This window comes from Podarcis filfolensis, assembly GCF_964270895.1.
Source record: "Podarcis filfolensis genome assembly, chromosome: 17".
Classification (NCBI taxonomy): Eukaryota; Metazoa; Chordata; class Lepidosauria; order Squamata; family Lacertidae; genus Podarcis; species Podarcis filfolensis.
Window position 1 is genome coordinate 38144579 of NC_139621.1, and position 254770 is coordinate 38399348.

The 254770-nt window shown below is 46.7% G+C and overlaps 10 protein-coding genes and 2 long non-coding RNA genes across 19 annotated transcripts; 7 read left to right on the forward strand and 5 right to left on the reverse strand.

Moving 5' to 3' along the window:
* Positions 1–1637: 1637 nt before the first annotated feature.
* LOC310752796 (leucine-rich repeat-containing protein 23-like) lies at positions 1638–13227 on the forward strand. Its single transcript, XM_083593823.1, has 8 exons — positions 1638–1656; positions 3802–3936; positions 5276–5388; positions 5571–5824; positions 5940–6070; positions 6892–7028; positions 9904–10171; positions 12897–13227. Exons 2-8 carry the CDS (start codon positions 3811–3813, stop codon positions 12936–12938), a joined length of 1071 nt encoding a protein of 356 aa, XP_083449949.1. The 5' UTR covers positions 1638–1656; positions 3802–3810; the 3' UTR covers positions 12939–13227.
* A 134-nt stretch (positions 13228–13361) lies between these two features.
* LOC310752734 (gamma-enolase) lies at positions 13362–40989 on the forward strand. Of its 2 annotated transcripts, XM_083593667.1 has the most exons (12): positions 13362–13547; positions 22576–22677; positions 26032–26127; positions 26348–26406; positions 29742–29811; positions 30660–30793; positions 32456–32678; positions 34987–35184; positions 36201–36402; positions 36517–36625; positions 37313–37371; positions 40007–40989. In XM_083593667.1, exons 2-12 carry the CDS (start codon positions 22593–22595, stop codon positions 40074–40076), a joined length of 1305 nt encoding a protein of 434 aa, XP_083449793.1. In that variant the 5' UTR covers positions 13362–13547; positions 22576–22592; the 3' UTR covers positions 40077–40989. The 2 variants fall into 2 exon arrangements, with proteins under 2 accessions (XP_083449793.1, XP_083449794.1); XM_083593668.1 differs by lacking the exons at positions 13362–13547; positions 22576–22677; positions 26348–26406 and having other exon boundaries at positions 26030–26127.
* A 30748-nt stretch (positions 40990–71737) lies between these two features.
* LOC310752488 (atrophin-1-like) lies at positions 71738–103254 on the forward strand. Of its 3 annotated transcripts, none has more exons than XM_083592904.1 (11): positions 71738–71837; positions 85933–86145; positions 88109–88162; positions 88428–88565; positions 90099–90212; positions 90540–92527; positions 94074–94296; positions 96041–96758; positions 99186–99329; positions 100766–100946; positions 102300–103254. In XM_083592904.1, the coding sequence occupies exons 2-11, from the start codon at positions 86068–86070 to the stop codon at positions 102331–102333; spliced, it is 3672 nt and encodes a 1223-aa protein (XP_083449030.1). In that variant the 5' UTR covers positions 71738–71837; positions 85933–86067; the 3' UTR covers positions 102334–103254. The 3 variants fall into 3 exon arrangements, with proteins under 3 accessions (XP_083449030.1, XP_083449032.1, XP_083449031.1); XM_083592905.1 differs by lacking the exon at positions 71738–71837 and adding an exon at positions 71858–72043; XM_083592906.1 differs by lacking the exon at positions 88109–88162.
* A 5760-nt stretch (positions 103255–109014) lies between these two features.
* On the forward strand, positions 109015–114305 carry LOC310752981 (protein C10). Its single transcript, XM_083594182.1, has 3 exons — positions 109015–109287; positions 113017–113193; positions 113962–114305. The coding sequence occupies exons 1-3, from the start codon at positions 109212–109214 to the stop codon at positions 114108–114110; spliced, it is 402 nt and encodes a 133-aa protein (XP_083450308.1). The 5' UTR covers positions 109015–109211; the 3' UTR covers positions 114111–114305.
* Positions 114306–118502: 4197 nt separating this feature from the next.
* On the reverse strand, positions 118503–124203 carry LOC310753117. Its single transcript, XR_014543200.1, has 3 exons — positions 123886–124203; positions 123258–123401; positions 118503–118577 (listed from the first exon to the last, which is right to left on the reverse strand). It is a non-coding gene; the product is annotated as an uncharacterized lncRNA (long non-coding RNA).
* On the forward strand, positions 118887–156482 carry PTPN6 (protein tyrosine phosphatase non-receptor type 6; the record flags this gene model as incomplete). Of its 4 annotated transcripts, none has more annotated exons than XM_083593428.1 (16): positions 118887–119048; positions 120112–120190; positions 125438–125560; positions 127770–127964; positions 136637–136853; positions 138550–138666; positions 140619–140732; positions 142633–142729; positions 143677–143747; positions 143839–143988; positions 148010–148141; positions 149062–149216; positions 150302–150369; positions 151811–151962; positions 152975–153063; positions 154517–156482. In XM_083593428.1, exons 2-16 carry the CDS (start codon positions 120177–120179, stop codon positions 154629–154631), a joined length of 1809 nt encoding a protein of 602 aa, XP_083449554.1. In that variant the 5' UTR covers positions 118887–119048; positions 120112–120176. The 4 variants fall into 4 exon arrangements, with proteins under 4 accessions (XP_083449554.1, XP_083449557.1, XP_083449555.1 ...); XM_083593429.1 differs by having other exon boundaries at positions 118888–119054; XM_083593431.1 differs by lacking the exon at positions 154517–156482 and having other exon boundaries at positions 152975–153067.
* Positions 156483–159563: 3081 nt separating this feature from the next.
* PHB2 (prohibitin 2) lies at positions 159564–168006 on the reverse strand (the record flags this gene model as incomplete). The annotated part of the gene is given in 10 exon segments (XM_083594227.1): positions 159564–160197; positions 163055–163143; positions 163927–163987; positions 164674–164683; positions 164686–164793; positions 165021–165150; positions 166444–166628; positions 167054–167133; positions 167692–167776; positions 167868–168006. Coding segments are annotated over 9 exon segments (879 nt in total). The 3' UTR covers positions 159564–160197; positions 163055–163062.
* A 933-nt stretch (positions 168007–168939) lies between these two features.
* On the forward strand, positions 168940–172842 carry EMG1 (EMG1 N1-specific pseudouridine methyltransferase). The gene is made up of 6 exons (XM_083594073.1): positions 168940–169144; positions 170965–171066; positions 171403–171544; positions 171971–172029; positions 172120–172269; positions 172581–172842. Exons 1-6 carry the CDS (start codon positions 169010–169012, stop codon positions 172692–172694), a joined length of 702 nt encoding a protein of 233 aa, XP_083450199.1. The 5' UTR covers positions 168940–169009; the 3' UTR covers positions 172695–172842.
* Positions 172843–173469: 627 nt separating this feature from the next.
* Positions 173470–192594, reverse strand: LPCAT3 (lysophosphatidylcholine acyltransferase 3). The gene is made up of 13 exons (XM_083593621.1): positions 192343–192594; positions 181597–181704; positions 181379–181485; positions 181135–181228; positions 180588–180625; positions 178870–179048; positions 178380–178488; positions 177603–177689; positions 177333–177499; positions 175490–175637; positions 174119–174277; positions 173888–174014; positions 173470–173797 (listed from the first exon to the last, which is right to left on the reverse strand). Exons 1-12 carry the CDS (start codon positions 192464–192466, stop codon positions 173898–173900), a joined length of 1437 nt encoding a protein of 478 aa, XP_083449747.1. The 5' UTR covers positions 192467–192594; the 3' UTR covers positions 173470–173797; positions 173888–173897.
* A 14702-nt stretch (positions 192595–207296) lies between these two features.
* LOC310753017 lies at positions 207297–227842 on the reverse strand. Of its 2 annotated transcripts, XR_014543061.1 has the most exons (3): positions 227245–227821; positions 226158–227103; positions 207297–207352 (listed from the first exon to the last, which is right to left on the reverse strand). It is a non-coding gene; the product is annotated as an uncharacterized lncRNA (long non-coding RNA). The 2 variants fall into 2 exon arrangements; XR_014543062.1 differs by lacking the exon at positions 207297–207352 and having other exon boundaries at positions 225184–227103; positions 227245–227842.
* Positions 207998–225451, forward strand: C1S (complement C1s). Its single transcript, XM_083593340.1, has 12 exons — positions 207998–208265; positions 208667–208779; positions 209824–210028; positions 210492–210669; positions 212785–212910; positions 214714–214913; positions 215888–216041; positions 217160–217275; positions 219245–219323; positions 221078–221212; positions 222392–222466; positions 224363–225451. Exons 2-12 carry the CDS (start codon positions 208760–208762, stop codon positions 225160–225162), a joined length of 2088 nt encoding a protein of 695 aa, XP_083449466.1. The 5' UTR covers positions 207998–208265; positions 208667–208759; the 3' UTR covers positions 225163–225451.
* A 5610-nt stretch (positions 227843–233452) lies between the features above and the next one.
* On the reverse strand, positions 233453–248755 carry C1R (complement C1r). Its single transcript, XM_083593256.1, has 11 exons — positions 248603–248755; positions 246599–246839; positions 244347–244539; positions 242580–242720; positions 241477–241673; positions 240382–240529; positions 240174–240295; positions 238265–238343; positions 237158–237295; positions 235757–235831; positions 233453–234496 (listed from the first exon to the last, which is right to left on the reverse strand). Coding segments are annotated over exons 1-11 (2172 nt in total). The 5' UTR covers positions 248605–248755; the 3' UTR covers positions 233453–233660.
* Positions 248756–254770: the final 6015 nt, after the last annotated feature.

The following is a 254770-nucleotide window of genomic DNA, read 5'->3' on the forward strand; positions in this document are numbered from 1 at the left end:
AAAATGAATGCAGGATTATCCTGCAGTAAATATGCATGTGGTTGTGTGTGCATGGGCCAGGGAGGGAAAAAGTTCCCCTTGAGGTCGGAAGAGAAGGTGAGGAAACATAGAAAACTCAGATTGGGACAATTCTACTACAGCTGGAAAGGTATGCACAAGAAACGCAATGGCTATTGATCTCCTTTGCATCTGGCGGTCCTGCATTTGCACACATACACACCCCCCCATCACTCAGAGGTCCCCAAGTCACCGCCTGTTGCTTTAACGCAGCCTAGAGGTGAGTTCCAGAAAGTCATCTACTTCTGCTTCATTGACTATGCAAAAGGCTTTGACTGTGTCAACCACAGCAAACTATGGCAAGTTCTTAAAGAAATGGGAGTGCCTGATCATCTCATCTGTCTCCTGAGAAATCTCTATGTGGGACAAGAAGCTACAGTTAGAACTGGATGTGGAACAACTGATTGGTTCAAAATTGGGAAAGGAGTACGGCAAGGCTGTATGTTGTCACCCTGCTTATTTAACTTATATGCAGAATTCATCATGCGAAAGGCTGGGCTGGATGAATCCCTAGCAGGAATTAAGATTGCCGGAAGAAATGTCAACAACCTCAGATATGCAGATGACACAACATTGATGGCAGAAAGTGAGGAGGAATTAAAGAACCATTTAATGAGGGTGAAAGAGGAGAGCGCAAAATATGGTCTGAAGCTCAACATCAAAAAAACGAAGATCATGGCCACTGGGCCCATCACCTCCTGGCAAATAGAAGGGGAAGAAATGGAGGCAGTGAGAGATTTTACTTTCTTGGGCTCCATGATCACTGCACGAAATTAAAAGACGCCTGCTTCTTGGGAGAAAAGCAATGACAAACCTAGACAGCATCTTAAAAAGCAGAGACATCACCTTGCCAACAAAGGTCCGTATAGTTAGAGCTATGGTTTTCCTAGTAGTGATGTATGGAAGTGAGAGCTGGACCATAAAGCAGGCTGATCGCCGAAGAACTGATGCTTTTGAATTCTGGTGCTGGAGGAGACTCTGGAGTGTCCCATGGACTGCAAGGAGATCAAACCGATCCATTCTGAAGGAAATCAGCCCTGAGTGCTCACTGGAAGGACAGATCCTGAAGCTGAGGCTCCAAGACTTTGGCCACCTCATGAGAAGAGAAGACTCCCTGGAAAAGACCCTGATGTTGGGGAAGATGGAGGGCACAAAGAGAAGGGGAGGACAGAGGACGAGATGGTTGGATAGTGTCCTCGAAGCTACCAGCGTGAGTTTGACCAAATTGTGGGAGGCAGTGGAAGACAGGAGGACCTGGCGTGCTCTGGTCCAGGGGGTCACGAAGAGTCGGACATGACTAAATGACTAAACAACAACAGAGGTGAGGTTTCCCGGGCCCTCCCTCCCCCCCCCGCGCCTCTTCATGCAAATCATGCCGTTCCCTCAGCCAATCAGCGCCCGCGCCTGCCTCGTTCCAGCCCCGTTCCATCCGCACTGGTCGACAACAACCACGCGTCAAACAGATCGCGGTTGCCCGGGGAGCGGAGGCTTCTGGCAACGGCGTCCGTCCGGGCCCGTAGCAACGGAAACACCTCGCCTGCCGCCGCCTTCTCGCCTCGGCCAAAACTCCAGCAGCAGCAACTCGGAGCTTGAGCGTGGGTAGCTGTCCTTGCTCTTCTTTCTTCCCCATCCTGGGTCCTCCTCACGCAAAAGGAGAAGAAGGGTTAGCAGGGAAGGGTCTTTGCACGGATGGGGAGAGTTCCTTTGGGCCGAGGGGTCTGTGGCTTGGCTGGTTTGGGGATCGCAGGCTCCGAGGGTCGTCATTTGCTCAGGAGGGCAATAGCGAAGGGGGGGAAGGTGAGCAGGCGCCGCTTCTCTCAGCACTGTGACAAGTCACATCTGTGAAATTTCTCCCCCTTTTAAGGGTGAGCTCCTCAGCCCACAACTCTTTGCCTTAACGCTGTTTAAAACATGGCAGGATCGCATCGTTGTGCTTGATCGTTGCTGCTTTTTGCCCTGCATTTTAGACTTTTGCTCCTGGCTCCAGAACCGGGGGGGGGGGGGGATACGGGTTCCATCATTTTCACAATCCTTGTTGCCCTCTGATATATAGATTGCCACATATATATTTTTTAGTTTTTCCCAAAATTCTTGGGCAACCTTACGCTGATAGATACATATCTGAGGTGTCTTGTCATTGTGGCCAGGCCAGTTAGGGGATCCAGGCCAGATGGCATTAGCTAGAAAGCAAGGGTAGAAAAAGATAAAGACCTCAGGGAGCCAGAACTTAAATCAAGGACCAATTGAAATACAGCAGGGGTTACCTGTGTGGTACCCAGGGGTGTATGGGGTATTAGGGATGGGGTAGTACCTCTGTTGGGACGTGGGTGGCGCTGTTGGTTAAACCACAGAGCCTAGGACTTGCCAATCAGAAGGTTGGCGGTTCGAATCTCCACGACAGGGTGAGTTCCCGTTGCTCGGTCCCTGCTCCTGCCAACCTAGCAGTTTGAAAGCACTTCAAAGTCAAGTAGATAAAGAGGTACCACTCCAGCAGGAAGGTAAACGGCATTTCCAGGCGCTGTTCTGGTTCACCAGAAGCGGCTTAGTCATGCTGGCCACATGACCCGGAAGCTGTACGCCGGCTCCCTCGGCCAATAAAACGAGTTGAGCGCCGCAACCCCAGAGTCGGCCATGACTGGACTTAACGGTCAGGGGTCCCTTTACCTTTACCTTTAGTACCTCTGCTGGGGGACATGATGCACTCCTTCTGGGGTCGTTTGGCCACCTTTGCTCCCCACCCTGCAGTCAGCTCTCATTTGTGGCTGCTAGACGCTGTCAGCATGTGACATTGGTCACACCCCGGGAACGGCTTTGAAGGGTCAGCTAAACCAGGTGAGGGTAGCCGCTGGGTCTCAAACCCTCAGCGAGTTGGGGACCTCCCCTGCATGTGATGACATGATCCGATGAACTGAGTGGATGAGACCAAGAATGGGTTCAAAGGTCAAGAAGGTGGTTTCTGTATGTACTGTAGAGGAAAGTGAGGGGCAGAAGGGGCTCGTCCACCAGGGATGGTAGCCCATCTAGGAGAAGGGAAACTCTGGTCCTACAACTCCACTGCCTTGTGGTACATCTTCGGGAGAAAAGGGGGAAAGGCTAAGGAGTAAACCCTACACAAATATGGAGTCCCTAAGACAGTTGGACGGCACCTTGTATGCCTCCTTCCGGCAACTCCTGGAGCCAAGCTGGTGCCAGACGTATTGCTCTGCTTCCTTTTGGACCCCATCAGCGAGGTCGAGAAGGGGGTCTTGAAGTCTGGGCAGCCCAGGACCTCCATCCCCACTGCTCAGGCTTGTGCCCCAAGGAGGTCACTTTAGTTTGACCCCCAGAGGCTCATTCTGCTGTCTCTCAAGACAGATGGATGCTGGCAACAAACTCATGGACAAACATGTGCCTGCTTAGGCCTCACCTATGCTGCTGAAATTAGACTTGAAACACGCTTTCTGCCATAGCTGATAGGATTGGTTGCAGTGTGTGCTTGGTGTTTGTGTGTAGTGCCCACAAGTGGTTTGCAAATAGGACCACAGGCCCCAAAACATTGACAACCCCTGTTTTTCCTAAAATGTGCTTTCTACCACTACCAAGGATGGGATGAAATGCTGGTGGGATGCATGGATCTGGGTTGAGATGAATGGGTATTTCTTCCACCGGGAGCCCACAGTCTCGGCTCGTGTTCCATGAGAATGAGGGGACTCTCTCTCTAGCCAGTGGCTGAAAAACCACATTTAGTCTGTTTCGTTGTACCAGCCCTTGAAAATGTCAGATGAGGAGCCGGATGATGAAGATGAAGTCGAAGATCAGAAGGATGATGCTGAAGAGAAAGGTGGAGACGAGGTGGAAGGGGAGGAGGAGAAGGAAGCGCCAGAGGAGGAGGAGGAAGAGGTAACAGATTGGTGGCTTTTTTGTTTTGTTTTTATGTTCAGAAATGCAGGACAATTCAACCAAAGTTAGGCTCCCTCATGTCAGTGGAAGAGATGAAGGGTAAAGTCCTGTACGTGAGTTCTGATGGCTGAGGAGTGATAGGATTTGGAGGAAGCCTTGCTTGGTCCGTGGGTGTTAAAATAAGGTATCGCCAGCAGAACAGGATGGAGTCCTGGGTGATATCTGAGTGGCAGACAAACGCAGCACATTTACCCCCATCCATGGCACAGCATTCCACCGGCCCTAGACTGGGCAGAAGAAATTTCTTCCCTGTTGACTTCCGTGGTGGAGAAAGGCAAATACTCAAGATGGGTCTGTTTCTTGTCTGCTGCCTTGGCCAGAAGATTCAAGGCTAATCAAAGAAACATTTCAGCATAGTGTAGCATAGTATAGCATCAAAATAGTAATTTTTTTTATTTGCAGAATGTGAATAGATATCTTTTCAAAATGAGAGCATGAGCAAATGCTGATGAGGAGATGGGAGTCTGTTTGCCTCAAATTAGGACTTGTATAAATGAGATTATTCACCAAAAGCAAGCACACACCTCTCATTGAGTTTGTATACATACTTAAAGTACATACGCAAGAGGCTCGTTGGTTATTATATTTCGGAAATGGTTCATGTTCTTACGTAACGTAGCTGCATTGTTTCATACTTTCTGGGCTCCCCATGGTCATCTCTGTAAAGGATTATGGACCCTGATTTTATCTAAGGCTGCCAGACTGCAACTCAGATTGCAGCTGCCATTTGCCGTATTTTTTGCTCTATAAGACTCACTTTTTCCCTCCTAAAAAGTAAGGGGAAATGTGTGTGCGTCTTATGGAGTGAATGCAGGCTGCAAAGCTATCCCAGAAGCCAGAACAGCAAGAGGGACTGCTGCTTTCACTGCGCAGCGATCCCACTTGCTGTTCTGGCTTCTGAGATTCAGAATATGTTTTTCTTGTTTTCCTCCTCCAAAAACTAGGTGCATCTTGCGGTCTGGTGCGTCTTATAGAGCGAAAATATGGTCGTTTTGCCACTAAACTGGGGGGAGCAGCAATGTCTTTGATCACCTCTGACCCCATTCCAGTCTTTTGGTGTGGCCCCCTAACCTGCCTTCTGTAGTGCGTTCCAGGTGTAACACAGATGAGAAGGCACAGTGTGTGTAAAATTAGTGGGGCTGAGGGATAAGTCGCCATTGCCTGATCTCCTGATTCAGAGGCAAATTTAAAGATTCAGCAGAAACCTTTGCCGCTTGACAACTTTAATTTTATCCGATGTCTTTTTTCTTCTTGCTGTGCTTTCCGCCCCCCCCCCCAGCACCAAGTCTCAAACCCTCTCACCGAGGATCACATGAAGGAAGGCCTTTCGATGTTATGTAAAACCGGCAATGGCTTGGCTCATGCATTTGTGAAATTAGAGGCCAAAGAAAAGTGAGTGCACAGGCATGACTAACCTGCCCCCCATTTCTCCTCCCTTCCAATGGGTGCAGTTGCCCAGAAATGGGATAATTTCCCTGTCCGTGCTTCCTGGGAAAATTGAGCAGTTTGGGACAAGCACACTGGAAAGCTAGCACTGGTAAATAACATTGCTTTCTGCCCTCATCCTGCGGTAGGGAACTGACAGACATCAACCTCATCCAAAGCTTCATCCACTTACGTTATGTAGACCTGTCCGAAAACCTGCTCAAAGACCTGTCCCCACTGTCAGGACTCACGCATCTGCTGTGGCTGAAGGTGGATGGCAATCGGCTAACTAGCGCCGGCCTGGATGAGCTGATCTACCTGCAGCATGCCAGCTTTGCCAGCAATCACATCAAAGACAGCAATGGCATTGGGCACCCGCGGCTGGTCAGTCTCAACCTGAAAAGTAGGTGTGCATTGCTCAAGAGAGTCCCTCTAGCCCTAGACGACAAAACCCATACTCTGTAATCTCCTGGGGCAAGGAATCCCTTTCATCACAGTCTAATTCTTCTATCACCCAGGTAATGAGATCGAGACAATAACAGGACTGGACCCAGAAAAGCTGTCAAATCTGCAGACGATCGAATTGCGGGGAAACGGCCTAAAGTCCACAGCTGGATTCTGCCTGCCCAAGCTCAAAACTCTGTACCTGGTAAGAGAACTTTACTGATGACGGCTTCGTTAACTACGAACCCCAAATGCCTGAGCAAACATGTGCTTTCAGTATCACCAACCTCAGGGTTACTCAGGCTTCACGTGGCCTGTTAATTGTATGCATGCAGTTAATGTCATGCGTGATTATGCTGAGCTTCATGCTGCAACAGAGTTTTGTAGTATAGATATGCCCTCAAATCTATTGGATTTCGACAGGTTACTAGTTATAAGGTCCGCTTACCCTTGCTGGGTATATGGATGTACTCTGGAGCAATACTATGTCTGAGGATGCGGGTGGTGCTGTGGTCTAAACGTGGCATAGACAAACACGGCTCTCCAGATGTTTTGGGACTACAACTCCCATCATCCCTAGCTAACAGGACCAGTCATCAGGGATGCCAAGTTTGCCTGTGCCTGGTCTACACCACTGACTCTCTTGGGCTTGCCGATCAGAAGGTCGGCAGTTCGAATCCCCGCGACGGGGTGAGCTCCCGTTGCTCGGTCCCTGCTCCTGCCAACCTAGCAGTTTGAAAGCACACCAGTGCAAGTAGATGAATAGGTACAGCTGTGGCAGGAAGGTAAACAGCGTTTCCATGTGCTCTGGTTTCTGTCACGGTGTTCCATTGTGCCAGAAGTGGTTTAGTCATGCTGGCCACATGACCCAGAAAACTGTCTGTGGACAAACGCTGGCTCCCTCGGCCTGAAAGCGAGATGAGCGCCGCAACCCCATAGTCGCCTTTGACTGGACTTAACTGCCCAGGGGTCCTTTACCTTTTACTATGTCGTCTTTCTCTTACATTGCAACATCTTCCCCCCTAGGCCCAGAATGCCATTACCGTAATAGAGGGCCTGGAGGACCTGGGGCAGCTCACAACTCTGCATCTGCGTGACAATCAGATTGAAACCCTGGATGGCTTCTCAGCAAGCTTGAAGTCTCTCCAGTATCTCAACCTACGGTGAGTTGTTTCCTGTAGTACAGAATTTTCACCAGGGCCTCTTGAAATAAGAGGGGAAATGGCACAGGAGGCAGGGAGTGGTATCTGAGCCAAGTCTACGTTTGAGACTGGTTCTTAGCTCCTTGAAGTATTTGTTGTAACTCAGGGGTGGTTAACCTGTGGCCCTGAAGGGATGCGGTTGGCACTGTGGGTTAAACCACAGGTCCTTGGATTTGCCGGTCAGGTCAGTGGTTCAAATCCCCGCAACGGGGTGAGCTCCCGTTGCTCGGTCCCTGCTCCTGCCAACCTAGCAGTTTGAAAGCACGTCAAAGTGCAAGTAGATAAATAGGTACTGCTCCGGTGGGAAGGTAAACGGGTTTCCGTGCGCTGCTCTGGTTCGCCAGAAGTGGCTTACTCCTGCTGGCCACATGACCCGGAAGCTGTACACCGGCTCCCTCGGCCAGTAAAGCGAGATGAGCGCCGCAACCCCACAGTTGGCCATGACTGGACCTAATTGTCAATGGTCCCTTTACCTTTACCTAACCTGTGGCCCACCAGATATCGAACTGTAACTGCCATCATCTCTGACTATTGGCCATGCCAATGAGACTGATGGGAATTGGAGCCAAACAGCTTCTGGGAAGGGTCACCCCTGCTGTACAGCGTTGTTACTGAGATGTTGAACCATATTTGGCCACCAAATCTGAGCAGGAGTGGTTGGAATGAGAAAAAAAGAAATCTGTGAAAGTAGATAGCTGTAGCTAGCTATCTTGAGCACGAGCAGTCTATCTGAGCAGTAAGAACTTGGAATTTCAACATCAGCATCCTTAAAGCATAGGTAGGAAACTGGATCTGCCTGGTGGGCCACTGATTGGGTGCTTTGAAGTCCCAACAACCTCAGGACTTCGAAGTAGGGCTTGTGCAGAGCATTGTGTGGTGCTCTGAAGCGGCGCTAATTAGCTGATTGGAAGCACTTCAAAGTGCTGAGCGGTGCTTTTTGTAAACCCCTGGATTGGCTGGCTGCTGACCACCTGCCTTGCTCCCACTGCCAATCAGTGACAGCAAGCCTCCCTTTCTGACAGTGACTGACAGTGACAGCAAGCCTCCCTTTCCAATGCGCAACTGAGTGCACTTTAAGGCTCTCAGCTGTGCACTGGCAGCATCAGTGCACAAGGACAAATAATGTCAAATGTGGAGGAAATTGCCTCATGAGCCAAATTTGGCCCATAGGCTGGGCATTATCATTATCATTATCATATTTATATTTATACCCCTGCCACTCTGGGCAGCTTCCAACACATATAAAAACATGATAAGACCTCAAACATAAAAAACTTCAGGCGTCTTCTAAAAGTTGCGTAGTTCTTTTTCTCTGATGGGAGGGCGTTCCACAGGGAGGGTGCCACTACCGAGAAGGCCCTCTGCCTGGTTTCCTGTAACCTCACTTCTTGCAGTGAGCAGGGACGGGGAGTATCTAAATAGTGCCCAGGTCAGGTACGCAGGGCGCGCCCTCGAAGGGGCAGGGCACAGAAGGAGGCCCACTGTGGCCCTGGCACATGGGCACACTTGCTTGGCCCAGTTCAGGGGAGTGGGCGGCAGCATTGCCAGCCACTCTCCTCTTTCCACCAGAGCTGCCAGCTGGCTGTGAGGAAACAGAAGTTTGGGAAGGGTTAGCTGTGGCTGGGTGTGTCAGACAGGGGCAGGTCACACAGAAGGTGACCTTCAACCTCTGTGATCTCCGTTGGCAGGGCGCAAGTGGGGGTCTCTCGGGGGGGGGCATGGCTCGTGCCTCCCAGGTTGTGTGTCTGGGACATGGCTCCTATGCCCCCCCACGCTATATCAATGGCAGTGAGGGAACTGCCAGAAGGCCCTCAGAGCTGGACCTCAGTGTCCAGGCTGAACGATGGGGGTGGAGATGCTCCTTCAGGTATAGGGGGCTGGGGCCATTTAGGGCTTTAAATATCAACACCAACACTTTGAATTGCGCTTGGAGATGTAGTGGAAGCCAGTATAGATATTTTAGGAGCAGTGTTATATGTTCCCAGTGGCCATATAGTGGCCTAGCCATGCTTCAAAGGCTCCTGCAATTCTCGGCTCACTCTGGTGCCATTCCTAGAGTCTGGATGTACAGCACAAGGGACGCGGGTGGCACTGTGGTCTAAACCACAGAGCCTAGGGCTTGCTGATCAAATCCCCACGACAGGGTGAGCTCCTGTTGCTCATTCCCTGCTCCTGCCCACCTAGGAGTTCGAAAGCACGTCAAGTGCAAGTACAGTATTTTTTGCTCTATAAAACTCACTTTTTCCCTCCTAAAAAGTAAGGGGAAATGTGTGTGTGTCTTATGGAGCAAATGCAGGCTGCACAGCTATCCCAGAAGCCAGAACAGCAAGAGGGATTGCTGCTTTCACTACGCAGCAACCCCTCTTGCTGTTCTGGCTTCTGAGATTCAGAATTTTTTTTTATTGTTTTCCTCCTCCAAAAACTAGGTGCGTCTTGTGGTCTGGTGCGTCTTATAGAGCGAAAAATATGGTAGATAAATAGGTACCGTTCTGGCGGGAAGGTAAATGGCATTTTCGTGCGCTGCTCTGGTTCGCCAGAAGCGGCTTAGTCATGCTGGCCACATGACCCGGAAACTGTACGCCGGCTCCCTCGGCCAATAAAGTGAAATGAGCGCCGCAACCCCAGAGTCATCCGCGACTGGACCTAACAGTCAGTTGTCCCTTTACCTATGTATAGCACAGGAAGACTGCCTTGTGCATAGAAGGTACTTAACTATGACACTGGCTGTTAAGGGAAAACTCTGGCATCAGAGAGCCAAACTGGCACACAGAGGGAACATTTTCAACAGGAGGACCTGGAAGTTCCTGCACCTGCTAACTTCTTTGTTCTCCTGCAGGGGGAATGGGATTGTGCAGCTCCAGGAAGTGTCGAAGCTGCTGGTGCTGCCCATGTTACGAGCCCTGGTCTTGCTAGACAACCCTTGCGCGGAGGAGGGGGACTACCGGGTGGAAGTCCTGGTGATGCTTCCACGCCTTGAGCGCCTCGATAAGGATTTCTTTGAAGAGGACGAACGGACGGATGCCGAGGAGCTACGGCAGAGGCGCCGGGAAGAAGAGCTGGAACTAGAGAGAGAGAAGGAGAGAGAGAAGGAGCTGGAGCTGGAAGTGAGACACAAAGGGGGATGGCAGGAGGGGCAGCCAAGGCTCAAATTGTCAGGAGCCACAGAGAACCATACGCTCCTCCCTTTTGTGACACAGCCTCTCTCCCTGCTGTTTTTTAAAGTGATAAAATTTGGCTATAATGGAGGAGAAGGTGGAAAGGAGTGTGTGGATTTCATTTACAGTCATACCTCAGGTTGAATGCGGTTCGGGTTGAGCGCGTTCAAGTTGCGCTCCGCGGCAACCCAGAAGTAACGGAGCACATTACTTCCGGGTTTTGCCACTTGCGCATGTGCAGACGCTGAAAATGATGTCACGCATATGCGCAGAAGAGGCGAAAAGCGATGCGCGCAGACGTGCCATCGCTAGTTACGTTTGCTTCTGGATGCGAATGGGGCTCCAGAACGGATCCTGTTCGTATCCAGAGGTACCACTGTATTTGTTTCTCCCCATAATTTGAGCACAGGGGCAGGGGTGGTACGACTAGTGTGGATCCCCACTTAAGAAGAGAAAAGCCTGAAATCAGGAATCTGGTCACTTTCAGCCTTAGATCACTCCCCGCGTTGTCGCTATCTCTGGGCAGGATCCAATCGCATGCATGCTAGTTGCTCTGTTAAAAGCTGACCTGGAGGTCTTGCTCAACAACAATGTTATAATGAATTCGGCGCAGCACATTATACTAGGGAAAGGGGTTGAAAATGAAACAAGAAGTCTTAATGCCATTTTTCAAATCTATGGCGTGGCCACCGTTATAATACTGCACACAGCTGTGGTCCTCACATCTCCAGATGGATATCTCAGAGCTGGGAAAGGTGCAGAAAATGGCAGCCGTTGACACCCACACCCATTCAAAGTGCTTGGCGCAAACCACAAGTCATAGCCTTTCTGCCCTGGTTGTTGAGCTCTCAGAGACATCCGGCTGGTCACTGTTGGAAACAGAGTGCCGTATGCCAATCTTCTGGGCAAAATATCTTGAGATGTTTCAGGTGGCAAGTGAACATTATTAGGAGGATGAAAGCATAACATAGAAAGTAAAGATGCTGTGAGTATGTGTTTAGCTTCTCATAGGCCTGGGTGTCCACCGCTAGCATGCTAGCCTCGTTCGGCAGCTGTTCTTAACTCTTCATGTGTCAGGACTCCGAGCGAATGAGAGAATGAATGAAGCAATTTTTTCACATCAGCATTTCTCAACCGGGGGCACCCCACAAAGACATATGATGATCTCAGTTGGGGGGGCATGAGTGTTTCCCAGAAATATGTGCAATACAAGTAACACATTCAAAGTCATGAAATCTCAATCCATTTGAAAATTCAAATAAAATAATTAGGGAAGCCAGGTTCGAAGGAGGGTGTGGGGTTTTTATGTTAGCTAAAAGGCAGTTACGTTATGTTTTGTTTTTTTAAAAAAGAAACACTGTTTTCAATAATCCCACAGCATGTGACCATGGTGCCTGTCACAGACAAGATAACAGGCTGCCTGCCAGAACAGGACACTGAACCAGCACAGACTGGGAGCAACAGTGTCTGTTGGTGGGCATGGGTGGGGAAGACTTTTGAAGCAGTAATTCAAGCAGCCGGTTTCCTTCTTTCTAAGGAATGCTTCCAGATGGGTGCTTTATGGCAGGACGGGGGCTCCTCACACATTCCAGTGTTTGCAGCATCCACACAACATAATTGGTGTTGAAATACCAGCCCATTTCCCCCCTCCCCCAATTTAATCTGGATCTGTCCTTTCTGGATAAAATCCAATAAATTAAAAATAACTCCTGCCAGTGGTCCATTTGCAACCCCTGTGCTGTGCTGTAGGTATGGTGGAGGGGGGCAGCCAGGTTTTTCACCCCAGGTGAAACTCCCAGAGGGGCGCCATTGAGGCTCCCAGCCCGTGTGTGTGTGTGTGTGTGTGTGTGTGTGTGTGTAGGCAAATGCATGTGGGGGGTGTCTTTGACCTGGGTGAAATAAAGCCTAGTTTTGCCCCTACTCTTTGCAGCTCCCACCTGGAAGCAAACTGTAAATGTCAGCATTCTGTGCTTTTAGTTGTGTGATCCTATGGCTAATCCGAAAATGAATAAAGCCATACCTGCAGAAGAGAATATATATATATATATATATATATATATATATATATATATATAAAATTGATCACCACCATTTATTAGTTATAAAGCTTCTAATATGTTCTAGATGCTATAAAGACAGATAGAAGCACAAGGCTAGCTCAGTTGGTAGAGCATAAGACTCTTAATGCCAGGAATATGGGTTTGAGTCCCACACTGGGCGAAAGATTTCTGCATTGCAGGGGCTGGTTTTGATACCCTCGTGGGCCTTTCCAACTCTACAATTCTGTGAGTAGCTGACCGCTAATAAAAGAGATGAAAGCAGAAGGCAGTTGGAGGGAAAGGAGAAATTTTGCGCTAAGGTTGTTAGACTTGATGCTCTAGTAGTGCATAATCATCCAGTGGGAAGTTTTACAGGAGCCGCATCAGAATTGCTGGCCGCTGCGCATTCCCATCCATTTCAACAGAGTCGGCACAGAAGACCCTCTCTGTGGATTATGCCCTTCTTCTGATTTTAGTATCTGGGCTCTCAAGAAGCGGGTGCGATCCTTGTGTGTCTCGCGGGTGTCGTGTATGCCAAATCAGGCCGCCTGCCACCTGAAAGACCCTCATCCGGAAATAACCCAATTTCCCCCTCTTCTTCCTATCCACTCCGTCCCCTCCCCTTTTTCTTCCAGGAAACGGATGACCTCGCTCAAGAGGAGGATGCGCCAGAATGACACGAGAGTGCCAGTCCCCAGACAGGGCGTTTGCCCGGAGCCGCTTTTCCGGAGCTCAGCTGCCAGCTGGTTCGCGGAGTGGAGCAGGAGCGGCAGCTCGCCTTGCAAAGCCTCCTTCCTTCCTGGGCTGCGCAGCGCCGACCCAAGGAGCGCTGCTTCCCTGGCGCCTAGTACCCGAAAGGTGCCGAGAGACAGAGGAGTGTCTCTGCGCTTTGAATGGGATGTGATGTGATGCATGTGACTGTGGATTAAAAAAAGGAGGTCAGGAAAAGAAGTCTGATGGAGCCGGGCTGAGTGTGTTGTTTTTGGCATCCCATCCCTGCAGCACCGCCGCCGCCCCTCCCTCCCTCCCTCCTCCCCCCTCTCTCCATCCTCTACGTGCTGTTTGCAAAGCTCCCTTGAAATCCTGACTCATCCCAGCTCTGGGTCACATGCTCCCGCCCAGGCCCTATCAGGGGCGGCTCCATCCCACTGTTGCTGCTTTTGCTGCTCTTCCTGGCTCAGAGGACAGAGCTGCTTCCCTTCGCATCCTGTATCTTTCCTCTCGCCATCCATCTCTGCTTAGTGTGCTGCTGCCTCGGCCAGCCTTCCTGCTTCTGCCTTAGGAAGGTAAGTGGCTTCCCCGTCTCCTCCCGCAAGGCGAAACCCCTGTCCCTCCGCATCTCAAAATACTATCTCAGACCCTCCAAGTGTCCCTGTTTTCCAGGGACAGTTCCGGATTTACAGAAGCCCTCCCGCTTTCTGATTTGACCCTGCCTTTCCTTTCCATCAGAGAAATCTTGGAGGGGTCTGCTCTCTATTCCACCACCATCCCAATGATTGGTTCTGCTTCTTCCAATCCTCCAGCCTCTGCTCATGGGCTTTTGAGATTCTTCTTGCCCCACTCCTGCCAGTGCCCCCCCTTGGTGGGTTCTTGTGCTGGAGACATCAGAGGGGGAGGGTGCTCCTATTAAGCCTGCCTTTGCTGGGATGGCAAGGGAGTCTGGCAAGCACAGGACTTCGCCACCCCAGGGATCAAGCTGCGCTTCTCTCCACCCTCTTCCCCAGTCACCATCACCCAATAATTCTATAGTTGCGTGGCAAGGTTGCAGCCATGCCAACCAGCGCTGCCCAAAGAGCCAAAAGTCATCATAAGGTGGATTCCTGGGATCCAGTTAATACGGAAGGGGAAGCGATGGGAACCAGGGAAGCGAAGCCCTCACTGCACCATCTCACAGCAGGTTGTATATTCTTGGTACCAATGACTGCCTCTGGGTTCCCAGTTCTTCCTCTCCTGCCCCAACCCTTATCCCTTCTTATCTGGCCCTGACCTCCTTAGAGGACAGTGCTCTTGTCTCTCTGCCCCCCCCCACTTCTAGCTTGGAAAATAGTTGTGGATGGAGGGGGGGGCAGGAAAGAGAGAGAGACGGAAGGATGGTTAGGAATGAAAGTGGAGGGGGGGGGGACAGCCTGCAAAAGTCCTTCCTATTCTGAACCCAAGGACCCTTGGAAAAGGACTGGGGGGACAGGGACGGATCAGGCACACAGCCAATGGCTTTGTCTAATCTCTGTCCGAACCGGAATGAATCAAAAGGCAAAGCCAGCGAAAGCACAGATGAGCCGCCGGGAATTTATTTGGGCTGGATTGCTGACAGTTTGGGCTCTGCTGCAGAAATATTGATGCCCAGGGAGTCCTCAGTACATCTGTGCACACAAACACATGCCCGAGGTGGGGGGGGGAGTTCCTTTTGACACTGGGGCAAGGACGTTTCCATGGTCCTGGGTCTTTGCACCCCACCGAGGGCGCCTGTGGCATCTGAGCAGACTGGGCAAGCTGTTTTGGAGAGCAGAGCAGCTGTTGGAGCAGCTGACGGCGGGAAATACCGACCCAGAAGGTGCTGCAGAATATGGTGGGAGGGGAATAGAGACCTGCGTAGGTGCCGGAAAATCCCTGCCTTGTTGGCTGAAATTCCCAGGCACCAGAGGCTTTTCCTGGCGTGGTTATCTGCAATTTTTGCAGGTTTTGGCAGTGCAGAGGAGACTAAACCCTTAGCAGTGCTGTGCCTTGCACCTTTTCCCTTCTTCTCTTTCTGGCGCTGTATCAGGCTCCATCTCTTCTCTCCCCCACCACCTACTGTGGTGTTTGCGGCCTTCTCCTTTCTGCCCCCCCCATTCATAGCCTGCCCTTTGCGTCACACACAATGCAGGTGGAGAGGTGTCCATAAATCTCTTCCTGGCACAGCATCAGGTCAATGTGCATTGCTATTCTTCTAAAGATTCTTCTTTCCAGGTTGTAGCTGTTGCTGGCAAAAGAGCTTAGCAACAACAAATAAGGCGGGAAGCGAGTAAGGAAACAAGTCAACTGATCCCAGAAAGGAGTCCTTGCTTGGTGGGGGGTGGGGGTGGGGGTTAAGGGGGGCAGGATTCCTCTGCACCTCCTCCATGTTCCCAAGGCATTTGTGCATTAAGCCATGCAGAGTGGCACCTCTGCAAGCTAACAAGTAGACACAACCCCAATGTTAAAAAATATGCCGAAACCAGTGGGCAAACCACTTGCTCTCCTGAGGACTTGGTCTCTTCCCTTGGGGCCAATAGCCTAGAGAAGATGACAGAGGCGAAAATGGTCTGAAGACACCTGTCACAGTGGTATCACTGATGCTAAGCAAGTCTGGAAGGGGGTCTGCTTCAGAATTACACAGCACTCGATGAGATCCTTCGAGAAAGAGCCCAAGCGGGTATATTAAGCAAGCACAATAATTCTGGGCACCTCCCTGAGTTTGCCTGTGCCGTTGCTCAAGCACCAATCCTGTACCTAAGCACACCAATCGCAACAGATGACATGGAGCGGGTAAGAACCTCAGTACATGGGAGGACTTACCTGGGAGTAAGTCACATTGAAATGAATTGGCCTTCTCTGTATAGTGTTGCACTGTACACGTGGCAAATATTTGCTGCCGGAGTTCCCTGGCAGGGAGAGTGAGATGTAAAAGTGGTAAGTAAACAGTTACACATATACCTCCTGCAGGAAAATGCCTTCACATGACCCAATCTTTCTTTGTTTTAATTTGTGCTTGCAGGATGTGCATCATCTTTTTAAAAAAATAATAAACAGGGGGTCAAAAGCCTCGCTAAGGGTGTATAAAATTGCAGTCTTAAGTGGCTAACCCATTGGGGAATTATGCTGTATAGTGGAGAAGTCCACGCTTTGGATGTAGCTTAATAACTGTATCCAATGTCCCATCCTCCTATTAAAATTACAGAAGCCGGGATGGGACACAGTGTGTATTTTGTCATCCGTGATGTTATGCATCCTACTTATTCCATGAATGCAGAAAAAGGCAGGATGTGGGAGTGGGCACAGAATTCAGCTTCCTCCACTTTTAAGAAAGCAACTTTCTAGTCCTTATGAAGGGCTGCTTGAAAGTACAGTATAGCAGGAAAAGCTTTGGTGAATTTCAGGAGCCAAGATTGTTGCGAAATGTCTTATTTGTCAGGGGCCAAGGCTTCAGTGCCTTAGCTCCTTGCCCTTTCTAGTGATTAGCAAAACCAAAACAATATGTACCAAATAATAAACATTGCAGAATAGTGTATTTTTGCCAAATAAGAAATTCTGCAGTTTGTTCCATCTGCAGAATTTATGCAAGTCACAGAATCCAGTTTTTTCTTTGCACTGAATTTGGATTACCTGGCTTCATAATTATTTTAGTACAGAATACATACATGCTCTTCAGTCATTCCCATGACAGATGCACAAGCACTTCAGATTAATTCTTAGTGGTGATGGAGGTGCTGGTCTTTCACCAACAACCTCCATTGCCGTCTGAATGCTGGATTCCTCACAACAGAGGCACAATCTGGGACGACATCAGTATCACACATTTGCAACCAAAGAGGATCTCTTGCAACTTGCTCCAGCAAATCTGTACACACAGCCTATTGTACATGCAGTCGATTTCAGATAGGGCGACCACTTGCAAATCACAAAAAGGAGGGAATGCATTGCCAAGGGCAAACATGTGCATATGCTAACGTATATAAAGGAAAATTTAGAAATAATTTACATTAAAATGCACCTCAACCCTGTGAAGGAAACTGATGAAGGGTCCTGTGTCCGTTCAGGTACTAACTACCGGTACTGATTGGCAACTTCATGCCCCCTGTTCCTCCTCCTTATGGTTATCATAGAATCCTAGAGATGGAAGAAACCCCCAAAGGTCATCTAGTCCAACCCGCTGCAATGTGGGAATAAGTTATTTATTTTTAAACTGGGCTTGGACCAGGCAGCCCTTCAAACCCTTCAACTAGAGGGTTGTCCTATGTACCGGGACGTGGCCACCCTAATTTCAAAGAGTGGTTGTAATAAGTCAGGGGTCAGCAGACTTTTTCAGTAGGGGGCCGGTCCACTGTCCCTCAGACCTTGTGGGGGGCCGGACTATATTTTGGAGGGGAAATGAACGAATTCCTATGCCCCACAAATAACCCAGAGATGCATTTTAAATAAAAGCACACATTCTACTCATGTAAAAACACCAGGCTGGCCCCACAAATAACCCAGAGATTCATTTTAAATAAAAGGACATATTCTACTCATGCAAAAACACCAGGCAGGCCCCACAAATAACCCAGAGATGCATTTTAAATAAAAGGACACATTCTACTCATGTAAAAACACGCTGATTCCCAGACAGTCCTTGGCACCCAATTTAGAAGGCGATTGGGCCAGATCTGGCCCCCAGGCCTTAGTTTGCCTACCCATGTAATAAGAGATTGTTCTGTGGGCATTCATTATTTTTATTGTGAGCCGCTTTGGAAACCAAACTTTGCTGCAAAGCAGGGTATAAAGGTAATAAATGGGTGTGCACTACATCAATAATAAGGATGTGCTGTCTTGAAAGCACAACTGCAGGTTAGGTCTTTTTCTGATGCCTTGTCTCACCCCTAATAGTGCAGAGCAAAGGAAAATTCACCAGCTCTGCTTTGCTTGTGCTATGATCTTGTTGCTTTCAGGTCCAAGACCTGCTTCTTGAATTTCATTTACCTTCCATCTCAGGCGGATGGAACCTGTGGTCTTCTTCCTAAGCCTTCCGGAATAGCACAGATCCGTTGGGTATCAGTGATTTCATAGGCTCAAGGTCAGATTACTCAGCTTGCCTCTCGGAGCATGGGAGGCACTGAATCCTATGCTGCTGTTCACTTCAGACACAAACGCAGAAATCAGCACGAAGGCAAATGTGAACAGGCAACAATCAGGAGAGGATGTGTGGGAACTTCTCTAGTCTTGCCTAAGCGCTTTTGGCTCTCCTCAAAAGTCATCTGGTGTTTTTATGACGACTCACCTCAAAAACATCTGGAGCCTGCCAGGTTGGCGAAGCCTGACATATGTTACCTCAGTAATCTGACAATAACCCAAAAGGGAAGGTCAGGATTATTTTCCCCCATGTTACAGCCAGAGGGGGAATAAGTGTCTTGAGCATCTGTTTGTACCTGAGGTGAGATCTGAGCTGCAGATTTCCACCCTTGCAGCTCAAACACTTTGGAATTATTTTGTATGCACGCTACACATTGAAAGCACATTCAAAGCACACACAGCCTTCAAAGAATTCTGGGCCCTGTGGTTTGTTCTAGGTAGTTGGGAACTGGAGCTCTGTGAGAGGTAAACTACAGGGCCCAGAATTCTTTGAGAGAAAGAATGTGCTTCAAATGTACTTTAAAGGTATATAAATGCTTGCAGAACCTATGTCGGCTCTCTGGCAATGATATTTCCCTGTGGGGGAATGTAATTCCACTGTAAGCTTCTGGTCAGAGGAAACTGGACAGCAAAGATGAGGAAGGAGAATGTCGAGTTTGTCCACGTGGCCTGCTTTTGTGGGAGCACGTTGCCTCCACGAAAGGCACTCAGATCTAGAGCAGAGCTCTGGCCTCTGGCTTAAACCGCCGTGGGGCTGAATCCTGCGCACCCTCCCAACATTTCTCAGATGAAAACAGAGACATCCTATTCTACATCAGGAAGCTTCTCCCGCATTTGATATTCCCACACACAAAGACGTCATGTACACACCTGTCACCTTGAGCCAATTCCAACCTCTCCATTGAACCTACCTCACAGGATTGTTGTAAAAAGAAAAAAACTGAGCAAGGAAAGGGATCGTGTACTACACCTTTGACAGATAAATGGAATGAAATAAAATGTTAGTGGTATGCTGCCTTGAGTCCTCGTCAGGGAATAATGATATCGATGAGAGAAAGTATGAGAATGATCAGGAACATACCAAAGAGTAAATCCTATTGAACTCAGTGAGACTTACTTCTGAGTAAAAATGCTTAGGATTGCAGTGTAAGGCTGCAGCGTCTTTAACCAGTTACCTGGGAGTCGGGTCCATTGAATACAGTGGGACTTGCTTCTGAGCAGAAAGAGTAAGGCTCCATTTACAATTAAGGAATAAACACTCCATGCATTTGGAGTGCTGCTGAAGCACTGCAATTAAAGAATTTGAAGCGGATTAGTAACCTTTTCCTTCAAAATTATAGGAAGGGCTTCGTATGCCAGCTTCACAATTTCCTTCATTTGGTACAGGGATTCTACTTTCAGCATAAACAGAACTCTGTTTTTGCACCCACCTACCTACCACGGCTTAGTCATGCTGGCCACATGACCCGGAAGCTGTCTGCGGATGATTATAGAGCGAGATGAGCGCCGCAACCCCAGAGTCATCCGCAACTGGACCTAAAAGTACCTTTACTTTTACCCACCACTTCTAATTGCTCTCTGAGATGTGGAGGGGAAGGGAAAGGAAAACCAGGATATTCCTGGATCAAATCAGAAACCGGGATGGCTTCTGTAATTCCGGAACTGTCCCTGTAAAATTGGGACACTGAGAGTATGGGGCAAGTTGTGTGTCTCTTGCATTGTCCCTTTTCATTCAGAAGCCCATTTGGACTCCTTGACCTTCCCTTGGCAAATGCACAGTGAGTTCCTTCCCCCCCCCCAAGGATTTTCTTTGAGAAAAGCATCCTCCTTTTCTGTCGGAGAGAAAGCAGCTGTGCTGCAGAATCTGTAGCAGACCTTTAAGCAGGAATCTGATGCGCTGTGCTCTGTCAGAGGGAGCTAGCCCTTCATTTGTGCCCTGGGACTTGGCCCCAGCATCTCCTTTTAGTGCCCAAGACTCAGCCCTGGAACATACAAACTCAAGGTTTTAAAGGAAGTGCAGAATGCATTTCCTCCCAGTACCGAACCAATATAGAGAGAATCCACAAACATCGTGAATTAGAGGCAGGTCTTCCAGAACAGAGGGTGCTGGTTTATCTTTTTCTAGAAGAGGTGGTAGAGACAGTGACTGTAATCTACTTGACTCGGCTGACTCATTTTGCATGTCGGCTGCAAGACCAACATGTCTCACCAAAGACACCCTGCAGAATTGCACCACCCACCTCCACGATCCTTTCGTTCAGGACAGAGCTACGTGAAGCAGAATTGTATGCAAATATCTGCATTCAGAATGTCTCCGTTCACATGAAATGCTAAACCAGGCCTGTGGCAGATGAATATTCTACAGCCCTTTAAATGTGGGAAGGGGAGATTATTGCTTTGCCTTCATTTTAATTGTTCTTATCCTGTGTTTTATTCTGTGAACCGCACTGAGATCTTACGATGAAGGGCGGTATATAAATCAAATTATAAAAATGATAGTGATATTGATAGTGATTATGAAGATGATGATGATTTATGAGTATGTGGATACTCAGAGGAAAAATAATCGCTTCACTCCTCCGCTGTTCCTGTTGCTACACTGCCTGGAGCCAAGCCATGGTTTGGTTTAGTGTTACATTTGAGCTCAGACTTCAGATAAACCATCAAGTGTATCCAAGGTTTGTTCTTGGTTTACCTCCCATGGTTGGTCTGGAAGAAACAAGCTGTGAGCTGAGTTCCTATTTGTCATGGACAGGTTGGATGCAGATGGGGTGGGAGGAACCAGCTGGGGAAGAAGGCTCACAGCCAGGGAATTGGTGGTGGGACAACGAAAAGCAGTCAGAGGGAGAAGAGGGAGCAGACCAGCTTCCTCACAGCGAGAAGTGAAGCTACAGGGAACCAGGTAGAGGGACTTCTTAGCAGTAGTGCCCTCCCTGTGGAACGCCCTTCCATCCAGTGGCGTAGCGTGGGTTGTCAGCACCCGGGGCAAGGCAAGTAATTTGCGCCCCCTAACCCATGGATTTGCGCCCCCCTAACCCGTGGATTTGTGCCCCCTAACCCATGGATTTGCGCCCCCCTAACCCGTGGATTTGCGCCCCCTAACCCGTGGATTTGTGCCCCCTAACCCGTGGATATGCGCCCCCTAACCCTAACCCCCAGATGTTGTGCCCGGTGCGGCCGGCCCCCCCTGCACCCCCCACGCTACGCCACTGCTTCCATCAGATGTCAAGGAGATGAGTAACCCTAAACTATATGGTAAAAAGGTAAAGGACCCCTGGATGGTTAAGTCCAGTCAAAAGCAACTATGGGGTTGCGGCGCTCATCTCGCTTTCAGGCCAAGGGAGCCGGCATTCGTCCACAGACAGCTTTCTGGGTCAAGTGGCCAACATGACTAAACAACTTCTGGTGCAACAGGACACTGTGACGGAAGTCAGAGCGCACGGAAATGCCGTTTACCTTCCTGCCGCAGTGGTACCTATTTACCTACTTGCACTGGGATGCTTTTGAACTGCTAGGTTGGCAGGAGCCACGACAGAGCAATGGGAGCTCACCCCGTTGTGCACATTTGAACCACCGACCTTCTGGTTGGCAAGCCCAAGAGGCTAAGTGGTTTGGACCATAGCGCTATCTGCGTCCCAAAACTATATAACCTTTAGAAGACATCTGAAGGCAATCCTGTATAGGGAAGCTTTTTAATGTTTGATGTTTTATTATATTTTTATATATGTTGGAAGCCGCCCAGAGTGGCTGGGGCAATCCAGTCTGATGGGCTGGGTACAAATAATTATAAGTTTAAAGTGACCTTTGTTAAGAAACCAGAAGCCTTTCTTTTAGGAATAATTGAATCTGAAATACCTAAAGATCAGAAAAAGTTATTTATGTACGCAACCACAGCACCTCAAATGGAGTTTGCCCAAAAGTGGAAAGAAGAATTAGCCCCAAACAAAAGAAGACTGGCCACAAAAGTTACTGGAGTATGCAGAAATGGTGAAACATATTGGAAGATTAAGAAATCAAGAAGAGAGGATTTTTAAACAAGAGTGGGGATCATTTATTGAATATTTAAAGAACTGTTGTAAGGACTGACTTAAACAAACCCAGATGGTGAAGTTAAACTTTTGAGTAAAGGAGATTAATTATAATTAGGCTTCAATGCTGGAGAGGCAGAAAAAAGAAGAGATAACTTAGGTAACTGCAGAAAGGGCGAGGGGAAAGGAAGTTGATAACAATACTAAATGTATAAAGAATATTTGATATGTATTGTAAAATTTGAAAATAAATTTATCATCATCATTATTAAACATGCTGTTCTTTCTCCAAACCCTCTTGAAACTTATCATGCCGTTCATTCCATACTGAGGCCAAGTGGCCCTTTGATGCAACTGGAGGTGGTGTAAGAGATCATGGAAGAACAAGGGCATTGGAACCAAAATCCAGGTCCCATTTTCCTCTCTGTTTGTTCTCCTCCAGGAAAGACCAGCTCCACCATGTCTATTGAGAAGGTTCACGCTCGGGAGATCCTGGACTCTCGTGGGAATCCAACCGTGGAGGTGGATTTGTACACAGCTAAAGGTACGTGTTGGTGGAGGGGCAGCAAACTGCAGGAGGCAGCTGGCTTCTCAGCCGCAGTCCAGGGCATCGTGCTGCTAACGGATTAGCTCAGTCCCAAGGCAGCGAGCCGGAAAGGGCAGGAGGCGCCAAGCAGAGATGGCCTGAGGCTGGAGCTGTGCCTCTCCCTCTCTCCCTTTCCCTAGCAAAGTCACCACACAGCAAAAGCATCTAATTTTAGCCACGCTCTGTGATGCATCCCCACTTTTGGAGCAGGAGATGGTTGGGAAAGGCAGAGAAATGAGACATATTCAGACTCCCGCTGCCCTGGCTTTCTTCTAAGCAAACAGCAGCGCCTGGGTTTCGTTCCCCAGTCTCACATGCATACACCTTTCCACAGGCCTCGGGGTCGAGGTGTTGAGTATTTAGCCCATGAAGAACAGCTACCAGCCCTGTATCCATTGCTGAAGCGCTTGCCGTGTCAGGTGTCTGAGAGACAATCAAATAAAAATGCTTTAATTGGCATAAATTTGTACTTAACTAGGACGCGGGTAGCGCTGTGGGTTAAACCACAGAGCCTAGGACTTGCCGATCAGAAGGTCGGTGGTTCGAATCCCTGTGACGGGGTGAGCTCCCGTTGCTCAGTCCCTGCTCCTGCCAACCTAGCACTTCAAAAGCACGTCAAGTGCGAGTAGATAAATAGGTACCACTCCGGCGGGAGGGTAAACGGCGTTTCCTGGTTTGCCAGAAGCGGCTTAGTCATGCTGGCCACATGACCCAGAAGCTGTACGCCGGCTCCCTCAGCCAATAAAGTGAGATGAACGCCGCAGCCCCAGAGTCGGTCACGACTGGACCTAATGGTCAGGGGTCCCTTTACCTATGTACTTAACTGCAAACACTGAGGCACACCAGCTGCCCGCTCAGATTCTCAGGAGTAAAATCTGTGCCTGGGAAGGCAGACTCAAGGGGGCAGGCAATTTCCTCATTGGTCTGAGGACAGCTTTTGCTATTCACTCCGCCACCTTTATCCATCAGGCTTGACCCAGGGGGGTGAGGTAGAAGCCAAGCTGTCCCCCTGCCCGTGTATGAGGTCTAGCAGAAATTGCTGCCCTGAAGCTGCTATTTGCACTTCAAGGAAGCGTCTGTTGGTGCCAGCGTAGGCTTCCAGTGTAATGCAAAAAGCAGCTTCGGAGAGAAATGGTTCAATGTTGCCAGCCCACCCGCACAGCCCCTTTGCCTTCCCCAAGTTTTCAATTTACATAACAAAAAACTAAAACACTCTTGGTGTTCATATAATTAATGCTGGGTCTAGTTTCCTGCAAGGGGGATAGCCTTGCTGCAGTGAAATAGCTGTTTGCAGCTAACGATGAAAATAATGAAATAGTGGGTACCATACCCTTCAACATTTCTCTGATGAAAATAGGGAAGTCCTATTCCATTATCATCATCATCATCATCATCACACCCATTTGATTGGGTTGCCCCAGCCACTTTGGATGGCTTCCAACATATATAAAAACATAATAAAACATTAAACATTAAAAAGCTTCTCTAGACAGGGCTGCCTCTGTCTTCTAAAAGTTGTATAGTTACTTATCTCCTTGGCTAGGGGAGTCACATAACTCCATACCCTCCATTGAAAATAGAGACATCCTAAAGGAAAGCAGGACATTCTGGTATCAAATTCTGGGATGGATTCTGTAAATCTGGGACTGTCCCTGGAAACTAGGGACACTTGGACAGCTTGTGTTTTATGGTACCTAGTCATGCCTTAGATGCTTTAGACTCAGGCATGGCCAAATTGGCCCTCCAGCTGTTTTGGGACTACAACTCCCATCATCCCTAGCTAACAGGGTCAGGGATGATGGGAATTGTAGTCCCAAAACAGCTGGAGGGCCAGGTTTGGCCATGTCTGCCTTCTACACTATTGAAATCACTAGACACAATAGCGACGTGTATGCTCTCAGGGAGGAGAATTGCATTTCTCCAGATACAAACCTCTTATTTTAATTTAGAATATAGCTCAGCTGGTACAGCACAAGACTTTTAATCTCAGGGTTTTTGGGTTGAGCCCCACATTGGGGAAAATATTCCTTCATTGCAGAGGGTCCTCATGGTCCCTAACAATTCTATGATTCTGTGGATATTATATCCTGCTTTATAGCATCAAGAGGTTCTCTAAAGCTGTGTTATGCACCATTCCTTTAAAGCACATTCAAAGCACATCCTTTCCCTCTAATAATTATGGGTTTGCTATGACTTGCTGGGAACTGTAACTGTGAGGGATAAACTACAGTGGCCAGAACCCTTTGCGGAAAAGGATGTGCTGCGAAAGTGCTTCAAAAGTATTGCATGTACACAGATTCTGATAGGATGCTGCATCATCCAGCTCTGATCTTCGACTTACCTGCACACAAGGTGGATAGAGACCATTGCTGGAGCAGCCTCACAGCTGGCAACAGATCTCATCACACATACACAGCCAACAAGGATTTCAACGGTTATGCAGAGAAGTTTAGGCCAGGCCAAAGCCAGAAACCTTTGAGTTAGTTAGTGGGCCTAAATTAGGGTTGCCGTATTTCAGAAAGTGAAAATCGGGACACGAAAGTTGTTGAGCAAAATCTCCAAAAAAAGAGAGAAGTTTTTGAACACTTCCGACATGGGTTGCCATAAACCCAGGTTTCCCCAGACATTTTTACCAGTTTTTGGAAATTCTGCCCAGATGCTGTTTTCGACGGATGAATCCCGGATATGTCCGGGAAATCCCAAATGTATAGCAGCCCTACCTATATGTACGTTGTGAAGGATAATCTTAGCTCAGGGTTTTAAGTAAAAAATTGAAAACAGGTATTTTAAAGTGATTTAACCTAACGGTGTTAATTTAATTGAATTAGTCTTTGTATTCATTGGTCATAAACAGTCGAAAGTGGAAGTAAGTGGACTTCTTATGGAGTGTTTGGTTAGAAAACACCAGCTGTATTTATTATTATTATTTTTAAAGAAAAGAGCTGGTGACTTCTGTTATGTACTGAAGTTCTCACCCTGGGCCAGCAGGGGGATACTGTAGATAGTTATGCAAATAAGGGATCGAAAGTGACGTTCAGTGATTGGATAGTTTTAGAAAATTGTTACAGTTACGTTGTACTGGAGCTCTATATAAGCAGGCTGACTGAACCCTTCAGTTTAGTTCTGTTCTGGCCTGTGAATAAACAAGAGCTGTTTGAAGAATCGCTGTGTCGTCTGATATGTTCACACACAACTTAACAACTTCCTTAAAATGACAAGGCAGCTGTTTCATCAGAGAAGAGTTGTGGGCTTAAGTGATGTTGATGGCTCCTCCCCTTAATGTTTTCCACCTTGGTTTTTGTTCCTCCCTAGGGATGTTCCGGGCAGCTGTTCCCAGTGGCGCTTCCACCGGCATCTACGAAGCTCTAGAGCTGCGTGACAACGATAAGTCCAGGTTCCTTGGGAAAGGTAGGGGTATTCCAGGCTTCTGCCCATAGAATGACAAACAAAAATTCCAGAGTCCTCTGTGTGTGTGTGTGTGTGTGTTTTCTGCTTTTGGGCTGGCCAAAAGGTGTCAGCCAGTGAAATTCCACGGTGAAGAGTGTGTGGCCTTGTGTGCCTTCCTTTCTCTGCCTCTTATTTCCTTCTGCCTCTGTCTGACACTCTCTGTGTCTTTTTCCTTCTGTAGGGGTCCTGCAGGCGGTGGATCACATCAACAGCACCATTGCCCCTGCTCTCGTGAGCTGTGTAAGGATGCCCCTTTGCTTTTCTCATTGGCTCAACTTGCGGGTCTTTCGTTCTCTCTTTCTCTCTCTCTCTCTTTCTCTCTCTCAATCTCTATCTGTCCCTTCATTTCAGCTTGCTTTGTTTTCTGGATGCTCGACATACTATATCTCTGTGTGCATGTGAGTGTGTGAGTGTGTGCACTGTCAAAGGATGGAGGAATATCTTTTCCTCCAGAGGCCTTTGTAGAGAGCAGTGACAGGACCATTCCTGTGTACGGACAACAGCTTTTCTGAAACCTGAAGGAAGCATGAGATGGAATCTATACACGTATAGAAACTGTTATGAAAATGCTTTATTTTTTAAAAAGCATTTTTAAAAATAGGTTGAATTTTCTATAAGGCTCACCTAGTGTCATCTAGTGTCACATTGCATATTGCACTTAAAGTAAGGTAAAGAGACCCCTGACCATTAGGTCCAGTCGTGACCCACTCTGGGGTTGCGGCACTCATCTCGCTTTATTGGCCGAGGGAGCCGGCGTACAGCTTCCGGGTCATGTGGCTAGCAGGACTAAGCCGCTTCTGGCGAACCAGAGCAGTGCACGGAACTGCTGTTTACCTTCCCGCTGGAGCAGTACCTATTTATCTACTTGCACGTGCTTTCCAACTGCTAGGTTGGCAGGAGCAGGGACCGAGCAACGGGAGCTCACCCCGTTGCGGGGAATCGAACCGCTGACCTTCTGATCGGCAAGTCCTAGGCTCTGTGGTTTAACCCACAGCGCCACCCGCTGCACTTAAAACACACTTAAAACGTTTTATTTGCAGCTGTATAGCTGAGTCCTGATAGAGCATTGATGCAATAACCAGAAAAGGCCAAACTTGGGTCTCCAGCTGTTTTTGGACTACAGTTCTCATCATCCTTAGCTAGCAAGACCAGTGGTCAAGGATGATGGGAATCGTAGTTCCAAAACAGCTGGAGACCTACCGTAAGTTTGGGTAACACTGATCAAGAACATTGTGGGTATTTCCAGAGGGGGCTTTTAATCTGCAGTCGCCTTTTACGGGAAGTCCAGACGATGTTGCAACCCTCCTGCCTTTTCCCATCCCTTTCACTATTTTTTTCCCACTGTGAAAAATCCATTAAGGAAGAGAAAAGCCGAACAGCAGTACAATCTCTTTGGAGGTGTGTATAGGAAAATGCAGGACTGCGGTGCAATGGGAGGAGTTGTGGCTTCCTGAGGCTGATGGGAAATTGAGCCCAATAAAATCTGAGGAGGGTGGGGAGACCCAGGTTCCTCGCCCCTGCCCTGTTGCTTGCTGTGTATTTCCAGTTTCATGCTGGGCACCGCAAGTCCATTCCCCTGATTAACTGGCTCTCCGCTTTAATTAATTGCTTGCTTCCTGGAATTAGGTTCCCTCAAACCACACACTTCAATTTGCTATTTAATTAGTAGATTACATCGAAAACAGCAGTGCAGGTTCTGGCTGTACAATTGCCATCCTCCAACCTTCTACTGCTTACATGTGAGCAAAATTGTGTCGATTCCAGCTGCAGTCCTGTAGGACTACAACCCTCCGTTGCTGACACTCCCCCCCCCCCTCACAGTTGTACTATAGAAAAGCACTACAAACAAGCAGGGAAAGTCAAGTGTTCTAGGCAAGTTGCAAATATGACTAGTATACCCTCCAACATTTCTCCAGTGAAAGTAGGGACTTCCTATTCCATAACAGTAGTAGTAGTAGTAACATGTAATAATTGTTGTTATTGTTCTTAACATTATCATTTATACACCACACATCTTACTGGGTTGCCCCAGCCACTCTGGGCAGCTTCCAACATATATAAAAACCATAATAAAACATTAAACATTAAAAAGCTTCCCTGAACAGGGCTGCCTTCAGATGTCTTCTAAAAGTTGTATAGTTACTTATCTCCTTGGCTTGGGGGGTCACATAACGCCATATCCTCCATTGAAAATAGGGACATCCTAAGGGAAAGTGGGAAATAATTATAATAATAATTATTATTATTTATTCGCAGCCCATTTGACTACGCTGCCCCAGCCACTGAGTCTTCCAAAATATATGAGAACATAATAAATGCATTTAAAAACTTCCCTGTAAAGGTGTCTTCTAAAGGTTCTCCTTGGTTCGGGGGTCACATAACTCCATACGCTCTGACATTTCTCTGAAGTAAATAGGGACATCCTAAAGAAAAGCAGATGTTCCTTTTTCATCAGGGAAATGTCAGAGGGTATGTAGGACTTACAGCCCAGTTGGTAACCACGTTTGCTCAGAAGTCAGATTAGCTGCTATCATCTTGCCCTGTGCTTTAAGACCCCTTTTTAATTTTCGTTAATGTGCTACTTCATGAATTATTTTTAAAAACCCAACAAACAACACAAGCATAAATAAAAGTGGGTGCCAAAATGGTGTCGAGATGCCCTCACTTCTAAATGACAGGAGAAGAGTTCACCAGTGAGAAATGGACAGAACTGAAGGGTAGATAGTCAGCTGCAATTCTGTCTATAGCTTGCAGCCAAAGAGCAAGGATGATGATGATGATGATGATGATAATAATAATAATAATAATAATAATAATTATTATTATTATTATTATTATTATTATTATTATTATTATTATTATTATTTATACCCCGCCCATCTGGCTGAGTTTCCCCAGCTACTCTGGGTGGCTCCCAATCAAGTGTTAAAAACAATACAGCACATCTTCACCATACATTTAAAGCACATAGGTAAAGGTAAAGGGACCCCTGACCATTAGGTCCAGTCGCGGACGACTCTGGGGTTGCGGCACTCATCTCGCTTTATTGGCCGAGGGAGCCGGCGTACAGCTTCCGGGTCATGTGGCCAGCAGGACTAAGCTGCTTCTGGCAAACCAGAGCAGCTCACAGAAACGCCATTTGCCTTCCCGCCAGAGCGGTACCTATTTATCTACTTGCACTTTGACGTGCTTTCGAACTGCTAGGTTGGCAGGAGCTGGGACCGAGCAATGGGAGCTCACCCCGTCGCGGGGATTTGAACCGCCGACCTTCTGATCGGCAAGTCCTAGGCTTTGTGGTTTAACCCACAGCGCCACCCACGTCCCTTTTAAAGCGTATACCTTCCTCCAAAGAATCCTGGGTGCTTTAGTTTCCCCCTCACAGAGCAGGCGATTCCCAGCAGTCTTAACAAACTACAATTCCCAGTATGCTTTGGGAGGAAGTCATGTGCTTTCAATGTGTGTCGGATGTGCTTTAAATGTATTGTGTGGACCTGCCCAAAGTGTCCTCTGTCTGGAAGTCCCCAAGGCAGCCTTTTATCCAGACTTCCAATTTGAGAGATGTTTTCTTTCTGCAGGGCCTTTCAGTCGTGGAGCAAGAGAAGATCGACAGCCTCATGCTGGAGATGGACGGGACAGAGAATAAATGTAATGCCTCTCTATTCATAACAAAAAGTCTTGTGGGAGGGGGCCAGAGGGGCAAGTTGGGAGAGCAGCCAAGAACTTTACAGCAAGATTAAAAGGCACTAGCTGAGGTATGGAAGTGTTAAAAAACAGTTGTGCGCCACCCCCACTCTCTGCAAGTTTCCATGGGGTTCCAGGCACTCACCTGTGTTCCTTTAGAAAACTGAGACACGGCAGAGACTGACATAGTTTTAAGAAATGTGGTTTATTCACCTGTTTACAGTGTTAGTCTGCATGGGGGAGGGGGTCCAGATCTTATAACATGGTCATTTAGAGAGAGTTCTCCCCCACAGCAGTGCAGCCAATGGAGTCCAAGGCATCATTCCCAGCCAGCCTTCAGCCAGCCTGCCCAAGATGGATCCCAGTCTTTCTTCTTCCTTCTTCTTCCCAGCCCCCCTATGCTCAAAAACTCTCTTTTCCTGTCACCGCAAATGCACACCCCCATCACCTCGGCACCATCTGTCTCCCCAGGCCAAAGGATTCCTCTCGGATGGCCCATCCAACACCTTTGTCATGTTAACAGATTTTCCAATTGTATAAGCTAGCCCAGGGATTCCTTGTCTGCCACAATTCTGCAGGTTGTAATTCATCCATATCCCAATTAATCGAAATCCTACTATTTTATAGGGTTTAGCCACCAGCACCCCCATATCTATAACACAAGGAATCCAGGGCTAGACTAGTAGCGGGTGCTGTGGGGCTGGAAAGTTGATTGTTTGATCTTTGGGGCCAGGAAACCTATATTGCTTTGTTGAATTGTCCTGAGCAAAGGGCCATTGATGGTGGTCACCTAATTTTGACGATGTTCACAGCCAAGTTTGGAGCCAATGCCATCCTGGGTGTCTCCCTGGCTGTGTGCAAAGCGGCGGCTGCAGAGAAGGACATTCCCCTGTACCGACACATCGCTGACTTGGCTGGAAATTCCGATCTCATTCTGCCAGTACCGGTAAGCATTTAATCACTTCCAATTTCACTCCAATTTTCTCCGATTTCACTCCGATTTTCTCCGATTTTCACTAGGAGAACCCAAAGGGAAGTCAGAGGCTGTAGAGTAACCATATATGCAAGGAAATGGAAATCCTTTACTAGAAGAGAGGTCACACCTACCTCAGTTCTCTGCATACCCTTTACCGCCACGCTGCAAGTGTAACCTTGCTTCAGCCCTGCATTGTTGTAGATAATATTTTTGTGCAGTTTGAAGTGACTGGAAGCATAAGAACTAACCCCTTTTGGAAATGAATCTTTGTCCAGGCCCATAAAAATAAAAATTTAAACTTTTACTGGCAGAACTCTTCAGAACAAGTCATAAGCATCAAAGATATAACCAAAATATCCATACAATGTCTTGTATGGGCTCAGCATCTTGCAAAATATGAAATAATCCAAACAGACCTACAAACAAAGGTCTCTTTCTCTCTTTCCACAGCCTGTATTCCGGCCTCCATTGGCCGTTGGCTGTGTACTCTCCCTTCAGGAGAGCTTCATTTATATCCTCACTCCGTGGCATTTGGGAGACAAAGTCTAAAGGCAACTCCCTTTCGAAAAGGGAGATTTGCAACCCAATACCTCTCACATGATCTAAGGTTACAACATTCACATGTTAGCTAACAGAGAACAACAATCAGTTAGATAATCATTAACCCATTAAGTGGCTCAGAGTATGTAATAAAAAACAAGAAATTTTTCATTTTCTCTATCTACTTCTGGAAATTGGGTGGAAGCTGGCAGAAGTTTAGTACTCATTTCCATTTCAGTTATTTCCAGGAGGGGAAATCAATCTGCAGCACCACTAACTTGGAAACTGTGTAAACTTTGCTTGTGCTGCTGCCACTTACAGGATGAAACTGGAAGTTTATCCCGGCATAAGGTTCTTTTCCGCCTTTTGAAATAGCACGACATGATGTAATATCCCTCAAAAAGCCACAGTCCCATAACACAACAGGTAGCGAAGTATAAAAGGAATGTTGGAAATCAGGTTGGAAGCACTAGCATAATAGCCAGTAAAGCTCATGCAATAAACCTCACATTGGAATGCAGCCTTGCGATTGGTTCCATGTAAAATCTTTGGGTTGCTAACAAGACATTCTCAGGACCCTCACGGAACCTCGGTTTCCAGGGCATTTTGTGGGAAGCCATGACAGTTAAGGCCTGCACGAACTGTCGGGATCTTCGTTCGACCGAGCTGATAAAGCTCATCTTCCGGCCGAGTCGCCCCCGACATGATTGACGACCTGAGCCTCTGATAAGGCTCCAGGCACATCCCATTCAGCAGAGAATCCAAAACAGCACGCGGAAGTGATGAGATTTATGGCTACATGCTATGCTTTATTTCTAAGCTACGCAGACAGAAAAATACATCCTCTCCCTGTGAGAGCAGAGAGCAGCTGAAACAAAGGAAAAGAGGATCAGAGAAACCAGTACGTCACATCCGTCTCCCTTCTCCCGTGAGACTTCCAATAGCCTGGACTGCCTCTGGAATGTAAACAGAGCCTTGTGACTCTAAGCAGCTGCTCAGTGGCAAACAGAAACTAACATGAACCATGCCAATTGACCGTGTAGGTGTCCGCTAAGTGAGTTTCATGTCTTTCTTCTTCCCAAATTTTCCCAGGCCTTCAACGTGATCAACGGGGGCTCCCACGCTGGGAACAAGCTGGCCATGCAGGAGTTCATGATCTTGCCAGTTGGGGCCGAGAGCTTCCGGGACGCCATGCGCATTGGTGCCGAGGTCTATCACAATCTCAAGGGTGTGATCAAGGACAAGTATGGCAAAGATGCCACCAATGTGGGCGACGAAGGAGGCTTTGCCCCTAACATCCTGGAGAACAGTGAAGGTGAGAACAAGAACAGAGTGTGGAATTACTGGCATGCCCGGGCTCTGCACTCCCTGCTCCTCTCCCACTGAGTAGTGATGAATGACACAACACAGCTTGAATGGGATTATTATTATTATTAATTGAATTTATATGCTGCCCTATACCCGGGGGGTCTCAGGACAGTTCTCAGAATAAAATCAAGATATAAAATCACAAAATACCTAATAAAAATAAAAACAGCAACCCAATACTCCCCTCCACAAAAAAACCCTCATATTTAAAAGGGCATAGGATGTAAATCAGATCAACCAAAGGCCTGGTTAAAAAGGAACGTTTTTGCCTGGTGCCTAAAGGTGCATAATGAAGGCGCCCAGCAAACTTCCCTGGGGAGAGCATTCCATAGACAGGGAGCCACTGCAGAGAAGGCCCCGTTCTTGTGTTGCCACCCTCCAGACCTCTCAAGGAGGAGGCACACGAAGGAGGGCCTCTGAAGATGATCTCAGGGTCCGGGTAGGTTCCTATGGAAAGAGGTGGTCCTTGAGGATCAAATCAGACCACGATTTTATTGACAACAGAGGTTTGGCATAGGCACTGCATGGCCTGCAACATTTCTCCAATGAAAATAGGGACGCCCGAAATTATTATTATTATTATTAATAATAATAATAATAATAATAATAATAATAATAATTTTATACCCCCACCCATTTGGCAGCATTGCCCCCACCACACTGGGCCCTTCCAAGCTGCCCTCGACATTGGCCTGAGGTGCGGGAGGGATGGACGCATTTATTTGACTTGCTCCAGAACCAGGAGTGACCCCAAACCAGCAAGTGAGACCGTTTGCCGTAGTTTTTAGCTCTTCCGCAGGTGGTGAATGCGGCCGTTGTCAAACTGGCACTGGGTTGCCCCAGTGATTTAACTGCGACAACTTCATGGCCAGCACCTATTTTTCTTGGGGGGGGGGTCGGGGGGGGAAGCACTGTCTCTCCCAAAGCCAAGGCCTAGACCAGGGGATGTTCACCTGTCTGTGAGGGATTGCTGAGATGCTAAAAGGGTTCTAAGCTGCCTTATCAGAAAAGGAGTTTTTCCACAACAGGCATAGCAAAAGAAGTGATTCCTCGCTCTCTTGTTAATGGCTCCATAATTGGCTACTTCTCTTCCCATTCACAGGGCTACACCACCACTTTCCTTGTTCCTTGTCTCTGCATTCAGTACTATGTGGTCTAGTAGTCTCTTGATTGTGTGTTGTCATACGCTGGAAATCTGCAGAGTCTTTGCCGGTCCTATCCACATGGCACTTGGCTGCTATGTTTGCCATGCCATAGTGACGTCCAGATTGTTGTTGTTTAGTCGTTTAGTCGTGTCCGACTCTTCGTGACCCCCTGGACCAGAGCACGCCAGGCCCTCCTGTCTTCCACTGCCTCCCGCAGTTTGGTCAAACTCATGCTGGTAGCGTCGAGAACACTGTCCCACCATCTCGTCCTCTGTCGTCCCCTTCTCCTTGTGCCCTCCATCTTTCCCAACATCAGGGTCTTTTCCAGGGAGTCTTCTCTCCTCATGAGGTGGCCAAAGTATTGGAGCCTCAGCTTCAGGATCTGTCCTTCCAGTGAGCACTCAGGACTGATTTCCTGAAGAACTGATAGGTTTGATCTTCTTGCAGTCCATGGGACTCTCAAGAGTCTCCTCCAGCACCATAATTCAGATTAAATGATAGCAATACAGTATACGGAGGACGGCTCCTGAAGACAGTTCAGCTGGTACAGAATGTGGTTCCTGAACTATTCAGGGCGAGCTGAGCTGCTATGAATGTATTGCCAGAAGTGCAACAGCAGAAATCATTCAGTGTGCAGCATAACAGTTAAATTTATGTTTAATGTAATGTGTTGTTTGGTCCTAAGGCTTCACTGTGCATATTTGCTTCAACCTGCTTCTAACATCTGATTTTATTGGTATTTTTATGCATATGTTAGGTAAACCACTTAGCACAAACCACTTCAATCCTGTTAAATACTTACAGATTAGCTGTTTATTCGCACACACTTTTGTGATTATCCCCCAGCTTCTAGGGCAAATATCCTATCGCTTTCCACATTGCCAAAAGTCCAGTAAGGAAAGTGTGATGGAAAACTGCACAAGAAAGTGGGGGATAACAACCACTAGCTGGCATTGTTGTCTAACCTCTGTGCAAATATACATTAGGGTACATGCTTAATAAACAGGCCACTGCACAAACTGGTCTGGAAGCTGAAGAGCCTTAAAATATAGTTTTCAAACATGGCAGATGCTTGCAAAATCCGAGTTTCTCTCCTTTCCTACCTCTCAGCTCTGGAACTCCTCAAGGAAGCCATTGAGAAAGCTGGCTACACTGACAAGATTGTGATCGGCATGGATGTGGCCGCATCGGAATTCTACAGAGACGGAAAATATGACTTGGACTTCAAATCCCCCGATGACCCCAGCCGCTACATCTCTGCTGATGAGCTGGGTGACCTGTACCAAAGCTTTGTAAGGGATTACCCAGGTGAGTCCACCTTGCCTAAAGCCTCAGTACCAGGGCACCAGATTGTGGAAGTTTTTGCTCTTTGCCAATTGGGAACAGGAGCAATGGGTTGCTGCAATACAGTGGTACCTTGGTTCTCAAACGCCTTGGTACTCAAACAACTTGGGACCCAAACACTGCAAACCCGGAAGTAAGTGTTCCGGTTTGGGAACATTTTTCAGAAGCCGAATGTGCTCCGCTTTTAGTGTTACGCTTCCAATTTGAGTGCCACACTTCCGTTTTGAGTGTTATGTTGAGGTCTGTCTGTTTTTGCTACAGTGGTACCTCGGGTTAAGTACTTAATTCGTTCCAGAGGTCTGTTCTTAACCTGAAACTGTTCTTAACCTGAAGCACCACTTTAGCTAATGGGGCCTTGCGCTGCCGCTGCGCCACCGGAGCACAATTTCTGTTCTCATCCTGAAGCAAAGTTCTTAACCTGAAGCACTATTTCTGGGTTAGCAGAATCTGTAACCTGAAGCGTATGTAACCTGAAGTGTATGTAACCCGAGGTACCACTGTATTTATCTTGCTATTTTGTTTTTGCGGCTCTTTCTGTTTTTTTTTTAAATAAGATATTTATTAAGATTTTTTAAAGTATTACAATAAAATGAAAAAAATAATAACAAAAATACAAAATAAAAATAATTAAAAACACACAAATTTTTCCATTGCTTATTTTCCTTTTGCGGCTCTTTTTGTGTGTGTATGACTGTGTGGAACCCAGTTCATGTACTGATTGATTGGGTGACTGCAAGTACATCATTTATTGCTTTCATTTTATGGATCAATGCTCTTGTTAGATAGTAAAATTCATGTTAAATTGCTGTTTTAGGGGTTGTTTTTAAAAGTCTGGAACGGATTAATCTATTTTGCATTCCTTTCTATGGGGAAGCACGCCTTGGTTTTGGAACGCTTTGGTTTTGGAACGGACATCCAGAACTGATAAAGTTTGAGAACCGAGGTACCAATGTACTCTCGTTTCCCCCTTCTCTCTGCAGTGGTGTCGATCGAGGATCCTTTTGATCAGGATGACTGGGAGGCCTGGTCCAAGTTCACAGCAAACGTTGGGATTCAGATTGTGGGGGACGACCTGACCGTGACCAACCCCAAACGCATCGAGCGAGCTGTGGAAGACAAGGCCTGCAATTGCCTCCTGCTGAAAGTCAACCAGATTGGATCAGTCACCGAGGCCATCCAAGCGTGAGTCCAGCCAAACTGCTCTGTTCCACAAGTGCCCAGTCGCGTTCCCTTCCAAGAACGTTAGACCTGTTGGGACTGAGGCAAATCCACTGAGTTCCTTGTCTCCCTCCACAGCTGTAAACTGGCCCAGGAAAATGGCTGGGGGGTGATGGTGAGTCACCGATCAGGGGAGACTGAAGACACCTTCATTGCGGACCTGGTGGTGGGACTCTGTACTGGCCAGGTAAGTTCTGGGTGGGGAGAAAACGTGTCTTGGGTGTTCTCTGGAGAAGAAACAGGTGAAGGCTGAAACAACCATGTCAGTGTAGAGACACAATATCTTTCTACAGCCAGAGATAATTCAAGTGTCCCATCGTAGAATAGTGGGGTAGGAGAGTTGAAAAGACAGTGGCACCTTGGTCCTTGAACGGCTTAGTTGCCGAACAAATCGGCTCCCGAACACTGCAAACCCGGAAGTAAGTGTTCTGGTTTGCGAACTTTTTTCAGAAGCCAAACATCCGATGTGGTTTCTACTTGACTGGAGGAAGCTCCTGCAGCCAATCGGAAGCTGTGCCTTGGTTTTCAAACATTTCGGAAGTCAAATGGACTCCCGGAATGGATTAAGTTCGAGAACCAAGGTTCCACTGTAATCCCAAGGTATTTCATATCTGGCAACCAATGTACCCCTTTGCTTTCAGGTAGTACATGGGTAGACGAGTCTAAAAAGACTGGGACACAAATTTTCACAGTCCTCTAGCGGCTGTGGGGGCTCATTTACCAGAAGTAAAGAGTTGCCAAACTGCACAGGCAAAAGCCAATTTAAAATATCCGCTATGCACCCATGCCTTTGCTCATAATGCGCCTGTTCCCATTTGTAATGCTGGTGTGGACCCTCCATAAAACATTGTTGCCTTGACATTGACTTTTGCAGATAAAGACGGGAGCGCCATGCAGGTCCGAGCGACTGGCGAAATACAATCAGTTAATGAGGTAAGAAACAAGAGGGGAAATGCTGGCATATTATCAGTTTGCCTTCCAGCAGGAATCGGCCTCTGTGCAATGGGCAAATGCATGCAGGCAGCCTTTAGGAGCTAATCACCATTGCAGAGCTAAGGGGAGACTTGAGTGTAGGTGGACCATCACACACACAATGAGGGAACAGCATGTAAGTCTAAGTTCTCTTTCAGCTTCTATCATGCAATGCCACAGGAAATTGAGGGACACACTGTCAGTTTATACCAGGCACAGGCAAACTCAGCCCTCCAGATGTTTTGGGACTACAACTCCCATCATCCCAGTGGTCAGGGATGATGGCAATTGTAGTCCCAAAACACTAGAGGGCCGAGTTTGCCTGCGCCTGGTTTATACAGTCGTACCTTGGATGCTGAATGCCTTGCAAGTCAAACATTTTGGCTCCTGAATGCTGCAAACCTGGAAGTGAGTGTTCAGGCTTGCAAACGTTCTTTGGAACCCAAACGTCCAGCATGGCTTCCACTGCTTCTAATTGGTTGCAGGAGCTTCCTGCAGCCAATCGGAAGCCACGCCTTGGTTTCCGAACGTTTCAGAAGTCGAATGGAGTTCCAGAACGGTTTCTGTTTGACTTCCGAGGTATGACTGTATAAGGATGACTTGCCTTTCTCTATCTAAATCAGCAAAAATCACTAAACTGCCCCTAGCATTGGTTTCTAACACACTGGCTTTCTACCTTGCAAATATATGGTAGAAGATTAAGAATGGGGTCCCCAAATGCATACTGGGGTTAAAAGTGGATGCTGGGTCTGAAAAGGCTGAAGATACCTGCTGTAAGGCATGGGCTCCCCAAAGCTGTCCATAAAAAGGTTTTCCTTTCCACGGCCCTGAACAAGAACCTTGAGCATCTTAGTCTTCCATTATTCTCTGAGGAGTCCAGGCAAAGTTGTCCACACACAGTATTTGAAAAAGCACCACGTACCTTTGGCATCAAAATGGCATGAGGGTTTATCTAGATTAGATTAACATTGCCAGACGCAGATGTTGTTCCCTTCCATCAAATCACGAAACATTATCAAAACACTCCCATACATTGTTCTAGCAATAACAGTGCTTTCTTCTTCTTCTGGGGTTGCTGAAGGGTACGCAGTCCCAGCACCGCATTTTCTAGAAGAAAAGCACTGGGGCTCGCTTGCCCCTGCCTTTCAGGGAGCCAGCAATGCGCCATGTGCTCACGTCACACATGCATACCGGGCCACATGCTGGCTTGTCGTGCGCGAGTGATGTGACCATGTTGCACGGCATGTGCGCACATGGCATGGGGGATATGAAGGGGGCCTGGCCCCCTACTTGAAATTTCTTTTGAGGGCGTCCCTCGCCCCGCCCCCCATCTGGTGCCCCACAACTTCATGGTGAGGTTTTTTCTGAAGAAAAGCACTGAGTAACCCCTACGACAAGCAAGTGTTATTCCCACATTTCGGATGAAGCTGAGAGAATAGGAGCTTGCCAAAGGCCAACAAGTGACTTCATGGAATAGCCAGATTCTAACTGGGGCCCAGGGCCGTCTTAAGCATATCTGGTGCCATGGTGCAAATATCTCTCCAGCGTCCACTCTACCCCCCGTTTCCCAGAGTTGTTGACCTTTTTTAAGGGGGGGGGACTTTGGTCCAGCTCATTTACATCGCATGGTCCGATGCGTGCTCGGCGCTGCACGTAAGTAAGAGGCGCCCGGATCACAGCCCAGACAGCCTCCTGCGAAGCCTCCCTCCCTCTAAGCGCCCAGCGCCCCTTACCTACCCCCGTCCAGGGAAGTCCACACGACAGGAAGGCCAGCAAGCAGATCTGGTGGCTCGCCGGCTGTCCCATCCTTGCTCGGCACTGGGATTGCACAGGACACTTCCCTGCTCCACTCGAAGACTCCGCAGGGAGGTGCGCAGGCAGCAATGTGGCCAGAGAGGGGTAGGAGAGACACGCCTGCCCCGCCCCTCACCCCCCCAATTGCACCCGCCAGGTGCCCAGGCAGCCCTGGCAGGAGGGGACGCAAAGGGGCTTCCCTGAGCCAGACGCAGCGTGCTCCGATGGGCAGCTGAGAGGAGAGGAGGGGCTGCCCCAGAGCAGGGAAGGGAGTGCACCCTGACTCTCCCTCCCAGACACTGAGCCTGTGACGCCTTCCAAAATCTGGTGCCCTGGCGCCCTGCACCACTAAGGCCTATGGGTAAGACACCCCTGCTAGGGCCTTCCCAACCTGTAGCTTGTACAGCAGGGGGCCTTTAACATACCGTATTTTTCACTCTATAAGACGCACCAGACCACAAGACGCACCTAGTTTTTGGAGGAGGAAAACAAGAAAAATAATATTCTGAATCTCAGAAGCCAGAACAGCAAGAGGGATCGCTGCGCAGTGAAAGCAGCAATCCCTCTTGCTGTTCTGGCTTCTGGGATAGCTGTGCAGCCTGCATTCGCTCCATAAGACGCACACACATTTCCCCTTACTTTTTAGGAGGGAAAAAGTGAGTATTACAGAGCAAAAAATACGGTAATTGACTTCTGTGCTTTAATTCCAGCAGATCCTAACCGTCTCTGATTTACGTCTGTTCTGTGAAGCAGGGCCTGTGGTGTGAATATAACGGCCTGCCTTTCTCTCTGCCTTCCACAGGATTGAGGAAGAGCTTGGCGACGAAGCCCACTTTGCCGGGCACAACTTCCGTAACCCCAGCGTCCTATAAGCCCTGCCCTGGGCACACTCTGGCTTGCCTGCTGACTTCCCCAGTGCACAGACTCTGAGTGCCCCTTTAGACCACACCCCCCATTTCCCCGGCTCCTCTGTCTCCTCTCCCCATTCCAGCTACCTCCTCTGGCCTCTCACTGGAGCCGCTGCCCCCCCAAGACGTGTGGAGAATGAAGCTTCCCTCTGCCCGTCCCAGGGCGCTGCTCCAAGCCAGCTTTGCGTGTGTTGCGCAGTGTCTTCTCTCTGGGCCTGCTTGAATCATCGTTGCACCCCAGTGTCAAGTGCTGTGAGCATGTTTGCCTGGATGTGTGGCGAGGGCGTGCGTGGCTGAAGTTAGCCCTGTGTTCCCCTTCCTTGGTTGCCTCTGGGAGTCTGCGTTTTACTCCCGGATTATGACGGTGTTTAAAACCTTCGTAGCGCTTACTGTCAACAGCGAGTTTCTGTATGTTTTAGCCTGTCCCTGCCAGCCTTCAAGTTTTGTTTTCTCTTTCTGTTTCGGGCGGGGTGTGTGTGTGTGTTTGTCTGTGTGGTGCCATACCTACACCTGCGACTGATCTGAAAGTTCTTTTGGTTTGTGTTTTCAGGCGACAAGAAGGCAACTTGTGCTGCTGCAATACACTGGGTCCTTATGCCATGCTTTGTGGGGTGTTGTGGGTCAGTGCATTGTGGGCGTGTTGTTGTGATCAGCATCCTGCTCAGACCGCTCTCTCTCTCTCTCTCTTTCTGGTTGTTCGGTCACACGGCGCTCCTTTCCCCATCACCTGTTCCCCACCTTGCTCTCCTATCACTTCTGCTTCAACCTCCAGAAGTTTCACCCTCAACTGAGCAAGCGGAGAACCCCCACCCCCAGACACACGAGAAAATCAACCAACAGACCAACCCTCAAAATTAAATTCTGTTTCACACCTGAGGATCGTGCCTCAATGTCTTTTTGCTTTCTCTTCTGGAAGATGGAAAGTGGACGAGCTCTGTGCAAGGGGAGGGGGCTCGGATTTGCAGGTGTGCTGAGGCTCAGACTTAAGTAGCAGAATCGGGAATCTGAAAGATAGCGCCTGACCGTTCAGAGGCTGGATTCTTGAGGAGGCTTCCCTGGGTGGGTGAGCTGCTATGCTGACTTCCAGTTAGGGCAGTTGCTTTTGCTTACTGGAAGAAGGTAAGGCAAGGCGATAAGGAAGTTGGCATGGTGCAAAGGCACCAGCAGACTCTATCTGCCATTCCTCACAGGGTATTTGCACTGCGCTGACCTCTCTGGTGTCTCCCTCCTCTCTCTCCTGGCAAGCAGCAACAACCCACCTGCCAGGAAGCTAGGGTATCAGCAGCACCACACCTGGTGAGCCACTTCAGGCCTGAGCTGAGCATAGTACAGACCATAGCACACCTCACTAGCCAAGGGTAGATGGATGCGTCAGGGATGGAGCCAGATTTTATTATTATTATTTGAGGGGAGGGGGAGCAGACAGAACAAGCAGAAGTTCTCATCGTGCCAAGGAGAAAATATTCTGCCCCCTTGACTCTGGCCTTTTACTCTCAGATGTTATTCCTTCCCCTGGAGAGTCTGAAAAGGAGGCTAGTGCTGGACGTTGCAGCTCAAACCCCGAGACCTGAGATGCATCTACACACAGGAAAAAACCACTATAAATAAGTCAGAAATTAAATCATCATAACAAAAGCGGGGGGGGGGGGGACCACTATGAAAAACGTTTAGAAATTTATTTTGCTCTCTGGCGCCACCTGGTGTTGCATGTTTATAACGCATTCAAAACACTGTTTCTTGACTAATGTAGCCAAGTCCCTGGTAAGGAGAAAGAAGACAGACACCAAGAAGGAAGGGTCCGTTTCTGCTGTGCTGTGTGGCCCCTGACCTTCCCATCCCATAATTCTACCACCCACAACCCTGCCTATTTTATACAGCTGCAGTCAATTGCATGGTGTTTGAGGAGTTTCTAAGAAAATCCTTCTCATTTTTTGAATTTGCTTTTTTTATTAAAAAACCCAACTAATTCTGTTCCTCCCATCCCAACATTAACAGTGATGGATATTTCGGAAATAGGGACAGCAAGTGAGACAAGGTGACAAAGTACTGAATTTAATAAGTCATTCATTAACTGGAGGGGATAGATTTATTTTCAGCCAATTCCAACCACAGCCAATGCGTTATCCACTAACTTATCATGGATCTGTTGCAGGGAACATACTGTGATATGTTTTATTTATTGGTGATAAATGCCACAAAATAGATTTTTTATATAAAAAAGCGTCTGTGATATTATAATATATTTCAAACCTCTCACACAAATATACTTCCCCTGATTATTACAAATCTTGCCGTTTAGACACCTCCTCCTTCCCAATCTCGATATACAGAACGTATTCATCCCAAACTAGCAACAAAAATGTATGTGCAGATCCCTTGCGACATCAGGAATTGTGCGTCTACAAGGTGCTGGGTGCATAAAATGGTGTCTCCAGTACGCTAGGGCTGTATCCATTGGTCATCCGAGTTTAATCTGGAGCCACATGCACAGCATTGAGCAAGCGGCGAGTGCTCAGCTTTTACATCACCAGTTGCCTGTGTGAGAGGAATTACATCTGGCCACCTCTGGCCTCCGAACGCTGATCTTCGGGCAGGTAGAGCCCTACAGTTGGGCTGCAGCAGACAGGATATTCTGTCATATTGACCAGACAAGGGAAGAAAGTCACACTTTATGTATTTATGCCTGCTCCGACCAATTCAGCTGCCTTATACTTTTTTGCCAATCATAAAGGGGCCAACGTTTCCGCATTGTGTCCGAAAAGAGAACACAGAGGTATGAGTTGCTTACACGGCGAGGTCTCGGACTCAAAACCGGAGGTTCTTGGCCAAGCCCTGGCATTGAAAGTGGGTTTTGTGGCTATGTTCCTAGTTAAACCTGTGTAAAATTAAGCTCTGTTTTCCTCAGAGAGAAGAGCAATTTATTCCCACTACAGAAATAAATGACTTTCGACCATGAGACAGCAGACCCTCCAGGTGTCCCTATTTTCCAGGGACAGTCCTGGATTCACAGGTTTCTGATTTGATCCTGGAATATCCCTCTTTTCCTTAGGACATCCCCATTTTCACTGGAGAAATGTTGGAGGATATGGAGTTCTGCAACCCACAAGCCAAGGAGACTAGTAACTATTGTTGTAAACAGAATCTGCCCTTATTCCCTTACGGGGGACACAAGAGCCCTTACAGAGTCCTTTGTAGGTTCTCCATCGGTCGGAGAAAATAACAGAGGCCAACCAGAGAATATTGAGAAGCAAAGCAGCTCGTAAGCCTGATCTTTATTGAACTGTTGCAACAGGGTGCTCCCCTCACACGCAGGAGGACGGAGGAGGACCCAGAACAAAGGTGTGTCTGCCCTTATATAGACATTTTAAATTCCCTGCCCTGGAGCTCAAGACCACCCCTCCATACATCATACATACATCACAGAAAAGGCGGTCTACAACAGAAATTCGAATGTTGTTGTTTTTCCTGTCTGCCAGGTTATCTGATAATGCCTTATCTGATTGCCTTTCCTGGTAGTCTGCCCATTCCTTTGAGATGGTAATTACCCAATTCCTGAGACAATGGGAAGGTTCCCTCACCCCCCCCTCCTTGCAGAGAAAACATTTGGTCAGTTTGGGAGTCAAAATGGTTTCAGGGCGGTCTTCCTATGCTGCTCCAGACATGTGGTCCACATATCTATGTATGTGCTTGGTTGGTACATTTATGAACATTTATTATATATAGAAGACCTTAATTTTTTTTTATTTCAATATACAACCTTTAGAAGACATCTGAAGGCAGCCCTGTATGGGGAAGTTTTTTTCATGCTTTATTATGTTTTCATATATGTTGGAAGCCTCAGTGGCTGGGGCAACCCAGTCAGATGGGCAGGGTATTATTATTATTATTATTATTATTGTTGTTGTTGTTGTTATTGTTATTATTATTATTATTATTATACAGGACATCCCTATATTCATTGGAGAAATGTTGGAGGGTATGCAACCCATATCCTGCCACCAACACCTCCAATTTTATTCAAGATTTAGCCTTTCCCGAAGAAATCCCATGAAGTAAAATAAACCTGTGGCAATTGTCCCACTTGTGGCACCTCAGCGATCCATCTGCAAATTAAGCCCCTGTCTGGAAGCACCCTATATCCAGAAGGCAAATGTAAATGTTGCTGAATGGGTACATAAAGCCACTGGAGAATAATCTTCAGCAATGTGCAATGAAGGCAGATGTTCATGCAGTTATCCCGGCTTGTTGTGGAAGAGGGATGTTGGATGTATACAGTACTAGCAGAGGGTAAGCGGCCATCAGTTTAATTCCTACTGTAATAGGGCCCATAGTGTGAAATTTGCAAGATTTATTTATTTTTTTAAAAATTGCTATTCTTTCATATGTTCCAGGTCCTGAGTTCCAGGAATCAAATGGCTCCACAGAGTCCTGGAACGAGAGCCACTATGGACTCTCATCCTTGGACTAAGGCAGGGCAGTGGGCATCTTGGCTGAGCTTGCTCAGCTTCACAAAGGATAATAACAAAGAGCATTCTGGGAACTGTAGTTCAGAGACCATTGCATAAAACTCCATTTTATTTCCTGTCTCAGACTCCTCTCTTCAAAATGTGATCCCTTCAACAGGTAAGAAAATAAGAGGATGGAACTGCAGAAAGCATTTGGCCGTGTGCGTTCCACTAGAGGGCAGAGGCATGTAAGGACAGGGGCTTAACCATATAATATAAAAAGGTGAAAGAGTTAATAAATTATTTGCTTTGTAATTTACAAACCTGAAGGGAGGAAATGGGGATGTTGACCTAGACTGGATTCCTAGCATTTTGGGCCTGCGTGATCAAACTGAAAGGACCAGCAGATGAGTGAAAGCTGGTGGTAGTTTGGAAGAAAGTGAAAGTGAGCTACAGGGAGGTAGAGGGGCAAAGGCATGCACAATCTTGCAGGAAAATGTCTTGCCATTTTTGTACATCCTGCTGTAAATTTGTGTTGCATGCAATTGTCTTTCCAGCATAGATTCTAACAGCGCAAGGCAATTTAAGGGAGACAACTATATTTTACAAACATTTAAAGCGCTTTGAAGGAGACTTCCTTTTCTATGAGGTACATGCATAATTTTGTAAAAAAACAACAACCCAGCCCTATCACTCCGGTCAAACAGGTTTTGCAGGTTTTAACAATCTTAGGGTTGCCATATTTCAAACAGTGAAAATCTGGACAGAAAAGTTGTTGAGCATTTTTAAGCAAAATTGCAAAAAAAAAAGAGAGAGAAGAGCTGTTTTTGAGCTATTTTTAAGGAAAATCGGCAAAAACAGCATTTCTGATCTGGGCTGCCATATGCACAGACATTTTAATGATTTCTGACTGCAGTATTCCACATATGTGTCCAGGAAATCCCAGATGTATGGCAACCCTAAACAACCCAAAATCTGCAAAGCGTATTTGATCAGAGTGGATCATTAGAGTGGCGTGAGTATACCCACCAGGAGTGGCAACCCCTCTTTCAAACTGCTGCCTGCCTCTAGCCTTTGAAAACTAACAGTCTGGAGAGACAGTTTTTTCAGAGAGTGGTTTGAAAGAGGGATTAATGGGCACACTCAGCCAATGTTTGCATTTGGCAAACAGGTTTTGCAGATTTTCCCATTGCAATGAACCCATTGGAAAACCTGTTTGCCTGCAGACGGCTGTGGGGTCAACGCGTCCGCACAGAACATGGACCAGTCCGTCTTTCAAATCGGTTTCAGCTCTCAAGAATTATTGGCTGCCTCCAGCCTATCACATGTACAGCCAAACTGTACATATGTTTGCTTGGAACTGAGTTGCATGGCAAGGTCTCAGACCCTCCCAGGATGTGGAATAAAGACACATGAAGCAGTATTTTAGGTTAATGGGCGAAAAAGGCCACAACTTTATTGGTTACAGAATGTGAGTGGTATTGGCTTAGGCACTGGAAACCACATGACTATATCTGACTCCTCCTGCCCATCCGCAGGAGTCTTGGAAGGGTTAACCACCAGTAGCGGGAGCCCTGCTGATGCACATCAACTACAGTAGTAACTCCCCCAGGGTCACCGCTAGGGGTCATGCCATGGCCCTAGCCCCCGCCCCCGTCTGGGGCTTCAGAAGAGACCATGCCCCCTGGATTCCTTTAACGGAATACCCTTGAATTAGGAGGGGTAGGTGATGGCCTTTGAAGGACTTTATAGTGATACGTACCTATGATCTATGATCTCGTTGTTCGGTCCCTGCTCCTGCCCACCTAGCAGTTCAAAAGCACGTCAAGTGCAAGTAGATAAATAGGTACCACTCCGGCTGGAAAGTAAACAGTGTTTCCATGCGCTGCTCTGGTTCTCCAGAAGCAGCTTTGTCATGCTGGCCACATGACCCAGAAGCTGTCTGCGGACAAACGCCGGCTCCCTCAGCCTATAGAGCGAGATGAGCGCCGCAACTCCAGAGTCGTCCACAACTGGACCTAACGGTCAGGGGTACCTTTTCCTTTAGGTGAAAAACCAAATGGCTGGTGCCAATTTGCCAAGTGGGGAAAAATTTCTACCAGGCCCCTTGGACAACCAAGGCGACCAACCGAGGTCCATAGCAAGGTCAAGAAATAAAGAGCCTAATCTAAGGGCAGGAGAAGTGACCGAGCAGGGAGAAAAGGGGTGGATTGGATGGCCTAGGGATGACATGGCCGAGGACCATCCAATGGCTCAGGGGCAATCCCACCCCATGCATGTGGGGAGGGCTTGCTCCCAGCCCGCAACATCATCTCCCCAGGATTGGGAAATGGCTTTCTCAAGTTGACATGCATAGGATGCGGTCTTTATGCACCCCCTCGCCCAGCTTGTCCGGAGTTTTGGGCTGGGCTGCCATCAGTATGCTGATGACACCCAACTCTATCTGTTGATGGATGGCCATCCTGACTCAGCCCCAGACACAGATGTCTGGAAGCTGTGGCTGGATGGTTACGTGGGAGCCGGTTGAAGCTAAATCCTTCGAAGACAGAGGTCCTCTGGCTGGGACGGGACGATATGGGATTGAGGGGGCAACTCCCATCTCTTGCGGGGGTGCAATTAGTGCCAGCACCGTCCGTTAAGAGTTTGGGTGTAATCTTCGACACCTGCCTTTCCATGGAGGCGCAGATTGCAGCTATAACAAAGGCGGCATTTTTCCATCTCCGCCAAGCTAAGCAGTTGGCTCCTTACCTCTCTCGCCCTGACCTAGCCACTGTGATCCACGCGACGGTCACCTCCAGACTGGATTATTGTAACTCGCTCTACGTGGGGCTGCCCTTGAGACTGACCCAGAAACTCCAGCGGGTGCAGAATGCTGCAGCGAGACTCCTTACGGGGTCTTCACTGCGAGATCACATTCACCCGGTGCTATACCAGCTGCACTGGCTCCCAGTGGAGTACAGGATCAGGTTTAAGGTGCTGGTTTTAACCTTTAAAGCCCTATACGGCCTAGGACCCTCGTACCTATGGGACCGCCTCTCCTGGTATGCCCCACAGAGAAACTTACGGTCTTCAAATAAAAACATCTTGAAGGTCCCAGGCCACAGAGAAGTTAGGCTGGCCTCAACTAGAGACAGTGCTTTTTTGGCTGTGGCTCCGACCTGGTGGAACGCTCTGTCACAAGAGACAAGGGCCCTGCGGGACTTGACATCTTTCTGCAGGGCCTGCAGGACAGAGCTGTTCCACCAGGCCTTTGGTCAGGGCGCAGCCTGACTCCCTCCCTCGGCAATCTTCGCGGAGCTCTGGCCCAATGGTGGCCAGTGGCTTGAATTTAATTAATTTTATAATGAATGATTTTAGAGTGTTGTTTGTGTTGTACTTTTGTACTGTTTTATTGTTGTTAGCCGCCCTGAGCCCGGCTTCGGCTGGGGAGGGCGGGATATAAATAAAATTTATTATTATTATTATTATTATTATTATTATTATTATTACTGTGGCATGTGCTATCATAAGAAAGAGCATCAAATGTATGCTGAGGTCAGTGATCAAATGCATTTATATTTGCAGAAGGCTAGACTAATATGTTACATTTATTGTGTTTGTATGCTGGCAGAGTGTTTGTATGGAATGCTTATCCCCATTCATTGATTGTCATTGAAATATACTCGGAGTCGAGAGTGGATTTCATGCTCTTTATTCAGCTCATAGTGGTGAGGAGGAATGGAAGTTCCCCCAGAATGTCTGCTTTATATACATTATTTACACAATGGGCCCCACGTGATTGGCTAATTCCGGGATTCATCTGTAGGCCAATCAGGTTGCGGATTCACTTCCACCTGGAGCTGGATTGGGTGGCTCCTGTGGACCAATCAGACTGCTGCATTCTGAATCCTATTGTTCTAGGACCAATCAGACTGCTGCCTTTTGGATCCTATTCAACTCAGTACATAACAGTCATCTAAATCAGTCTTGCCAAATACGTAGAGGTGGTTTGTAAGGACACAAGAATTACTGGTACAGGCATGAAGAATTTCCCTTAGCATGTCCTAGATAATCAGGGAGTACACCCTTCCATCTTTCCACAGCTATTCCCTCCAAACCTCTGGCAAATGAGTCATTTTGAACATGAACTCCTGAAAGCAAATTTCTTAACCGTTGTAGTCTTCCTAGATTTGGTCCTCGCATTGCACTCCACCAACTCTAACACACATGTTTTTGTACAGATAACAAGTGTGAAATAGTGGATAGAACAAGGCCATGGCAGTTCATCCCTCCTTACAGAGCAGAGCTTACAGAGCGGCTTTTCGGAGAGTTGCTGTCTCCGAGCTCAGTGCAACTCGCAGGGCTTTCCTGCTTAGTTTTATCTTTCTCAATTCTCAAAGGCAGACAGAGCTCTACCCCACATACAGCTGTTAAGTGCCATGTGGGATGCAAATATAATAGATAAATAATAAGAGCAGCGTGAAAATTGAACGGGAGCAAATGTAAAAATAAATAAATGATTAAATGTGCGGTGAGCCACATTGGCTTACCAGCTATGTTCCCTGTGAGGTATTGCAGTTGATATCAGAAGTACCTGATTAGGTGTTCTGTTCTAAAGTTGCAGCAGTACAAAGATTAAAGGTGGTAGGAAGCCATAATTTCAGGAAAGGACGCTACAAAGAATCTGGAGGACATGCTGCACAGCGGGGTGGCTGATATTTATTGCCCAAATTATTGCCCACCACCACCACACACACCAGGGATGCCAACTATAGAGGGCAGAAGGGGCTTCGGCCCCCTCAATATTTGTGGGCAGGGGGCTGAGCCCCCCCCCCAATACAGTGGTACCTCAGGTTACATACGCTTCAGGTTACAGACTCCGCTAACCCAGAAATAGTACCTCGGGTTAAGAACTTTGCTTCAGGATGAGAACAGAAATCGGACGATGGTGGCGCAGCAGCAGCGGGAGGCCACATTAGCTAAAGTGGTACCTCAGGTTAAGAACAGTTTTGGGTTAAGAATGGACCTCCAGAACGAATTCACTTCTTAACCTGAGGTACCACTGTATTGAGGGCCCCCCAAACAGATCGGCCTCCCACTTGCAAACATGCCCTCCGCATTCCCCATCCCCCACAGCCACCGGCAGAGCACTGGTTGGGGGCCAGAAGGAGATCTTTGCTCTCTGTGCCCTCCAGCCCCTGCTGCCACCAGGGTGCAATGGGGATCTTGTGCCCCCCCCAATTGCACATTAAGTGCATATGATGTCATGCAGCGCTGGGTTCCGTCATTGTGGGGGGCAAGTCTGCGCCCCTGACACACTTATAACTCACCAGGAGCTTTTCATGCACACACTCCACTGAGATGAACAAGAGCATTGTCTTGATAGATCTGCCTGTCAGATCTGCTTGACTTCAGCCGTGTACCTATTAGGGCTGGGTGATATATCAATATATCGTCCAAAACTGGTTTGAAGTGCATAGAATCATAGAATCATAGAGTTGGAAGAGACCACAAGGGCCATTGAGTCCAACCCCCTGCCAAGCAGGAAACACCATCAGAGCACTCCTGACATATGGTTGTCAAGCCTCTGCTTAAAGACCTCCAAAGAAGGAGACTCCACCACACTCCTTGGCAGCAAATTCCACTGTTGAACAGCTCTTACTGTCAGGAAGTTCTTCCTAATGTTTAGGTGGAATCTTCTTTCTTGTAGTTTGGATCCATTGCTCCATGTCCGCTTCTCCGGAGCAGCAGAAAACAACCTTTCTCCCTCCTCTATGTGACATCCTTTTATATATTTGAACATGGCTATCATATCACCCCTTAACCTCCTCTTCTCCAGGCTAAACATGCCCAGCTCCCTTAGCCGTTCCTCATAAGGCATCGTTTCCAGGCCTTTGACCATTTTGGTTGCCCTCCTCTGGACACGTTCCAGTTTGTCAGTGTCCTTCTTGAACTGTGGTGCCTAGAACTGGACACAGTACTCCAGGTGAGGTCTGACCAGAGCAGAATACAGTGGCACTATTACTTCCCTTGATCTAGATGCCATACTCCTATTGATGCAGCCCAGAATTACATTGGCTTTTTTAGCTGCCGCGTCACACTGTTGGCTCATGTCAAGTTTGTGGTCAACCAAGACTCCTAGATCCTTTTCACATGTACTGCTCTCAAGCCAGTTGTCACCCATCTTGTATTTGTGCCTCTCATTTTTTTTGCCCAAGTGCAATACTTTACATTTCTCCCTGTTAAAATTCATCTTGTTTGTTTTGGCCCAGTTCTCTAATCTGTCAAGGTTGTTTTGAAGTGTGATCCTGTCCTCTGTATCGTGATACTGGTTTCATAATTTTTGACTATAGTGAATCGTGATGAGTGATAGGGCTGGGTGATATATCATCCAAAATTAGTTTCAAATCCATATCATGGTATTGGTTTCATAATTTTCGACCTGGCAATATATTGTGAATCGTGTGTGTGTGTGTGTGTGTTACGCAAAAATCACAATGCAAGCAAAACCGTGAAGCCAGCCAATGCCTCTACATAGCTCCTTCCTGATTTCAGACATTGTGATATATCAGTATATTGTGATGTTTAGCTGGTGGTATATCACGATGCTGAAAACCAGATTTTGCCCAGCCCTAGTACATATCAGGGTGTCCATGTGCTTCTAAGTGTCCACCCCTGCTTTTTTCAAACCTCTGCTGTTGTTTACAACAGCCACTTTTTTCTTGTTAGTGTCACTCCCTTCTCGCTGTACTCACTAGTCTCTCTCTCCTATTCCTCAGCAGCCTCATGGGAGAGAGATAAAGGATGTGGAGCCCTCAGATGTTCTACCGACCCTTCACGCAATATTGCCTTCAGCATGAAGTTCCAGATTCAACAGAGTGCCTTTACCTTCTCTTACTGAACGAGCTAACTGGCAGGCTTGCTCTTAAGAGCATGGAGTGTGTGTGTGTACAAAGGGGGCTTCAGAATGGGAGGAGGCCTGGAAATGTGGCTGGTCAGTGTGCAAAGGAGAGTTGAGAACAATGAGCAGGAGGAGGGGGTTGCAAAAAGAGAGGAAGCAGGAGGCATGGGAATGTGGTTGAAGATGAGAGCAGGGGCATGAGAGCTTCTGCAGAACAGGAAAGATTGGTGGCTTCATAGCTGGGTGGAAAGTGAAATGGGTGCTTTGTAGCTGCGCTGTGTGGGAGGAGGAAGATGCAGGCAGGGCCAGCCCAAGACATTTTGTTACCTGAGGCGAACCACAAAATCACACTCACTCTCAAACACACACACACACAGGAAGGAGGAAGGAGTGAAGATCTGCATCAGGAACAAGGTGGAAAGGCAGATCTGGACTTCTGCTGCCGCAGAAGCAGCAGGTGATGCATTCCTTGGAGGCAGGATCTGCTGCCCCTACGGATCCTGCCACCCGAGCTTAGCAGTTGCACACCATTATGTATTCAGTGGTCTGTGTTTGCCTGAGCTTGAGTCTGGGCTAAGGATTCTGAGCTCCTGAGTTCTGATTCGATACTTGATGTGAAATCACAGAACATTTCAGAATTTGGGCCTCTGCCATTGGCCCTTGGACTCGTGAGTCGTGATTCGCAGCTTGGAAGTTTAGACAGCCAATCACGCTGGGAGTGGGAGTGGGAGTGGCCCGGGCTTTCAGGAATATATATAAGCAGTTGCTTTGCCCCTGTTTCCCAGTGATGTAGTTCAATAAAGGTTCTTGCTGTTATCACTGTGTCTTGCCTCGTGGGAACCCACCTACACTACACGCAGTGGGAAGAGGAAGCTCTGGAGGGTTAATGCAGTGTGAATGGTAGGGGGTTGCGGAGCAGAGCAAGTAGTGGGGCAGCCTCTGGCCATTTATAATTTGATAGACACATGTTCCCCATCCTCAGTCATCTTTTCTTTTTAAAATTGTTGTTGTTGTTTAGTCATTTAGTTGTGTCCGACTCTTTGTGACCCCCTGGACCAGAGCACGCCAGGCCCTCCTGTCTTCCACTGCCTCCTGCAGTTTGGTCAAACTCATGCTGGTAGCTTCGAGAACACTGCCCAACCATCTCGCCCTCTGTCGTCCCCTTCTCCTTGTGCCCTCCATCTTTCCCAACATCAGGGTCTTTTCCAGGAAGCCTTCTCTTCTCATGAGGTGGCCAAAGTCTTGGAGCCTCAGCTTCAGGATCTGTCCTTCCAGTGAGCACTCAGGGCTGATTTCCTTCAGAATGGATAGGTTTGCTCTTCTTGCAGCCCATGGGACTCTCAAGAGTCTCCTCCAGAACCATAATTCAAAAGCATCAATTCTTCAGCGATCAGCCTTTAAAAGGCCTTAATGCTTTAGCTTTTCCTTGGAGGGAAGTGACTTTTGTGGAAAATCCAAAGGGCCAGAAATCTTTTGAGTATTTACCTGTACCTCATAGGCTTGAGTACAAAGCTTGAAGGTAAAGAATTAGCTCCACCAGACGCTAAGAACTGCCACATTATGACATTACTCAGGAGAGGAGAAGGGGAGAGCTATGCCGGCATAATATAAATGTTACACCAGATCAGGTTTTTAAAGGCTTGAGTCCTGTTCAGGGTCTATCAGCCCCACAGAAAGCAACATCTGGCAGGATAGAGATTTGCCTCAGGACTGGCGGCAGAACTGGACTCTGAACATTTGCTGCCACACGTATCTCTTGGGCATAAGTTGCTCTGACATTCCTTCTTCGACTGCATTGGGGAAAATGCCCTTGTAGATGATTAGCTGAACTGGACGACTTCCCATCGGCAATGTGATTTTGAAGTACAATGTGTGTCCTGTGGGCAGAGAAGATAATGATTTTACTAGACAATCTATCCGGCGAACATCGCCTCTTCACACTGCCCGTTGGAGAGCTGCTAAATTGATCGGTGACGGCTTGTATATTGGACCAAGCCGTGTCGGTGAAGGAGTACGGGACTCATGCGTTTCAGTTATATCAAGGGCACAAGACCTCCTGCCCAAGTGCCATCAGATTGAATGGGACCTGCATAAAGAGCAGTGCCATCCGATTCAATGGGGCTTGTTTGCACGGCAGAACTTGTCACTCTATTGCACCCAGATTCTTTATTTTGTCCTGCAAGCACATCAGATTTGCTAGTGCTCACTTTAGACAATGTGCTCAAAACAAATTGCAATGTCTATGAGATGTATGTCCTAATTCTGTTGCTTACTGACTTCAAGAAAGAAAAATCCTAGTGTATATAGGCCCTTGGTCTTTTATGTTTCTAACTCTAGTCCAAAACCTCTTTTTCTGTTTTGTAAGTCACTTCCATATTGCATGACCTGATAGTGGAGACATGGTGTGTGTAGGTGTGTGTAGTCGAAGCATTTTCTCTGCTTGCTGTTTTTCTACTTCTGATTCCTTTCCCCAGAGAGCAGCTTCTCCCCTTTAAGAGTTTTAAATTTGTGTTTGGGCAGGAAAGCTGGAATGTCCCTCCCCACTTAGTTTATCCACTGTCAACTGTGCGCTCCAACCGTGGCCTCTAAAACAATTACTACATTTAATATTTAGCGTGTCTCTTGATGGTGTTGTGTCTGTGGCCAGCGCTCCATTTATTCTGCAGTTCTGTGCAAGCACAGAAAAGGCACCAAATGCAGGACGGGGTACAAGAACCCCTGTTTTCATTTGTTTAAGGGTAGAGAACCTGTGGCTTTCCAGATGTTGTTGGATAACAACTCCTGTCATCCTTTGACTATTGGTCTTGTTGGCTGGGGGTGTTGGGAGACAGAGTACAACAATATCTGGAGAGCCGCAGGTTCCCCATCCCTGCTAGATAGTTCCTGTGGCTGTGAAGAAAGGCTCAGCGATATTGTGTGTGTGTGTGTGTGTGTGAGAGAGAGAGAGAGAGAGAGAGAGAGAGAGAGAGAGAGATGGAGAAGAGGTTTCAGTGCCCTGCATAGCTCCTCATGCCTCCCTATATCTAGGAGAAGCAGAATAAATTATGCATGATAACAAATATGAAAATTTGCTTAATTTGCCTAATTTATAAAGATTGCGGGATTCAGTTTTTCCTGTGCAAAGTTTGGATAACCTTGGCACAGGGTGTGTGTGTGTGTGTGTGTGTGTGTGTGTGTGTGTTATATGTACACACACACATTTATAATATATATATGCACACACACACACACACACACACACAGATAAGTACAGTGGTACCTCGGGTTACATACGCTTCAGGTTACATATGCTTCAGGTTACAGACTCCACTAACCCAGAAATATTACCTCAGGTTAAGAACTTTGCTTCAGGTTGAAAACAGAAATCGTGCTCCGGTGGTGCAGCAGCAGCAGGAGGCCCCATTAGCTAAAGTGGTGCTTCAAGTTAAGAACAGTTTCAGGTTAAGAACAGACCTCCTGAACGAATTAAACACTTAACTTGAGGTACCACTGTATCAGGACTTTGTCATCTAAAAATGCCTGTTAGAGTGCTTAAGTAATGTGGGCCATACTGACTGTTCCCCTCTAGTGATTAAACCAACCGAAAAAATAAGAACCTTCTCTTTATTTCCAAATGGCTTGAACTGGTTTTGAAGTAAACAAACAAAAAACCCTTTCAGGTAACAATAGTCAGAATGTTTATGGGGCTGCCCTTGGAAAGGGAATTTGGGCACAACTTTTCACCTCAGATATGTTGGCCAGGGGGCTTTAGGATGCACTGTAAATCCCCTCCTATCCTGGCATGACGTCAGGGATAATCTGGCAGGGCACTCCATATGCATATGCCTGAGTCCATCTTAACTCCATGGATGGCAGTCTCCAAATAGGGTGCTGACAGAGGAAGAATGGGCTTACACCAAATCCTCTGCTCCCTCAAACCTCTCACCTGGCCCAGATACCAGCATAATATTACAGTGACCACAGGCATGTTGTAAGTTAAAACTCTTCCGTTGAACTCAAAGGGGAACAAAGAAAACCCATCGCTGCACATCTGCTTCCAACTGTTCTGCCTACTCTGGCACAAGGGGACGTCGGATTCAGGGTTCATCCACATTTCTGCTTGTTCCGGACTTCACGGGTCCGAGATGCTTTCTGTTTGTCCCACGCTTTTTGGCACAGGTGTGATGGTTTTCCGTTTGCCTCCCTGCATTCCCTTGGAAAATCTTCTCTTTACCACTGAATCAGAGCAAATACCAATGCTTGGAAAACCCAGTTTACGTTTGTTCGATTTCCCCGGGGGGGGGGGGAGTGGCAGGGTGGCAGGACATGTGGGAGACTTAAACTTCTATTCAGTCTTTTTTGATTATTTGATTAGATTTATATACCTGTATACCTGAAGGAGCGTCTCCACCCCCATCATCCAGCCCAGACACTGAGGTCCAGCGCCAAGGGCTTTCTGGTGGTTCCCTCACTGCGAGAAGTGAGGTTACAGGGAACCAGGCAGAGGGCCTTCCTGGTAGTGGCGCCTGCCCTGTGGAACGCCCTCCCAGCAGATGTCAAGGCAATAAACAACTATTTTACTTTTAAAAGACAACTGGAGGCGGCCCTGTTTAGGGAAGTTTTTAATATCTGATGCTGTATTGTTTTTAACACTCGATTCGGAGCCTCCCAGAGTGGCTGGGGAAACCCAGCCAGATGGGAGGGGTATAAATAATATATTATTATTATTATTATTATTATTATTATTATTATTATTATTATACTGGCCTTCACAAGAAGATCTCAGGGCGGTTCACAGAATAAAACACAGGATAAGAACATATAAGTAAAACAAAACAGTGAAACAATAACTCCCTTTCCCACAGACACATTTCAAAGGCTGTAGAATATTAATCAGCCAAAGGCCTGGTTGAAGAGGAGCATTTTTGTCTAGCACCTAAAAATATATAATGAAGGTTCCAGGCGAATCTCTCTGGCCCGCTCTCATATTGCCACCATCCAAACCTCTCTGGAATGGAGGACACAGAGAAAGGCCTCAGGTGACAACCACAGGTTCTGTTCAATATGGGGAGAGGCAAATCTAAAGGTATTGAGGTCCTGAGCCATGAAAGCCTTTATAGCCGAGTATATAGAGTCCTGAGGGATGCGGGTGGCGCTGTGGGTTAAACCACAGAGCCTAGGACTTGCCGATCAGAAGGTCGGCGGTTCGAATCCCCGCGACGGGGTGAGCTCCCGTTGCTCGGTCCCTGCTCCTGCCAACCTAGCAGTTCGAAAGCACAACAAAGTGCAAGTAGATAAATAGGTACCACTCCAGCGGGAAGGTAAACGCCGTTTCCATGCGCTGCTCTGGTTCGCCAGAAGCGGCTGAGTCATGCTGGCCACATGACCCAGAAGCTGTACGCCGGCTCCCTCAGCCAATAAAGCGAGGTGAGCGCCGCAGCCCCAGAGTCGGTCACGACTGGACCTAATGGTCAGGGGTCCCTTTACCTTTACCTTTATATAGAGTCCTTGTGTTCTTATACAACCTCTGTGGTCCTGCATGAAACTTTGGAGGGTCAACAGGACTCTATAATATATCTGCTTCTTATCTGCTGTTGTGGTTCAGTAGACAAGGACATGGGTGGGGTTGCTTTGTTCTATGCTTTTGGCTGTTCTATTGTTTTCTCCTTAATTTTTGCACTGAGATTACAGAGAATCTTGACTACGTTGTGCCAACATTACATTGGTGCAACTGGGGCATTGGCTTGCTGGGAACAATAAGATTGCAGATTATAGCGGACTAGCGAAAGGGTGGGTGATTTTATAGAGTGGATGTATTTGGTTGTTGCTTACCTTCGTTTGGCGATATTTTTTATTTTTTATTCTAAAGTAACAAACTCTACCAACAAGTGTAAAAAAATATGGAAAAAACAAAACAGCACAAGGACAGAGAGGTACACAAGCCATTGCACAGTAATGTCTAGCACTAGTCTCAAGTTCTGTATTAATATTTGCTTTTCCACAAGCATTCATTCTTGACCCTGTGCTTCCTGACCTGTTAAATGTGTCAGGCTTTCTTCACTGTGAGATGTAATTGGTTGCTAGGTGTACAAACAGGTTGCTGACAAGGGCTTAACATGGGAGAAATGCCAACCACAAAGTGCCGTGAGGTGACTGCCTCACAAAATCTGACAAATTGTGGATGTTGTTTAAAAGCAGCAACTTGTGAGTTATTCCAATTTCTTTTTGACTGTGGAGCAGAGTGCCACTTGGACAGCCTGCCTCAAACATCAGACTGTATTGGGTTAGCCTTGACAGCAACAGATGGGTCTACCGTCTCTATTTTAGTACAACTCCCTGTTCAAACAGGTGACTCTTCTGTCGTCATGCTTTCTGGGTTTGGAGGAGCTACCATTGCTAGGGAAGCTGATGGCTGGAAGTAATTTTATCCACTTCAAAAATATATATATAGTTGCTTTATGTCACTTGCACAACCATGTTTCCACACCATAGCCAACACAGAGCATTGCTTTTGTAATTGATGTGTGCGATGATGATGGTGATGATGACGATGACGATGATAATAATTTCATTGCTTTTAGATCCCACATTTTACCTTGGAAAAAGAGTTCAGTTAATCTCTGCAGCAATTGTGCAAGGTAGGTTTGGCTGAGAGGCAGTGACTAGCCCAAGATCACCCAGTGAGCTTCATGGTCAAGTGGGGATATAATAATAAAAATAAAAATAATAAAAATACCCCGCCCGTCTGGCTCAGGTCCCCAGCCACTCCCAGGTCCTAGTCCAACACTCTAACCCTGTACAGTGGTACCTCGGGTTAAGTACTTAATTCGTTCTGGAGGTCTGTACTTAACCTGAAACTGTTCTTATCCTGAAGCACCACTTTAGCTAATGGGGCCTCCTGCTGTCGCCGTGCCGCTGGAGCACGATTTCTGTTCTTATCCTGAAGCAAAGTTCTTAACCTGAAGCACTATTTCTGGGTTAGCAGAGTCTGTAACCTGAAGCATATGTAACCTGTAGTGTATGTAACCCGAGGTACCACTGTAGTTCTCAAAGGGTGTAGCTTTAGAGAATGGCATGTGTGGTGGGAAGATTCAAGGACTCAAAAACCCCGCATTGAAACATTTTAGCGTAGTATAGTTTCAAAGTATTTTTTTGTTGGATATACAACCAGAAACAGTATCCATGCCTCTCTTGGAAAGCATTGGCTACAGTTCTCCGTGACATATTGTTGCGAACAGGGATTTTCAACTCTTGACAAATCAGTCCCCATTTGGGCCAGCTGCATATTCCTGCATTTCAGGGGGCTGGACTAGATGACCCCCAGGGTCCTTTTCCAACTCTACAATTCTCTGATTCTATGAAATATGAAAGATCAGAAAACAGAAAAGCTGCTTTGCTCTGATGAAGAGATGAGAGTTTGCCTCAAATTAGACCTCATATACAGCAATTGAGGCTACCTGGCAAAAACAAGCTCGCACTTCTCACTGAGTTTGTATACCTACTTAAGGTGCATATGTAAGCGACCAGTTTATCATTATATTTTGGGAATGATTCATGTTCTTACGTAATGTAGCTGCACCGCTTTATACTTTCTGGATTTCCCATGGTGATAGCTGTGTTCTGTGTTACAAAGTGAGCATCGCTCAGTTTCCCTCTGTTTTCCAATGTTTTTCTTCTCTATAAAAAAAAAATGTGGTGTGGCACAGGGAATTTTTTATTCTGAAAGTGTAGCCCAGAGAAGAAAGTTTGAGAACCACTGCTCCAATCACTACACAGAGATGTGCGCACACCAATGTTACAGGCAACCAATGAACGGCTTCTGTGATGTCACTGGTCACAAGATACCCAACTTCCTCTCTGTCCACCTCTATCAGTTTTTAAACTTTTATTAGGCTATTACCTAAGCAGCAACTGTTCTCTCATGCACACCCAACACACCTCGAGAGCATGGACTTGCAAAGGGGATAAAATTCTCAGGTCCTGCTATCTGTGATGCCTCTGTTCTACCTCCACGGTCAGAGACAGTATGCCTGGGAATGTCACTTGCTGGAGAACACCATTGGGGAGATCGATGCTGCACTCAAGTCCTGCTTGGAGGCTTCCCATAGACATCTGGTTAGCCATTGTGAGAAACTAGATCAGGTGTCAGCAACCTTTTTCAGCCATGGGCCTGATCCACCATCCCTCAGACCATGTGGTGGGCCAGACTATGTTTTGGAAAAAGAAGTCTGAACAAATTCCTGTGCCCCACAAATAACCCAGAGATGCATTTTAAATCAAAGCACACATTCTACTCATGTAAAAACATGCTGATTCCCAGACCATCTGTGGGCTGGATTGAGAAAGCGATTGGGCCGGATTCGGCCCCGGGCCTTAGGTTGTGTTATGTATTGAGTTGAATAGGATCCAAAATGCAGCAGTCTGATTGGTCCTAGAACAATAGGATTCAGAATGCAGCAGTCTGATTGGTCCTAGAACAATGCAGCAGTATGATTGGTCTGCAAGAGCCACCCAATCCAGCTCCAGATGGAAGTGAATCCACAACCTGATTGGCCTACAGGAGAATTCTGGAATTAGCCAATCACATGAAGCCCATTGTGTAAATAATGTAGGTATATAATGCAGATACTTTGGGGAAACTTTCATTCCTCCTCACCACTATGAGCTGAATAAAGAACATGAAATCCACTCTCGACTCCGAGTATATTTCAGGTTGCCTACCCCTGAACTAGATGGACCTTTGGTCTGCTCCAACAGAGCTATTCTCGTGCTCTTATGTGGACAGGATATCATACTTGGAGCTGGATTGTGACTAATATGAACACAGTAGTATGGGTTGTTTATCATCCGGAACAGACCTTCATACTAAGAGAGAGGCACTGCTATCAGCCAGGAAATTTTCCTGCACAGGGACCATTGCAATGGGGGCTCCCATTAATTTCAATAGGTCTTGCAAAGGAAAATTTCCTGGAGGATTGTGCCCATAAGAGATATTCATGCTTTGAAGTGCAGGAAGAGCATTTTGATTGGCCTCATTGACCAGAACAAGACAGTGGACAACGCTACAACTTTTTCCTTCCTCTTACATTCACATGTGCATTCATAACCTGCGACAAACCTCCGTGGCTGGCACAGGTCTGGAACAGAACAGACCCTGGGCTCCAGAGCTTGGAAGAAAAATCAACGGACATTTAAAAATCGCAGCTATGCAATGTAATATATTCTGATGACCTGTAACCAGTGGTGAAAAGTAGGTTTAAGGCCAGTTACTGCATAAGAGTATCCCAAGCCAGAATTAAGATTGCCGGAAGAAATATCAACAACCTCAGATATGCAGATGACACAACCTTGATGGCAGAAAGTGAGGAGGAATTAAAGAACCTTTTAATGAGGGTGAAAGAGGAGAGCGCAAAATATGGTTTGAAGCTCAACATCAAAAAACGAAGATCATGGCCACTGGTCCCATCACCTCCTGGCAAATAGAAGGGCAAGAAATGGAGGCAGTGAGAGATTTGACTTTCTTGGGCTCCATGATCACTGCAGATGGTGACAGCAGCCACGAAATTAAGAGACGCCTGCTTCCTGGGAGAAAAGCAGAGACAAACCTAGACTGCATCTTAAAAAGCAGAGACATCACCTTGCCGACAAAGGTCCGTATACTTAAAGCTATGGTTTTCCCAGTAGTGATGTATGGAAGTGAGAGCTGGACCATAAAGAAGGCTGAACGCCAAAGAATGGATGCTTTTGAATTATGGTGCTGGAGGAGACTTTTGAGAGTCCCATGGACTGCAAGAAGATCAACCCTATCCATTCTGAAGGAAATCAGCCCTGAGTGCTCACTGGAAGGACAGATCCTGAAGCTGAGGCTCCAAGACTTTGGCCACCTCATGAGAAGAGAAGACTCCCTGGAAAAGACCCTGATGTTGGGAAAGATGGAGGGCACAAGGAGAAGGGGACGACAGAGGACGAGATGGTTGGACAGTGTTCTCGAAGCTACCAGCATGAGATTGACCAAACTGCGGGAGGCAGTGGAAGACAGGAGTGCCTGGCGTGCTCTGGTCTAGGGGGTCACGAAGAGGCGGACACGACTAAACGACTAAAGAACAACAACTGCATAAGAAGAGAGGAAAACTGCCTTGCGCTGTTATTGTTTACACTGTCTTACAGAGTGCTTCTCCAGGGCTTCAGGTAAGGTGCAATCCTAACCCTAACTGGTGATGCCAAGGATTGAACATGGAAGCTTCTAATGCTCTCCACCATCCAGCTAAAGCCCTCCTTCCCCGACCAAGATAAGGCTTAGTGGTAGAATGGGGATACAACCGTAAGCTAGAACACTTCAGTTATATTTATTGGGTCTGTGTTCCCAGAAGGCGGCCAAGAGAAGAGGCAACAGGATTATGCTTAAAAAGAGGATGATGCCACAGTCCAGGACTGCACAGGATCCCTGTCATCAGCCTGGGAAGGAGGCCTGTTTCTTGGTTCTCAGGATATGCGCAAACTGCTGTAGTTGCTCAGTGGCAAGGTAAAAGCACTCTGCCCATACTTAGATGCCCTTGTAGCTACTCAGTAACGTTGTTTAAAGGGGCCTTGGGCATGCAAAAACGTACGATGAAAAGGTGGGGTGTAAGAAACACATGGGAGTTGTTGGCTGTGGAAGAACCATGACTATAGCTAAACGTGTTTTTTTCTTCTTCTGGAAACCTCCTCCCCTTCCTTTTTTTGTGGGGGGGGGGGAGGCAGAGCTGTAGATAAATTCCATGTGGCAATTTTAAGGCTTGTTCCAAGGCGAAAAAGAATGAAGGGAACCTCAATTGCACTGCCAGCCATCTTTCCAGAAGCCCAGCTCGCGCCTTGAATGTCACATTTGTTATCTTCACCCCAGTTGGAGGAGGAGGAGGTGGATGCTTGCTTCCTCGTTATTTTCCTCCTGCATCTCGGTCCCTTGCCCTGCCTGCCCTTTGTAGAACATGATCGCTGTGTGTTCCTCTTTCCCTGCCGGCCCCCCTCCCGCCTCCCCCCCCCCTCCGCCTTTCAATGGCTCCGGCTCTCCATTATGCCTCGCTCGCTTCCCAGGTACAGAGGCTCTGATTGGGTTGCCTCGCATTCCCCTCCATTCTTGCAAAGGACTCGGGGCCCTCGCTTGGCCTCCGCACTAGTTCTCTCCCTTTGTGCCGTTGCCTGGTAACTGGGAAAAAGGCGGGGGGGGGGATGGGACAGGCTCCAGGAGGGGAAGATGGAGAGAGGCGAAGTTGGGGGGGGGAGAGAGAGAGAGGAGAGAGAAGGAGAAAGCAATTGAAGTGTGTGCGGTTTGTGTAATCCTCCAGGCAAGGCTCTGCATGTTGATTAGTTGCAGGCCGGCGGAAGCAAAGACCAGGCGTGGAGTCCAGACCCGCATCCGCGGGAAGAACGAGTTGCGCTCTGCAAGGCGCGCAAAGAGCGCACGCCGCGCCGCAGGCGATGACGCAGAGGCTTCAGTAGGGGGCACTCTCCCCCCCCTTGAAAAAGCAAGGCTGGGCCTGGCACACCCCACAACCAGGGGGGCTTGAAGCATTGCTTGCTCTCTCTCTCTCTCTCTCTCACCCACAACTAGGGAAACAGACAGCCCAGCTGGGGTGCCAACTTGAGTAAAAAAAATTTTCGGGGTGGGTATGCCCAGTCTTAAGGGACGCAGGTGGCGCTGTGGGTTAAAGCACAGAGCCTAGGACTTGCCAATCAGAAGGTCGGGGGTTTGAATCACCGCAATGGGGTGAGCGCCTGTTTCTCGGTCCCTGCTCCTGCCAACCTAGCAGTTCGAAAGCACGTCAAAGTGCAAGTAGATAAATAGGTACCGCTCTGGCGGGAAGGTAAATGGCGTTTCCGTGAGCTGCTCTGGTTTGCCAGAAGCAGCTTAGTCATGCTGGCCACATGACCCGGAAGCTGTACGCCGGCTCCGTCAGCCAATAAAGCGAGATGAGCGCCGCAACCCCAGAGTATTCCGCGACTGGACCTAATGGTCAGGGGTCCCTTTACCTTTACTTATGCCCCATCCTGCACAATCAATCACTAGTCCTGGTGCACACCATTTGAATGGAAATGCCCATCAATTTGGCGGGGAGGGGGCAGTCCCCTCAAATATTTTGTGGGGAGCAAAGGGACCTCAGCACCTAGGAGTTGGCCCCTGTGCGCACACCATTTGAATGTCAATGCCTATCAACTTTTGGGGGGACAACCCCCTCAAATATTTTATGGGGGGACAAAGTTGGCTCCTATGCACACACCATTGGAATGGGAATTCCCATCAACTTTTTTGGAGGACAAACCCTTCAAATATTTTATGGGGGGTGAAGGGACCACAACCACTAGGATTTTGCTCTATGCACCCCAAGAACCTTTTGCCCCCAAACCACACGGATGCTGCGTACCGTATTGGGGTGAGGGAGAGATTTGGCTCAGCTGCTGACACATCAGTTGACAGTTTGTGCCGCAGAGTGATGTGCAAGTGGCGCTGAAGTCAGTGGGACTAGCGAACATGCTGAGGCATGTGCCATCTTGGGAGCAGAGCGTAGCTGAAAGGGCGGCTTAGTTTTGAGTAGTAACCATGCGTTGAACGAGGCTGCTTGCACATGAGTTATGACTTGGGAAGTTCCCACTCAAGTTTCATCCACAAACTCATAAGGGAATCTTAGGCAGGCAGCCACTGTTGTTTTGGGCTCCTCCCGAACGCACTGGCACTATGAACACAAACGGTTTTGTCTCAGCCTCAGTTTCCCTACCTGCAATATGGGGAATTGTAATATTGATTTGTCTTACAGGTTTGCTGTGGATCACAACTGTGAAGTGCTTTGAGTGTTGGAAAGCGCTATATGAATATGAAGCATAAACACTGAGGAAATGTACATTGAGCGCTCAAAATGGCAACTGGCTGTGCTTTTTTTCCCTAAAAAAAAAACTTTAGGGGCACTCTCATTTTCCCGCTGGGACCACATAACACCAGTCCTGAGAGATCTGCATTGGCTCCCAGTACGTTTCCGAGCACAATTCAAAGTGTTGGTGTTGACCTTTAAAGCCCTAAACGGCCTCAGCCCAGTAGACCTGAAGGAGCGTCTCCACCCCCATCGTTCAGCCCAGACACCGAGGTCTAGTGCCAAGGGCCTTCTGGCATTTCCCTCACTGTGAGAAGTGAGGTTACAGGGAACCAGGCAGAGGGCTTTCTTGGTAGTGGCCCCCACCCTGTGGAACACCCTCCCTTCAGATGTGAAGGAAATAAGCAGCTATCTTCTCTTTAAAAGACATCTGAAGGCAGCCCTGTTCAGGGAAGTTTTTAATATCTAATGCTGCATTGTTTTTAACATTTGATTGGGAGCTGCCCAGAGTGGCTGGGGAGACTCAGCCAGATGGGCGGGGTATAAATAATAAATTATTATTAATTATTCCTACTCACTGAAATACTGCCCCTCAATGAGGCCAAACTTAAAGGCACAAAATGTTTAGGGGTATGTATACATCTGCACCCCCCCCCGAAAAAAAGCACTGGCAACTGGTGCCATTACAGTATTATATGGCCTCCATCTAAAAACCGGCTCGCATAGAACTAGCATAGCAGAGTGGCTAAGGCTATAGTTCCAAAAGGATTAACTCAGGACTAGGAGTAAATTCCATTAAATTATGTGGTTTATTGTTCGTTGTGACACATGATGTAAATGTGCTATAAATCCAGCAGTCCACCGTCCAAATGTCCTGTTGTAAACTTACCTCAGAAGTCAGTATCTCTGTTTCATCTAAAATACGGGGATGAGAATAATACTGACCTACTTTATAGGGCTGCTGTAAGATTTAATAAAAACATATGAGAAGCATTTAGAATACAGTGGTACCTCAGGTTACATACGCTTCAGGTTACATGCGCTTCATGTTACAGACTCTGCTAACCCAGAAATAGTGCTTCAGGTTAAGAACTTTGCTTCAGGATGAGAACAGAAATCGTGCTCCGGCGGTACGGCGGCAGCAGGAGGCCCCATTAGCTAAAGGTGTGCTTCAGGTTAAGAACAGTTTCAGGTTAAGTACGGACCTCCGGAACGAATTAAGTACTTAACCTGAGGTACCACTGTACCAGTCTACAGGGCTACAGACATGCTAAACGTTGTTCTCAAACTCTCCTTGTAGCACACATGGCAAGTTAAGACAAAGATTTGATTTGCGATGTTTCTCATTTTTATTGCAAAGCAACTGTACGAACACAGTGTTCATGTGCAGTGAATTTCACAAACGTGTAATGCGAGTTCTGATCAGAAGTCTCATCTCGGCCCAGAGTTTTGCAATCTGCATTTCATTACTTCACAGTTTGTTCATTTCTAAGTATTTCAGAAGCTAGAATTTCAACCACGGAGTATGTGATTAGTCATGGTCACATCAAGTGAAGCATTTTAGTGGCTTAACCACATGCTGTGAAAAGTGGTGTAGTTGGCAGAGTATTGGCCTTACACTGAGGAGGGCAATCTCAACTTTCATTTGTAAAATGGGGATATTAATAATCTATCACCTAAGGCTGTAGTAGAAATGAAATAAATACCATAAAGCACTTTCAACATTAATGCAGTGCTCTAAACATAACAAAATGAAAATTATGAATGTAATGTATGCAAAGTACAGTATACTAAAATAATCAACCATAAAAAAACGCAGTGAGAATTCAGACATGATTTATGGCAAAATATATGAGTTGTTGTTGGTTTTTTTAAAAAAAATTCAGGTATAATCAATACCTTCTGTTCTCTTCACAGGGCTACAATTCCCAGAGTTCCTTGGGAAGAGGGACTGACTGTTAAATCACTTTGAGAGCCGTAGCTGTGTGAGAGAAATCGGCATCTCCCAACAACTCTCACCCCCTAAACAAACTACAATTCCCAGGATTCTTTGCGGGGAAGCCATGCCTGTTGAAATGACATGAAACCACTTTATGTGTACGGTGCTCATGCGGCTCCAGAGCCAGACAAGTGTGAGGAAGCCACATGGACCAGCTCCACTCCCATCTGCCAGCCATTCCCCAACCTCCAGCCATGTGAAGTGCCCTTGTGTGCATATGGATGTGTGTGAATAAAGCACCTCCACAGAGGGTTGCTGTGTGCATATAGAATCATAGAGTCCAACCCCCTTGCAATGCAGGAATCTCAGCTAAAGCATCCATGATAGATGGCCATCCAACCTCCAGGTCCACAAACTCCCAAGGGGAACCCTTCCACTGCCAAACACCTTCTGCCGTCAGAAAGTTCTTCCCAATGTTTAGTTGGAATTTCCTTTCTTGTAACTTGAAGCCTTCTGCCAACCTAGCAGTTCGAAAGCACGTCAAAGTGCAAGTAGATAAATAGGTACCACTCTGGCGGGAAGGTAAATGGCGTTTCTGTGCGCTGCTCTGGTTTCACCAGAAGTGGCTTAGTCATGCTGTCCAAATGACTCGGAAGCTGTACGCCGGCTCCCTCGGCCAATAAAGCGAGATGAGTGCCGCAACCCCAGAGTTGTCTGCGACTGGACCTAACGGTCGGGGTCCCTTTACCTTTACCTTTTTAACTTGAAGCCAGAGTAGGAGAAAACAAGCTTGCTCCATCTTCCATGGGACAGCCCTTCAGATATTTGAAGATGGCTACCATATCTCTTCTTCTCATACCTGGTAAACACATGGACAGCAGGGGTGGGACTAACCTGTACAGCCCTCTCAGCACATGTGGAGTTCATGTATGGATACCCCTCAAACTTATGTAGCAGCAAATGTAGAAGCCACACTGCAAGGACTCCCACAAGACTCTAAACTTCAGTGGCATGGATTTGAGCCCCGTATCGGGCAAAATATTCCTGCATTGCAGCGGGTTGAGCTAGATGACCCTCATTGTCCCTTCCAAATCTACGGTTCTGTGATTCTAAGGAGCTGAAGGACGTGGCAAGCTGAGGTGGCAGAATTCTGAATTACCATATTTTTCCATCTATAAGACGCCCCCATGTATAAGACGCCCGCTATTTTGGGGGACTCCGATTTAAGAAAATGGGGAGAGATCTATCCATGTATAAGACGACCCCAAATTTTGGACATTATTTTTTAGGGGGGAAACCTAGTCCTATACACGGAAAAATACGGTATTTCCGAGTGAAGGCAGGGGGTTATGATTATGAATGCACCATCATGTTAATAATCTTCCTGCATATATTTTCTGTTTGGGAAATTTTTATACAGAGAAGGATTCAAAATACGGCCCAGTCACCTTTATTTTGAAAAGGCGCAAGTCAGAATTCCACCATATCGGCTGGCCACTCTACCTTTGAATGATGTGTGGAAGGGTGATGGGGAACCTGTGACTTGTCCAAATATTATTTTTTTTATTAAATTTGCATACTGCCCTATATCCACAGTTCTCAGGGCATAAAATCACAATATAAAATGTTGGACTCCAACGCCCATCAGCCAGCAGTCAAGCATGATGGGAGTTGTAGTCCATCAGCATATGGCAGGTCACTGCTTCCCCTCCCCTGGATTAGAAAATCCCATACCTTTTGGAGGGACAGATTCAGGTTTGGCCTATACAAGGAACAGAATGAGGCAATAAGAACCCTGAGGTTAACTGTACCACTTCAGAATGCAGATGGGAAATTCCATTTTTAGTTCAGTGGCATGAGTTATTTATTTATTTATTTTTTAAAGCCAAGCAAGCCACCTTGTGAGTAAAATAACTTGGCAAATGAGGTGAATGTTTCTAGTCTAGCCTGTTTCCCGCTGTTCTAACTTTCAGGGAGCTTTTAATGTATAAGGTGAACGTTTCTAGTCTAGCCTGTTTCCTGCTGTTTCAACTTTCAGGGAGCTTTTGATGTAAGGGAGAATTCAAAAAGATCTCCCATCGGCTACATTTGTAGACCTGACTTAACTATATAGCAAATGGAAGTGACATTATTTAGTCAGTCAGTCAGTCATCAGTCAACCTTTAGCCAAAAGATGCAATTGGGACCCACTTCTTATTTTAAAACTGGTTATTTTGTGCATGTGGTAGTAGTGCTTTTGTAGCAACCAAGCTTAGACCATGCTCCAACTCAAAAATGGTTCCTGGCCCACTAGATGCCAACTAATGGCTGCGTGTAGGTATTAAGCTTAATTGTTGCTTTTAATTGTGTGTGCAAGTTGCCTGGAAACATTTTGAAACTGGGTGCCAAAGAAATCAAATAATTAATAATAATGTTCCAAGGTTCCTTGTTTCCTAGGCCCCAGGGATTTTAAATCTTCCTTCTCTGGCTCTTATGATGACTTATAATCTTGTGACTTTCCTTCAACCAGTCCGTTTTGTTTATGTCCTTTCTAGAAAAGTTGCATCTTCTTCTCCATGATTTCTTAGGGGTTTTTTTTCCCATATGTCTCTTTTCCCCCCTGAACAATAAATGTGAAATTGTTATTCATGTGTATTTTGGGGGTGGGAGTGCCTGACATTCCCCCCCCCCAGGAAACGCTTTTGTTATGGGAAAACTACATTAACATGCAGTTCCTGGAGAAATGCTGTCTTTCTCCCTGCTATCACTTTTTGTGTGACTACCGGGTAGAATATGACTGAACAAGTTTCACGGCTACCTCTTGGACCTGCCACCATGCAACATTGGTGGGGATGAGTGGCGTAACACCTGTGTATTTTGTACCATTCTAAAATTAAGCAAAATTAAACAACTTCTTCTTCTTCTTCTTCTTCTTCTTCTTCTTCTTCTTCTTCTTCTTCTTCTTCTTCTTCTTCTTCTTCCTTATTTAGATGTGGGGTTGCAGCATGTGGCCATCCAGATTTTGTTGGACTACAACTCCCATTAGCCTCAGCTGGCATGTTCATCGATCAGGGATAATGGGAGTCGTGTGTTAGGGGATGGGTAGTACCTCTGAAAGGGATGCGGGTGGCGCTGTGGGTTAAACCACAGAGCCTAGGGCTTGCCGATCAGAAGGTCGGTGGTTCGGATCCCTGTGAGCTCCCATTGCTCGGTCCCTGCTCCTGCCCACCTAGCAGTTCGAAAGCACGTCAAAGTGCAAGTAGATAAATAGGTACCGCTCCAGCGGGAAGGTAAATGGCATTTCCGTGCACTGCTTTGGTTGGCCAGAAGTGGCTTAGTCATGCTGGCCACATGACCCGGAAGCTGTACACCGGCTCCCTCGGCCAATAAAGCGAGACAAGCGCCGCAACCCCAGAGTCGGTCACGACTGGACCCAATGGTCAGGGGTCCCTTTACCTTTTTAGTACTTCTGATGGAGGACACACTGTGCTCCTCCTGGTGGTTTGTTTGTCCACCTTTGGTCCCACCCTGCACTCAGCTCTCACCTGTGGCTCCTAGGATCTGTCAGCGTGTGATAGTGGCCACACCCTGGGAAACAGCTTCAAATGGCCAGCTAAACCAGGTGAGGATAGCTGATGGATCTGAAATCCTTGGTGAGTTAGGGGCTTCCCCTGCATGCAAAGACAGGCTCTAGTGGATTTAGCGGACAAGACCAATAGTGGGCCCAGCGCTCAAGAACAGGCTTCCTCAACCTCAGCCCTCCAGATGTTTTGGGACTACAATTCCCATCATCCCTGACCACTGGTCCTGCTAGCTAGGGATCATGGGAGTTGTAGGCCCAAAACATCTGGAGGGCCGAGGTTGAGGAAGCCTGGCTTAACCCCACACAAATCCAGAGTGGAGTCCCTAAGAGTGCAACTGGGTAAATATTTGAAGGAAAATGCAATTCCTCCCCACCAAAGTCCCTGTTGTCCCAAGAGGGGATAATTGTGCCCCCTCTGCAAAGGTCTTGCTGGTTGCAGATCTTTTCCTTCAGGATCCATTTGGTTGCATGAAAAAGGGGCCGCACTCCTGAAAGCTCTTTGAGAAAGAAGGGCAGCAAAACAGTAAGCTCCCATAGCTGGCAGCCTTGAATGTCCAAAACCCTTTGACAAGTTAAATGACAAGAACGGCCAAATCTTAGGGCGGGGATTAGTGGCGCGTCTGAAGGCATCCTTGAATTGGCTCAGTTTATTACACCTCGTACTGCGTGCCCACCTCCTCCGTGGTGCCAGCCATCGCTACTTCTGCACAGGCTCCTTCCCTCGTCCTTGCCTTTTTCCAGAGCACAGTGTTTGCTCGGAATCCAGTTCCTACGGGATCCGATCCGTCTCTTCCTTCCTTTCCCCCGCTCCTAGATTCTGTTGCTCCTGAGTCTTGCCTTGCCAAAAAAAGCTCCAGGCATCTCCCATTCCTTTGTACTGGGGATTGAGAGGGGAGGAGAAATGGCAGGAAAGCTGGGAAGAGAAAGGAGGAGGGGGGAGCGTTGGGGGCAGGGGGCTTGGGGAGGAGGGGGAGGCAGGCAGCCAGGAGGACCTCAGCTCTAACCACAGCCATTTCGGAGCGTCTGTAGCCGGAGACAGATTAATATTCTTCCCCATTTTGTCGTTCTCTTCCGAACTCCCTTCTCGTTCTCGTTTGAAGGGGTCTCCCTTGAAACCACCACTGCCCCCCATCCCCCCAGATTTGCACGTATGCTCTGGAAGGAAGAGAGAGATGGCATAGCCGTCCGCGGAAAGGTGCCGCTCGCGAGCTTTACGCAGCCCCGATCCTATAGACATCTTGCAGAGCCTTGGCAGCAAACGCTCTGCAGCCCAGTGGGAAACTTTCACGGAGCTGGGTACCCTCAATGCGACACCCCCCCCACTCCGGCACAGTATGCAACGCCAAAACATGTGGGTCCATAGGAGCCAGTTCATAGGGGCCGAGGTACCTTCACCCAACCCCAATAAAATATTGGAGGGGGCTGCCCCCCCCCCAAGTTGATGGCTATTGCCATCCAAATAGTGTGCGCGCGCGCACCGTGTCATGTGATCGATTATGTGGGGCGGGACTTACCTGGGCCCCCCAATATTTTATTCAAGTTGGCACCCCTGTGTGGGTCAGTACTGCGCGCAATGGGGGGGTGAAGGCCTGAGAGAAGGCCTCGTATCCTTGGGCACCCCATCACCCCGTCCCCCTGCACCCGTCCGCCTCCATTTCTCTCCCGCGATCTCGCCTTTGCTCGCACCAACCCCTTCCCCCTCCAGCCCCACCGCCTCGCCTTTTAAAAAGCGTTATATAACATGTCCCGACTCCTGCGCCCTCGCCATCGTTTTGCTTTAAGGCGCAAACAGTTTTTCCCCCCTGCTGGCGAGCGGCGGGTGCAATCGATGCGCTCTTGCGCGGAGAGGGAGAGGGTGTTGTTGGAAAGAGAGGGGTGGGGGAGAGGGAGAGAGAGAGAGGGAGGGAGGGGAGGGGGCTGCTTGCGCGTACTGGGCTCTTCGGAAATGGGAGGTGGCCAAGGCGGCAGGCGGCGGGCGGGCGCTGCGATGGGCGAGCGCGCAGGCACGGGCGGCGGCGCCTGAACCCGGAGGCGGGGGGGGGGGGGCGCCGCCGACAGACGCCACTCGGAGGCTGGAGGTACGGCGGGGGAGGGGGGGTGCGATTCTGTTTTCCCGCTCCCCCATCTTTGAAGTCCCGGGGAGAAAAAGGAAGAGGAGGAGGGAGGGAGGGGAAGACGGAGTTGTGCAGCTGCCGCCGCCGCTGCTACAGCTGGCTCTCCGAGCCTCTCCTGCGCCTCCTTCTCCTTCGTTCCCCCCTTCATTCGACCTCGCTGCCGGAGCCCGGTAAGTGCGAGGAGCCCGGGAGCCCCATCTCTCTCGCCTGCTCGGCATCCATTCGACACCGATCGTGCGTTTTGGGGCGAGGGAGGTGGGACGGCGAGCGGGCTGGCGGGCGCCTGGCCATCTCTTCTCATTCTCTCTCCGTAGAGGAGGATGGTTGCGGAGAGGAGGGCGCGAAGTAGGGAAGGGGGTTGTCAGAAAGCAGGAGGGATCGGGCGACAGGAGCCCCACGCGCAGGAGAGAAGGTACCCCCACCCACCCTAGCCCGGGAGGTCGTGGTTTAAAAGGCACCCGAGCGCGAGCGAGCGAGGGAGCGAGCGCGCGCACACAAAACACACACCGCTGCCCAGGCTCTTGGCGACTCCCGTCCCCATAAGAGCGCTGGCTCTGCGGAAGAGATCTTTTAGGGAGCCCCTAAGAAACGCCTCCCCGAAGCAGAGATGGCCAACTCCACGGTGGAGCCCCGTGGAACAAGTCCACTCCCTGCGCCGGATCCGTGGGGCCTGACAGTAGAAGACGCCTAGAACCCCCGGCAGAGTAACCCCTTGATGATGCTGAACCTCCAGGAGAACCCCAAAGAGAACATCCACCCCCCCAGCTTAATTCTACCCCTTCACCCAAGCTGCATTCTGCCATAGGAGATCCCCTATTAATCTAGAAGCTCCACTAGACCTCATAGAACCGATTCCTGCAGCCCGGCCAGAGAGCCAGGAGTCTGACATTCCAGTGTGTCCTTCTGGAGAGTTATAGTCTAGTAGCGCTATTCCTGGGTGGGGGGTGACAAGGAGGGTGCCTCTTATGAAGGGCAACGTCTGGTGCTTCACACCCTCCACGGAGTAGATGGGTCCTGTAAAAACCTTACCGCGCATTTCGCTTATTTGTGCAAATGAATGGAGACTGGAATGTGCAGGCGAGGCCACAGCACCTCCCAAGCTGTGGTCTTTTCCGTGGAAGGTGGCTTCTGTTCAGTCTTTTCAGTGACAGCAGGAGGACTTCTCAATCTCTCCTCTTGGAAGAAGGTTTCACGTTTCATAGAACAGGCAACCCTGAAAGGCCGCGATCCAGTAGAACATTAAGGAGATGTTGCTTCTCTCCAGAGCCACCCCCCAGTACGTCATGCACCTAGCGACAGAACCCAGTGACTGGAGGCGCCTTCTCAACTCTGTAATAATACTTAACAGTTCTGAGGCGCTATAGCGCTTCACAGACAACAGTCCAGCAAAGTAGGCCGCTTTTCTTGCTTTACAAATTGGAGGTGGGAGGTGAAGGATGAGGTGGTGGCGTCTTGCCTAAGGCTACCTAGTGAATTCCAAGATGAGGCAAAATTTGAACATTAGGCTTCCTGGCTCAGTACCTGGGGGGGGGGGGGAGAGAGAGAGAGAGAGAGAGAGAAGGCTTACATCAGTAGGCAATATGGAAGCTACTGCTCTAGGTGTTTCTTCTCCAGTTGTCCTACAGACACATCCACAAGACTGCAGACAAGAGACCTCCCACTTTTCTTAGTCCGTATAGTCCAGAAAACAGTCAAGGTTGCAATCCATTGAAATTAATGAGTCTGAGTTAGTCATGTCCAATAATTTCTATGGGACTACTCTGGGAGTAGGATACACTCAGTACGGCCATCAGTCTTTTTCTCTCCCCCCTCCCACACTTGCATTCCCCTGAGCTTCTTCAAATGCCACGCAAAATAGGACCAGTCTTGACAACCATGGCTGGGAGAGGCACATCTTCTACTAAGTTAAAGTATCTTGTCAGTTGGTGTGCTTTTTTTCGTAATGCCGTTGTACTCGCTCTCCTGCGTTCTCTCTCGCTCGATGTCTCTGTGTGTACAATATATGTATGCAATATTGTGTATATGTATGTGTATATGTGGGTTGGGTGGGTGAATAAGAATGGGCACTAGGAAAAATGGTTTCCCCTTATTCCCTATTCCTCCTTATGTCTTCTTCTTGTTATTGCTATCCCATCCTTGCAGTAATGTCATGGAATCATTTTAGGGAACATGGGAGCGGGGATGGAATGATGGAAACTGGGAGGAATCGCAGGGAAACAGGAAACGGACAGAGATCTCTCTAGGTGTTTTGGTGCTGTGGTTGGAGTTGTTTCGAGAAAAGATATCAATCGGTTGGATATGTGGGGATGCAACCTCAGGGTTAGGCAAGATGATCCACTGGATTTATTCCAACTCAGGAGCTCCACGGATATACATAGCGGATATTTCTTCTTTCCCTGTCCCCTGTCACTGGATAGTTTCCATGGCTCAGTTGCTCTACCAGGAATGCTTCTGTGGAGAGATGACAATGGGCATCACTTGATATCTAGTAGTTTTTAAAAGATGGGCATCATTTGGCCTGGCCGTAGTCGGCTTTGTTTTAAGAATACTGGGAAACGTGTTATCAGTGGAGTCACTGTTATGCTTTCTAGACTGTATTAGAGGAAGGACTCAGTGGTAGAGATGCAGAAGTACCTATTTCCAATCTCTAGTTTCTCCAGGTAACGCTAGGGAAAAAATCCTGTCAAATCCCAGAGTGTAGACAGTAATAACCTAGATGGGCTGTTGGCTCGACTTCGTACAAGACAGCTTCCTACGTTTCTATTAGCGAGCAGAAGTGATGGATTTGAAGCAAAACATTGCTTTGTTATATGCAAGGCCTCAGATTCAGTCACTGTCACCTCCACTGTAAAGCATCTAGACCTTAAATAGCCACTGATAGCGTTACTGAGCTAGGTAGCTTCATGGCCTGGTGCAATAGATCAATGGCCTGACTGCATGTATTGTGGATATTCAAATAATAATGCCAATGGGACAGTTCAGGTGTAATTGGTATAAGATCTATGGACCGTATCAGGATTTATTTGCCACCGTATCAGGACTTTTTGCATTGTTCCGGGGGTGGGGGTGGGGGGGGGGAGGGAAGGATAAACAGCTCCAGAGAAGATGGAGCCTTCGTTTGCCTACCTCTGGCTTAACTGATACCCATACAGAAGGCTGAGCTGCCATTGGGCTTGGCCATTATTATCTTGCCATTTCAGAACAATATACATTTGTGGTTGGTTCTACTGCATTCTAGTAACCACATTTCTTTGTGGAAAAGGGGTTCCACAGAAATTGAACTGGAAATAGATTTCACTGGATTTACCTATCTTTCCTCCCCACTGAGACCAGTGCTAGAAAAAGACATTGTAATATCATTGTGAAAATTCTTCTTATTTTAAATAAAAATAATGTTATGTCTGTCAGCCTGTTAACTTCAGTAATGACTCTCAGTCCAGAGGTGTGTCTTGGATTTATCCATTATTTCCTTCCATTTTACTTCTGATAGTTAGGGAATGAATGGGGAGGAGATCTTCTAGCTGCTGAGTAGCGTTTACGATGCTGAAATGTAAAATAATGTGCCCCTTTGAAGGAAAGCAGCACCATAATGGCATTTTTTTTAATTATTAACATTTTTATCCCGCCTTAGAGTCCCAGTGGAACCCTCAAGACATCTCACAAGGAAACGGTCAAAGTCACAGCTTTTAAAATTAACAACCATCTCATAAAACTATTATAAAAAGAATGTGCCATACAACCTATACATTAGACAAGGGAAAAAACAGTCGCGATATGTTTTATTTATTTAATTCATTCATTGCATTTATGATACTGAATCCTGCTCTTCCTTCAAGGTGCTCAGGGTGTTAACCCAAGAACCCTGGGAGGCAGGTTAGACTCAGACGTCATTACTTTCCCAAGTTTGACCCGTGAGCTTTGCAGCGTGAGTGGAAATTTGGACCCCCAACTTGTCTGAAATATATTTTGAGAAGTTTAAAGGAAACATTTTAAAATTAAGAAAGAATAAAGCAATACAGTGGTACCTCGGGTTACATATGCTTCAGGTTACATATGCTTCAGGTTACATACTCCACTAAGCCAGAAATAGTGCTTCAGGTTAAGAACTTTGCTTCAGGTTGAGAACAGAAATCGTGCTCCAGCGGCGCGACAGCAGTGGGAGGCCCCATTAGCTAAAGTGGTGCTTCAGGTTAAGAACAGTTTCAGGTTAAGTACGGACCTCCGGAACAAATTAAGTACTTAACCCGAGGTACCACTGTAGAAATAGGAACAGAGTATCTCCCCTAAAGATCTGAACACAGGGTAAAGTTCATATTGGCCACCGAGCTTGAAGAAAAGGCAGGGAAGACTGAACTGAGAGAAGGAAAATATGTTTTCCTGTAGATGTAGCATCACTTTTATTTAGTTTTGCCTTTTCACAGACTTGTGATTTGCCATAGAACAAGGGTGGCAAATGTGATGTTGCTAAGTTGATGATGGACTACAACTCCTATCATCCCTGGTCACGCTGACAGGGGCTGATGGGAGTTGGAGTCCGACAGAATGTGGAGGGAGCCACATTGGTTACTACTGCTATAGAGTGTGCTTGAAACCCCATTTTAATGGTAGACTGTTTCCAGAAGGGACACAGAACATGGCAGCTGCTCTTCGTTGTTTGTGTCTGTGTGAATGTACAAAATGACTTGTCAGAATGTGGCCAGTTTGGGCCAGTTCAACGGACAGGACTTCTGCAGTCTCTGTCGGACAGGCTGTTCTTTGAGTTCTGTTCATTATGCTTTATTAATCCGTTTCTTGGGTGAAGGGCACAGAATGGAGTGCAGGAATCGAGGGGCTTCACCAAAGGGAGCCCTGCAAAACCTCAGAAACCTGGGTCACAGAAAGACCCAGAATCAGCCACTTCTTCTCCAAAGACCCAAACATAACATTGGTTTTCAGTTTAACTTATATCAGGCCTGCACAACTGGTGATCCACCAAGCTGAACACAGCCAACCAGCCATGTATGGGAGCCCACTAAGTTGAGAAATCTTTTGTTGTCATTGTTGCTTGGATTCTTTTGCTTTGGGGATCACAAAAACAGAGATGGGGTTGGGAAGGTCCTGGTGGGCTCCAATAGGTGTCTGGTCTGCTGCGGTTGGCTTGGGAGCTCAGAAATTGTGCTAGTCTTGATTTCTAGAGAACAGTGTGTGAAAGCTAGTGACTTAAGGTAAAGGGACCCCTGACCATTAGGTCCTGTCGTGGCCGACTCTGGGGTTGCGGCGCTCATTTCGCTTTATTGGCCAAGGGAGCTGGCGTACAGCTTCTGGGTCATGTGGCCAGCATGACTAAGCCGCTTCTGGCGAACCAGAGCAGCGCACGAAAACGCTGTTTACCTTCCCGCCGGAGTGGTATCTATTAATCTACTTGCACTTTTTGGCGTGCTTTCAAACTGCTGGGTTGGCAGGAGCAGGGACCGAGCAACGGGAGCTCACCGCATCGTGGGGATTCGAACCACCGACCTTCTGATCGGCAAGTCCTAGGCTCTGTGGTTTAACCCACAGCACCACCCGCAACCCTAGTGACTTAGTGAGTAGTTTTTACCCACTCCCCACTCATCTTTCATTACTCTTTGCCACTCCCGTAGCACCAAAGTTTCTTGGGAATGGCTGTGGCAGGTCTATGTCTTTAAACACAGATTTGCCTGAATCTTGTATAAGATGATCGGTGGAAGTATAATATAGAGCACCTAAGGGTTGCCTGGGAGGTGAGGCTGAACTTCTCCACTCACTTTCTCTCTGCAGCTCATTTTCTCTTGCCCTGCCTACTTGTTTTCTTCCAGCGAGACTCGTTTCCAGTACAGTCATACCTTGGGTTGAAGTAGCTTCAGAATAAGTATTTTCAGGTTGCGCGCTGTGGCGACCCGGAAGTAACGGAGCACGTTACTTCCGGGTTTCGTCGCTCGTGCATGCGCAGATGGTCAAAATGACGTCATGCCCATGTGCAGAAGTGGCGGGTCGCAACCCGTGCATGCGCAGACACAGGGACACGGGTTATGTTCACTTCTGGATGCGAACGGGGCTCCGGAATGGATCCCGTTCACATCCAGAGGTACCACTGTACTGGAATCCAGTGGGGGGGGGCTTCTGGGGATAGATTGGGGAGGGTGAAGGTTCAATATCCTTACCCCAGAGTGACTGGGGCAACCCAGATGGTCAGAGTATGAGTAATAAATTATTATTATTATTATTATTATTATTATTATTATTATTATTATTCTGCTGCTGCTGCTGCTTCTGCTGCAGCACTTTAAATCATTCCCACCACATATGCATACATGCATTAGATGTGAAGTGAGCAGCCCCCTTGTTTGTCAGAAGAAGAAGAAGGAGACGAGGAGTTTGGATTTGATATCCCACTTTATCACTACCCTAAGGAGTCTCAAAGTGGCTAACATTCTCCTTTCCCTTCCTCCCCCACAACAAACACTCTGTGGCTCTGTCATTATCACATGAAATTTTGGACTCCTTCCCTGCCTCTTTGCATTCGATAAGATCTGTGTCCCAGCTATGTAAATCACGGTACATCATACAATTTAGTGGTACGGTCCCATTGGCTGTGTGAAGACACCATGCTTGGAGATTTCTGGGTTGGTGCCTGGATCTGCTAACATCCTTCAAAGCCTTTCTAGGTGGGTGGATTGGAAAAGGCATTGGGTCTCTTTCCACCTCCACCCCCCCTTTGTTTGCCATTTGAAGCTGCAAAAACCTGTCCAATTGCTGTCTTGTAGTAAGACCAAGAGTAGTTTGTGACATACTGGATTGTCCTTTCGTTCTGCGTTGGGCAGAGTGGATAAATGGGAGCCAGAAACTGTCAGGGTGTCTGTCCGTCCCCCTGCCCCATATTCCTTATCACGATATGGAGTTACATTTTGTTCCTCCTCCCAGTTTTGCAGCTCCTTCCAGTTCTATAGGATCAAGCTAAGCCCTTTCCTGTCTGGGTCTCTCCACATGTTTTGAACTACAACTCCCATTAGCCACCAGTCAAGCACAGCGGTGCTTGCTGGGACTGATGAGAGTTGGCATTGCAAACCTCTGGAGGGCCAAGGTTGAGGAAGGCAGAGGTATACAGTTTGAATACGTAAAATATGTATTTATTTATTTTATGCGTCACCAGGTGGGAAGGCAGTAGCTGCAAAGTGACGTTTCAGGTTTCAGAGATGCATGGCATTATTCTTTGCCACACTGCATGCATGTACACTGTCATTGCAGTGTGTGAGGCTGTAACTGACGGCAGATTGACATGTGCGTGCGTGTTTGTGTGTGACACCTAATTACCCAGCACCAGGCAACTCACAACAGAACGTGGCTCTGCCGAATTGTCTTCAAGGCAATGGGAGGTGACACAAAACCTCTCCATACTGTTTCATTGGTGTTGACTCATTCACACATGCTTGTTCATACTGACGTGATGCTCTCTGCTCACGCACAAACAGCCCCTGAACTTCTGCCATAACATTCCTGGCTGTGGGCATGCCCGTGGTTTCCCAAGGTGTGGCCCTCAGGCTATGGGGTGTGTGGGTGTGTGAATGTGTGTCATACACATGATTCTGCCAAATTACAGGTTGGTTACAGACCTATAGAAAGGTAATGTTCCCCAGGGACTCCAAAAGACCGCTATAGCCATATTACATGTGCTACGAAAAGGTATGATAGAGAGTGATTATCTGGGTGGAATTCAGTGCTGGACAAAGGAGATTGTTCCATTCGTGCAAGCTTTTCTGGGTACCCCGACAGAAAAATCTCCCCTCACTTCCTGCTGCAGACTGTTCTATGAGTTCTTCTGACCCTCCAGAATGGATTTGGGGGGAAATGGCAGGGGAAGAAAGGGGAAGAACCAGTTGTACTAATAGGAGGTTTTGCACTGGTTTTTGCTAGCAGGATGGGTTCCTTGATGTGCCTACATACCGTATTTTTTGCTCTATAAGACTCACTTTTCCCTCCTAAAAAGTAAGGGGAAATGTGTGTGCGTCTTATGGAGCGAATGCAGGCTGCGCAGCTATCCCAGAAGCCAGAACAGCAAGAGGGATTGCTGCTTTCACTGTGCAGCGATCCCTCTTGCTGTTCTGGCTTCTGAGATTCAGAATATATTTTTTTCTTGTTTTCCTCCTCCAAAAACTAGGTGCGTCTTGTGGTCTGGTACGTCTTATAGAGTGAAAAATACAGTATTTTGAAATGCTAGCACCCAGGAGAAGATGTTTCAGTGGTCAGAAGTGGTCTGTTGGCCTACCAGCTTTGGGAAAGGGCCTGATAAATTTTCCATGTGACTGTCCGGAGGCACGGTACGCCGTTTGAGTGCAGATCAAGAGGTCCCTACTTCATCCTGCCTGCGTTTGAAATTAGCCAGGCGTGTTTTGCGACTGAGGCAGGTCCAATTCTGACCACGTGGAGATCTCTGGATGCCAGGCTGGTGCCTGGGGAAAGCAAAATGTCACTTAAGAGAAGGACCTGAAATATTTTCCTTGAAGCTTGATTTTGTTTTATTCTGGATTATTTTATTTGATGTTTCAGTGTGTTGTAAACCACTTTGAGATTTGTTCTTTAAAATATAAGTTGGTGTAGAAATGGAAAGCTGTCTTGCCCCAAAGTGGCAACTTAGACATTCCATTTTGGCGACTGTGACCTTGGTTTAAGGAGCCATTTGACACCTAGCTTATATATCTGAGTTTCTCACACTGTTCTGTATGTTGCAGGAAATAGACCGTGACCTTCCAAAATAGCTCAAAGCAAGCTTAGTTAACATGAAACACATTTTCTTGCTTAGCATTAATGAACTGCTGTATTTCTGAGTGTGAATGTTTTCCGTGTGAAAAGGGGAATACTGCTAAACACCACTAGGAGCTGCTAACTGTTCTGCAACCCAGAATATCTGTTATATTTTCATTTTTCAAAAACTCTGCATGATGCAAAATGATCCTAGTTTTTTTACAGAACGAGCCTAAGGATGCTTGCTTAGAAGCAAGTCCTATTGTGTCCAGTGGAAATTACTCCCAAGTAGGGGTATTCAGCCTAACATTAGATTTTAAACGAAGAATCTGTTAATCTGTTTCTTGTCATTTTACCTTTTCAAAATTCTCAAATTATTGTAGTTAATTCTTCTTTGTTTTCTTACAGTCAAGCGGTTTATAGATTTTGTGAAATAAGTGAGAAATTGATAACTCCTTCCCACCCACAAATTTGCTTGAGTGCATCTCCAGGATACTGAATAGCAATATGTACGCATTTAAACTCATTCCTTCATGAAATTCTCTTGTGCATCTCACATTAAAGGGAACATACAGGAGCTGTGCAAGAGCAGCGCTATATTCTATCATGTATCCCATTCACTTCAATGGGACTTGCAGAAGAGAATGCCCTATTTCTACTGGATTGTTCTGTGCTGTAAATGTTAGGGGCCCAATAATAAAAAATACAGATTAAATGAACAATACTTTCCTCTTTAAAATTTCCAGGGAAATGGCAGAAATTGGAATAAAGGTAAAGCGACCCCTGACCATTAGGTCCAGTCGTGACTGACTCTGGGGTTGCGGCGCTCATCTCGCTTTATTGAGCCGGCGTACAGCTTCCAGGTCATGTGGCCAGCATGACTAAGCCACTTCTGGCGAACCAGAGCAGCGCACAGAAATGCCATTTACCTTCCCGCCGGAGCGGTACCTATTTATCTACTTGCACTGGTGTGCTTTCGTACTGCTAGGTTGGCAGGAGCAGAGACCGAGCAACGGGAGCTCACCCCGTCACAGGAATTTGAACCGCCAACCTTCTGATTGGCAAGTCCTAGGCTCTGTGGTTTAGACTACAGTGCCACCCACGTCCCTGAAATTGGAATAGTATCCGTCAATTCTGAATTCTGTTACTGTGACATAGAATGATAAGAATTAAACTAAGATTGTGGAATTGTATGGAGGAAAAGTTTCCCAGGTGTCTGAAACCGCAGTTTCTCTGCCTGACTTTAGTGTTACGATTCCATCAAGGCACATAACTCTTTTTAGCGTTACGTAAACAGGAAAAAAAGTCCCTGCCCCAAAGAGCTTAAAAGCTACGGTATATTTTGACCGTGGGAAAGACATAAAGGGAGGGGAGGGAGAGGCAACATTGCTTGGGGAACCAGGGTAATATGAAAAAGTTCCCTTATACTGTACGGTGTTCTGGTTCATGTTTGGATTAGGAGCTGGGGCACCAGGGTTAAAATCTCTGCCTATGAAGCTCACTGAGTGAGCATGGGCCAGTCACAGCTACTCTCAATCTAAGCTACCTCACAGGGTTGCTGTGAGGATCAACATGGGAAGGGGAGGAATATGTATTTTTATTTATTTTCTTATATTTACAGACCATTTTTCGCCGTAAATGGTCTCATGTGTGCCACCCTAAGCTCCTTGGAGGAGAGGTTGGATAGGTAAAGGTAAAGGCCCCCTGGATGGTTAAGTCCGGTCAAAGGGGACTATGAGGTTGTGGTGCTCATCTCGCTTTCAGGCCGAGGGAGCTGGCATTTGTCTGCAGACAGCTTTCTGGGTCATGAGGCCAGCATGACTAAACCGCTTCTGGTGCAATGAAACACCATGACGGAAACCAGAGCGCACGGAAACACCATTTACCTTCCCGCCGCAGTGGTACCTATTTATCTACTTGCACTGGTGTGCTTTCGAACTGCTAGGTTGGCAGGAGCTGGGACAGAGCAACGGGAGCTCACCCCATTGCAGGGATTCGAACCGCCGACCTTCTGATCGGCAAGCCCAAGAGGCTCTGTGGTTTAGACCACAGCACCACCCTTTTAACACTGTGGTGGGCTAAAAAACAACAACATGGGGTAGATGGGTGGGTGACATAGGGATTTCCAGGCATGAGGAAGTGGCAGAAAGCAAGGAACAGAAATTTAAGTTCTGCTGATGCGAAAGAGGCTTCTTCTGTCTCCATGGTGCTGATGTTGCGGGCATATTCTTATACCTAAAACTGGGGGGGGGGGATCTTTGATTAGAGAACTATTTTGAAGTGAAAACTTGGGGGTGGGGGACGACACAGAAGCAGCTATGTGTCCTAACAAATCCACATTTGCGGAGGTGCCAGTCAGTGGTGACATGGGGCAGTTTTCCGTGGAACGAAGTGGCAATGTGGCAAGGAGCTTCTGAAAGCTTCACTGGTTCTGCTCAGTGTTGGAAATTAGCCAGGCACATTTTGCCACCGGTGAGGGTCCAATTGCGGCTATGTGGAGATTTCTGGCCACCAGGTTGGCGACCACAGTTTAAAAACCTCTGCCTTAGTCCATAGTTACATCATTTCCATTTCCATTTCCATTTCTGTTATGTACTGAAGTTCTCACCCTGGGCCAGCAGGGGGATACTGTATATAGTTCAGGTCCACATATGCAAATAAGGGATCAAAAGTAACATTCAGTGATTGGATAGTTACAGAAAATGGTTACTGTTGCTTTGTAGTTGAGCTCTATATAAGCAGGCTGGCTGAACCCTTCAGTTCAGTTCTGCTCTGGCCTGTGAATAAACAAGAGCTGTCTAAAGAATCGCTGTGTCATCTGATACGTTCACCCACAACTTAACTATTTCCATTTCCATTTCCATTTCCATTTCCACTATGTGTGTTTGCTTCTCCTTCCTGCATAGTGGGATAAGTGAATTGCTGTAAGAGCAAGCTACAGTCAAGCAATGTAGTTGAGATTGTAGAATTGTAGTGTTGGAAGAAAACCTCAAGGGGCATGTAGCCCAACCCCCTGGCGAATAGACATTCCATTGTTGTGGCAATAGTAACCGGGATTTAAAGTGTCATTTGGCCTGATAATAATAATAATAAATAATAATAATAATAATAATAATAATAATAATAATAATAATAATATTTATACCCCGCCCATCTGGCTGGGTTTCCCACTTTGGGCGGCTCCCAACAGAACATTAAAAACACAATAAAACATCAAACATTAAAAACAAGGCTGCCTCAGAGGTCTTCTAAAAGTCAGATAGTTGTTTCTTTCCTTGACATCTGATGGGAGGGCGTTCCACAAGGCGGGTGCCACTACCGAAAAGGCCCTCTGCCTGGTTCCCTGTAACCTCACTTCTCACAGTGAGGGAACTGCCAGAAGGCCCTCGGAGCTGGACCTCAGTGTCCTGGCTGAATGATGGGGGTGGATACTAATAGGATCTTGCCTATTTTCACACACTAGCAACACATCCTTTCAAATTCTATCCGTGATATTTTATCTGCAAAATCAGAATGGATTTCAGGAACCAAAAAGTTGTATTGAAAAATTTGACTCCCAAGCCGTCTGGCCCCAAAATGGCAACTAGACATTCTGTTTAGGCAGTTGTAACCCTGGTTTAAGGAGCCATTTAGCACCTAGCTTTGAGTTCTAACACTGCCTGTGAGCCACAACATTAACATGAGCCGGCATGGTTGGAGTTAGCCCAAGCCATGTAAGCTGTGCTCCTAATAAATGACTTTACCATGCAAAATGGCACCCCACATGGCTCATGTCTGGACGTCAACCAGATCGCAGTGGCCCTAGAATGGTAACAGGAGTCAGAAAAGAAGCAGAAATCCAGACACAGGGATATGGATGTGTTTTAATCTCATTTACTGTTCATTTTAAATTAAAAAATAATGTTTTTACTTATACTTTTAATATTTCTTGTAAACCGCCTAGAGGTTTTACTTCAGTGAAAGTGGTAGACAGGGGATGACCTATTAGCACACATCTGAAACGTGTGAGATTGTGCACAAGCGCACACGCCAAGCCTGGAAGGAACCAAAAATTTCACAAAACACGTGGCATAACTGCACAGGATGAACTTGCTCCTTTGACACATGCGGGGGCCAAGAACGGACCCTCCATGTGAAATGGTCCTCAACTATATGCAATTTGTTAAGTAACATTAAAATAAATAACTGACTGCATCTTCTGGTCAAAGCCCAGTGACTTGATTTACTCTTGGGAGTCATGTGTAATATACATTTTCTTGACTATAATTTTTCAGCGCACTTTGGGGGAGTTCTGTTTTATAAGGCGGTTAAAATAACCCATGATTCTATAAAAGGATATAAGTAGCATGGTTATGAATTGAGCAAATTTTTGAAGCAATGGGTTTTTCTTGTAGTCCAGCTTCACAGACATGTGATCAAGGAGAGGGAATCACTGTTAATGTTCAAACTGATAAATAAGAGCAACTGAAGGAACATAATAATTCAGGAACAACAGTGAGCAGTCGTAGTGTCGATGTTTTGTTGTATTTTGTGGCAATAAATGATTTCTTTTTTATGTTGTTCTTGCCAGTTTTGGGGGAAGTACAGTGGTACCTCGGGTTACATACACTTCAGGTTACATACGCTTCAAGTTACAGACTCCGCTAACCCAGAAATAGTACCTCGGGTTAAGAACTTTGCTTCAGGATGAGAACAGAAATTGTGCTCCGGCAGCGCAGCAGCAGTGGGAGGCCCCATTAGCTAAAGTGGTGCTTCAGGTTAAGAACAGTTTCAGGTTAAGTACGGACCTCCAGAACAAAGTACTTAACCTGAGGTACCACTGTAGTCTATAAATGAACAAAATGAAAGCATAGACTCATTTCTCTCTGCTGCTCTGAAATGCTTAGTGCAATTTGTTGTGTTTTAAATTGTAACTGTGTATTCACTGAAAGGAACTGAGGTTAAGAAGCATTATGCTATAATAATAATAATAATAATAATAATAATAATAATAATATTATTTATATATATATACTCCACCCATCTGGCTGGGTTTCTCCAGAGTGCTGGATGAAGCCCTGGGAGACCATGGTTCAAATCCCCCCTCTGCTGCGAAGCTCACTGGATGACTTTGGGCCTGCCATTGCCTCTCAGCCTAACCTACCTCACAGGGTTGTTGTGGAGATAGAATGGGGAGGAGAAGTTATGTTCGCCACCTTGAGCTCCTTGGAAAGAAGGAGGGATATAAATCAAGGAATGAACAAATCTCTAGCTATGATTCACCTACACAGCACTTCCAGCCCTCTTAATCCTTCCCACTAACCAAAATTCTCTGTTTTAGGAATTGTTGGGAGCCTAGCATCCTTGGACAAAGTTCTCGCTGCCCTTTTCCTGAAGAGCAGAGGTTGTTTTACCCCTTGAGGCTCACACCTCAGTCTCCCAAGGAATAGTTGTGTGGCGGACTGTATAAAAGTTAATGTTTTCATCCACTCGGACAAAGGAGAATGGGGACCCTACATCCAAAAGAATGAAGACTCGACAGAATAAAGACTCCGTAAGTGCCCAGGAGACTGCAGGGTAGAGAGGGGGAAGGACTCAGGGTCTCTTCAGTATTGTTGCAAAGCCATCATAGCCAGAAGCCTTACCCTCCATGAATTTGTCTCAGCTCCTTTTAAAGCCATCCAAGTCGTTTTGCGCAATGAGGTAGAATAAACTTAGAGGGGGGTCTGCAGGGGAGACTTTGAGAACATTGGAAAAGCTTAAGGGTTCATGGACATAAATAGCAGGGGAGCTGGTCACTTGTGGACCATTTGCACCTGGGTGATGGATAATTTTTGGGTGCGGTTTGGGGGGAGAAAAGAAGCAAAAAAGGGGGGGATTTGGGTGTTAAATTGTTTCAGTTGATTAATTCTCTGCCTTTTAATTTATAAATTAAGTGACTCAATTCTAAATAAAGCCATGTCTAACAAAAGAAACCCCAACACCCTCAAGATAGGTGTGTTTTCAATATATGAAACGTAAAGCTGGATTATTAACAAATCAATAAAGTTAACTAATCACTCTTGGGAGGAAAGGTCATCCTAAAGAGTGTTCTTTTTAATCCCCTATTACAATCCCCTATTACAAATGTCCTTCAGTGATATAACTGTGTTCCCCAAACTGTCAGCCTCTGCTGATTAAGACTGAGGTCCACCAAATAATGAATGGACGCTTTAGTGCAGAGGCCTTCAAACATCTCACCTTGATAACTTGCCTCCTGTAGAATTCTCAGGAGAAAATACTCTGAGATGTTGCTGGACTTGTACTCCCATCAATCCCAGACAACTTGGCCATTGGTCAGAGATGTTGGGAGCTGTGATCCAGCATGATCTGGGGAGCACCTCATTGGCTACTCCTGTTCTAGGGTGTACATTCAGTTCACACAGGGTCTGGTCAGGTTCATGGGGCCTCATGAATCTTCACTTACGATGCACCTGGGTCATGTACAACAGTCCCATGCAGAAGGAATATAATAATAATAATAATAATAATAATAATAATAATAATATATTATTTATACCCCGCGCATCTGGCTGGGCTTCCCCAGCCACTCTGGGCAGCTTCCAAAAATTATTTAGGGCTTTAAAGGTCAGCACCAACACTTTGAATTGTGCTCGGAAATGTACTGGGAGCCAATGTAGGTCTTTCAAGAGCGGTGTTATGTGGTCTCGGCGGCCGCTCCCAGTCACCAGTCTGGCTGCCGCGTTCTGGATTAGTTGTAGTTTCCGGGTCACCTTCAAAGGTAGCCCCACATAGAGCACATTGCAGTAGTCTAAGCGAGAGATAACCAGAGCATGCACCACTCTGGCGAGGCAGTCTGCAGGCAGATAGGGTCTCATCCTGTGTACCAGATGGAGCTGGTAGACAGCTGCCCTGGATACCGAATTGACCTGCGCCTCCATGGACAGCTGTGAGTCCAAAATGACTCCCAGGCTGTGCACCTGGTCCTTCAGGGGCACAGTTACCCCATTCAGGACCAGGGAATCCCCCACACCTGCCCGCCTCCTGTCCCCCAAAAACAGTACTTCTGTCTTGTCAGGATTCAATCTCAATCTGTTAGCCAGCATTCGTCCTCCAACCGCCTCCAGACACTCACACAGGACCTTCACCGCCTTCACTGGTTCTGATTTGAAAGGAAGAGCAGCAGTAATGGGCAGAGTGCCTTTCAGGAAAGTTTGTGCACCATTGTTGAAGTCCACAATGAGGCATCCTTGACAAGCCTCCAAGGAACCTCAGAGTTTCCTGAAACACAGCGTGAAAACTGCAGATTTATTAATGGATAAGTAAGATAATGGACTAGGCAGAACTGGCAAAATTAACAGCAAAATGAAGAGAACCTAATGATGAGTGTTTTATGGAAGAATGGATGGCTTTTTCGGGATACTTAAGGAAATATTATAGCATGATGGAAGTCACAAGCAGGATTTGAGCTATACAGATGTAATTAGATTATAATAATTGTGGTTATGATTTAATAGATGGAAGATAGGGTGCACCAGAAGGGGAGGAACAGCAACTCCATGGAAAACAAGGTGGGAAGTCGCAAAAAAAACATCAAAAAGACGAAATTGTGCTTGTTTGTATATGTTAAAAATGTTGAAACTTAATAAAATATAATCGGAGGGTGGGGGAACCTATCACTTTGACAGTTCCATGCATCAAAGCGATGGTGCGATTCAACCCTGAGAAACACTTGTCAGAATAGGGTGGGATTGGCCCCAGCTTGGGATAAGCAGGAGGCACTTTAACAGGACCATTGAAAGAAGCCTCTCGTCTCTCCGTTAATTTTCTCTGCAGATGTCGATGCGGAGTGGTAGGAAGAAGGAGACCCCAGGGCCCCGAGAGGAGCTCAGGACCCGGGGCCGAGCCTCTCCAGGTGGCGTCAGCACTTCCAGCAGTGATGGCAAGGCTGAGAAATCCCGGCAAACTTCCAAGGTAGGTCATCATAGCTTCCGTGTCAAGCTACACTTTTGCAGCTCAAGAATTGGAAGTGACAGTAACACACTTATTTGAGTTGCGCCAGATAGTCCCCAGTTTTGGTTTTTATGTGCAGTAGAAGCAAGATGTTCTACCCAAAAGCACCAATGGGAAATGCAAGTTTGTGGAATTCTTCCCATCCATGGCACATGGTACCTGAGACCAGTAAGACGGCATCTCTGGAACTCTTATGCTGCACCATCGTGACCCTATCAAGAGTCAGGAAAATTAGAATAAGCAATGATGAATGTTTACCTTTTATTTAATTCACCTTTGTTGTGATTTTGCAGGGGTTTGTGCGGCCTTGTTAATATGATTTTGTTTCCTTAACCTTTTTGAAAGTCTGAATGAAAAATTGCGTTAAAAAAAAAAGCTGTTTTAGAAATCTCTCCAAAAAACCACTTAGATTGTTAAAATAGTTGCCGCTCAAAAATCCTTTTGAGTGAAGTTGTTTTAGCCAGCAACTGATTCTTTAGCACCTCTGTCTATCTATCTATCTATCTATCTATCTATCTATCTATCTATCTATCTATCATCTATCTATCTATCTATCTATCTGTCTGTCTGTCTGTCTGTCTGTCTGTCTGTCTGTCTGTCTATCTATCTATCTATCTATCTGTCTGTCTGACTGTCTATCTATCTATCATCTATCTATCTGTCTGTCTGACTGTCTATCTATCTATCATCTATCTGTCTGTCTGTCTGTCTGTCTGACTGTCTATCATCTATCTATCTATCTATCCATCCATCTATCTCTCTGTCTGTCTATCATCTGTCTGTCTGTCTGTTTGTCTGTCTATCCATCCATCCATCCATCCATCCATATCTATCTGTCTGTCTGTCTGTCTGTCTGTCTGTCTGTCTGTCTATCTATCTGTTGCTTCTTCCTCCTGGATGGAAAAGCCTCACAGCGCTATGCTCAGTGTCAGCACTGTGTCCAAGTGAGAGCAATACAAATTAACAACTGAACAACAATTGCTCCCGCGAGCAAATGCTTTGCAGCACTCAGTTATGCACCCCAGAGTGCTTCCTCTTTGGAGCAATTATTGTCCACTTGTTAATTTGCATTATCTTCACTCTCACAAACATGGATAGCTCAGTCAGTCAGAGTGTGGGGCTGATAACGCCAAGGCTGCAGGTCCGATCCCCATATGGGGCAGCTGCACATTCCTGCATTGCAGGGGGTGGACTAGATGATGCTCAGAGTCCCTTCCAACTCTACAATTCTATGTAATCACTTGTCCTGTGTTCTGTCATCAAGTAACAAAATATGATCACCTGCATAGCCTCACAATGCCTTCCCGTTCTCTTCCCGAACTTTGAACGAAGGGATCATTCCTTGGACTAGTACAGGAAATAGTTTCATCTAGTCCAGCATGCACATTGTGTTACATTACATTTTCCACAGTTAATAGAAGGCAAAAAACAAACAAACGTACATTGCAAAACTTGGGGGAGAAATTTCTAACCGGGCCTCTCTCTGCCTTGCAGAAGGGTCGTGTGGAGGAGTCCATGGCCCCTAAAGGAAGCAAGCAAAGCCGCCCAGAGGAGATATCGGAGAGCGAAGGAGAAGACACCAATGCCCCAAAGAAAACTAAAACCGAGGTGGGGTTTCCCTGGCCACAGGCCTCCTCTCCCTGCGTGCCCCAAACACCTCCTGAGGTGTCCTGTCCCAGGGCCTTCTAAGGCTGTTCCTGCCTTTCCTGTGTTCACCTGGTTTCCTGTGCTCACCTGTGCTAGGTCTGGCTACCTGGCTGATGTGCTTCCATACCGGAGACCTCACCAAGCCACAATGGCTGCAGGTTCTTCTTGCGTGAGCAAGGCATACCACCCTTGGAGAGCCCAAATTTGCTGTGCACCCAAATTCTCCCTCTAGGACCCTCCCCCTTGCGAGACCCTCTGCTCAACCTGTGACTCATCTTTCCACTCCAGGAGCTGCCGAGGCCTCAGTCCCCCTCGGACGTTGACAGCCTCGATGGCCACAGCTTCAACGATGAGACAAGCAGCGACCCTCGCGACATCGACCAGGACAACCGGAGCACCTCGCCCAGCGTCTACAGCCCCGGCAGTGTGGAGAACGACTCTGACTCCTCCTCAGTGCTGTCCCAGGGGCCGGCCCGCTCCTACCACCACCCCCCACTCTTCCCCCAGAGCCCCTCTCCTGCCCCCCTGGCAGAGGGCCTAGCTCGCCCACCAGAGCCAAACTTTGGCCTGGCAGGGGACGTTCATCCTCCGGGCCCCGCCGGCAGTTACCAGCCGCAACTTGAGGCCCAGGCCTCGAGGATTTTCCAGGCGCAAGCCCCGCCGCCTCCCACTCTGTCTGCCAATTCCTCTTCTTCCTCATCCTCACCTTCCTCCTCTACCTCCTCCTCCTCCTGCACGACCCACGTCCCCCTCTACTCTGGCGCCAACGTGGTCCAGATGGGGCCCAAAGCAGTTGGCGCAGGGCCAGGCCTCCCCGCGCCAGGCGGGCGAGAGCAAGCCCTTGGCACCAAGCACAACCCGCCCCCGACAACCCCCATTTCCTTGGCCCCAGTAGCGGGGGGTCTGCCCCCTCAGAAAACCCCTCCGAACAACTCCCCCTCGGTGCTCCCTTCCTCCGCGGCCGCTTTCCCCCACGTCCTTGCCAACCTGCCCCCGCCACCCGCTCTGAGGCCCCTCAACAATATGTCGGCCGCCTCCAGCTCCCCGGGGGTGGCGGGGCAAGCGCTGGGCGGGCACCTCCCGCCCCCCCATGGGATGGGCCAGGACAAGTCGCCCGTCCCTTCCCGCTACCCCTACGCCCCCGCCCCGCCCCCACCCAGCTCTTCGGCTGCCCAGTACGCTCTGCCGCCCCCATCCCAGGCCCTCCCCAGCTACAGCTCCTCCTACGGCCACTCTTTCCCCCAGCCCAGCAGCCTCTCCGTCGCCAGCCAGCCCCCCAAGTACACCCAGCCCTCCATGCCCTCCCAGCCAGTGTGGAGCCAAGGGCCGCCGCCCTATAGCCGCCCCCTGGGCAACGTCGGCTCACACCCTCCGGCCGCTTTCCCGGGACAGGCCGCCCTACACCAGCAGCAGCACCAGCATCACAGCCACGGCAGTGGTGCAGGGGGCCCAGCAGCGGCCGCGGCAGCCCCCCAGGCCCCCGGAGGGTATCCCCACCCATTGGAGCCAGGCCCGCACCACCCGTCCCACGCCGCCTATGGCCTCCGCCTCTACCCGCCCCACGGCCATGCCACGTACAGCCAGGCCCCCTCTGCGTCTTCCTCTTCCGCCTCCTCGTCCTCTGCCTCTTCTTCTTCTTCTTCCACCACCTCCTCTTCTTCCTCCTCCTCTGCACCCCAGGGAACGTACCCGGGAGTCTGCAGCCACCCCCAGGGGCAAAACACCGCGGCCTACACATTCCCACCGCCACCACCGCCTTCGCCTGCCCACGGAGCCGGACCACCGGTCACCTCCGCCTCCGCCACCCTCTCCACCGTCATCACCACCATGGCCTCGACCTCGGCAGCACCCTACAAGACGGCGTCGCCCCCGGCGGGGCCCCCCTCGGTAACCCCCTACGGGAAGCGGACGGCCTCTCCGTCCCCCACCTTCCAGCCCCCGGCCCCCTACAAGCCGGGCTCCCCTCCTTCCTCCTCCTCCTCCTCTTCCTCAGCATCCTCATTCCGTGCAGCCACCCCACCGGGGTACAGGCTGGCCTCTTCCCCTGCGGGTGGGGGCTACAAGGCCCCCTCGCCGGCCCCCGTGGCTCCCCCAGCTGCGGGGGGCATGCCGGCCCCTCCCCCTCCCTTGCCCCCGCTGCCCCTCAGTGCCGCGCAGATCAAGCAAGAGCCCTCCGAGGAATACGAGCCCCCGGAGAGTCCGATGCCCCCCGTCCGGAGCCCCTCGCCAGCCCCCAAGGTGGTGGACGTGGCAAGCCATGCCAGCCAGTCTGCGAGGTGAGGAAGGAAAGGGATCCAGGAACAGGGCGGAAGGGAGAGGAATGGGGGAGAGATGGGGTAAGGATGAGTGGGAAGGGTTGGGAAATCTCAGAGTACATACAGTGGTACCTCTGGATGTGAACGGGATCCGTTCCAGAGCCCCGTTCACATCCTGAGTAGAACGCAACCCGCGTGTGCGTGGGTCACGATTTGCCGCTTCTGCGCATGCGCGTGCCGTCATTTTGAGCGTCTGCGCATGTGCGAGCGGCGAAACCTGGAAGTAACGCATTCCGTTACTTCTGGGTCACCATGGAGCGTAACCTGAAAATGTTCAACCTGAAGGATATTTAACCCAAGGTATGACTGTAATAAAAGAAGTTCTGCCATTGGGCTTGCACTATGTGTGTGAACCGCCAATCCAAGCGCAGCACCTTAGCCATCTTCTGGTGGTTTTGCTCTCAATGGCCAAATGTGGTCCCCTACCTTCTTCTTACAAAGCAACTAGATAGAATAATGCCTACATATTTTCACTTTAAGTAGCATGGGACTAGACCCTTCCTTTTAGTTTCAATGAAATACAGCCGTACCTTGGATCCCAAACGCCTTGGTACTCGGACGTTTTGGTTCCCGAATGCTGCAAAGCCAGAAGTGACTGTTCTGGTTTGTGAACATTCTTTGGAACCCAAATGTCCGACGGGGCTGCTGCGGCTTCTGATTGGCTGCAGGTGCTTCCTGCAGCCAATCAGAAGCTACATTTCGGTTTCTGAATGTTTTGGAAGTCAAACGGACTTCCGGAATGGATTCCGTTTGACTTCCAAGGTCGGACATGTATTAAAAACCTGGAAATGTGCCCCAGAGACTTCCCTGTGACTCGGAGCTGTAGGATGCGCCTTGGAAAATCTCAGAAGCCAGAATTGGACTTTTTGTGGATCAAGTGGGTAGACAATCTTCACTAGTGCCCCACAACATTCCTTGCTTTCCTCATCCCCCACCAACACTAGTGGAAACAGGATAAAGTATGCAACAACAAAAGAGAGAGGGGGAATTCTGCCTATTGGCTTCATTGATCTAATTCACACAGATTGGAGAATTCATATATTTTTTGCTTGAGAAATTAGGGAGCAGGGTCTGTGAGGGGCATAGTCTGGGGAGACAGAATGGCATAGAGAAGAATCCCAAGAGGCTAGCTAGAGAGGAATTTGCCCCCCCCTCCTGGGTTTTGGAGGATTCAGATACAGTTGTACCTTGGTTTTCGAACAGCTTAGTTCTCGAACGTTTTGTCTCCCGAACGCCGCAAACCCGGAAGTGGCTGTTCCAGTTTGTGAACTTATTTTGGAAGCCAAACATTCAATGAGGCTTCCATGGCTTCTGATTGGCTGCAGGATCTTCCTGCAGCCAATCAGAAGCCGTGATTTGGATTCCATTTGCCCTCCGAGGTATGGCTGTATATACATACTATTTTCCTTTGAAGGCATATTTCTCAGTTGTCCTCACCACTTTTGGCCTTCCCTCCTTCTCCATTTCATTTGGGTGTTGACGCCTTCTTCCTTCTTCCCTTCCACAGGTTCAATAAACACCTGGATCGCGGCTTCAACTCCTGCTCACGGACCGATCTCTACTTTGTACCACTGGACGGCTCCAAGCTGGCCAAGAAGCGGGCAGATCTTGTGGAGAAGGTGCGCAGGGAGGCTGAGCAGAAGGCCCGGGAGGAGAAGGAGCGTGAAAGGGAGCGAGAGCGAGAGAAGGAGAGGGAGAGGGAGAAGGAACGGGAGCTGGAAAGAAGTGTGGTAAGTACCAGCTCTGGAGCCCCCGTTTCCCAGTTAAAAGGGTAGGAAACTGCCAGGTTTCCACCAGTGATGAGCAGAGCCAATGTTGGACAGAACAATGGTGTAGTCAACATGGTGGTCTGGTGCCAAACCTGACGAATGAATGGCCTGACTTGGGACAAGGCCTTTTCAGTTATGCCTGTAATTGTCATGGACTGGTTGGACTCTGAGGAATGGTGGGAGAAATCAGCTGGGAACCCCCCAAGCAGAGAAGGCTCAGAGTCCGGAGATTGGTGGTGGAACAACGATGAGTGGTCAGAGGGAGAAGGTGGGGAAGAGGAGGTGGAAGCTGAAGTGGTCACAGGGCTTAGTGAGCGGGGAGAGTCTGTGGCAGAAAGAAGTCCAGAATCAGAGGCAGAAGCTGAAGCAGGAGAGGAGGGAGGCCAAGAGGCAGAAATCAGTCTAGCTGGTGAAGAGTCACAGATGTCTTTCCCTCCTGCTGCAACAAGCTCTCCCAGAACCAGAAGAGGCATGAAAAGGGTGAAGGAGGGGTTGACTTCACGCAGGCGCAGTATTCGATTGCTTGTGGGGAGGACCCAGAGAGGAGGGGACTTAGGCAGCTGTGGGAAGGCAGGGACCTTCAATCTCAGCAAATGCTTCATGAGGGCAAGCCCTACTGGAGATGAGTTGCTGTGCTCATTAGGACTGACACTCCCGTGTCGATCGTGTTTTTGCCAATATAGAGGTAACTCTCAACTTGCACAGTGTGATTTACTTCTGGCTCGCTTCTGACAATAACACAGGACCCCTTGCTGCTAATGAAAAGGAATGTAGCTCATTGAGGAGTGTTGTGTACAGGTGTATTTTGATGCATTGAATAGAATGAAAGTTTATGAGTCATGGCAGAGGGGAGAGCACGTGTACAAATTCAACACTTTGTTTTGTTAATGTCGTTAATATTATTTTATAGCTATGAATGTTGTTGTACTTCAATGTTTATCTTATTTTTTAGTTGTTTTGTTAATAGCGTTACATAGATGGTAATTGTTTGATTTGGGATTGTTTTACTGATGATTAGTTAAGTACAGTGGTACCTCGGGATAAGAACATAATTAGTTCTTGAGGTCCGTTCTTAACCTGAAACTGTTCTTAACCTGAAGCACCACTTTAGATAATGGGGCCTCCTGCTGCTGCCGCGCCACCGGAGCACGATTTCTGTTCTCATCCTGAAGCAAAGTTCTTAACCCGAGGTACTATTTCTGGGTTAGCGGAGTCTGTAACCTGAAGCGTATGTAACCTGAAGTGTATGTAACCCGAGGTACCACTGTATTCCATACGATTCATGCTGTACAGTGGTACCTCGGGTTACATACGCTTCAGGTTACAGACTCCGCTAACCCAGAAATAGTACCTCAGGTTAAGAACATTGCTTCAGGATGAGAACAGAAATCGCGCAGTGGTGGTGCGGCGGCAGTGAGAGGCCCCATTATCTAAAGTGGTGCTTCAGGTTAAGAACAGTTTCAGGTTAAGAACGGACCTCTGGAACGAATTAAGTTCTTAACCCGAGGTACCACTGTATTTGTGATGTTCCATTATGTTATTTTTATCTGTTGTTTGTAAGCCGCTTTGGGGTTTATTTGAATAAAAAGCTGCATAGAAACAGAATCGATCAATCAATTGAACACGCTTTGGGATTTATTTGACTAAAAAGTGGCATACAAACATACTCAATCAATCAAACACGCCTCTCTCTGGTCTTTTGCAGAAGGTGGCGCAAGAAGGCCGTGCCGTGGAGTGCGCCTCTCTGGGGCCCGTCCCTCACCGCCCGTCGTTTGAGCAAGGCAGCGCCGTTGCCACTGTCCCCCCCTACCTGGGCCCCGACACGCCGGCGCTCCGCACCCTCAGCGAGTACGCGCGGCCCCACGTCATGTCCCCCAGCAACCGCAACCACCCCTTCTACGTCCCGCTGGGCGCGGTGGACCCCGGACTGCTGGGCTACAATGTGCCAGCCATCTACAGCAGCGACCCGGCCACCCGGGAGAGGGAGCTGCGAGAGCGGGAGGCCCGCGAGCGAGACCTCCGGGACCGCGACCTGCGAGAGCGCCTCAAGCCCGGCTTCGAGGTGAAGCCCGCCGAGTTGGAGCAGCTGCACGCCGTGCCCAGCGCCACCATGGATCCTTTCCCGCGGCACGGGGGGCTGGCTCTGCAGGCCGGCCCGGGCCTGCACCCCGCTTTCCCTTTCCACCCGGGGCTGGGCCACCTGGAGAGGGAGCGGCTAGCGCTGGCGGCCGGCCCTGCCCTGCGGCCCGACATGTCCTACGCCGAGCGACTGGCAGCCGAGCGGCAGCATGCTGAAAGGGTGGCCGCCCTGAGCAACGACCCCTTGGCCCGGCTGCAGATGCTCAACGTGACCCCCCATCACCACCAGCACTCCCACATCCACTCCCACCTTCATCTCCACCAGCAGGACGCCATCCACGCAGGTGAGGAGCGGGGCCTCTCTCTCCAACTTGCCTTGGCATCACTTTTAAGTCTTGTCCTTAATCATAATAATTGCATTATTTCTAGGCCATCCATCTGACTGGGTTGCCCCAGCCACTCTGGGTGGCTCCCAACAAAATATTAAATGAAATATTAAACATTGAATAAACAAAATATTGAAACCACAGGCCCCTGGCAATACTGAGGACCTTCACAGTGGTATAGCAAGAACAACAACACAAACATGGGTAATGATTTGGGGCACATTTCCAAGTTTTTCATATTTCATTGAAACAAAAAGGGAAGTCTCTAGTCCCATGCTACTTAAAGTGAAAATTGTTGTTGTTGTTTAGTTGTTTAGTCGTATCCGCCTCTTCGTGACCCCCTGGACCAGAGCACACCAGGCACTCCAGTCTTCCACTGCCTCCCGCAGTTTGGTCAAACTCATGCTGGTAGCTTCAAGAACACTGTCCAACCATCTCATCCTCTGTCGTCCCCTTCTCCTTGTGCCCTCCATCTTTCCCAACATCAGGGTCTTTTCCAGGGAGTCTTCTCTTCTCATGAGGTGGACAAAGTATTGGAGCCTCAGCTTCAGGATCTGTCCTTCCAGTGAGCACTCAGGGCTGATTTCCTTCAGAATGGATAGGTTTGATCTTCTTGCAATCCATGGGACTCTCAAGAGTCTCCTCCAGCACCATAATTCAATTATGTAGACATTATTATTTCTAGTTGCTTTGTAAGACAATTTGGGCGGCTCCCATCAAATATAATAGCATAATAAAACATCGAACATTAAAAACTTTCCTGAACAGGGTTGCCTTCAGATGTCTTCTGAAAGTCAAATAGTTGTTTATCTGTTTGATATCTGATAGGAGGGCATTCCAGAGGGTGCTACCTCTGAGAAGACCCTCTGCCTGGTTCCCCTGTAACTTCACTTCTTGCAGTCAGTTTGAGCCCCACGTTGGACAAAATATTCCTGCATTGTAGGGGGTGAACCTAGGTGACCATTTTGGTCTCTTCCAGCTCATGGTACAGTGATGGGCCTCTGTTCTGGCTGTGCCATTTCAGCCGGCAAGGCATGGAATTCTTACATGAATGAACGCTGTTGCATACAAGATAATCTCCTGCACATGGGAAACTGGTGTGTGTCATATGGGACTAGAATCATTCTGCCTGGTGTATCTTCTGCACGATGGGGATTTTTGCACGCAGAACAGCAGTCAGTTGTGCAGACCCCCACATTCTGTCTGACATGGTACAGCCCAAACCTGGGCTTGGCACCTCACCTAGAAGTTAAGCTTCAAGGAACTGTGCTGTTCTTTTCAGCCTGGAAGTGCCAATTAATTAATTAATAGTCTGTGTATTTTCAGCCTGTTACAGGCTTTGATTGCAAGTTGAAAGACGAACTCTTGAGACTCTGCTTCCCTCTTTCTTATCTGTGGACTTTTTCTGCAATCCAAATTTTGCAGAGAAATGCTGGATTCTGCCACTTGAATACTGTTACTCAAATCAAGCAAACGTCCACCCAAAATTGTTGCTTATTTTGCAAATTTCATTCTGCTTTTGCTGGTCAGGGAGGGAAAATGAACTCTGAAGTACTAAAGTCTCTGGACATAACCTCTGGACATTTTATTCAGCCACTCTTTGGGGGCTCTTTGTATTCCTATCTTTGCATGTGTAAAAGCTAGAATCTTGTTGAGATTCTCAGGGATCTGGTTACATGAATCAGGCCCCTTCATGAGAGGAAGAGGAGTGGTATGAATGTTAATATGGGCAATGATGTCCAGCACCTCGTATCACCTCAGCTGCAAATTCTCTCTGTAGCTGTAGATATTATGTTGTGAACTGCCCCGAGATCTATGGGATGAAGGACGGTAAACAAATTTAATAAATAATAATAATAATAATAATAATAATAATAATAATCGCTGTTTTTCTCAGTGGATCCAATACCCATCTGCAATGTGTGGGTAATACTTGTCTACCTTACAAGGGTGTTGCAAAGATTACTGAAAAAATGCCACATAAATGCTAACATACAATTTAGCCTGAATGCAAAAAAATCAGGAAGAAATTGTATTTGAATTTACAGTTGTATCTCGGAAGTCGAACGCCTTTTGACTCGAATGTTTAGGCTCCCGAATGCCACAAACCCGGAAGTGAGTGTTCCGGTTTGCAAAGGTTTTTAGGAACCCAAACGTCCAATGTGGTTTTGCAGCTTCCGATTGGCTGCAGGAACTTCCTGCAGCCATTCGGAAGCCGCACCTTGGTTTCTGAACGTTTTGGAAGTCGAACGGACTTCCGGAACGGATTCCGTTCGACTTCCAAGGTAGGACTGTATTGCATATTACACAACACCTTTTTCCCCCTCCTGTTGCTCTCTATATCCCATGCCATAAGCTAACTGTTTACAATCTTCATTTCCTCAGCTTCCGCCTCTGTTCATCCTCTTATCGATCCACTGGCCTCCGGGTCACATCTCACCCGGATACCCTACCCAGCTGGTACCATCCCTAATCCGCTCCTTCCTCACCCACTGCATGAAAATGAGGTGCTGCGCCACCAGCTTTTTGGTAAGATCTCTGTAAGGGATGGGGGAGTGCAGCATAGAGGCAGGGAAGAGAACTGACAGAACGAAAAGCGGGAGTGTGAGAAAATGGATTGAGTGTGGCAGAGAGCATAGGCGCATGCGTGGAACTGCAAAACAACTGTGAATCAAAAGTGAGGATCTGATTAGGGAGCAAGGGAAGATCTCTTGGATGTGGGATAATAGACTCTGGAGGTCTGGTCTTCACAGAAATATGTGCTCTTTCACACCTTCTTCTACTGTGGGTCCTTCTCTTGCCCTTTTATTTATGGAAATAAGACAGGGAAGTGTGCAGGCAGCATTTTCTCTATCTAACCAATGGCTTGCCGAGAATATAAATCTGCTCCCGGCTTACAGGGTTGCAGCCAATGAATGCCAAGGCGCTGTGTCAATCGACAAGCACGCGGGAGATTATTTTTAATTACATTAGAATGTGTTTTGTTACTGTTATTTGATAAAGGGAAGAATCTTCAGCTTGCAGGCTCTTGGGTCAGACAGGTGGAAACTGAAGGAGACCCACTGTGGATTTCAGCTGGGGCATTGCTTCAGCTCTGTAAGGCAAAAGCGCAGAGCAAGGGCCGGGTGGCTCACGGGCAGAGCAACTGCTTGGCATGCAGAAGGCACTAGGTACAACCCGCAGCAATTCTAGGGAGGGGTGTGGGATAGGCTCCTGTCTGAAAGCTTTGGAGAGCTGCTGCCCGATGCAAAGGAAGGTGGCAGGCAACTTGCCTTAGGCAGGTATACAGAAGAGGGAATGAAGGCAGGCACACTTTTTTTCAGCCCTCCGCGGCAAGCTGCCTCTGCTGCTGAAATTCTGCCTGAAATTCTGAGAGCCAGTGTGGTGTAGTGGTTAAGAGCGGTAGACTCGTAATCTGGTGAACCGGGTTCGCTTCCCCGCTCCTCCACATGCAGCTGCTGGGTGACCTTGGGCCAGTCACACTTCTCTGAAGTCTCTCAGCCCCACTCACCTCACAGAGTGTTTGTTGTGGGGGAGCAAGGGAAAGGAGAATGTTGGCCGCTTTGAGACTCCTTCGGGTAGTGATAAAGGTAAAGGTAAAGGGACCCCTGACCATTAGGTCCAGTCGTGACCGACTCTGGGGTTGCGGTGCTCATCTTGCTTTATTGGCTGAGGGAGCCGGCGTACAGCTTCCGGGTCATGTGGCCAGCATGACTAAGCCGCTTCTGGCGAACCAGAGCAGCGCACGGAAACGCTGTTTACCTTCCCACTGGAGCGGTACCTATTTATCTACTTGCACTTGGATGTGCTTTCGAACTGCTAGGTTGGCAGGAGGGTAGTGATAAAGTGGGATATCAAATCTAAACTCTTCTTCTTTTGTGCCACTGTTAAAGGCAAAGAACCCATGCGGTTCGCCATGATCACCCCAAAATGTGACTTGTCCTTGTTTTGTTCTGTGGCTCCAGCTGCCCCCTACAGAGACCTGCCAGGCTCTCTCTCGGCTCCGATGTCGGCAGCGCATCAGCTCCAAGCCATGCATGCACAGTCAGCAGAGCTCCAGCGCCTGGCCCTGGAACAGCAGCAGTGGCTGCACGCTCATCACCCTCTGCACGGAGTGCCGCTCCCCACGCAGGAGGATTACTACAGGTGAGTGGCTTCTTTGTGCGGGGATGGGGGGGGGGGACAAGTGTGGTTTTGCGCTAGCATGAAGGGACCAGCAGGGATCCCAAGAGCAGAATTGTTAAGAAGCTGCCTGCTCCCAGACACAGCAGCTTCCAATCTTCTCCTTAATATAGGTTTCCAAAGTGTGTTTCAGTGTTTTGAAAGTCCTTCCTGTTGCCACAGGGCCCTAGTGATACTGAGGACGTTTACAGTGGAATATGAATAATATGCCACTTTGGGCAGCTTCCAACAAGTGCAGGCCTCAGTCCTGTATATCTAAAGGAGTGTCTCCACCCCCATCGTTCTACCCGGACACTGAGGTCCAGCGCCAAGGGCCTTCTGGCGGTTCCCTCACTGCCAAGTTACAGGGAACCAGGCAGAGGGCCTTCTAGGTAGTGGCACCCGCCCTGTGGAACGCCCTCCCACCAGATGTCAAAGAGAACAACAACTACTAGACTTTTAGAAGACATCTGAAGGCAGCCCTGTTTAGGGAAGCTTTTAATGTTTGATTCATTACTGTATTTTAATATTTTGTTGAAAGCCACCCAGAGTGGCTGGGGAAGCCCAGCTGGATGGGCAGGGTATAAATAAATTATTATTATTATTATTATTATTATTATTATTATTATTATTATTAAGCATAATAATAAATAATCGAACATTAAAAACTTCCCTATACAGGGCTGCCTTCAGATGTCTTCTAAGAGTCAGATAGTTGTTTATTTCCTTGACATCCAATGGGAGGGCCATTCCACAGGGCGGGCACCACCACCAAGAAGGCCCTCTGCCTGGTTCCCTGTAACTTCCCATCTTGCAGTGAGGGAACCGCCAGAAGGCCCTCGGAGCTGGACCTCTGGGCCTGGGCTGGACGATGGAGTGGAAACGCTCCTTCAGGTATGCAGGGCCAAGGCCGTTTAGGGCTTTTAAAGGTCAGCACCAACCCTTTGAATTGTGCTCGGAAACGTACTGGGAGCCAATGTGGATCTTTTAGGACTGGTGTTATATGGTCCCAGCAGCCACTCCCAGTCACCGGTCCAGCTGCCGCATTCTGGACTAGTTTCTAGGTCACCTTCAAAGGTAGCCTCACATAGAGTGCATTGCACTAGTCCATGTGGGAGATAACCACAGCATGTATCACTCTGGCAGGACAGTGTGCCAGCTGGTAGGGTGTCAGCCGGCGTACCAGATGGAGCTGGTAGACAGCTGCCCTGGACACAGAAGAAGGCTGCTAATGGAAAGCGACAAGATTGCCTTGAAATGAGCAAAATAAAAGGTGCACATTTGTGGTGTTTTGTTCACTCTTTCTTCTCTGTTTCTCCCCCTTGCTCTTCTCCCCAGTCACCTGAAAAAAGAAAGTGACAAGCCCCTCTAAGCAGATCCCATTCCCCATGGCGACGTCATTGACCTTCTTGCTGCTGCTGCTGCTTCTGAAAGAGAGGAAGATTTGCCAACCAAACCCTGGAAGCTGCACAGTGACACAACTTCTAATGTCGTTTAATGGGAGAGGGATGAAAGCAGGCTGACCCCTGGCGGGAGGGGGGGTGGCGAAAGGGGAAGGACAAGCAGGGCGCCAAACACCAGGCAAGGATTCCGAACCTGTGGCTAAATGTGCCCTTGTATCCTGTAAGCAAAGGTATATAAACCATCGTGCATCTATTTTTCTGCCCTCCCCACCCCACCCCCTGCAATCCTCGGGCAAATTGTGGCCAGTCAGCAGGAACTTCGAAAGGCATGGGGGGAGTCTCCAAAAGCCCCCTTCCTCCATGCCTTGACGCAGGAGAGAGTCCAGAAGACTCACGGGACGTTTCAAGAAGGCATGGCCACGTTCTTGCTCAGCCCCCCGAGAGACGGGGGCCGAGCCGAGAGGTGCAAAGCGCCACAGGACTGTTCCACGAGGGCAGCTGCCTTTTTTCTTCGTATCCATGCCTAGAGGGAAGGAGCACTGGCGAGCTGCAGAACTGTTTGAAGGATGGAAACTGCCCTTTCCCCTCCCACCTCGTGGGGGTGAGGAGGGCGGAGGTGGATGCAGCCGAGTGACGAAAAAAAGCACGTTTGGGACTTTCCACGATGGCAGCTGCCCCTTTCCCCCTCCACCCCCTTCCAGTTGATGTACTTTTAACTCATGCACATTCTGTTAGACGTGGCGGTTTTGCGTAGCAATTTGTGGTTCCTTGATCTCCCCGTGTGTGTGTCTAATCTCACGGTTGTATATCTTGATCTGTCCTCATATATATTTACATAAGAACATTAAAAGATGCCCAACTATGGGAGGAGAATCTCCCTACACACCCAATTTCCCCCACACACATTCTAATAATTTTTATATAAAGGGCACTCTTAAAAGTGTGGGGCAGGGGGTGGAGAGGGGGAGAGAAAGAAACTAGCAAAGCAACAACAACAAAAAAGAAGCGTACTGGAAACTGTTCTGCTTTGTTCGTTTTCTGCACGCCCCGCGGGGGCTATTATTACCAAGGGGATAAGATTTTTGAAACCACATCCCCTGCTATTTTGTTGCAAAGTGTGGAAGTGGAACAGGACACTGCCAGAAACAGGATCTGTTGCTCTGGATTAGAGTGGGGTGGTGCTGTTATTCTGAAGCTCTCCTTTCTCCAGAGCTCTGCAGTTCAGTGTCTCCTGACGTGTGCTTTGGGCAAGTGGCTGGATGAACCCAGTTCCTCCTTGCAAACTACCACCACAGAATCTTTAGTTAGGTTTTCATACTGCTCTTCCAGTAGCAAGCAGAATGTTGGTTTGTGCTTGCATTAGTGGAATCCCCAACGTCAGGTTTGGGCGGTGTAGGTAGGGGACGTTTTTCCCGCTGCTCTCGCTTCACTTTACATCCCTGGTGATAGGGATCAACTATGAAAACGACTGGGTTCACCAGGCATACCTTCTGTGCAGTGGAGGAATGCACCAGTTCATATACCGTACTTTTCCCTCTATAGGACACACTTTTTCCCCTCCAAAAATTAAGGGGAAATGTGTGTGCATCCTATGGAGCGAATGCCAGGCTCCTTGGCTTCAGCTATAGCAATGCAAAGCCTCTGAAGCGCAGAGGGAGCACTCCCTCCGCACTCCGGAGGCTTTGCATTGCTTTCACTGAAGCCTGGAGAGCGAGAGGGGTCGGTGCGCACCGACCCCTCTCGCTCTCCAGGCTTCAGGGATAGCCGCCTGAAGCCTTTGGAGTGCAGCGGGAACTCACACTGCGCTCCGAAGGCTTCGGGTTCCTTTTGCTGAAGCCGGGAGAGGAAGACTCTCCCGGCTTCAGCAGAGAGGGAAAGCTGTGCAGTGCCCCTTAAGCGAAGCGGGAGAAGAAATGGAAGGGGCTCCGTTTCTCCTGCCGCTTCGCTGAAGGGGCGCTGAGCAGAGAGGGGGAGATTCCCGCCCCCCGTTCTCCCCCTCCTATGGTCCGGTGCATCCTACGGTCCGGTGCGTCCTATAGAGCGAAAAATAAAGTATTCATGTAAGATAACATGGCGGACCCACAGGCGCAATTCATTTCTATTCTTTTTCTGGGGCTCAAATGCATAAACCGTTCTCACCCACAGCACCCTTACTTGCACAAGGATTTATGCACGTGGAAGGGGAGAGTACGCAATGCCCACTTTCAGCTTTAATACGGAAAAATCTGCCAGTTTAAAAACTTCTGAGAAATATTCAGCTAACTCAATTACAGCTCATCCACACTCTTGCTTGACTATATTTTGATCAGATTGTGTACTGATTAATTCCCGTGGGTCCAAGAGTTTCCTTTACTGGTCCACGGCTCTGCCGTGCAAAAATCCGATCTTGCCCACTGAACTGAAGCAAGACCTCTCTTTGGATTGTCCACGCATCTGATAAGATCCGGATTCAGTGAGTGAGATCGGATTTTTGCAAGGCACACACATAGAGCATCAAGAATAGCTATCAGGTGTGGGGAAATTTATCGGTACACAATACAATAAAAATGTGGGTTTTGCAAAAGTGTGAGTGAGCCCTTTGAGCAGATCCATTGAATTAATTAACATGATAAAAAGTTAAGTGCATTCATTTCAATGGATCTTGTCTGAGTAAAAGATGCATTTGACCAAATCTCATCTCTTACTTGCTTAAATCGGCAGCTCATAGCTGAGCGTGTGACGCATCTTGCTACAATGTGCATAAAAAGCAAGTTACAAAGCTTATCAGATACCAAATCAACAAGTGTCTTAATTTTAGCCCCCTTTGAGCTTGGCCCTCCTCTTACTCCCCTCCCACCCCCCACTATTGACCCTTGGTGGGTGGCAAGAATGGATGTTTCAACAGCAGCACTCTTCATAGCGAGCAGATGTTCATTGGGGAGGTGTGTGGGCACAAGGCACAGACAAGGACATTAGGTACACCAGCAACAGCCAAAATAACCAGCTGCTTGCTGGCATCCACACCGAAAAGTGGACCAAACAACTTTCAATGTGGTTTGTGGGCGAACTTCTGAGTAAGAACAAGAGGCTGTCTTAAGAGCCAGGCCTCCACCCAAAGGGTTCATCCACACATCTTTTTCCACATCTTCTGCATGTCTCTCTGCTTTCTAGGCATGGGTTGGAGAGGCTTTTCAACCCATTGCTCACCACTGAATTGGAACAAACATCAATTCACAGAAAACCCGGTCAATGTCTGTTACAATTCAGGCATAAATGGTTCGTTTTCCCGGAGGGAAACGAATAGAGGGTGCTTTCACAGCCTTGCAAGACGACTTGCTTCCTTTTCGTAGACTAAAAGCCACAGAATTGTAGAGTTGGAAGGGACCACAAAGATCATCGAACCTGTGGGTCCCCAGATGTTGTTGGACTACAACTCCCATCATTCCTGAGTTCTGGCCTTGCTAGCTAGGGGTGATGAGAGTTGTAGTCCAACAACATCTGGGGACCCACAGGTTGAGAACCGCTGATTCTAGTCTGACCTGCTGCAATGAAGGATTCCCCCCCAAGTAGGACTTGAACCCACGACCCTGGAATTAAGAGCCTCATGCTCTACCAACTAAGCTATCCCAGGAACTTCAGCCTAAGTGGTGAAAGGTGGTGTAGGTACTGCACTGTGATGCACACTAGCATGATAGCTTTTGCATTTATGGTTGTTTCAGATGCAGGGCATCAAACTTGGAGCAACCATTCAAAAACCTCCAGTGAACCCCTAAGGATTTAGCTATTCCCTTTTTCTGTGGCACCCCATTTTGAAGAAGCCCTGTGGCTTTAAAAACCATCTCTCTTCCGCTTTGAAATTCCGAACCTATATTCCAGCTCCTCCTGTGGGATCCGTCAACTGGCAGGGGCGTGGACCCTAAGTCACTGTGTCCAGCAGAAGCCATAACTTTTAGCATATGAGCTCTACGGTGCCCAAAGCTTCATTTTCAAGGGTAAATCTAAATTCCGCAGAAAATGGGGTTGCTTTTCCCACCGCTGTTGACGCTTTGCGTTGCGCTGCAAGCAGGGAGTACTGGTCACTGTCACCTAAACCGTATTCTGTTCTCGGTGGACAAACGTCAAGCAATTTCTTTTTGTTGCTCCGAGTGATTCCTGCTCTCTTTGGATTTGTCCAGCAGGCTTTCTGCTGCAGCTGCGGAGAGCCACCCTAAAGCTCATCAAACTGCAGATTACAAAAGCCATTATGTGTTCTTACGCATGGGTACAAGTCCTGTCCTTGTGAACAAATCATACCTGAGCCAAAGAACCTCGGAACATGCATTGTTTTTAGAGCAAATGCACTTGAGGTGCTATTAGTCACCAGAGTTAACTTATTTTCTAGCCCAATGGACGTGAAGCATCTCTTTAGCATATCTTCCTATTTAAGTCAATAAGGACTGGAAGGGCTTGATTTCACCCAGATCATGTCCCTTTGTATTGGCAGTACAACGAAGAGCTGCATCTCTCTTGTCTCCTATAATAATACTTTATCATTTATACCCCGCCCATCTGGCCGGGCCTCCCCAGCCACTCTGGGCGGCCTCCAACAGAATATTAAATACAATAATCTATTAAACATTAAAAGCTTCCCTAAACAGGGCTGCCTTCAGATGTCTTCTAAAAGTCTGGTAGTTGTTTATTTCTTTGGCATCTGGTGGGAGGGCGTTCCACAGGGCGGGTGCCACTACTGAGAAGACCCTCTGCCTGGTTCCTTATAACTTGGCTTCTCGCAGCGAGGGAACTGCCAGAAGGCCCTCGGAGCTGGACCTCAGTGTCCGGGCTGAACGATGGGGGTGGAGACGCTCCTTCAGGTATACTGGGCCGAGGCCGTTTAGGGCTTTAAAGGTCAGCGCCAACACTTTGAATTGTGCTCCTATAAATGAGATCAGACTGGAATTGAGGATTTTCCATTGTTGGGGCGCCGGGGGGGGGACACTTTTAAACAATACTGATCAGTAAGTCGGCCTCTTGCTTTGAAATTCACCATGTGGGGCTCTAACAGATCTGTGGGTCATGGAGTGCAAGAACCCCGTGACAACCCATAACCGGCATGCAGCCAAAATGACACGCTCTATATATCCTGAGGAGGAAGACGAAGGAGCAAAACAGCAGGGCAGCAGACCATCAAGCAAACCCTGCAGGATCAGGCCACGGGAGCACCTTGCTGTGCAACCCATTTGATTGACTGCGCGACTGACTGTATTTCTCTGCTGCTTTTCATTCAAATGAATTCCTACATTGCAGGGGGTTGGACTGGATGACCTTTGAGGGTCCCTTTCTAACTCTACAATTCTATGAATCCCAAGGCGGCTCACAAGCAATAAACAACAGTAACATAATAGAGCGAAACAGAACAGCACAAGAAAGGCATAAAACCAGGGCCAGATTTATGTATACGCTAGGCAAACTACAGTTTAGGGCCCCACTCTCTTGGGGGCCCCCCAAAAATTCAAAGGGAATGAAACTGGATGTACATTTCCAAAATATAAGTTAAAAAACAAATAAAATATAACCTACATACAGCAACAGTGTTTTGTGTTGTGTAGGCTCCTATGATGTAAGTAATGGGCCCCGCCTGCTAGCCTGCTCCCTAAAATATCACTGTTTTGCTCAGTTCTATATATAGGGTGCCTACATTCTGCATGTGCAAATGGCTTTACATACCTGTTAGGTCCATAAATTACCATATAGCATGTAATCAACACAAAAAAGCGACAATTTGTTGTTGACAAAGGACAGCTGGACATATAAAGGGCCCCATTATCTTCAGTAGCTTAGGGCCTCATCAAACCTAAATCCGGCCCTGCATAAATCATACAAAATAATAATGGAGGAGACTCTTGAGAGTCCCACGGACTGCAAGAAGATCCAAACTCCCCATTCGGAAGGAAATCAGCCCTGAGTGCTCACTGGAAGGACAGATCCTGAAGCTGAGGCTCCAGTACTTTGGCCACCTCATGAGAAGAGAAGACTCCCTGGAAAAGACCCTGATGTCGGGAAAGATGGAGGGCACAAGGAGAAGGGGATGACAGAGAATGAGATGGTTGGACAGTGTTCTCGAAGCTACCAGTGTGAGTTTGACCAAACTGCGGGAGGCAGTGGAAGACAGGAGTGCCTGGCGTGCTCTGGTTCAGGGGGTCACGAAGAGTCGGACACAACTAAACGACTAAACAACAACAACAATATACTCAACAGAAAAAACAGCGACAATTTGTTGTTGACAAAGGACAGCTGGACATAAAAAGGGCTCCATTACCTTCAGTAGCTTAGGGCCTCATCAAGCCTAAATCCGGCCCTGCATAAATCATACAAAATAATTAACCAATCATTACAAAAAACAATCATCTATAAAGCGCTATGAACAAAGCAGCAACTAAAAAGAAATAAAATCCTATACGTCACTATTCCAGCAATTGCAGGATTAACAAATCAATAGGGCATTTATTATACTCTCTGAAACAACGAAACAGCAGCTAAAGAGAAGCCAAGCGCTGCTTTCCCACGCCAAACACTCTGCAGCTAGACTGCCCCTGCCCGGGGAGGTTCCCTTTCGCTTTCAAGTGACGTCACCGCCGGAGCGGGGCGTTTCCAACCCGCTTTGCAGCGCGGAAGTGGGAAGGCGGGTCCACACGTTCCGGGGCGGGGAGGGATGCTTTGCAAGGCAGCGGCTGCGTCTTCCCGGCGGGGCGAAGGAGGAAGACGCGCGGCTGCTCCTCCCGGCGCCTGAGCAGGGCGCGCAGCCAGCAGCGGAGGGAGCCCCGGCGCCGCCCGCCCCGATCTCCCGGGACTCCTCTTCGCCGCCAGCGCCTCTCCTCCCTTCGGCCGCCGCATGTCCAGCCTGCAGCGCCCCGTGGCCGCCTCGGCCCAGGCCCAGCCCGTCTCCCTGACAGCCGAGCAAGCCAAAGGTGAGAGGAGGATCCGCATCGGGGGCGAAATCCACCTCCCTTGTAGATGAAATGATGATGATGATGATGATGATAATTGTTGTTGTTTAGTCGTTTCTTCCCGCAATCTTAATTCCGGCTTGGGATTCATCCAGCCCAGCCTTTCGCATGATGAATTCTGCATATAAGTTAAATAAGCAGGGAGACAATATACAGCCTTGTCGTACTCCTTTCCCAATTTTGAACCAATCAGTTGTTCCATATCCAGTTCTACCTGTAGCTTCTTGTCCCACATAGAGATTTCTCAGGAGACAGAGGAGGTGATCAGGCACTCCCATTTCTTTAAGAACTTGCCATAGTTTGCTGTGGTCGACACAGTCAAAGGCTTTAGCTTGAACTATTTGTTGTTGTTTAGTCGTTTAGTCGTGTCCGCCTCTTTGTGACCCCCTGGACCAGAGCATGCCAGGCACTCCTGTCTTCCACTGCCTCCCGCAGTTTCCTCAAACTCATGCTGGTAGCTTTGAGAACACTGTCCCACCATCTCGTCCTCTGTCGTCCCCTTCTCCTTGTGCCCTCCATCTTTCCCAACATCAGGGTCTTTTCCAGGGAGTCTTCTCTTCTCATGAGGTGGCCAAAGTCTTGGAGCCTCAGCTTCAGGATCTGTCCTTCCAGTGAGCACTCAGGGCTGATTTCCTTCAGAATGGATAGGTTTGATCTCCTTGCAGTCCATGGGACTCTCAAGAGTCTCCTCCAGCACCATCATTCGAAAGCATCAATTCTTCGGCGATCAGCCTTCTTTATGGTCCAGCTCTCACTTCCATACATCACTACTGGGAAAACCAGAGCTTTAACTATACTGACCTTTGTGATGTCTCTGCTTTTTCAGATGCTGTCTAGGTTTGTCATTGCTTTTCTCCCAAGAAGCAGGCGTCTTTTAATTTCGTGACTGCTGTCACCATCTACAGTGATCATGGAGCCCAAGAAAGTAAAATCTCTCACTGCCTCCATTTCTTCCCCTTCTATTTGCCAGGAGGTGATGGGACCAGTGGCCACGATCTTCGTTTTTTTGATGTTGAGCTTCAGGCCATATTTTGCACTCTCCTCTTTCACCCACATTAAAAGGTTATTTAATTCCTCCTCACTTTCTCCCATCAAGGTTGTGTCATCTGTATATCTGAGGTTGTTGATATTTTTTCCGGCAATTTTAATTCCGGCTTGGGATTCATCCAGCCCAGCCTTTCACTTAATAATAATATATAAAATAAAAAGTACCCCACCGGGAGAGAAGCTAAGGTTGTCATCTCTTTCCGTAGTGATGGAGCTGGGATGATGAGCATTACGGGGGGTTGGACTAGATGACCCTGGTGGCCCCTTCCAACCCTGGGATTCTGAGATTTGCTGTCTCAAACATTTGCTCATTTCTGGAAACAGATGCCGCTTTCACCGAACCTTAATCTCAGATGCTGCTGTGTTGTATCAGTGGGAAGGGCAAGAAATGCGCTCTGCACGTGATCAGAGGCACTTTGGCCAGTGGCTTTTGCTCCAGTCATAGGAATCAACTCTTAGGGGCCAAGGGGTCTTCAGCCCCACCACAAATAAAATATTTTTGGGAGCGGGAGCCCAAAGTTGATGGGCATTGCCATTCAAATGGTGTGTGTGCACCATGACATGTGATGGATTATGTGGGGCGGGACTTACCTGCCCCCCCCACATTATTTTATTCAAGTTGGCACCCCTCGTTCCAATTGCTGAGCTTAAATCAGGAGTGAGCAATGTGAAAAGGACACGGAAATGTATCTGGCAAAGAGGATGGGTTTGGCAGGGACAAAACAGGTGATTCTCAATTTATGCAGCGATACCTCTTCTCCAGGGGAAAGAAAGTAATCACAAAATGGAAATAGTTAAATGATATAATTGCATCGCACTTTGTGGGGAAGTGTGGCCCTAAGCTTGGCTGAGGGAAAGCGGGAATCACCCTGATGAAAGAAAAATATTGGTGGTTGAGTTGTTTGTTTGTTTTCTGCAGAGCTGGACCGATATTATCATTGATATTGAGGCTCTTTAATAAAGTTAGCTTATGATAATAATAACAACAACAACATATACACTGCTTTAGAATTTTCAAACCAGTAAGAGCATCACAACAATGACCCTTCCTAGGCAGATGTGATGTTTTTAGTAGTTGAAGCTTCTTGAAAATAATTTTGAAATCTCCTGGAAAAAGGCTTCTGCCATGCATTGATTAAAATATAGCAGGGCCAGTCAGGGGTCAGATTAAATTCCTTTGTGGAACACATTTGTGGACTGCAAATTGGCTCTCTCTGCTGCCCAGAAGCAGAGTTTTTCAGACTAGGAAACTTGGTTCTATGGAAACTTATTAGGGGTGTTTAATGAGAAGATCACAGTCGAGCTTTCCTGGAGGACAGTATGTGCACCAACACAACACATTCAGATGTGTAAGTAAGGCCTGTGGATATGTGTTACTCTAGACGTTTTCTCTCTTGGTGGACCCAGAATGAGCATAGGAAAGCATTCTGCTTTTACTCGGGAACAGTTGCTGCATTAGCAGAATCAAACGATAAAGCTGTAAAGTGCATTGCACCATTGTAGGCTCAAGCTGGGGAGGGTGACTGTTTGTGGTGCTCCCTTCATGAGCAAATAAATCTGTGTACATGCAAAACAAGCATCTCTGGAGGAAGGATTCAGCTTGGCATTGTCCCTGATATGCTTTAATATGGATGTGTGTGTTTATGTATGACCAGGGCCTGAGTGTGCACTCTCAAAACACTCCCCGGAATCCTCTGCTACACACAGGAGTTCCATGGCTGATGTGCTTATAAGGAAAGGATTACCTGAAAGCCACACAATTGAAAGCCATTGCACGAAAGACTAGTGTAAAACTGAATGTTGTGTTAACCGTGGTTTTCCAGTGAGATGGAGGGGTTGGGGTTTTGCCACGGTTCCTGTCAGTTCTCTCTTGAACTGGACTGTTTAGTTGCAGAGTGTCTTCTGTGAAATAAGGGACGATGGTGCTGGTTCCTCGTTTTAATCTTCCTTATTCCAGGAACTTGGCATCGCCTTCACTGGAAACCTTTTCTCAGAGAGCCTCACTTCAAGGCTGTTGCGTGTAGGTAACTCATCCCAGGAAATTTGAGACGAGGGTGAGATTTGATCCTCGTGGATAAAATATTAGCAGGTGGAGGCAGGCTCCTGCCTCGGAGGTGCTGAATTCTGCCCAACATTGGGAGGGTCCACTGCCCCGGCGAGGTCTGCTGCCACAGCAGCAAGGCCCACCGTGGCAAGGCCTGGCCCCTCAAGACTGGGGTGGCACAAACCTGTACCAACGGACTTTGTGGGCACTTGAAGACACCTCAGCCCTATAGAGTCAGTGCCTATGGCTTGCGTGTTCCACTTGCTGTGTGTATGGTTTGCAGGTTTTTTTTAATATAGTGATTTTTTTGAGTTTTCCATATTTATCATATATGTAAATTAGTTCCTTATATTCACATTACAAAACATTTCAATTCAAACCTACAAACGTTTTCAGATGTTTACAGTTTTCTTTCATATAAAATACAAATTTGCTCCAGTCCTTTTGAAACAGTTCATTGCGCTGATTCCGGATTTTCCCTGTCAACTTTGCCAACTCTGCGTATTCCACCATCTTGACCTGCCATTCTTCCAATGTTGGAAGTTCCTCGCAGGTTTGTGACTGCTTAGTGGAAACAGTCCTTCTGCTTTCTTCCCCAGTGGTTCTGGCTGAAGTGATCAAGGCATTTGGTGCGCCGGAAAACGCCCAGCGCATGGAGGAGGCGAGGGACAACGCCTGCAATGACATGGGGAAGATGCTCCAGTTCCTGCTGCCTGTGGCTACCCAGATCCAGCAGGATGTGATCAAAGCCTATGGGTTCAGCAATGATGGGGAAGGTGAGTTCAAAGTGCTGAAGTGGAGGGGAAGGGGCTAGCCTGACTCACGTTCCTTGCGAGGTGACACAAACGCAAGCTGCGTCCCATCTGACCATGGACACAGCTAGAAGATTAAGCCTGGGAAAATGGATATTGTCAAAGTTTGATTTGCTTAAAAGGAACTTCATAACATGCAGGATCAGGAGATTTCCCAGATGTTTGTGAGGGTTGCGAAGTTTGAATAGAATGCTGGGGTTAAAGAAGATTATAGAATTACCCCTTTTAATTATAGCATTGTGAATGCATAAAGGCAAGATTAACAAGTTGCACTGTTAAAAATTGTGATTTACGGTTTATATGGATAGATGAAGGAAGAATAACTCCACTTGAATAACTGGGGAAATGTTATAGTTAAACAAAAGTCTAAGCAGGGACCGAAACCTGTCCAGCAGGTGGAAATTGAGAAAGGATGGGAAATTAATAGAAATTAGGAAAAGGTATGTTTTTGTGAGAGCAGCAAAGGAGGGAGAGAAAAGAAACATCTGGAAAGGGGTGGGAAGTCAACTTTTAAATTTCGTTTTAATTTTAATTAATTTGTTAAAGTTTTTGAAAATCAATTAAAAAAATGAATTGGCAAAAAAAGGAAGGTGTCCCATTGATTGCTTGGCTGAGCCAAAAGAGGTTTCCTTGCTTGTCAAGCAATGTTGGGGAGCATTGTAATAAAAGCAACAAGAAGTTAGTGTTCTGGTGGATAAATTGGATTTCACTTTATCCTCCTTTTCCCCCTAGGAGTCCTAAAGTTTGCCCGATTGATAAAATCGTACGAGTCTCAGGATCCCGAGATTGCAAGCATGTCTGGGAAGCTAAAATCCATGTTCCTGCCTCCGATGACATTGCCCCCCCATGGGACTGGGGCAGGGGGTGTTGCAGCATCATGAAGCAGGCAACCTCTGCTGCCTTTTCCTGTCTAAATTATGCTGCTGCCCCTGCGGCAGTGTTAACTTGATTCTTGGACATCGTCTTCTTTCCGTTGTCATGAGAGATGTTTTTGACTTCTGTGAGCAGTCCTTGTTTTGCATCATATATTATGTATTTTTTGTGCTCGTGAATAAATTTTGCTTGTTTGTAAATTATCTCCCTGCATATTTCTGACGGAGTCCTGCCCCATGGTGGGAGAAGAGGTTTGGTTAATGAGCTCCATTCCTGTTCTCTTGACACACACATACAACCTGGAATCCTCATAAAATCAGTCGGCTCTGTCCTGAGAAGGAGAATAAGCACATTGTTATCTAGGCTCACTTATTGGGCTATCAAAATTGTTAAAACGATATCCCACAGTTTGGATAAGTAAAATTTGGTGCACACATAGTTAATCTTCTGAAATTGAGGATACAAAACGTAGTTCTTCAAAGCATGCTGGAAAACTGATTTTTTTGCATGCTGCTAAACTGATTTTTTATTTTTTTTAAAAAAAGGTAAAGGACCCCTGACAGTTAAGTCCAGTCGTGAACGACTTTGGGTTTGCGGTGCTCATCTCACTTTACTGGCCAAGGGAGCCGGTGTTTGTCCGCAGACAGTTTTTCCAGGTCCTGTGGCCAGCATGACTAAGCCGCTTCTGGCGAAACCAGAGCAGCACACGGAAATGCCATTTACCTTCCCGCCAGAGTGGTACCTATTTATCTACTTGCACTTTGATGTGCTTTCGAACTGTTAGGTTGGCAGGAGCAGGGACCGAGCAACGGGAGCTCACCCCATCGCGGGGATTAAAACCGCCGACCTTCTGATCAGCAAGCCCTAGGCTCAGTGGTTTAGACCACAGCGCCACCCTTTTCCTTTACAAAACTGATTACCAGGCCAAAAAAGGGGAGGGGAATAATGATTTGTTCATGTCTCCCTAGAAATAATTTTACCTCATGAATAATTTTATTTTGGGAGTTCTCCTACCATAGCAATAGTTCGAGGGGATTCCAGAGATCAGATTACTCTGCAATACCTTTTACCAAAAGCTGCAGTAGTGCTTCTAAACATTTGGGACGGCCAAAACCAAAGAGCGTAAGGACTACAAACTCATTGGTTTCCTGATGATGGTGGCAAGAATGATGGTTTGAATTATTCCTTTCCAGCAGCATTTTGAGGGAACCACTGTTGGGGCCTAGTATTCTAATGTTTGGGTTTTGGTTTGGCTCAAAAGCTGCACCTGCTCAGGAAAGAAATAAAAAAAGGTTTATTCCATATGGGAAGACCTTATTATGTTTAAAATAGGACAAGAGTTCCAGAAGGTCGCAGCATGGCATGTGCTTTTGTGGAATGGGCAGTGAAACAATGGGCAGTGGAATGATGCTGTAGGGAAGAGCATAAGTGTACGAGCAATAGTTTTTCTTTTATGTTTTGCATACAAATTTTCCTGTTTACTCATTTTGGTAAGATTTGTTTGCAGTTCTGCAGTTTTGAAAATTAACAAAAACTAATTTTAAAATGAATGAATTCACCGGACATTAGAGGGCAGCATCCCAAACAAATTGGATTGTGGGAGTTGCACGTCTCTTACACACATAAATCACCCTTGGTGGGAGAAGACAGAGGTTGCCATAGCAGTCAGAAATGTATCAATGCTTCCAGAATGAATCCTGAATATACACACAAGCATATAAAGAGGGATAATAATGATTCAAGAACAAGGAAAAGCTGTTATGACACTTTCCTATGAGGCAGAACGCTGAAATTTAAGGGTGAATGTAACCCAAGGCACCCTGATGATTAGAAATGTATAGAAACAGGACAGTTGGCACAGGATATGAAATTTGCCTTGTATCCAAAGGCAGTTCTCCATCATGTCCACCCACGCAGTGGGGCAAATCCTGGCCCATGGGAGCGCCATTATCGCTTCACACACTTGAATCAGCTTACGATAAGGGCAAATTTCCGCTAGCAATCAGGAACATTTATTAATACTTGCAGATTGCAATCTGTATCTGATAATATGCCAACTGCTTACTCACTTCAGATAAGGTTGTTGTTGTTTTTTTTAAAGATCTTGTATGAACTGGAAGATAGTTGTTATGTACAAGAGCAACTTTTGTTTGTTGAGCATTTCTTCCAACGGCATGGCCATTACTTGTTATGCTACATTGTACAAAAATAAATCCCCGTAGCACCTTTGGGAGACGGGGGACCTGCGTTACCCAGTAACTTCCTGAATGACCAGCGCAACAGAAGGAACAGACAAGTCACATTCTTGAAATATTTGCTATAGTCTGTAGTGATCAATGCTATAGGCAAAGGTAAAGGGACCCCTGACCATTCGGTCCAGTCGTGACCAACTCTGGGGTTGCGGCGCTCATCTCGCTTTATTGGCCGAGGGAGCCGGCGTACAGCTTCCGGGTCATGTGGCCAGCAGGACTAAGCCGCTTCTGGCGAACCAGAGCAGCGCACGAAACGCCGTTTACCTTCCCGCCGGAGTGGTACCTATTTATCTACTTGCACTTTGACGTGCTTTCAAACTGCTAGGTTGGCAGGAGCAGGGACCGAGCAAGAGGAGCTCACCCCATCGTGGGGATTCGAACCTCCGAACTTCTGACTGGCAAGTCCTAGGCTCTGTGGTTTAACCCATAGCGCCACCCGCGGCCCTGACGCTCAATGCTATATAATGACATAAATCAAAGTTTGTAAGATATGAAGGAACAAGAAATATTGTCTCCATTCAAGGCGGCTCCTTTGGGTGCCCTGCTTTCTGAAGAGCAGAATCCTTTGTACGGGGGGAAATGCAGTACTATACGGAAATCAAATCCTCCATTACACAGACAGGGAAGATGTGGGTGACCATGCGCTTCGTAATTCTAACATAAAGGATGCTAAAATGGCTCCTTTTGTCATTGGTTGTTGCATATGAGTGGCTCTGCACTTCGCCTTGGAATAGCTCCAAACAGGATTTAATGCTCACGGAGGTAATGAAACCTATTACGTGTGTGTGAGGGCCAAATTACACGTGAGGTGAGAGATCCAGTCACAGAGCTGGACGTCTTTCAAATTCATGAAAAACAATTCTCTTCCCTTTCTAAAATCTGGGCAAAAAAACAGGGAAAGGGTTTAACCCAGGGGTCAGCAAAGTTTTTCACTGCCCCTCAGACCTTGTGGGGGGCTGGACTATATTTTGACGTGGGAAAAATGAATGAATTCCTATGCCCCACAAATTACCCAGAGATGCATTTTAAATAAAAGGACACATTCTACTCATGTAAAAACACGCTGATTCCCAGACTGTCCGCGGGCCGGATTTAGAAGGCGATTGGGCCTGATCCGGCCCCCGGGCCTTAGTTTGCCTACCCATGGGTTAACCCTTACTTCCTTCACTGTTTCTCTGACTTAAGTCCGGTCCCGTCCCACCCCACCCCCGCTTGCCTTAGAGTTGACATTGGGCATGAAGAGGATAAGGGCAAGGGGCTACTTGTTCGTCTCTACCCCTGCAGTTAATAGTAGCTTTGAGGGTTGTTGTTTAGTTGTTTAGTCGTGTCCGACTCTTCGTGGCCCCCTGGACCAGAGCACGCCAGGCACTTCTGTCTTCCACTGCCTCCCGCATTTGGTCAAACTCATGCTGGTAGCTTCGAGAACACTGTCCCACCATCTTGTCCTCTGTCGTCCCCTTCTCCTTGTGCCCTCCATCTTTCCCAACATCAGGGTCTTTTCCAGGGAGTCTTCTCTTCTCATCAAGTGGCCAAAGTATTGGAGACTCAGCTTCATGATCTGTCCTTCCAGGGCTGATTTCCTTCAGAATGGAGAGGTTTGATCTTCTTGCAGTCCATGGGACTCTCAAGAGTCTCCTCCAGCACCATAATTCAAAAGCATCCATTCTTCAGCGATCAGCCTTCTTTACGGTCCAGCTCTCACTTCCATACATCACTACTGGGAAAACCATAGCTTTAACTATACGGACCTTTGAGGGAGAGGTACTTAAATCCATAAAGTGCAAGGGGGAAGTGTCCAAACTGGATGTCCCTAGAAGCAGATGTGGAAGATTATGGGAGACCTTATCGCTGTCATTTGCATCATGGTCCTGAGCTGTACCATTTCAGTTTCACTCTACAAGTGGTGGCTTCCATAAGGGAATGCTTCTTCATCACAATTTTAAAAAAATATCCCCGCATCTAGAAAACTACCCATCAAGGAGAAGCGCTCCAGCCTGACTTTCTTTTGAACATGCTTAGTTTCCTTTGCACAAGGAAGTTGTCCGTGTATGTTCAGTGTTCCATCGCAGGGCGTCCAAAATAGCACAAACCAGATTCCAGTTTGCCACTTTGGCGACAATGGAATCCCAATAAACACTTTTTTGAAAAACGATCTCTAGGCCTCTTAGGCACCCTTTGATAGTGCTTGTGTACAGAAGCTTTGCCGGAGGATCGATATTCAAACTGGCGAAGGAGAAGAAGGCTTGTGTGAGAAACGAGCGCATTTGTATAAACCACCAACAGCGGCCCCTGAGTTTTGAAAAAGCGGCAGACATCTGTGCTGAGGCTAAAACAGAAAGCTGCATGGAAAAAAAAGATGAGTGGCATTTGACAGAGGTATCTGGCTCAGAGATGAACCTGTTTTTGCTCTTGGTGTCTCTGTTGCAAATTGCTTGCAGATCCACCCAGTCAGGGCCTCCGCAGAAGGTGGATGGGGTGGAGCAAACAGGCAGTCCCTCCTCTAGTTACCTGCTCAGGTTCAGCCTCCCCCCCCCCTTACACACTCCCTTGTGTATTTATTAACTATAGCTCAGGGAGACGTTCGCCAGGGGAAAGAATGGAGCCTTTTGTGCTTAGAACAGACGTCTGAACTGGGGCTTCCTCCTGCTTCTGCTATATCCATGTTACTGAGGAAGAGGCTTCTTGCCCGGGCAGGTAAACGTGAGTTCTGGGCCTTTTCTGTTTGGATTTAATGTGGGTGCCCCAGGGAAAGTTTGCTTTGCTCTGGGCCTCCAGCTTTGGTCCCAGTAGCTGCAGCAAAAATTAGGAGCATATATCGTTCTCTCTTAAAGCAGATATTGGTAATGTCAGAACGCACATACTGGATTTTTTACAGATCTGGTGGCAACACAATGTTCTACCAATCTGTTTGGGAAGATGTCTCAGTGTGATTGAGAGTAGGGATGTAGCGACTTTTACACTCCCCCACCCCATAGCTTCTCGGACTGGTTAAAGAACTGCAAAAAGGAAGAACGGTAAAATTGGTGTGGTTAGATTGTGAGGGGGTGTTTAAATGGTTGTAACAAAAAACAGAAGCGTCAGGTGAAGAATGAATGATCTGGACTGTGACAGTAATGTGCAAATAAATTAGTTATACTGAGAGATACAGCCAGCTCTTGAATTCTTAGAAAACAAGAGAATTTTTTTATAATCTACACATAGATAAGTCTCAGGAAAATTCACACTTGTTGTTAAAACTGTAATGTAGCCAGCATGCCAAAGAGTACATGAACAGAGCATTTGCATTGTAAACAAATTTTCTACATATTTTTGCTATTTAGATTTTTTGTTATTTTCTCATGTTACACGTTGTCAAAGAGCAGTGAAACAAACAAAACAGTCCCCTGCCCTCCCCAGGAGAAGTGAAAAAAGACTGCTGTGAGGCGAACACCCCTTGGAACAACACAATTTATATACTATCGTTATTCCTAACTTAAAATTTAGAAGTCTTCTACCTTGTCTTTCCTCGTGTAGTTTAAGGTGGCAAAAAAATAAAATAAATAAGATGGTAACACTTAACCGGGGAGTAAGTTCCATTGAACTGAAGGGGACTTACATCACAGTAGATATGCAAAGCGATTGTACAATATTAGTTTCATATATATTTTTTTAAATTACTGGAGGCTGATTTCTGTATTATTGATGTTATGTGAGCCGCCTTTGTGCTCACTGAATATTGTATATATTGTTTCTCTCCTTTTCTCTCCTTTCTTTCCAGAAGGACTGTAGGCCGTGGTACCTTGTTTTCTCCAGCTTTCTTCGTGGGGGACCTCTGAGGTCCTGATGCCATCCTGCAGGTATGTCTCTCTCCCATCAGGGATTCAAAACTTTTGCCTAGCAGAGTTGAGGAACCTAATTGATCACTGAAGAATTATATGTGTGAAGGAAAACAAAAACTGCCTGTAAGGAACTGAATCTGGAAGTTTAGTTAACCTTCTGGATTATGGGCACCATAAGCTTTGATGTTGGGGGGTTATGCTGACCACACGTTTTAGCAGAACAGAAAGGCAGTCTTTCAACATCCAACTCTATATGCTTATTTCCCATTAGATAATTTATGACACATAACCATCAAAGTGGGCAATTATGCCTTTAGGATAGGGTTTATTGCTTTTGGTTTTCGGTTGGTGGGTGTTTTCACTCTTAAAACCCGAATCGACTCTGGGCAGATGCAATCGCTGTGCATTCAGTATCTACTGACTAGTACCGTCGTACTTTGGAAGTCGAACAGAATCCGTTCCGGAAGTCCGTTCAACTTTCAAAACGTTCGGAAACCAACACGCGGCTTCTGATTGGCTGCAGGAAGCTGCGGAAGCCCCATCGGATGTTCGGCTTCCAAAAATAGTTCGCAAACTGGAGCAGTCACTTCCGGGTTTGCAGCGTTCAAGAGCCAAAACATTCGAGAACTAAGCTGTTTGACAATCAAGGTACAAGTGTACAGTACTTACTTTTAGGATTCAGTAGGATAGAATTCAAAGCATCACAGCTCAATGTTCAATGATTTGCATAATCCATACCCTCCAACATTTCTCCAATGAAAATAGGGACATCCTATTCCATAATAATAATAATGTTATAATTTATACCCCACCGATCTGACAGGGTTGCCCCAGTCACTCTAGGAGGTTTCCAACATATATAAAAACATAATAAAATATTAAACGTTAAAAAACTTCCCTAAACAGGACTTCCTTCAGATGTCTTCTCATGGTTGTATAGTTACTTATACCCTCCGATGAAAACAGGGATGTCTGACCATATCCTCCAACATTTCTCCAATGAAAATAGGGATGTCCTAAGGAAAAACAGGACATTTCAGGAAAATGAGGACACTTGGAGGGTCTGCATAATCCCATCTGGCCCCACATTTATTTTCAATTACTTCAGTTTTTTCTGTTTGCCTTGAAATGCTATAGCATTTCATCAAACGTCAGCTTGTTGTGTTGGGAACAGAGATGCCTTGTGGATGGATTTCCCCTTATTTCTTTTTCTGTCTAAACTCTGTTGAATGGAAAATACAGCTAGTGGATCAGGACATGGGATTGGTGGCAGTTTAAATTATTGTAAGGGTAGTGATAAGGCACCTGAAACCAATATCGGAACGGTCTACTATCTATTAGGGATCTCCAGCCTTTTTGAACCAGTGGGCACATTTCGCATTTTGAGAGTGCCAGTCACAAAATGGCTGCCATGATGGGCTTGGCATAACACGAAACTATTTTTACAGGGTTGCCATATTTCAGAGAGTGAAAATCTGGACACGAAAGCTTGTTTTGAGGAGGGGGGTGGGTCAAAGTTGTTGAGCTTTGCAAACAATTTGAAGTTTCTCACTCTTTTTTTAAGGAAATTCACAAAATAAATAAATAGATTTTCTGGAAATTCCCCCCGGGTGCTTGAGGGGTGGTTTTTTTGCCCAGGGTGAGGTATAAATATGACAACAACAACAACAACTTATTACTATTACTACTGAAGAAGGCCACGATACAATTTTAGCAAAACGACAGCAACATGACCTCCAACATTTCTGATGAAAAAAGGACATCCTATTCAATAATAATAATAATAATAATAATAATAATAATAATAATACCTCGTCCACCTGACTGGGTTGCCCCAACATATATAAAAACAAAATAAAACATTAAACATTAAAAAATGTCCCTATACAGAGCTGCCTTCAGATGTCTTCTAAAGGTTGTATAGTTACTTATCTCCTTGGCTCAGGAGTCACATAACTTCATACCCTCCCTAACATTTCTCCAATGAAAATAGGAATGTCCTAAGGAAAAGTCGGACATTCTGGGATCAAATCAGAAACCGGGACAGCTGTCCCTGGAAAATAGGGACACTTGGAGGGCTTGCAGCACTTCCACCTTAACGAGTAACAATTTTTAATGGCATAAGCTTTCTTGGGCTAGAGTCTTCTTCATCAGAAACATCATTCTCACTAATCTATGAAGCCTATGCAATGAGAGGTTGTTGCTGCTGTTATAACCAAGCCGTATATAAATCTTGTGAAATAAATATAAATACATAATTTCCAGAAAGAACGTCTCCTCTCTGCCTGACACACAACAGCAGCTAACCGGACTAGGTATCTGAAGAAGTGTGCATGCACACGAAAGCTCATACCAAGAACTAACTTAGTTGGTCTTTAAGGTGCTACTGGAAGGAAAAAAAATTCTTTGTTTTGACTATGGCAGACCAACACGGCTACCTATCTGTAACTATAACAGGACTAGGTCTTCTTCGTCTGGGTCTGCAGAGAAACAGAGCCCATTTGTAGCCTCCACGGTGCTTTGACCTAATTTATCTATTTTCCTTGCTCTCTTGTTCTGTGTTCCTCCTCTATATAACAAAAAGTGTGTTCACTTAGAAGAAGAAAGTGGTGATGGTTTTGCTGCTTCTGGTACAACCATCTTAGATGTGGTCAAGAACCAGTCTGAGTACCTCCATACATCCGCTGAAGACCAGTGCTTTATTAAAACTTTCTGTGGGAATGAAGGCTTGCTACGTTTTTGGTCCTGGAAACCCTATCTAAAGGTTACAGCAATGTTTGTACACTAAATAGAGCCCTTGGCTCTCACTCTATTTACCATTGCCATTTTCAGGCCACCTTGGCTCAGCTCTTGAAAATATACCTTCCCTTAAAGTAAGGACTGTGCAGGCATCACTCAGTGTAGTTCCAGTTCAGTGTAGACCAGCAAAGAGTTATAGCAAGGCAATGCAGCTTTGCAAGACACCATCTCTTCGGAAGGAGGTTCTTGCAGCAGAATCACAAGGCCAAGGCGATTGCACAATCCACCTGAGCGGTTGCATGGGGCAGTAAATATTTAAAGGTCAAACACACGTAGCTGTTCTGACCTGTTAGAACAGAATTCACAGAGGTGGGCTGTTTGTTTGTTTTTTGCTTTCTTTCTAAAGTGTTCCTTTATTATGGCCAACCAATATCCACAGCAAAGCTGCTGGCTGGGATTGGTGGAAGTTTGTAGTCTCTGGAAGTCAAGTCTGCAAAGAAATATGGTCTAGAATTACAAGGTTTAGCCCTGAGATCTTGTGTCTTATATATTGTATTTTTTTTTTAAATTAAAAAATACTTATTTAGTTTTCAAAAGTTTACATTTACCATCAACACTACCTTTAATTTATGCATTGTAATCCCACCCCCTTTAATATTTTATCTTATAACACTCCATATATCCATCCTAAATTATTAGCCTTACTGCTGCTCATATTTCAAATCCTGCTCATGTTTTCGTGCAACTATGATAGTTCTTTAGATGTTCTACAAAAGGTCTCCAATCCTCAGAGAATGTTTCGTCATTTTGATCTCTTAATTTTTGCTCTTTGCCAGTTCCGCAGACTCTGTCTTCCTTCTTTCATATTGTAATTTTATGTTGTGAACCGCCCTGAGATCTATGGATGAAGGACATGATGTAAATTTAATAAATAATAAAATAAAAAAACAGTAATTCCCCCAATAGTAACTTACCACACTGTATGCATATAACCACTTGATAGGCTCCTTCCCTATATCATCTTGCAAGGCTGTGAGAAAAATCTTACCACACTTCTCCGTCTGATCACAAATCTAGGGAAGTAGCCAGAGAGTGGCAAAATTCTCCCTGCCTCTAGACTGAATAGTACGGGCAACAAAGCTTACCAAATGGTTACATGAGCATGCTATGGTATTCTGCGCCTTGACAAACAGTCCTTTGTATCCATCCTGTATCCCGTACTTTTCTTGGGTACCACTGTTTTCGTATCATCCCTGCATTTGTTGCCGGTGTCCGTTCCCCACAGGTGTCACTTAAACGTGCCGTCTTGCCCTCGCAGCCTCCCTCCCCACGAAAAAAACCCCAGAAATACTGATGCAGGGGGGAGGAGGGAACGGAAGGAGAGGGACCCAAAAGGAGAAGCAGAAGTGTATGCAGAGCAGCTTGCATGTATCGGGGCGATAAGTTAGATATGCTTCCTGTTCCTGTAATAGTGAACGCCAGCTCTGAACTGTGCACTTGCCTCGGTTGGGTCTGTCTGCCCCTATCCACCAACCCAAATACACATTGGACACCATGGAAGCCAGGAGGCCGAGGAAACGTGTGATGTAGGTGGACAGAGGCAGCCAAGGAACATTTAAAGTTAGCGAGCCTCACCAAGTCGATGCTGACTCCTCCTTTATCGACATCTTAAAGCGAGTCCCTCCAGTTGTTGCTATTATTTTGCTGTTCTTTCGGTTCCGCCTGCTGCCTGCTGACGATAATGAGGTAAGGAAAGAGCTGGGAATGCAAATGGAAGGCCAACCCCTTCTTTATCCCGGACTTCAAAAGTTCCTGCCCCGGGACTGCAGCTAGGATGTTGTGTTATGCGTGAGTGGAAGTGGAAGGAGGCCGTTCTGTTAGTTGTGTAGAGCTTTATGGATTTGGTGGCTGGGACTGAGAGAGAGCCCAGAGCTCTCAATGACTGGCATTTTGCTCCCTCAGGAAAGTTGCCTACATAGGGGTCATCCAGACTGCCTTTTGTGTCACATTTCTAGGTACAGTTCCATACTTTAAAGCACCGTGTCTGAGCGCTTTTTTTTGCCCAGGCGCTTTCCCCATGAAAAACCCCCATTATTTACCGCTGGATCAGAGCAACCGCCAATCTGTGGGAAGCCCAGATTGCTGTTTGTTCCAATTCAGCATTAAAGAACGGATTTTCCTGGGGAAAGAACCTGGATCTAGAGAGCACTTAGGGTGAAAGGAAAGTATGGATGTGCCATTGATGAAGGACAGCTGAATGTGTGACATGAACGCCTTGAAAAGCTCACTGGTTGATGTTGCCTTTGAACATGCATGTGCAAACTAGGGTTTTGCTGGAACTAAGTGGAGGGGAGAGGATTCTGGGAGAAGAATGTCTGCCTTCTGGCCCTTCTTGAGATGTAGTAGTCTTGAGGGATCCTCCTCATGATGACTGAGTTGAGCAAGCTGCATCCTCCCTCCATTTCTCCCAGTTGATTATTATATCCTCATTTTCCTACTCTCTCTCTCTCCCCCCTCGTAATCCAGGTGGTTCCACCGTGACCTGAGTGGCATCGATGCTGAGGCCTTACTCAAAGCACGAGGAGTTCATGGAAGTTTTTTGGCTCGCCCCAGCCGGAAGAACAAGGGAGATTTTTCCCTTTCTGTCAGGTAATCGTCCGAGCACCATTCCCCTTCTCCTTCCCTTCCACAGACCTCTCCATGGGACTGCCTGTCCATTCGCCTGGACCCACCTCACATAAATAGTTCAGCCCTACAGACGCACAGAGGGTTTCCCTCTGCAATTGATGGGGGTAACAGCCACATGTGCCTGTCCTCATAGTTAATTTTTAAAGTGGTATCCAGAAAACTCTGAGGCAAACTGAAACAGGAGTTTCAAGAGTCAGTCTGGGTAGGAGAGTGGGGACTGCAGCAAGGGTGGGTTGAATGGTTAAAGAGAGACATGGGACCATAGGGGGCTTGTTGCCTTCTCCTTATGCCTGGACAGCACAGTTGGCCAGAGCGTGGTGCTGATAACGCCAAGGTTGCAGGTTCAATACCTGTATGGGACAGCTGCAATTGCAGGAGGTTGGACTACATGATCCAACTCGTATGATTCCCAGGATCTGGGAGTGAATTTTTCTGGGTAAGAGCAAGTAAAGTATAACCCTTTTTTTGCAGGGGATGGAGGGATATGGGAGAGTTTTTGGTAAGCTCAGGGTGGAGGCCAGTGGAAAACCAAAACAGTGGTACCTTGGGTTACAGACGCTTCAGGTTACAGACTCCACTAACCCAGAAATAGTACCTCGAGTTAAGAACTTTGCTTCAGGATGAGAACAGAAATTGCGTGGCGGCAGCAGGAGGCCCCATTAGCTAAAGTGGTACCTCAGGTTAACAACAGTTTCAGGTTAAGAACGGACCTCCAGAACGAATTAAGTTCTTAACCCAAGGTACCTCTGTATGTTAAAGCTAAGGTGGAGGAGAATGGAGCAAGTGGGGGGGGCGGAATAGCTGTTTCTCCTTCCCTAACCTACTTTTCTGGCAGCTAGATCCCTGTTCCACCCCTAAACAATGGGCAGGCCAGATTTAGTTAGGCCAAATAAGCCTAGGTTATAAGCTCACTTCTCCCTCGGTTGCCAACCAATTGCTCAAGTTGACAGCATCTGGAAAGCTGCCAGAAACTGGAGTTGGAAGGTCCTGTTCTGCCATTGGGCTGAGGGTGCAGACACTCCCTTAAGGCTGTGGACTTCCTTCACCAGCTCCGTGGTCGTGCTACACAGATGCTGGGGCAGATGCTGTCTGCTTAGTTCTTCTCCATCTCAGGGATGTGAAAATCCAACTGCTTGAGACATTTCACTAGAACCACAGACTCATGGTCAGAAAGCTCCTCCTGATGTTTCGTGTCTGTTGTGGATCCACCTTCCATGGATGCTTTAGTTGAGATTCCGGCATTGCAGGGGGCTAGACTAGATTACCCTCGGGATCCCTTCCAACTCTACAGTTCTATGATCATACTGAAATTTCTTACCTGAACTAGTCTTTTATCTTCATACAGAAATTCCTCAGAACCCCCAGATTTGCTCTATATGCCATTTCAAATAAAAACACCTTTGGTAACTATTCCATGTCTCATAGAATTCTCTGGTTTGCTTCAGAAGGAAAGAAAGCTCTCACTGTTTATTATCTGGAAGAAACATCAAGTGTGCACATGCGTAATGGGAGCCATATCTTTTGGATAACATCTTTTCAGTTTCCCTGCCACAAATTATTATCTGGTACAGTGGTACCTCGGGTTACATACGCTTCAGGTTACAGACTCCGCCAACCCAGAAATAGTACCTCGGGTTAAGAACTTTGCTTCAGGATGAGAACAGAAATCGTGCGGCGGCAGCGGGAGGCCCCATTAGCTAAAGTGGTGCTTCAGGTTAAGAACAGTTTCAGGTTAAGAACGGACCTCTGGAACGAATTAAGTACTTAACCCGAGGTACCACTGTACTCCACTATGAGACTGTGTACACACAATACCTTTAAAGTATCTTCAACCCCCCAGCCGATGAATCCTGGGAATTGTTGTTTGTACAGGTGTTGGGAATTGTAGCACCATTGGGGCTAAGCTACAGTTCCCAAGATTCCTTGTTTGTGTGATGTGCTTTGAATGTGCTTTAAAGATAAAAGTGTGTACACAGCCTAAATGAAAGGCTAAAGATTCCTTGTCTGGGGCCGAGTGCTGGCATTTAAAACGAGTGCTGAGGTTAAACCCTGCTGATGGCAGCACACCCCAGTTAACCCATGGAAGCAGCTTAATCCTCCTCACTCCCCTCCACAATTTCTAGCACCTCCAACTTTTCTTGACCAGGTGCTTTTCTGCCTCTCCTTTCAGGATCGGTGACCAGGTAACCCACATCCGTATCCAGAATACGGGGGACTTTTATGACCTCTACGGAGGAGAGAAGTTTGCCACTTTGTCAGAACTGGTTGAATATTACACACAGCAGCAGGGATCCCTGCAAGATAAGGATGGGACCATCATAGACCTGAGGTATCCCCTGAACTGCTCTGATCCAACAACAGAAAGGTAAGGAGAAAGCAAGCCCATTTATGCCTGTAACTGAGCACCACCTCTGCTCTATCCTGGGTGGATTATTTATCTTCCCCCATATCAATATTTCCCCCTTTAAAAAAACTCTTCAGTCCTTCGTGTACTAAGAGATCTGCCCCACCCCGGATCTGTAGATCTCACACAATCTGCCTTTCGCCTTGTGAAAGTTTCAATATCAGCCCAGCTTATTTTTAGAAACTGGATGTCCTCTGATTTCACTATTTTTGGCACGCATGAAAACTGCGGTGTAGGTGACATGCAGAGATCTTGCATTAAATACGCAGCAGAAGTCTATGTGACCGAGCAAAATACCCTTTTTGACTTCTCTCTCTCTCTCACACACACAGAATTTCTCTTATCAAATCACATGGGCTTTTGGAAATCCACTCTGCTTGATATTGCGGGGTAAGAGTGCTGGATAGGTTTGTGCTCCCGCTCCCAGTTCATCAATGGTGTCACCTTACAGGAAATATGTACGTTTTGTCCTCTCTTCAGTTTGTGTGTTTTTTTTTGCATCCAAAACTCAGCAGTTGGTCAGGGAACCTACTACTTCCTCCCTTGCGGTTGGAAAGTTCTGTCCTCTAGGCACTTATGAAAGCTTTTCAGCTCTCTTCGCCCTCCACCCCCACCCCAAGATTTTCCATCATGTGGCTTCCTCCTTAGTGAGGGCTGTGAAGCTTAACTCTTTCCTCCCTGAAGAGGAGGGAGCCCACTCAACAACTGCAGGTCTGGGTCATTTTTAAAGCTTTGAGAACAGCAGCTCCACAGGTGGGGGCTTTTCATATATAAAAGTTTCTAAAATAAAGTCCAAAGGAACTGCAAAATTTCCCCAAGAAGCACCTTGTTTATTTTCCTCTTGAGTTTTATGCCCTGCCTTTCCGTCAGATTCATTTGACTTTAACCGAAACCAGGCATGCAAAACTTAGGAGTCCAGTGTAACCTTGCCAGCCAGCCAGGCGCCTTTGGACCTGTGAGCAACTGCTCAACTTTCACAGTCCAAGTCAGGCAGCAGAAACAGGACATCTATCTAGCTTTTGCTCTAGGTGGGTCACAATCGTTGGCATCTGTCTGTCGCGAGAGACGATGGAGTGTGCGGGGTGTGGGTGTGGGTGAAGTCAAACTGCTGCGTTAGCACTACCAAATTGACCTCTCAGGGGCACAAGCCTGGGCAGTGTGTCTGGAGGTTCTGGTCTGCCCAAATGACAAGACTCTCCTCTCTGCCTCCCAAAGGAAAGCAGAGCAATACATTTGGCACCAGTTTGGCTGCAGGAGTTGCGGGAAGGAGGCGTACAAGGTGCCACCCAACTGTCTTAGGGACGCCACTCTGGATTTGTGTAGGATTTTCTCCTTAGCTTTTTCTTTTCCAACTATATCCCACAAGTGTCACATTTAAATGCTTTCAGCTTAAATTAGTTACTATATTACAGGATTGCCTGTTTATTCTTGGTTATAGGAGCTAGCTGTCCTTGTTAGCATCAGCATAGAGGGTCCCACTGTTGTAAACAAAAATTGCCCTTTTCCCTTATGGGGGATCCAAGAGCCCATATAGAGTCCTTACATAGGTTCCCTATTGGTAGGAGAGAATAACAGAGGCCAACCAGAGAATATTGAGAAGCAAAGCAGCTAGTAAGCTTGATCTTTATTGATCTGTTGCAACAGGGTGCTCCCCTCACCCGCAGGAGAGGAAGAGGAACCCCAAAAAATGGCGTGCAAGACCCCCCTACTGGCCCATTGTCATGGGTCTTGAGGGTAGGGTGCAAACAGCAAGGGACTTATCTAATCTCATGGCCCTTCTAACAGTTTGAGACACACAAAAAGCTTACTTGCTGGGCTGCAGAGCAATAATTTCTCCCTGTCCCGCCTCACATTTGCCCATGTTTATCTTCTGATCCGTGTGCCTGTTGGGCTAGCAGAAGGTCACTGTGGATGCCTCTTATTTGCTAGTGTATTTGCTGCGTACATCTATCTTAGAATCACAGAATTGTAGAGTGGGAAGAGACCCCGATGGTCATCTAGTCCAGCCCCCTGCAATGCAGGAATCTCAACCTCCGGTTATAGGGCAGTATATAAATTCAATAAAACAACTACTACTAATACTACTAAAGCATCCGTGGCAGACTGCCATCTTGTTTTCTTTCCTAATGGAATAAACAGAAAGAGTCCATAATTACACTCCACAGAACTTGATTTGTGTCAGGTCAACAGTATCCTTAAAAACACACAAACCACCACCACCACAACTAACGACGACAACCAACCCATATACCACACACCACACCACACCACACACTTGCCCTGCATTGTTTCTTCACCTTTGCAGAGAGACAGAGGCTCTGGGCACCCTTCCTTGACATACAGCTAAAATAATCTAAGCTCCTTATGCCTGAACACCATCCAGAAATAATAATAATAAAAGGATTGGTTAACCACTCTGCTCTGTGGCCTAGAGAGCCTCACTCACAATCATTGTTCAACTTGGACTGTAAAAGATGTATAGTCAGGGTTTTATGCTATAATTTCAAAACACATTTGTAACAAGTTGAGGCTCTCTGGGTTGATTAAAGAATGCTTAATTGATTTGTGTATTTTCAGTGATTAATTAATCAATTACATTTATATTTGAAAATTACCAGAATATTAGGACAGGCCCCTTTTTAAGAGAGTGAAGGAAATGTAAGAAAACCTAAAGTTTAACTTAACAAGGGGAAAACCCAACCCCTCTTAGAAGTTAAAAAGGGCGGCCATCTTTAAATATGCTATTTTTCATTTCCTATCACAACAACGTACCAAAACTAAAGTAGACTTAAAAAGCACGTGTAGCTTTAACTCCTCCGATTAATCAACAGACATATTAGTTCATTATTCTACTGACTGAAGCTTGGTGTCCTAGCAAAAAGGTATGCTAAAGTTCAGATAAACGTTCAGGCTTTTCAGTCAGGCAAAATGAGACTGAGATGCAAAACAAGTGTGACAAATTGTCATTGTAAGTTTTTCCAGCTGAGGAGCAAAATGTCAGGATTTTGGCCCCAAATGCAAGAAGACATCTTGTTGTTGTTGTTTAGTCGTTTAGTCGTGTCCGACTCTTTGTGACCCCCTGGACCAGAGCACGCCAGGCACTTCTGTCTTCCACTGGATAATAGCAATTCTGGCCAGGCCCCTGTTTGGAAGTCATGCATCCTTTCATCCATACAAGTTGTCTCTGGTCCAGGGGGGTTGGCAAGACCACCAGAGTCTTGCCACTGTGAACTCCACTGGCCAGAAGGATTGAAGGTTTTCCATGCCCTTTTATTCCCTTGCAATCCTCTGTTTTTGTTTTAAATATAGCTTCTGCCGTCAATAATGCCTTCATCAGCTAGTGTAGCATTTTTAGCGTATTTTAAAAACTGTTTTAAAAACTGTGTACCATGTTGTGCTATTTTTAAAAAAATGAAAGAAAACCAAGTTTCCATAGTAGATGGAGAACAGCAGGCATGTTCTATGGAAGATTCTGCAAAGAACTTCCATACAAAGAACTTGGAAAGGGGTGCTCTCTAATCAGGGACAGAAATATTATTGGTTCTTTACATTATATACAGGAACACAATATTGGAAATTAGCTGGGAGAGAGAGAGAGAGAGATCCACAATCTACCTCTCAAACACAGGTGCAGAGCAGTGACTGCAACTTCTGGTTCAAATCTAACTTGTGCAATGAACTCCCCAAGAAGCCATTCACCACAAGATACAGATGGTGATTAGGATGATAATGACCTACCTTACAGGGTGGTTGTTAAACTTATTGTGATCATGTCCCCGAAGTTTTTGAACGCCCCAAAGTGCTATGTAAATGCTGAGATGATTTGTTAATGGTTTATTTCAATCACTAATTACAGACCCGTTCCACACCAATTTGTGAAATGAATTTATGGGCCAACACATTTTACGATTTTAGGTATGCCTAACATGCTTACACTTACAGCTCAAAATATATACTGGGTTGCTATGGCACAACTATGTTTTCAAGCATGTGTCATATAAGTACGTGCGTCATGGAGCTTCGTTCCAAATCTGGGTCATCGGGTGTGAAATAACTTTTGTAGAGAAAAGCGGTCTCTGGTCCAGACTGTATAATGCATGTGCTACTAGCAAGCACACGGCTGAATGGCTTTTCATGGGCTGCCTCCCATTGAAGCCCAGTGGTGTAGCATGCATTAGCAGCACCCGGGGCAAGGCAAGGATCACACTCCCTAACCTCCTTGCAGGTGTCACGGAGGAGGCCATAGGCGAACTTCGCCAGTTACCCTCTCAGCTTAGCAAGCTCCTGGCAGGAGCAGCGGCTGGACTGGAGCTCCTTGGCAGACTTAGTGATGTCCCAGCAGAACCAGAGCCGCAGTTGCAGCAGGCCTGGGAGGAGATCAGTGGAGAGCAGGCTGGGACACCAAGGGCAGCCCTTCCCCAGCTACTTCTCCTAAGCCGCACTGCAGAAGGGCAGGTGCCAAGGGGTCTTGGGCGAGCGGGTGGCTCTCCTCTCTGCGCTGCCTCCTTGGGGTGTGGCCTTGCCCAAGAACACATGCCAGGAGGGAGACCCCAGGAAGGCCTGGCGCAGACCAGGAAAAGTCTGGGCTCTGGCTGGGGGTGGTTCTGCCCAAGGGGGGGCATCCCTTCACCAGCCACAAGGAGAAGCAGGTGCCACCACAGCCCTGAAGGCCCATGCTGTGTGTGCTTCGGTCTCAGCGAGGGAGCTTGCTGTGGGTTGCGCCCCCTCAGAATTGTGTGTCCGGGTCCACAGCCCCCCCCCAGGCTACGCCACTATGAAGATGCCCTGAAACAGCATAACAGAAACCGAATAGGCTCACTTATGCCTCCCTTCAAAGCTTTCTTGGCCATAGCTTGGTAGCAGAGCCAGGATTCGACCCCAGGAATCTCCAGTTAGCAGGGCTGAGAATGACCTCTGAATGGCTGAGGTAATGGCTGACAGCCAATTCTAGGCTTGCCATATTTCAAAAAGCAAAAACCAGGACCCCCCAAAAGTAGTTCTTTTTTTTTACAAAAATGCAAAAAAATAAATAAATGTTATTTTTCAATCCAAGACAAACCGCCGCCTGCTGGAAATTCCCCCTGGCCATCACTTCAGCCTTTGAAATCCTGGTAATGTCCGGTAAAATCTGGATGTATGGCAGTCCTAATTTAGACGAAATTGGACCAATTGAACCATTGGCCTGGCTTGGGTAACTTCCAGGCAACCTGCTTATTGAGCATTCATTCTGAGTTTATTTGTTTGTGTCAAGCAATGTCCACCCCACACTTTTTCAGTGCCTTGTCCTGCTGGTTTTTCTGTCGTGCTGCGTTGGTTATTATATATGTACTGCTTGAAAACATCAGAGCCTGGAGTTTGCTCAGAAACAATTGTGACATGCATAGCTAGCTGAAGGAAAAATCAGTTGGGAACTTAACTCTCCTTTCGTTTTAAACAATGGGTGGAGCTCAGTGTAGGACTACGTGGGTTATGCGTGTGGGGATTGAGATCTGCTTGAGCCATAGCTGTCAACCGTCCCTTATTTGGCGGGAAAGTCCCTTATCCCAGCGCCGTGTCCCGCTGCTGTCCCTTATTGATGATGTCCCTTAAATTTCCCGGGTTTCAAAGGAAGCAGCTCCTCTCCCTCCCTCCCTGCTGGCCAGGGAGGAGGGAAGCTCCAACTGTGTTGCTTGGCTGCATTGCTCACCCAATAAGAAGTCTAAGAACGACTGGGGGGTGGAGCTTGCATTCTTTCTACCAATCAAATTGGCCGTGTTGCCTGGGGACTCGCCTTTGCTCAGCGCTTCCCAGCGGAGAGGTGACGGTGGTTTTCCTTGCTGCATCCCCTTTGCCGGGTTGCTGCACTGTGGGAACCACCGCTTGAGGCTTCGTTTGGCTGCTGGTTGACTAAAATCCCTTATTTTGGCTGCTGATCCCTTATTTTTGAGGCTGCTGGTCCCCTATTTTCAAATCTGTAAGTTGACAGCTATGGCTTGAGCACCAAGACTTCACTACCCCTGTCTGATCCCTGCACCCCTTAAGCGTGCTATGGGTTTCCCCCCAATCCCCCAGGGCAGATTTGGGGGGCACACAGGGGAGGAGGAGGGATGTCTTTTTGCGTGAGAGGACCTTGCTCTGTGCATGCGACAACTTAGCTGAATCCCATCCAATGCGGCTAATGAGTGTCATGAAACTGCCATATCTTTTGGTTAAAACTGAAATGGAGGCTTCAGGAGAAGTGAATCAGGAATGCTATTTTGGGAAGGTGGCAGCTGTTGCTGTTTCTGTATTTCAAAGCGTAGGAGCACCTGCATTGCAGGGATGGCTAAATCTTTCGGGCTGGGGGCCGCATTGATCCACAGTCAACCCTCTGTAGGCCACCTTTCAAAGTGGGCCTGTTCAAGTATAAAAATGAGGATTTAATTGTGGGGGAAAGAAAACGTTTATTTGGGGAGTGGTCCTCACAAACATTTGGGCTTCACTGAATCACAGTAGGGGGCCAGCAAAACTTTTGGACAAATTAGGGAATCTGAGAAGACTACCAAAAAAAGTGTCAGAATGGTATACCTGAGGGAATAGTCAGGGGAAATTTTTTTTTTTGCAGCTTTCAGACCAAGACACTTTATGCCTGTAGCCGTTTCTGGTCTTTCTCTCTCTCAGCCAGATAGTCCATGGTTGGTTTATCAGACTGCCCTCTGGTCTACTGATACTGTTATTAAATGCCAGCACAATTTATAATAAGATCTCCTTCAGCCGTGTTTTAATTGCAGACAAGAAGGCTAGCTGGTTGATATTAACAAGATCTGAGTCGGGGAGATACTGGGAGGTGGGGGGAATAATATCTCCCAGCTAAGGCTTCCTGGATGCTTGATTCAACACTGGTTGAGCCCAGACTTGAGGGCTGAGAAGAATGGTTGCGAAAAATTATCAGAATTGTTTCTAGGCTTTCTGTTAATTTGTGTGCCAATCTGGAGTGTTTATATTTGGTGTTGGGCTCTTTGGACAGCTGAGGGAATCTGCTGGTGTACCAGTCACTCTCCTGACCATGACACTGTCAGGGAATATTTCATTTGGTGTTGAGACTCCTGAGTTTATTAAGGGAGAAGCTCAACTTCCATGTCAAGGCTGCTGTAGCTGCAAGAGCGCCAGACTTCATGGCTGCCATGGCAACTGTGGGGCTGTCCCAATTTGTCATCGGCTCTAGTCATGTTGCAGGACACACTGTCAGTTTGGTTTTCTCTAGCGGGAAGGAGGATGATCTGAAAGTGGGTTTACTTTGAGTCTCTTGTCATCATCAGATCACTTCCTGTTGAGGCTTAGGCTTGCAGCAACTGTTCCTTTCGGGAAGGGTGAAGGACCTATTACAACAGTCCATTTCTAGAGGCTAGCGGACTCCAATGAATCCCAGATTGCTTATGGGGATTTTCTGATTGGTGTGGCTGTTTCGCATGTCAAATCCCTGGCTATGTTGTATGATGCAGAGATGACCTGAGCAGTTGTCATGGTTGCTCCAAAGTGTTAAAAGGGTGGCGCTGTGGTCTAAACCACTGAGCTTCTTGGGCTTGCTGGTCAGATGGTCGGTGTTTCGAATCCCTGCGACAGAGTGAGCTCCCATTGCTTTGTCCCAGCTCCTGCCAACCTAGCAGTTCGAAAGCACACCAGTGCAAGTAGATAAATAGATACTGCTGCGGCGGGAAGGTAAACGGCGTTTCTGTGCACTCTGGTTTCCGTCATGGTGTTCCGTTGTGCCACAAGCGGTTTAGTCATGCTGGCCACATGACCTGGAAAGCTGTCTGTGGACAAATGCCGGCTCCCTTGGCCTGAAAGCGAGATGAGCGCCGCAACCTGAGTCACCTTTGACTGGACTTAACCATCCAGTGGTCCTTTACCTTTTTACCTCCAAAGTGTTACCTCTCACTGTGTATATTACGAATACATTTTACGCTTCTCCAATATGGGAATGGCAAGTGGTCGTGCAACAAGATAATTCTGAAGAACACAGCCTGCACAGTTGCAGCACTCCAGCTACCCAAAGTCCAAGGTTGGAGATAGAAAGCAATGTTTTAAAATAGAATTGCTAACCAACATCGTTATATTAAAAAAAGCAGGAGATAATGTGCAGAAAGCAGTTGGAACAGTGCTGTGTAGATACTAGTTATCATTAACACATTGATAACACTGTCATTGCTAGGTAAATACTGTATCATTATTATCAGTATACCTGAAGCTGCACCTCCACCCCCATCATTCAGCCCAGACACTGAGGTCCAGTTCCGAGAGCCTTCTGGTGGTTCCTTCACTGTGAGAAGTAAAGCTACAGGAAACCAGGCAGAGGGCCTTCTCGGTAGTGGCACCCGCCCTGTGGAACGCCCTCCCATCAGATGTCAAGGAAATAAACAACTATCTGACTTTAGAAGACATCTGAAGGCAGCCCTGTTTAGGGAAGTTTTTAATGTTTGATGTTTTATTGTGTTTTTAATATTCTATTGGGAGACCCCCAGAGTGTCTGGGGATACCCAGCCAGATGAGCGGGGTATAAATCATCATCATCATGCTTTGTCGTATGCTGCTTCTGTTACCCCAGCGATGCTTCAGCCATGCTTACCCTCTTTTTCTGTGGCCTGATTCTGTTTTTCATCCCTCCTTCTCCCCAGGTGGTACCATGGTCATCTTTCTGGCCCAGCTGCTGAGACCTTACTCCAAACTAAGGCTGCACCTTGGACTTTCTTGGTTCGTGAGAGCCTCAGCAAGCCGGGTGACTTTGTGCTGTCTGTCCTTACCGACCAGCCTAAATCTGGGGGTGATGCCCCTGGAGCCGCTAGCACCCCCAAAGAACGACTTAAAGTTACTCATGTCAAGGTTATGTGTGAGGTGAGAAACTTGTGGAGAGGTGGCCGAGGGGCGGGGAGACAGAAAACAACCTCTTTCCCATGAGCACACTTAGATGGCATGTTTCTCTTTGTCATTGTTTCAAAATTAAGAGACAACTAGGAATCCAGTGAGCCGAATTTATTAATTAATTTTAATTACTATTTTATTCATCACATTTGTATGCCTCCCATCTTGGAATTTATGTGAGGACTCCCCCCTCCCCCGCTTATTATATATTCAGTTTGTATACCACCCTTCATCCGGGGCTCTTAGGGCGTCCCACAATATAAAAATACAATAAAAAACACGGAATACATAATAAAAATAATAACAGAACAAAACCAATAATCCCCCCTCCCAAGGCCTTTGTAGACCAGGGGGTCTCAAGGCAGTTCGCAGAATAATATCAAGATATAAAATCACAAAATACCTAATAAAAATAAAAACAGCAACCCAATACTCCCCTCCACAAAAAAAAAAATCGGATCAACCAAAGGCCTAGTTAAAAAGGAACGTTTTCACCTGGCGCCTAAAGGTGTATAATGAAGATGCCAGGGGAACCTCCCTGCGGAGAGCATTCCACAAATGGGGAGCCACTGCAGAGAAGGCCCCGTTCTTGTGTTGCCACCCTCCAGACCTCTCGAGGAGGAGGCACATGAAGAAGGGCCTCATAAGATGATCTCAGGGTCCGGGCAGGTTCATATGGGAAGAGGTGGTCCTTCGGGTATTGCGGTCCTAAGCCATTTAAGGCTTTATAGGTCAAAAGCAGCACTTTGAATTGGGCCCGGAAACTAATGGGTAGCCAGTGCAGTTGGACCGGGATCGGCGTAATATGCTCAAACCGTCTTGCCCGGGTGAGCAACCTGGCTGCCGAATTCTGCACTTCTCTCCTCAGCAACTCTGTGCAGTAAGTTGAGATGGAGTCACTAGCTCAAGAACAAGCAATAAGCTTTGTGGCTGAGTAGGGATTTGAACCATCCCTTTCCGAACTAAAGCCGGCAAAGCCATCACACTGGATTAGATTTTCTCACTGCCTTTAAGTGCCTGTTGCTGCAGCTGGTTAAACAACCAAGCTGTGAGGGGAAATAGGATGGGCGTTAGATGAATGGGGCACCAACCGCCATGACGTTCTTCTGAGGAAGCTCTGTTGAAACAAATAGGAGTTGCATAAGAAAATAATACACGTGCACACACATCCATTTATGGAGGGATGACATTCTGGGTCATTGTGCGTGTTGGTGAAGCACCATAGCTGTCAACTTTTCCCTTTTCTTGCAAGGAATCCTATTCGGAATAAGGGAATTTCCCTTGAAAAACGGGAAACGTTGACAGCTATGGTGAAGCACACGTAATCCTGCCTCACCCCATTCCGCCCCAGTCCTTTCCTTTTCCAGTGCGAAACATGGCGTGTGCATGCTCAGTCGGGCGCGCATCAAACACATGCAAAATGAGAGTTGCCTGTAGTGACATTTTGATAACTCCCAATTCATTTCAACAGCAGAAAGCCTTGGTCGATTGTGTCTCGTGTTAATTGGTGTATGCATGCGAAATGTGAGGGTTGTTACTTGCGACTGGTTCTGGTCATAACCTCCCAGAGCACTGGAAATACAACTGATCAGCAAAAAATTATGCACGGGAGAAGCGTGTTACATATATAAGGGACATGACTAATAATATATATATTATTTCCCTCCAGAAGGGGAAGTACACAATTGGGGGCACAGAGAGGTTTGGCAGCTTGGCTGACCTGGTGGAGCATTTTAAGAAAACGGGAATTGAAGAGGCATCTGGATCCTATCTGTATTTGAGACAGGTACTGATATAGAGATACACAAAGAAGTGTAGACCACGTCTGCTTTACCCATCCCATTTGATTTCCTCTCTTATTTATAACGTTTGTTAGATGTTTCTCTAAAACAACTGGAGCATAGCTGTCAACTTTTCCCTTTTCTTGCGAGGAATCCTGAAATATACTCGAGTCGAGTGTGGATTTCATGCTCTTTATCCAGCTCATAATAGTGAGGAATGGAAGTTCCCCCCAAATATCTGTTTTATATACATTGTTTACACAATGGGCCGCACGTGATTGGCTATTTCTGGGATTCTCCTGTAGGCCAATCAGGTTGCGGATTCACTTCCATCTGGAGCTGGATTGGTTGGCTCCTGCGGACCAATCATACTGCTGCATTGTTCTAGGACCAATCAGACTGCTGCATTCTGAATCCTATTGTTCTAGGACCAATCAGACTGCTGCCTTTTGGATCCTGTTCAACTCAGTACATAACAAATCCTATTTGGAATAAGGGAATTTCCCTTAAAAAAGGGAAACATTGACAGCTATGAGCTGGAGGAACACACAATTAATGAGAAAGAATTTAGACAATGTTATTTGTTGGGGTCAAAACCCAGCATAGCATCCTCAATTTAAAAACAAACTTTTTCTATCCCATGTTGTTATGTGATGTGGTCTATGGAAAGTAGTATTATGCATGTTTTTTGTTTGTTTTTAAGTCATCTCGGTTATGTGGCTTTTCAAAAAATTGGAACATCTATGGTTTGGGGCTAAACCTTTTTCCTTTAGCTGGAATTTTTTTTTTGCAAGGGATTGTGATTGCGAAGCAGTTTGGGGAAATACAAGTGAATGGCTTAAATTTCATTCAGTGAGATGGACAGATTTGTGGAAAATTTCTAATGTATTTTTAAAAAAAAACTATGAAGTTATTCCTGCAGATGAGGAAGGGAAAAAAGCTGCCACATTTCCACAGCTTTCAAGTATTATTGTTATTTTGTAAGAAAGATAATGCAGCAGAATCAAATTGGCAAACTGGAGTTATCTTAAACACAGATTTTGTTAAAGGCAGCGGCAAGGGGGAAATTATCTAATACATAGGAAGTGTTGATGGCATTAGATCAGAAAGACTGTAGCTGTATGGAGAAACAGAATAAGGAAGTAGCAGAAGTAGAATATCAGTTTTAACTGTAGATCTGGAAAGTAGAAAGACTGGTCTCTGATTAACTTTAAGAGGCTAATTTTCAGATGGTAGCGACATCTTTACAACATCTGGTGCTGTGTAGGATTTAACAAATAACTGGCATAGGTTCTGGGTACCGTTAATAAAGCAACCTACTCATATGTCTGGTGGACTTGTCCCTGTATAAGAAACTATGGACAATAATTTCATGAATTATGGTCACACATTACAGAATACCTTTGGAGTAAACTACAAAACTAGTGAACAAATGATGTAGCAACCACAGTCATTTTAACAAAAAAAGGGAGGGGGGCATGAGTATTTCAACAATTAAGAGTGAAGATATATGGGACATAGCCTTAATGGGGAGAAACACTGTTTATATGAATTTCGGGGTTAATGACCAAGAAGTTTCAAAATAAGTCATGAATGCTTATTTATTTTTGGAGAGGGGTTTAACATTTTTTATGTCACTGTAGCAATGGCATAAAATGCTACAGTGACTGTGATAAGATAGTTTAACAAATTGCAACACGTTATAAGATACAGTGTAAGAATTTATTAGAAATAGTCTATGACCCTTTATTCTTCTATGTGCTTTTTCCTTCAGTTTTTCTCTTACGGATGAATTAAAATATTCATTTTAAAATACAGTCATACCTTGGAAGTCGAACGGAATCCGTTCTGGAAGTCCTTTCGACTTCCAAAACGTTCGGAAACCAAAGCGCGACTTCTGATTGGCTGCACATTTCCCCTTCTTTCCTTCCTTCCTTCTTTCCTCCCCTCCCGCTAGCCTTTCAACGCCACCCGGGTGAATGCAGCCGACATTGAGGACAGGGTGCAGATGCTTGAGAAGAGAAGCCAAGAGGAAGAGGCTGCCAAAGGAGGTTTCTGGGAGGAGTTCGATGTGAGTGGCGAACGGTGGGGCTTCCTCTTCCTCGGGGTGCATTATGGAGTCTGGAGCTCCCTACTCCTGTCCTGGTTCTTGGCTTATCCCCACCTCAACTGGGGGTGGTGTACTGACGCATTCAGAAGACCTTATTGTTTCGACCGCCAGCTTTTTTTAGAATGCATTCATTTATAAAGGCATTTGCATCCTGACATATCCTAAGAAAAGTTAAAGCAGTTTACAATAATATATCTGTAAAGGGAATTGGGGGTTGCTCGTGCGTAAGGGGGCTGCTGCTCTAGGCAACGTTGTCTGGCTAAACCTTTCCCTGGCTGGACAGCCCTTTCTCCGTGGCTGTGTCAGTCACTGGCAGAATCCGTCAGTGGGCGTTTCCTGAACTTCTTCCAGCATAAAAGCTCTTTGACGCCAAGTCTCCGCCTAGCTTCCCTGCGCGGAAGTCTTCTGCGCAGAGTGGGCGTGGCCAGCGGAGGTCCTGGGCTCTCCCCGCTGGTCTCTGCAGAAGAGTCTTGGAGCCATCTCTCCAAAGTCCTTCCCTGCTCCCCTTTCTTCCTGGTGTCACGCCGATTTCCTTCCCCAAAGGAAGTGTTCTCTCTCTCCCTGCTGGTCCCTTCTCCTGCATCGTTGGGGAGCCTTATCTCCACTCTTGGCTCCGATGGCAGTTCCCTGACAATATCTATATAATAAAAACATAGAAAAGAATTAAAATCGGAGGGCAGCAACTAACTGTGATGGAGAGATGTGTTCTCAATTGCCTGCAAAAGTGGAATAGAAAAGTTTTTGGCAGGAGTTTAAAGGATAAAGCAGAAGACACTTGCTGAAACCCTTAATGGCAGAGTATTGCATAGGACTAGGCCAATAACACTAAAGTCTATTTTGTGTTGATTAGGGCTGGGCAATATATGGTTTTCAACTTTGTGATATATCACGAGTTAAACATTACAATATACTGATTTATCACAATGTCTGAAATAAGGATAGAGCTATGTATAGACACTGGCTGGATTCACAGTTTCCCCCACATTGTGATTTTTGCATAGCACGCACACACACACACATACACAATGAGTTGCAATACATTGTCAGGTCAAAAATTATATATAAAAAAATCAAATTTCATGATATAGACTTGAAATTGGTTTTGGATGATATATCGCCCAGCCCTGCTACACATCATGATTCGTGATATATTACCAGGTCAAAAACTATGTAACCAATATCACAGTATGGACTTCAAACTGGTTTGGGACAATATATTGATATACAGTGGTACCTCATTTTGAGTCCGCCTCGTTGAGTGTTCATTTTGTCGAACGTTTGCGGTAAACCCGGAAGTACCGGATTGGGTTACTTCCGGGTTTGCCGCTCGCGCATGTGCAGAAGCGCTAAATTGCGCTTTGGGCATGTGCAGAAGCACAAACCGTTCCACGCACGTGCGCAGAGCGGTGTCCTTTTCGTCTAGCGTCTGGGGCTCCGGAACGGATCCCAGACTCAAAACGAGGTACCACTGTATTGTCCAGCCCTAGTGTTGATGTCAAGTGAGCCTTGCCAACTTGGGAGACAACCAATGACAGTGCTGGAGATTATCTCCGTGTCACTGATGTGTATGGCACATCACAAGCAAAAACACCTGCCCAAGACACTTCTTATTTAAATTTTGATGCAAGAGAGGGAGGTGTGGGTGGGGGTAAACATGGATGCTTCCTCATGCTGGAGAGATGCTTCCGGTTGGTCACTTCTTGTTCCTGAGGGAGGTTGCCTGTGCCTCCTGCCTCCAATCCACAGGGAAGCGCTAACAGCACCTCTCAGCAACCCCACAGACAAGCTGTACCCATGAATCCCAGTTTTTAAGCCATGCTTGCCCTTATTAAACACTCCTCCATGCCTCTTCCCCTTTCAGAGCTTGCAGAAACAAGAGACGAAGAACTTGTATGAACGGCATGAGGGCCAAAGACCAGAAAACAAGGGCAAGAATCGCTATAAGAACATTTTGCCATGTGAGTCTGGAGTTCCACCTATCATCTTGACCCGGAATCTGGGCCTACACAGGCCACAGAATCAGGTGGCAGAGGAGTCTGAGGCAGTGCTTCTTTTCAGCCAGAACTCAGTTCCGGCACTTCTCAGGTGGGCTCCATTGCCATTCTAGGAGAATGAGGGAGGTGTTCATGGTGAGTTCTGGCACCTCTTTTTCTAGAAAAATAGCACTGGTCACAGGTAGTGTTGGATTTACGTATAAGCTAAACAAGCTATAGCTTGGGACTCACTCTCTTAGGGGGCTCCAAAATATTTAAAGGGGGGGAAACTGGATGTACATTTCCAAAATATAAGATAAAAAACAAATAAAAGAAAACCTACATACAGCAACAGTGTTTTGTGTTGTGTAGGTCCATAAATTACCATATAATAATAATAATTTTTTTATTTATACCCCGCCCTTCCCGGTTCAGAAAACCGGGCTCAGGGTGGCTAACAACAAATTTAAAACACTTAATTGTAAAAGCAGCATAAAATACAGTATAAAAACATGAATAACAAGAAAATTCGAAGTTCAGAAATCAATTTGGGGGAAATCCATCTAATAAGCATTAGATAGTCACCAGGGCTAGCTGGCTGAATTGGTCCTGCTTGGGCCAGCGAGGAGGCCAGGGGAGAATTAGCTGTGGGGTCTCAGAGTGGGTAATCTTCATAAAAGGGGAGGGGGAGGGAAGAGCATATATTCAACACAAAAAACAGTGACAATTTGTTGTTGACAAAGGGCAGCTGGACATATAAAGGGCCCCATTACCTTCAGTAACTTAGGGCCTCGTCAAACTTAAATCCAGCCCCGGTCACAGGCTGCTACCTCTGTTTGTGCCTTGAGCCCTGCAGAGAGTTGATTGCAAAAGCCCCTGTTGCATAGGGCATTCCTCAAGAGACATACTAACTGTGCTGCCTCCTCTTTTAGTTGACCACTCTCGAGTCATCCTCCAAGACAGAGAACCTGGGTCGGATTATATAAATGCCAACTACATCAAGGTGAGGAGCTGAGTCATGTCTTCCAGAAAGAAGGGTGGTGGCGGATTTTCGCTCCAGGCCCTTTATATTTTACCTGTTTGCTCACTCGCAGAACAAGCTATTCAGCCCCGAGGAATGCAGCAAAACTTACATTGCCAGCCAAGGTTGCCTGGATGCCACGACCAACGATTTCTGGCAGATGGTGTGGCAAGAAAACTCACGGATCATTGTGATGACCACTCGAGAAGTGGAGAAAGGAAGGGTAAGGAGGGGCAAGGGGGGGACGGACATTCCTCTCCATCCATTCCTCCACCTTCTCAGCATACATTACATCTTTCTTGCTTGGTCTTCATCTCCTCCAGAATTGTGAGAAACTCCCTTGGAAGATTTCTAGGGCTGAAGGTGCTGACAAACATTCCACACAAATGATGCACAACAGCCAATTTCTTTGCTGCAAAGCTCAGTTCCAGCAGAGAACTGCTTCACCTTTTCATCTTAACCCTTCCCTTCCTACCACTTTGCTGACCTGTGGGGTTTCTCGCCCTGATCTGACCACAGTGATCCATGCGACGGTCACCTCCAGGCTTGATTATCGTAACTCGCTCTACGCGGGGCTGCCCTTGAAGCTGACCCAGAAACTCCAGCGGGTGCAGAATGCCACGGCGAGGTTCCTTACAGGGTCCTTGGCACGGGATCACATTCATCCAGTGCTTTACCAACTGCACTGGCTCCCAATGGAGTACAGGGTCAGGTTTAAGGTGCTGGTTTTGACCTTTAAAGCCCTAGGACCCTCGTACCTACGGGACCGCCTCTCCTGGTATGCCCCGCAGAGGACCTTAAGGTCCACAAATGACAACGTTTTGGAGGCCCCAAGTTGCAAGGTGGTTAGATTGATCCCAACGAGGGCCAGGGCCTTTTCAGTACTGGCCCCAACTTGGTGGAATGCTCTGTCACAAGAGACTAGGGCCCTGCGAGACTTGACATCTTTCTGCAGGGCCTGCAAGACAGAGCTGTTCTGCCTGGCCTTTGGCTTGGACTCAGTCTGACCCTTATGTTTCCCTCCCCTTATGGTTTGATCTATGGGCTACTTTTAAAATGAGGCTGCATTTTAAAATGCATTTTAACCTGCATTTTAAATTGATTTTTTCCTTCCTATTATGTTTTTACTGTAATTTTACTGGAGTTAGCCGCCCTGAGCCCGGCTCTGGCCAGGGAGGGTGGAGTATAAATAATAATAATAATAATAATAATAATAATAATAATAATAATAATTCACATGCACAAGGTGGGAAAGTGGATGTTGGGGGGCACAGGGGGCTTTTCAGTGGGGGGGGGGGAAATCAGGACTGTGGAAAGATACAAACCAAGAGCCAAGAGAATGATGCAGTGGTCAGATGATGTAGGCCTTTTTGATGGTGGTCCCTCATTTGCGAAATGCCGTTCCTGGTGCGGTGTGCTTGTCTCCCTCATTATTGACTTCTGGGGGGGGGGGGTAAATAAATAAATAAACACCCAGACTTTGGATGCCTGAAAGTTCACTGTTTCTGGCAGCCCGGAGGTCACTGGTTTTTAGGATGTTTTTAGAATACTCCTTTGGGGTAAAGGGCAGGATATTAATTAATTAATTACATAAAATCCCCATCAGCCCCAGCCAGGATAGCCAATAGCCTGAGGTGACAGAAGTTATAGTCAGCAATATTTGGATGGGACCACATTGACTATCCCTGATTTAAGGACTTCCTTCCTGTCTCCCTGCTGCTCCTCCAAATCACTCTGGTGAAGGAGTAGTCAAATCGTTTTTTAATTACCCATGTGCTGTTTGCATGTAAGGTACTATTGAACTCTCACCATCCTCAGGTGGTTATTGTGGTAGATTTCCTTCCAAGTTTTGCTTTAGATGAAGAGGACAAGCTGTGATCTTCTCCCCACTTTCTTTCTTTTTTGGGCGGAGGCATTTAATCTTTATTTATTTTTTTAGTATACATCACAATTATCATTTCCCATCAGAGATGTACAAAAGGAGAAGAAAAAATGCTGAAATGCTGAAAATGAAATAAAATTATATAGTAAAGTATTAAGACTTCCCTCCACCCAAACGTGGGTTCTTTACAATTCTATATTAACTTCTATATTAATAAGTAATATTAATTACTGATCCAATAGAGACTTCCGGTCAGCGCCAGCAACTGTAATGGCGGATTTCCTCCAATCTCCGGAGGAAATCTGCTTCGTGGAGTTAGGGTTCTACCGCGACGGCGAAGCGGGGACCCGAAAAAAATCACAGGCGGGGAAGCCTGTGAACTGAAGGCTCGGCGGGCTCCATTTGCGTCCCCCCCCCGCTGCAAAGGAGCCTTTTTAAAGGCTCCGGAACAGACCGGGGGTGAGCGGCGCGGAGCTGAGAGCTGTCTACCCGTCTCCGCGAAGCGAAGCCGCATGCCATGGTTGGAGAGCGCTGACTTCTTCCTTTGAACATTTGGACTAAAAGTAACAACCCGTGAGTAATACGGAAATTGGATATTAAAAATCTCCTTTGTGATTCGGCACAAGCGGGGAAGGCGCAAAGAGGAAGTCCGTCTCCCCCTTTTGTAAACATTTTAAAGCAAGGACTAGATAACTAAGGTTGAAAAGAACATCTTCTTCGTGAGAAGTTAAAAGTAATTAATTTCACGTTTTGGCAGTATAAGTGAATGTGCTGGAGGATAAGAGTTAATTTTGAGAGTGGAATTGCCACACTCCCCCCAGGACCCGGGAGCGATCCGTGAGGGAACCTGGTGAAGAGATATAGAAGACTTTGACAGCTGTCAAACTAGCTGTCAAAGCTGGGAGGGAAAGAGAGAGAACTTTGTTTCTATTGCCTCGGCTGGTTATATTTGTTACATTTAGGTAACAAATTGTCGAAAACAAAAGAAAATAAAAGACTTTTGGATTAGAACTGGAAGGAATACTAAGTAACCAGTACTCCCCTAGAGGGGGCTCTGGGACATTACAGAATGGCTGTAAGTGGAAAAATACAGATGGAACTGGAGAAGATCTTTCTTCGTCTGGGAAAATTTCAAGAACAAAGCATTGTTTTGGCTAGAAATGTTACAACATTGAATGAAAAAGCAAATAAACTTGCGGAAATTGGAAGGGACTTGACTCAAGCCTCTGTACCAGAACAAAAAGACTTTGCATCTGAGCTAAAAACTCTTGCAGCTGAACAAGAAAAGAAATTTGAGAAACTTGAGAAAGTGGGAGAAGATACACATGACAATTTAGAGGGAAAGGAAGGAGGAGCTATAATGACGCAGAGGATTAAAGAGAGCCAAAGGCTTGTAAAGATGGACATAAAGGAAAAGACAAACCTGATTAAAGTGGAAGTTGGAATTTCTGGGACACTTGGACTTAAAAGAAGTAAAAAACAAGATTTGGATTACAATTCTAAATATGGAGGCCTGGCAGGAAGAAATATGGACCTTATTGAGACAGAGCTTCAGAGAGGAAAGGAGAGAGTAAGAGTTTCTGGGACACTTGGACTTAAAAGAAGTAAAAAACAAGATTTGGATTACAATTCTAAATATGGAGGCCTGGCAGGAAGAAATATGGACCTTATTGGGACAGAGCTTCTCCGAGATTGGGTGCTTATTATAAAGGACTATCAAAAAAACCGGCAGAGAGGAAAGGAGAGAGATTTAAGGGCCTCGGATGTGAGGTCACCAGGCTGACACCAGATAGATTGATGGACATCGGTTGGAGATTGAAACCGGGAAAGGCGGGGAGTGGGGTTTTGGGTATCCAAAGGCGGTACAAATATATTTTGTTTTTTCTTGTAAATATTTTGTTTTGCTACTTAGATTAAAATGGGGAATTCGTGAAATGGAATTGGGATCGACTTTAGAAAAAGGTATTAAGAATAAGCTTTGATGCATTAAGATTGAGGTTTATGTTAAAATTGGTTAATTAAAAGGATTTAAATATAATAAGGTAAAATTTGGGGATAGGAACTTGTTGAATTAAAAACTGAATTGGAATACAAGAAGAGGAGATGTGGGGAAGTCAAGGAAATATGTTATTGAAAGAAAGGATTGTAACTATATGTGTGTTTTTTGTTTTTTTTTCCTTGTTTTTTTTTGTTTTTCTTTAAATTTTTTGAAAATCTCAATAAATATTCTATAAAAAAAAAATAATTACTTATCCAATATATCCATAAGTTATGTCACCTTGCAGGAGTCATTCAAGGCCTGCCAAAGATTCCAGTTCTTCCCACTGTCACCCATCAAAACCTGCTTTCTGTTTCCTAACAGAACAAATGTGTCCCTTACTGGCCAGAGGTGGGCAGCAGCAAAGAGTATGGGCCGTACATTGTGGAAAACATCGGAGAACATGATGCCTTAGAATATAAACTCCGACAGCTCTGCCTTTCATCAGTCCACAATGTGAGTACACCAAGCCTGGAGAACATTCAGTTACTACTATTATTGCTACCAGGGCTGTCTTTAGCATATGTGCGGTTGGGGAGGGGGGAAGCCAAAGTTGTTGACCGTTTTTTTTGGGGGGGGGGGAATCGCTCACCTGTAACAATGATGTTACGGAGTATCAGAGCAATGGAGGAGGGGGCGGAGGAGACTTTTGCTCCATTGCTTTTCACTGCTGCCAATCGAGAGGGACCGGTATACAGTACGTATACATTTGGCAGTGAAAGCAGCAAATCCCTCTTGCTGTTCTGGCTTCTGGGATAGCTGCGCAGCCTGCATTCGCTCCATAAGACACGCACACATTTCCCCTTACTTTTTAGGAGGGAAAAAGTGAGTCTTATAGAGCAAAAAATACGGTACTTAATTCGTTCCAGAGGTCTGTACTTAACCTGAAATTGTTCTTAACCTGAAGCACCACTTTAGCTAATGGGGCATCCTGCTGGTGCCGTGCGATTTCTGTTCTCATCCTGAAGCAAAGTTCTAATAGCCAATATGTGGAGACAGCAGAAATCTGCTTGACCCAACCAGGCTCTTCAGATGGACTTCAGTTGGGAGGTGGCATAAGAGATGGGTTGCATCCAGTCTAAAGTTCTCCTCTTGAAATAAAAGCCTCTTATGGGGCTTGTGCAGGAGAACTTGCTTGCGGACTGTCCCTCAGGGGTCAGATTTGTCTGCCTCCCCTCTCTGGGAGACAGACAGAGAGCTGGGCCATCTCATTCCTCCAGCCATCAGGCCTGAGAGTTAGGAGAGCATTGGGTTGCTTTCTCTGACTGTAAGCGTGATGGGAGAGAGCAAGACAGCAAGACGGTGGGTTGAGGGATAGACAAAGGAGTTGCAGGCATGAACCCACATGAGGGTGTGATGTTGTTGCCCCCTGCCAGAGTGAGGCTGTGCGAGACATCTGGCATTACCAGTATCTGAGCTGGCCGGACCATGGAGTGCCCAGTGAGCCTGGAGGAGTCCTGGGCTTTCTTGACCAAGTCAATCAGAAGCAGGAGAGCATCCCTGGAGCTGGACCCATTATAGTTCATTGCAGGTGAGTGAGTTGGCACCATGGTTAATTCACTGCTAGATATGCAGCAAACAGAAATCTATTCTCTAACGATCAGTAAAATAAACTGGGAAAATATCACAGTGCCGGTATGTAAACTAGCGATAAATTTTGGCATCCGCTCATAAGTCTTAATAGGTACATTCCGCAAGAAGTGCTGATCACTGCTATTTTATATTTTATTTGGACTAACTTTTTATTGGGCTTTATAATAGGAATAATAGATAATACAAATAAACAGACCAAGTCCTTTCATGCCATTTGTATATGACAAAAATAGTGTAATAAATTCACAGTGATATCTGCAACATTTGGTTCATTATTAGTGGTCAATGTATAAGTTCTTGGTTCATGAGCTTGGTTTAAACAAAAGCAAATATGAAACAGGATAGAAGAAAATTAACAGATAACGTTCAGCTTCGCGTAGCCTAATCAGGAGCTCTTGTGGTTGTGCTCAGATTAAGTATGAGTAATAGTCACTTTTCCTCTTTTGTTGCCAATGAAACAAAATAAAGTGTTGGTATATTAATGAACGGGGATGTGGGTGGCACTGTGGGTTAAACCACAGAGCCTAGGACTTGCTGATCAGAAGGTCGGCGGTTCGGATCCCCGCGACGGGGTGAGCTCCCGTTGCTCAGTCCCTGCTCCTGCCAACCTAGCAGTTCAAAGGCACGTCAAAGTGCAAGTAGATAAATAGGTACCACTCTGGCAGGAAGGTAAATGGCGTTTCCGTGCGCTGCTCTGGTTCGCCAGAAGCGGCTGAGTCCTGCTGGCCACATGACCCAGAAGCTGTACGCCGGCTCCCTTGGCCAGTAAAGCAAGATGAGCGCCGCAACCCCAGAGTCGGTCACGACTGGACCTAATGGTCAGGGGTCCCTTTACCTTTATACTGGATGTTGGGGGCACAAAGGCAACCTGGGAAGGGAAATGCAGATGTCCAGAGACTGCTGTTCTAACTACAGTCTTGGACTAACTGCGGCTTGGTAGGTTCTAGCAAGCGAAGCCTTGTCTCTTTTCTGCATGTAGAACATACTGCTGCATGTCTCCCTAATCTCCATCTCTCCCTACAGTGCTGGGATTGGTCGCACCGGGACCATCATAGTCATTGATATGATTGTGGATTTGATCTCCATCAAAGGTTAGGTCACTTCTTGTTTTCCATCCTGGTGGCTATTCAATTCCTTGGTCCCTCTTTGCCGCTGGCCAGGGTTAAGCCCGTTGCCTTCCTGGTCACGTAGATGGGAAAACGAGAACAGCCAAAGCCTGTCCCGTAAATCACACAGGACTTCCCATCCCCCAGTTTGCCCTCTTGAGTAGCAAGGGTGAATTAAAACCCAGTACAAATTACATTATAACCATGAACCAAAACCAATAATCAATAGCAAAGTAACATTGTAGCAGCACAGCAGGAGCGGGGAGGGGGGGAGCCTGGGTAAAGATGTGCATCTTCTTCTTGTTGTTATTTTGTATTCTTTATTGAAAAGTAAAAAAAATACAAAATTACAAGTGCACAGAGTAAAATAAGACTCAAAGAAGAAGAAGAAACAAGAAATAGTACCCATGTAGAAAACAGAACAGAACAACAGCAAAAAAGATATTGTATACAATACAAAAAAGCGGAGGAAATTGTTATCGTAGTTAACCAAATATTGTTAAATTTGTCCATGGCAAGTCTACGTTTGTACACAACTTGTTCATGTGTAGCGAGTTTGTACATATGCTCAGTCGTTAAAGGGATCCTCATCTTTATTTTTCCAGTTCATCAATACCTGTCTTTTTGCCGTACAAAGGCCGCAGGGAGTCCATTTATATTGTCCCTTTCTTAGATTCCATGTGTTGGGTATATAACTCAAAAGGACATTCTCCTCTGCAAATTTAAGATTGTTCCGTACAGTCATGTTGACCGTCTCTATGACCTTCTGCCAGAAAATTTTTCAATGTAGGACATTGTACAAACATTTGTACATCGGGGAAGCATTATCCCACCTCCAGCAGCTAGGTGTCTTCGATAGGTGTATCTCGACCATTCATGGATGAGCATTGAGCTCAGTGGGAGACTTCAGCACATGTCTAAAGCTGCTGCCAGCTCTGGGAGGAAGCACGAATGAATTCAGCAGGACCTACTTCCGAGTAAGCATGCATAGGATTGGGCTGCACATCCCTCCTAATGAAATCAGTGGGACATAAACGTACTTTGCTGGATCATGGCCTGCATTATTCCTATGCTTGCTACAGAATATTTTATTATGGAATGTGATGTTGTTTTATATTTCATAACTTATATGTTGCTCTTAGTGCTGTGTGCAAGGAAAAATAAAGACAGCAATCCCATGCCTGCTTACTTGGGAGCAAGCCCTGTTTTATTCAGTGCCACTTGCTTACGATTGGCCTGTAAGTCTTGAACGACTTCTCCCCCCGTTTATTTATTACACTATAGAATCAAAGTTGGAAGGGATTCTGAGGATCATCTAGTCCAGCCCCAAGCGGGGACTGAACCTTCAACCTTGGTGCTAGCAGCACCACGCTCTAACCAACTGAGCTATCCACATTCTGCCTCCCCCCCTTTTTCTTCCTTCCAGGGTTTGACTGTGATATCGACATCCCAAAGGCCATTCAGATGGTTCGCTCCCAGCGCTCAGGCATGGTGCAGACCGAAGCACAGTACAAGTTCATCTACATGGCTATCTGCCAGTTCATAGAGACCACTAAGAAGAAGCTGGATGTTATGCAGGTATGGGACTGGCATGCAGTGGTCACTGTCATTAGCATCTTCTCCTTTACTGAAGATGCCCCACATCCTCAAGGAGATTGTAGTTGAGATGTGGGTGGAGCTGTGGGCTAAACCACTGAGCTTCTTGGGCTTGCCGATCAGAAGGTCGGCAGTTCGAATCCCTGCAACGGAGTGAGCTCCTGTTGCTCGGTTCCAGCTCCTGCCAACCTAGCAGTTCGAAAGCACACCAGTGCAAGTAGATAAATAGGTACCGCTCCAGCGGGAAGGTAAATGGCATTTCCATAAGCTCTGGTTTCCATGAGCTCTGTTCCGTTGCACCAGAAGCGGTTTAATCATGCTGGCCACATAATCCGGAAAGCTGTCTGTTGACAAACGCCGGCTCCCTCGGCCTGAAAGCAAGATGAGCACCGCAACTCCATTGTCACCTTTGACTGGACTTAACCGTCCAGGAGTCCTTTACCTTTACCTTTTACCTAGCCCTAGCTGGGTGACACACCTCTTCTGGCAATGTTGCTGGGGACAGACATTCAGATTCTAGCACCTTGTATAATTAGGCATTGCAAAGTGTACCCCAGGTATCTGTGTGCATGTGTGTGTGTGTGTGTGTGTGTGTGTGTGTGTGTGTGCATGCACAATCCCTGTGTGACCCCAAAGCAGCCAGCTATACACTTGCTAGGAATGGCATGGCCATTTTGTTCTGCATTTGTCTCAGTCGTAAGCCCTCCAATGCCCTGGCCCAGAGTTACAGCAAGAAGAGAAGGTTTTCCCCCAGAGATAGCAGGTCAGGCAGTGTGGGGAGGAAAAAGGGGGGATGACTTTCTACTTCTGCTCGCCCCCCCCCCCCGGTTGCACCTGCAGCTTTGCCTCTTACCTTTTCCTTCCTGACTAAATGGGGCCCCTCACTGTGCGAGGAAATACTGCATTGCCCAAAGGACCACAGCGCCACTGTGCTCCATGCCATAAATCCCCTTATATAGAGATTTATACCTATATTTTTTTCTCTCTGCTGCAGACTACGAAAGGAAAACCAAGCGAATCTGAATATGGGAATATAAGCTACCCACCCGCACAGAAGATAAAGGCTTCACGAAAATCCTCTAAGTAAGAACACAACCATGGCAGCCGTTAGAGCGTCTCTCCCGGTTGTCACTATCCCACGGTGTAGATAAATAGAACATTGGCAAAGGCAACCTGTAATGTTTTTGGAGTGATGGTGCTTTAGGAATGACATTCCTGTCCTCTCTCCAAACACATTTAACATGGTTCTCCCTTCGGGCAGCTCAAAAACGTGCACAAAATCCGGCTCTGAAGTCTGCCCCCTCCCCCAGCATCGCTCAGTTTAAAAGGGACTCAAGGGAATGGCAGGTGTCCTGTTGGCTGATCCATGAGTGACGCACAATCAGCACCCTCTGGATCCACAGAGCACTTTAGCAACCATTTTCAAAACATTTCTCTGTTTATGTTATTCATTTAGCTGCTGAAAGGTTACTCTCCTGTTTATCTGAGCTGCGTAAAAGAAAGCGGAACGAAATATGAAAGAGACCACTTCAGGAGAACCAAATTGGCCCAGCGAATGTGGGTGCCCGGGCTTTGGGTGCCATGCAGTGTGCATGGCCCTGGCACCAAAATTTGTGGGTTGCATGATCCCTTCATGGGGAATTTTTGTGGAGTTGGCACCTATGGCCCACTTGAAGCTTGAGTGCTTGGGGGCAAGAGTAAGGACAAGCCCATTTTCACAGCACGTAAAGCAAATTGCTGATTCAGGTGCTGACTCAGCAGTATGTGTGCCAGCACCAAGCTGCAAAGCTGAGTTCACGCAACAACCTGCTGTGATAGCATCATCATCATCATCATCATCATCATTATTATTATTATTATTTATTATTACAACTACAATTTATATACTACCCTTTATGAAAAGGTCCCAGGGCAGCGTACTTGTTATGGAGCATAATAAAAAAAACGTAATGCAAAGCACAATCATAGACAGTGTAATGATAAAATAATCATAATAACAGTCCCTGACCCACCATGTCATCTTTCAGATGGGTCCAAGGGGACATTGCATGATGTGATGGACAGTTTCAATGATCAGTTTCTGCTGTTTTCAGTAGGGTTTTATGGAAATACATATTGCCACATATTTCCCTGATACGGACATACCTCGGGTTATAGACGCTTCAGGTTGTGTTTTCTTGGGTTACGGACCTCCAAAACCCGGAAATACCGGAATGAGTTACTTCCAGGTTTCGGGGGTCTCACATGCACAGAAGTGCTAAATCACGCTTTGTGCATGCACAGACACACCGCTGAGGGTTATGAACGCTGTGGGTTGCGAACGTGCTTCCCGCACGGATCACATTTGCAACCCGAGCATCCACTGTATTTTAAGAGATGGCAGCATATAAAACAACACAAGGCCATGGCTTGGCCTTACAGCTTAGCCACTCCCATCTTCCAGTCAGTACTTCCTCCCTCCCTTTCTTTATTCTAAGTTCCGTTAGTGTTAAGAGCGCTCATTCTGCTTTCTGTTCTTCCCTTTCTCCTTTCACAGGCAGAAGGATGAAGCAACCCTGTATGAGAATTTAGGCAAAAAAGAGGAAAAAGGGCAAAAGCAGTGGCCTTCAGGGAAGGAGAAGAAACCAAAGGGCTCCCTGAAGAAAAAATAATGCCATAGATAATCTTCCACCTGCCTGGCTCCATTCACAGCAGACACAAATTGTCTAACCCACCCACCCCCCGCTGAGAACTTCCTCTGAAAGGTTTACTGAGCTACGGAGGGTTAGCCCAAGAGAATTGGGTGCCTGAAGTGGGAAATCCAGATGGCACCTTTCCATTCGCCTCCTACTAATGAACGCAATTCTTCCTGCTTCTCCTGTGACCCAACATACTAATCCCATACACCTCTTGGACTCACCAGTGCACTTGCAAATTCATTCATTCATCCAGCCTTCACCTTTTCTAAAAGGCAGTTTTTGAATGCTTGAAACATGCCCCAACCACCATTAAAGTCCAAACCATAACAATTATTGGGCGAGGGCTGTAGGTCAGCGGTAAGACACCTGCTTTGCATGCAGAAGGTCCCAAATTTAATCCCTGGCATCTCCCGATGGGGCTGGAAGAGACCCTTCTCTGAATTCCTGGAGACCAGCTTCCAGCCAGTGTTGACAATTCTGAGCTTAGATGCAGAGCCAGATTAAGACCTTTAGTGGCCCCAAGCACTTAAAATATTTTGGTGCCCCCCCCACACCCCACAAAAAAATTAGTTTAGAACTGAAACAAAAGCTACAGTAAGATGGAAAATAATGCTTGTTTCTGTACACTTCCACTTTATTTATATTTGGGGGGGAAATCTCCTACCTTTTCTAATTGCAAAGCCTTTGGTCAGATCCTCAAAACCAGTATTACACAACAGATCTGTTCTATACTTCGTAGAGATAAGGTATCCAGCCTGCCTTGTTGCATAGTTGTTCAGTTGCGATTTTTAGCTGGAAAAAAAAATGAATGCTCCGCTGAGCAATTTGTGTGCATTGAAGTTAAAAATTTGTCAATGGAAAATTTCCCTAAGCATGGGCTTATTTTGCTTAATGGTGAGTCAAGCCCTGGCTAGATGGGCCAATGGTCTGCTGCTCCTGAGCTTTCCAGTATTTCCATGACCCTAAAATAAGATTCCAAGCACAGGTCCTTATGAGACTGCCTAATTTCTACAGGGGAGCCCTTCAAAACCACCGTCCTAGGTCATCACTCTGTTCTGTGATGTGTTGGCTGGTTTTGTTGTCGTTCTACGCAGCAGTCATAAGGATTAATGCAAAAGTGCCATGGATTAATGTGCTTTGAGCTCTGCCTAGCACAGAATCTGTGCTTTTTGCTGTGCCATCCACCACTGCAAGTTTTGATTTGATGATGGGTTTCTTTCCGGGACAGAGAGGTGGGTGGGACTCCATATAAAAACATGCAAATTCACAAGGATCGGTTTTAATTCAGCCGGATCTCACTTTTATCTAGACCACTTGGGAAAGCAAGTGTCTGGGGGAACACTTTCTATGTCTGGGGGGAGAGAAGCAACAAAAATAGGTTATTCCCATGGGCCCAGAAAACACAGCTGGGAGTCCCACTAAATGCACTTCGGAGTAGACAGGTATACAATCGCACTGGTGGAAGGCTAGAGCTCCTGCCATTTCCCCCTTAGTCTTGAGATCTTGAGTCTTCTTTTTATCATGAACTCTAGCCTAGGCTATTCCATACAGTAAGCTCCGTCAGGCTGAGAAGCAGTATAAAGTGCCCTTGGGATCAACATTGCTTCTGTAACTTCACTTTTTGGTTCCCTGTCTTTATCTCCACTGCTCAAATGCTTCACCTAATTGGTCAAAGCCATCCTTGCCTTGTGCAACCTCCAGCTCAAATGCCAACCTCTGCTTAGCCACCGAACCTTACCGCTGTGCTGTGTGTAAATAATGGATAATTTTCTAATCCAGTGGATTGGTTTTCTTGACTTGTAAATAAACCAGATTTTTGTTTGATTTGCATGAAGACTTTTTTTTTTTTAATCGTTAAGAGTTCCGTACTGAACTTGCAGGAGAGTGCACAAAATTGCTGGGACTCTGGAAATGATCTACAGGTGCTGTTGGAAAACAGGGAGATTTCTTCAGTCACTCTGCTGTGGGCAGCGCATGCCGGAAGTCGTTTCCTGCTTCCAGCCGCAGAGAGCTCCAACTTTGTTCTTTATGTTTGCTTCTGATGCAAAAATGCCTAGAGCTAATAAGCAGTGAAATCAGGACACACACACAGCTTCTCCCATGTCAGCCCCAAATCCAGACAGCGCTGAAGTGCTTTATAATATGGGGCACAGATGCTGCAGGGTTGTCAACAAGGACGTCCAAGATTAAAATATGACACACCCATGTCCCTCTACATGCTCTTTGGCAGAGGTCAGCAAACTTTTTCAGCAGGGGGCTGGTCCACTGTGTCAGCTTCGCCTTTGAGCCAGTGCCAACGACTGGGCTCAACTTCTTCAGCCTCGACTGGGCCAGGCGAGCTGGAAAAGCACTCCCAGAGACCTTCCATTGCAGGGAGCAGGTCTAAGTGCTGTGGACTCACAGCTTAGAGCTGTGAGCACCAAACTCAGTTCCAAAAGTCAGCGGAGCACAGCAGAGCATGAACCACACGAACGACAGCTCTGAAGTATAACTTCTTTTATTCTCTACAGTTACTGCATAAACTAAAGACTAATCGGAGACGCTGGACTGCATGAGTGTTACAGCTGCTTGAGCAGTCACCTTATCTATATACAGATAACACTCAGACTCCCACAGGCTGGAGCGGAAGAAGCGATGAGCGAAATCCGCCCCTCCTTTCTGAAACATTGTCAGCAGATTCTTGCAATGGGAGGGGTGAAACACATTACACTGTTCCTCAGACCTTGTGGGGGGCCAGATTATATTTTGAAGGAAAAAAATGAATTCCTATGCCCCACAAATAACCCAGAGATGCATTTTAAATAAAAGCACACATTCTACTCATGTAAAAACACACTGATTCCAGGACCGTCCGCAGGCCAGATTTAGGTGGTGATTGGGCCGTATCTGGCCCCCAGGCCTTAGTTTGCCTACCCATGCTCTTTGGTATGAGTTTACAAAAAAGAGCAAAAATCTTGAGATTGCTAAGGGCAGGAAAAAAATGAACTGGGGTACAGATCTAGGTTGACAGTAGGCTATACTTGACATCGACTACAGACTGAAATGAGGTCCTCTTTTTTATAAGCCCAGTACAAGAACTACAAATTCTTAAGAATAACTGCACTTCCACAGGGCTCTGCTATGTTGGCTTGGCTCTTTGCAGGAAGGTCTTCAGGCAAGATATGTCTGCCGCAAGTGGCTGAGAATTGTCTGCCTGCTGTATCTCGACAGGTAACCTCCTTAGGCCACAACAGTACAACTGCAGCAGCGAGGCATTTGTTGAGTCACTATTGACCCTGCTCTGCAATCTAAAAAATTAAGGAACCGTAACAAAAAGAGAGGACACAGAGGAGGGCAGCACCCTCCCTCCCTCCTTGCTGGAATAGGTTTTCATGTTTTCTGACATAGCACTGCTCTCTTGAGACAGACCACGCTGCATTTGGAACTGTTGGGTTGGCAAGCTGTCCATGCACTGTGCAGGAGGTTCGTAGATGGCTTAAGAGTTACAGTGGTACCTCGGGTTACATACACTTCAGGTTAGACTCCGCTAACCCAGAAATAGTGCTTCAGGTTAAGAACTTTGCTTCAGGATGAGAACAGAAATTGGGCTCCGGCAGCGCGGCAGCAGCAGGAGGCCCCATTAGCTAAAGTGGTGCTTCAGGTTAAGAACAGATTCAGGTTAAGTACAGACCTTTGGAACGAATTAAGTACTTAACCCGAGGTACCACTGTATTTTTCATTTATTAAATTGATGTATTTTAACCCCACTCTTGAGGTAGTAATCTTTCAAGCAAAAGGAGCTGTGAGGCTGGCTATAGCATAGACACAGTTGCTACATTCTGCCTGCCGTTTCTGCAGTTGTACAGGACTAGGGAGACACTGAAACTGTACGACACAAAAATATACTAGCAACATCAACTTTTAGCATTTATAGTGCTCTAGTTTGTGCAGACTGCTTCACAGACATTGTTTTAGTAACTCATGTAGTCCTGTAAGGTCATTTAGTATTATCCTCAAATTATAAGATGGCGAGGCTGAGGTAAGCAGGGGCGTCCATCTTCAAAACTAAACAAATCCCCGCGCACAGAAAACTGGCATACCCAGGTGGCTAGGCTACACCCTTTTCCCTGATACATAGGCTTTCTATGTGCAGAAATTGTATTTATTTTGTATAACGCAACATCTACTTGCGGTCTGAAGGTGCACAACCCTGACACAGCACAAACTCATGATGTCCCCAAGAGAAAGGCCTGACGATGGCTTGCCGTCACAAAATCATTGCATTTATTTGTGGCATACTTTGCTGAAAGAGCTTAGCCACCACCAACTTTTCCCCCTGCCAGCTTGTAGCTTTTTTCACTGCCTAAAAAAAATAGTTGCCAGTTTTCTTAAGAAAACTCATTTCATTGCTCAAATGCTCTGGTAGAAAATGTATGTGTGTGCTATTTGTGGTATTTTTTTTGACAAGAAACCCCAATGGCAACAGCAATGAACCCACCTCACTTTTAAAGCAATTATTTCTGAACTGTTTTCATATGAACCATTATGACTGCGGCTGAGAACCATATCAGACATGAAGGGGGAATGTAAGTAGTGCTAAGAAAATTGGTAATGGGTTGTATAGGCTTGACAGAACACCACCTGCTCTTGCATAACAGCAAAAACGAAAGAAAGCAACCTTCTGCAGGAAGAAAAGAGAATGTTAATTCTAACAAAGTTCTAAATGAGCAGATGGAAAACACAGCAGTCGACTGAGAACTAAAGCATGTACCTGCCCTCTCTTTAGCCCTTTAGGGAGCTTATTCTAGCAAAAAAAAATTTCAGAGGACATAGAGGGAGGTGAATGGGCGGCTTCCCAGCATGAGTTCTCTGTCTTGACTATAAGAAATCCACCCTATACAAAATGATCATTCACTCACAATGGTATCAGAAGAGTTTTGGACCTGATTTTATTTGTATAAAGTTGTGAATCACGATGCAAAAGAACTTACATAAATGGAGATCACAGCACTTGCAGAAGCCCCATCTATTCCTGAGACGAGGTGCTTGACGGGGGCCAGGGGCAGGGGAGGGGGCAAAGATAGCAAACTTTCCACTGATGTGAGAGACAGGGGATTATATGTACTCAGGCCTCATTCAGCCCCAGCAGGAAGAGGAGAGCAACAATCTGATCTACTTAAAAACCAACCCCTTGGCTGGTCTCTGCTGCCCACCTGTACCCAGTCCTTCAGGCTGGGTGGGGTGGGATCAGTGACCATGGGAGCAAAAAGTGTAACCCCCCCCCCCGCCTCAGCATGAAGTCTGTTTCCACAGCTGGCCTTCATGGCTGGCAGTTCCCAAAACCAGGAACCAGATGATGAGGCAAGAAAGGGCTTATTAATGGCGCGTTGGGAAGTGAAGATGACAACTGGAAAGAAGGCCCAGGCCAAAGAGGAGACTTATGGGCAGCAGAGATGTGCAAGGCTCTTCCACGGCTGTGCATAACCCCCATTCTGCCAGTCATTTCGATGGTTCTGGGAGGCAGCCGCTAGTTCATTTCTTGCCCTGCTTGATCAGGAGGCTGTCACTACAAGAGAAACAAAAAAAGGGGGTTACCAAAGAGGAACATTCACACAACGTGGGTGTGGGGGGCTAATAATAATAATAATAATAATAATAATAATAATAATAATAATAATAATTTATTTATACCCCGCCCTCCCCAGCCAAGACTGGACTCTGGGCGGCTAACACAAAGTATAAAAACAATTGATTGAAATACAACTTAAAAACAAGATTAAAATACAAAATGCAGCCTCATTTCAGTAGGAACTCAAATCAAAAACTTTTGGGGGGGAACAGAATCAGGCTGGAGTAAAGCAGAGCAGGAACGGCAGACGACTGACTTCATCGCCAAGAAACAGCCTTAGTCAATCATAACAGCACATGCTCCACTCAGAAAACATACGGAACAACAGCGGGGGGGGGGGGGAGGAACTTGGAATTCTTCTGAGTAGTAGAAGTACCGTATTTTTCGCTCTATAAGATGCACTAGACCACAAGACGCACCTAGTTTTTGGAGGAGGAAAACAAGAAAAAAAAATATTCTGAATCTCAGAAGCCAGAACAGCAAGAGGGATCGCTGCGCAGTGAAAGCAGCAATCCCTCTTGCTGTTCTGGCTTCTGGGATAGCTGCGCAGCCTGCATTCGCACACACATTTCCCCTTACTTTTTAGGAGGGAAAAAGTGAGTCTTATAGAGCAAAAAATATGGTAGTTCACTCCCCACCCTGGTTTCTCTTCCCTTGCTTGTTCCATTCCAAGCAACCACCCTCCCATTTTGTCTCTCTTTCTTTCCTTCCCCCAATTCCCTGGAAGGAGGGAATATTATTCAGTTAAATGTTGCAGCTCTACTTGAAGTTAAAATATTGTTATCTTACCTTCCTCTGTAACCAGCAGCGCAACAAAAAAGTGGTGATGAAGAATGGGGCGGGGAGAGAGAGACATAGAAAGTTAGAACTATTTTATCAACTTTGGTAATTTATGCACCACAACATTTTCAGCAAAATTTCAGAGAGATTTACAAGTACCAGGAATTGCTGGAAATAAACATTAAAAATACAGAAATCCCCCCCCAAAGCCCATTACAAAAGTCTATCATATTAAAATCAGCCAAGCCAACAGTAAAACAGTTATCACTCTGCTAACCATAAAAATATACTTTCCAAAGCTGAGGTAATTTTAGTCTATTTTAGTGTTTTTTAACTTTCGTCTTATGTTTTAAAGTACAATGGTACCTCGGTTTAAGAACAGCTCTGTTTACGAACTATTTGGTTTATGAACTCTGTAAAACCAGAAGTAGTGTCCCGGTTTGCGAACTTTACCTTGGTCTAAGAACAGAATCCAAATGGTGGAAGGGCACCAGAGGTGGGAGGCCTCATTAGGGAAAGCATGCCTCGGTTTAAGAACAGTTTCGGACTTCCGGAACGGATTAAGCTCGTAAACCAAGGTACCACTGTAGAACTGTAATTTTTTATTGGTTTTGCTGTTTTATATTTTGTATACCACTTTAACGTTTTGTTTTTTACAACCAAGCAGTGTATAAATTTTATTAACTAACTAACTAATTAACTAAATCCCAAAGGGAGAAGGCCTGTTTCTATGGGGTTCCTAGATGACCATCTTCTAGCCATGGAAGATCACAAAGGTTGCTGTGGTGTACAAATAGGTGAGGCAGGCCGCCAGGTATCCTGGTCCCAAGTTGCTCAGGGCTTTGTGCGCACAAGAGCCAGTGTAGTGTAGTGGTTAAGAGTGGTAGATTTGTAATCTGGTGAACCGGGTTCGCTTCCCCGCTCCTCCACATGCAGCTGCTGGGTGACCTTGGGCCAGTCACACTTCTTTGAAGTCTCTCAGCCCCACTCACCTCACAGAGTGTTTGTTGTGGGGGAGGAAGGGAAAGGAGAATGTGAGCCGCTTTGAGACTCCTTCGGGTAGTGATAAAGCGGGATATCAAATCCAAACTCAATAATAAAACCATGAACTTGGCTTGGTAGCAGATAAGCAGCCATTGCAGATTTTAAGTGCCAGTGTTGCATGAATGTGGAAAGACATGATGCTGAGTACTCTAGCTGCAGCATTGTACACTAGTGACAAATTCCTGAACCAAACAAAGAGTAGCCCCACATGGAGCACATTTCTGTACTCTAGAAATGAAGTTACCAATGCACGGGGAACAGTGGAAAGGGCAGGAATGGGTATAACCGGAAATAAGCAGTCTGGGTGGAATTCAACATAGCACTAAGGAGCTCATTCTGGGAGCAAAAGCACCTCTGGTTGCCCAACAGAACTCTCTCGCCTCTCCTCCCCTTGCACACAGTTTCAGTTCTCCAAACCCTCCTGGGCAGATCTGGGGAGGGTGTGGCAGACACACAGGAGGAGAAAGGGGAAAGTCCAATTGTGCTGGCTTCCGTTAGCCCGACTACTTAGCTGAATTCATCCCCCTGTCACTAGAGGGGCATCGACCTCTGTAGCACGAAGGTGGAACTAGTGCTCCCAGACTATGTACCCTTTCCCATCAGAGGAATTGCAACTCTGTCCAGAACAAGTAAGCAGACCAGTTCCCAGATCTGGGATCTGACCATGAATGGGACATGCCTGTCTCAGTTTATTCATCTTTATACAAATCTGGGAATGAAGCTATGCATGTGTGTGTGTGTGTGTGTGTATGTCTCTGTCTCTCTCTCTCTCTCTCTCACACACACACACAGCGTGTGTGCATGGATGACTGACAGTACATGTGCATTTATGTAACACCCAGAAAACAGGGGGCATTGTTTATTTCTTAAGCTCTGCTATTCCTCCAAGAAACTCATATTTGGGGGATGGAGCTCCTAAGGCTCATTACAGAAGGAAGCAAAAGACTTTAGGAGGTATCTTCACAAACTCCCTTACCTAGTGAAACCTTCATCCTGTAGATTCAGCACTAAGTTGTCGGCTGTAAGATACACGCGGTTCTGAGATGCAGCGATCTGTAAAAGGCAAGGAAGGGACAGATCAAGGAGGGTGTAAGCAAAGGTCCAGTGGTACAAATAACTGCATCCGATAGAGAACTTCGTTCTGGCAGCATTTGGGGGAAACCAATTCCAAATAAATGGCAGAGAATTAACGTTCAACACTGAACTGTAAAAACTGTTAGCCAAAGTTAAGTCTCAAAGCTTAATGGGGGATGGAAAAGAAAAACAGCCTTGGCGGCTGCGGGTAAAATTTCAGAAAGTCTCTTTTTAAAAAATAATTTGCTAGTCCTTTTTGCTGTTGTTGTTCTGGAAAAAGTTTGGAAGGAACCACTATGGGTACAGTTCTAGTGAGGACAAGAAACCAGAACAGCCATGATTTGAAAGAGAATTGAACTCGTTTACTCCCTTTTTCCACTATGAATGTAGAGTATTTTATTTCTGATCTACTATCCTACATTTTTTTTCAAGCCCAGGGCCATCAGTCTATGCAATGCTTCAGTTCATTCTGCTTCTCCATGTGTCTGATTTTCCTGTGAGCCTGTTCCTGGCCTGTGGCACATTATGGTCTGTAAGCGGCCACAGCTGGGTATGGCACATTGAACATGATGTGGGTCTGCTTTTACAAAGGCCAGAGGCTCCAAGGCCCCTGCTAAGATGCACAGACCAACGTAATAAATAAGTGTGGCAGAGAGACACATCAGAGGAAGCATATCATATTCGCCTTAGGTTCATCACTTGGCCTGGAAAAGCACTGTTGGGGGGGGGGTGAGAAAGCAACTCCAGTGTCCTAAAACTCACCGTCTTGGATATGTTCTGGGCGGCACGGATCTTGCGCAGCTTGATGTAACCTGGGTTCTTGCTGAGGGCTTCACCGATGTGAATAGGTTAAGGCGCTATTTCACCATTTTGGAATGTGGGACCTACACCTCCTTGAACTCACCCACCTGGGATCAACACAGCCCTACTTTGCTCCACTCGAAGCCACAGTCTTGTGGGAGACAGTTCTGTACAACTGCAAACAACCTGTTGCTACACAGTAGGAATCAATGAATCAGTGCGGGGAAATATGTATTTGGCAAGAGTGCTCCCCTAATGCTTTACTCCAAAGCTCTCATCAACTAGCACAGCACTAGCTAGCATAAAATAGCCCCAACATCTTTCTGCAGGCAATGGGACTGCATGTTTAAGGAAACACGCTTTATATGATGGAGAAGAACTGAGCACCCCATTCACTTGAATGCTTTCTGCAAAGCTGGTACGAGGGGGGAGGACAGGGAAGCAGAAAGTCCTCAGGAGTGAATAACCTCTAGCTGCTGCTTAACTTCTTGTCGCAGAATAACTCCTCAGAACTCAGCACCCAAAATCTTCCTAACAGCACCCCCAAATCTCCCACCAGCAATTCTAGGTAACCGAAAAGAGATGCCCTTCACTCATGCAATGCGATGCCTCTTATATCAGTCCAAGCTCAAAAATCTGGAGTTTGGGGATTCTGCAAGAGACCACTTCCCACACCCCTGGAAAACTGTGTGGTGGCTGTCTCCCCACAGCAAAGCAAGGATATCATCTGGGCAGCTGTGGCTTCTCCTTCCGCTTGAACAATCTTCTGCCTCTGCTCCTGCTTAGCTTTCTCCACCAGGAATTGAGCTCGTTGCGCCTCCTGCTGGGCTGGAGAAGAAGAGCAAAGAGAACATGAGAATCTCTCTGCAACCACTTCCAGGAGTTTCTTTCATTCTTTAAAAGATTTGCAGGCCTGTCCTGTGCACATTTAGTCAAAAACGGCCCTACTCCATTTAGATGGGCTTATGTCCAGCTATTTGTGCATGTGGAGCAGTCCTAGCTGACTTTATGCAAACACAGCTTTAGAGAAAGGACCAGAACTTGTTTGGACTCACCCACTTGCTTGGCCTCCACCGCTGCTGTGTACTCCCGGCTGAAACTCAGTTCTGTGATGGCTACGTCATCTAGAATAAGGCTAAAATCTTTCGCCCGCTCTGTCAGCTCCCGACGGATAAGCAAAGACACCTAAAGCAATAACCCAACAGTTTGTCCTCCACATTTATCCTGAGCAGGTGGCAGCTTTCTTCAGACCAGGGAAAGTCATGAGAACCCCCAAGAGCTTTGAAAAGTATCCAATTCAAAAAGCTCGAGTTTCATGTTCAAGTCACTGACATGCAGATGAGGAAAAATGAGAGCTAGTAGTCAGCCCAGGCCCAGTCACCTCGGCTGATGTGTTAGAAAATAAAATTGTGACAAAGGAATTTTTAAGCTCTAGGTCTAGGCACAGGCTTTTGTGGTCAGCTCTGTTAAATACTCTTAGGGAAGTATACGTGAAGAGATTTCTTAGAACTCTCAGTACACTTATTAATAAGATAGTTCAGAACACAGAAGAAAACACCTTCCATACCTGAAGCCAGTCTATGCTTCAAAAATTATGTTGATTTAGTTCGTTCTTCTCATTTGGTCAGAAGGTCATGTTTATACAGAAACCAATGTCATATCCAACAGATTTATGGAACTATAATCTACAGGTGGTTTACTCTAGTTTCTGCCAAATGCGTGAAGCAGGTTTTCTTTAGCAATTGCTTAAATCTCCAAAGCTAGTACATTATCTTTTGCAATATCTTTTGCAGCACCACTCAATTTTCCTTACTTTGCTAAATTACAGAGTTATCACTTTACTTGTCACATTAATCATTATGTGAAACTTCCAGAGGCCAGTACTGAGTAGGCCCAGAGCCAAATGCAGCTACTGGAGGAAATCAAGAGTCTGGAGATTTTAAAGGCCAGATCACATCTCATTAGAAACTTTATCTGATATTTAGAAGTGACCTTAAAACATATTGATACTGCTTAACTGCCCTTGCATTTCATTGGGGAAAGGCTTTCCAGTTCCTCAGTCCACCAGACAATTATGTCCACCAATGCCACATTGTTTTAGTCTAATCCAGGATTAAAGTTGTCCATCAAATGATATTATTTTGTAATTGTATCCAGTTGTATGTCTAAATGACCTCAAATTTTACCATGCAACTTACCATGGCAATGTCTAAAAACAGACACCAACTAAGTTAATTACCTTTCACTAAATAACTGAGCTACATGGAAATGAGGGAAGATTGCCTCAGTAAATGGAAGAATGCATAATCATGATAAGCTTTGTAAATTTCTTAAGGCTTAAACCATCAAAAACTAGTGAGGTAGTGGAAGCATGCAGCATCCACACCAATAACCTGCAACCTCCCACCTTGGAGCCCTTCCTCCCGTTAAAAGTGGAGTTGGGACAGGTAAGTCTGCCTGCATGGAAAGTGAACAGACCTGAGCTCGCTGGGTGATGAGTTGTGAGGCGTTGAACTTTGCCACCACACTTTTGAGCACTTCATTGACAATGGAAGGCAAGACTCGCTCTTCGTAGTCCAGACCAAGGCGCTGGTACAAGCTGGGTAGTTCAGCAGCATTTGGGCGCGACAGAACTCGCAAGGAGATGTTCACCATCTGCAAGTCTAGAGACAGAATCAAACTAAGCATAGTCCCAGTGGTTTGTCTTACTTCACCTTCCAACTCGGATTGTGCACCCAGATCTCACCCATTCATGCTGCTCTGCACAAGATTGTTCTGAACCCCTTGCTTTATACCTGGCTATGGAAAAACACATCTTCCCAAGAAGTGACAATAAAGTAGCAGTGGTATCTGATGTAATGGCTGGGCTCAGACTTGGGAAACCCAAATGAAAAAACCCCTCTCTGCACTGAAGTTCACTGGGTAAGCTTGATCCACTCACCCTCTCTCAGCCTAACGTGCATTACAGGATTACTGTAAAGATTCAATAAGGAAAAGAGGAAAGTAGAATAAACTATGTGCATCACCCTGTGTTTATTGAAGAGAGGAATACAAAACCAAAAGACAATGTGCTTCTCTATGACCTCACCTTTGGAGCCTGTTGGCGAGGAGATTTTGCGGGGCCGAGCTCGAATATCATAAATTATTGGATACTGGAACCAGGGAATTCTAGGAAGAAAATGAAGATTGTACCAAATTAAGATGTCCAAAACCAAGCAGTACAGATATGTGGAAATAAAGAATTCCTACAAATACTTTTTTCTTTTCTCATGTGCATTAAGATAGAGAGAACACAATACTTGCCCAAGAACTGCATTTTCTTCTCTTGATACTATGTCTTAGTAAACTATATTACTTGATTCACATTGATAACACTGCGCTAAAATAACAAATAATCTTTAGTGTCCTTCAATTCAATTTTTGGGTTTCATTTTCTCACGAACAGCACTTCTTGAAGTTCTCGCAGTAAGACATTTAGCCAAAGGAGTAACTATATTAGCACGAGAGAAAACATTTGCCTCCTAAGAGTTGACAAATGATTCTTAGGAGTTTGTGATCAGATAAAAAATATTGGCATGCTACAAGAATTTCAAATTAAATTAAGGTTTGTATGCTTTATAATGAGGAATCTCTGGAGGTGAGGTACTGTTAGAAAACATTTGTCTGGGAATGACAACATATTGGGATTTCCTGTTATTCTAAACTTTCCAACATAGTTCTTGATACCTGAAATGCAGTCCCTCAGAAAGAATGGTGTCCTGCTGAACTCCACCAATGCGGTTGAAGAATATTGCTCTTTGGCCACCCTCCACTGTGGAAACAGAGGCAAAAGCAGTCAGTAGTTACCACCAAGCATTGTGCAAAAGATAGCAGATGACCATACACAAATACCACTGACTTACCTGTAAAGACAGACTCACGGATACCATAGGCTGCAGCACCAGCACCCAACAACAACTTCAAAGCCGTCCCCATGCCCCGAGGGCCGGTGGGCAGGCGCCCAGCGAAGTCTTTCAGGCTCTGAGCCATGGCAACCTTCATATGGGGAAAGAAACACAGAATGAAAAACCAAAGCCATGTATTTCACACAGCTCTGCAGATTTTCCTATCCAAACTCTTATGTTGCCAGAAAAGCAGGGATACACAGAAACACATGTTTCTATTTTTCGCTCTCTAGGCATGGATACATAGAAAAGTCCCTCTCTGACTCCTCTCAGTCATGGATTCTGCATCTTTACATGCAGCACCAATGGAGGCCACTGAGAATTTTTAAGCGCTGAGTTAAAAACATGAATTAAGTTCTTTCCCCCCCTTTTCTTTTTGGCAGAATGACATTTTGAGCCAGAACTCCTTACGTTGAGAGCACTTTTTGACTTCCAATAATATTTATTAAGTTTCATACAAACACAACACATACGATAAAATCAATGAAACAAAAATAAAAGGAAAAAAATTAAAAATAAAACAAATATAACGAATGATAACCAAAAATACAACCACAAACACATATACAATAAAAATTAATTAATTAGTTAAATCAGTGCACTTTTTGAAAGGGAAAACGAAAGAGAGGCTGCTCCCCCTTCATGGCACTGCGCTCTTGACATGCTCAGAAGCACTGCACCCCGGGGCCTCCTAAAAGCGAGCTCATCCCTATTCAGGTGTTCAGAAGAGTCCCCTCAAGGACTCGCAGAAGCTACAGAGGCTCGAAGGAGCGCAGAGACCCCTCACCTTCTTCTCCTTCTTTCTCTCCCAAGCACGCCGCTGCCCCACCTGGGAAAAGGACACCGGAAGTGGCCGCTCACGAAATGCTTCCCCGGCAGACAAGCAGGGCTGCCGGAAGTGAAACCTCGCTGGGAAACAGTACTTCCGGGGGCCGAAGCCGAACGTGTTTTTGTTCCTCGCCCCGAACGGCAGCTGAAGCGAAGTGGGGGGGCGGGGGTCACTTGGGGGACCGGAAGTAGTTCCTGCCCTGACCCCTGCCCTCACCCGCAGGCGACAGGAAGTAGCTTCGGCGACCTCGAGGAGCCTGCGCGGCGTCAAGATGGCGTCGGCTTCGGCGAGGAAGCGCCCGAGCGAGGAAGCGGCCGGCGGAGGGGAGCGGGGGCCACTGCCTCAGCGCGCAGGGAAGCGGCGGCTGCTGGTCATCCTGGAGGGAGCGTCGCTGGAGACCGTGAAGGTGAAGGGGCGGGCGCGGCTGGGCGGGCCGTGAGGGGGCCTGAGAACGAAGCGGGGGGCAGCCGCGTGCGGGGCCTGGAGGTCGCCCTGCTCCCTCAGACGCGGGGTGGCCGCGAAGGGGTGGCCGAGGGCGGCTTCCAGGGGAAAAGCTGAACGGCCTTTCCCCTCAGGCAGTGGCTCCCAACCTTATTATTCTACCCATGCCTCACCTGTTGTTGTTTAGTCGTGTCCGCCTCTTCGTGACCCCCTGGACCAGAGCACGCCAGGCACTCCTGTCTTCCACTGCCTCCCTCATGCTGGTAGCTTCGAGAACACTGTCCAACCATCTCGTCCTCTGTCGTCCCCTTCTCCTTCTGCCCTCCATCTTTCCCAACATCAGGGTCTTTTCCAGGGAGTCTTCTCTTCTCATGAGGTGGCCAAAGTATTGGAGTCTCAGCTTCAGGATCTGTCCTTCCAGTGAGCACTCAGGGCTGATTTCCTTCAGAATGGATAGGTTTGATCTTCTTGCAGTCCATGGGACTCTCAAGAGTCTCCTCCAGCACCAGAATTCAAAAGCATCAATTCTTCGGCGATCAGCCTTCTTTATGGTCCAGCTCCCACTTCCATACATCACTACTGGGAAAACCATAGCTTTAACTATACGGACCTTTGTCGGCAAGGCAATGTCTCTACTAAGCGTCTCTAAAATCCTAATCTCTCTCTCTTCCCTGTGACATATAATTCATATTATTCAAAAAGTGAACTGTTCACGTGGAGGAAGCCTGAAAGGCCATTAACTGTTAATAACTCGTTCTCGAATTCCCCCCCCCCCCTTAAAAATCAAATCGCCCCCCTGCAAGGAAGGACGGGTTCTAGGGTGGCCACATGTCCTGTATAATACAAGATTGCCCCGCGTCTCAATACTAAAAGGCTACGTCCTGTATTTCAGATCTTTTCTCTCTCTCTGCCAAACTAGGGATCCTCTCCAAATAAATGCATGTGTGTGAAAGATGTTGTATTTAAGCTCTGGGTAGCCAGGTACAGACAGATTTACAAATTCGTGTGTGTGTGAGAGAGAAATTCCAGAAGGGCCATCCTGTTAGGTTGCAATAGATTGCTTTGAAATCACTTCAGCACCAGATGAAAGAAAAAGAATTGCCCCCACACCGCCCTGTATTTTGCCAAAAGGATGGTGTCAAACCTATCTCTGATGTGCCACGCTATGATGTGTAGGTGGTTTTTCACGTAGGGGAATCATTCAGAAATCATTTTGTTTTATACCCTGCTTACCCACCCCCGACAAAACAATTAAACATTAATACAGTTAAAATTGTGTATACATTTAATTGATTTAAAACAGCACATTATTTCACCTCTGCTTTATGTGTAGATCAAGCCTTGTGGGTGGGGAGGTGGGAGATGTTTTGAGTCCCATCAGGGAAAAAGACGGGGTATAAGTAAATAATAATAATATATTCATCACGGGAGATGTATTAATGGCAGTTGACCATGGTAACTGCATGGAGGCTCCACCTTCCGAGGTACTGTACCTCTAAACTTGGGTCTCTGATAGGAGTTGGAGCTGCCACTTTCATGTCCTCCTTGTGGGCTTTCTAAAACCACTTGCCAGCTTCTGTTTGCCAACTATCACTTAAGGAACCTTTAATCTACTGTACAATTCCCAATTTAGCACATTTTAACTGTCTCATTTTACTGTTCTATTGTCAATTTGTGTTAAGTTTTGCGTCATGTTACATTTTATTGTAAGCTGTCTTGAGTACACTTCACTGTAGAAAGATTGTGCCGAATACATGTAAACAAATAAAATGATTATTTGTCCAGGTTGGAAAAACCTATGAGCTACTGACCTGCGACAAGCATAAATCGTTGCTTCTGCGAAGTGGCCGGGACCCTGGAACAGTACGACCTGACATCACCCACCAGGTACATTCATGTATCTACTACATAATCAAAGTAGCGTACTTTTAAGTCACCTCTGTGGTGTGTTGCTATTTCTGAAGCATTGACAGGAAAACTTAGTTCCCACACAGCAGCTTTTAAAAATACTGTTGGCAACTTTTAAAATTATTATTCAGATTGCAAATGTTCCCAAATGCTTCCTTTACTCTTTTCACTGAAGATTCCTAGCAAACTTGCATGCTGGAATCTCACACTGCCTTTTTAAAATACGCATTTGCAGGGTTCTGACAGATGTTACTGCTGCGAATTTCCCTACTTCTGAATAGTTTTAGCTTACTTCTTTCTCACTCTTCTCCCCAGAGCCTCTTGATGCTCATGGACAGTCCCTTGAATCGAGCCGGCCTTCTCCAAGTTTACATCCATACAGAAAAGAATGTTCTAATTGAAGTCAATCCCCAGACAAGAATCCCTCGCACTTTTGATCGTTTTTGTGGCCTCATGGGTAAGAGGACAGAGGCTTGCTTTCCCCTCAGAAAATTTTATGCTTTCAGTGGAGATAAATGCAGGATTGTATGTGAGAGGGAGTAGCCATCTATAGTAGCCTTATTCTCCATGTATTTATCTAAAGCCCTTTTAAAGCTATCCCAAGCTGGTGGCCATTATATCTTCAATTAGTTCAGAATTACACTATGTAGAGTAAGTTCTTTTTCCAGTCTGAATCTTCCAACAGTCAGCTTCATTGGATGTGTGAGCCCCCAATAGTACAAGGGTGAGAAAAGCTATTCCAAACATGCACAGTATTACAAAAATGGGAAGATCCAATTTTTAATACTTTAGTGGTGAGAACTGCCCATTTATTTCTCCTATCTTAGAGTATGCCTCTATTCTGTAACACCAATGTAAATCAATCTTGCCTTTTTCTCCTCAGTTCAGTTGCTGCACAAATTTAGCGTCAGAGCTGCTGATGGGCCTCAGAAGTTACTAAAGGTAAAAAAAAAATCTACTAGTTCACTATGTGATTCTTTGCAAGATTGTTCTTGCTTCCACTTTCAAGCCCGTCCATTTTTCTTCCATTAGGTAATTAAGAATCCTGTTACCGATCACCTCCCTGTAGGCTGCGCAAAGATCGGCACATCCTTCTCAGCCTCTACTGTGACAGACGTCCGTGACATAGTCCCTACTGCAGACCCAATAGCTATCACTGTGGGAGCTTTTGCTCATGGCTCGGTAAGACACCCACTTCCATACCAGTCAGTTGTAAGTCAGGAATCTCACTTGAATGCACAAGCTGGCCTTCGGGCAAGGCACTGTTCATAGGTAGTGTGCGCATGTAGTTGCATATGGTCTACTCTACAGGATTATAATGCCCTATTATAGGAATATTTTTGAGGATAAAGTGGCTGTAGAACACTTGATTTAAGCTCATAATTTAGGGGGTAGTAATTTGCATATGTTACTCTGGTGAGTTTAAGATGTATCGTACAGAAAATACAATGCAGACATTCACTGACATGCTGGCTGTTGCTTTTCTTTTCCAGGTTAATGTGGAATACACAGAAAAGACTATCTCTATCAGCAACTACCCACTCTCTGCTGCTTTGACTTGTGCCAAGATCACCACAGCCTTTGAAGAGATGTGGGGAGTGGTGTGAACTTACTAATGCAATGTGGACTTTGTACAGTTGGACTTAACTGCTTGCTCCATGTCTTGGAGCAATGTGCGCTACAGGGTTCTACCTGTTAGAATTGCCTCATGTTTTGTTTGGGAGCATAAATAAATGTTTTGTTTTTTTTATTGTGGTGGATAGTCTCAGTAGAGAGGTATGTAAGCGGCAGGATGGCACTTGTGTGTTGCTTTGGTTGGGTATCCACCTCATTAGGCATTTCAAGAGGTCATTTGAATATACAGCTGTGCTTGTTCGAATAAGATGGGAAAACAAACCTGAGTAGGAGCAGTGTCAGGGATCTACCCCTGCTTACCTTCTCTTAGGTGGCAGGCAAAAAGAAGTGACTGCCAATGCAGAAGCGTTAAGACATAGCAGGAAAAAGATTTTTCTGCTCGGTTGGTGTTGTATAAAAGGACATGCAGCAAAGTACGAAAATGAAGTAGCAACCTTAGTGTGTATACCTATAGCACAGAAAATCTAAAGCCCTTCAGATATTGTTTTGCTGTCATTCCCAGTGTCTCTGGCCTTTTATGGTGGCCATGATGTCCAACAATAGCTGGAGGGTCGCAGCAGTTGTTACAACAGAGGATCGGCCTTCGATTTACCTAAAACAGTGCGGGTGGGTCTGGAGTCCCACATACTCCTGTGTAGCTTACGAACACCACCAACCTATCTTTCCCCTTGCCTACAAAGCTAGGAGACAGAAACAGCACCAGCTTCCCCAGCCAGTTTGTTTTTTAAAAAGCAGATGAGGCACGAGTGAAAAACCAACTGGGACCAATTTTATCTAACAGAATTGGAAAGTAGAAAAAGTCAGGCGGTGGCTCCATTCCTAGATGGCAGCTGCGTCAAGTGCTTTACAATCATCTGACATTTCCAGAGACTGGAGTGTCCGTAGCGAGTAGTTGAGAGATAAGGCAACCTGTAGAAGGGGGGAGGGAGTTTGCAGCCAGTTCCCCAGTCCCCCTCAGTCTGGGGTCTTTGCCCCTGTGCTCTTTTCCCAATGTCACTCTGCATGGGTTTGACCGCAGCAAGTTTGGCAGGTGATGCTTCTACCATCCCCATAATAAATGCACACGTGGTACAATCTGGAAGAGAAAGAAGCACAATTAATTAGCTGCATGCCACCTGATTCTGCTTACGAAGCAGTAGCACACCCCCATGACTATTTTTTTTACCTTTTGGTTGTTACTCGGCTTTCTTTAACTTTTCTTTTCGTGGCACAAGTACTTTTCGCATGTAAGGCATTGCAAACAGTAATGTGAAGAACACCACGTGGCCTAGGAAATAAATAGACTTGTATACCTAGAAGGAGCGAATGAGGAAGCGAGAGTTAAGACATGCTACTGCTGACAATAAGGGGAGGGAGGGGAAGTCCTCTTTCCCCATGAATTAGACTTCTTCAGTACCTTGAGCCACTTTTCCAAACTGAAGAGGCAAAATGGCACCAGAGAATATCCCATGAACATCCAGTGGACAGCTTGCTGAATCACGTAGAAGAAAGGCCGCAAGATAGTGGTCGAGGCCATGGCAGCCAGAGGTGGACTGTCGTGTACCAGGTCAATAAGCTGTAACAAGAAGAACTTGGTCTCCATGGCTAGGCTCAGACAACAACAAACCTTACTTTGTACTAACATAAATTAAGGGCCCACACCCTAGTTTGAGCTTCCACTGACTGGACAGGTCTTAACTGTTCCTGATTTCTATTTGTTCAGTACTAGAATCCAATGTGCAGCAGCTCTTAAGGTGGAACAGCAGCCCCAGATGTGGCTTGTCAATGGGCAGCAAACCCCTCAAAAAGCTAGTTTGTGGGCAGGCTTGAGTGGAGACAACATGAGCCAGAGTTTTGTGTGGTCTAAAACCAGACTGTATATGAAACAGGGATGGGGAAACAGCAGACCTCCAGCTGTCGCTGGACTACAACCCCTGCCCATCCGCTATGCTGGGCATGAGCTGGGAGTTGACAAAAATGTAGGATCAGCACAGGCATCCTAGCCTGGTCTACAGAATTAGATTTCACCGAAGGGACATGTATAATAAATTGACTGCTTAATATTGCTGTCAACCTATAGCCCCCAATCTTAAATCGGTTTGATTCATTGGCATTTACGAAAGCCAAAGTCTTAGCCTTGGGTATTGTAGTGAGAAGAAAACATTTTCTTTCATTCTCCAGTCTAGAACACAAAAGATAGCCTGAAAAACCAAAACCCAACATGTCCCTTTGTAAAACTGATGCTGCTCACTTAGGAACCACACAAGGAAGAAGTCAACTAACCTCCAATTCAGAAACTTCATTCCACATCCTTCCTGGCAATCTGGTGTTACCAATTTATAGGATCTGATGGAGGACTTTCCAAGAAAGGCATAGTACCTAGATAAAGGTGAGCCACCTCCTGCTGCCATACCAAAGCTGGGTGAGGCCCTGGATTTTGGGAAGGAGGCCTGAAGGCTCTGACAGGGTCCTAGAGACCTCCCATCTCCTTCCCCAAGTCTAGTTAGCACTTTAGGGAGTAGGCGGGAGGGCTTTAAGACCCTGCCAGAGCCTTGTGCCTCTTTCCCTAAGCCTCTGGGAAGGCAGCGACTTTGGGAAGAGGGCTGGGAGGGGACATCAAAACTTTTGCCTCACTTCCCACCTCCGGTGAAATAAGGCTGTGTGCAGCCCATGGCTTCTGTGTTGAAGCACTTTTGCAGCCCACTTGGTATGAAAACTTGGGCTGCCCTGACCTAGAGGCTGACTTTAGCAACAGTCCTACTAACACCATTCATTTAAAGCTCCTCACCTGTCTCTCAACAATGACGATCAGGAACTCCATTTGGAAGCACACCAAGTACCCACAGTGCAGACCATGCCAGACAGCCAGGAAAAGCAAGGACAGTGCTTGAGATAATAACTTGTTCCCCAGGAATTTCAACCGCTTATAAATGTAGCTGTAGATGGAAAACAATAAATCCTTTCAGTTGCCAGTCCTGAAGGCACTAATCACCATTTAGTTTTCTCAAGAAAAGAAACAATGTCATCTCCAAAAGGTAATGGTGGTTTCATCAAGTTTTGGTTTGGTTTGGTTTTTTGCTGCAGGAGGCTCAAACAGCAAAAGAAAAGGGTTTTAAACTAGCACTTAAAAACACTGGCGGGCCCTGGTTCAAAGTTATCTTTCTCCATGTAGCAGAAATAATTTGATCTCAATTTTATGGAAATAGCTGGTTTTAGTTAGATTGGGGTGGGGGCCCTGGGCAAACAGATTAATTAGATGCTAAGAATCAAACTTGGGACGTATGCTTTGGTACTGCGCTATGGCTTTCTTTATATACAAGATTTCTGTGCAAGTTAAATCTATTGCTATAGACTGCCATGGTGATCACTTCTAACCTCTTAATTAGCTAACTTCTTAGCATAATTTGTGTTCTGTATCTTGGATTTATTGTGCCAACCTTCATATAGGTTTTATTTTACTGCATGAATTTTTTTCTTTATTGGACTAAAAGATAAGGAGAATGCTTTTCAGTTAGGGAAATACAAACATCATTTGCCCACAAGAAAACCCTCAAGTTGAACAACTTGCGTTCCGGCTTAATTTCTCAATGAGCGGTTCTGGGGGCTCAAACTTTGTGTGGAATCCATTTCCACTATCATAGGCATGCAGTGGATATTTTCTATTTCATGTGTAAAAGCACTTTCTTGATTGGTGCTGTACAATTCCCAGAGTAGCCAAGGTGGTAGTCAACTACGGTTTACTCAGAGCAGACTGAGTGAAATTAACAAAAGTGACTAAATTAGGTCCATTCATTTCGTCTCCTCTGAGTAAAACCTATTTGAATACCACCCAGGGTATTAAAAATCACGATCCCACCAGCTCCAAACGTTACCAGCTTGTAATTCATAATAGGACTTCATCAAGCCAATTTGCAAAATAAGGATAATAAGGTGATGTAAAGAAGGAAAAATGGGTTGAGGATGGTAATCATGTGAATCTACTGTGGAACAGCTGGATTATGCACAAAGACATTAGGTGAGGCATGGTGAACCTGTGGCCCCTTCAAATGTTGTTCAACTCCCAATTGGTAGTACCCTAGACAGCATGGCCAGGAGCCACACCGTGCGGCAACATCTGAAGGGCCACAGGTTCCCCCATCCCAGAGATTTTGTGTGCATGCTGGGAAGGTACATGGTGCTTTTGTTCCTTGCTGAGGTTAAGCAGGTCTCAGGCTTGCTCACTTCCTGGTTGGGAGACCGCCAAAGAAGCCTTCTATATTACACCTAGAGTTCCATTGGCAAAGAATGGTGGGTATACATTTACTAAGTAAGATTGCTTTACTTAGTAGTAAATCTAATCAAGAAATAAATCCTACTGAGTTCAAACAAGGAGACTTACTACATTGGGCTAATCGTGAGCTCAGAAGCCGTGTCCCTGCCCACTGGTATTTCTACTGATTTCCCTTAAGCTCTGGATATATGCTTTTTTTAAAAAAAATTAAACACTGCTCACATTTCAAAAGTGGGACAAGGTAGCAAACACAAAAAAAAGATAGCCTCAGGACTTTTTCTGGTCTTGTACAAAAGGCTACCTCCTCTCTAGCCAGGTTTGGGGACAACTGTTCTGCAGAAAAGCTATCAGCATTGCTCACCGAGCCACCCAGGCGTTGGTGTTGGTGTTGAAGGAGGCGATGGTGCCTGTAAAATAAGGGGTTGTCTCGAATAGCCAGACTTTCATGTTGGCACAAGCATCCCACTTTGGCCTCCCCTTTTCATCCTTTCCATTGTAGCCAAGTCCCGTGATGATGCAGACTCCTTCCTGCAACGAAACCGGTGAAGATTAACAAGTTGTCTTGACACTGCTTGGCCTTACTCAACAGGCGAAAGTGGTTTAGCAGGCCAAGTTTGGCTTCCAGGCTTACCGTGACCAGCCAGCAGGTAACATACTTATAGAGCATTGTCTTGCCCCAGATCAATATATAAACGCAGCGGAACCAGAAGGGTTGTTCCTGCAGGAAACAAAAAAATCTGTGAGATATGTTAAATCATGGGTAACTAGCCCTCAGTTTGGGGACCTGATCTTGTTTCTTAGATTTATTAATAATAAATAATAGAGGATCCCTATCCCCACCCCAATGCGACTAATTTTGACAGCAGCAACAAAGCAATAAAAAGGTTGACACAGTACTGGGGTAGGTTAAGCCCAGTGCCCGGATAAGGTTGCAAATTGCCCTGTCCCTGGTCATTTGCAGGGATCAGCCAAGGTGGGCAGTCTGTATACTTGCAATGTGCACTTTTAGCCATATTAATATTATATGACTCTGGGGTTGCGGAGTTCATCTCGCTTTATTGGCCGGGGGAGCCGGCATACAGCTTCCGGTTCATGTGGCCAGCATGACTAAGCCCCTTCTGGTGAACCAGAGCAGCGCACGGAAACGCCGTTTACCTTCCCGGCGGAGCGGTACCTATTGATCTACTTGCACTTTGACGTGCTTTCGAGCTGCTAGGTTGGCAGGAGCAGGGACTGAGAAACGGGAGATCACCCCGTCGCAGGGATTCGAACCGCCGACCTTCTGATCGGCAAGCCCTAGGCTCTGTGGTTTAGCCCACATACAAATACTCTAGCAATAATAATAATAATAATTACTAATACTATTCCTCCTGGAGTTACTGCTCTTTCTCCTCCAAGCCCTTCTTACCAGGTAAGCATCTGAGACAAGGTATTCCTCAGGGATGTATGGGGCCACGACAGTGTAGACCACCATGAAGAAGAGGCCCAAGCCCAGGCGCTTAAGGGCAGGCACAAAGCTGAAATGAACGTTGGGGACCGGGGCGGGGGGGGGGGGGAGAGACAGAGAGAGAGAGGAAATCAGTCATCCAGCGATGCACTATTTCAGAACAAAGGGAAAGTGGACTGTGGCTCAAATGGACAATGTTATGTGCTTTTAACTATAATGACTACCTTTATGGAGGGAACCCTGGAGAACCTGAAATCTTGGGCACTGCACATGAGTCTGTAATATTTTGCTTGACCCAATAAAGTTACAGCCCTTACATGGATTTTGGAATCACCACCGTGAGGAAGCTGGAATGCCCCACACCCCACAATCTTTGGAGTCTTGATTAGTAGCGCTAGGATGCCCAGGAAATAATACTCCAGGCACTGGGAAGCGGGGCAAGGAAAATTACCTGTTGGGTCTTTGGCCTGGAACATCAGTCAACTCGCCTCTTGTCAGCTTGTGATATTGTGTCATGGAGAACTGTGGCCCCACCATGAAGGCACCATAGAAATACACGAAGCCAGTGACTTCCAGTAAAGTAGGAACTCCCCGAACAGCAAACTGTCGTTGCTCAGGAGTGAGAGCCTGCTGTAGAAAAATAATAAAGACACCAACAACAGCATCAGCATCCATGAATTTGCTTTTGCTTGCATGCATGAGATTTTTTGTTAGTCTTAAAGCTGCCTAACTCACTTGCTCTAAATGCTTTGAAGAACAAGATCCACCATTAGGAATCCCAAAGGTCAATCATGGACAGAAATCTCTAGGTTCATAGCATGCTTTGTAGTGTCGTTCATAATCCTAATAGCGAACTGTTCTGGTATTTGCTTTCCTAAGGACTTGTCAACTGCAACTTTTTCTGGCTTTGTTCCCTGGAGTTCTAGAAATGGAAGCAGGGACTGGCACAGAAGAAGCCATGATAAGCTCAAGGGCACAGTAACAGACAGCATTTCTCTACCCAATCCTCCCTAACATCCTCAAATGAACTAACCCCCACTCCCACCCACATATGTCCAAACTTGAAGAAATACTGCTTGATAGACCTGAAAGCAAGCGGTTTTTGCAAAGGAGCGGGAGGATACAAAGTCAGCATTTGCACCAACTTTATTTGTTATTTTTTCCCTTAAGTCATCACTCTATTATCTGTAATCTTTGCCTCAGGCCTGTGGCCTGTTTAAAAGAAACTTCATTTAAAAGAGCCCTTCATTTTTCTGGCCTTGTTCCCAGAAGCCCTTATGCACAAAAGCAAAGGCATGATTTGGAGTCCTGCCCTCCCCCTCGAATCATGATCTGGATACCGCCGTTGACAGGTGTAAGTGGATTAATGCTTCATAGGTGTTTCAGCATATTCAACGTCCCAGCTGACCGCCCCCTCAGACTGGAAGTTTAAAGTCATCTTCTCATGGGCCAAGTTTATCAAGTCTCACTTGGGTTGGATGAAGCACATTTTCTGCTCAGCCCCAAGGATAACTTTAAAATAAGAAAGTGAGTTGTGTGTCTGTGTAGTGTTAAGGTGATCAAAATGGCTTAGGAATTTTGGCCCCATTTTCTTTGTAACCAAGGCTTTGTAAGTCTGCCAGCTTTGTTTGCTTCTTGCACCTTTTCTGCTTTCACTGCCTCATCTTTCAAATACAGTCGTACCTTGGAAGTCGAACGCCTTGCTCCCAAACGTCGCAAACCCAGAAGTGATTGTTCTGGTTTGCGAACGTTCTTTGGAACCTGAACGTCTGTCGCGGCTTCTGACTGGCTACAGGAGCTTCCTGCGGCTAATTGGAAGCCATGCCTTGGTTCCTGAACGTTTTGGAAGTCAAACGGACTTCAGGAACGGATTCCGTTCGACTTCCGAGGTACCACTGTATCTGTAACTTTCTGATTCTCTTCACAAGCCTGACCTTTGACTTCTTATACCAGATTTTTCCTCTCTGCTTGTTTGTACAAGTGTTTGGAATTTAGAGGTTCACTCATAACCTGTTTGAGAAGTGGACGGTTTCTACCCTGGAAGGAACACTTTCCTGGGTACCCAGCCTGCTCCCCAGGACCCTTTCCTAATTGCTACAGCCTTTATCTCCCCTGAACACAATCCCGTTGAGAGGAATGGGGGAAAGAAAATGATTCCATTTCACTCACCACTTCCTTTCTGCCATCATAGTAATCAATGACCAAACCTAGGGGTAGAAAGAGATACCAATATAATCAAGGAGGCCAACACTGTACAAAACGTCAGCCCACCGAATGGCCTGAAAAACCCAATGTTGCAGTTCAGTAAGTATGAACCAGATTACTATCTGCTTGAGAGGCCACTGGAAGCCCAATGTAATCTGCCCTGGGATTTCCCAATACAGTCGTAGCTTGATTCTTGAACGGAATCCGTTCCGGAAGTCTGCTCTGACTTCCAAAACATTTGGAAACCAAAGTGTGCCTTCTGATTGTCTGCAGGAAGGTCCTGCAGCCAATTGGAAGCCATGGAAGCCCCATCAGACATTCGGCTTCCAAAAATAGTTCGCAAACTGGAACAGTCACTTCCGAGTTTGCAGCATTCAGGAGCCAAAATGTTTGAGCCACAAGGTGTTCGCAAACCAAGGTACGACTGTACACGTTTTAAAACAGCAACATAGCTGGACCGTAGGAGGGAAGCACGACGATGGAACAGAACTGGATGAGCAAAATTGCTTACCTATCAGCTTGAGAGTCAAGACACAGTGTGGCATGGTCCATTTGATGTCATAGCTCTCTGTGGCAGTGAAGAAATAGCCGGCCATCAGATATATCTGAAAGACATTAGCTGTGAGGATAAACCACTGCTTCCTCTATCTGCCTTCCCGCCCCCACTCCCCAGGCTCCTGCTCAGCTCTTGCTGGGCAGAGCAAAAGACAGCAAGATCAGAATCTCAGAGAGGAACACAGAAGGAACAGGTTTACCATCTGAAAGCAGAAGGAAGTGCAGACGGCAGTGACTGTGCGGCCCATGAGCCTCAGTATGAGAAACTGAACGAAGACACATATGAGGGAGTGACAGAACTGCGGCCCTGAGGAGGTAAATGTGAGGCAATTAGAAACTGCAAGGAAAAGCAACATCACCCCCCCACCCCCACTCTGGTACTCACTGGTCGGGCAGCCATCTTCTCAGCCCCCCTTACCAAAGTTGAAGTAGGCAACCGAGAGCCCCGTTAGCGTGTTGTACAGGTGTATGAGGTAGAGCTCTTTCTGGAAAAGGAAATAGCGCTGGAACAAGGCAAAAGGGTATCCTATAGGGAAAGAACATGAAGACAGATCAGTCCAGACGAACACAAACGGATTCTATAAAAGCATTCCCTTTTGATTATTCTACTATCCAGGGGACGCAGAGGGTGCACCAAATTGACCATTTAGGACTCACATTAGCTAAATAAGACTTTACTGTGAGCTCATGGCTATCTTCTAGACTCAGCCCATTCTGTAAGGAGGAACAGGGAAGTTAACAGTGCCTTGCTCCAGGGTTTTTTTCGGGGGGGACGACGCAGGGGTACACATACCCCAAAATGTTTTGTGAATTAAGTTTGTACTCATTGAGGGGCAGTATTTCAATATGAGTAGAAAATGAGAGAACCCATAAACATTTTTTGAGGAAAAAAGCAAAATTAAAACCCCCAAAAGAGGCAGATAAAATTTCATAAAGACTTCAAACCATACAAAAATTATGACAGCATTTTTAAATGAGCACCAGTTCTCAATGACAAGAGAAGTACATCAGATGTCCAACACAATGTAATGATCAGAGAAAAAGTTAACTTAGACACCCTTTGGAAGTAGAGACCCTGGAAAACTGCATCAATCTTCTAACAGACCCACAAGGCTAATCCTGATAAAGATCTGCCCCATGGAGACAGAAAAAAATTCTCCACCCACTGCATAAGATACTTCCTGAGTCACGTTTTAACTGGGCTGTTGGCAATGGCTGAGTATCCTTGGTTTCTCCACACACCCAGAATACTCTCCAGGCATACTAATGTTGCTAAGTGTGATGATGCGATCTTCAGAGTGGTATACAAATTTAATAAATAATGATAATAATAAAATGTTCTCTTAGCACAATTCACTGTGATGCTGCCACATCTTTCTCTCTGTACCCAACAATTTAAATTGACTAAGAAACAGCTCTGGAAGAAAGGACTGGGGGAAGCTTTAGCTGACACCCTAAACACACCTTTACTTTTTTTCAGTTCAGTCCTACGGAGGAAGAACTAAAGTGCTGCATTTGGAGACACTGTTGCAGAAGCGGCAAAACTTGCTACCCCCACCCGCCCCCATGACCTGGATGTTGGAGAGCTGGAGTTCACCAAGAACCTGTGATGAGCTGCAATGTATTCTAGGGTGCAGGATAGACCAAAATGCCATGTGCCGTCCCAAAGAAACCTTGTAAATTAAAATGATTTGTTTCACACACGTCTCATTCCAAAACGCCGACGATAAACTTACCAGTAAAATTTCCTCAGTTGACCATTTCGTATTTAGGCAGTTCACTGATTACACAAGTTTTACTCTCTCTAACGTTTTGTAAGTCTGCATCAAGACCTTCAACGCTCTGAACTGCAACACAGTTCTAACCAAGAGCCCCCCTTGCCTCACCTCTTCTCTCCCCCCCCCAATTCATGACTGACAGTTGCACATTTCAGTCAGTTGCACAATGAACTAGATTCTAGTAAGTGTAATCTACCCCACAAGCCATATTTTTACCATTGCTCTCCAGTACAACCAGCCATGCTATAAATATTACCTAGTAACCAAGTGACATTGTAATTGGATCTCACACTCCTTTCCCCTGAAGAAGTGGTTTATTTATGAGCCTCCTATAGAGCTTTCTGGATTATTTTAATAACAGATATATAGCACAGCTACAACTTCTCTTGCATTTACCCTCATACCAATCCTGTGAGGTTGTACTCCACTTTTTTGTTTGTTTTGAAATTAAAGAAACACATTGACAAATACACAAGTTTATAGCCCAAAGGCTTCAAGCCTCAAGGTTCAGATCTTCCTACTCCCCACCCTCAGGTTTAATGATTTACTAATGGAATCAAAGGTTCAAATCCCATTAGTCTTGTTCTGTGCCACCTAATCCTTTTAGCAGAATTAGCAGCAGCCCACATTCTTGGGAGCTTTTAGACTGCAGATACCCACTAGATTTTTAAAAAAGAAAGTGAGATGAAGCATGACACACCAATTTAGCACACTTGCACCTCTGGTGAAACAAGTTTCTGAAGCACTGTAGAAATCTGCACAACCTTAGTTTCCCAGTAATGATTGTAGGATAAAAAGAAATAAGTTGGTGAGTGCTTATTTCTAAGAGCACCCTGAGCTGCAAGGGCTGTCACACTTCAACTTTCCTGGAAAGCAGAAGACAAACTAATGCCGGTCTCCAGCCACAGATGCACTGCTTCTCTTCTCTCAAACTAAAAAAAAATAACTAGCTATCAAGATCCAGGACCAAGCAGTAATTTTAAGGGATAAATTCACACGCAAGTGTTCTGGTACGCAATGTGGATTATTGTCCTTATGACACCCCTTGCCAATGCAATGATGTCATTAATCACGGGCACTATTCACTCCACACTTATCTTTGCAGCCATAAAAGCAAGGCGTTCCAAAAGAAATGCAGGAGGTATGTGGCAAAGTTCTTGGCAAAGTTGACGACGTAGAGCAACCATAAATTAACAGTCTCTGAATACCATGAAACTGAGAGTCATGATTCCAACGTACTCATAATACCAGAGGCTTTGCCTAGGAGCTCGATGAAGAAAAAGCAGGTAGTATTTACACAGAGCACTGGACCAGGAGGAGATCTTACTAGCACCTTCCCTGTCCACTCCCATTAGATCTTCAGTGAGGTCCGTCTCTGGGTTCCCTTCTACTGGAGATGTGACCGACATCCAGCTGGGGACTGGCCCTTCCTGGCTGTGGCCACCCAACAGTGGGCCGCTCTCCTCAAGGAGGCTGACCTGGTGCCTCCTTTGAAATCATTTCAGCAGCAAGCAGAGGCTATTTTCCAGGCCTCTTAGTCCAATCAGTTTTTGTCTCGGCTGGTGATTTGTTGCTACCTTCTTATATTTTTAGAGTGCCTTCATACATTTTAAATGTTTTATTGGATTTTGTATTATAGTACCGTAAGTCACCCTAGGAATTATTTGAGAAGCAGGGCAGAAATTCCTGTAATTAAAAATAAGGTAAGAGGGATCAATGTTTGGGGAAATTATCCTGTCGAGACCCTATCTGATACAGTTCAGAGCTGCACCAGCGGTACGTGACAATGGGGTTTGCACAGAACTCCCCAATCAATTGTACGCCATGTGTCAAATTTGTATTTCTCCTATTCTGATCCCTTTCTTAGTGACCCCAAACTGCCCCCTCAGCTTCTCTCATGGCATGGCCATCCCTGACCTCAACACGTATCCAAAATAATGTTATATAATCCAACATTAGACTTCCTGAGGACCTGGCAATGCTCACCTGGGAAGGGTCATCTGTCTGTGGTACAGCACAGGTGTTGCAAGCTGAATGTCACAGGTTCTATTTCCAGCCCCTCCAGTAAAAACATCTCAGGTTCCTGCGCTAGGAAATATCACTCTCTTTCCAACACCCTGGGAAGTTGATGCCAATCAGAGTGAGCAGTACTGGTCTAATAAACCAATGACCCAACTCAAGATCATAGAATCGTAGAGCCTGAGGATAATCTAGTCCAGCCCCCTGCAATACAGGAATGTGCTGCTGTCCTGTATGGGGATTAAACCTGCAACCTTGGCATTGTTAGCAACACTCTAATCAACTGAGCTATCAGTAGCAAACCCTTCTTCTCAGGGACAGGCTGTGGAACGAACACACAGTCAAAAGTGAGTTGGTGGAAACATAGCAGACTTTGTGCACTGCGAATCTTGTTCGCATCCAACCATATCAATGCATCCAAAGACATGAAAACATGTAGGAGCGTGAGAGGTACAGAATGCTGATCCTATCATAGTATCACTAGATAGCTGAGAACGAAAGCCCCAAATGCTGGACATCAAGACAGCCGACATGCTAGTGCTGAAGGCTAACTTTCCACTTCAAGCACCAAAAGAGTACTAGAGAAAGGTTATCAGGCGTCCCCACTTCCCAGGGACAGTCCCCAGATTTACAAATCAGTCCCCATACAAAATCCACTGAAGTTGAAAAGTGTCCCCGGGTTCATTGAAAAAAAACCTGGTAACCTTATACTAGAGGGCCAAAAACACTACTGGCAAATGAATACAGAAACTACGATATGGAAGACTGGGACAGTTAAGAAGCTAGCTGGAGACCTGACATGGAAAAATCAGAAGTACTACATAGTAAATGAAAGCATGCATTCGGTAAAAATGTGAGGAGCATGATCAGACAGTGGTGTCTTCCTGTAGATCTTACACAATGCCCATTGACATAAATGCACTTTTAATCCAACGCTCACCTGAGTAAAGCTGCCTCCAATAAGGTGTGCTGCTGAAAGCACAGGTGAAGCTAGGGCAAGATCCAATTACGATACAGCTCATGCCATATAGGATTGCATTGGTAGAATGAATGACTGTACAGGGCATTTTGTAAAGTGCTGTAGCTTATGCTTACTGGAGTTCCGTGTGCCCAGTGGCTCCTGAGTGTGCACTTTGAAGTACAACCACCTTGCCTGGCAGAGAGACAGTGAACTGTCTGTTTACAGACAAGGGAACAGTCACAGTGTCCCACATATGCAGCCCTGCAGAGCCGTTACCTTAGCATAACTTAAAGGCAAATGGAGCTGGGTAGGGCTGAGCAGTGTTTCCCAAGTTGGGAGCCATATGGCCCCCTGGGGGCCCCCAGTGTATTCCAAGGGGGCCACAAGATAAAATCACACAAATTGGGGGGAGGCATAGCATAAGCCTAGGGGGCCACAGAGGGAAGTGAGAAGTGAAGAGGGGGAAATCATTGTTTTTTAAAATCCTGATTGACTGGCTATCCGCTTGGCCAGCCACAAGCGCTTAAGGGGCAGCCCACCAGGGCCTAATACTCCTTTTTGCCACGTGTGTTTTCTTGGAGCTGTCCTGGTTTGTTTCCGGGGGGAGAGGGCAATCGCTGAGGCTCCTGTTTTTACCAGTAGAGCTTGCGATCCAGAACTCCCAGCTCAGGTGTGGCGGCAATGGGTAGGGCTAGGAGAGCCAGGGCTGCTTGTTGCTGCTGCCAGTGCGGGACCTGGTGGCAGCCTGGGCCTGACTCTGCAAGGTGCAGGGTGCAATCCACCCCACCGTCTAGACGAGGGGGATCTGATGCTGCTGACTTGCATCTGGTAAGTGTCTACTCAAAAGAAAGCTGCACTGAATTCAGTGGACCTTACTCCCAGGTAGGTGTGTTTGGGGCTACAGTGTTTTATCTAGGCAGCCAGGGCACCTCCGGATGACAAGATCTTTTTGCACCAGGTCAGTGAAGCCTTCTAAAATTCTCTCATATATGCAGAACTCCCTGTGCGCCTTTTGGACTATATCTGTAGCCCCCCCACCTCGTGTCAAATAACTGGGGTCAAATAAGCATTGTTTACTTTTTATAATTCACGGAAGATGGATCTCCCTCGGGAGGTTCTGGACTCTCCTTCCTTGGAGGTTTCTAAGCAGAGGTCGGGTGGCCATCTGTCATGGATGCTTTAGCCGAGTTTCCTACATAGCAGTGGGATGGACTAGAAAGATGACCCTTGGGGTCCCTTCCAGCTCCATGATTCTGTGTTCTTTTGCTTCAACAATATTTCATTATGATCCTATCATTTTATGTAATTGTATTTTGTATCAATTATTAAAATTATAAATAAAATCTGTTCTATTTACAAACAAAACATTTAAATAGCTACCTTTCTACCTGTAGGATGGGGGGACACATGGGCATAGCCAGGATTTTTGTTGGGGGGAGGCAGAACCTCAGATTTGTATTGATTTTTACTTACTGGAGGAGGAGCTGTCCCCCTTGGCTACGCCCATGGGGGGGGCACAGGAAGGAAACAAGGTTGGAAGGAGGCCACGGTTGGGAAACACTGGGGTAGGGAACAGAAGGCAAGAGACAGAGCAGGTGGAGCAGCTCTGGCATGTGGAGAAGGAGATAGGCAATAACACACACCATCACTAATCTTATAAACAAGACTGATGTAACCAGCATCAGATACACAAGATTGATGTAACCAGCATCAGATACATCTGAGATAGACAGGCTATTTTATCTTTGTAAGGAACACAAGAGTAGGGTGCACACTTCAAAAGAGATACAGATAAAAAAAGCTTTAAAAATGATTGGTCTAGATTTAAAACACGTCCAAGTGTTTTTTTCTTTCTAATATTTATTCTGTCAATCCCTTTAAGTCTCCTCTCACTCTGTTCATAAAAACATGACGCATGGATAGAAATGGCAAAAGTTATTGCGGGAATGAACTATTCTGCACTGACCAGAAGGGAATAGCCCCCCAAAGGAAGGAGTGCTCTGCATCAAGCCTTAGTGGGAAGAAACTGCTGACAGGTGTCAGGGGTTAGGAGAAATCTGGTGCCCCAATGAGAAGAAAAAGAGGGCAAGAAGCTTGTTTGGGAAAGAAGTCGGTGGATACTTGTCTTCTTTCATTCCATTACCTAATAAGGCATTACCTGTCCCCCTCCAGATGTTACTGGACTCCCATCAGCCCCAAGAAGCATGGTGAATAGTCACAGGTGTTGGGAATAGTAGGACCACATCTGGAGGACCACAAGTTAATTATTCCCTGACCTAAGGGATGAGAGTGTGGCGGTGCAAGTGACATGCTGATCATGGCCACAGGCTCTGGCACATTCTGGAAACTGGATGGCCACTGTGGGTTTGGCAAACTGGGAGGTTCTGTAAGAGGAGATTGGTTCCAGTTCCATTTACAAAATCATCCCAGAATACCTGCAAGTGAGGATCAAGAGAAAGAAATTAGTAAGAGCCTCCTGAAATTAGCAATAATGTTCTTGACCATCAAAGTGAGGAAGGAATTGTGTGGCTCAAGAAAGATGTGCTGCATTTTGACAATGCTCAACCTCTGGAGTGCAGTACATTTACACAATACTTCTCACGTGAGATCAGTTGATAGCAAGATCAGCAGATCTGCCTCGCCCTACTCAATAATTAACAGTGACCCAACTTTCCCACATGATCCTGTTAGTTAAGACAGCCACACCTTAGCAGAGTTCCCAGTCAGGTTTGGATGCTTCTCCACAGTATGTGCAATGCAAACCTTTTACTTATAGACATGTGGTCTCTAATGGGGAAATCAGGTGCACACTGAAAATGCTACGTATTAAAATTCAAAGCATCCTAAGGATTACACTACTCTCATACTCCAGTTATGGGCACATTAGGCATTAGGAATGAAGTCCCCTAAATTAAACAGAATTTACAGTTATCTAGTTGTGCACAGGAACATGGCCTTGCTGCCAATCTTATGCATGTTTATTTGTAAGCAACTTCAATACATCTTGCTTCCTAATAAAGGTTGAAGCCTCATAAACCTAGCAAGACTTCTGAGAAAACACACATGATCATGCTTGGTCTAAACTGAGACTAAGACATGTGGAAAATTTAAACTGAAGTAGTTGGTTTTTAGAAGTGATTGGCAAAAGCAAGTAAGAGAGACCATAAATAGGTTCCTAGAGCATTGTTTCATTGGAAACATCACCACTATCCTGTTTGAAAGCACAGTGGTTCCATCTTGGAGTATTACCACCTCAGGTTTCCCCATCAGAGGTCTTTACATAAACCCAGAGCTAGTTTTCAAAGGAACACAGAAAAATACATTCTAACGTTGCAGCTCTGAATTGAGGGACTATTTCTTTTGCCCTGGGAACACATACACACAACTGCAAAGATGGCTTCTGTGGAACACAGGTATGCTTTCCTCCTAGCAGAACTTAGCTTTGTGCCACCAAACCGTATATTAACCATGAGAGCTGGAGAGAGATAAAGAACACATGTAAGTTCCTGCCATAGCAGTGACTCTCCAAGCCGTCTGGCTAGCTGGCTTTAGGAGGAAATTTGAGATGTCCTGTAATTGTTCACTTCTAATGCCAAGTTTGATTCATGCCCCAACTTACAGATCCTTATGCACAGCAGCAGATGGCACACACAAATTCAATGGCATAAAGAAGGTATACACTTTCCTGCCAAAGAGAGGACTAAGGGTGAATGGGGTATCTGTTTTAGGTGAATTAGACTTAGAAGACTGTCAGAATTCAGAAAAACCACCCTAAGCCAACCAGATCCGTTGTAAAGGCTGTTGGGAAGCCACAAATCCAAAACATAGCTATGACTCATCCTTTACTTTCAAGCCTGCCTATCAATCTCTATGTGGTGCCATGAGCCCAGCAATGTGCAGCACTCAACATGGTGCCCCCACAATCTTCACTGATGCTTGGAGACATAACCTTTCTTTCATCTAAAAATAACCTGGAATCCTTCCGCCCTTTCTTTTCTTGTGTTGTGCTGGACTCGGAATAGGGCAGACAGAACTAGAAATTCTCCAGCCCTAACCACGTCTACTTAGAAATATGTCAATGGAAGTATGCTTAGAACTGTGTCGCAGGTTACAACTCCAGTACTATTCATTTTATGACATGCATATGTGCTCCCAGGTCACTCATATATTTTTCTGCCCTAGACTTGGGCTGCAGGCAGACCACCAGGAGTTTCAAGCAGCTGTAGCCAGGGGGCGATTGCTGATTCAGAAGGCAGGCAGCTGAACTCATGCACCTTTAAGAACTGCACAGAACATTTGTAGGAGTGAAAAGTAACTGCACCTGTTTCTGCTTCCTCCTTCTCCGCCATCATGAAAAAAGGAAAGGAGCCATGCTGCCCTTATTCAGTGCTCACTGCTCTCTTAATGGCAGATCAGTGCTAATTTCACACACCTGTACGCAAGGAGTGATTGCAGATTAGGAGTGGCTAACCTAAGATCCTCCAGATGTTGAACTCTTAACTCCCATTAGCTCCAGTTAGCAAAGCTCAGGGGATGATGGGAATTGTTGTTGGTGTCTGTCTGCCAAACCACTACGTTAGCAGCACCGAAGCGGCCTTCCTGGGGCGCAAGCCTGGGCAGTGTGTATGGAGGTCCTGGGTTGCCCAAACGAGAAGACTCCCCTCTCAGCCTTGCTGATATAGTCCAAAGGAAAACAAAGCAATACATTTGGCACCAGCTTGGCTGCAGGAGTTGCCAAAATGAAGTGTACAAGGCACCATCCAACTGTTTTGGGAACTCCACTCTGGATTTGTTTACACCTTAGCCTTTTCATCTCCTGAAGATGTCCCGCAAGGCAGCTGAGGTTTAGGAGTTTTCCTTCTCCTAGATGGGCTACCTTTGCAGGCTGACAAGCTTCATCTGCCCCTCAATTCCCTCTATGGCATGTGTAGAAACTGCCTACTTGACCACTGAACACACCATTGGTTTCATCTGCTCCGTCCACCGGAGCCTGTCTTCACATACAGGGGAAGTCCCTAACTCCAGAATTTGAGACCCATCAACTGCCCTCACCTGGTTTAGCCAGCCAGTTGAAGCCGTTTCCTGGGGTGTGGCTGCTATCACATTGCAACAGCTTCTAGGAGCCACAGGTGAGAACTGAGTGCAGGGTGAGGATCAAAGGTGGACAGGACAAACTACCCCAGAAGGAGCATGATATGTCCCCCAGCAGAAAAACTACCCCTCCCCTAGCACACCATGTGCAACAACATCTCGAGGCCCAGAGGTTTGCCACTTTTGCCATACATGTAATGAAGGACAGTAGGGTTCCCATGACTCTGACAGCTATGTAAAACAAACAGTACAGAGTTCTGCAGGACCCTTAAGACTAGCTGATTTATTACAGCATAAGCTTTTATGGATTCCAAGAGAGAAGACTGGTATGTGAAACCCACTGCATAGGACTCTGCTTAACTCAAGTTCTGTCTTCTACACAGTTATTAAAAGTAGGTAAGTCTTGCTGTCCCTTTCCTTGGCAGACAGTCAGTCAAACAACTTGCTGATCCCAATCTCTATGGCAGACATCTGTAACAAAGGCAAGGGGAACAGAGACCAGAAAGGCTATGGAGGTCAGTATACACACACACACACACACACACACACATACACATATACATATACACAGACACACACACACACACACACACACACACACACACACGAACAGCCTTGCTAGATCAAACAGAAGAACCTTTCCCTGTTTGGAAGTGACCAGCCACATGCTTTTAAGCCCACACAGAAAGGCAGCCCACCATTTCCTGTTTTCTCTCTCACACACAGACACACACACAACTGCAATTTAGGATAAGCAGCCTTATGGTAAATCAGACTATTTCTCCACGCAGCCCTCAGTGGCCTACTTAGAGGAAGTAGCAGAGTTCTTTCCCAGCACCTGCTCCTCAAGATTTATTCTTATAACTGTACTTGTAAAACAATTCAGATCCTCCAGATGCAACGGGCTACCAAAAAAACCCAACAACCCCCCCCCCCACTTCCTCTGCATGTTAACCACATGCTACAGGCTCCCTCCCAGTTTTCCCAGGAAGTGCATTTCAGAGAATATGCGGGTTATTATAATTATTCTGTTTATTCCTACCCCGCCTCCCCCCCCCCCCGGACAGGGGCTCAAGGCGGCTTGTAGACGAAAATAGGAACAGCTGGAACATGTGCAGGAAAGAGGACTGGGCTTTGGGCGGGTGTGGCTTTATCCCTCGCGCCACAGGTGAGCTGCTCCACGCGGAGAAGGGTCCGCCTGTCCCCCTCCATGCCAGACACGTGTGCGCGGGGTACGTGGGAATGGGGTGTCCCGACCCGCTCCCCTCTCTCGCGCAGCACCACCACCCGCCGGCCCGCCCCGTCCCTTACCCACCCATGAAAATGGACAGGATGAGGCGCAGCGCCTGCTCCGAAGTGCCCAGCGAGCTCGCCGCCTCCGCCAGGCTGGTGGCTATGTGGAAACCGGCCCCGGCGCCGCCGCCGCCCTCGTCCGCCATCTTCTCCGCCCGCCCGACTGGACCCGCTCTGGCGACCCCTCTCGACGCCCGGCAACGGCACTGGCAGCACCGGCGGCGGCGGCGCGGCGGCCCCCTCACCCAAGCCACGCCCCCCCCGCGGCGCCCCGCCTCTCAGGCCTATTGGCCTCCGGGCCGTCAGCTCCCGCGCCTCATTGGCTAGCAGGTGGCAGGGGGCGGAGCGAGCGGCTCCGAAGCGTAACTGAGGCAAAGGTTACTCACGCCTCCCCGCCCCCCCCCCACGCGAGAGGGCGGCGTCTCGGAGTGGGAGGGGGGGAGAGGGAGGGGGAAGCCGTTTCCTATTGGGGAGGAAGGGCGGCGTCCAGAGCGCGAGGCGGATCCCCGCTTCTCATTGGCTCCCTTCAGACAGGAGAGACCCAGGGCGGGAGGGGGACGGAGGAGGAGGCGTTGCCGGGGTTACTGTCGGGCGCGAGGCGGGAGGAAGGGGCGCGCGCGGCCTTTGCACGTTCAGACGTTGACAAAAAGAATCCCCATCTATAATCCACACCGGTGTTTAAAATAAAACCATCGTCATTTTCAAAATAATAAAAAACCATCATTATAATGAAAATTATGTTTCATCATAACAATAATAAAACCCATTATCATCATCATCATCTGGCTTTTTTTTTAAAGGCACATAAGAAAATAAGGAGGGCATACTGGATCAGACGAATGAATTGCCTAGTCACTTATGACAGCCCTTTCCTGAACTCCAGAACCCTTTCATGATTTCTTCAGTATTCCATGCTCAACATCAAAAAAACGAAGATCATGGCGGCTGGGCCCATCACCTCCTGGCAAATAGAAGGGGAAGAAATGGAGGCAGTGAGAGATTTTACTTTCTTGGGCTCCATGATCACTGCAGATGGTGACAGCAGTCATGAAATTAAAAGACACCTGCTTCTTGGGAGAAAAGCGATGACAAATCTAGACAGCATCTGAAAAAGCAGAGACACCACCTTGCCAACAAAGGTCCGTATAGTAAAAGCTATAGTTTTCCCAGTAGTGATGTATGGAAGTGAGAGCTGGACCATAAAGAAGGCTGATCGCCGAAGAATTGATGCTTTTGAATTATGGTGCTGGAGGAGACTCTTGAGAGTCCCATGGACTGCAAGAAGATCAAACCTCTCCATTCTGAAGGAAATCAGCCCTGAGTGCTCACTGGAAGGACAGATCCTGAAGCTGAGGCTCCAAGACTTTGGCCACCTCATGAGAAGAGAAGACTCCCTGGAAAAGACCCTGATGCTGGGAAAGATGGAGGGCACAAGGAGAAGGGGACGACAGAGGACGAGATGGTTGGACAGTGTTCTTAAAGCTACCAGCATGAGTTTGACCAAACTGCGGGAGGCAGTGGAAGACAGGACTGCCTGGTGTGCTCTGGTCCAGGGGGTCACGAAGAGTCAGACACAACTGAACGACTAAACAACAACATGTGCAGGAAGCAGAGCTGAGATAGGGAGAAAGAATATCCCAGCCAATGCTGTCCTTCAGTTTATTAAAGGCAAGGATGTCCATTCTGACTTGCCTATAAATTGTCTGGTCTATAATTATTTTAAAAATAAAAATGGCATGCTTTAGATGATACAAACGACTCCATGTTATTGCTTTATAACTATTTCCATTCTGCTGCTCTGCTAGTTCATAACAATGCAGATTCTTTAAAAGGGCAATACTGATTAAAAAGAAAGACCCATTAAGCAGCAAACTTATTTCCCTAAAACTTTTGTCCCTGGCTTCCTTCCGAGGTATGCTTAAACAAAATGAATTTTCACTTGCTGTTTAAGGATATCATTCTATACTCCAGATAGGCTGCTCACCTTTCCTTGGACTCTCAGCCAGCCAGCCTTCTGCAGAAGGTTGCCATCCCTCTGGGTAATGTGTCAGGGGGCACCAATACCATTTTCTCTCATTCTGCCACCCCCTTTTCTTTCTCTCTTCCCCCTGTTATAGGAAAAAACCTGCTCCTTTTCTCTCATGGGGTATTCCAGAGCCCGTATAGAGTCTTTAAGTGCGTCCCCTATCGGTAGGAGAAAATAACAGAGGCCAACCAGAGTATACTGAGAAGCAACAGAGTCCTCACTCACCTCATGAAGGAAGGAGGAACCCCCCAAAAATGGTGCGCAAGCTCTTATATAGACTTTTGAAATTGCCCACCCTGTAGCCCAAGACCACCCCCAAAGCATCATACATACATCACAGAAGAGGGTGGTCTACAGCAGAAATACATCACAGGAGGTGGTCTGCAGCAGAAATCCTGTTTGCCAGGATATCTGTTAATGGTCACTGGTTGCTTTATCTGGGCGGCCTGGCCATTCTTTCATGATGGTAAATATTTTAATTCCTGAAACCAGGTCACAGGCTCACCCTATTCATACACAAATACGCTCTTAAGACAGGTAAGCAAAAGACAACGGAGAGGCTTCCCCATTTGCTTCCTCCTTGCAGGTAAATATTTGAGGTCAGTTTGGGAGAGTCAAAATGGTTTCAGGATTGCTCTCCTGTACTATTTCAGACACGTGGTTTATATACTTTGCCTTGTACATTTATGAACGTTTATTTTATATTTGGGACCTTACAATTATTAGATCACTGCAGATGGTGACAGCAGTCATGAAATTAAAAGATGCCTGCTCTTGGGGAGAAAGGCGATGGCAAACCTAGACAGCATCTTAAAAAGCAGAGACATCACCTTGCCAACAAAGGTCCGTATAGTTAAAGCCATGGTTTTCCCAGTAGTGACGTATGGAAGTGAGAGCTGGACCATAAAGAAGGCTGATCGCCGAAGAATGGATGCTTTTGAATTATGGTGCTGGAGGAGACTCTTGAGAGTCCCATGGACTGCAAAAAGATCAAACACACCCATTCTTAAGGAAATTAGCCCTGAGTGCTCACTGGAAGGACAGATCCTGAAGCTGAGGCTCCAAGACTTTGGCCACCTCATGAGAAGAGAAGACTCCCTGGAAAAGACCCTGATGTTGGGAAAGATGGAGGGCACAAGGAGAAGGGGATGAAAGAGGATGAGATGGTTGGACAGTGTTCTCAAAGCTACCAGCATGAGTTTGACCAAACTGCGGGAGGCAGTGGAAGACAGGAGTGCCTGGCGTGCTCTGGTCCATGGGGTCACGAACGAAGAGTCGGACACGACTAAACAACAACAGAATTATTTTAACACCCCAATCTCAGCAGACTTCTGGTGCGGGGGGGGGGGGGAGGGAGATCACTCTTGCCAGAGCTCTGAGATGACTACTTGAGGAGGGCTTTTAAAGTTAGGCAGAGGAGAACCAAGGTTGTCAGGTGGGGGGTGGAAAAAATAAGGGCCCCTCCACCTTTAAGAGAAGGTTAAGCCATGCTATGTTCAGGGGCCCTGTCTGTGCATCTGATTGCCCATCCAAGTCAGCATCAAATTAGGCTGAATGACTAGGTTGCTCACTCTGTGCTACTGGCTAAGAAGACTTGCTGTACCAGCAGAACATGAAATACTGAATGTTGCCACCACAGATGATAGGCTTGCACAACATCCTACTGGTGTATCTATTCTGATGAGAACAACTCTGTCAACAGAACAGCCAGAACAGGGCAAGGATGTCAGTGGGATGTGGGGAACGTGGGAGGGCAACAGACATTCCCAGTTTTATCTTCCTTCAGGGTCCTCCTATGCCCCCAACAATGGTGGAACTGTACACAACAACAGAACTGCAAAATTAAACCCCCTCCTATAAAACTCAGTGGAAGAGGGGGGCTGAAATATACTCAGAGTCGCAAAGTGATTTCATGCTCTTTATTCAGCTCATAGTGGTGAGGAGGAATGAATGAATCACTTTGCGACTCTGAGTATATTTCACTGGCGACGAAGGTGGGATCCGAACCCACGCGTGCAAAGCACAATGGATTAGCACATGATTGGCTAATTCCGGAATTCTACTGTAAGCCAATCAAGTTGTGGATTCACTTCTATCTGGAGCATGATTGGGTGGTTCCTGCCAACCAATCATACTGCTGCATTGTTCTAGGACCAATCAGACTGCTTCCTTTTGGATCCTATTGTTCTAGGACCAATCAGACTGCTGCAGTTTGGATCCTATTCAACTCAGTACATAACAGGGGCACCAGCCATCTGTTCTGCTCACACCCCCATTTTGAGTATAGGATATGGCAGAACTCTGAGCCCCTTCACAGCACACCAACACCCCTATTTAAAACCCACACAGGGTACCCATAATAACTCAGGTGACCCAGTGCGCAGCATGGGGCTGGATTCTAGTTTTACGTGCATACAAAGAAGAACTCGGGGGATGGGAAACAGGGCAGCCCACAAGGGCAAGGAAAAACAAGAAAGTGATTTGCAGGAACAGCAAATTCCTCAAACGTTTCCTAAAACTCTCATGGGCAGGGGTGCCAACTGGAATAAAATATGGGGGGGGGAGGTAAGCCCCACTCACCCACATAATCAATCGCATGACGCGGTGCATGCACACCATTTGAATGGTAATGCCTATCAACTTGGGGGGGGGGTCGGCCATCTCAAATATTTTATTGGAGGGGGTGAAGACCCCTTGGCCCCTAGGAGTTGGCTCCTATGCTCACAGGTATCCCACCAGTGGTTGGCGTTGGGATCTCAAATTTCAGCAGCGCTCTGTGCGGCACTAAAATTACGCCCCCCCCCAAATCTCAACAGCATTGTTGTGGTGCCCCTTGCAGCAAGGTGCCCAGTGTGGCCGAACCAGTCGCGCTACCCTAAAACTGCCTCTGATCCCACACGAGTGAGCAACTGCCTCTGACCCCACACAAGTAAGCAAGGCAAAGCCGAATCCATGTTACAGCTGCTGCAACCGTTTCCCACGCCCCTCACTGCAATTCTTTGCCATTGGTGAAAATTGCAACTTTGCTTAAACTGTATCACTCCAGCACTCCCTGTGATAGCCGAGAGCTGAGTCTCTCACGCAGATAAGCTGGCAAAAGCCAAGCACTCCAACTATCTAGTTATATGAGCACGTTTGCCTCACAGGGACACAGCTCAGGCGCACGAAGCAGAACAAACTGTCACTTCATGCTGCATTCCACTGCAACCCCTTCAGGGGGATGTGGGTAAGTATTGCCTCAGTTACGGCAGGCAGGCAGTCTATCTCTCTCTCTCTCTCTCTCTCTCTCTCTCTCTCTCACACACACACACACACACACACACACACACACACAAAAACACGAGTGGTAGCGCTAACATATCCCACAACCATAAGAATATCCTAGGAACCAGACTGCTGACTCAGACCAAAGGCCCCTCAAAGGGTGGGCAAACCCAAAACAGAACAGGAGCACAATAGCTGTCTCCCGCTCATGATCCCCCCACTCAAATTGGTATTGGTTCTCAAACTTTTTTCTCTGGCCCACACTTCCAGAATAAAAATTTACTTGTGCCTAACCGATTTTTTTATGGATACATTGAAAAACAAGAAGAAACAGCTCTTAGCAGGGCTTGATTTGTAACACAGAACACAACTGCTTCATAATATGATCACGGGACGTCCAGAAAGTATAAAGCAATGCAGCTACATAAGAACATGAGTCACCCCCTGTATACAATTATGAACGAGCCTGTAACATATGTACCTTAAGCATGTACACAAACTCAATGAGAGGTGTCAGCTTGTTTTTGTCGGGTAATTTTTTTGTGGGGTCTAATTTGAGACAAACAAACTCCCATCTCCTCATCAACGCAAAGCAGCCTCTCTCTTTTCTGATCGTTCTTATTTGATGATGATAATAATAATACCTTTATTGTCACTGTACAACCTGTGTACAGTGAAATTAACTGAGCCTCCCCCCCACAAACACTCAATCTCATTGCACTCTGTGTGCTTGTTGCACAACACAGCAACCCCGAAAGTCAGTTGCACTATATTATTTTCCATTCAGCAGCCTAACAGCCCACGGATAGAAACTATTTTTTAGCCTGTTGGTACAACTGATTATGGGACGCGGGTGGCTTTGTGGGTTAAACTACAGAGCCTAGGGCTTGCTGATCAGAAGGTCGGCGGTTCAAATCCCCGCGACGGGGTGAGCTCCCATTGCTCGGGCCCTGCTCTTGCCAACCTAGCAGTTTGAAAGCAAGCCAGTGCAAGTAGATCAATAGGTACCTCTCTGGCGGGAAGGTAAGCGGCGTTTCTGTGTGCTGCTCTGGTTCGCCAGAAGCGACTTAGTCATGCTGGCCACATGACCCGGAAGCTGTACTTCGGCTCCCTCGGCCAATAAAGTGAGATGAGCGCAGCAACCCCAGAGTCGACCATGACTGGACCTAATGGTCAGGGGTACCTTTACCTTTACCTTACAACTGATTATACTTCTATATTTCCTGCCCGAAGGTAGAGGATTAAAGAGGCGCTGGCCAGGGTGTGAATCGTCCCTGAGAATTTTTCTCGCTTTCCTAAGGCATCGATCCCTTGCGATTTGCCAAGGCTGAAAATCACCGTTCACAAGAATGTGTCATGGAGAACTGTAGAAGAATAGCCAACACTATTCTCCAGTATTCTCCAGCACTGCAGTTTGAATGGCAATTCTGCATCACAACCAGGATTGTCTGCAGATACTCTTGCTCTCATTTTGAAATCTACCCATATTCTGCGATTAACAAAAAAATGTTAACACTAGACTACACTGAAATGTTTAAACGTTTCTTTGATTGTCCTTGAATCTTCCTGCCACACTCGCCACCCTTTCCTGCCACATCAGTGCGCGCGCCACATCCTTTGACAACAACTCGTTAAGAGGCTGAATAATAATAAATTTTATTTATACCCCGCCCTCCCTGGCCAGAGCCGGGCTCAGGGCGCCTAACACCAATAAAATTTCAGTAAAAACATAATAAGAAAAAATAAAAGAATTAAATACAGGTTAAAATGCAATTTAAAATGCAGCCTCATTTTAAAAATCAAAACCATAAGGGGAGGGAAACATAAGGGTCAGACTGAGTCAGACCAAAGGTTTGCTGAAGGGAATGCATAATATCCATCAGAAGCTTTATTCTCCACAAATTGTTGAGATCATATTGACTAAGAAAGAACAGAAGACATTTCTGGAGGAAGCAGGTCCATGATAGGACAAGGGTGGGGGATAGCTTTCAGCCAGGGGGCTACTTTCCCTTGTTGCCAGAGCTGGCAGGATTCAAAGGCAGAAGTCAGTATAGCAATGCATGTGACAATTATCTTTCTTCACTAGGTTACATTCCAGTGACGCAAATGTCACCGACTTCTACACACACACATATATGTACATCCAGCCAACCAGGCAAGCAAGAGGCATTATTACAATTCAAGGACACATTCCAGCCAGGCAAAAGCGTTCAAGGAAGGTACTGAGAAGCAGCAATGATGGTCTGGCAGGGCTGGCCCACCCAGGAAGCAAGGTGAGGCGACCCCCTAGGGCGGCAGGATCCACAGGGGCAGATCCAGCCTCCAAGAAACACATCGCCTGCTGCCGCTGCCAAAATATATTGAGCTGGCCCTCGCATGTGTGATAGGAATTTTATGGTCTTAGATATATGGCAACGTTCATAACCACACGTACATAGATCAGCACAGGAAAGCCAACCTGGAACCATTTTGATTCCTAAACTGAGTAAATGTTTCTCTGCATGGTCAAAATGGAAAAGCCTCCCCATTGTCTCTTCCTTCACAAATCCTGTCTTAATCTGTGTTTGAATAAGGGTGTGAGCCTTATCATTACAAAAGACTGCCCAGGCTCCCCAAGAAATCCAATCAAGTAACCTGCCAGACAGGAAATAAAGCGACAGGAGAAAACAACATGCAAATGTTCTGTTTTAGACCGCCTTATCTGAGGGGTGGTCTTAGGTTACACCCCTTCTGTGATGAATGCATAATGTTTCTGGGGGTGGTCTTGATCTAGAGGAGGGGAATTTCAAAAGTCTTTATAAGCCCTTGCACAGCATTTTTGAGGGGTCCTCTTCCTCTCCTGCGTGTGAGGGGAGTACCCTGTTGCAACAGATCAATAAAGATCAAGCTTACTAGCTGCTTTGCTTCTCAAATATTCTCTGGTTGGCCTCTGTTATTTTCTCCTACCAATAGGGAACCTATGTAAGGACTCTATATGGGCTCTTGGATACCCCATAAGGGAAAAGGGCATATTTTTATTTACAACACATGTGACCTGGGAATAGCCCCAAAAGCCAAACAAAGAAGCCAGGAGTGTTGTGTTTTCTCATTTCTTCAGTCTCAGATGCAGAGAAGCCCCTACCGGAATTCACAGCCTGACTATTGCCAGTTTCAGAAACTTGCATGAAACTAATATTTACTGAGATGCATTTTGGAGACCTTCACCCAGGCTTCCCCGGAGGGCGGGTGCAGTGAAATCTGGTGGAAAGCCATAGCATGGGATTTGGGAAGCAGGTCCTGCGTAAGTGACCATACAGGAGTTTGGGGCGGAATGGCCCATTCCAGTTAAAATCAAAGCCTGAGCCTGGAGCAGCGGTGTGCGGTCAGTGGACTAGGCTAGTTTCCCTAATGTTTCCCTGTCACCTCCTTCCCAAAGCTCAGGAAGCTTCTTCCTGGCACAGGGAGGGAGGCACGATGCCGACATGCTTGACCATTCACGTGACGTCGCCTCCCCCCAATCACGTCCTCACGCTGGTGTCTCTGCCCCTAATTGTTCCCCTACGAAAAATTTCACCGTGTGCCACTGCTACATGTGCACTCACATTGCTCCATCCCTCACTTAAGCAAGCAAGACGAATGGTCCAAGGACACATTCCAGCCAATCAAACCTTGGAAGGACTGCTCCAGTCCCCGGCTCCAGGCCTGAACTTTTTCGTAGGGAAACAGTTTGCAAACGTGATGTGGGAGCGACGTCACGCACCTCCCTCCCTAAGCCAGGCAGAAGCTTCCCGGGCTTTGAGAAGCACCAGGGGGACATCTAAGAGACTAGCTTACTCCCCCTAGTCCACTGACCACACACCACTGTTCCATGAGAATTGCCACATCTTTTGCACTACCGACTTTGTCATCGGTCCCCTCTAACGTTGCCATGGGGGAATGTGGCCTCTGGTTTGGAAAAGGCTCCCTGCCCCATCCTACATGCAGAAGTGGCTCACCTGGTGGCACAAAGTGGCCCCGCTCACTTCCTGTCAGGTGTGATGGCTTCAGTTGCCCACCTTGCCGATACCTGAGCTTAAGGCATCATCTGAGGCAGCTTATGGCTCCCTTCCTGTATGGCTGCTCTGCAGGCTATCTTGCTTCCAACTAGACGCGTTTGTCTTGGCTCTCGTAGCTGCGTTATGCGCATCTGCCGGTGTCCAATGGATGGTGTGGTATGTCGACAACATTGTGGGCATCAGCAGCCCTGGCCTCGTAGGGACTGGGCTCTGGGGCACCTGTTCTCTGCATGGAGTTACCATCAAGAAGATAAACGTACTGCGCACAGCATTAGCTGATCATGAGTCCTTCCCCTCCGAAATTGTTATTGCTCAGGGTTTCGTGCCATTAGCCTCCATTGCGAATGTGCTCAGTTTCTTGGATGCCCTGTATAATGTCTTCAAGCCCAGAAAACACAAAGGTTTCATCTTTACTCTCTCTCCCCTCCCCCCCCATTGGAGCCATTCTGGACTTAGCTGCAGGAACATTCGTGTTCAGTTTCCTGGAATATGTCTTCCATCCTAGCGAAGGAAGGAAGTTCCCTGAAGTTTTGGGATCGCCGCTCCTTCCATAAGAGCAATGCATTGGAGCTTCTATTTATGTGGGGCAGTTTGCTGCAGGTACACACAGCTCTGAAGCAGAACGCTTATTTTTGGTGAAAAGTATTTCTGGAGATTGAGGGAAATAGACTCTTCCAAGGAAGCAGTGACCACTGATCCAGAAAACGGCATGGAAATTGAGAGCCGAACCCTGAGGCTAAATTGTAGGCCATATGGCTCTGCTGTGAAACTTGAGTTCAAAGACCACTCCACTACTTCAGGGAGATATAAAAGGCATATGAAAATGGAATCTATGCCAAACTTAGTTCTGTGGCTATGGGCTGGCTCCAATCCTGGATATTACAGTATCCAATTTGTTGCTCTTACGTACATTCCATTCAAGTTATTGTTTTATTCCTGTTGTATCCTACCCTGGACTCTAGTACGTACTCAAGGGCTTTTTCCAGTTCTTCCTTGCTTGCATCTGACCTAAAAGATCTGAAAAGACTGGAGCTCGTCTGAGTCGGTAACTGTAGCAACTGCAGCTCCTTTCAGTTCCTTGGCAGTTAGAATGCAGCTTGTTTTGAACATTCACAACAGCACAAATCATAACTCCAGGCTACTGGCCGTTTGGAACATTCAGCAACCAGAATTTTCAGGGGAACTCAGTTTTCTCCTTTACCAAGGCAGACTGTATTTTTTAAAAAATTCTTTATTGTCACTTATACAATTTGTATACAGTGAGATTACACGAGCACCCCCACTCAGCTCTCTTCGTCTTAATTCCCCTCGTTTACTGACACACACACACCAAACGCGAAAGTCAGTTGCCTTGTTGTTATCTTTTCATTCAGCACCCTGACAGCCCACGGATAGAAGCTGTTCTTTACCCTGTTGGTGCGACTAATCCTGCTTCTATATATTCTGCCCGAGGGCAGGAGATCAAGAAAGTGCCGGCCAGGGTGTGAATCATCCCTGAGAATTTTCCTCACTCTCCTGAGGCAACGTTCTTCCGCTATTTCATCCAGCGGATTCATGGGGCAGCCCATAATATCTTGTGCTGTATTCACCACCCTCTGTAGGCACTTCCTATCAGCTGATGTCAAACCAGCGTCCCACACCGTGATGCAGTATGAAAGAACACTTTCTATTGTTGACCGGTAGAAGGAGATCACCAAATGTTGATTGACATCGTTCTTTTGTTTGAATAAACATCCACAGACTCTTTATTGTAATAGATAGATAGATAATTTGAGGATCTTTACCATTTTACAACATGCAGACAGAAAGATGTGTTGAGAAACCAGAGAAAGGAGCTGAGGGAAGTCCGGTGGGGGAAGGGAGGTTGGGTTTTTTGTCTAGGGGGGAGGGGGAAAATGGAGGGGAGAAAACAATGTGGATGATGTATTTTTGTTAAAATTATTGTGTTGAAATTTCTAATAAAATTTCTTTTTCTAAAAAAAGACATTGCTCTTTTGCAATATTCTGAGGAGATGGAGTCTGTATATATATATTCAGAGAAACTGGAATTTTATGTATTTCTGCCATTTACATACCACTTATAAGAGGCAGTATGCTGCGAGAGTCCAGACAACCTGAACTAGTTGGGAGGAAAGGAGGAGCTGCTAATGGGATTTTCAGGGCACGCCACCCCATACCCCTACTCTTTGCCTTTCAAGCGCTTGCCTGGAAGGCAGGAATTCAAATGGTGCAGGCTTCCCGGCAGCCAAGATGCAGTTGATGGGCAAACCTTCAGTACTAGGGGCTGGGTTTATCATCATCATCATAATTATTATTACAAGTGATTTATCAATCTCCTTCTCAACCACTGTCTCAAGGCGACTTGCACATCAGTTGCTGACCGTGCATCTGCTAAAAACACAGCAGCGCTGGTGGAAACAAAGGCAGTGACCAGTGACTGTGCAGAGAGAATTAAGATTCCTCAGTTCCGAAGAAGTAGTCTTATCTGGTAGCTAGGAAAGCAACCAATCACCCTGGGAAAAACTCTGACTCAAAGATCACCACCACGAATTCACTGCGTGGCCTTAAGCAAGAAATTATCTTCAGAAATCTCCACACCTCTGCCAGACTGCACTATGGAGATAATAATTTGCCTATCTTCTCAGAGTTGTTAAGAATCAAAAGGTTTGGGCCCTTTCCCTACAAGAAATGACTGGAGAATATGAAGACTTTTTATTGTTTTCTTTTGTTGGCTCAGGAGGGGAAGGAGTGACATGACAGAAACTTATAAAATTACGAATGTTGTGGAGAAATAAACGTTTTCCTCTTATCATCCAGCACTCAAGCTCAGGCTATATATACACCATGCATTTAAAGCACTTTACTTGGTCTGATCCATCAATACTACTGAATAAAATTGCTGTAATTCAGAGTGGTGTTCAAATCCCATGGAGACAATAAAATAGCACTGAACAGAAAGATTGGGAGAGTGTGTACTGGGGGTGGGGATCAACATTTTAATTTGTGCTAAACACTTATGCATTTAAACCCTAATACATGAATATATCATTTTTTAAAAATAGATCAAAAGGTACGCTGTAATGATAGTACTGATACTGAATTTGTGTTACAATGTAGCTACATGTAAAAATAAATCTTTAAAAATAGATGGAAGAGTAGGACTAATGCAATCCGTACCTGTTCTGCTGTTCTGTTCTCTCTCCCCCACAAAACCCCCCCAGCTTTTCTACAGTTTGAAAAGGGGCTCAAAGAAAATAACAGGCAGGCAGTGATTGGATTATAATATCATAAAAAGTGAGTCGATAAAGCTTGCCGACTCTGGAGTAACCACCAAGGGTGGAATTCAACGCTGGTGCTATTACAAATGTTCCACCAACAGGGTTCTTGAGGTGCCTCCTGCTCCTAGTGTGGAAGCACCTGTAGTTATGGAACATAAATTTAATTCTGGCATTTGTCAGAGAAAAGCAAACCCTTTTGTTAAGGTAAAGGTACCCCTGACCGTTAGGTCCAGTCGCGGACAACTCTGGGGTTGCGGTGCTCATCTCGCTTTATTGGCCGAGGGAGCCGGTGTACAGCTTCCGGGTCATGTGGCCAGCATGACTAAGCCACTTCTGGCGAAACAGAGTAGCGCACGGAAACGCCGTTTACCTTCCCGCTGGAGCGGTACCTATTGATCTATTTGCACTTTGACGTGCTTTCGAACTGCTAGGTGTGCAGGAGCAGGGAACGAACAACGGGAGCTCACCCCGTCGCGGGGATTCAAACCGCCAACCTTCTGATCAGCACGTCCTAGGCTCAGTGGTTTAGACCACAGCGCCACCAGCGTCCCAACCCTTTTCTTACCTTTGACTTAAATCTCTTTTCCCCTCCAGCTCTTGTACTCTGTGCTTGGGGGTTGCAAACAGATTTCGACAGGCTCTTAACCTTGTTAGCTGCGATTCGGTGAACTTGGGGCAGTGGACCATGCTGAGAGAGAGAGTTGGTCTCCAAAATCAGTTGGGCAATTGAGATGGTGCCCTTTAAGTTGTGATCTGCTGCCCTCTGCTGTGGAGCTGGGGATTGATGTTTCACAGGGTTAGGCAATCTGTGGCTATCCAGATGTTGCTTGTTTATAAATCCCACCTGAGCCAAGCTAATAATAATAATAATAATAATAATAATAATAATAATAATAATAATAATATACCCTGCCCATCTGGCTGGGTTTCCCCAGCCACTCTGGGAGGCTCCCAACAGAACATTAAAAACACGATAAAAGTTCAAACATTAAAACTTCCCTAAACAGTGCTACTTTCAGATGTCTTCTAAAAGTCAGATAGTTGTTTATTTCCTTGACATCTGATGGGAGTGCGTTCCACAGGGTGGGTGCCACTACCGAGAAGGCCCTCTGCCTGGTTCCCTGTAACCTCACTTCTCGCAGTGAGGGAACTGCCAGAAGGCCCTCGGAGCTGGACCTCAGTGTCTAGGCTGAACGATGGGAATGGAGGTGCGTGGCGCATGTCTGGGGGGCCTGGCCGCGATGGTACCCCCCTCCCCGATGGTTCCGGGGGTGGTACGCTCCGCCCGCCCGCAGTTCCTCCAGCAGTGACAGCGAGTAAGTGAGCAAGCTGGCGGGTGGGTGGTGGCAGGTGCAAGTGGGCCCATGATGGGGGTTGTAATGTGGGAGGAGCATCCCAAATTGCCCTCCCAAAACACTGGAGGATGTGAATATCCGCTGACACTCCGTTCTCTCACTGTTTCCAGTAGAAATGAGGAAAAGGCATTCACTCTGCTTTTTCCATATGTTTTGGAGGCATTGTTAGATTGCTACTAATCTCTGGCTAAATTTCATTTCCACGTCTACCTAACAATGTGTTTCAGCATCACTGTTTGCCCTGCTATCAACTCTATCAGCCATGAAATTTCCATGAAATTTTAAAAAAGAGCAATTAAGTAATAGTTTCTACAGCGTCGCAGAAGAAGCAGAACGATGTTAAACCAAATCAAAGGGGAGACCTTTGCTGACTGAAAGCCGCCATTCTAAACACACTTTCTCTGGAGAAACTACCTCTGACAGGAACATAATTTACTTCTGAGTCAACATGTTGAAAACCTATCACATTACCAGTTCCAACTTAGTAATATGCACCCATTTTTTGGCTTAGCTGCGTGGCTGTAGCATTGTGAAGAAGCTAAACGCAGTGTAATGTAGAACCACAACTGCAGTTCCATTTCCAGGTCATCATAAAGAAGTCTGGTGCTTCGGCTGCACAAAAGGACTTGGGGATGGAAGCCCCTACCTGATGTAGAAAAAAGAAAACGGGGGCGGCCTACCATACCCTCCAACATTTTTCTGATGAAAATAGGGACGTCCTAAGGAAAAGTGAGGGGATGCGGGTGGCGCTGTGGGTTAAACCACAGAGCCTAGGACTTGCCGATCAGAAGGTCGGCGGTTTGAATCCCCATGACAGGGTGAGCTCCCGTTGCTCAGTCCCTGCTCCTGCCCACCTAGCAGTTCAAAAGCACGTCAAAGTGCAAGTAGATAAATAGGTACCACTCCAGCGGGAAGGTAAACGGCGTTTCCGTGCGCTGCTCTGGTTCGCCAGAAGCGGCTTAGTCATGCTGGCCACATGACCCAGAAGCTGTACGCCTGCTCCCTCGGCCAATAAAGCGAGATGAGTGCCGCAACCCCAGAGTCGGCCACGACTGGACCTAATGGTCAGGGGTCCCTTTACCTTTACCTAAGGAAAAGTGGGACATTCAAGGATCAAATCAGCAACTAGAACGGCTTCTGTAAATCCAGGACTGCCCCTGGAAATTAGGGGCACTTGGAGGGTCTTCATACTACCATGAGACTCTGTTGTCTCTCGCATTGCTTGACTTTTTGGTCTCATGCAGGGCTTTTGTTCCAGCTGGAACTCAGTTCCAGCACCTCTCACATGGCCCCATTGCCATTATAAGAGAATGGGGAGGCATTCACAGTGAGTTCTGGCACCTCTTTTCCTAGAAAAATATCACTGTTCTAACGGTGCGAAAAAAACAACACCTCAAAATTGTTTCTTCTCTTGGTAATCAGGACATATGTTTCTAGCCATACCTACATATGTGACCATATAGACACTAAATAAGTGTGACAAAAAACATACATGATAAGAAATCTGTTTTCATCTTTTGGGTGCTTCTAATTCTCCATGTGTGTTTTGTGTGTTTGTTTTTTGCCCTTTCTGGAAAGTGATTGGAGGTCAACGGATGACGACAAACAAAAAGGCGAGGGAAGATTGCATAATGTTTGAACTTTTTTCCCCAATCTGGAATTCCCCGTCCCCTGTTCTCTTTGCAGAAGTCACCTGACTTCCCCGAAAAATGCCCAGTTTGAAAGGATCCAGCCTTCCCCATCTCACAGACTTGGGCCTGGCCAAAAAAGAAAAACAGAGGATTGTGCAACCAGAGACTATTAGAACTTTCTCTCTCGGATAGGATTTCTGGAGGATGGCATCTTTCAAACAGCAGAGGGCAATGGAGGTTTGCAATTAAGTGACATTAACAGCTCAGAAATGTGGATAAGGGTTGGTGAGGATTATGAAGAGGGAGATAGAGGAGCCAGACAAAGAGAGAAACAGCTGCAGAGACGAGGAGTGCAAGGTAAAATTCTTGTTAAAAACTTGTTTTTTATCTATAAAAAACCCAGAATCTGAGTATTAGCATTTGGGTTAAATGCTTCCTGATGGATGTCAGCCTTTCTGGGAAAGAAAATGATGCTTCTCCTAAGCTTCTATGGTTGTTTTGAGGGGTGCGGTGGAGACAGCTATCTTGCATAAGTTGCAGGTAACATCTGTGATGAATCTCTCTCTTTGGCTCAGTTCCTGACCTATTGCCTTTACATGGCGCTAATGACCCTGTTGCCACTTTGTGGGCAAGCGTGCATCATGTTGCACCCTGCTCTACTCTAGGAATCAGTTTCCCTTGCTAAAGGTTAGTAGGGGCTGGGTGCCTATGGCTTCCGTGAGCTGGGTTTTAACTCCATTGCTCTGCCCACCAACCAGGCCTGCTTCAGGGGAAGAAGACAAACAAGCCAGCGTGTTTTGTTTGTCTAAATCTGAAGTCCAGCCACAGTGGATTTGAGGAAGAAGGCCAAGATGGAACTCTTGCAGACTTGGTAAGTTATTGAAAATATGAGCTAATAAGGTGAGACTCTGGACAGCAACTACTTTTGCTGAAGAAGGGGTTGGGGGAGGCAGGCAAGGCGCACACCCCTCTCCCCACAAGAGTTTGTGGCTTTGTTCTACAGTGGAACCTCAGTTTTTGAACGTAATCCATTCCGGAAGACCGTTCGACTTCCGAAACATTTGAAAACCGAGGAGCAATGGGCGGCCGGCACAATCCATTGAGAAAAAAATAAAAACATGCAGTGGAAGCCATTCGACTTCCAAGGTGTGTTTGAAAATGGAAGCAGGTTTTTGGCATTTGGCTTCTGAAACGTTTGGCTTCTGAGACGCTCAAAAACCAAGGTTCCACTGTAATAGTTGCCGAAGATGCTTCTTGTCCACACTCCTCATTTGCTACAGGATCATTACAGGGCTAAATACCACCCATCAGAAAAAAGCATCTTCCTCAGTGGCCCCCGTTGCTGACCTCAAATCTAGGAACCAAATTCCCTCACTTGTGTTACCAGCAATGCAACTTTACCACCTACTCCCTAGATAGTAGAGGCAACCCTGTGCTGCTTAGGGGTGCTGAATCAAGTTGACTTAACTCTTCCACCCCTTGGGTCATAGGTAGATGGGGCAGAGAGTAGAATTGGCAGCCACTATCAATATTCTTTTCTCCTATTTAGAGGGACGCGGGTGGCACTGTGCCTAGGACTTGCCGATCAGAAGGTCGGCGGTTCGAATCCCCGTGACGGGGTGAGCTCCCGTTGCTCGGTCCCTGCTCCTGCCAACCCAGCAGTTCAAAAGCACTTCAAAGTGCAAGTAGATAAATAGGTACCACTCCAGCGGGAAGGTAAACAGTGTTTCCGTGCGCTGCTCTGGTTCGGCAGAAGCGGCTTAGTCATGCTGGCCACATGACCCAGAAGCTGTACGCCGGCTCCCTCGGCCAATACAGCGAAATGAGTGCCACAACCCCAGAGCTGGTCACGACTGGACCTAATGGTCAGGGGTCCCTTTACCTTTACCTATCAATATTCCTTTCTCCTATTTAGGGGCTTTGTTTCCTGCTTCCTCTTGGCTTGCACTGAGGCAGCTTCCATGTACGGGGAAATCCTGTCTCCAAACTATCCTCAGGCATATCCCAACAATGCTCTGGAATCCTGGGAAATCAGTGTGCCTCCTGGTTACGGCATCCATCTTTACTTCACCCACCTGGACATAGAGCCGTCTCAAAACTGCCAATATGACTCCGTGAAGGTACAGGGGCCCCATTCCACTGCTGGGGCAGATAGATACAGAGCATCGGCGTGTGTGCTGGTGCTGAACCGATGTGTCTAAAACACTGAGCCTCTTGGGCTTGCCTATTGGAAGGTTGGCAGTTCGAATCCCTGTGACGGGGTGAGCTCCCGTTGTTCGGTCCCTGCTCCTGCCAACCTAGCAGTTCAAAAGCACACCAGTGCAAGTAGATGAATAGGTACCACTCCGGCGGGAAGGTAAACGGTGTTTCCATGCGCTGCTCTGGTTTGTCATCCTGGCCACATGACCCGGAAGCTGTACACCGGCTCCCTCGGCCTATAGAGTGAGATGAGCGCGCAACCCCAGAGTTGGTCACGACTGGACCTAACGGTCAGGGGTACCTTTATCTTTACCTTTACCTTTACAATCTATTTCTATAAGCAGAAGCTAAGAGAGACTTGTCTTGTGTGCCTGTCACTTTTAGGTACTGATTGGTAACCACATTGAGGGTCAGTTCTGCGGGCGGAAGAAGAGCCGCACTCCTGGCTCTCCTGTCCTGGAAGAATTCCATGTCCCATATAACACGTTGACAGTCACCTTTCAGTCTGACTTTTCCAATGAAGAGCGATTCACTGGCTTTGCTGCCTATTACATTGCAGAAGGTAAGCCCTGGTCTGTCTCATCCTGGTGTATGAAACACTTTGTAGATAACGTATTCCTCCCAGCAATGCTTTGGGATGGCTGTAGGAGGAACCCTTTCAGATTGCACTGAATGGACAAGCCAGATTCTTAGCAAGGCTCAAGGGCCTACCTCAAGATTACATATCTCTCTCTACCCCCCAGCTAAGAAGGGCAGAGTATTAAGAACACTGGTTATGGAAATTGTTTAGGAATTATAGCAAGGATATCATAACAACTTAAGAAGAAGAAGAAGAAGAAGAGTTTGGATTTGATATCCCGCTTTATCACTACCCTAAGGAGTCTCAAAGCGGCTCACATTCTCCTTTCCCTTCCTCCCCCACAACAAACACTCTGTGAGGTGAGTGGGGCTGAGAAACTTCAGAGAAGTGTGACTGGCCCAAGGTCACCCAGCAGCTGCGTGTGGAGGAGCGGGGAAGCGAACCCGGTTCCCCAGATTACGAGACTACCGCTCTTAACCACTACAGCACACTGGCTCTCACTTAAGCCATCATCTAGTACATATCTGCATATTTAGTACATAGATTGCTTAGGATGCAGAACTAGGAGTTGACCAAGAATGGAGGTGTTTCTGAGGAACTGTCACATGTGGTCTGAAATGGCCTGATGGTTGCGTGCATAGAAGACCACAAACTTCCCAACAGTTACCTTGGGTGATAACTTGAAGCCATTGATTCGAGTCCTAACACCCAGAGCAGGAGAAAACAAGCTTGCTCCACCCTCCATGTGGCAGCCCTTGAGATATTTGAAGATGGCTATCCCTTCTCCTATCAGTCTCCTCTTTTCCAGGCTAAACATACCCAGCTCCTTCAGCCGTTCCTCATAAGGCTTGGTTTCCAGACCCTTGATCATCTTGGTTGCCCTCCTCTGCACATGTTCCAGCTTGTCAACATCCTTCTTAAATTGTAGTGACCAAAAGTTATTTATTTCTTCCACACCTTTCCCCCTTACGGCACTCAGGGCTGCTTACAGATCTGTTTTGGATCCCATAAGAGACGACTGTATTTTAAGCACTTGGGGGGTCAGGCTCCGAACTCTGAGAGGAAGGCAAGTGGAAGTTTATGAGAGGTGGCAGGGCCTACCTGAATCTGGGTGTTCCAGTGAGGCTGTGTGAGGGTTGCAAGAAAGAAGGAATACCGTATTTTTTGCACCATAACACTCACTTTTTTCCTCCTAGAAAGTAAGGGGAAATGTCTGTGCGCGTTATGGAGCGAATGCCTACGGATGGCGGGGGGGATCTGCTGCAGTTGTGAGCAGAGGATCCATGGTTCCCCTTCCTTCCCTCCTCCGAGGCTCGCTTTGAAACAGCAAAGCGGGAGAAGAGCCGCTGAGTGTGGAGGAGAGAAGGACAGAGAGCCTGCTTCTTTAAAGGAGCAAAGCGGGAGAGGAGGGGAGCCGCTTACACGAGTGTAAGCGGCTCCTGTCCGGTTGGCTCCTTGAAAGCAAGCAGGCTCTCTGTCCCTCTCTCCTCCCCACTCAGCTCGCTAAATAGCATTATTAGCAGCATCCTTCTCCACACACCCCACGCGTGCTCCTTGTCCCTTGAGTGTTTTTCCTTCCCTCCCCACTTAAAACGTGGTTACAAAGCACGGATCCACATGGATCCTCAGGATTTTTGCACTGGGTCACCCCAAATTCACCATCAGATCACATAGCATGTCCATGGCTACATCTTGCACCAAAAAAATCACGCACCCACTGTTGCCTGGGGTCGCAGTGGTGCAAAAACGTGGTTACAAAGCATGGATCCACATGGATCCTCAGGATTTTTGCATTGGGCTACTCCAAACTCACTGTCAGATCACATGTCTGTGGCCACAGCATGAACCACAAAAATCATATATCCACTGTTTCATTTAGAATATTTTTTTTCTTGTTTTCCTCCTCTAAAAACTACGTGCGTGTTATGGTCTGGTGCGTGTTATAGAGCAAAAAATACGGTAACTGGGACTCTACCTTAAATGAAGGATCTCTTCTCCCTTAACCAGCACAGGGTTTATCCCACTGCCTCTTTTCCTTTCTGCCTTTTATGATATTCCACACACATTCTTACCTCCATCTCTGTTCACTTCTTGCAGATGTGGATGAATGCACAGATTTTGTGGAAGAGGTCTGCAGCCATTACTGCAACAACTATATTGGTGGCTACTATTGCTCTTGCCCACCTGAATATTTCTTGCATGAGGATCTGAAGACATGTGGAGGTAGGAGCCTGGTTGCTACTGATCCAGCAATCACAGTCCTTACCCCACTGCTGATATGGTACTTGAAATGGGAAGAACTTCAGCAGTCTACTGTGGAACTGTGGCTGTTTACACACTATACTTTGAAAGTACATTCAAAGCACACACACCCTCAAAGAATTCTGGGTACTGTAGTTTGTTACGGGTTGCTAGGAATTGTAACCCCGTGAGGAGTAAAATACAGTGGATACTCGGGTTGCAAACGTGATCTGTGTGGGAGTCACGTTCGCAACCCGTAGCGCCGCATCTGCGCATGCGCGGGTCATGATTCAGTGCTTCTGTGCATGCACAAAGCGCGATTTAGTGTTTCTGCACATGTGCAAGCGCCGAAACCCAGACATAACCCGTTCTGGTACTTCCAGGTTCGGAGCGGTGCGCAACCCAAAAATACGCAACCTGAAGCGTCTGTAACCCGAAGTATGACTGGACAGTGCCCAGATTTCTTTGAGAGAAACATTGCACTTTAAAGTGTTCGCAGCCTGTGAACTTCCACAGAGGCTGATAAATGGAAAGAAACTGCGGTTGCTCACAAGGAAAGGAAAATAAACTAGCATTGCATAATAAAGAAATATAATTAAATCATCCCAAACACTGGGAGCTAAGACCCTGCCCCCCCCCGATGTAATGGAAGGAGACTTAGAATGAGGAATCTGAAAAAAGGGTTTGGCTTTTTACAAAAAGCAGTTGAAGGATGTTTAGATAATGTGTCATACAGCAGGCCAAGGGGGCAGCGAGATGCAGCCTGCATAGACGTCATTCAGGATTCAGAACTTAGATCTGAGCCCTTGAATCTTAGAAATATGTTGATAAACTGTGGGAGACTAAGTGACGGCATAGAAAACGGAGTCATGGAATTTCTGGTATGACTTTGCCAAGCCCAGTGAAAACACAGTCAAGATAGGCATGTGCAAATTCTTGGCACTAATTCACTTGAATATATATTTTTGTTTCTTATTTCTTATTAAGATTTTTAAAATTACGAAAGAATAAGTCACATTTTAAAAGCAACAACCTATCACAGAAACTCAGTACAGTAGAGAAGAAAAGTTGGCTTTGCTTACATGTACTAACGAGCTAGATTTTTTTCTTATCACAGCATGCGGGTGCATGTTGCCCAGTCATCCCAACTTCGCTCCTCGCCTGGCACAAGCAGGAGAAATCTTTGGCTTCCCAGTACTCTTGATCCAAGTCTCCCTTGCAAGGCATGATGGCTAGCAAATTACCGAAAGTGGCTTCTTAGGCAGCAACAAACCACATTCAAACCATGGTGCCTGGTTCAAAGGCTGCAAGAAGCCAAGACTTCTTGGTTTGTTTCTCCTGCTTGGTCCATGGGAGGAGCAAACTGGAAGCAACTGTGCAATGTGCAGCAGCACACTGCTCATTCATGCTAAAGCCCATTAAGCCAGAAACCCCAGCATATCATAACAGGTAATACTGGGCAGCATGACATCATTTTGAGGTTGAATCCTGACAAGACAGAAGTACTGTTTTTGGGGAACAGGAGACGGGCAGGTGTGGAGGACTCCCTGGTCCTGAATGGGGTAACTGAGCCTCTGAAGGACCAGGTGTGCAGCCTGGGAGTCATTCACTGTGCAGCGATCCCTCTTGCTGTTCTGGCTTCTGGGGTTCAGAATATTTTTTTTCTTGTTTTCCTCCTCCAAAAACTAGGTGCTTCTTATGGTCTGGTGCGTCTTACAGAGCAAAAAATACGGCAATCTAACTTTGTTACGGATCTCCTGGCTGTTTCTCTTCCCTAAACTCTAGTGAACTGCACTGGGAATGTGTACACTGACTTGTCCGGGGAGATCACCAGCCCCAACTACCCCAGCCTGTACCCTGAGAACTCGCACTGCGATTACCGTGTCATCCTGGAGCCAGGATACCGTGTGGTCTTGACCATTGGCAAGAAGGACTTCGACATCGAGCCGGCTGACTCGGAAGGAAACTGCCCTGACACCTTGAGAGTATGTGGTGGCTTAGATAAAGAGAGGGGTGTCTTTGCTCCTGTTCTGAATACATCTTCGCTGTGTATCCCTAGAAGCCAAATGGCAGACAGGAGTCCCAGGGGTGACATTTGCCATTGGGGGTTGTGGCACACTTGGGCAGGAGCAGGAGGCCTGGTTTGGGGCACGGTGTCCGCCCTTTGCTCCTGCTTGCCTTTGCAGTACCACGCTGTTGTTTGCGCACCAGCTTAGTAAACAAAAAGGGGGAAAACCTTTTGGGTTGGGAAAGAGAAGACTGCATAGGTACACACACTCTTATGGTCTGCTCCGCAGAGGACCTTAAGGTCCATGAATAGTCATAGTTTAGAGGTCCCAGGCCCAAAGGAAGTCAGATTATCCTCTACCAGGGCCTTCTCAGTGATGGCTCCGACCTGGTGGAATGCTCTGTCCCATGAGACCAGGGCCCTGCAGGATTTAACTTCCTTCTGCAGGGCCTGTAAAACAGAGCTATTCCACCTAGCTTTCAATTTGAACTTAGCCTGATCTTTTATTCCCCTTCCGTCCCTCCCTCCCCCTCCCCTCTTTATCCTTAATCCCTCAAGTACCAAATTTCTGCTTCCCTTACGCCTTCTCCTCTCCAAATCTTGAGTGTATTTCTTTTAGATGCATTTCCTGTTAAATTTGCCTCTTTTGTCTTCCTCTATTATTTTTCCTTAATCTGTTTCGAGAGCCAGTGTGGTGTAGTGGTTAAGAGCAGTAGTCTTGTAATCTGGGGAACTGGGTTCGAGTCTCTGCTCCTCCACATGCAGCTGCTGGGTGACCTTGGGCCAGTCACACTTCTCTGAAGTCTCTCAGCCCCACTCACCTCACAGAGTGTTTGTTGTGGGGGAGGAAGGGAAAGGAGAATGTTAGCCGCTTTGAGACTCCTGAAGGGGAGTGAAAGGCGGGATATCAAATCCAAACTCTTCTTCTTCTTCTTCTTTTTCTTCTTGCAGTTCTCAGCAGGCGACCAGCAATTTGGCCCCTACTGTGGCAACACATTCCCAGGCCCTCCAGAAATCAAGACTAGAAGCAATACACTTGACATTTTCTTCCAAACGGACCAGTCAGAGCAAGGCAGAGGCTGGAAAATCCGCTACTTTGGGGATCGTGAGTAGATATCCCATGAGAGCAAACCTGTGGGGCAGACTCGTGAGCTCTCTGGGACAGAGATATGTGTCGTTCTTAGGAGAATGGGCATGTGCTTGCAAGTAGCAAAAGTGCACCTTGAGTTGGAAGTCTAGTGCAGGAGAAAACAATTGCAGACGAGGCATGTCATTCAAGCAGAATGGCTGCTGTTTCTGAGAGCAGTTGTTCTTGGGGTGAATTGCTGCAGGAGAGAACACTTGAGGTTTGCTATGCACCCAAATTGTGAATGGGTATTTGGGTATAGCTAAGACTAGCAAATCTGGTGCACTGCTGGCAGAACATCTAAGGGGTTGGCTGGTGTGTTGACAAGTGGCTTCCTGGCTAGGGATGAGCCCCACCAGAACTGGAAGCAGGGAAAGAAGGAAAACCCAATGGGGACCTTGGGGTCTTGAATTTCAGTGGCACCCTGTGCAGCGCCAAAATTCCACCTCCTCTTGCCTTTCACTCTACATCATAGTTGCAGTAGCCCCTGCAGCAACCCCGAGGCTTCACCAACCAGTCACCCAAAATCCACCTCTATAAAACCCATAGAAATCTGAGAAATCTTCTGATCTCTGGTGGGCAATGGGGAAATTGAAAGGGGAACAAGGGTTCTAGCTGAAGGCCCTGCAGGCTACAGCTGCTAGCTCTCAGGAGACAGGGTGAACCAATCCGTTCTTCCTCATCAGTGGAACCTGGGCCATTAGGGCAAGGGAGGCACTGCCCGTCATGTCATGGTCCTATGCCAGATCCCACAGAAACAGCAGATAGCCTTTCTCCTCCTGAGTCTTGGTGTTGCCTTTGTAGAACTCAACAGGGAGGAGGGAGGGGGGCAATACTGGAATCACGTGTCTGTGCCTGTCAATGGGCGCCAACCTCTACTTCTTCCTCTTGTTGATGCGGTTGAGAGTCGAAGAGGCTCATTAACCCTCAGAGCAGAGAGGAAGTCGCATTAAATAAAAGCATGGCTTCTGTTGACTTGGCTGTGACTGCTGGGGACAGAAAATGACAAGGGGCGTGTGCATGTGTGAGAGAGCGTGTGCCAGGTGATTCAGTGATTGTTGACCGGTTTCCTTTTTCCCCCCTTTCCATCTGCAAAGCAATGCCCTGCAAAGAAACTGTCATTCCGCATTCCAGTATGGAACCCGTGAGAGAACGTTACGTCTTTAAGGATTCAGTGAAGGTGACCTGTGTCAAAGGCTATGAGGTTGTACTGGTAAGTCCGTGCCCACCAAGGTCAGTTAGGCTCTGAGAACCCCCTTGGCATGAACAGTACATTGCTGCTACTTCTACACCGATATGCATTGTGCCTCTTCTCCATCTCAACATAGCAGTGAGAGAGGATTCTTTCTGCACTGATGTCAGGGGCCCAGACCAGTGGGCAGCCAGGTCTTCTGAAATGCAAGCTTCAGGCAGATTGGCTGGCTGAATAAACAACTACCTAGGAACAATATTGGGGACGCGGGTGGTGCTGTGGGTTAAACCACAGAGCCTAGGACTTGCCGATCAGAAGGTTGGCAGTTCAAATCCCCGCGACGGGGTGATCTCCCGTTTCTCGGTCCCTGCTCCTGCCAACCTAGCAGTTCGAAAGCACATCAGAGTGCAAGTAGATAAATAGGTACCACTCTGGCGGGAAGGTAAATGGCGTTACCATGCGCTGCTCTGGTTCGCCAGAAGTGGCTTAGTCATGCTGGCCACATGACCTGGAAGCTGTCTGCGGACAAATGCTGGCTCCCTCGGCCTATAGAGCGAGATGAGCGCCGCAACCCCAGAGTTGTCCACGACTGGACCTAATGGTCAGGGGTCCCTTTACCTTTACCTTTAGGAACAATCTGGGACCAGCCAATGGCTTGATTCACCAAATGAGAGCTGTGTGGCCTCCTTCAGGGACAAGCTTCTCACAATAAGAGTCTTTATACTTGCTGGTGGCACCAGATTGGTCCTCCCATATCACCAGACGTCCCAGGCCAGGTGGATTGTGGGCTGTTATATCAGCCTCCTGTGGCCAGCAGTATTAGCAGCGCAAAGAGCCAGCAGCCATTGTCTGATCTGCAGGGCTGTTGACATGTCACCAGCCACCCTTCACTCCCCTCAGTACTTGACAATTGGTGCCATGGCCACAGACCAGGAATCCTGAGAGACACAGCCCTCTGGCAACATCAGGAGGAGGAGGAGGAGATGAATCTACTCCAGGTGTGTTGCATGTGATGCTGAAGTCACCAGAACCTGCATCTCCTCCTTTGAACCCCAAAGAGATACTTCTGCCACAGAAATCTTCAGATGATCAGCAGAGTCCTCAGGATATATCCCCCCATGTTGAAACCTCAGTTCCTAGAAAGCTAATAGCTACAGAGGTACGCCCTGGCCCTTAAGCTGGCCAGATATGATGTGTCAGCTGCAGGATCAGTCACTGTGCTCCTGAAACCTACACTTAGGTCCCTTTCTAAGGCCCTGAGTGTGACAGATATGTAGTCAAATCTAACAACACAAAGTTTTGCTAGTTAGCAAGTGAAGGGGTTAAGACCATAGAGCTGCATTGCTGATAGGCAGACTCAGGCCATAGAAATGTAATTGGTAGAGAAGGCTCTGTATGATGTCGTTTCCCATCCTCTCCTGGGAAGGAAGAAGCAAAGAAATATCTCCTGTTTTGTCTCTCTCTCTTCCACCAGCCATGTATATGGACATCTGTCCGCTTGCTCCAGCATCAGGCACTTGCCTGAAGCTATTTTTGCTGTGAACACAAGTATTTTACCTGCATTTATTTTTACTGCTGTTGCTGCTAAGGACAAATGCTTGACTGTGAGAAAAATGCGTGCTTTAAACTTCATTTTCAGTCTGTAGCCTGTTTCTTTGATAAACTGGACAACAAAAGGGGGAGACCAGCCTAATGCCTAGTTCCTACACTTGCAATCAAACTGTTCAAGATGGGATTTAAACTCTGTTTAGCCCCATGCTTTTAAACGCAAGGGTAAGCTCGGAGATGAAATGCCATCAGTCTTGCTTAGTGCAAATGTTCCACCTCCTTAAACAACTTTTGTGCATCCTCTCCATATATCTTCTCACTTTACACAAGGGCCCAAGACTCCCCTCATGTAACAAGGGAGAGAGAGCAGTGTGTATGTCATTCTGATACATTTCTCAACCAATGAATTAACTCCAGTGTCTCTCAATTCTGTTCCCTTCAGTCAAAAGGCAGCCTCACATCCTTCTACTCTGTCTGTCAAAGCAACGGCGAGTGGAGCAACTCTGACCTCGAATGTGTCCGTAAGTGCTTGGCTTCCTATATTGGTGGTCCATAACACACTTTCAGTTGGTCTTGAGAACACAGGGATCATAACAGAGAAGAATACTTGAGAAGCAGGAGGCTTTCTGAAGTTTTGACAAGATGCTGAAGAGGCAAACCACTTCTAAATTTAAACTGGAAAGCAGCTTGCTTCTTCAGCAGTGTGAGTAATCACAAAGAAACTTCCAGCTCTCTTCATAGCTCTCTTCATAGCTGAGCTGGATGGCAGCCACACAGAATGATTGTTCCCCTTTGTGGTGGCTGTGTAGGGTAAGAAAATACAGTGACCCACAAAGCAATAAGGCAACCCAAATAGTGGTCCTCAGTGGTGCTTTTTTCTGGGGGGGGGGAACGACGCAGGGGGACACATACCCCTAAACATTTTGTGAATCTTTGTACTTTTGTCCATTTACTGTATTATTTCCCCCGATTTGAACTATAAAATGGTGGTTTGCTTGAGTCGAAATGAGAGTACCCCTAAACATTTTTTAAGAAAGAAAAAAAAGCACTGGTCCTCAGTACAGTTAAGCTTAAACACCATTGTGTGGATTACCCAAGATAAATGAGAGACTTTTCAATGGAGAGGGCGTTTATGCCATTCCAGTTCTAGGCAACTGGTCCTGGAAGGAGATGGAAATAGGAAGGGATAACTTGGAAGTTACAGACTGGCACCCACGAAGGCTTTCAGTGGTTGCCCTGGGCAGGTGCCCCGAACTTTGAGCTCTCATTTGGGGGGGGAGCATTTAGTCACCCTAGAAAGAAAGTTTTGGGACCAAATGTGTAGATAAGTGATTTCTATAGCTTGTATATTGTTCTAGATTTTGGGGGGCAGGGGCTAAACCCTAGAAATTAATAAATGGTAGGATTTTGATTATTTGTAATGTGAAGGGAGAAATACCAGCTGCAGAGGAATTCCTGAGCTAGTCTGTTCAAAATGACCTGGCCAAGCTAGGACCATTAAGAAACAATAGAGGGCCATTGGCAATGCAAGAGAACTGTCCTCCCCACTTGTCCTGAGGTGTGAACAGAGAGGGGAGCTTGGGAAGGTTGCCAGGGTAACTAGGTGTGGGGTTACAGGAAAAAGAGAGTCTTGAGCAGGAGTTGCTGGGAAGGAGAAGGAGGAAGAAGGACTGGGATCCATCTTGGGCAGGCTGGCTGAAGGCTGGCCTGAGATAGATGCCTTGGACTCCAGGGTTGCACGGCTGTGGGAGACAAGCCCCTCTTGAAATGACCATGCTGTACAATCTGGACTCCATGCAGACTGAAGGTGTAAATAGGTGAATAAACCATATTTCTTTAAAGCTACGGCAGTCTCCACTGTGTGTCAGTTCTCCAAAGGAGCATAAGACCTCTGGCAGACAGTGGGGGGGTGGTGCCCAACTTCTGTAACAATATTTTTCCTGGTACTGAGGGACCATAATCAGGAGCAGCAGGACATAACCAACTTCCCATGGTAAGCCTAAGGTTGTCACAGGTCATTGCCTCTCTGATTTTGCGTTATGCCACACCCCCTCCGTGGCAGCCATCTTGCGACCGACACCCTCACCAATTTCTCAAAATGTGAAGTGTGCCCACTAGTCCAAAAAGGTTGGCAACCCCTGCTTTATGTACCATACAAAAAGAAGAAATGGAAAGTATGTTCAGGCCTGACAGAATATGGGTTGACCAGGATGAGGTGGCAGGTGGCAGCAGAGGGAAGATTCTAGTCTAACACCCCATCTTTTCCCCCCGGCAGCCGTAAATTGTGGCGAGCCTGAGCACCTTGCAAATGGGAAAGTCACTTACCTGTCAGGAACCGAGGACAACACGGAATATCAAGACACGATCAGCTATTCATGCAACGAGAAGTTTTATACAATGCAGGGCAAAGGTAATGATGTGTCCCATCCTTTTCAGATCCAAGCACCTGATTCAAGCATCTTATTCCAGCAGGTTTTGGACTACAACTCCCATCAGCCCTAGCTATCAAGACCAGTGGTCAGGGATGATGGGAATTGTAGTCTGAAAAACAGCTGGAGACCCAAGTTTGGGAAACACGGAGTTAAAGCATAGCTAATTTGTGTTAAGCGACCCAGTGTATCCATTCTTGGGTAAGCACATTAGAAGTGCATTGCTGGATCCATACCTGTCAACCATCCCTTATTTGGTGGGAAACTCCCTTATCTCAGCGCTGTGTCCCGCTGCTGTCCCTTATTGATGATGTCCCTTAAATTTCCCGGGTTTCAAAGGAAGCAGCTCCTCTCCCTCCCGCCCTGCCGGCCTCCCCTCTGCCCGCTGCCGCCACCGAAGGACCCAGATGAGATGGGCAGCCTGGCGTGGCCTATGAATTGCTCCTTGAGAGGAGAGCGAGGGCAACCATAGAGAAAGCAGTTCAGAGAGAGGAGGAGGAGGCGGAGGTGCGGGCAGGTGTTCCAAGGGCTAACCATAGAGGGGGAAAACGGAGGAAGGACCACAAGCGCTTCTGCCATAGATTTGTAGTGGTAGACTAGCATAGATGGTCTGATCTGCGGGCTTACTTCGGGCGCTATTCCCCCCCCCTCCTCCCGCCCCACCTGATGGAACTGAGAGCTACAGATGGCGTACGAGAGGAAAGATACAGAACTGCAGCAGCATCTTCGTAGCTTGGACTTCGTTTTGCGCGAAAAGTTGTGGCTGCTTGTAGTTATTTCATTGCAGTGTTTCATCAGCTGGTGTCTTGAGCAGCAACCTCTGGAAACGAAGGGCAAAAAACCGGTGCTGGTCCCTTTTAACTACGTATTTCAGCTGGTTGACTAAAATCCCTTATTTTGGCTGCTGATCCCTTATTTTCGAGGCTGCTGGTCCCTTATTTTCAAATCTGTAAGTTGACAACTATGGCTGGATCAGATCTGGAGCCAACATTATTTACAGGAAACCCATGGACAAGCAGACACTACATGGCTTGCTAGAAATTGGCCAAAGGGCCACCAATGGCCTGTAATCTGTTTTCTGATCTCGCCTGCATTTGGGTATGAAACGCAGATTAAAAACAAATAACTGAATAGTGCTATGTATTCTTTTATTCCGAAAGGACTTTATAGGTGTTCAGCCAGTGGGAAATGGGTGGATGAAGATGAGAAAACAGAGATTCCAGTTTGTGTCCCAGGTACGGTACATAGCCCTCTATTTCTAAATGTGGATATTGTGGTCAAAGTGCTGTGACAAGAGTCCACCGCACTGTCTAGTTTACAGAAGAACCTGCCAATATTTTAACATTCTTGCTTCCTCTGCTGGGACATGTTCTTGAATTGCCTCAATGATTCGAGATGGTTGAAAACCAGAGCTTTAAAACCTGCTCTCCTCTTAGATGTTTCTGCAAAGCACCAGTCCTGCAGGAAGTAACAATGATCCATGTTTCAAGAGTCCCTTTTTGCTGATCACGTTGTTGAGCACAGCCATCTTGGGGGTTAGGAAAAGGGAAGAGAGCATAGACCCACTGAAATATATTCGGAGTCGAGTGTGGATTTCATGCTTTTTATTCAGCTCATAGTAGTGAGGAGGAATGGAAGTTCCCCTGAAATGTCTGCTTTATATACATTATTTACACAATGGGCCCCACGTGACTGGCCAGTTCCGGGATTCTCCTGTAGGCCAATCAGGTTGCGGATTCACTTCCACCTGGAGTTGGATTGGGTGGCTCCTGCGGACCAATTAGACTGCTGCATTCTGGATCCTATTGTTCTAGGACCAATCAGACTGCTGCAGTTTGGATCCTATTCAACTCAGTACATAACACCCACAGTAGAAGAAGATGCACGGGAGCCAAACCTGCAGCTAGTTTCTAATAGTTTTGCCTAGTCTGTCTGCTGTGTACATTCAGCAGTGATGGGGCTTGGTTCTGGTGGGCTCCTGCAGGTTCTGAAGAACAAAACACCCCCTCCTGCGTACCCGCAACTGATACCTATTGGACTATTTTTAATGGGCTATTTATTTATTGTTCTTCATACACATTGCTGATCGTATAATTCTTTGTGAAGCAATTTCCCTGAAAAGCAGTAAGTCTTTTAAATAAATAAAGCAAGCAAGCAAATCTCAGAATGGGGATATATGCATCGGCATAGTCAGGATTTATGTTGGAGGGACGGACAGGGCACCCACCTGTCCTGTTCCAGAACCAAGCTACCTGCCACATGATTGGTCAGTTTGCAGAAGCCACGCCTATCACTCAGTCGGGTTGCCAGTTGCGTCGCTAGAATGCACCACAACAAATTAGGTTTAAATATGGTTGAGATTTATGTTTGTTTGTTTATTTGTTTGTTTAATTTTATTTGGAAAATCAATAAAAAAGTTTGAGGGGGAGTGGGGAGAATGCACCACAACATCATCCAAGTGACCTCAGTTAAATTGAATATTTCAATTTCAAATATTCTGGTTATTTCTACTTCTAGTTAAGTATTTTTATTTATTTACTTGATTGGGGGGGAGCTGCCCCCCATGGCTACGCCCATAGATATGTGTATAGCCCATAGATATGTGTATAGCAGGCTTCATTCTCAATACAGTCGTACCTTGGATCCCGAATGCCTTGCAAGTCAAAAGTTTTGGCTCCCAAATGCCGCAAACTCGGAAGTGAGTGTTCCAGTTTGCAAATGTTCTTTGTAACCCGAATGTCCAATATGGGTTCTGCGGCTTCCAATTGGATGCAGGAGCTTCCTACAGCCAATCAGAAGCCGCGCTTTGGTTTCTGAACGTTTTGGAAGTCAAACGGACTTCCGGAATGGATTCCGTTTGACTTCCAAGGTACGACTGTACTACCCAGTTAATGTTTCTGGGCAAAGTTAACAAGCTGCAGCAAGCAAAAACTTTGGGAGAGGTCCACACGCATGCATGCCCACAGGTCCCAAAACCGGATTCAACTTGAACCCTCTACCCTAAAGTTATTGCTTGCTTTCCCTCACGTCAGTGAACATAAATGGTTTTGATTATTTCATTTGTGCAAATCCAGTCTTCCTGCTGCTCGCAAGCTCTTATTTCTGCTGTTGTTGTTCTATCCTTTCTCTAGTTTGCGGAGTTCCCTCTGAGCCCGTTGAAGGGGCGGGGAGGATTTTTGGAGGCCAACAAGCCAAAAAAGGAAACTTCCCTTGGCAAATCTATTTTGAATACCCACATGCTGGCGGGGCTCTGATTTCGGACCGCTGGGTTCTGACTGCAGCTCACGTGCTGGATGAGACCCGGTGCCCAGTCATCCACGCAGGGATGCTTCGCATTGGGGCAAATGCCATGGAAGGCGCTAGGCCACTGGATGTGGAAGCCACAATCGTCCATCCCGACTGGTTGGAAATGGCAAACAACCAGCCCCGGACAAACTTTGACAATGACATTGCTCTAGTGAAGTTGGCGAAACCCTTGACGATGGGTCCTACCATCTCGCCCATTTGCTTGCCTGGTGCATCGTCCGACTACGACTTGCCGATGGGGATCCTGGGCTACATATCTGGCTGGGGCAGGACGCCTAAGACGCGTGCGGCGATACACCTTAGGTACGCCCGGATCCCTGTGGTTAACATGGACAAGTGCCGAAGCGTGAGGCCAGATCCCCCAGCAGATTCTTTGACCTATGTGTTCACAGACAATATGATTTGTGGAGGGGGCAACGGGAAGGACAGCTGCGATGGAGACAGCGGAGGGGCGTTTGCTGTCAAATATCTCCACGACGAATTGCACTACTATGTCGCTGGCCTGGTTTCTTGGGGGCCAAAGTGCGGCACCTACGGCCTCTACACTAAGGTGTCAAATTACGTGGATTGGATCGCAAATGTCATGAGCCAGAATGAGACCAGGAGGATGCATTCGTGTCTGTAAAAGCACCAGGCTTCCTTGATGTTTTGGGCTCATGGCATTTCTCCAAAGTGGGACCCAAGCTGTTCTTGGACTACAACTCCCATCATCCCTAGCTAGCAGGGACAGTGGTCAGGAATGATGGGAGTTGTAGTCCAACAACAGCAGAAAACTCAAGTTAGAGAAATACTGGTAATGCAAGAGAGGGGAGGTTGGAGTGAAGGTCTGTGCACTGCCAGTTTCTTTACACAACCTGCTTTCTTGAGAAGCAAATAGAGCAACCAAAAGCTTTCAGGCTGGATTTGTTCTTAAATGATTTCCTGTCTGCTTAATTTCTTCTTTTATATCTTATGTCCTTTTTTTGTAGCTGCTTAAATTCCTTTGAAAAGTGCCCTATACCACAGATCTTTTTTTTAAAAAAAACACCAACAACACACATTTTATTAGAAGAATTTCATTTATAAAAAAAGAGAGTGAGGGGGTGGGAAGAAAGAGAGAAAAAGTGAATGAAAAAATACTGTTACATACCCATACATTGATATACAGGTGTGTATATTCTTATTATCCTAATGCACATATAATTGTCAATAACCTAATATGTTCTGTGTAAACAGATGATGCCAATAGGGATAAGAACTTCATATTTGTAGCTACTTATGGTTTGAACCATAAGGGACGCGGGTGGCGCTGTGGGTTAAACCACAGAGCCTAGGACTTGCCGATCAGAAGGTCGGCGGTTTGAATCCCCGCGATGGGGTGAGCTCCCATTGCTCGGTCCCTGCTCCTGCCAACCTTGCAGTTCGAAAGCACGTCAAAGTGCAAGTAGATAAATAGGTACCGCTCCGGCGGGAAGGTAAACGGCGTTTCCGTGCGCTGCTCTGGTTCACCAGAAGTGGCTTAGTCATGCTGGCCACATGACCCGGAAGCTGTACGCCAGCTCCCTCGGCCAGTAAAGCGAGATGAGCGCCGCAACCCCAGAGTCGGTCACGACTGGACCTAATGGTCAGGGGTCCCTTTACCTTTACCTTTATGGTTTGAACCAGCTGAAGAAAGCACAGTGCTCATCTCAACTTGTGCTTGCCCTGCCACTTTCTCCTGGTGAAACCTGATCTTTACCGCTGAATCGGAGTAAACGTCAATTTGGTTTCCTCCAGACTGAAGTTTGCTCTTAGCGGGTTTTTCAGGGGAGAGGAAGAACAGCCCTTCAGTGCGGGGAGGAAGCCTGTTCACACCCTTAAGAAAATAATTATAAAGGTGCCCTGCAGTGTTGGAGAAGGCAGGTGTGACTATACTTCAGAGACAGCAGGGGCCAACATTTCTGGCAATTGTGTCACAAGCAAAGTCCAAAAAACATGACAGTGTCTTTCTAGTGCATGTAGAACACAAATGGGGGAAAAGCAAAGTCAGACCCTCCAAGTGTCCCTATTTTCCAGGGACAGTCCCAGATTTACAGAAGCCGTCCCGGTTTCCGATTTGATCCTGGAATGTCCTGCTTTTCCTTGGTTGTTGTTGTTTAGTTGTTTAGTCATTTAGTCGTGTCCAACACTTTGTGACCCCATGGACCAAAGCATGCCAGGCACTCCTGTCTTCCACTGCCTGCTGCAGTTTGGTTAAGTTAGTAGCTTCAAGAACACTGTCCAACCATCTCGTCCTCTGTCATCCCCTTCTCCTTGTGCCCTCCATCTTTCCCAACATCAGGGTCTTTTCTAGGGAGTCTTCTCTTCTCATGAGGTGGCCAAAGTCTTGGAGCCTCAGCTTCAGGATCTGTGCTTCCAGTGAGCACTCAGGGCTGATTTCCTTCAGAATGGAGAGGTTTGATCTTCTTGCAGTCCATGGGACTCTCAAGAGTCTCCTCCAGCACCAGAATTCAAAAGCATCCATTCTTCCGCGATCAGCCTTCTTGATGGTCCAGCTCTCACTTCCATACATCACGAATGGGAAAACCATAGCTTTAACTATACAGACCTCTTACAGATAGGTAGCCGTGTTGGTCTGCCATAGTCAAAACAAAAAAATTTTTTCCTTCCAGTAGCACCTTAAAGACCAACTAAGTTAGTTCTTGGTATGAGCTTTCGTGTGCATGCACACTTCTTCAGATATACAGACCTCTGTTGCTTTTCCTTAGGACGTCCCTATTTCCATCAGAAAAATGTTCGGAGTTTCTGCAAAGAGCACAAACCAAAACCCCTTTAAAAACCATTCCAAAAGCTGCGTAGGGAGGGGGAGAGAAACAATTCCTCGTCCTCAGTGATGCCGTAGAAGCTTTCTAGCAGATGACCATACAATCTATAATGTACATATCTCTATTGCAGTAAGTTTTTTTCTTCCTGGAGGGTGGTTTTGGATTGAGGGAGGTGCCACTAGGAAGTGCAACAAAGTCTGGTTTGCTGCCACTGACGCATAGTGGGGGGAAACAGCATGTACTGTGTGCAACAGGAAGACAGGAGAACTTCCCTGTCTCTGATATTTAGCTGATCCTTGGAATAAGCCCTCACTGCTGCTGCTTCTGTTGCTGCTACAGAATCTCCACAGCTACGTTTGTATGTTGAATGCAGCCCTGATACTACAAATGCATTACATGTTGCTTGTAACACATACTCAGTTGGATTATATTAAAAAGAGAACCAAATGCAGAATCATGTGTGCTGCCTTCTTGACCCCCCCCCCCAATAGACTGCAAAGGATCTTTACTGCTTTGTTAATGTATTGCTCCTGGCAGTCAAATGTTGACATTTTGTGAAACTTTGGGCTTGACCATATTTGAGCTGGATCTCACTTAGAATCCACATTGACTCCATTCAAATTTGGCCTCATTAGTCGAAACATGCATGTATTTGCAGTTGAAAAATCAAAACCACCTTCCTCTTCAATACCGTCTTCTAATTTGTTGCTTTAAATGTGTTAATTTTGTACAAACGTATGTGTGCAAGAATCAGATGAGCAGTGTGCATTTTTTAAAAAAGAAACAAACGTGTTTGCCTAGGAACTGCACAATAGCACACATCCATGAATTCCCAACTCAACACAAGCTTGCACACTCACATTTTATGTTGTCTTAAAATGATAGGCATTTTGCATTCTGAAGCAGGAAGTTGGTTGTAGGAGAAATCAATTCGGTAATATAGAGTTAAATCAGTAAGAGGAGAGGAAGCGTAGCAGGGAGATCTAGAGAAACCACTGTTTTTCATTATTGCACAAATCTGATTTTTAGAAAAATGGTTGTGGTTTCTGAAGCTCATTAGAAATCTTAAAAATAAAAGTTATCAGTATATAAAATAAAAGTTAAAGTTATCAGTATAAGCACTGATAACTGGGAAACATTGGCCTGCAAGGGCTCCAATTGGAAATCCGCCTTTACCAAAGGTGTCATGTATTATGTATTCAATGGTACAGTGGTACCTCGGTTTATGAATTTAATCCATTCCGGAAGTCTGTTCTTAAACCAAAACCATTCTTAAACCAAGGCGCGCTTTCCCTAATGAGGCCTCCTGCCGCTGGTGCCCTTCCACTGTTTGGATTCCATTTTTAGACCGAGGTAAAGCTCTCAAAGTGGGACACTATTTCCAGTTTTGTGGAGTTTGTAAACAAAATTGTTCTTAAACTGGACTGTTTTTAAACCCAGGTACCACTGTATGTGTTTGCCTGAGCTTGAGTCTGGACTAAGGATTCTGATCTCCTGTGTTCTGATTCAATACATGATATCCAATCACAGAACATTTCAGGATTTGGGCCTCTGTCATTGGCTCTTAAACACTGACTCCTGATTCGCAGCTTGGAAGTTTAGGCAGCCAATAATGTAGGGAGTGGGAGTGGCCCGGGCCTTCAGAAATGTATAGAAGCAGTTGCTTTGCCCCTGTTGTCCAGTTCTGTTAGTTCAATAAAGGTTCTTGCTGTTATCACTGTATCTTGCCTCGCGGGAACCCACCTACACTTCATGATGGTCTTTGAAGAAGCATGAACTTAGGGTGAAAAAAGGAGAAACAAGCTAAGAGGAAGGCACCTTTGGCAAACCCTCACCGTGATCAACTCCCGGCCGAAAACCTATGTCCCCACTGTGGAAGGACGTGTGGATCCAGAACTGGCCTCCACAGTCACTTACGGACTCACTGTTCATGGAGACATAACTGGTGTTATGTCCCTGGGGGAAAAGAGACACTTGGAGGGTCTGGAAAATCCGTATTACTGGGTCCAGCTTTGGGGGGCTGTAAGCACTCAGAACTTTCCCCCCACCCCTCTCTGCTGACTCCTGCAGCATGCCAGTGGTCACATATTATATACACACACACACACCCATTTCACAGATTGTTTCCCTTTCCTTTGTAACCTCCCAGTTGCTCCACCATTTGTTCAGAAACTCAGGCACCATCCGTGTCTTGAAAAGTACATTGTGCTGAAAGAGGCAAAAGACTATTGCTTTTCCAGCTTCCTCCTCCAACAATATATACTTTTCAAGATGGAGACCCCATAACAAAGTGGGCATTGAGCAGTCGGTCAGTAGGATGCTGGGAGATTTGGCAGGCACCAGAGGAAGCCTTCAAGGTCGCATGCCTTAACCGGAGCTGTATAAAATGGTGACATAGCTGGAAAGGTGCTTTTTAAAAAGGAAATTCAAGAAATCCGGGGTTCTCTTAGTTATGTGTTGGGATACTACGTGTGCAAAATAGAGCTGTAGCAGCAGCTGTTTAAATAAACACCAGGGTCAGGATCCTCGGAAATAATGACTAAGCAAGCTGGGATTTTCCCCATCTGGGCTCAATAACTGGGAGAAAACAAAGACACAGTTTCATGATCTTTTCTACCAAAACAGTAACATTCTTTCCTCATTAAAATAAAAAAAATTAAAAATTCCCAGATTTCTGCATCTTAGAAATTCCTTTGGAGGAGCAGAGCTATCCCAAAGCACTGAATTCAGGGAGTGGCAAAGAGGAAGGGAAGGCTTGAAGGAGTTTCCAAAGAGGAGGCACAGAAGGACTGAAAGGTTGCGAGGAACTCAAGGGAGATAGATGTGCAGGGAAGTCATGTTCCTGCACTTCCCATTAGCCATTTGTTCACAGGCTCTCCTGGGGTGTCATAAAGCTTTGAGTCCTGACTTCCTTTTTCTAAACAGAAAGCTGAAATTGGGCACACCACCCTGCCTCCTTTTACCTGGGATAAATGATTTTTATGTAGTGGGTGGATGGGTGTGACCACAAGGTAGGCCAACCAACCCTATGGACCAGGTGGTATTATTATTATTATTATTATTATTATTATTATTATTATTAATATGCTGCCCTATACCCTAGGGTCTCAGGGCAGTTCACAGAATAAAATGAAGATATAAAACCACAAAACACATAATAAAAACAACAACCTAATACCCTCCCCAAAAAAACACATTTTAAAAGGGCATAGGATGTATAGGCATAGGCTGAAAAGTGGGACAGAAATTGATCTGCTACCCCCCCCCCAAAAAGCCTAATAACTACCAGCAGGTTGTTGAAAGTCTAGAGGGTGAAACCCAGAGTTTTGTAGGGAAACAGTGATTATTGAATGACCGAGTGGCTTAATAAAAGGCATGTGGGGACCTGAAGCCTCCTAGATTTTGTGCTTTGTGTAGACACACGGTTTGTTGTCCTGGGGTGGGAACGCTTTCGGGATTGTTTTCCAAGAATCTTCCCCAGTTTGGTGCCTTTCAGATGTTTTAGACTGCAGTGTCCATCACCCCAGACAGCATGGCTGGTTTAGGGGGAAAGAGATCCCTGTGAGACAAGGTGCCCTGTCAAGGTTCTGTTGACCATCTGTCATTCTCAGGATGAAGGCTGGGCTTTAGTTGCTCTGCAAACAGTGCTCCAAATGCAGCCCTTTACTTTTGCCCACTGAAGTGAATGGCAGCCCTTATGTTATGTGGCAGAAAGAAAAGGGGTGCGTTCAGGGTGATGCCTTAACCCCATCTTTGCTCCTGCTGACCCCCACGTACTCAAAACACACCTGTCCCTCCAACTGCATTGCCAAACCTGTGTACAGTGGTACCTTGGTTGTCGAACTTAATCCATTCTGGGAGTCCGACTCCCAGAACCATTTGAAAACCAAGGTGAGGCTTCCAATTGGCTGAAGGAGTTTCCTGCACTCAGTCAGAAGCTGCAGAAGCTGTGTTGGAAATTTGGCTTCCAAAAAATGTTTGCAAACCAGAACACTTACTCCTGGGTTTGCGGCATTTGGGAGCCAATTTGTTCGGAAGCCAAGCTGTTCGAGAACCAAGGTAGCACTGTATTTGCAAAGTCTCGTTGTATTTCCTGGGTCATGGCAGGTTGCAAAAGAACACTGGGTTAGCATGATGGCTTTATGTATACAGTGAAAACAGAAAAGCACAGAAGAGGCTTAAAACAGAACACAAAGTTTTGTGCAGCAGTAATTTTAATATTTGTAGAATGCCATTTTTGTGAGGCAATAAATGCAAATTTACAGTTAGGCAGGAGCATTCTTTGGGGTGCACATAAGATGTGGTCAAGAATCTCTTGGCCAATAGTGGGACAAGTTCTAGAAGTCTAGATTGCACCATCAAGAGTTGGATTAAAAGTATTTCACTAATATAGAGTAGTTGCACTAGGAAAAAACATCAGCAGATAATTTGACTAGCAGTGAAGTAGGTTCTCTGGAGATGTATGACTAATAATAGCCTTTTAAAGGAAGACCAACTGGGCTAAAGCCTGACTCACAGATTCACGTTTATCACTTGAGTACTATACACTTGACGACTGTGTGATCATCAGTTACCCTTCAAAAGCAATAAGATGTGAAAGTTCTGTGTGTCATGTTAGATCTGTCATGGCTCCATTGAAACATTAAGGTTTGGATGGGGCAGTCACCAAGCGATAAATATGCATGTGTGAATCAGTCCTTCGTTACCCCTTAACCACAAAGAGCCCAGTTGTAGCCTGGGCACAATGTGAAGCCATTTTATCTAGCTCTCAGCAATCCTAACAAATTTGAATCAAGGCATGGAGAAACGTTTTATCTGTTTTGGGCGGTGGGATTGCGCTCAAAAGTGGTTAGAGATGCTCTACACTTAAACCTCTCTTTGGTGTTTGAATGCAATAGCCCAGGAATCTCCAAAAGTGAAGTAGGCTTGGAAACATTTGATCTAGCTACTGTAAAGATAAAGGGTAAAGGGACCCCTGACCATTAGGTCAAGTCGTGGCCGACTCTGGGGTTGCGGCACTCATCTCGCTTTATTGGCCGAGGGAGCCGAAGTACAGCTTCCGGGTCATGTGGCCAGCATGACCGAGCCGCTTCTGGCGAACCAGAGCAGCGCACGGAAACGCCATTTGCCTTCCCGCCGGAGCGGTAGCTATTTATCTACTTGCACTTCGACATGTTTTCGAACTGCTAGGTTGGCAGGAGCAGGGACCAAGCAATGGGAGCTCACCCCGTCGCGGGGATTCGAACCGCCGACCTTGATCGGCAAGCCCTAGGCTCTGTGGTTTAACCCACAGCGCCACCCACGTCCCCTAGCTACTGTAGCTGTGCCTTTAATAGTAGCTTGCAGATATTAACAGGCAATGATTTCCTCCAAACTGTGAAAAGTATCAGCTGCTAATTTTGGTGGGCCATTCTCCTGTTAAAGGCAGAATAAGCACAACAGCCTTTTTCGTTGTTGTTCCTCATCCACTGCCAACATTAGTGTAAAACTCACTGCTAGGTGGCAATGACTTTATTTTAGATGAGCCTAAGAAATGGAGGAGGATGGAAGAACGGAAGCCCGTTTTGGACTATTTAAAGAAATATTATAATGTGATGGATTTGTGATCAGGATTTGAACTATGAACACCAGAAATAATTAGAGACTATTGTATTATGGCTATGGTATAGAAGAGTGAAGATAAGCTGTGGCAATAAGAATAAAAAACACCACGGAAAATGGGGTGGGAAGTCGATAAAACAGAAGAAAAATTATTATGTATGGGAATTTTATGTGAAATTTGTGGAAATTCAATAAAACATATTATAAAAGAAAAAAGAAATGGAGGAGGAAAGGATGTCAGATTCAGGCTTCTCGACCATCCTTTGGAGAATGGAGCTGATCCTGAATGTCAGTGCCCATGACTATCCCTTGTGACAGCCACCCCTGCCTGACATATTTGGATCCACGGACAACTTCTACAGCTGCCTTATTAACCACAAGAAACTAGCATTCTTCCTCGCACAAGGATGTAATCAAAGGCATGCTGTACTCCTTTGGGGATAGTGACACAGGAATAATATGTTGTTTTAATCTGTCCATTACGAAAGCCAGTAGTACAGAAATCTTTTAGCGATTATAACATCGAGACGGTTTCAAACAAGCTATCATTTATTTGATTGTTATATCAGCCAGCTAAACCTTAGATTGATTAATGAAGAGGATTTGCTAAACCGTGAGTTAAGGTCCTACTTATTCATTCCTGGGAGGGAGCTATGAAACAATACATTGGAGGTGACAGTTCTTTACAAAATGGCGGGAGATTCCATTGAATCGCAATGGATGCTTACATTCCAATATGTTAATCTGACCCTTGCATTGAGACCCAATCCTTCCCCACTATGCCCTTGATCCAGTCCAGGTAGTTCATGACTTTGGTGTAAAAGCCATAGCCGTTGCCACAACCGATGCCCCAAGAAACAATCCCTGAGACCACCCAGCGCCCAGTCTGCGGGTCGCGCACAGCAAAAGCCCCCCCACTGTCGCCCTGGCAGGTATCTTTTGTTTCGTGAGGGGAACCTGCACAAAACATGTTCTCTGTGAAGACCGGGTCCTGGCTGTCAATCTTCTGCCCTTTCAGCCACTGCTGACAGGATGAACGCCTTGCTACTGGAATCGGTACATATTTTAGCTTGTGAGCAAGGATGTTCTTCTCTACTCCGAAGCCACTGGCATAACCCATCCATCCTTGAGCGTAGAAGGTGCTGTTCCCTGGATCCGGGAGACAGATTGGCAGCATGTCAGGCCCAAGTGTCACTGGGTCCTCCAGCTCCAGAAGGGCAATGTCCCCGTCAAAGTTCTCCGGAAGGCCCTGGTTGTACGCTGGGTGGATGTAAACCTTGCGGACGGGGCGATTGCCCAGCTTTACGAGTTCCTCCACATCCGTGTGTCCCAAGAAGACTTGAGTCTTCTTAATCACCTCAGAGAGCTCAGGGCTCTGAGCCATCCGAGATGCACTGCTCGGCTTGGGGTACAAATTGTGCGCTGCGGTCAAGATCCAGCGGTCACCCAGCAATGCCCCGCCTCCACGTCCGGTGACGAATGTTTTCGCTTGCCATGGGAAGCTGCCTTCAGGTGCCTCTTGGCCATCAATAATCCGTTGGGTTATTTGGATGGGATTGTCCGGTCTTCCACAGACTGCAAGAGAGACAATATGGTCAAGAAAGGCGACAGCCTCCTGCCTTTCCCCATTTCCCACGTGACATTTCCTTATTTTGAATGCTTCCATTCGCTCTTAACGGAACATGTCAGACCTTCCCCACGTAATCAGCTTTTCCCCACCAGCATTTGCTCTTATTATTAACACACTTAGCCCAGTACCTGGAGATTCAGGACAGATAAGAGAACATACTCTTCTTAAACAGGGCATTGTTAAACTGTGTCATTCACCACCATAAGCTGGGTGGCTTTATCCAGTGCTTTTTTCTGGGAGGGACTCATGGGTACACATACCCCTAAACATTTTGTGACTCTAATGGGAGAAGAAACTAAAATTTTAAGTTTCTTCTCTAGCATGGTGAACCGTTGCTAACCCCGTTCCGTTGCTAACCCCGATGGCGGCCGCATTTCCTGTCACGGTGTTTCCTGAGTTTCAGACGGAAGCGATCGTTTAATGTGTGAAGTAGTGTGGAATGTGGATGTGTGGAATCGGGAAGATGTTAGTGCACACAACCTCGTGCCAATCTGGAAGTTACTGTGAGCTGTCAGCTGTGTAATATGAGGTAACGCATGTTCTTTGTACTTTTGTCCATTTACTGTATTTATTTTCCACGATTTGAACTATAAAATGGTGATTTTCTTGAGTCAAAATGAGAGTGCCCTTAAACATTTTTTAGAAGAAGGGGAAAAAAGCACTCGCTTTATCATAGAATTGTAGAGGATAAGGCTATAAATGGCTACATTTCATGATGGGTAAACTCTAACACCAGGACTAGAGGCAGAGTAACATCAAATACTAGTCAATGGTTCATTGATCCTTCTCGCCTCTTCAACGGTGTCCCTCAGCTTTAGCTTCGACTTCTCATCTGAGCTGTGGGCTCCACCCTTACTCACTGCCTCTGCCTTCGGCAGCCTGTTCACCTGAAGGAACCTAACCTTCGGGACACTAAGGAACAGAGTGCATGACACAAAAATCTGTTTCTCCTCTCCTCCGCCCCAACAAAATAAATCACCCATCCCTGGCAAAGATCCCTTTTAACCAGGAATTGCTTGAACCTCAGAACCTTAGGGCAGAGAGAACGTGCTTCACCATCAGGCTGTTGTCTCTCTGTTTTTGATCCCATCTTTTCTCCCTCCTCTCCCTTAACCTCATGTTCTATCTTGCTCTTTTCTGCAGTGTTTGCCTGGTTCGTTTGTTTTTAGACAACATGAGGAGGATGATGGAAGAGTGCCGATTACCTGGCAGGCACACAGGGATGTCCTCGCGGTCGTCTTGGTCCATCCAAGACCCCTTAGCAGAGCAGGTATATATATCTGAGGAAGGAAACCAAAATAATGAGAGCATAGTCTGAATAAACTTTGCCTGCTTAAACACCTTGGTTTTTCGACTCTAAGGGCACAGGCTGGGATAGAAGGAGCCATTCTTGGAAGGAACAGTTCTCTCAGTTTCTCATTTTTTCCAATCACAAATTCAGTTCTCTCTCCACATACCTGCAACAACTTGGGATTATTATTATTTTTCAGCTCCCAAAGACAAGACCCAGCAGTTGTACTGCGTCTCTTGCCTTAACTACTTTCCCACCTTCCTTGTGTCTTTAATGCAGAATAGCATTAACCCCACCCCAGAATTGACCCATTTCTGCTTTTGCAGCTTCTGCCACACAGTGCCGTACTTTTCCATCTATAAGACGCCCCCATGTATAAGACGCCCCCTATTTTGTGGGACTCAAATTTAAGAAAATTGGGGGTGGGGGATGGCACCAAGTTGTTGAGCTTTTTTAAGGAGGGATTGCCGAAAATCGCTCACCTGCACGTGTCACAAAATCTGCCTCCCTTCTGTCCCATCGCCAGCAAAAGCTGCCAATCGCCCGCACAAATGCCCGAGCGTCAGCCAATCAACATCACCCATTGACGCAGCAACCAATAACACGCACAATAGCTGCTGGCAGCTGTGGCAGGAACCAATCAAATGTCCACCCTATGCACTACCCATGTATAAGACGACCCCCACTTTTTAGCATGATTTTTACATAATAAAAAAATAGTCTTAAAAACGGAAAAGTACAGTAAGTACAGTAATGCCAGAGCTACACCCTGTGCTGCTGCCCTAATGTGATCATGCAGCCTTTGTGAGGCAATTATTTTCCATGGGCAGATGCCACAAAAGTGGAATCCCGTAGTGAAATGGCTGTGAACATGGCTGAGAGGCCCCTCGTGGAATGGAGGGGAATTCCTGCGTCCGCACTTCACCTTTAAAGCACATTCAAAGTGTTAAGTTGTGGGTGAACATATCAGACGACACAGCAATTCTTCAACAGCTCTTGTTTATTCACAGGCCAGGACAGAACTGAAGGGTTCAGTCAGCCTACTTATATAGAGCTTCAGTACAACGTTACTGTAGCAACTTTCTAAAACTATCCAATCACTGAATGTCACTTTCGATCCTTCATTTGCATAACTATCTACAGTATCCCCCTGCTGGCCCAGGGTGAGAACTTCAGTACATAACACAAAGCACATTCTTTCCCGGGAACCGTAGCTTTACCTGTCACAGGTATACAATTCTCAGCAATGCTTAAAAGACAGAATGGGAAAGGATTGGGACTGAGGGGGGCACAGTTTGTGCTGAGCAGGACTCACCTCCTCCATTACTGAAAAGGCGGTAGTAGCGTTCTTTGCAGCTGTACTTGACAACTGACAGGTAGTCGTTATTGTTTGGCTGGGTCTCATAGCTGAAGTCCCCGTTGGTCAGGCTTTTCGGTTCGCCGCAGTTCACAACTATGAGGCAAATTCGACAAATAAATGAAGGGGAGGGAATCTTTCTTTCAGGAATCCTTTCAAAGTCCAGCTGGGTCACAATCATTCAGTGGTGATTTCCTGCTACCAGTTGCCTACTAAAAAAACTCCCCACACCCCTCAAGATGGCTTCTCACCCATGGGGAAATGATTACAGACCCTCCAAGCAGGACCCTCCAAACAGACCCTTCCCCCATGGGGAAATGATTACAGACCCCCCCTATTTTCCAGGGACAGTCCCGGATTTACAGACGCCATCCCAGTTTCTGATTTGATCCCAGAATGTCCCGCTTTTCCTTAGGAACAAGAGTCTCCTATTATCAGCATCCTTCCCAAAACCTTCCCTCTGGGGGAAGAAGCCATGACTGCTTAAAGAGGTATGATGCTGCTTTCAAGGTTGAGTGCAGAAGGGGCCTAGACCTTGGGAACAGGCCTAGCCCTAGATGTTCTGGCATTTGAAGGCTGCCCCCCACCCCATCCCTCTAGCAACTAAATGACCTTAAAATAAATGAATAAAATCATTGGCAACTTGCCATCTTTTAATAGTACCGTATTTTTCGCTCTATAAGACGCAATTTCCCCCTCCTAAAAAGTAAGGGGAAATGTCTGTGCGTCTTATGGGGTGAATGCAGGCGGGAGGCTCTGCTCAGTGCTCCCTTTAAAGAGCTACGTGGAGCGTGTGTGCAGCTCTTGGGGGCTTTTCCCCGAGGAGGGAGAAGGGCTGCCCTTCTCCCTCCTTAGGGAAAAGCCTGCAAGCGCCGCACACATGCTCCACGCGGCTCGTGAAAGTGCTGAGCCGAGCCTGGGATGCATACAGGCTCTGCTCTGCGCTCCCTTTAAAGAATATTTTTTTCCTTGCATTCCCCCTCTAAAAATTAGGTGCGTCTTATAGTTAGGTGCATCTTATGGAGCGAAAAATTTGGCACTTCAGATCTGTGGCTAGCTACTCACTTTCACATCGGGGCATCGGGCGGTGCCACGTCCCATCCTTCTGGCAGACAGCGGTGAAGGATTTCAGTGCTTTGTCGCCCTGCTCAAAAACAAAAAGGCAGTTGAGGGTTGGGCAAGTCCCTGCACACAGCTATGCCCCTTACCTTTGTCTCAGGTAGTGCCGAAATTAGCCAGGTGTATTTGGCTTCATGACCCACCTGTTGGATCCTGGCCAGTGGGTGGAAGACCTACGTATATCTTAAGATAGCAAATACTTTTTAAAAAATTTGTTAATTTATTCAAAATTCTACCTCAGATTTAGGATCACTGAGTGGCAGTTTTTCTTATTTTCATTGTGGATATATATTCTGATGCTCAACTCTGCACAGAAGCCACACCCTCTGCCTTGAATACCCTGCTACCCTAGATATCAAGTGTGGAGGGTCCTGGAGGCTTAGCATGTTTTGGGAAATCCCCTTGGACAGGCTTAAAGGAACTCACCATTGCTACTTTAAACCAGCCTTTCCCAACATCTCCGCTCTGAGACCAAAACATCTGGAGGGCACCAGGTTGGGGAAATGCGGTTTTAGATCCTGGCAGAGCTGAGTCATAACTACCAAAACAAATTCCCGGGCTGAACACTGGATCAATTTAAGGCCTGCTTGTTTGTTCTGCTCTACTTTCGATTTCCCCATTATTCATGACGCTGGCCAGAAATTATGCAATCATCACATCTCTTTCTGCCTTAATCAGATCCACAAGCGCAGATGCCTTTGGGACATAAATATTTGTTGAATCAGATGTTTCTCTTGCCCTGACATATTCCTTAAACTGTTCCTAGGATAAAAACTGGGAGATGTAAAAGGGAAGAGAAGCGTTTAGGAATGGAGGAGAAAACACACACACACCCAAAGCCTGAGGGATCATGAGGACATCATAGGAGGGAAAGGCTTAGAAGGCAGAGAGATAAAGTAATGGAGAAGCCACTCGATGTACACATTATACTTTTAAAACACATCCAAAGCACATTCTTTCCTTCTCTAAAGGTTTTGAGGTGTTTAATAAGCATTTATGCTAATGTAATTGAGATTCATGTGTGTAAACCTACTTCTGAGCATCAGCAATTAGCATGTGATGAATTAATTGACCTGGGCAAAGGTCCAAAGTGTGTACCAGCCTTTAAACCTACGTGTTGATGAAGTCACACAAGGAATCGTGCTTGTATGTGCCCTGGAGACCAAGACAGGTTGCAGAACAAAAAAGGAGGCTGGTCGTGCTGCCATAAAGATAAGCTGGCACCTTTAGGGGTGCTCCTGCTGTGCGCCCCTTCATTGCAGGGGGTTGGACTAGCTGGTCCCTTCCAACTGCAGTTACGTGTTTCAATGACTGAAGACTAAAAGTTGTATATATGTGTAAAATAAGCCATATATTATTAAGACACTAGCCTCCATTTTTGCAGTGCCGGATTGCCAAATGCACAGAGGAGGCCTTTTAGGGCCTTTGCAACAATGGATCAAAATAATATTGATTTAGCTTATTAAAGTCGGTTGGTAAAATAAAAAATGTAATAGGAGATAATTTGCAAGGGGGCTCCCGAGATTTTGACTGCCTAGGGGTCTCTACAGGGTTTAATCCAGCATTGCCATTGTGCCTAATTTCCCCATAAGAACACAGACACCAATGGAGGGCCAAGGCCCCCTGAAATCTTGTGCACTGCTAGGCAGAGATTGGTGTGGCTTGCAACACTGGTGTCAGAAGTGGAGTCTCTTCCTTGCCCTGCTCAAAAAGTTCTGGGCGCTGCTGTTTATTAAGGCTTGCTGGGAATTGTAACTCTATGAGGGGCAAACTGGGGTGCCGATAATTCTTTGAGGGGCAAATGTGCTTCAAATGTGCTTCAATGTGTCCGCAGCCCTAGATAAATGAGTCCCACCTCCATCAGCCGATATCCAGTCCTGCAGCTGGCAATGAAGTAGTCCTGGTATTGATACAATGACTGTAGGTCTTGAATGATGGTGAACTCATCATTTGGAACAGGCTGCGGGCAAGGGACTCCTGTTGGAGATAAGAGAGGAATGAAGGAAGCGGCGGCAGATGGCTGAGTACCATTTATCTCCGTCTGCTGGATGGGGATACTTTACTTTCTGTGCTGTACCGGATCTTCCACCCACGGCTGTATCCTGAATCATCCGTGTGGAAAAGGACGTCCACCGAAGAGCCATTGGTTTCGATGCTTCCTGGAGACGTTGTGCCACAGAATTCACCAACCTCTTCCCCACCAACTTGGATCTGGTGAGAAGCAGAGAGTTTGGGAAGAAGAGTTTGGATTTGATATCCCGCTTTATCACTACCCAAAGGAGTCTCAAAGCGGCTAACAATCTCCTTTTCCCTTCCTCCCCCACAACAAACACTCTGTGAGGTGAGTGAGGCTGAGAGACTTCAGAGAAGTGTAACTGGCCCAAGGTCACCCAGCAGCTGCATGTGGAGGAGAGGAGACGCGAACCCGGTTCCCCAGATTACAAGTCTACCGCTCTTAACCACTAATCCACTAATCCTTTGGGAGCAAAGTATTTGCTGTCCGTACGAGTGTGGATGCTATTCAGCACTACACTTACTACTACTGCTACTAATTTATTTGTACCCCGCCCATCTGGCTGGGTTTCCCCAGCCACTCTGGGTGGCTCCCAACAGAATAATAATAAGCGATAAAACATCAAACATTAAAAACTTCCCTAAAGAGGGCTGCCTTCAGATGTCTTCTAAACATCAGATATTGTTGTTTATTCCTTTGACATCTAATGGGAGGGCGTTCCACAGGGCGGGCGCCACTACCAAGAAGGCCCTCTGCCTGGTTCCCTGTAGCTTCACTTCTCGCAGTGAGGGGACCGCCAGAAGGCCCTCGGAGCTGGAGCTCAGTGTCCGGGCTGAACGATGGTATTTGTGAATATATTAGCTATTTCAAAAACACTCTAATGGTTTCTCTTTCCAAAAGAAGTTCAGCCTGCGGGGAAGGTGGCAATGAACATACAGAACAGCATTCTCGATATATTCAAAAAACGGCTTTCAAGAAAATAGCAGGACTTCTTTATTCCACATGCTGAGAACTGGATACTTCAAAGACAGATTGCAGACATTTGTACATTTTGGAGCATCCCTCTTTCCTCATTTATGATCCATTTGGAGTAAGCAGGGCTGAGTGGAACAGCCCCAGCCCGGGGTACAGTGATCTACAATACCTTGAGCTGGTCATAAGGACAGTGGACTTGCTGGTGATCATCAATTTCGAAAGGCTCCAGGAATTTGAGTGTGATGATCAGGCCTGCCTCCACTCGTATGCTGTAGTTGCAGCGTAAATCAGCTGGGTAGGGCTGAGGATAACCAGGGCTTGACAAGTACCCAGATTGCTCCGTGAACAGTTCGTTGCTGCAATTCACTGCAGGGCAAGGAAGCAAAATAAGGTTTGCTGAAAGCCAGGGACCCACAGGGCATCCTTTCCTTGTAGGTGGTCCATTCTTCTCTCTTTCACCACACTATTCAACTGGAAGAATGATCGGTCCCTGTTCTGTAGCCACAATTTCTAACACAGATTATAGACCTCACCTATATCAACACGGATTGAAAGTGCAGGAAAAGCTCCCCTTTTGTCGCTCCGATGACCCATACTGTGAACGCAACAGATTAAATGGGATTATGAAGGTAGCTAATCCATACTCCGTTTTATCTTCAGTATGGAGAACGTGGCTAAAACAGGAACAGCATTTGCCATGTTCAAAATACTTCACATGCATGATTACAGTAATCTTTACATCCCCACTGTAGCAAAAACCACTACCATTTTCTATACATTGCGGGTGTGAGACTGAGGCCAAGAGAGAGTGGCTTACTTAAGAAATTAATAATAATAATTATTATTATAATGTCCTACCCATCTGGCTGGGTTTCCCCAGCCACTCTGGGCGGTTTCCAGCACATATAAACATGTAATAAAACATTGCTGATACAGGCAAGTTTTTGATGTTTAACATTTTCTTCTGTTTTTATGTGATTAGTCACGAACGGCTGACATCTTGGACCACAGCTTTCCATAAGCACTATAATGCAGTAGCCCTCCGTAGTCCCACCCATGAGCTTTCTGCAATATACACACTATAACTTTACAGCGTGCATTCGAAGCACACTGTTTCCCTCAAAGAATTCTGGGCGCTGTCAGTTAAAGGTTGCTGGGAAGTGTGACACTGTGAGGCATCAGCGACAGTGCGCAGAATCCTTTGCAGAGGGAAATGTGCTTCAAATGTGTTCCAGAGGTATAGCGTGCATACAGCCTGGCTCGTCCTCTTACCTTTACAGGAATGTTGGTCACTCTGGAGACGGTAGCCGGACTGACAAGAGCAGAAGTAGCCCCCTATGTAGTTGTGGCAGAAGTGCTGGCACCGAGGTGCGCCATCTTCGACGTCGTTTTCAAGGGCGCACTCATCCAAGTCTGGGGATATCCCACAACGAGAGTTAGAAAAGGTTTATACACTAATTTGGCTTAAAGGTTTGCAGGGGGTTGGACTTGATGACCCTCAGAGTCCCAACAACAACAACAACAACAACAATTTATTATTTATACCCCGCCCATCTGGCTGGGTTTCCTCGGCCACTCTGGGCGGCTTCCAACAGAACACTAAAATACAATAACCTATTAAACATTAAAAGCTTCCCTAAACAGGGCTGCCTTCAGATGTCTTCTAAAAGTCTGGTAGTTGTTTTTCTCTTTGACATCTGGTGGGAGGGCGTTCCACAGGGCGGGTGCCACCACCGAGAAGGCCCTCTGCCTGGTTCCCTGTAACTTGGCTTCTCGCAGGGAGGGAACCGTCAGAAGGCCCTCGGCGCTGGACCTCAGTGTCCGGGCAGAACGATGGGGGTGGAGACGCTCCTTCTATGATTCTATGCTCTGTGATTCTAATCAGACTGACCTTTAACCTTTAGTAAGGTTAAAGCTTACTGGGAATTGATATATAATGAATTGAAAAAAGAAGTTTAAAATAACATCTGTAAAAAACAACAACCCAGAAGCTTTCCTTTGGGGAATTATAGAGACAGAACTACTCAAACGGTATAGAAATTTATTTATGTATGCGACTACAGTGGCAAGAATGTTGTTTGCCCAAAAATGGAAAGAAGAAGAAGTCCTGATGAAAGAAGAATGGATACAAAAACTAATGGAATACGCAGAAATGGCAAAACTTACCAGAAAAAAAAGAAATCAAGGTAACAAACTTTTTATAAAAGAATGGAAATGGTTTATTGAATATTTACAAACAAACTGTAAACAGAGAAGAACATTGGCAAGATTATTGTAATAACCTGCAGTTTTATAAGAGTATACATTTAAAGTTGATGAACAAATGATTAAGTTAATTTGGAATATGCAGAAAATATTAAAAAATAAATTTAAGGAACTGGAGAAAGAGGGGGAAGGAAGTCGAGTTTTGAAATGTTAAAATGATAGTAAAATTATTGAAATGTATAAAATTGAAATTCATAAATAATTTTTTTAAAACCATTCTAGTCAGACTGAGGCTGGTTTGAAAAACCCCCCACATCAAATAGCAGTGTTTGTCAAGAAACTACAGGATCAATATGAATTGTGCCTAATATTGTGTGCATGCAGCTTTGAAAACCAGCAGTGAGAGCACAATGGATGGTAGTCTGAACACACCTGACACAGGGGGGCGACTTTATACTGAGGGACCCCTCCCTATTCACAGCAGTAAGCTTTGTCCATAACTCCCCAGTCAGGCCTCTGCCTGTACAGTCGTACCTCAGAAGTCAAACTGAAGTCCTTTCAACTTCCAAAATGTTTGGAAACCAAGGTGAGGCTTCCGATTGGCTGCAGGAAGCTACTGCAACCAGTTGGAAGTCGCAGAACCCGCACCGGACGTTCGGGTTCCAAAGAACATTCGCAAACCGCAACACTCGCCTCCGGGTTTGCAGTGTTCGGGAACCCAAACGTTCGAGTCGAAAGGCGTCCGACTTCCGAGGTACGGCTGTAGTCAGACTGTCATCATTTGCATCAGCCCTGCCTGTCCCCTTCTGCAGAGAATGGAGGCTCTATGCTCACCCACTGCTTGATAATAAGCCTGGAAGCCCTTGTAGAAGACATTGGTGCCATTTTCTTCATTGGAGAAATCGGAGTGGAACAGCAGCCGCATTCGGTTCCCAGCTGACAAAATCTCTTTGCCTCTAGGGTGGTTGCCGGTGGTTGAGTCTTGCTGGCCGCAGTACCGGCCTAAGTCTTTCTTGTTGGCTGTGATCTGCCAGAACCCAGTAAGGGGAGGAGAAAGTATTAGAACAGTGGTCTTAACTGACCAAGATCCAAAGAACCTCATCCCTAGGTCTGCATGCACCCAAGCCCAGTGGGTTTCCGGCTTCCATTTCTTAAGCTGTGGTGTCTCTTTGAGGAGGACGCCATGTTGTGGTGAATTGTTTTTGAAACTGGGGGGTGGGTTAAAAAAAACAGTGCTGCTGTTGTATGTTGGCCAGCTGTTTGAAAAAGAGGGAAAGGCCCTTGGAAGGTAGGTTGTTGACATCCATCTGTCTCGAGAGACAATGGAGTGCACCTCCATGGGTGAAGTCAAACTGTTGCTTGAGTGACCTCTCCTGGGTGCAAAGTGACCTCTCCTGGGTGCAAGTCTGGGCAGTGTCGATGGAGGTCCTGGGCTGCCCAGACAACAAGACCCCCCTCTTGGTCTCACTGATGTGGTCCAAAGGAAAGCAGAGCAATACGTTTGGCACCAGTTTGGCTACAGGAGTTGCTGGAAGGAGGCTTACAAGGCGCCATCCACTTTGGATTTGTGCAGGGCTTTGTCAGGAGTCCAGGATCCCAGCTTGATAACACAGTAGGCATAGGTAAAGGGGGATTTATTGCAAAAGCAAACAGATAGCTCTGGCAGCTCTGACAAAGCCTCCAGCATCATTACTCAAGATGACCCTTCTGAAGACTTCTTCCGGCTGTGACAGAAGAAATTGAACTTCTGACTCTTACGTCTCTTGTTTTGCTTCCTATCTAACAGCCCTCCCATTCACAGACTCTTAGGGCTGAGTGGATCAGCTCCAACCTCTTCCCGGGAGCTTTGGCTGTGTTCCCACCTGCTCTCAGCTACTGTCTTAACAGCCAGTTCGTCAAGGTCAGGAAGAGCCGAAGTCTGCAGCTGCCGGCTCTCTCCTGTCTGACTAACATCTAAGCCTCTCTGTTCCTGGCTGCTTTCCGCAGTTGGCTGCAAATCTTCTCTGGGAGCTGGCTCATTCCTGACAGGTTTGCTCCTTAGCCTTTTCTTCTCCTGAAGATGTCCTGCTAGGCAGCAGGGGTTTAGGATCAGAGCTTTCTTTCTCCTAGATGAGCCATCTTCCCAGGTGAATGAGCTCCGTCTGCCCCTCACTTCCCTCCGCAGCACATGCAGAAACTGCCTTCTTGAGTGATGGACCCACTATTAGTCTCATCTGTTCAATCCACCAGAATCTGTCTTTGCATGCAGGGGAAGTCCCTAACTCACCACCTACCCTAAGGTTACCAGATTTTTTTTCAATGAATCCGGGGACACTTTTCAACTTCAGTAGGAATGATAGGATTTTGTATGGGGACTGATTTGTAAATCCGGGGACTGTCCCCAGGAAACAGGGACATCTGGTAACCTTAAGCTACCCTCTCCTGGTTTAGCCAGCCAGTGGAAGCCATTCCTGGGGTGTGGCTGCTGTCACATGCTGATAGCTTCGAGGAGGTGAGAGCTGAGTGCAGGGTGGGGACCAAAGGTGGACAAACTGCCCCAGAAGTGGTGCATCATGTCTCCCAGCAGAGGTACTAGAGGTAAGGGTAAAGGGACCCCTGACCATTAGGCCCAGTCGCAAATGACACTTATCTCGCTTTACTGGCCGAAGGGAGCCGGCGTACAGCTTCTGGGTCATGTGGCCAGCATGACTAAGCCGCTTCTGGCGAACCAGAACAGCGCATGGAAACGCCATTTACCTTCCCGCCGGAGTGGTACCTATTTATCTACTTGCACTGACGTGCTTTCAAACTGCTAGGTGGGCAGAAGCTGGGACCGAGCAATGGGAGCTCACCCCGTCACGGGGATTCGAACTGCCGACCTTCTGATCGGCAAGTCCTAGGCTCTGTGGTTTAGACCACAGCGCCACCCGTGGGGTGAGGTACTACCCCACCCCTAATACCCCATACACCCTGGGGAGAGAGGGAAACATAATAACAGAGCAGAGACTTGTGGAGCCAAGCTATGCAAAATGGAGATTCAGCCACTTGGAAATGCAGCAATTCCTCTACCACCCCCTCTGCATCCCAGGCTCTGTCCACACACACACCTTGACGTAGTCGTAAGTGCAGTCCTCAGATGGCTCCAGATCGAACTGCCAGAAATTCAGCTTCACTCTGAAGCCCTTTGGCACAGAAATGTCCCAGGTACTTTCATTGTTGTTTGGGTACGGCTTGGGGTAATTGGGGGACCTGACCTCCCCAAAGAGCCTCCTCGTGGTTGGCGTGGAACTGACAGCTCCGAAGACGAAAGCTCCTTGCAGAAGGAGGAGTTGGAGGAGTTGGGGAAACCTGTAAACACAGCACACACATTTGAGAATGAAGACCAAAAGGAAGAGGAACTTGGTGCTAAAGACCCTCACATTCAGCACTATGAAAAATCTGCTTATGTTGAAATGTTTTTGCATCTGTTTCTGAAAGTCACTGGATGGGCAAAGGAGTTAGATTGTGATCTTAAGTCATATTAAATATCTGGCTTAGCTACTATTTGTGATTTAGGTTCCCTGTGTAATTTTAATCTTATATGTGTAGCCTTAAGGGTTAAAAATTTGCTTTTTTTAAAAAAGTAAAAAAATAGAAGCTTATATTTAGCAGACTGGTGAATTCTGCACTCAGTTCTGCACTTGTGCAGTAGTGATGATTGCATAGTCACACTATAAAACAACTTGTTATGTGGGCTAGATCTTGAATTGGGTCTTGAATCTTTGGGCACAATTGTGGATGTGCTGGGAACTGATCAACTGCACTAAAAAGGGTCCTAATTTCTTTTCTAGAAAAGGCATAAATCAGCACCCATTAAATGTGAGGTGGCTAGTCTTTGGCCATGCAGATGTTGTTGGTTTCCAGGTCCCATCAACCCTGGCCATTAGCCACGCCGACTGGAGCGTTAAAGACCTGGATCCCTCAGAATTGGCATGACAGCAAGAGAGCATCATGCACTCGGTGGTCCTTGATGGCTATGCACATCTGTTCAGACACCCTGGAACCAGTGAGGAAGAGTTGCAGGCAGCACTGAGGCCTAGCGAGAAGCCACAATCCTCTTGTACAGTTCTTAGTTTTGCTTCCACTACTCTCAAGGCAGCAACTTTTGGTTTTGCTATTTCTCTGAGTATGTTCTGTGCACAGCTCCTTAGACCTGAAGGCCACAAACTTTCTGGAGAAGAGGCTGGGAAGGAAATCACCAGCCATTCGCAAGAACTATAGGCTTTGGGTCTGTACACCCCTGCTCTGACTACTGTGGTTGTGACTACAAAGCGTCTTGGAAGAAGCACCCTGTTGAGATAAGAGAAGCATCTAAACGGTAGTGCCAGCCTCTTCAGGGGACTACTAGAGCAGACTGAGAACATGCCAGGTTAGAGACATCTTTAGACTATAAGTTGCACTCCATTAAAGCTAAATGCTGTTCTATAGGTCACTTCCCAGGGAGTTTCCAGTTGAGGTTAATACTGCAAATGGACCATGCAGATACAGTGGTACCTCTGGTTACAGACGCTTCAGGTTACAGACTCTGCTAACCTGGAAATAGTACCTCGGGTTAAGAACTTTGCTTCAGGATGAGAACAGAAGTCGCGCAGTGGCGGCGTAGCGGTAGCGTGACGCCCCATTAGCTAAAGTGGTGCTTCAGGTTAAGAACGGTTTCAGGTTAAGAACGGACCTCCGGAACGAATTAAGTTCTTAACCCGAGGTACCACTGTATTGCAAAGGGGGTGTTGGCAATACTTTGGTGTTGTTGTTATTGAAATTTCCCCAGAAAGAGTAAATGGGGACTAAATGGGGACAAAATATAGGCTGGCATTTTGATGCCAATGAAGTCGGGTGAATGCTGCGAAAAAATCCGTGTGCACAAAGAGCACCCGTCCCACAACAAACACCCATCTGGCAGCAGCCCCAGACACCATGCTTTGTCCATGCAACCAGCGTCATTTGATAATGGAGACACTGTAATATAGTCTTTGGATATTAGATTTGGCCCCAGACTTTGCCAGAGTAAAGCGAATCCTTTTGCTACCGTTACGCATGCCACCCTCTCCCTTCACTGTACAGTCAACACTCACATGCTTGCAGACTTGAGTTAACTCTCTTCCTCCCTCCCGTTCTGGTGGTCTGTGCTTGGGAGCGGCAAACAGATTTCAACAACACTTAACCTTGTTAAGCCGTGATTCGGGGAAGTTGGGGCAGACCTTGCTGAGAGGGAGGGAAGGGGGAGATAACTGGTTTCCAAATCAGTTGGGCAAGAGAGATGGTTTCCTTTCTGCTGTGTTCTGCTGCCCTCTGCTGTCCCCACAGAGGTGGAGTGATGGACAGAAGCTTTCACAATCAGATTCCAGAGGAGTAAAACTGTTGCACAAACAGTTCAGTTGTGCCTTAACTGTAAAGGTTGTGAGCCTTGCAAAGCTCCAACCCACATCAGATGCAGGAGCGGACAGCCTCAAGCAACACTTTCAAAAAAACCATCTCCAGTGCCTTTACCTCCAAAGAAAATTAAAGCATGGGGAGTGGTCCCCTGAAATGTCTCACTGCTTGGGGAAATGGGGAGCTTGGAAGAACAGAAATACAAGTAACCTCCCTGGCACATGTCAACATGGAGTTTGCCAGTCTTTAGGTAAAAAAGGTAAAGGACCCCTGGACAGTTAAGTCCAGTCAAAGGCGACTATGGGGTTGCGGTGCTCATCTCGCTTTCAGGCTGAGGGAGCTGGAGTTTGTCCGCAGACAGTTTTCTGGGTCATGTGACCAACATGACTAAACCGCTTCTGGCGCAACACAACACCATGACGGAAACCAGAGCGTCATTTACCTTCCCGCCACAGTGGTACCTATTTATCTACTTGCACTTTGACGTGCTTTATAACTGCTAGGTTGGCAGGGGCAGGGACCGAGCAACGGGAGCTCACCCCGTCGCAGGGATTCGAACCCCCGACCTTCCGATCAGCAAGCCCAAGAGTCTCAGTGGTTTAGACTACAGTGCCACCCACGTCCCCGGTCCTTAACCCACTGCTCACATATGAGATGTATGAAAGCTGTCTTATACTGAGATAGGCTGCTGGCTCATCCAAACAAGAGTGAGAGCAGATCACCATACATTTAAAGCACACCAGACATACATCAAAAGCACATGACTACCCCCAAAGAATCCTAGGAACTGTAGTTTTTTAAGGGTACTATGTATTGTAGGGGAAAACCATAGTTCCCTGTATTCTCTGGGGGGGTCATCATGTGCTTTGGATGCACTTTAAATATCTGCTGTGCATCTGCCTTGATTCTAGTTGGCTGTGTCTCTTCAAAGGAAGCTTCCTTATGCTGAGCCAGACCTGTGGCCCATGTGGTTCAGTGCAGTCTACACTGACTGGCAGTGTAGGATTTCAGACAGTGAATAGTCCCTACCCTACCCAGAGGTGCCAGCGATTGAACTGGGGTATTCTGCATGCAAAGTAGATGCTCAGGGTGCGTAAACATGACAATTTAAATTCTAAAATGGGTACTTTTGCATAATTTATTTTATTTTGCAAAGTTTACTGTTTTGCTAGCCAAGGGGAGGAAGGCAAGTTGTTACAGAAGGCACAAAGCCCCCACCCATCCATCACAAATCACCTTCCTCCGACTTCTGAGGGTTCACCAAGAATTGCCACACACTTTCCAGCAGATCTCCACAGACATTAAATCTAGCAACTTCCTTATTAACGGTTCCTCCAGTTCCTCTTTATTGCATATCCATTCTGATTTCTTTGCACAAAGTTTACATGATGATTACATGGTGTCTGGTCTTTATTCGGCATGCAATCAGATTTGTTTGTGGGAAATTATACGACAACGAGCATCCAGTTTGATTTTCTTGCCAGGTGTATATACAGCTTCCTGTTTATCATTTGCTCATCATATGCACGCGCATTTCACTGTTACTTTCCTAACTGCAAAAAGGCAGTGGTCCTTTTTTAAAGAGTGGAATTGTTGCTTTGATCCACTTTAAAGTGCTTTAATCCACTTTAACTGAGCAACTCTATATTTCTAGTATGTGCTTGAATCCTTTCCACGAAATAATGACAATCTGGGGGCACCCCCAGGATTTTGTACTGTTCCTGTTGCTAGAGGGGACTGGGGTGGGGAGGAACTAATCCTGCCTTACTAAACCCATAATTAATAAGACCGCCTCCAGATTGTCACTCTTTTGCAGGGGGGATTCCAGCTCCTAACAGAAATTAAAGTGGATTAAAGCACTCTGCCGCCCTAGCACAACAAATCCACTTTAAAAAAGAATCAGACTTAGGTCCCCTTCAGACGACCTGCAAAAAGTCTGTAGATATTTTTAAGTGGATTTGTTGTGCTAGAGTGACAGAGCACTTTAATCCACTTTAATTGCACGGACCTAAAGTTCTGGTATGTGCTTGCATCTCTCCCACAATATAGAGACAAGCTGGAAGCATCCTAAAAATCAAAATGGAGATTCTCCAAAAGCTGAATTGTTTACTCAGGATGACCACGTTATCCTATTTTTTCTGTGCTCTTGAAGAAGCCCAGCAAATGCACAATCTAGCTCAATCCAATACTTGACCTGTATTTTGCTTGTATTGTGTACCAATTAGTTCCCCCAGGTCTGAGAGCTTTTCCTGTTGCTCTGCAGCTCTGCCTTATGAAAACCTTACCCACTGAACTGAAGCTTGGCTAAGCAAAATCTCTCTGTGGGTTTTCTCTCTGTGGGTTTTCCATGAATCTTATCAGATCCAATTCAGCAGGTAAGATCAGAATTTTCGCAAGGCACAGCCATAGAACGAGAAAGATCCAGTTCCCAAGGAAATTCATTGTTACACAATACCATACGATCAAAATATGGGTCGAGCCCTAAAAACCAGAATGTTGCTCTACTGCCCCAATGCCACTCCACACCCTTAGGAAACCACAGCGCTTAATTTTCTTCCTCTTTGTCCCTGCACCAGGCTCTGAGCTCTGAGTGTTCATTTGCCTTAGGCTGAATTTTAGAGTTTCATGGATAAAGTTATTAACGCTCAGTGTGGTTGCGGACAGTTCAATGTCTATGCCCTCGCCCAGGATACTATCAAGTTTATAACGCTTCTGAAAGGTAGGAGGGGTATGTGGGACTTGTGGGATGGAGGAAGGAAGAATGCAGGCAGGGGACCAGCTGGTTTCATTTGGCAAAGGGTGTGATTGAAAATTTAGATTAAAATTGGGGGAAGGGGGAGGCAGAACTGCAGGAGTTTGGATGGGATGGCTAGCATGTCCCAAGCAGCTATCCAGAGAAACCATGGTAGAGTTACTACCTCTTTTGCAAACGGCCAACTTTAGCACTTAAGAGCTGATAAAGGAGTGCAGATCTGGAATGAAGCCCAATACATTCTCATTCATCACCAGCGCAACCTGCATGCAGATCAGCCTGCACACCTATAGCTGGGAAAGGCAGCCCGGGGAAGGAAATTTGCAAGAACTTGACCTGCTTCCAGACAGGAGCCTTATATCCCAACTAGTTCACAAGGATCTCGTTTTCCTGTGCATACTTTTGGCCCATTAGCTTTCCCCACATTCCTGTTTCTTGGTTTCAGCCACGGATTTTCATTGTTCCTTTTCTGCTTTGCCGCCCAAGCCGGTGAGCAGAGCTTAATGGTATGTATGGGGGTGGAGTTGCACCTCTCCCACTCACTCCTCCTTCGCCATCAGCTGCCTTGTTCTGTTCTGGGCACGCACACAGGTATTTCTGTCCCTGTGAACCTGCACTTTCAAAGAAAATCAAGCCAGGGAGTGCAGAAGAGAAAAGTTGCCATCCTTAACTATCATATTTCGCAGCATGCACAATGGAGTCCTGTGTTTATTTGGAGGAAAGGGCTGCAATATCAATTTTCATTAAATAATAAACAAGAATATAACAAAGTTTTGTGCAAGAGCGGCATTTGCCTAACTTGCATAAGTCTTGGATAAAGAGGTCCTGTGCAAAACCTCTGTATTAAAAGCTATTTTCTTGTTAAGCCCAGATGGCTCAGTTGGTTAGAGCATGGTGCTGATAACACCAAGGCTGCAGGTTCGATCCCCGGATGGGACAGCTGCATATTCCTGTGTTGAAGGGGGTTGGACTAGATGATCCCTAGGATTCCTCCCAACTCTAAAAAAATCCTATGATTCTAAGCCCAAAATATGTACCACAGTTACAGTCTTCAGGATACTCCTTCATGTGTACAGCGTGGTGAGATCTCAAGAGAATAATGTCTCCCAGCTGGGTTGCTGGAATTCAAATCTGCCGTCTGCATGGGACAATCGGTGGAAATAGGAACACATATGTTGCACCTGGTGAGGAGCAAATGGAAATAGTAGTGTAACAAGAGGCCACCCATGAAAACATCACAATGCATGCAACAAACTGCAAACATCCCACTTCCGCCCCAAAATGCACTGACAAGTGTCCACACCAGCAGGGGTTATTTTTAGGGTTTTCCATGTTAAAGGGGAATCTGAATTAAAAATGTTTTTTAAAGTATTTCAGTGATCATCGAGTTGTGGGGGTGCTGTGAAACGCGCACAAGAAAAGCATTGGCTCCACAGTCAACCCACCTGGAAGCACCCTTGGCTCTTTCTCAGTAATTCTGCTCCTCGCAGGAATAAGAATTAAACATCCTAAGGCGGCTGAACCCCCATTTTTCATAAAACATGCCCAGGATTTCTGCTGCGGCTCTGAGCGATGCTTTACAGGGCTCCAGGGGGATGCATCCTGCTTCACATTCTTAACTTTGCTCTGCACCATCTCCACCCTGAAGCTTTCAGATGAAAGAATGTCCTTGCTCCGCTCATTACTGAACTACAGACACCCTTTTGCTGAAGTTCTCCAGCAGAGCACTGTCCTTTGTTACCAGTAGCTCCTCCCTTCCGCCTGGGATGCCAGAACTCTTATTCTGAAAAGGATCTCGCTGCAACTTGAAGCTCCAGTCCCCCCCTTCCTATCCCCAGCTCACTCCCTGCCTAGGTCCTAGCCGCTAGGACACCCTCAAAGAGAGTGTGGTTTTGGCAGGCAGAATCTGTCTGCATGACTTTCTGGGTTTTCCCCTGCACAGAGATAACTAGACTTGCCTGCCTGAGCCTGTGTGCATTGCCTCCCCGTTCCTGCACTAACCATGCAGCAGAGCTGCCTCAACCAGGAATCTGTGGCCCTCAAGATGCTTTTGGGATGCATCGGCCATCACCCACCCCTGCTGGTTGAGGCTGACGGCAGTTGGGGGGGTCCAACAACCTCAGAGAAGGCCACGGGCTTCCTAATCCTTGTTTTAGACTCATAAACTATAGCCATAGATAGCAGCTCCCTTCCCAAACCTTTTCTCCATCTCAGCCATGAAGGGGACAGGACTCTATTTCATAGGGATGTTGCTGTGAGGATGGAGGAAGGAAAATGCACATTTTTTCGCCATTTTGAACTCCTTAGCAGGAAGACATTAATCATAACTTTGGTTTTGGCAAAGGCTATGATTTCTTCTTTCTTTAAAGAAACAAGTGTAGCAAATGATTGTGCTTGAGCGCTTCCTCTTTGATCTGAATACATCTGCTATGTTTAGATACCTCTTTACTGCCGCAATACATCAGGGTGGGGAATCACATTCCCTTCTGGGCAACATTTCAAGGCCCAAATGCCAGCAGTGGGCAGGGCCAAGGCAGCAAAGGTGAATTTTGCTTTTGTACCCGTGCTTGTTTTTCTAGAAAAAGAGGTGCTTGAGCTCACCATGAACTTCTCCCTTGTTCTGTAAGAATGGCAATGGAGTCCACCTGAAAGGGGCCGGAACTGAGAACTGGTGAGCTCTGGCTGAAAAAAAGCCCCACTTTGTAATAATCATCATCTGGCTGGGTTCCCCAGCCACTCTGGGTGGCTCCCAACAGAATATTAAAAACATGATAAAACATCAAACATTAAAAACTTCCCTAAACTGGGCTGCCTTCAGATGTCTTCTAAAAGTCAGATAGTTGTTTATTTCCTTGACATCTGAAGGGAGCACGTTCCATAGGGAGGGTGCCACTACCGAGAAGGCCCTCTGCCTGGTTCCCTGTAACCTCACTTCTCGCAGTGAGGGAACCGGCAGAAGGCCCTCAGAGCTGGACCTCAGTGTCCGGGCTGAATGATGGGGGTGGAGACACTCCTTCAGGTATACTGATAATAATGATTCAGTATTTACCTAGCAATGATGATGTTATCAATGTGTTAATGATAACTAGTATCATAATGATAATTAGTATCATGCAAC

Coding starts and splice junctions, on each gene's coding strand:
- LOC310752796 (XM_083593823.1), top strand. CDS start 3,811: ATGTCAGATGAGGAGCCGGATGATGAAGATGAAGTCGAAGATCAGAAG. Junction 5,825..5,939: donor GGTCAGTCTCAACCTGAAAA/GTAGGTGTGCAT, acceptor TCTATCACCCAG/GTAATGAGATCGAGACAATA. Junction 10,172..12,896: donor AGAAGGAGCTGGAGCTGGAA/GTGAGACACAAA, acceptor TTTTTCTTCCAG/GAAACGGATGACCTCGCTCA.
- LOC310752734 (XM_083593667.1), top strand. CDS start 22,593: ATGTCTATTGAGAAGGTTCACGCTCGGGAGATCCTGGACTCTCGTGGG. Junction 22,678..26,031: donor GGATTTGTACACAGCTAAAG/GTACGTGTTGGT, acceptor GTTCCTCCCTAG/GGATGTTCCGGGCAGCTGTT. Junction 26,407..29,741: donor CCCCTGCTCTCGTGAGCTGT/GTAAGGATGCCC, acceptor TTCTTTCTGCAG/GGCCTTTCAGTCGTGGAGCA.
- LOC310752488 (XM_083592904.1), top strand. CDS start 86,068: ATGTTTTCATCCACTCGGACAAAGGAGAATGGGGACCCTACATCCAAA. Junction 86,146..88,108: donor CTCGACAGAATAAAGACTCC/GTAAGTGCCCAG, acceptor ATGATTTAATAG/ATGGAAGATAGGGTGCACCA. Junction 92,528..94,073: donor CATGCCAGCCAGTCTGCGAG/GTGAGGAAGGAA, acceptor TCCCTTCCACAG/GTTCAATAAACACCTGGATC.
- LOC310752981 (XM_083594182.1), top strand. CDS start 109,212: ATGTCCAGCCTGCAGCGCCCCGTGGCCGCCTCGGCCCAGGCCCAGCCC. Junction 109,288..113,016: donor GACAGCCGAGCAAGCCAAAG/GTGAGAGGAGGA, acceptor TTTCTTCCCCAG/TGGTTCTGGCTGAAGTGATC. Junction 113,194..113,961: donor GTTCAGCAATGATGGGGAAG/GTGAGTTCAAAG, acceptor TTTTCCCCCTAG/GAGTCCTAAAGTTTGCCCGA.
- EMG1 (XM_083594073.1), top strand. CDS start 169,010: ATGGCGTCGGCTTCGGCGAGGAAGCGCCCGAGCGAGGAAGCGGCCGGC. Junction 171,545..171,970: donor TCGTTTTTGTGGCCTCATGG/GTAAGAGGACAG, acceptor TTTTCTCCTCAG/TTCAGTTGCTGCACAAATTT. Junction 172,030..172,119: donor GGCCTCAGAAGTTACTAAAG/GTAAAAAAAAAA, acceptor TTCTTCCATTAG/GTAATTAAGAATCCTGTTAC.
- LPCAT3 (XM_083593621.1), bottom strand. CDS start 192,466: ATGGCGGACGAGGGCGGCGGCGGCGCCGGGGCCGGTTTCCACATAGCC. Junction 181,486..181,596: donor GGTTGCCTACTTCAACTTTG/GTAAGGGGGGCT, acceptor TTACCTCCTCAG/GGCCGCAGTTCTGTCACTCC. Junction 174,015..174,118: donor GTTTGGAAAAGTGGCTCAAG/GTACTGAAGAAG, acceptor CGCTCCTTCTAG/GTATACAAGTCTATTTATTT.
- C1S (XM_083593340.1), top strand. CDS start 208,760: ATGGAACTCTTGCAGACTTG. Junction 221,213..222,391: donor TTATACAATGCAGGGCAAAG/GTAATGATGTGT, acceptor TTATTCCGAAAG/GACTTTATAGGTGTTCAGCC. Junction 222,467..224,362: donor GATTCCAGTTTGTGTCCCAG/GTACGGTACATA, acceptor TCCTTTCTCTAG/TTTGCGGAGTTCCCTCTGAG.
- C1R (XM_083593256.1), bottom strand. Junction 240,296..240,381: donor GATCCGGTACAGCACAGAAA/GTAAAGTATCCC, acceptor TATCTCCAACAG/GAGTCCCTTGCCCGCAGCCT. Junction 237,296..238,264: donor CCCGATGCCCCGATGTGAAA/GTGAGTAGCTAG, acceptor TTTGCCTCATAG/TTGTGAACTGCGGCGAACCG.